Source organism: Falco rusticolus, chromosome 5, assembly GCF_015220075.1.
Source record: "Falco rusticolus isolate bFalRus1 chromosome 5, bFalRus1.pri, whole genome shotgun sequence".
Classification (NCBI taxonomy): domain Eukaryota; kingdom Metazoa; phylum Chordata; class Aves; order Falconiformes; family Falconidae; genus Falco; species Falco rusticolus.
The window spans coordinates 1109012-1369952 of NC_051191.1; the positions used below are offsets into that span (position 1 = coordinate 1109012).

Sequence of the window (260941 nt, forward strand, 5' to 3'; positions counted from 1 at the left end):
ACTTCATTTTCAGTGTGAAGGGACTAAAAGCATTTTTTTAAGTATTCTGATCCTCCCCCTGCCATTTCAAATACAGCACCTTTTCCAAGCAAGTAGGAATAAGAAATTAGGAAAAGCGAAAAACAAAGCAGCAAGACAGCTGGCTTAATTCGTTTGCGCACATTCTGCCTGGTTTTGCTGCAGGGACCGTGCGGCCGGGTCGGGGGTGGTTTTGCCCGATAACGCTGCGAGAGCCCAACACCGGCTTCCTCCTGACAGGAGGGCAGGGCGTAAGTTACGCGTATTTTGAAAACGGTGCCCCGGAGCCGCCGTGCCCCCCCGCCCAGCCGCGCTTCTCGAGCCCGGCCTGCTCCGCAGCCGCCGCCCGCCCTGAGGCCACGGTGCAGCCCTCCCGCGCCGGGGGCGGGCTCAGGCAGGCGCCGGGGGCAACGCGGAGCCCCGCCGCCGGGAGTGCCGCAGGGCCCCAGTTCTCCCCGCCGCCGCCGCCTCCCCCGCGTCGCCGGGGCCGGAGGCGGTGCCTGCTCCGCAGGGCAGGCGGAAGGAAAGGGCCGGCCGCAGCCTGAGGCGAGCCACGGCACTACCCGGCCGAGCTCCGGTGACCCGCCGCGCAGCCGGGCCGAGCTCCGGGGGGTCGGCGGGGCAGCGGGGGCCGAGCTCCGGGGGACACGCTGTCGCCGCGGGCCCCGCGCTGCCGCCGCCGCCGCTGCGCCCGGGCCCCGAGCGAGCGGCTGCGGCCCGGGCCGCGGTGCGGGGGAGCCGGGCCGCTGCCGGTGCCGCCCCGCGCGGCGCAGCCAATGGTGGTCGGTGGGGCGGGCTGCGCGGCGCCGGGCTGCGCTGTGCAACGCGCCGCGCTTTGAAGGCGGCCGTCACCCCTCGGAGGCAGGGCTCTCGCGGCGTCTGTCAGGGCACGGCGGCCGGCGGGGAGTCGCGGTGCCCGGCGGCCCGATGAAGACCCGGCGAAGCCGAGCTGCCCGCCGGGCGTGAGCCGCCGCCGCTAGGACCGGCGCGAAGCGGTGCCTGCGGCGGGGCAGGATGACCCACATGCTGCGTGCGGCGGCCCGGCGGGTGCAGTGGAGCCGGGTGAGCGCCGCGCAGAGGGCTGCGTGCCTGCTGGCTGCGGCGTACGGGCTCAGAATCCTCTACCCCATCATCCGCAGGCGCGTACGGCGGGCGGGCTGCGGAGGCGGCGCGCAGGATGCCGGCCGGACTGAAGGGGGCCGGGAGGCGCCGCACCGCACCGGCAGCCGGGGCAGAGCCTCCCCGGCCGTGAACGCGGAATTTTTCAAGCAGCTGCTGGAACTACGCAAGCTCTTCTTCCCAAAGCTGGTGAGCGCCGAGCTGGGTTTGCTCTGCCTCCATTCGGTCGCTTTGGTTTCCAGGACCTTCCTCTCCATCTATGTGGCCGCCCTTGACGGGAAGATTGTGAAAAGCATCGTGGAAAAACAGCCTAGGAGCTTTGTCTTCAAATTAATCAAATGGCTGATGATTGCCATCCCAGCCACTTTTGTGAACAGCACCATACGGTACCTGGAGTGCAAGCTGGCCCTCGCCTTCCGCACGCGCCTGGTGGATCACGCCTATGAGACCTACTTTGCCAACCAGACTTACTACAGAGTGATCAGCATGGACGGGCGGCTGGCCAACCCTGACCAGTCCCTCACTGAGGACATCATGATGTTCTCGCAGTCCGTGGCGCATCTCTACTCCAACCTCACCAAGCCCATCCTGGATGTCATGCTCACCTCCTACACCCTCATCCGCACAGCGCGGTCCCGGGGGGCTAACCCCATCGGGCCCACGGTGCTGGCTGGGCTCGTCGTCTATGCTACGGCCCGCGTGCTCAAAGCCTGCTCGCCCAAGTTTGGCAAGCTGGTGGCTGAGGAGGCTCACAAGAAAGGCTATCTGCGCTTCATGCATTCACGCATCATTGCCAACGTGGAAGAGATCGCCTTTTACCGAGGGCACAAGGTAAGGACAAGAGAAATTGGAAGGTGTTGGGGTCACTCCTGCAGTGCCGAACGTGATCTGGGCTTCCTCTGCTGCCCTCCCCGAGCACTTTGGGTCCCTCTGACATTTAAACCTGTTTACAGCTAGCACTTCCCGTTTCCTGGGAAAATGCCGTCTCACAGGCAGGATCTGGGGGGAGCGGACCGTAGTTCCCTTGTGCTCTGACAATGTTCCTGTTTTGCAGCTGCATCCTATGGTTTTCTAGAAAGCTAATCTCTGTTATTGTTTTTCCCCTACCCAGTCCATTCTACTTAACTTTTCCAGGCTTTTTGTTTCCCCCCCCCCCCCCCATGTTTATGAACTACTAGTTTTAATGCTGCAGAAATCGCAGCCAGCGCACACCAGAAAGTCTAGGGGAAAACTCCGTGATAGCACAGAGAGCACTACAACCTTTGACACTCTTTTACATAGCTAAGCAAAGATGTAGTCATCAGAGTCTTAAAATAGCTTAAGTACAGTACTTCAGCAGTCACAGTTACATAAACTAATGGCTTGTTTTAAAGCCACCTTATTAAGGAAGTGTTCATGTTTTTATTAGAAGTGAATTTTGGCCGTAACATCTTCCAAACATGATTTGCAAAAGAGAAGTTGTTTCATGTAAGGTGAAAATGAAAGCTCTTTCAGTTGAGCAGTGATTATATAATGTAAATGGTTTATTTTGGTAGAAGCAATCGTTCTCAAAAGCTGACTATAGTAATGTTTTAAATGTGCTAAATGAAACATTTTTTCAGTTTCCACATATACTGGCTTGTACTGAACGCATTACATCATGTTGATTTGCAACTGTCTTTGACTTGTTAAACCTCTTGGGATAGTTTTCTCTTCCTCCAGACTGTCTGCAAAAACAAGGAGCATTGCATTTCAGGGATCAGCTCAGCAACTTCAGGTCATTGGAGATAATTGATCCCCAAACGCTCTCCAATGTGAAGAGTTTCAGTTGCTGTGAAACTCTACAGCTGCAGCTTTATTAAAAGGATGTGGAATCAATCTTATTTTGGTTGTTAGAATCAGCTGTTGTGACTGCCTTGTCCTTTTGTATATCAGAGATCTCAAAAGAGCTGAAAACCTGCCAGTGTGCTATTGGGGGATGATGGTGTAAATAAGAACTAGGTCTGTTAACTTGCGTAAAGGTGTGCACTTTCGCTGTGAGACTGAAGCACTGTGAAAATAAAGTACCATGCAGCAGGTGTGAGTTAGAAGTCACAATTCTGGGTACCTGATTATTTCTTGCATGTATGGGAACATACCTTGTGTGACATGTGCTTCTTTGTTGCATTGTATAAATGCTTTATTTTTTAATTGTAGGTAGAAATGAAACAACTGCAGAAAAGCTACAAGGCTTTGGCGGATCAAATGAATCTAATTTTGTCCAAACGTCTATGGTATGTCATGATAGAGCAGTTCCTGATGAAGTATGTCTGGAGTAGCTGTGGCATGATTATGGTCGCTGTGCCCATCATCACTGCAACGGGATTTGCAGATGGCGGTAATACCATTTTTTACTTAATTCCTAAATGTTTCTTTAAGGTTATGTCCTCTAAAGATTGGACTTCCCTTGACTGCCATTCACATTTATTTATTATTCACAGATTTTATCACAACATCCATATCCTGTGCATAACTTTCAAGCATAACAAGTCAGCTGAGGAAAGAGCAATGCAAAAGATCCAACTTTGAACATAAACCTGATGACCAGTATGAATTCAGGACTTAGAGGATCCTTGTGTCACATGAGTTTATAATGATAATTGCTGTCCTTTTTACTGGCCACTGTTGGGGTGACAGGCTGATTTTTGCAGCATCTCTCACTGCTGGGATGGCAGGCTGATTTTTGCAGCATCTCCTGCTACTTTATAAAATGATACTACTAACTTTCCTAGAGGGCTTATCTCTTCCTTCCATAAACCATAGTGTAATTATAGGTAATTACTCTCTTACATGTTAACCTGTTAGGAGCTGCTGTTTTTACCTGACTCCTTGGCAGAAGAGAAGGTGAAATTCAGATTCTAGGCTTGGATGGTATCATTTTTGACATCCTTCCAGGAAGTGAAACTAGACTCAAGTAGTGTTATTGCAGATGCTATTTTTCAAAAAAAAAAAAAAAAGAGAGAATGAACAGAAAGGAAGTAATTAAGGAGGGGTGGTGAAAGGCAAGTGGGGAAGTTTGCTTCGACAGGCTTCCTTATGCGTAATTAGAACCACAGCATTTATTACAAATTCAATGGGATTCTTTAAGCACAGATCCTACAACGTCTGCAGAAAGATCAGTTCTAAGCTGGGTACGTTTCATCAGGAATGAGTGAATTCTGTTCCGTGCAGGTCTGGGTAGTTACATTCCAAGCCAGGGCTGTCCAGCTGGACAAGCTTCGTTCAGCCTGTAGGATGACTTTGTGCAGCCCCCGCGTGGTTTAGCTTACTTGCAGTTGTATCGGTACATGGCTGGGTGTTCAGCTGTCCGAGCCGCTGCCCATCACACGGCTTGGGAGGGTACTGTATCAAGGACCCTGGCTGGCATCCTGGCAACAGCTTCAAAAATATCAGGAGGTCCTATTCCAAACAGAAGAGTCTGTACAAAGCCGTTTCACCTCACAGTGAAGGTTATCAGCACAACAGAAAAAGTGAGAGAAGTCTTTCTGCTAAGACAGGAACGAGTAAAGTCAAGAAAAAAAATCATGTAACCACACATTGTAAGTATCTCCTTGGTATTAAAGCATGAAGTAAAAAGAGACTCATGTTCATGCTAAACTAAGTAACATTCCTGTTACTCGCGAGTATTCTTTTGATAAATAACTTTTCAAATGTGGGAGAAAAGAAAGATGTGGCAATGGCTCGTGTTGTAAAGCAGAGTATTTGCCACCAGCAACGTAAACCGTTAAAGCATAGGGGTTATTATGGAGACCTGAGACATATCATAATGATGGATCACAAACGTAATAGTGACAAGTCAGCACTGTCAAGACCAGTGCGAAGTACAACTGGTATTCAGAGTCAAGCAGACCTGAACTTACCGTTGACCTGCTTGGGTAAACAGTGCTTTGTGCCTCAGCAGGTCAGATGCAAGTTTGTTCATATCTAAAGGAAGAGATAGTGGATTTATTACTTTAGGATAAATCGCTAGAATCAGGGATATGCAGAAAACTGGTTCCATGACCAGACTTGAGACTAATGTGTAAAGCAATAGATTTTGTACACTTCTTCAGGAAGGGGAAAAAATAAAGTAGAAAAATAATCCTGCAATAAACCCCAAAAAAGAATCTTCTTTGATGGTGATATTTCTGACTGAAATTTGCTAATTCTGTTACATATTTCAGGGAAGAAATTAACTGGCAAAGCCAAGATTCCCACTTGATAACATTTCTCATTATTTTTGTATTAAACCATTGGTGTTCCAAATGTCATGTCTCTCATCAGTTTGTGGAAAGTAACTATTTTTGGAAGCAAGACTTTGATTTCTCTAGACAAGGCGGACACTTATCTTTGTTTATAAATCAAGTATGACTATCAGTTACATAAATGAAGATGAAAAGGGAAATGTTAGATTCTGTATGAGACAGAGACAGTCTGTCTGCCCTGTTACAAGGCACCACTTCTTCAGACACAGGAGGCCAGCCATATGAAAAATGTTGTGGACAAAAAGCTCAAGGAAAGTGATCTTGGTGGTTTAGGCATGTAATACAAGAGCTTGTGTTTTGGAACAGTGAAATGCTCATAAGTTCTGTATAATTTTAATTTTTCAGATGCCCCTAAAATGCCTGATGAAGTGGTTTGTCTCTAAACTCTTGCTAGATGACCTAGCCTGAGTGCTGGAAGCAGCTGTCAGTAAATTCTGCATTTACATACAGAAGGAATGCTGCATTAGTATAATTAAACCATACCTGATTCCTAAATTTAGTTGTGGTGTTTCTGCATAGCGTGGGCTGCATGAGCTATAACAAGATCAACAAAAATTGGTTCTCTGAGAAGAAAGAGACAAATTTCATTTTTTAAGAATAAATTAACTGAATCCTCCTTATCCCCTACGTTTATTCCTCTTGTAGTGGAAATAACTTTTTAAAATAAGAGAACTACATGAGCAAGGATTTTGTAATGTCTCCCTTTGCAAGAGGTTTTCTGTCTTTAAAAAAATAAATAAATAAAAAAGCATGCCTCTTGCTGAGTCTCAGGTGGCTACATTACATACAATTAGTTGTCAGTGTACTAATGTAGAATTTAAGCTAAAAAAGTTGAACATGTGTCTTAAAATTGTTATAAAAAACATCTGAGGCCAGAAAGAGTAACATATAGATGGTGTCTGTATGTGTGTCTGTATATATATGTGGAAAATTAGGATGTAAGATTTTTTAAAAAGTTTTTCCTAGATTATCCATCGTGTATTTCGGTGATTTAGCTGAAATTTTGTAGAGATACCTTTATGGATGTGTAAATGAAAAAAAACCCCAAACATTTAGATTTAATTAATAAAGACAGAAAGATTCGTCTGGCTTTGGTACTTCATGCAGGTTTCTAGACACCAGAATTCTAGAATGAGATCTCGTCAGGGAGATGAGACAGTTACTCGCCAAGAAAAAAAAAAGTATTGTATGCTATACTCTTGCGTTGCTTGTTTTAGCCCATAAAATTTAGTCACATTATACTTGCAGGGAATTCCTCCTGGATTTTCTTGATCATCAGCACTGTGCAAACACCACAGAGGATTTTAGTAACAATTACTGATGCAGGAGTTGCCACACTGGATCCACTCCTTACCCTGCCTAGCCTGATGCCTAGCAGTAGCTTAACTTAAAAAAAAACAACACAACTTTTAAAAAACTTTACAAACTTAAGAAAAAAAAAATCATGACCCTGTTCTGCAACAGACTTAAGCAATATTCTGTGATACAGAAAACCTTTGAGACCTTTCATTCTAAATCTTGTATGTGAAAAATCTTTGAGTGGTTTTTGTCTTCTTCATTGTTGTCTTCTTTTTTGTAATGCAACTATTAACACTGAAACAACATTCAGTCTTAAAACATTCAGCCATTTTAAAAAAAATCTTAATTCCTTCAGGAAGCAAACCTTGCAAATTGACTATGCTGTTAAATCTGTAGCCCACATGGTAGCAAGAGTATGTGTAGATATGTTAAATATAAACAGATTTATTTCTCGCGTATCTTCTATGATTTCTTCTGCGGTTTTCTCCTTACCTGATGTTGCTGACATGTTCTTGTGAGACAACTCCTTCACGTGGAGCAAGAATTTTCTTGCTAATAGGATACAGTGCCATAAACAAAGCATCACAACTTTTACTGGAGTCAGATGTAGAGAGAAACAGTGTTGTGAGAGAGAGGTATCCTAGTTAAACCATGCCTTTGATAATAAAAGAGCTTCTTGCTTTTTTATAGAAATGTAATAATGTTGCCAAATTTCCATCAATATGAATGTCTCCTTTTACAGGAAATCAGTAAATAAGTAAAGCTGAAAATGAATAATTGCAAAGGTAGTAAAAATTATATTAATTATGTTTCAGATCATTGCTTAGGTTTGACTCTTTCATGTTTTAAAAAATTTAGGTTGAATAGTGATATATCAAAAGGAAAATAACCTAGATAGACAAATAGTATAAAAGAATAGCATGTTTTGCCTAAGAAGGTGAATTCCATATACTCCCACTTATTCTTTGTTACCAAGCTATCAGTTCTTTTTGGGTTTACGTTTGATTTTGAATCTACATTTAGCAATTCTTTTTGAAAGGTTGTCTTTGTAGAGTTAACTTTTTCTTAATTTAAAAGCTGCTTTATAATGGCTCACATTCTAATCACAATTTAATTTGTAGAGATAGTTTTCAGAAGAATATTTTAACAGAAAACTTTTTTTTACTTTTAGAATTGGAAGATGGACAGAAACAGGCAATGGTTAGTGAAAGAACAGAAGCTTTTACTACATCACGAAACTTGCTGATCTCTGGAGCAGATGCTATTGAAAGGATTATGTCTTCATACAAAGAGGTACTGTACATGTCATACATGAAACAGAAGAGGAAAAAAGTAAAACAGAATTTACATTTAATATAAAATGTAAAAAAAAGCGCAATTTTCAAAGACAAATTCTATTGCAACTAAATCCGTGGAGATCTTTGAACTGATAGTTTATCTTTAGAGTTAAGTTGACAAAGAGTCTAAAGTGCATGGCTGCCAGTGTGGTGCAACATGTAAATATCATTTTTAATACCTGTGCTCAGGTGCCATCGGAGAGCAACAGGAGTTCCTGGAATGTCAGTGATAAAGGTTCAAGGTCTGTTTGGAGCACAGACCTGAATTCAAGCTGTCTGCCTCCAATGTATTGGGACTCTTGCTGGAAGTGTCGTAGAACAGTTTGGGTTGGAAGGGACCTTTAAAGGTCATCTAGTCCAACCCCCCTGCAGTGAGCAGGGACATTTCCAACCAGATCAGCTTGCTCAGAGCCCTGTCCAACCTGACTTTGCCAGTAATAGGGCATTTACCACCTCTCTGGGCAACCTGTTCCAGTCATGTCTTGTATGAAATGCAAAGAGAACTGAGTACTTACTTCTTGGCCACCTAAACTGTAGGGCTGTTTTCAGTATCGTGAATCTGTTAAATTTGAAGTAATTTTGCAAAATAGAGACATTCTAGCAGGAGTAAATCCACCTTGGGACAGCAAACAGTCTAGAAGTATGGGATGTTCATCTGGAAGATCAGAGACGTTTCAAGTCCTTATCCAAATTCCAGTAAAGTTGGGCTTTCATCTGTGGTCTCTCTTGGGAGGTTTCTCTAGAAGCCAGCTGTTAAGCAAAAGAAAAGTGAGGCAGTACTGTTATTCTCCTCAGCATTTTCTTCAGAAAGTTTGTTCTGCATTTGTTAATTGGTTTTGCTCATCCCTTTGGTGGGGACCACTTTTCCCAGCGTGAGGAGTGCTGTGTGAGGAGACATGCATTAGCTAGGCAGCTAATCAAAGGCTATGGATTCTATTACTTGGAATCCAGCCATAATAGCTACAGCTTTGTAAACTGGAGGAGAAGGGGTAGTTTGGCAGCTTCAGATACAGACTCTGACAAAGCCAGAGTATGTGCTTTTCTCAGAAGGTGTTCTTCTAATGGACTGTGATTTTGACCTATGCTCCATTAGCTGTTCCCCTGCTTGGCCTCTGCTCTAAAGCTACTACCAGATAACCTAGTATACACTGATGTAATTTCTATTTTATTTTCAACATTTAAGTTATTTATATAATGTACATGGGAGCTTAAAAACATTGTGGTTTTATTTTTTGGAAACAAAATACCCACAATGTAGTATGAACAACTGAACAAACTCACTTTGTTTATAACCTGATGAGATTTCAATCTAGCCAGCATGAGATCAAAGACCAAGTCTATGAATTTCCATCTTAATTTTACATTTATACTTCTTTTTAAAGAGACACTGTGGTACTTCAATCACATTGTCATTTGCATTTTGTGGTTCAGGCAGTTTCCAAAGGACAGTGTATTTCAATCCACTTCAAGTGGTAGTGAAGGGCCAGTTCTTGCCCACCTGATCCACCAAAGCAGTCTCCTCCAGTCAATGTAATTCAGTGTGCAGATGAGGTAGGCTCAACTTTCCTTTGCGGGTCAGTAGTTTAGATGGTAGTATTTAGTGTTTTGACAAAGCAGGTTTGTAGGGTCGTGGTTTAGAAACTTAACTACATTTGTGTTTCTCCTGGTGCACAGCTGCTGCAAGTGTCCTTCATCACATGCAGGATTCTCTCCATCTAATGGCACTGCTGATGCTGTGCAGAGCACTCAGTCCTGGCACGAGCTCCCACTGAAATTGCTAGAAATACTCCAGTCTGGAGAATGATGTTACAGCTCCTGTGTGCTACCTACTGCCTTAGGTGGCGTTAGCTCAATTTTTCACAGCTGTTGATGCAATTACCAATGCAAAACAATATACAGCTGATGGATAACATTGATAACTCTTTTTAAACTGAATTTTTTGAGATGTTGTATACTTGTTAACCTCCAGTAGGGTGACGGCCATGTGACTAGAACTAGCACTCACTTCTAAATCTGGCACAAATAGTGAAATTTATAGAGGATTTTATTTTGGAATTATGTATGCTGTAGCAGGTGAAATCAATAATGGGTTCTATGTGTTTAACTACAGCAAGTCAATGATTTTATAATCTTGAACTAATTTTCTTGCTATTCTTATCTATATAGTATAAAAATTCATCCTTGTAAAACCATCAAATAATACATTTATAAGATGTCCAGGTTTAATTCTTTGCTGCCAGCAGATGGAGGCAGTTCTTTGTGAGTTCTTGGTGGTATCGTGAATAGGAAGTTACCATGCCCAGAGATCCTTTGTTCTTGTCTTCACCAGGTGGAAAATGTGACAAAAGGACCCAAGAAAGGAGAAAGCCTTTTGAGAGGCCTTACCATCTTAAAAGCGTCCAGTTCTAAGCCAAGAACTCGGATTTAGCTTTGGTACTCTAGCATGCAGTGGACAGAAGAGTAATTTCTTTTTTGTACTGTGTTTTAGATTAGGATGCTCTGATGCTGCCTGTTTTACAGAGAAAGCACACCTTTCCCACAGGAGGTTTTGGGAATGCAGGGAGGTAGACATAAAAGTTATAGATGCCAGATTTTCTCACTTCTATGGGCCTTTATTTTGCTGGCAAACACAGAGATGTTGTTTTTCTCTGGTGTGATAGGCTCTCTGTTTTCAGATATACTAATAGCTATTCTCTGTTGGGTGAAGGCTCTGCTGATCTGCAGAGAAGAGCAGTCCCTGCAACCTTCTCATTTATTGGAGCTATCATAGCTTACACTGGCTGAAATCTGTCCCCCTCAAACTGTCTCTGACTGCTGACTTGTAGGAGCTGTGGATGGCATATGGGTTAGCACAGAATCTCAAGGAATGAAAATTGATAGGCATTGAAAGATGCATTGTTGATCCTTCCAGAATAGCGTTTGAGAAACACTGACTCAGAATAGCCGGGATGATTTTCCATGAATCTTTGGCCAAACGCTTAATTTATAGAATTTGTGAAGAATAACTGAAATGAGGCATTTGTCGTTTCTCAGGTTACTGAGCTAGCAGGCTACACTGCCCGTGTCTACAACATGTTTTCAGTCTTTGATGAGGTGAAGAGAGGTATTTACAAAAGAACTGCTGTTATTCAAGGGTCTAAAAACAACAGCAAGAATGAAGATAAAGTGGAATTGCACATCGATGGGCCCTTGGAAATCAAAGGTGATTAATGCATATTTGCATGTATTTCCTGGAGCGGGGGGGAGACGGCGGTGCAGTGGGAGAGGACGTGAACAGAGGTTTTGTTTCTACAACAGATCAGCCTCCTAGCCTTAATACACGAGAGACCACGTTACCTTCCATTTTAACTTCCTGCTGTTTAGTAACTCTGTGCTTGTGCAGTACTTTTCTAATCCACAAAGTAACTGTTTTCTGTGAAAACTTTCAATGAAAAAGGCATTTCAGCTATACTGTTATTGGTGGTGGTGGTATTATTATTCTTACATGAAGATAGCCAGCTTTCCAGAGACACAATTTTTTTCAGAAAACTGAGACTGTAATATTTTTGTCTTCAAACACCACATTATTTTGTTTGGGTAGGAGGGAAAGACAGATTGGTTCTCAGTAGTTTTTGATGAAAATACTACTTCGTTTTCAGCGACCAAGAATCAGCCTATGCTTATTTTTTCATAATTTAGTGGGAATTTTCAACTGAAAATGGACTGACAACTTTGCCCTTCCCCTCGCCTCCCAAATGATCTGATCAATATATACCTTACCTTTCCTATCTTTATCCTGTGTCCTTCTGGTGCCACTGTCTTTCTGTGTGCACTCTCCCCAGAGCATTTTCTGTGTACATCTATTTTTTATTGTGCTCCATTGTGTGACACCTCTCTCTTCCTATTGCGTCCAGCTTCTCTCCGAGATACTTAAAAGCAGCTTTTACAATGGGCTTTTCCCAATTTTCCCAGTGCACCCCTTCTGCTTTTCCCCTCTGTGGTGTTGAAAAGCCTCATTCCCTCCCTTTGGCTTCTGAAAACTTAAACCTTGGTGGAGCTGAAGGCACCAAAGTGCTCTTTATGAAATAATTTCTTCCAGCAATTTCAACAGTGCTGCCCTTCAGCATAGATTTCTCAAAGGTCCCCTGACAAGGTTCTTCATATCGAACAGTCTGATGCAGTGTGGTGGATAGCTGTGGAAATAGCTGATGTCTTAATCTTGTCGATCTTGGTAATATTTGGCTGACATTAAAAGAAATGACATTTTGTAACTGTTACATTTTGTCATGTACAAGAGAAAAGGTTTGTAGTTCCTGGATCGACAAAGTCATTTGGGAGCTCTTTTTAGATAACTGTGTTTTAAAAACAAAACCAAATACAGTTCAGATATGCAAGCATGCTCTTCATGCTCTTGTTCCCTTTTTGTCTAGTATACTTATATTCCACTCCTTATTTCTCTGCAATCTTTTCCCAAGATTTGATTCCACTACAGTCACATGTTTCATCCCACCTGAATTTTCCTCCAAAATGGTGACTAGCATTTGCTTCTGACTGGTTGTAGGCTCTCAGAGGCAGCTAGCCAAGACCAAGCATTGTGCACAAGGACTTAAGTAGAATTTAGGCCAGATGAATCTAGGCCACAGGCTCCACGCTTTTTATGACAAGTCCCATTGTAATACTGGTTTTTCCTCCTTGATACTTCAGAAATCCCCTGCAGAGTGGATTTGTGTGTGGATAAAAGTGCACGTGCTCACATACGTATAGGTGTCTGCATTGTTATAAAAGACAAACCATAATTCAGCTTCCCCAAAGGCTCTTTGAACACATACTATTTATTTCCTTTTGAATCATCCAATGTAAGTTCATGTAACTAAGGGATGTCTGTTTTGTGCCTGGCCTTTACTGCTGTCAATAAAAGCATTGTGAAAATATGAAAACTATTAGGATATTTTTAACAGATAATAATATTGCCTCATACATAGTGTGTCTAATAATTCAGAATTTTAAAGTTGAAATAAAATTTTGTACATCTTATACAAATACTGTCAAATTTTATTTCTGATTACACATAAATATGCTTTAAAAGCATGCTGAAGTTGCAATCAAACACTGTGAAGTTATGAGAATGAAATTTACTTATTACTTACTTGGCTTACTATTTTTTATCATAGATCTATTTTAACTAGAATTTCTCCACTCTATCCAAGTAATTTTTCGTTAACAGCAAAACACTTTCCATTTTCCATAATCTCACGTTGGACACCACAGAACTGTTTTAAATAGAACTTATTTTAGGGGGAAAAAAAAAAAAAGTGCTTGGACATGGCACAGAAATTTTTGCCCAGGTTGTTATAGTTGGGCAAAGTCAGAAGCAATTGAACAAAGAACCTCTTGATGGGAAATGTAAAACTAACCTTAACTGAAGGAAATGCTACCAGATCCTCTTGTAATAAACTCAGCTTTTCCTTAGTTCTGTTTTCCTTTGTTCAGATTAGTCAAAGTTATAAAAATAGCAGCCTTCTAATACAAAGAGAAATCTCTTTACTTTGCATCTTCTCTGTAGAAGTAGTTTCTGTTATTTTTCTAGGAGCCCAGCTGTGCGGGCTGTGTTAGAGAAGCCCATTAACAGGCAACTGAGAAGAGTTGCTTTCACTATTTTACTGTTTCCAGAAGAATTTATTTCAAAGTTCTTGTGTTACAGAGTATCCAAATGTCCGATTGAGACTGTATATTTGAATTTGCCAGAAATCCAAATAGTAAGTGTAGCTACTGGAGTGAAATGTTATATGGGTTTCCACAAATACTTGCAAGACACATTTATAGTGTCTGTGGCTTCAAAATTAGATGGAAGCAAGCCATTAAATGTTTTCTCCTTTGCTCTCGTTGCTGGCAGAGGCTGAACTGGGCTCTGAGCTTCGGAGCTGGTAATGAACATAATTCTGTTTTCTAATTGAATCCTCAGGAGCAAGTAAACTGGTGTGCCTGTGGCTAAGGCTGTCCTTGATCTCTTTTGCTGGTTGGTATTGACCACCTATTTAAAACAAAATACGGTAAATACAGGTAGAATGTGAATAAACGTGTCTTTATAGCGCATAATATATTTACGATGCATACTGTGCGTTACATTTATGATCAAATTTAGGACTCATTGCACATTCTTGGCTACTGCTGACAGTGTCTTTCTGACTAGCTAAGATTTATTATCCAGATTTTCCACTAGGGGAACGTGGAGCACATAAAAAGAGTTGTTTGAAACTTACCGTCTTATACTTCTGTTGTGCACAGAGACTGTCACATATCATTGCTTAATGGAAGGTTTCACAAACTAATATTTTATTTTTTTTTTCTTTCTAGGGAAAGTTATTGATGTTGATCATGGAATTATTTGTGAAAATGTTCCTATTATTACTCCGAATGGCGATGTGGTGGTTTCCAGACTAAACTTCAAAGTAAGATGATATGCAAGAATCTTCTGATTGTTGCCATCACTTTAACATAAACAGCACAGAATTCATGTACCTTATGTTAAGTACTTGGAGGAGCATATGGAAAAAAGGGGAAGTCCAGAAAGGTAGGCATAGTAGCTCAATAGAGGCAGACATGTGTAGTTTATCCTGCTCAAGGAAAGAGAAGAGAGGATTTCTGGTGAGGTTGCCAGGTGAAAAAATGACCTGAGATTTTCAAAGGTGTATATGGGAGTCTGCATCCATCTTTACCTAATTTCAGTGCAATTGGGATACTTTACTCACGTAGGCTCCTTTAAAAGTCTGAGTTCACAGCAACAGTGAAAACTGAGTATGTAGTTTTGCTTGATCACTACAAAGAGCAGTACTAATAGTTGACAGATAGTTCACAAGCCCAACCGTGGAGTCTTTACTCAGTAAGAACTTGTATTGTTTTTAAAAGGCTATTCCAGATACCACTCAGTACCTGCTCACGATTTTAATGGATGACCTGTGCTAAATTACTCCCATATATATCCTGATCTTATGTTCCAGTGCAGATGTTATTATTTTAAAAAAGAGTTGAAGTTATAAGAACACTAACATGAATAATTCCAGCAGGTCCTTTGATTTAGCTAAAGCAGAGCGTTCCTCTTGCTAGCTCTGTTGGTATAGGTATTAGCAACTAGGAGGACAGGGTCCTAGCTATGGCAAAACTTGCAATGGCTTCAGTGTAGGAATTTCAGATTTGTAAAATTACAACTTTAAGGTCGAGGAGACAGTTATATTTATTCATTTGGCTCAAGAGACAAAACAGAAAATATAACGGTCAATATATTTATGTAAAGCATAGACAATGACATCGGGATTATGCCTAAATATACACTCATATAAACGCAGGGTAATACTCAAATGAGTGTAACCAAGTGCATCACAGCCAGAATAACACTGGTAATTAAGCAGGAAGGGACAATGTGGAGTAAATTTTCCAAGTAATTTGATAGGACTGCCATAGCTTAAGTTAATGTCACTGATGGTCATAGAACTGCTCTGTATGCTGTTAACACCTTTGGACCCAATCTGCCTTATAATAATTGATACTGGCTGTGGTTTATTGACATTGTGATATGGTCAGTATAGTTTATAGAAATACTCGGCCATTATAGAAATTATATTCATTATTTCAACCCACATATTATATCTAATGCCACTGTTTCCAGAATAGTTGCATAAATGTGTGCAGGTAACTAATGAAATGGGTTGATAATTTGATACAAATGCTCACATATCTCCCTCTAGGGGTCTTAGACTGTCTGGTGCCACATACACTGCATAGTAACATCTTGGTATTTTCATTGCTGTTGTAGGTCCAGGAGGGGATGAATCTTTTAATCACTGGACCCAATGGCTGTGGAAAGAGTTCCCTCTTCAGAATTTTAAGCGGTTTGTGGCCTGTGTATGAAGGAGTTCTCTACAAACCCCCTCCACAGCACATGTTTTATATACCACAAAGGTATGTGTTTTGCTCAAGGTGATACCTTTTTTCTGGTTACCTGAATTTTGACTCTGCTTTTGTCATTGTCAATCTGTGATATGTATAGCTGAGTTAAAAGGTGGTAAGCACAACCTCAGGTGCAAGGAGAATGCTAAAAAAAAAATAAAATAATCCCTTCTTGTTGGTGATGCAAATCTTCAGTCATTGGAAAGGACTTACATATACTTGTGATGAGGCCTGTGCTCCCTGATGGGTGAAGTCTTGGATGATTTGGATCATGGGAACAGACTAGAATCGGAAAGAAATTTGAAATAGACCTAATTCTGATTTCACTTTAAAACAAAAGATCAAAACAAGTGAGTGGTTCGGTTCCTAAATGTTGAGTTGTTTAAAATAATTTTCAGAACATCAACTTCTACACTACTGAGACCAGAATCCAATCCAATATTAACTGCAAATTGCCTTTTTAATAATATGTGCTCATTTCACTAAGGGAAACATGGCTTTCTCTTGCTTTTTTTGTATTCTGACTTGCTGTTGGACTCTCAGAACATAATGTAAGGCAATTGATTCTGGAATATCTCCTTAGAGACTTCTAACTAGGTTGTTTTGCAAAAGCAAAATCAAACACTGAGAATCTTTGATTGCTTTCTGTAGTTCATTTCTTCCCATGGGCAAAAGAAGTATTCATGGTACAGTTTGTAGTCTTGTTTAAAAAGCACAAGCTATTACTGATGAGTAGATTTTCCTTGCTGCAGGTGAAGGTAATGAAAACATTTATCTATCATTTTTTTCAAATATACATAATTTATTGCTAGCCATTGTCATTTTTCTGAGCCACTTGAGGGTTTCATTCAGGAATTTGGAGCAAAATGTTTTATTATGTTTTTCAGAACAATATTTCAGAATTCCCATTGTGCAGGACATTCTTAAAATCAGTTTTATTCTTAGGCAGAACAAAAGCTATTCTGAGTTACTTTTTTTTTTGCCGAAAATCTTGAGTTTCAGCTTCTCTTCTGTATGATCCCAGGCCCTTCTCAGGTCAACATCTGGGGCTGGCTTGCCTACAGCCCTTCCTTTTTACTTGTGTCCTCTTTTTTTCCATGAGAGGAGACAGTCTCACATTGCGTTCAGGCAAATTTGCCGAGGTACTGATTGAGAGGGTTGAGTCATATCTGATAGGTTTTCATTTCTGTAAAAACGGTTCCTTGTTAGCTGTTTCCCCTAACTTTGCAGTGCTAGGGGAGTTTGTCCAGCAGACCTCTTCTTTGGAACATTTCAAAACTTCTGGTCAGAAACTGAGATTCAGTCAGCATCTTTGCAGCCCTTTGTGACCAAAGCCATGTAGGGATTGGCATATTGTCTTTGCAGTGTACCCTGAAGGTATCATTTGTATGCAGCCCATCTTAATAGCATCCTCAGGAGAAAGGGTGTTGCTGTGATGTCTTTGGGACATCTAAGAGACATTGCTATGGCTTGGCTCGCTGTGAGCTCTGCACTTGTGGAGGGTTTTTTAGGCAGTACTGAGGTATTCCCCTCCCAAGGGACAGAGCAGTGTCTAGGACAATGAGTGACACAGAGGGCTCTTCTTCAAAAGTACTACAGCTCTACTGTGGCTGAAGATTTAAGAATTAATTTGGGGGACAGTTCAGCTGTGTCAGTATGGGTTCTGTAGGCTCAGAAGTGTCGTCTGTCACTAGTAAGTGTCTTGTGTTTGGAAAGGGACTGTGAGACTGAATCTTGTAGTGATTTGTGGATAAGTGTGGCTGAAGGTGTTGATATAGGACAGCAGTCAATCAGATTTGTTTGTTAGGATCTTTGAGGATCCTGAGTTGCTTTTTTGCCCAGTATATTTGTTATTTGGGCTTACAGAGTCTTAAGAATTACTTGAAGGAGATTCAGTTTTAAGTTGAAGTTTATATATTTCTGGCCCAGATTTGCAACAGATCTGCTGGATTTTTAGAGCTTTTGTGTGGATTGCCTTGTATGGTCCAGGCATTTATCTTTTTTTCTGCCTGTATTCCATTTCTGAGTGTTTTAACAGTTCATTTATTTATGGCCTAAATAAATTACACATTCAGTTGGGTGGGGTTTTTTTCTGTCTCTGGGTCTAGAAAACATTTAGAATTTGTGTTGTGGTTTGTAAATTGTTCTGAAGTTCAAAAATTAAAGCAGCTTGTTTTGGAAGATCCTGCTGGTGCAGCCATTTTGCTTATTAACCCTGTGCAAATTGCTACTTGGTCAGGATTACGTTCTATTTGTTTATCTTTTTTTAGACATAAATATGCAGACTGGGATAGTGCCCTACCTATGTTTTATCATGTATATATTTCAGCATAACTTTAGGTAAAATGTATGCTCCAGACTGAGAGGATCTGGGAGGACAGTATCACCTGGATTCAATCTACCTTACTCTTTTGTTTGGTGGGTAGGTGAAAACTGTGGTATAGCAGAAGGCTCTTGAATTGGTGGATGTCCGTCAGAGCAGCGAGTTAGAATGACATCACTGTGTTGAAGTGTATACGTTATGTCTCTGGTCCAAGAATATGGGTGATGGCTCTCCATGAGTGGACAGTTACTATTGAGCCTGGTAAGAGCTTACTCCTGTGTGCCTGTGGCTGAATTTAATTCTGCATCAGCCTCCTGAATCAAATGTAGGAACCTCATCTGCACACAGCGAATGGTAGAGAATACAGTCAGTACTAAGTAGTGAAATACTCCACAGTAAATAGGAGCTCACTGAAAAGATTATTTTTTCATCTCTGTTTGTAATGTTCCAGTGTAGTATGCCAGAAATGTGTGGGAAATCATGTGCTTTTGCTGAGTTCAAAAGCTACACACAAAAATATAATTTATTAAAAAGTGAATTATCTCATTGTATACACCAAATTTCATCAGCACTGCAAATGTTTTCTAGTTAGCTTTACTTAGCAGTATGTAGGTTTTAAAACAGCCTTGAGAGACCCTATCTTTTTGTCTTTTTAGATTGCTTGTGGTCATTATATTGCTTTTTTTAGATGTTACTGTGAATCATTGTGAGATTTTTTTCTTCTTCTCCCCTTATATAGGGCCAGGCCATGCAGAATTTGCCCTTAATCAGTCATGGTTCTAGTGGATGCTGATGGGACGAACTGCCCTTTTGGGGGGCAGGGAGAGAGAAGCCCAGGAATTTCTTTGAGTGGGGCTCTGCCACTGTCTCTGACAAGCCTGTTAAAGAGGGTGGTGGGCAGGAAAGAGGGAGGCTTTAAGAGGTTTTAAGCAGTCCAGCATCATATTGGTGCCAGAAACAGCTTGTTTTCAAGGATAGATAAGTGCTAGCAACTGGTCACAGCTCAACAAGTTGTCACAGCTCAACAAGTTGTCACATCTCGTTGGAGCATCCATAACTGGCCGAGTGTGTGCTCTTAGCTGTTCTACGTCTCTATCCCTCTTTTGCAAAGTAAAATTCATTTGTGTTAACAACCTCTTTGCATTCCTCTTTTAATTAACTGGTCAAGAAGGTAGCATGAATGAAAAAATGAATGCTTGTGGGTCTCTAGTTGATAACGAATTGTGATTCAACCCAGAATTCAGAAAAATAATTTTAAGTAATAAATAATTAAAAAAAATATGTAGTGGGTAGCATGAGTACCAATGCTACAGATATGACCATAAGATGTATATGTAGCACTGAAGGAACTGAAGCAGCAGTCAGTCTTTTTCATAGTATATCAGCAGCATATCCGAAGGTAGTCTGATTTCTCCAGACTGTGTCCTGTTCCTACTCTGTTGGTCTTAAACATGGAAGGAGACTCCACCTCTGTGGAATTAGTGAGCTGAAGCATACAATTCCTCCAGCTCTTCTTGCTTTCCAATTAAAAATTTCAGCTTTTTCAGTTGTAAGGAAACAGATTCTGCATGTTGGCTCTCATTTTCTTAGTTCTCCCTCATTTGATTCAAATGCCAGCAGAATTGCACACCTACATACTTGCAGGTTACCTTGACAACAGCACAGGAATATTTCTCAATGTTTCTGCACCATAAAGCTGCAGTAAAGCTGTAATTACCACTGGGTTACTGATATAAATCATTAATAATTTTCTGCCAGCTGTGTCTTATTGTCTCATTTGCATGGAGGGATGTCTCACACAGTCTGTGTTGGTTCTGTAACCTTCTATCACGACTCTTCAGTCTTCCTAGCACAGCACATATCTAAAATGTCCATCAGCATTTTCTCTGTCTTTCTTGAGGACTGATTCACATTTGTAGAGCTCAGAGTAATTCTTAATCCATTGTACTTTTTTCTCCTTATCCATTGTTACTGATTTTTTCTCTTCAGATTGCTTCTACTGTTGATGTGGGTATTTTCATGAGAAGGGTGTGTTTCTCCAGCAGTACGCATAGTTTCTCTGTAATTCTGTGCACCATTCTAGTAGAAAACCAACCCTGACCGCTTTCTCAGTGGTCACAGTGATGGTTCAATTCTGTATTCGCTCTCTTTCTACTGGTCATTCAAACAGATTTCTAATATTTCTTTCCTTCAACACCAGGCTTGTCAGATGCTAATATGGAGGCAATCAAAGATATACTAGTACTAAATGTTGTTTGTTCTTCATAATTTAAGATTTATGTACCTATATCTTGTTGCCTTCTTATTAATGTTAGGACAGTACGGAACGTAACGGTTTAAAGGTTTATCTGGCTCTCTTAAGCTGTTTGGTTTTGCATGTCTGCTCTGTTTCGGGTATTTTATCTGGGGTTCCTTTACAAGTCTTCTTCTGTCTGGTGTTTTTCCTTCTGCATTCTAAAAATATCCTTGGCTACTAAACAAAGTTGCATCAGCTGCAAAGATATATTTCTTCTCCTTGGCTCTGTTGAGTAATCCAAATGTCTGATGTGATTTGCTTCAGGTAGTCCAAGGATATTCATCATGTGGATGGAACCAAGCAAGGATATTTCACTTCTAAGAGATATTAATAATGAAGTGATGAAAGTAATTTTTACATTATAAGCACATGAACTTTGGAGATTGTTATCTTAAGCGTGAAGATAGTTAGTAGTGGCCACTGTCATTAAAATGAGGTTGTTTCCTAAGACAAATCTTGATTGCCTAAACAATTTGCTCTTACAAAAACTGTTGTGTTAACTTTCAGATACCCTATATTACATATGAAAGTATGTGTGTATGTAGTATGTATGGTTCTTCTGTGTTAGACTACTTCCTCATTAGTATGTGGTCTGTTAAGAGAAGTAGCCCAAATGAAGTGCTTGCAAATAAATATGCCTATGTTAGTTCTGTTGCCTCATCTCATTTAGATGGCTCAGATGTCTCTATGCTATGTTGTATTTTGCACATCCTTATTTCTTGTCAGGTCATACTGCTCTTTCTTTAACTATGAACCTTTTAGTTGGGTTAGCTGGAGTTAAGCTGTACTCTGCACATGCCAACAGTGCACTAGCAGTTAATTGCCCTTCAGCACATTGACGTGTTCCTTCAGGACTTTGCCATCCGTTCATGTCACGCTATATAGATATCTGCTTCCCTGCACACTGCATCTATCTGTTATTGTTATCAAGTTCATAGTGCTCCTTTTAAGTATGTTTATTTGTAAAGTTCGCCACATATCAGACAGGTGAGAGGAAGGTCTGTGTTTAGATAACGTTAACACAAAACATAACATACTTCAGTTATGCATACTGTTTTCATAGAGGTTTGCTTTAAAAATCAGCTGCTACTTTATATCTTCCTTTTCCCTTTTTCAAATTGATCAATTCAAGACAGGTTAACTCAGTATTTTGCTGTTGATTAAAAAGTGTGGCCTTGCATCTGAGAGGGCTGTTAAGCTGTCCCCTCAGCCAGGGTATAGCTTTTACGATTTCGGCTTACTGGGACTTGTATAGAAATGCTTGCACTTCTCACTGATAGAAGGAAGTCCTGTCTTGTCTCACCGAGAACAGAAAAGTTCTTGTCTTGCTGCCCTGTGGGTTAGCTGAAGCTTTGCCTGCCAAGATCACTGGGAGACCTCTCCATTTCTACTGAAGGTTCGCTTAAAGCTGTAAAGTTTGAAAGTTTTTAATTAGGTCTATGTGCTAACTGATCCCAGGTAATGACAGTACCTCTTGGCAGCACATTGTGAACAAGATTCACCTACAGAGGTGGAAAATGGCTTTATGGATTAGCTGCTACTCCCTCTCAAGCCATGCAAGGTGTTTGCCTTATTGGCCAGATGCAAGAGTCAGCTAATTAAAGCACAGCTCACAAGTCTTTCCTGTTATTAGGCAAAGTGTTGCAGAAATCCCAGACTGAAGGCTTTAGTCAGCTTGCTGCATTGGGCTTTAGTTTAGATTTAAAATGTATTTACATAAATCCAACACTAATCTTAAAGGCTACAGCTGAAGTGATGATTGTGAAGGACTTCAGCATGCTTCGAGGTTTTGGACCCTCAGTCCCTTCAGACTGGGGGTATGTCTGGAGCAAGCTGTGGCTGTGGGAAACACCAAGAGGACTAAATGTGGGTGAGGGATTGAGATGTGTTGTACCATATTCAACTTTTACTCCATATGGAGACAAGTGCATTTCCTACTGGGCAGTAGTCTGAAGCACAGAAGCCAGTACCACGCTTGATACAAATGAAGACCCTTGTTGACAAGTTTGAATCGCCAGGGAAGTCCAGGCTTGATTTGGTTTAGAGATTTCAGTATTGTCTCTTTACCTGCTGGTGGTCTTTTCAGTTGAAGCAGGTTCTATTACTACCAGCTTCTGTATAGATAGAGAGACCTCGTTCTCCAGACTCATGGAGTTGTCTCACTTAAAGCACAATGTGGTCTTTTAACGTGGTGTGAGCCAAGTCCCTTTTATTTGTGATGTGTACAAGAAATTGGTCATTCAGAGAAGTAAGATCCACTCAGTAGCTCACTGCATTTCTACCAAGCGACAGATACACAGAAGTATAATGTAAAGTGCTGCCAGCTGTATGTCTGATTAAATACCATGACGTGTATGCAACTAAAAGGTGAAATCCATTCTTGTGATCAAAGCAGTATTCCTCCTATTTTGCGTATTGCTTCAGTATTAGTACTGCACGTAAATCCTGTTTTGGCTCCAGCACAAAAATGGGTGTCACTAGTAAGTAGAACTTCCTCCATTTACATTTTTTGAAATGTTTTCCTCAATGTTTCAAAAGAGCTAAATTTTTGTCTGCGAGGATGCCCAGTTGCAGGAATATTTCTACTAGGATCTCTGGCAATCAGCTGCTCTGTGTTGCATAACGCAATTTGAAGACCATGTTCTTGCCAGCGTGAGCTTGCAGTGCCTCCACCCCCCACCTGCTGCTTCTTATAGAATTTTGAATATCCAGTGTCCATTCAGCACCAATAATTCCATGTTGCCTGTACCACCTTTCCAGACATCCATGTATGTGCCAGACTGTTTATGGAGCTTCATTTAAAAGCTGGGAAAAGTAAGCTTTGAAAATTTTAAGTACATAGTCAGGTTAAGCTTGACAAACATTTTATGAATATGAAGTCACTAGAAACTAGAAGAACGGAGTATGTGGCTGGTATTTATAGGATCCATCCAGCAGAGCAACTGACAATCTATTTAATCTGTGCTAGGTTCATTTTGCTGAAACTAACAGTCCACTTACCTTTAAAATTTAGTTTTCATAGCAGTGCCAGGGGAACAAGTTCACCTAGAGGTTAACTGAGATTGCCGTGTAACGTATGGTATGGACAAACTTGCATGTTAGGGAGTAATCTGGTGGTTGCATTTACATGACTTAGTTTCTGCAGAGAAGTGTAATTAGCAGTTATCTCCAGCTTAATGCCCTATGTTGCAGCTGTGCAACATAGAATCTTTGACAGATGAACAGAATGACAAATGTTTACTATTTCATTAATGTTTTACCTAGGACTGTCAAAAAGCATGCTTCAAATGCCTTATGCATATCAAATTATGAGAAGCAACTTGGCTATATAACGCTGGGAAGCACTGAAGAAAATAAACTGCAAAACCTGCCTGGCATAGAAAGCTTGATATGAAAAGACTGAAAGGATGCCACCGTTTGTGAGGATAGGACAGCTGAAAGCTCTAATAACAACTGTGTAGTCTTCCCTGGGAATAAGTCCTTAAGTCCTTTCTCCTCCTTCTTATGACAGTTTTCAATCAGGAACTGCCATTACAGTGCCCTATGCTTTTAAATACCCAGACAGCAGGCACAGCCAATACCTCCCCCTTGAAGGGAAAGGTGGTAGTCCTTTCCCATGCACTATAGGCCCTGCCTTTTGCCTGCCTCGGTGTCCTGAGCTCCAGAACTTTGTCCCAGCTCCAAGGTGAACTGGACCTTCAGTCTTCTGCCAGCCTCCCCATGGTCTGCTCGCTCAGACACATTTCTTGGGGTATATTCCTGTGCTTGCCTGCCTGCAGGCTGAGGATCTCGCCCTGTGTCCCTTCTCCAGCTCACTGTGCTTTCCAAGGTAAATGTAAGCTTTGTTCGGCACGGTGGTTCTGTTCTGCATTTCTTGGAGACAGTGCAGTATTCACTAGTAACTACCCATCTTGCAGAGAGATGAGTATTAGCCATTTTTTACACAAGCATTCAACTCCCAACCCCAACAAGTTAAAGCAGTAAACCATCAACTCATATGCCAAAGGCAGAATTCGTCCATGTTCAGTTAGGCAGCTAGAAGTTAGACATTCTTGTGTGAGCTTTATACTGAGCAAACTGTCTACCTCCGGAGGGTGATTCGCTGTTGCAATGCAACAGGTGTTCATTGGTGATGCCAGTAAGAAAGGTCTTCAAACTCTCTAATTAATTAATTTAAAATCCTTTTATTAGAGATAAGGAATAAGTTGATAGCATAAAGAATCACGAAATCACAGAATGGTTGAGTTTGGAAGAGACCTCTGGAGGTCATGTGGTCCAGCCCCTGTGCTCAAGCAGCGCCACTTAGAGCTGTTTACCCAGGACCATGTCCAGACAGTTTTTGAGTATCTCCGAGGGACTGAGACTCCACAGCCTCTCTGGGCAACTTATTCCAGTGCTTGATCACCCTCACAGTGAAAAGTTGTTTCCTGATGCTTAGATAGCTTCTCCTAGTTTAATTTGTGCCCACTGACTCTGGTCCTGTCACTGGGCACCACTGAAGAGAGCTTGGCTCCACTTTCTTTGCACCTTCCCTTCAGGTATTTATATACATAAGATCCCCTGGAGCCTTCTCTTCTCTTCTCTAGGCTGAACAGTCCCAGCTCTCTCAGCCTTTCCTCGTGAGATGCTCCGTCTCTTCATCATCTTTGTGGCACTTAACATCCCATCCAGTGCTAGGAACCCAGCGTTGCACAGCATCAGATGGACCTCTAGTCACAGCATGGCCTGCTGCACTTGATCCCATCCATGCTAAGGTTCACTGGCATTATGGTCTTTAGCACTCTGATAGGATTTTCTTAGAAGTAAACAATTCCATTTATAATTTCTGCTGTCAAACAAAAGGAAGTTAGCATGAGAACACGCTGCTTCACTTCAAGATAAAGCAGGCGGTGTAATTGCTGGTGCCAAGTGGGAGTTGTTTGCAGGCGCCTCTGTTATGATTAGCTGGCAAAATTTGTCCTGCAGCCAAGTGACAGCTACAGCACAGCACAAGCCTGAAGGCCAAGTTAAAGGTACAGCACAGCCCAACGTAGTGCAGCCAAGTGTAGCACAGGCCTGTGCCCACGCAGCTCAACCGTTCTGAGGATCGCTAACTCCTCAATACGCAGTAGTCTTCCAGTTCAGGTCACTGCAGCTGTTCGTCCTGTGTCCTAGGACAAATAGTTAAGGCATGAGACCTGCTGGAGATACTATTTCATTAGAGGACTCCATTGACTACAAAGAGAGCCTGGGGTGACTAACTCAGACTTGGATGAGTAACTTGTAGCTGAGATGACTCTCTCCTGCAAATCCTGCTCGGTAGTCCCCAGAACACTGAATTTCTAGTTCTTTGTTCTGTCGTGGTAGCATGTAGCAGGTAGGTTTTTTCTGCAGTTCAGCATGCGTGCACTAGCCTGGCTTAGATGGGAGCGTGTCTTTCCCAAGAGGGAAGACTTTTCCAGGCTTGTTTATCTGCCTAACATTTTGCATTAATTATACCCTATCAATTTTAGTTTCTGCTAGAGATTAGTACAGCTCCCTTGTGGCCACTTCAGGTACCTATAATGCTTATAAAATGGCTATAATAATGTTCCATGTATCCATATACATAGTGCATCTCTGTTTTCTGCATTGTCACGTTTGTCCTGTGTAATGCAGTGTTGCACAGAGGATTAGAGAGGGAGGTCAGCGCAATGTGTGACTTCTGACCTGTTGGCAGGGTATTTCACCAGAGACACACGATTGCTCTAGTATTACTTGCATATTCATATCCCAGTGCATGGAAAAGATGATGCCATGGACAGCTAAGCATTGTAGAAACCCAGACCAAAAGCAGCCTCTGCTCTAGAGGCTTCACTGTCTATACATACTCTTCTCTGTGAAGTAAGGTCTCACTTCCTATCTGCAAAATCATGAATAAATTGGGATTGTTCTGAAAGAGGGAAACTGCCTTGCGTATTGTGGTACACTGCTGTGATAAAAATCAGAAATACTCTTAGGCTGGGGTATGCCTGGTGGGACTGGCCGGCTAGACTCTTGTCCAGAACACCTCATTGTTCTCTCTTCAATTCATTGATCCTCATGATCATCCATCCAAATAATCCTTTTATTATCAGGACTGCCAGAGGTATGAAAAGACTGGGCCTGCAAAAACTGGATGTTTAAGAGAAGGAGAGTATTTTTCCTTCATTTTTCTGGCTGGTTGATTTGATTCGTTGCAGGAGGTATAATTATGTCAGATTGCATTAGCTGCGTGTATTTTGGAGAAATTGTCTGGGGTTTGTTTTTAATTTTATACATGCGTTCTTGTGTTCTTTCTGTTGTCTCTGCCTGTCACAAGGTACAAATAGACTGAACTGTATAATTTTGTGAATTGTTCACCTTAAACTTTTGTGCCGTCTGACCAGTTCTGGTTATATTGTAAATGATCTTGGTAATGGTGAATAAGTAAATCATGAGATGAGATGATACCTGAGTATGAATAGCACTTTAAATTATAGGTTTCTTTTACCTTCCTGGTTGTTATTTCCTCCCAGATTATTTGCTTGCAGTTATGCATAGCTTCTTTGCAGAGAAAGCCACAGAGTGATTAGTATGGGTTTTTTTCAGCCTTTGATATCAGATTCTAATTATATGCATTGAGAATTCAGCCTTTCATACTGTGCATTTCATTTCCTCTTAACTATGTTAATGGCTATAAGCTAATTACATTGCACTCTGGTAACTGATCTGTCTGAAATATTTAGAGGATGTTCATGGCTAGTTCTGTATGAGTGGAGAGTAGAGTTCAGTGTAGGGTATTTTAAAGAGAGATCAATTATTTATATCTTCAGAAGGTTGCTGAAACTTTAGCTGGCCCTAAAATCCCTTGAACTAGATACAATGCAATAAACTGAGCCTGTTGCTTTTTTAACATTTTGCTAAATATAATATTATTATTTTTTAACATTTTGGTGATACCACCTTCTTTGTGAGAGTAGTGGATACAACAGTACTTAAAAAAAACTTAATTCACATTCATTCAAGACATTTTATTTTCTCAAAGTTGTAGTGGTGGTGCCATCAGTAGTTTATTTTATTAATGTCATCGAGAACTGTTAGGAATCCAGATCAGTTTACTTAGCGGAGGTTGGCATTTCTTGAGCATCACTGCTGATGAAGCTTTGCTGCTTTTGGTAACTGTAGGGTGTTTACTATTAACCTAAACCAGGAGCACGGCAAGAGCTGGAGTGCTTCTGAGGTGATTCCAGCCGAGTTATTGCAGCACCTAAAAAATGGGATCGAGGCACCGGCAACATGATGGAAAATTCTAAATGTAGGTGCATTCCCTAGGTAGTCAGGCAGAGGTTTAGGGCTTTTGGAAAAGTAGCCAAAAAAATTGTCTAGTAGGTAAAGGGAGCCACCTAGAGTTAATCCACAGCAATCTCTAAATACAAATGTGTGTCTGAACTCCTGCCTTTTACTGAAGTTTAGGTGCCAAACTGAGAGCTAAACATTAAACTGCTTTATCTCTACCAAGCCCTCTCCTGAGAGCTGGGACCTAAATAAGTTTAGAGCCCCCTTTAATATGTTTTTACGGTCCTACTGAAGGATTAGGATAGTTACTGCATTTTATATTAAAAAGAACATTGGGGGAAAAAGGAGTAACATAAATAATATAAGGCACAAGGACTGGTACTAACGTCTCACCCCTTCCAATTGCAGACTTGATTGGTATAGTATATAATTAGGCTCTTGCCAATAGCTGTCTCTTCAGACATGATTCCTGCCTCTTAGCAGCAGTTTCCTTGCTTCAGTGGGAAGATTAGAAGGTGCCCTCCCTTTGCCTCCTCTTTAACCTGGACGCTAGCCTAGAAAAATAGGAATCTAATGCCCTGCAAGCTGAGAACATAGCCTGAACCCAGCTCTTGGAAGAGATTTGCTAACCATTAGCTTGACATACAGCCCCTCATCTTGCATCTCTAGTAGCTGCAGTGTTTTTTGCTGGACTTAAAACTGTTGCTTTCATACTCCATGCTGTACTGGACCTCTTAGGGAATTAGACAGCATTTTGGCACAGCTGTAGGTGTGAGCTGTACCTTTGGCTTTCTGGACTGGAGATTCCTCAGTGCAAGCACTGACTCCTTATAATCTGCCAAGTTTCCTAGGAAGGTACCTCCATGGCTGGAGCTTGGGCTTCGGTATCATCTTCTTAAATAGAGGTGCCTAAATTTGGAATACATTTTGGTTTAGATGTCAAAGCAAGCACTCTGAATTGCAGTCTGAAGCTGTACCAGTCTCCTTTGAAAATTCAGTCTGCAATTTATCTGAAAAGGAGAATCCCAGATGTAGTGTTCCCCTTTCTCCCATTTGGGTATATTAGAGAGGCATCTTGTCAGCCAGAAACAGAAACTTAAAAGGCAGGTCAGCCAAGAGTTTATAGCTGCATTACACATAATTTTCCCACATAACTTTGTGTATCTCTGAAAGTAATAGTGCAATAATAACTGCAAACACACTTGGACAGTAAATGGCAAGTCAGGTCCTGACTGCTCATTCAGGGGTATGCAGATGGGTTCCAGAATCATAAGCCACATGTTTTTAGACTACACCTTCCATGGAGGAAGTGTGAATCACAGCCTGTGGCAAGGAAGGTAAGGTGGGCTTCAGACTGTATCTGGAAGCAGTTCCTTGGGCACTTATATTGGGCTAATATCCCTTAAAATCTGATGCCAGCCACTTAAGTTGTATTTTTGGTTCCTTTCTTATTCCAGGGCGCTTATAATTACAACTCTGACCATTCATATTGCTTTATAGACTCTTGAAGTGCATATCGATTAGTTGCTGTCATTCTTTAAAATGATAGTATGGATCTCAGAACAGGTTATCAGTTCTGTCAGCAGTTTATTTTGCATGAAGCATGAAAACACCTTTCAATACATTCAGGAAGTATTTGTAAACGTTTCAAGTGGGTATGGCTTGTTCCGATTTTGGAACAGAAATTTCTTGACATCTAAGCAAGTCATCTTCCTTAACTTGCTACCCAGAAGAGTGAAGCCCTTTGCTCTTCAAGACATCAGAGAAGTGCTAGATGTTAGCACTACATGGCTGCAGTGTGCAGTGTTAATCCACAATCTCTTTGACTTGGCATTACACATCTCTTTTTATGCCTAACAGCTCCAGCATTTAAGTCCTCTGTTTGGAAAGAAATGTGGCTGGTATGTACTCCAATATGTCTTGTAGCATGTGCCCCCTTCTCCCTCCCCAAAGGTAACCTCAATATCATCGGCAACACTTGCCCTTCCTCCCCATACGATTTCTCTAATATTTTGCCAACATTGTACACAATGTCTTGTGTCAATGGGGCACTGGGGAATTGTCCATACCACAGACTTCAGATTACAGCATGTCTTTGTGTCACCTTTCTTTAAAGCCTGCACTGCAAGGGGGAAGCCATAAGCCTTAGGGATGATGGCTTCTTACTAGCGAAATGAAACCATCAAACTGCTGGAAAAAAGGTCAGTTTATGAGAACTGAAAGTGTCTCTTCCAGTAGATGCCTTGAAATTCCAGGAAACCAGGCAAGAATCAGTAAGTTTTCTTACCTTTCTGGAGGTTTGATACCAAAGCTTTAAACAAGCATTACTGAGCATCCTGTCTCTCAAAAATAGTGTAGGAATCTTTTTTCAGAGAGCAGAGAATGAAAGAAAGAAAGAAAGAAAGAAAACTAACAATTGCAGAGGTATTACTGCCAAAGATATGACCGCTGCACGGCAGAGGAGTTGCTTTCAGAGTCTGTAAGAGTGCTTTCTTTGAGACTGGAACACAGACACTCTGGCTGAAAGGAAAAACTCCATCAGAAATCAATTAAATTCAATTAAACTCAGGTGCTACTTCAGGACAATTAGACGGGTTTTGTTTGAACTGCTAAAAATGTAATGAAAACAGTATTTTGACAAGGAGCTTACTGGCAAAGTGAAATTTCATGGTTGCTCTATCCAATTACTCATACTTCTTACTACTTAATGTCTAGCTATCACACACATGTAACCTCAATTACAGTAACATCTGATGTTTAACAGATTTTAGTGTTTGACTTTGTGGCACCCATGGCAGATAAGGAGGTTATTGCCTTCAAGTTATGGATAGAGAAATCTGGCTTAGTATGAAATGATCAGACTATGAGTTAGATGAGATCTCATCTAACTTTAGCACTTTAGAAGTTAGTTATCTAAGTTACTTGTCTGGGCTCTGTCCCCCACTGAGGGAGAAGACATCCCCAGGAGCCGATCCATCGCCATCCTAAAATAAATGGGACCGAACAACCACAGAGGTGCCTCTCTTTGTTGTCAAGAGGTGGAGCCTCAAATGAGACATCTTATACCAAGTAAGATGAAGTGTCCCCTCGGGGACATGGGTGGCTCCCAATAGGATGAGAGAAGCAGAATGTGCTCTCCCACCTCCCAGGACAGACCCATAGCCATAAGCCGTCCTTCGTCTCTACTATTTAGTCAGTAATTGGCAGGGTTTGCTATTCCACTGCAGGCTGGGCTTTTCTTTAATTTTTACAAACTAGGTGGGGAGAGGCATGCTTGGTAATACTGATGGGTTTAGATGGGAGACCACAAGGAAAATCCAGTTGTACCAGGAAGCGGTGCTGGTGACTCAATAAACAGCGTGGCAACAAAGTCCTGGCACGGTGCTTTTGAGCACTGCCTTCCCGATTGTGCTGCAGGCTAAATCTCAGAGCTGCTAGTCGTTACAGGATCATACTTTATGAAAGTAAGGTATTAAACCCCAGACAAAATACACGTCCTCCTTGCCCTTATCTGCAGCCTCACCTAAATTACACAGTCTTATGCACAACCTGATTCAAACTTTTCTGAGCCCATGTGGAGTTGCTGTCTTCTGTCCCAGAGATGGCAGTAGCCTGGAGCGAGTGAGGTGATTTCTGCATATGCAAGAAATAAAGCTATTTGGAATTTTAGATGGAGAGTACAATGGAAATGTAGTAGATCATTACTTAAAGATGTTACATAATGTTTAGGGCTGAGATTTTGCAGTATCCCCATTAATATAAATGGTTCGCTGCACTGGACGCTAGTGTTCATGCAGCAGCCCAGAATGGCACTCTTCCCACCATGAGCACAAAGCAGAACAATGAGTAAAAAGCAGAACAATGAGCAAAGAGGAGCAGCAGTGCTTGTATTTGACTTGCAGTTCTGGTTTTGCTCCATCTGGGTGCCTGCCCGCAGCAAGGAGCTGACCAAATATTTGCGAGCAGTTCGAATCCCCTGCCCTTCCCATCCTCACTCAGCTGGTGGTGAAAGTAGTTTAACTACAGGCAGGTACAGACACTTCACCATGGACGTCTGCAGCACTAAAACCAATGCAGCCGATGCCAGCTTGAATGTGACTTCCAGTTCATGTTGCAGCTTTAGTTCTATAATTCTACGTCTGTTGCATTATGAGTTCCTTAGATTACTCTGTGGTGTATTTTCGGGACTCTCAGAATAATAATGGTAGATCCACCCTTTCTGCAGAGACACCTCCAAGGGAAGGGAAGAAATCTGCTAAGGTATTATACATCTCTGTCAGGGAAAGCCTCTGCATGGCTAAGACCGTCCCACCATGCAGGTCCAGAACTCTTCAGGGAAGAAAACTGACCCCTCGCCAACACGCTGTGAATTAGTTGGAAGTAGTCCTCAGTGGCAAGAGCAAGCTGCCTGGAAGCTTCCTTGTTCCTGGCCCAATTTTAACTGCTCCTCTTTGTCATCATCCCCTGGCAACAGAGCTTTAAGGGAGTTAGTGTAACTCTTGGCACAAAAAGCAGAACAGAGTCTGGGGCCTGACTGTTCTTTAGGTCTGACCTTCCCTTCCAAACTCAGAATCTCCCAGATCATTGTCAGGGTGTTCCCAGCTTGCAAGAGCTATCAGCAGTGTCTGTGAGACATGATGGATATTTGTCCTTCACAAGAAATCCTTAGAACAAGAGCAGCGAAAGAGATGGTCAAATAGGTGTGTCTTAGATTGCCTTTGCTATCCTAGCCTGACTGGCCCGGTATCTTTTAGAGAACCGTAAAACTGTTCTTTGAGCTGACTTTGTTTAGAGACTAGGAGGATTTGGGGGCCTGGGCTGTACCAGAGTCTGGGAACAACTCGTGACATTGAGGAGACTGTCCATAGCTGTTCCAGGGACACAGCCATGACTGAGGACTATGGCCCCAAAGTGGAGACAGCTTGTTTCAGTAAGAAGGATGGTATTACCTGATCTGGGAACATCGTGATCCAGAAGCTGCTTCACATACAGCTCAGCCTTGTGCTTTGCAAAGGGAGGCTGGTGCTGGAGGGTTTAAGCTGATCAGCTTCTCTAATGTATGCTTTTTTTGCAATTCAGAAGTGCTAAACTGGCTTCTAGAACCAGCTAAGTTATGCCCAGTCTCAGTTCTGCAGTCCAGAAGAGTAGAGTGCAAAGCAGGCTTTCGGTGCTCTCCTGCCTGACTTGCGTGTCTCCTGCTGCACCACGGAAGTCTTTTCCAGTTTGAGCCATGGTTTTGTTACAATTTACTTTTCACATGTGAGTGTGTAATTTGATTTCTAAATTTCTAAGTGCACCAAACCTTGAATAAAGCATAGAGTTTCCCTGATTCCAAGTGAAAGCATTCAGAATAGTCTATGAAGTGGATGTTTATTCTGCCTGATCTTTCATTTTGTTTTCATGCTAATACTACCCCTGTTGCTACCCTGTAATCAGCTGTTACAGAAACTACCCGATGTCTCTAGGGTAAGTTTAAAAAAAAACAAACAAACATTCACCCACAGATAAATCCAGTTTTAGCAACGTGGTGTTTAAAGCATTATAATCTGCTCCATAGAGCGTCAGCAACATATGCTTGCTTGGAGTCAGCTCCAGATTACTGGTTTCTCTGTATTGGTTCTCAGGCCCTACATGTCTATTGGAACGCTACGTGATCAAGTCATCTACCCAGACTCAGTGGATGACATGCACGAGAAAGGCTACCAAGATCAAGATCTGGAATGTATCTTGCATATGGTTCATCTGTACCACATAGTTCAAAGAGAAGGAGGTAAATCGCATATTTTTGTAATAAGCTTTACAAAATCTGTTCCTCGCGTGTATGTCTTAGCCTGACTGACCTTTGCTTACTGAACTGTCAAAACTGGATCCAGACCTTTTTCTGGTTGTGGGAGCCGCACAACGCATGGTTGTTGCTCCTGATGCTAAAGGACGGAGTGCTCCTTTCCCCCGCAGTAAATCAATGCCCAGGCTGAACATCCTTGTTGCCTTGTGATAGCCAGTCTTGTCATGATATTGTGAGATCACTGACCTTCCTTAATTTTCTTAGAAACTGTAACATGTCTTAAAACCTTGTCATGTCACTGACTACAACAACTTGAAAGCATGTGAATGAAAAGAGAGTCAGGTCTGCTTTCACCTTCCTGGCTTGTGGGATCAGCAAGACTATGTGCCATGAGAAGGAGTGTCTGATACCACACCACTAGGGTGAACAAGTTAAAAGTAACCAGATGACACGGGCTGGCAGTAGAGTGTTGCCATCTACCACTTGCAGTTTAAGTTGCCATGTGTTGTCAGCATTGTTTGCCCTAAGAGTAGGGGATGGTTTAAATACGCTGGCATGGTAGGTGTCCAGATGCTGAAGGCTTCTCTTGTGTCTAAGGAACTGAAGCACTGAATGTTTTTTTTCCCCAAGCATAGCAATAATTTTCATCCTTTTGTTCCCACCAGCCACTAATCTCTAGTTTGAATTTCCTCCCCATCATTATGCTCTTATAACACACATAGGACAAATTTGGTAAAGTTTAGAGAGAAGAAGGAGGATCTTCAAACCCCTCTAAGGAGCTGGTGTCACGAGTGCTGGATGTTCCCTGCCTCTCTCTGCCAGCTGTCAGTGCTCCTTTTTGAGAGGTTACTTCGGGTGCATTGACTTGTAACGTGTGTGCTTGGTGTCTGTCAGGATCATTCTGACAATAGACAGTAGTGCTTCAGCCACTGGGAATCCCAAGGCTAAATTCCTATTCCTGGATGGCAGCCTGTTGCTCTGTTCAAAAGGTAGAAGGTGCATTTTATTTTTGAAATATGCATGGAGACTCATCTGTTCTCTTTTCTGCACATTTTAGTAACCATTTACAGCAGCAATTGTATACCTACAGATACTTTCTCACTTCACAATCCTGTTGATAGACTCTTATCTTTCTGTGGGTCAGGGTTTCTTTGTTAAGAATATAATAATGAATGTCGACCCTCAACAAGTTGCAGTAGAAAATAAGAATCTGCCATCATTCTGAATATATATTATTATTCAGATCTGATACTATGACACGAGGATTGAAAAAGCGGGCAGAGCGCTAAACAATACAGCTGGCTTTCTGGGCTGCAGGCACACGTTGCCGCATCATGTTGAGCTTCTCACCCACCAACACCCCCAAGTCCTTCTCCTCAGGGCTGCTCTCAATCCATTCCCTGCCCAGCCTGTATTTGTGCTTGGGTTTGCACCAACCCACATGCAGGACCTTGCACTTGCCTTGTTGGACTTCACGAGATTCACGTGGGCCCACTTCTCAAGCCTGTCATGGTCCCCCCTGGATGGCATCCCTTCCCTCCAGCGTGTTATCTGCACCACACAGCTTGGTGTTGTCAGCAAACTTGCTGAGGGTGTACTCAATCCCACTGTCCATGTCAATGACAAAGGTGTTAAACAGCACCAGTCCCAATAACAACCCCTGAGGAACACCACTTGTCACTGTCTCTCCTTGGACATCAGGCCATTGACTGGCAACTCTTTTGAGGGCGGCTATCCAGCCAATTCCTTATCCACTGAGTAGTCCATCCGTCAAGTCCATGTCTCTCCAGTTTAGAGACAAGGATGTTGTGTGGGACACTGTCAAATGCTTTGTACAAGCCCAGGTAGATTAATTACATCAGTCACTCTTTCCTCATCCACCAATGCTGTAACCCTGTCATAGAAGGCCACCAAATTTCTCAGGCATGATTTGCCTGTAGTGAAGCCGCGTTGGGCTGTCACCAATCACCTCCTTATTTCCCATGTGCCTTAGTATAGTTTCCAGGAGGACGTGGTTCTCTGGGCCTGTAGTTCCCCGGGTCTTCCTTATTTCCCTTTATTAAAAGTATGAGTTACGTTTCCCCCTTTCCAGTTCATGGGAACTTTAGTGGCCTGCCACAGCTTCTCCAGTATGATGGATAGTGGCTTAGCCGGTTCATCTGCCAGTTCTCTCAGGACTCACGAATGCATCTTATCAGATCCCCTGGACTTGTGCACCTTCAGGTTCTTTAGATGGTCTCAGACTTGACCTTCTCCTACAGTGGGCAGTTCTTCATTCTCCCAGTCACTGCCTTTATCTTCCGTGACTTGGTCAGTGTGGCTGGAGCACTTATTGGTGAAGGCCGAGGCGAAAATGTCGTTGAGTACTTCAGCCTTCTCCATGTCCCAGGTAACCAGGTCTCCCGTTTCCTTCTGGAGAGGGCCCGTGTTTTCCCTAGCCTTCCTTTTATCACCAATGTACTTACAGAAGCTTTTGTTGTTGCCCTTGACATCCCTGGCCAGATTTAATTCTGTCAGGGCTTTAGCTTTTCTACCCTGGCTGCTCGGACAGTTTCTCTGTATTTCTCCCAGGTTACCTGTCCTTGCTTCCACTCTCTGTAGGCTTCCTTTTTGTGTTTGAGTTGGTCCAGGACCTCCTTGTTCATCCATGCAGGCCTCCTCGTGTTTTCACCCAGCTTCCTCTTTGTTGGGACACATCACTCCTGAGCTTGGAGGAGGTGATCCTTGAATATTAACCAGCTTTCTTGGGCCCCTCTTCCCTCCAGGCCTCTATCCCATGGTACTCTACCAAGCAGATCCCTGAAGAGGCCAAAGTCTGCTCTCTTCAAGTCCAAGGTAGCGCGACCTTGCTATGCACCCTCCTTGCTGCCCCAAGGATCTTGAACTCCACCATTTCATGGTCACTGCAGCCAAGGCTGCCCTTGAGCTTCACATTTCCCACCAGCCCCTCCTTGTTGGTGAGAACAAGGGCCAGCTTAGCACCTCTCCTCATTGGCTCCTCTATCGTTTGGAGAAGGAAGTTATCATCAACGCATTCGAGGAACCTCCTGGATTACCGATGCCCTGCTTTGTTGTCCCTCCAACAGATATTGGGGTGGTTGAAGGCCCCCATGAAGTCCAGAGCTTGTGAATGTGAGGCAGCTCCTGTCTGTCTATAGAGGGCCTCATCCACTTGGTCTTCCTGGTTGGGTGGCCTGCAGCAGCCCTCCACTATAATGTCACCTCTCCCTGCCCTCTCTTTAATTCTGACCCATCAGCTCTCAGTCGGCTCCTCATCCATCCCCAGGCAGAGCTCCATGCACTCCAGCTGGTCACTGACGTAGAGGGTGACACCCCCTCCTCGTCTCCCCCGCCTGTCCTTCCTAGAGAGCCTGTATACTTCCATCCCAACGCTCCAGTCATAGAATCCCACCACATCTCTGTGATGCCAGTAAGATCATAGCCCTGCAGGTGTGTGCATGTCTCTAACTCCCCGTCTTTGCGCATGACCCTCAGCGGCCAAAACCATATCGCCAGCAGTCTCTGAATGCCCGTCACTGTGGTTTGTAACCCTGCAGCTGGAGCATGTAGCTGATGATGGGGCAGTTACCGTGCTCCACGTACAAGATGCCACTGGCCGTGTCAGTGTTATGCATTGCCAAACTGAAACCCCAGGTTTGGATAAGTCTCACTCTACTTTCTGTGCCAAAGAAAGTATTTATTGCTGACTCCATTCTTGCTCTTCTGCCTGTCTGACTGCACATGCAAGACACACACAATCTAAAAAAAAGTCTAGAGGACACTGTTAGTGTTCACTGGTGCCCTATTGAAACTCCACTCAGGATGAGGGCACACAGTGCAAAAGGCTGCACAAAAAAAAATGTTAAAAAAAAAACGTGTCTTAGGTACTTAGCGATCTGAAAATAACAGAAATGGTCAAAGCTTGAAAACAAGGGAAGAGATTACCACATTCCAGGAAGTTTTTAGGACCATAATACACTTACTTGTTCCATTTTCTCCTTGGGCTTTGCAGAAGGCAAGTGCCAAGGTAGAAGCAGAGAGGAAATACATGACTTATGATTTGACACGTTACGTGGATTTCATATGCTTACGTATTCTTTAGCGCTCCCCTAGTCTGGGATAAAGACTTACATTCTGGTTTTTTGAACCAGCAAGCCAGAGAAATACTTGTTGAAAGTGAACAATTGACATTTTTGTTTATACATAGCTGAATATTTTTTTTTATTTCCAACTTTTACTTTATTCTTTTACTTAAAATCAGATTTTTTAAACTAAAATCATTTCTATTTAAAATGGAAAATTTTCTTTGCAAAATAATGAAAAATTCCATATAAAGCTTGTAGAACAAGGGATTTGCCCTAAACCATCTTTTCGCTTTTTGCAAAGTGGTTAGATAGTTGACAAACTCTGGCATTTTCCAATAGAAAAAAAAGTTTTGCTAAAAAATTCGCAAACAGTTTCTATTTATCTATTATATACAACTTTTGAAAATATACGACGTCTGAAAAAACAATCAATGAAACCACTTTTAGTTATTCATATTCTTACGGATATATGGGGTATGTCCATGCTATTTTGAACTGTTTCCATAAACTGCTGTAAGAATGGAACTGTCTGTCAATCATTAAGTTGTAGAAGGTAATATATTCTTCAATATTTTTTCTGTAGATCCTCTTCTTCTTCAGAGCCTTACCTCTGCCTCTTCCCTTTTCACCTATCCCCTGCAGTATTAAGCCTCTACCAGACAGTGGGCTCCTTGGGCATGTCCCTGTTGTGCTTTAATTGACCACGAATGTCACGCATGTATAATACGATGCTTTGCAGTTTGGTGTTCTGCTCCCTGTGGGCAGTTATGAAAAAGCCAGATGGATCCAGAAGCGTGCAAGTCTGACTCAGTTTATTTGTCCTGGCATAACTTTATTGTCTTTAGCTGAATTGCTTCCACATTGCATCAGTACAAGGGTCACCAGTGTCCAAGCGTAAAGTAGCCAGCAAGAGCCTAACGCTGATCTTGTTGCTGCCGATGGCAGAAATTCCTCTCTTTTTTTAGCAATAAGGTTTGACCCAGTTAGAAGTAAGTAGAATGGTTACAAGAATAAGTAGCCCGGTTTGGCGTTTAGCTTCTGTGTTACCCTCATGAAACTTTTTTCAGTTGGTAGCAACAGAACACACCAAACTCACCAAAATAACAATCCCCCTCCCCACCATCCGCGTTCTGGATGGCCCTGAGCCCAAACCCTAGAAGATCCCAGCGCAACTACTGTTCACAGTACCCCCCGCTTGCTGCTAGGGGCAGACTTGCCTTCACACTGAGGTGCACACTGGTATTTTTCTCATCTTCTGGATATTAGAGGAATGCCATTTTGTTACTTACCTTTATATTAGCAATATGGTGCCCCTATCAACAAAGTTGCTAGCTCTACCAGGAGAATAATGTCATACAAAATTAGGGTAGCGAAGAAGGTTGGTGAACCACCAGCCAGCACAGGCATGTCCAGAAATCATAGGTAACAGCATGGAGATGTGCAGTAGATATATACATAAAGTGGTTCCCTCCTGACCTGCTTTGAAAATCTGTGTGTATTTAGCAAGTGTCAATCGTGGTACAGCCTTAGGCTGCCGATAGCTTGTCACGTGAGAGGAGCCATGAGAACGTGTAGCAGCACGCTGAATGCATGACCAGGCCTGGCAGGTTGGGGATGGTGACATTACTCAACAAGTTCAACCTGTTCATGGTTTCTCAGCACCCCAGATTATGACTGTCCCTCATTATTTTGCACATTTGTCATATCTTTGGGTCTTTTCCAGGGAACCTTTGTGGTAGGCCACGTATAAACACACAGATAAGCACATTTCCTCTCTCCAGTATTTTTTCATCTGATCATTTTAGCCCTGGATTTGCTTTTGTTGGTACCAGCAGGAACTCGAGTGCTTTGCTGGCTTTTCTAGTGGCTCTGAAATCCAGAGACACAAATCCCCACAGTGTCATGCTGAACTGGGGCTCACACAGTTGATGGTCTCTTTGTTCATTCCTCAGCTAAGGATTGCCCTTGCATATTCATGCTGCACAGCACCTGGGCTCTCTTCCATTTTGACAGCTGCCTCAGGACATATGCTGTGCAAGAGGCCTTCATGTTCAAAAACTCACCAGGGGTAACCTTTCTTCTGTCCACGTCTGATGAGGTGCATTGGAACGTAGATCTGGAAAAGGATCTTTTAACCGTATCTTTTTATGGCAGCTGAATGCTCGGTCTTGCTTCCAAGTATGACAATTCACAAGGATGAAGGATACACAGTGCTACAGACTCTAGATGCAACCCCTTTTTTGTTGTCAAATTTAGCTTGCTTTTTCCTTCAGAAAATTGGGGGGGAAAGGAATTCTGAAAGAAGCCATGCAAGAAAATGAAACGCTGCTGTCATAAGGCTATCGCTACTTTCTGCTAACAGCTGTATGTATTTCTACCGCTGTTAGTCTGCCCCAGCACATTAGACATGCTCTTTGTCTTACTGGTTGCAAAAGGCATTTCTGTGACATCCAGTGTTTATCTCATCTACATCATACCATGTGCAATCAAAGTCTACATGTAACAAGAAATTGAGCAAGGAATTTGGACTCTGAGAGCCAGAATGATGTTTGTACCTACGAAGAGATTTGTGCTGCGTCCATGGACATGCCATTTCATTTCTTCATTTGTAAAGTGGATGTAGCTATGCGTGACATGAGCCACTGAGTTGCCTGATATTTTCGGAACACTAACGACCTTCATTGATTTATGCCATGTCAGCAGTAAGAAAAGGGAAACAAGTAGGTGCATAATTGTTAATGCACAGTAGGGAGGCAGTTTATTTTGAGTTACAATGCCTCACTGTTTAGAGGAAATTGTTCTGACATTAGAAAATATTTTTTTTTAAAATAGATAATATTAAAATGCATTCTTCCGTATCTGTTGTTTGAAGCATTCCAAGTGGCAAATAGGAAAGTTCAGGGAGGGAACTAGGCAAGAAGAGACAAGATGCACTTCTAATACTCGGTTGTAATGTAAGTTGAAGTGAGCACAGAGATGACTGCTGTATCCTGGTAAATGGAGGCTAAATCTTCCACCTTTAGATGAAATAATAGAATGATTTTGCTGACAAGATGATGCTTCTTCATGAATATCATTCCTTTTTTTGTCTTTTAGTAAGTCTTTATAAGCCAGCTGATCTGGAAGAAACCGTATGAACGCAAGCATTGCTTCCCCAGGCACATGTGCACGCATGCACAGCCACCCACACCCCAGCTCAGATCCAGGTTCCTAAAGCTTGTCTATATGCTCAGCTTAAAAATAACAGACTATAAACAGCAGCCTGAATGTTGTCTTCAGAAGCACAGTTGTTTCTACGGCTTTCATGAAGGACTGTTCCCACCCCTTGCCTCCAGGACCCTTTGCCAAAAAGGACTGCCCCAGGTGGTTTACAGGCTTTTATGGAAGCTGAAGGTGTCAATGGAACCGCACTCCAGCTCTCTGTGTGGTCCCAGCACCCGGACTGGAGCTGCAGCAGCTTCTGTGCGTCTGTTCCCTTTACTACAGTTCATCCAAATGGGGGTCCAGTTAATCATTACACAGCTCTGTCTTTGCTAGGAGCCCGCTGATAGAAAGCACTGTGTGTGCTCCCAAGGGGCGCCCGCTGGGATCCTTAGACAAGAATGGAAGGAAACAATGCAAACCCAATAGGATTACTAGGGGTGATGTATTTCTGGTGTGTGCATCCCTGGTTTTTAAATCTAACTATATACATGTATATTAAAAAACTGTGACATTGTATTTGACAATTTTACGTAGAGGAAATTCTTAGAATTCAGTCTCCAGCATTATCAATTCCTGTTTTCAGTCACACAACCTCTCACCAGATGCTTCACTGAGGTTTTATTCAGACTTACCAAGCTCTGGTGTGGCACCAAGCATGGAGAGAGCACTCCCCAGCCTCCTACACCTTCACAAGTACCAAGTGCCTTACCTTGGTTCACGTATCAGAAATGACACAGCCCATGCTCCTTGCTTGACCTTCTTTCTAGTCTTTTCTGGGAAATGTTTATCTTCAGTTGGGAAGTGGCAGAAAAGAGTTTTCAGTTTTAGTTACAGTGCTTCTGGGCTGATTTGGAAAAATGTTCTCTCCCTCACTCGACCCTGCTCCAGCTGCCTGTCTCACGAATAGATGATATATTGAGAAAAATGTCTTTTCAGATTTTCTGTACATCCACACTCTTCCCTTTCAAAACTCAACTATTTTGCAACTCTATCCGTCTGGATCGTTTGATTGAAAACTTATTTTCAGTAGGGTAATTTGGTATTTGAATTTTTTTCATTGGTGGGAATGAATCGTGCCAGAGTACTCACAGAAATGCCTGTCTGCCATAAGATTGCAGATAAAATGCATCACACTCCCACTGCATGTGTCTGAAAACGATAAAGAAAAAAATCAGTTGTAGACTGTGCAGAATATTAAATAAGGATACCCAGTGTTATAACAGTTGTGGGTCGTCTCTAAATGCAAGGTAGCAGGAAGCTTGTATGGAAAATCCTCCTGTCTGTCTGCAGTTTTGTATGTTAGCTGCTTGTCTGTACGCATAGAATGCATCCTTGTGTCTGCATCTGTGTTTCTGTTCAGTTTGCTGACAGTTACTCTTTGCCTACAGTAGGGAGTGGAGTCTGGTACTGTTCTTTATGGTTTTTACACTTTATTTCTTTGAATTTGTTTTTAAATTTCCACTCATACCTTTCAAGGAGGAATAGAAAATTGTTCTATAAAACAAACATGACAGAATGAAATGGTTAGTTACAGGTAGGTGTCTTTTCAAAGAGATGGTAAGTAAAGTTATTGACAATACCTACATGACCAAGAAAGTTAAATTCCATTTTCAAAATTGACATGATATTTGGGACATTTCTGCAATTGAATGCCAGTGGAAAGGCACTGAGGTATTTCAGAAGATGTGATCCAGAACCCTGAGCTGTGTCTTCTGCAATGGAAATGTCCTTTATGATTTTGCTTGCAAATTGCAGAGATGTTGCAAGTGAAGCTGCATTTCCTTCATAAACTTACATTGCCATGACGCATTTTGTTTGCCTTTTTTTTAAAAGGCTGGGATGCCATCATGGATTGGAAAGATGTCTTATCAGGAGGAGAAAAACAAAGGATGGGCATGGCTCGGATGTTTTACCATAAGTAAGCATTTTGATTTGTTCTTTAAGTAGCATCTGAAAATGAGGAAGAGTTTTGCAGTTTTCCCGTTATCACTTGAGCAGTAGTAGACTATAATCTCCATGCAATACTCAGTACTGCTAGATGGCTGCATAGGAGCACAGGCCTTGTCATTATTTCATACAAGCTCTAGTTTGGGGAATGCTTCTTACTTAAGCTTTGCTTTTGGCAACATAGCATTACATTTTCCAGATGTTCCTTTCTTTAACGTCTCAGGCATAAATGTCTTCCCTGCATCTGTCCTCCAAATATTGCAGAAGTCTGATGGACCGTTGCAGAGGTTATGGCAGTTTGAAATCCAACTACAAAACCTTTTGGTTTGGGAGACTGCAAGCATGCAAAGGCAGCCCAGTCCATACATAGCAGTGGATAGAAAGTTTCCGAGTTGGCTGTAGCTGCTGCGTGATGTGATGACAGGACAGAATAATACTAGGTCAAACTAGAACACAAAAGTTAGATCACTGTGTACTCAGATGGACTAGGAAATAAACCCCATTTTTCCTGGAAGCTGGCTCTGCACCTGAATAATGCATGGGAACTATGTTGTTGCTGGCCAGCTTTCAGCTGTAGATGCGAGACAGCTGTCTGGCAAAAATAGATCTCTCCTTTCTGTTGATCTTTCGCTTAAATATTGTACGTGGGAATACTGTCCAAAATATAGAAGAGTAATTTCCTTATCTGCTTTTGAAAGGCCGAAATATGCATTGCTGGACGAATGCACGAGTGCTGTAAGCATTGACGTTGAAGGAAAAATATTCCAAGCTGCAAAAGCTGCTGGGATATCCCTGCTTTCTATAACACACAGACCTTCTCTTTGGTAAGTATGTTTAGGGATTTATCATGGTCCTCGCTTTCAGCTTTCTGACAGGCAGTGGATTGGTCTATAATGTTTGTACTAGGCCAGTTGTTTAATCAGTATCTACTGCATTTTCTAAGATAACTTGTCTACAATAATAGACATGTATTTATTCCTCCTTCTTATTTTTTAAAATGCATTTCAGTTATTAACTATTAATAGCAACATGCAGGGATCTAAGAGGCAATAAATTAGTCCACCACTCCACAGCCACAACAGATATCACCAGACTCTAGAAGTTTACCAGTGCAGGAAGATGGTGGGAAACGTGGCAAGTGGTTAAACTACTCTTTGTTCTTCCATAGAAATAATACATCTGGTGTTTTAACTTCAGTTGTGTCCTCTACCTGCAGGGTTTGTGAGCTTTCAAAATTCGATTGTCTATTAAAAAGGGAAATATTGGAATTCTGAGAAGCATCATTCTTATGAGGGAGTACCAAGTGTGGAAGAGTCCCTCAAGGGAAACAAATGTAGTTACTTGATCCAGAAAACAGCCAAATACTTTAAAGGGCAAAATGAGATCAACGAGGTGTAAGCTAACATCAGCAGACACTATTCATTCTGTACTCGATCTCTGCTCTCAGTTTGTTTGGTTGTTTTTTTTTTTAAATTGTTGACAAAAATCCATTAACAGTCTGTTGCGTCAAAGGAAAGAAATTATATCAGTGTCTGCTTCTCTGAAAAAGAATGGTTTCCCCAGCATTTCTCCTTCCTCTGTGTAGTCAGTGAGGGTGGAAATAGCTTTTGCTGGATCAGGACCTAAATGTTAAGAAAAAATGGTTCACAGACATTTGGTTTTAAAATAATTTAAATTACACTTAAAAAGAAAAATAGTATTTAATTATTTTTTTAAAAAGTTTGGCATTATTTTAAAACCACTGTTCAAGAGGTTTTTGAGAGCATCTCGGCTATAAATAATAATGATGCAGGGGGAAGTTATGCAAAAGCACTTGTGAGAAAGGTCTTTTGAGTTCAGTTTCCTACCAGCATTTCTTATTTCTTACTACTAGTGCTATTCAAGAAGGTTAGGGATTGTTCTTGTAACCTCCACAGTATTATTGGAATTACCAGAAATCTGGTGATTTGTGGGGTTCTAGAGAAGTAAAAAGAAGTGCTCAGTATTTAGAAATAAGCACCAAATGCCTTTAGCATAGGTATGCTTGCACAGGGACTGCACTGCATAGAGGAAAAATGGGTTCACAGGCTGTTTTCTCCTCCTCAAGATTATACCAGAAAATATTTGCCCTTTTAATCAAAAATTAGCTAATTTCTTAGACTGCAAGCATTGGACATCTCAATCAGCTACCTTAGCTTCCTGATTTTTTTTTTTTTTTGTTTTGGTGGGGGAAAATGGATAGGTTAAACATTTGGTGTCACAAAGAATAGTATGCAAGAACTGGTCAATGTAAGCCTGGAGTTGAATCTATTTGGAGTCCCATGTCATATGCTATTGAATTTATTAAACTGTCACTTTCCCTGGATGGGATTTATATTCACTGTTTTATGATGTATCTCATCTTCTATAATTGATAGTGATAAATTACACAGTCATACCAGCAGCTCTGAGGGAACTCTCTGCTCTTCCTCTTGCACCTCCTGATAAATGTCTTGTCAGGTCTTGACAAACTCCACATGTACACCTTTGAATATTTTCGGTGCACACACCCTGATACTCACTGAAAGATCTGTGACTCCTTTACAGACTTTTTTATTTTAGTCCCTTGCAAACTGAACCATATTTTAGGACTGGAGGTTTCTTTAGCCAACCTTACAAGATGCAGGGGAACAAACTGAGGTGTAATTTGAACAAACTAGAGTTTTATCAACGGTATCAGATGCACCGTGCCTGCCTGAATGTATTTTCTGCTGAGGGGGTAAAATGTCTGTCAGAAAGCGAGGTAAATAAAATAAACTGGGACTAGCATGCCTGAGTGAGAAGGGAGCCTTGTCTGCCGCTGCTGTTCAAGCTCCTGTAGAAAAAGGAGCCTGGTGGAGTTGCAGTGAAGGCAACTGTAGCCGCAGACAACGTTTCTAAGAGGGAGGCTGCCACCTTGACCAAGGACAGGAGATGATGAGGAAAACCTCCACAGCCCTGCTGCCCGCTCCTGCCAACGTCACTGCAGGTGAGGACCTCGGCGAGCCCAGCTGTGCGGGGCACCTGAGGCAGTGACCACCCCAGCTAGGGAGCCCACAGCAGTGCTGATAGCTTAGAGCTGGCACCTCACTGCTGAATTTCACTAGATGGCCTAGGGAGGTCCTGGTGACAGGCTTTGAAATACCCAAATCCCTTACAAAAGAGTGTCCTGGGATTATGAGTGACTGAAAAAAAGATCTTACCCAGTGATCCAAAACTGGGCAACCGGCAACTTCTTGAGAGACAGCATTGAAAAGAGACACAGGCACCCAAATTTGCATGCAAAAATGAACCATCTGTTCCCTGAGCCGTTATTAATATTTTAATTTCTACTGCAGGAAGTACCACACTCACTTGCTGCAGTTTGACGGACAAGGAGGCTGGCGTTTCGAGCAGTTGGACACCGCTATCCGTTTATCACTGAGTGAGGAAAAACAGAGACTGGAATCCCAACTTGCAGGAATTCCTAAAATGCAGCAGAGACTGAATGAACTGTGTAAAATCTTGGGAGAAGACTCAGTGCTTAAAACAATGGACAAAGAGGAATAAATAATTTATGGTTTATGTTTTTAAAAGTATTTTTTTAGTTAAAAGCATTACAAATTCAGCCATTATCCTTTGCATGCATTGTGATAGAGGCTTAGAGCATAGAGAAACACAGCCAGGAGAAAATAATGCTCTGAATGGTATGTAAGACTTTAGTGTTTTAGTATTAAGGAAGAAAGTGGTTGAACTGTGAAAAGAAAACAAGCAAGTGCACAGAGTATAAGATTAGTCATTGCAGCTTATGTTAATTCCTAGTGAAAGCCCGATTCACTGCAAAAAACTACCTGTACACTTAGGTTTTGTAGGTGAATTTTTGCCTGAGACTTGGCCTGGAGAATGTGCTTTTGTACCAGGTCACTGTGTGCGTATGATATGCCTGCTAGGCAGAGCAAACCTGGCATGAAACTCAGGCATGGAGCACGGCAGAGGCAGCATCTGGGTGAGTAACAGATGCATGCAAAAATCTCATTTGGGTGTAAGAAAGTTTCTCTGAGCCCACATAAAACCGAAGTTCTGTTCTACTGCTGAATTGCATACACACCTCCACCTGCATTTCCTTAGGAGATAACGTAATAGGCTGAACAGAAGACAACTATCTGAGCAAGCTGCTGCCCACGTGACAGAGAAGCCGGGGTAGAGCTAAATATGTAATATACTTGTGCTGTACTTTACGCTGTTCTGCATAGCTTCAAAGCCTCTTTGCCCTTCATGATACATCAGTTTCTTTGGGGGATTATTTGTGTTCCCTGTTCAGTAACCTCTGGTGGAGGGATGGAACTCTGGGCCTTGCATCAAGTGACTTTAGTTTTCGCTTGACTAAGTCATTCATCTGCTCCATGGGTCTGATCCATCTGGAGTCCATCTCTGACCCAGTTCCTCCGCTGGTAAAATCACGATATAGACACTTGTTTGTTCCACGAGACGCTTCGTGACAGGAAGGACTGCAGGAGAGGAAACTGTCAGTTTCTAACAATACACTGAATTCTCAGGCATGGCTGTCCTGCCAATTAAAATGCTCAGCACTTATAAAGGTCTGTGAAAAGCCAGAGCATTTTGTAACCACTAATTAATATGCCTGCCATATTTTGGTAGAGTGGCTGAACACTGCCCTCCCCGGGAGCGAAGGCACCCATTAACAGCTTTACTCTCAGACGCACTCGCTGTCCCATCTGCTTTTCAGTTCAGCAGGAGCCCGGTCCCCCATCAGTCAGAAGGTGCTTTGAACAGAAGCCGCCAAGACAGTGCTGGCTTGAGTGCCTTGCTGGAGCCAGCACCGGTGAATTAGAAGTAAGGAGGTGAATGGATTTAAGAGCTCTTATCTGCTCTCTCTGACTGCAAGTGCACAGCAAATGGGTGGCTCGGGAGTGAAGATCAGGAGGTGCAGGAGGCTTTGCAGATGGATAAATGAGCCTTGGCTGAGATGTAGCAATCCCGAAGTTTGTTGGTTCTTTTTTTTCTAGAAGTGTGATTCCTTAGAGGATATCTTTCTGGTGTGCTCGGTCTAAGAAAGGCAATGCTTGAGCTGTTAAGAACTGTTAAGAAAGGAGAAATATTTTGGTGGTATTTGATGAGCTGGGAATGTTTGATCACTCTGAATTTAATATAAATTGTTTACTTTTTCTGATCACTTCAAGAACAAGGGGAAGGTAAATTAACCCAGTCTGCAAAATCCCAGTCCAATGTAGCATTAGCCCATCTTCCTTCTCACTGTGTGCTTGTCTCGCTGCTTGGTATGACACTGGCACTGAAAAATGGAATAAGCCTGCTCCCTGTCCTGCTTCTCCAGAGTCTGTGGCTTGTATGTAACCCTGGTACTTCTCCTGGTGACAACAGCTTGTTCTTCTCATTAGTTTTCTCTGTAGAGTCCCCTGGGACATCTCACTGACACAGAAAGGAATGCTCTTGGGAGCGTTTGAAAGGGATGAGAAATTAAGGTTCAAGATAATCGGATGTTGTACTGTAAAGTGCAGACTGGAGGTCACTGCTGTGGTGAATGGCATGTGCATGCATTTTAATTTGCAAGTGTCTCTGCTTGTCCCTCTCCCTGAAGGCTAGCTTTCCTCCTTCTCATCTTCAAAGACAAATTCAGAACTGCTAAGGAAAAAAAGAAGTCAGCCAAGAATCTGTTCTCGGTGCGCATAAATGAGATGACTGATGATTTTAAAGGCTTACACATTTCTGAGTTATGTTTCTCTAAGATGGTGATGAATCAGGCACACACGATGTGCATGGCCTTGTCCCAGCTGCAGTGTGTCCTTCTGCTAGCGCGAAGCAGCTGCAAAGCCGCCCTTCCACAAGCCTCTCCCAAGGCAGAAGCCGAGGTGGAAGAAGGGGCATTAGTGTTCCCCACCCCTCCATTACGCGCTTTACGATGTGGCTGGGAGCTAAACCAGGGTTCTCCAGCCCCTGAATAAGGAGGACACCGAAAAGTGCTGACCGATTGGCCCAATTCAGCACAATTCCAGGTGAGGTCCTGCACACTCCCAGCCTCCCACCAAAGCTCTGCCATGGTGCTTGACTTGTTGGGAGCCACTATGGGCAAGCGCAGCATCTGAAATCTGCTGTACCGCCTTGCAGAGATCAAAGCTGACTATCCCTCATGGCACAACAGAAACACATCTTCAGGTGAAGCCATGTTTAGTAGAAGAAAGTTTTTTTGCTGGTTTTTTTTTTTAAATGAGATTATGCACAAAACATGGAGAAGATATTTACGTTACTGATGAAATTTTAATGAAAACTGAAATTGCACCAGGATCAATGTAATAGTATTTTCCTTGAAGTTTGATTTATACTTGTTGGATCCAGTAAGAGATTTAACCATTCCCATTCAGTAATATCGTGTAAAATATCCTAGCATCTCACTCAGCTATTTACATTCTTGTAGGCACGACCAGAACATCAGAGGCTGGTATGAGTAGAAACCCTTGTCTAAACAGGAATGTTCTGAGTAATACTGAGCCAGTTTTAGAAGTATTTACTGTACCAGTGGCTTATTATTTTTAAAGTTAGTCTTGCAGCTGGAGGAGAAGCTGTCCTGGAGATTCTGTCTGCAAACTTTCTGAGTTGTTCCAAGGGCTAATTGAGACGGGAGCCTCTGGTTCTGTTTGTGGAGAGTTTTACCTCTGATGTAATGCAGGGCATAAGCCAGCTCACTCTGTGCTGCTTTGGACCCAGCTGGGGAAGTGCGAGCAGAAGTGCGTGCTCCCTGCTCAGGGAATAGCTCAGGGAGACGCTGCTGCGGAGCCGAAGCGTGCAGAGCACTTGGTCCCTGCAGTGCGAGAGGGTCAGAGCAGGGCGGGATGCCTTGCTGGAATCCTTTTTCGTGGTGTAATGAGAGCTGCTCGTCCATGTTCCTTCCCTTTCTGGTGTTCAGGAGCTATCACTCCCCAGGAGGCTGAGGAAGCTCCTTTTTCGCCTTCCGTCTGCCTGACATACCTAGCTGGAGCTAGCCAGGTCCAGCTTGTTGTGTCGCGGCATCTATACATCCAGGGCTGTATAGATGCGAAGTGCTCAGTGCACCTAGCCTCCTGTGAGCGCCCACTCATCCTCCCAGGACTCAGGGCAAACCGGACTTGCCTGGGTCTGCATCTTAGAGGAGTACATGTGCTGAGCAAAATTCATACCAGTCTCAGGCACGGAGTAACCGTACGGTAGAAATGTGAAATATCGGCATCAGTTCATTCAGATAATGCTGGGATGTTTTGCAAGAATCTTCAGAATGGGAGGGCACATGTGCATGGGATTTCAGTATTTTAACCTAGGAGGAGTTTGTTTTTCACTTAGTTTTGGGACCAGACTCATTCCTGTTTTGGGACCAGACTCATTCCTGTTTTAGACTTGGAAGACCCCTTCTTCCGCAGGGGTAGAAAACCCCACACATCTTTTAGAGGAGTTTTTTGAAACCAGTGAGATTTGTATTTGAGTGAGGAATGAAGGACTGGGTATTCAATGGGATATATTAGGGAAAATCGCAATAAAAATTCTATCCTAAAGCAAATGAACACATCTACAGTCCCCTCAATATATCTATATGATGATAATGCATGTCAAAGTCAAGTTTACGAGCCTGTGATCAGAAATTTCAATCGTGTATAGAATGAAATCCCCCTACTCAGCTGTTCATGGAACTTAAAGAGAACTGAACTGCTAATCAAATGTGTCTTTGTTTTGTTTATGTTTGATATTAATGCCTTTTAAGAGCAGACAATTTATAAAGCAATAAATTATGCTTTACAGTTGTAATTTATTCCAACCTCAAATAAAACACATGGCATTTACTTTGAGATTACAATGTTCCTTATGAATCGTTCACAAAGCAGTCCGGACCTGCCTGTGTGTGCTCTGGGAGCCCCTTCCCGTCCCTCGTTTCTGTGATGGGGTAGAAAAGCTTGGGGAGGTTGTTTGCGTGTTTGCAAGTTAAAACAAGAGTTTCATTCCTAGATCAGGCTGGCATCAAAGGCTGCTGTGGGTTTGTCATGTCTCATGCCCATCCACTTCAGCGTGGACCTGACTCGTGACGGGAAGGTGACAAGGAGCTGCCACCACTTGCTGGGGAGTTCTGCAGGGAGGCTGGGCACCGAGCAGTGTGCCAGAGGACAGTATCAGTAGTGAAGCATCAGGTGGCCTCAGCAGCATCGCTCCCAAAGGCTGTTGTTATGGTCTTTGTAAGTTAAAGTTATGCATGAGGCATCGATGTCACAAATATTACAAGCAAGTGCCCATGTTGGCCTAGAAACGGAGAGGTTTGACTTCTTGGGGATGAAGATAAAAAAGACAGTTTCTTTAGCCCTTCAGACTACCAGGAGTATGAGGACATCGGTTAACTCCTTGTGTCTAGCCCCTTCCCAGCTGTGGCAGGGGACGATGAGGTACTGTGCGGTGGTACAGGACCTGGATTGTGCAGCTGGGGAGCCCATGGCGATGGTGGTCACTTCCTTACAGGAAGGCTTGTCCCCCACGCCTCCCTTCCAGCTACTGCACCCGCTCAGAGGGAGAACACTGACAGAGAGCAAAGTCCAGGACATGAGCCACGAGAAATGCATTTTTGGGGATCTCTGCGGGGCTGTGCATCAGCCCAGGAGGAGACAGGCTATACTGTAGCAGGGGAGGTGAGCTGAAAGCTGCAAAGGTTGCACTTGAGTTTCAGTTTTGTTTTTTTTTTTTTGCAAGATGTGCTTTGGTGTCTCTCTTTGGAGAGCATTCCTGCTTTTTGGTTAGGCCACCAGCATGTGTTCACTGAAGTACTGGAGCCCTGAGCCTCTCCCCAAGGGTTAAGTATTCCCAGAAGAGATTGGACAGCAAGGCTTGTATCACAGAGGCAAAAAGGACTTAGGAAATATGCAGAGCAGAGGTGTTCAAAGACTTCTCACAGGTGAAGTTTTCAAGTAAGTGGGGAATATCTGGAAGAACACCTTGTGCTGTCTCTCTGTGGCCTTATTTCTGATTATGGCTCATTCTGCAACACCTGCTTTGTATTTTTTAAATAAATGTCTTTAACCTCATGTGAGGGAGACTATCTGTGAGATGGTAACAGTGACATATTAAAAATACTACTCCCACCAATCCAGAACAATCTTTTTTTAAACAGATAATTAAAAAAGGGAGGAAGAGATATTGTGGTGGTGGCTGATGCAGGGCTGAGGAGCCAGCTGGGTCCTGGGGCTGAGCCCACAGTGAGAAACCAGACTGGCATGAGGTCTGGGAAAAAACAGTCCAAGGGCCCATGGGAAAAGCCAGAGGTTGGAAAAAGGCAATAATGAAACCTGTCTTGGACATAAAATGGTTGTGTAATAGCACATTACTCTTCTTCTCTTGTCATCAAACACATAAAGGCAAGCTGACCCTGACACAGTGTTTAGATAATAACACAGCAAGACAAAGAAAAATGTTCATTTATTGATCAATTTTAGCAGGAAAATTGTCATAAAAGTTATTTAGGTTGAAATATCTTTGAAAGAGAGTTTATAGTTGTGGTGGTTTAGAGCTGCATTTTAAATAGATCAGATTCATAATGCTTTTCATGAAGATTAGGGTCTTTGGAAAGCAGAAATTATTCTCACCATAAACGGCAAGCAAGCTATTGAAGCAAACCCAACGTATTTCATATTTAAAGCAACCAAAAAAATTGCACTCAGTAATTCTAATATTCTTGTCCTCTGTATCTCACTTAAAATGTTCTTCTCCTCAATTACAGCTACGCTGTGCTATAAATACATGAAGTTTATGAGAGACTTTATCAGTTGGTGTTTCCTGTGCTGGTGTGTTTGGAGATCTCTATCTTTCTTATACAGGTTGCACTAAGTCTTCCTTCCCACCCTTTGGCCCGTTTTCTGTCCCCGCCGGGATGGGTGCAGTGCTGAGACATCTGGGTGCTGGTGCCTTCCTCCCTGGGAAATGCACCGCCCAAACACGCGTGTGAGCAGAAGTCCCTGAGCATCCCGTAGCCAGACCTTGCAGGTGCTTCCCAGCAAGACAAACCGCATCCTCATGGGTTGGCTCCGTGGGGGCTCTGCATTTGATGGTAAGTGCTGGAAGAGAGCAAGCGGGGTGGTGGGTGCTGTCAAACGCATCCGCTTTTTCTTTGTAGGTAGTCAACAATCACTTTTAGGAAAAGTCTTAAGAAATAATGTCCACACAACTAAAATGATGAGTAGCTAATAATCGGTAGTAACAAGGTAGTAACGTGAGGTACTAAAGTGCAACAACTAGTAGTGATAAAGCTGGGCTCTGCGAGATGTATGCTCACAATAACAGGACATTCTTGCACAGAGCACATCCCAGTACCAGTTTATACCTGCAATGCCAGGTGATTTAAAAGTTACACAGCTCATAGTAATGAAAAACAAATAATCCTCTTTTAATCCTAGCAAGCGGTCATCAGAAGCATACAACCGCCTTTCATCATGTCCTTTGGAGTATTTCTAGGTAACCCATAAATATAACCAATTCTTAAATAATGGCACGCCTTGTCTGAGCTCTGCTATTCAACCAAAAATCCCCTCATAACCAGTATGAAATGGCAGCCACAGATGCAAAATCACAGAAATCCCTATTTCCTTACCAGTGCAAAATGAGCATGCAAAGAGGCGCTGTTGCAGTCCCTTGCTATCCTATTTTTATACAGTAATCGTGTTACAGAGAATTCAATCCCTGTCTAATCGCTAATGTTCCCTTATGTATGGGCCATATGGCTCATCGCTGAGCATCAGAGGATGAGGACTGTTGATTAGACTCTTCATGCTTACATTGTTATGGGGGAAAAAAAGAGTGATTAATGCGTTTCATGCCAAGATGAAAGCAGAGGCAAGGTATGCTGCTGGCCAGGGAGAACGACTGTGCTTCCTTTGTAAGGACTTACTTCCAGGGACTGCTGAAGGGAGGTTCGATTCCTCTTTCAAGTCATGGGCTGAAAACTGTTTCTGTCTGAGAGAAGTTTTAATTAACAACCAGGGGAAAAAAAAAAAAAAAAAAAAAACAAATGGTGGTGGCATCATCAGTTTTAAATAGTTTAAAAAATTTCTGTTTCTAAAAAATGAGCCTGCCAGATATTCCCTTAATCCATCCTAGCCTTGTCAATCTCCCATGACCCGCTCACCCTGCTGTGACAAGGGGCTACTCCACGAGGACGGAGCGGTGCTGGCGAGGGCTGCGCGCCCCGGCTCCCTGCAGGACACTACTGGAGCGCCTGCTCCTCTGCCCCACTGAGTGCCTCCAGGAAACCCAGAGTTATTGCACCGGCGTGGGCTCCAACCTTTCCAGACCCCTTCCCCTCCAACCAAGGATTGTTTCCTAAAAATTTACCTTCTCCGTCTCTTGGCTTTAACTCCTGTTCTGCCTGTCAAACTTCCAGTGCAGGCTGGACTTCCCAGGGGTGCCTTAAAGACAAACCAAACCTGATGGGCCAAAGTGTGCTCTTGCCTAGGACATAGGTCAGGGGTGTATCATCAAATACCTGCCTAGGTGACCAGGAAGCGTAAGGCCACGTTCCAAGTGTTGCGGTTTGTTTTGCTAAAGCCATGCTTGAAGATGCATGTTTACTTCGCTAATTCAGAGCCTTATGCTGCTGCAAAAGGCATAAATGAGATGCAGAAGTTGGAAGTAGACAAATTCAGGCTTGAATGAAGCCAGGACAGGTTTGACTTCTGATGGGTACTGGGGTGCTCCAGCAGAAAGTGCCTGTTTGGCACAGGACATTGTTTGATGGCATCTATGGCTTGTGTTATGCAGTGCCCAAACAGCCCCTCCTGGCCAACAGGCAATTATGAAAGTGAGAACTCCAGTGCTGCTGGCATCAACAGGGCTGCAGCGCCCTGCGCGTTCAGGGACACCTCAGCCAGCATGCTGAGCTCCACTGCACAGAAAACCTACTTGTGAGTTTGCAAGGAAAGGACTGAAGACCTGAAGCCTTGAAGGATGAGTCTCTCCAGCTCTTTTTCCTGCATCTGTAGGTGGGCAAGTACGGTCCGACCCAAGCTGCCCTGCCCTGGCACCCATGAAAGCACGTGTAGCCAGCATGGCCCACCCTGGAAAGGCAGCTCCTCCCTCGGGAGCTGCCCGGCGTTCCCAGTGCCCAGCTGAACACCACGCTGGGCTGCGCTAAACACAGCGCTGGGCTGCCTCCGGGTCAGAGCTGGCTCCTGCCGTGCCAGCCTGCAGCATGGGCAGAAGACCTCTGATGTCTGTGTCTGCCTGCCCGGACAGGTCTTAAACTGGCCATAGTCTGGGTTTGTGCTCTAATCCCATCTGACTGTTACATTCTTTTCAAGTTTTTTTGGATTTCTTATGGGTGGAGGCAGAAGAGGCATAGCCACATGCTCTCCTGAAGAATGAGGCATGTGTAAGCAGAAACTATTTACTTTGTTCCTCTTGAAGCTGAGTCGGCATCCGCGGCGGGCTTGGGTGGGGGTGAGGACACAGCTCTGCCATGTGCTGTGGAGACCTCACAGTCTTAGTTTCACTACAAATCCCCTTTGTCAGCATGCAGGAATACTTAAGACCTGGGAGAGTTCTTCATCACCGATGTCTTGCTTCATTTACCTCAATCAGTTTCTCCTGCAGTTGGCTGAGCACCAGATCCAGGCACAAATACACAAGCTTCTGCGCAGTCTTACAAGGTCAGATTTCCTGTTCTGTGTGTAATGCTAAGCCTCAGGAATCCTGTTTGGAAAGTGCTGCTAAAACTCCAGTCTGCTGGGCTTCTGGCAGGAAAGAAAGGTGATGCCAAGTTGAATGCCATGTTGAGTAGCGGAGCCAGATTCATTGGCAGTGAAACACTGGACATGTCAGGGACACTGAAGAGAACAAATGTTTGGTCTATGAAGCTTAGAGTTGCCTGGCGTTGATACCTGTTCTTAAAAGGTTTCCTTAATGACACTGACATTAGATTATTAGAGAGGAACTTGCAAGAAGCCGTGTTACTGCTGAGTTTGCAGACTCGTATCAGTGCAGCATTGCCAAGGTTTGCTCCTGAGCCAGGCTTTCCTTCACAGGATAGCCAGAGTAATTTTATCAGCAAGCATCTCCTGTAAAGATTGTTGATAGTGAGTGAGTGCATTCTGATGATGACATATGCAGCTCCTTTTTCTATTAGTGGGCTGAGAAATGGCCATTACTTTCAGGTATAACACGTAAAATAGCTGCTGCATTCATGGCCCTTAATGTTACGAAGGCATTTGAGGGTCTGTTTTGTAGGAGTATAATTTTAAGGTGCTCAGCAGCTCTTGGGAGCGACTGACTATGCAATACACTGTGGAATATATAATTGGTGGGATCTGAAGCCAAAATTATTCACAGATCCTAAATTCCTTCCTAAATTCTTTTCCCCACTGTTTGCATGCTGCATTACTTACTTGGAGCAGATCTGCATCCTGATCAGTGCTGCTATGGGCAGGGCTCAGTAACCACGGCATTTCCCAAGAGTTTCATGACTTTATCTCTGCCAGGCTGACTGTTTTACTAGCCAAACTCATCTGCCACCCTTAGGAAGCCTTCAGTGAGGATGATGTAAGCTTTGCAGGTGTAGATGAAAGCTGAATTGAATTTGGCCTTCAGTTATTCTTTGTTGGGAAGGACTGACATGACTGATAAGTTGAGGGGGAAACATATTGGGGAAAAAAATGAAACATGTCTAAGTTTCCTTCCAGTCAATTCCAATGCTTGAATTGGTGCTGCCTGCCTTTACAGAAACCAGCTATAATAGACTGGGAAGAGCTCTCACGTTGCCTAGGGCATAGCTTTGATCAAACAACCTCAGCTTGCCTCTCACAAAGCTTTCTTCATGCACCTGATATAGGATCCTGCCTGAGATAATGAATCATGATGCATTTAAAAGAAATTAAAGGATTCACATCAAACTCTGCCTCTAATCCAAGCCAGCACCTTGATCATTCCTCCTGTATGCAGTGCAGGAGGGCAGCAACAGTCCCGGGCACTGGCTCGTGGGCTGAGCACCCGCAGATGTAGGTCACTGCCATCTGAGAGGCAGAATCAATATTTCAGGGTGCATTGCTCCCTCTAGCTTATGAGTTTAATTGAAGGGGTAGAAGAGCTAAAATTAATTTTTGAACAGCCTGACTGGAGGGCAAAATCATCTTAATTAAATCTCATTCACTCTTCCTCTGATCCAGCAGGCAGATGGTGCTTCCCTCCCGCACTTTGAAGAGGTTAGCCCAGAAAGGCTTGCAGAGAAAGCAGGTCTAAGACCGTCAGAGCTCACTTTCAGGCAGGTTTCCACTGCAGGGATCACTGATGCTGCCTGTCTGTCCATGGACCAGAGAACTTGAAGACAAGAGACAGGATTAGAGGGACATGTTCCCAAGCCTACCCTTCCATGGCAAAATAACGAGGTCAGATCTTTTGGAAATTTTAGGGTTTTTTCCTCTTGTGCTTGTGCTTCTACTTATTCACTGTTTTGAGCACAACTGCTTAGACCCTAGGCTGGCTTTTTCAAGAGGAGATGCTGGGGAAGGTCCCTGGGACAGGGGGCTGCCACACAATGCCGGCAGTACCTAGCTGGCATATGCACCCACGGCACTGCTTTGCATTGCCTTTGCCTGTGGTTCATATTTTCAGGCTTTACTCTGGCTGTGAAGCTAGAAATAGTTGCTTTAAAAAAAAAAAAGAAAGTAAGTTGTGGCTTTCTCTCCTTTACTTATCTCTGCTGGACTGGAATTCCCAGGGTCAGGGGTAAATCCAACTGTTTGGAGATTTGTGATAAAAAGGGTGAGAACTGGCTTTACCGAGGAAACAGCTTAGTCCCCCTGACCCCTTCCAGCTTAAACCTTTGTTGTGTATTGCAAACACAGATGCCAGCCTGGCTTCCTCAAACGCCACATCCTCCCAGCTCCAGTGCAGGAGTGGGACCAAGGCCAGCAGCAGACCAAGGGGCGTCCTTCTGCAGGGCTTCTGGGCAAAGAAACCTTGCCAAGGCACCGTGCCTCTCTGCTAAAGCCCCCTGCCATGGTGGAACCAGCTGGGGAAAGAGGAATACATTAGTGTCTATCTCACGCTGATGAGGTGAGGTTAAAGGCTCAGGGGTGCAAAGGGCAGCTGCACTTCAGAGGAGAGGAAAGCCAGCAGCACGGCGGAGGAAAGGGGAAGCCGGAGCGGAGGGAAGCCAGGGAATGCTTCCCCTCGGGGGGAGCAGCAACTTGCTTTTTAAGACCAGAAGCAGCACATCTTTGAAGTTGGTTTCGAGCTGCCTACAGAAGAGCTCTGGGGCTGTTCACATCACAGAGATGCCTGGCAGTAGTTCCAGGGATTGTGCAAGGGCTGCCATGAAGTCAACTGAGAATGAGACTAAGGAGCCGCTCCCCAGCTAGGGCAGAGGGGTGGGACTGCCAGCCAGGGACCCACTCCCCAACCCACCAAAAGGGTGGGGTGGAACAGCTGGAAAACCACTCCTCCACTGCAGAGAGACCTCGTTCCCACCCCAGAAGAACCTGTCCACAGCAAGGAGAATGTAGCAAATCATTTAGAGCCAGGCTGACTTCAAGTGCCTGGACCGTGGGATGTTAGCCAGCATTGTACAGGCCAAAGAAAATTTAAATGCTGCTTTTCAAATCCATTTGTAGAACATCTTTAAAGCCCTGGTCCTTATGGGACACCAGGTGCCTTCAGCAACCTCTAGCCACATCCAACCGTGACCACAGGAATGCCTTTCTGTCACTGTGTGGTTTCTCTGCCTGGACACCAGCACTTCCAGCATCCTTCTGTCATGCCAGAAGACACTCATCCCAGGCCACCCACCTGGCTCCAATGATAAGCGTGGTGGGTGTGTGGGGCACAGGGACAGACTGCAAGGGTCACTCAGTGCTTTGTGTGTGGCATATCCCAACACGAGCACCCACAGCAGCCAGCTCCCCATCACCCAGAGGAAGGGACGCTGTCCCCAGAGTAGGAGAATAGCCATACTGGGTGGCTGTTGTCCGGGTGAGACACAAAGCAGCGTGTGAAGGCTGCCGGCGGATCACCAACCAGCTTGCATGAATGCAAAATTACTCCGTATTTCCACTGTAATCATGATTTTTGAGAGCTGCTGTTATGCCTCATGTGGATGCAGCACCCCGGATTGTTGCCAGCCCTGAGTTACACCCCCACACACCCATGTCCCCTCGTGATTATCAAACACATGTTTTGAATGCAATGGCAAGACTGGGAAGTTCCTAAACTGCTGGTTATTGCAGCCTGGGAAATGCCTGGGTAAAGATTTATGGTGTTTGTGACTTTTTGGCATAGTCTTACCTCTGCATCCAGTAGACACTACCTCGATATGGCTGTCAAAGCGTGCTACATATATTGTCTAAGTAAACGTGGAAAATGCGTTTTCTGAGGAGTGCTGTATAGCACGTGCCACAGCTAGCTGGACCTACGAGTTACGGAACGTGATGAAATGTTTCCCTGCCTGTTGTAACTAAGAAATATTTCAGTGCCATTTCCCTGGTGATTCAAAACCTGTTTCCTCATGCTTCAAAACGAGGTGCTACATGCTGGGGATGACTTGCACAATCTGTTCCCAATGACAGAGTTTAAACATTTCTGATACTTAGATGAAGAAGAATGGAGCAATGTTTCATGTTTGCTAATGCCACACCTCAAGCAGCTTTACTTAAAAACAGTGGTATTTTTACAAAACAACAAATACTGGATTGTTATCTTTTTGTTTCTGATTTCTGACCCTTCAGGATATGGCTAATCCAAGTGTTCCTATTTTCTTTGTGAATATGATTACCAGATACTTTCTTATTAATCTGGAAGGATTTTACTCTTGCATAAACATTGGTGTGCAGGAGCTTGGGCTTTATGGAAAACATCAAATCTTTGAAATTCTTGATAAAATTACAAGAACCATAAAACTTATATTTAATTAAGAAAAAATATCTTTTGTCTTATCTATGTCATCTAACAAAACAAAACAAAAAGATAGTTTGTTTTTTTCTTTTATGTACGTACCTTTGAACTGAGTCAAACCTGGAAAATTTCAGTCCTCCCAGAAAAGATTTCACAAGATTTTATTAGTAACTAAAAAGGGGTTTGTATCACAGTACATAAATCATAGTATTTGCTATCCAAAAATCAATTTATAAAATATGTTGGGTGACAGAAGATAGATCATCATGTGGCTGATGATAGTAACACAGATAAAAGTTCAGATTCACTTGAAAGAACATGATACACAGGTTACAAGAAATACTGTAAGTACTAGTTCAGTTAGAAAATATACAGGAATGCCTGTATAATTAAGGAAGTTAAATTGAGCATTCTAGAGAAATACATGCAGTTATGCTAAAGACTGAATGGTGAATTAGATAGTGATGAATATTAAGAGGTATTAGTATATAGCTGGATCCTGGGTCTAATGGGCCTTAGGCACAACACATTCACTATTCTTGTTGCCTCCTAACTTAGGGGTTGGAGGAAAAAGGCGACACAGAGGCTTTCATGACAAATCCTGTCTTTCTAATGAAACAGCTGCCCACATCGCTGCCTGCCCAAGGTGAGGCAGGAATTGCCTCCTAAGTTAAAAGCAGCATTATGTCAATTCCTTTGCTTTTTACTCAACTTCAGAACAAACTTTCTGTGGCTTTCAAGAGGCTTTGCCAGGCAAATGTGTTGTGCACTGAATTTGATCAATCTCTGTTTAGCTTAATTTGCAAGACATTTCAGAAGCTGCATGGACAGGTACCCATAGTGGACAATTACATAAAAATTTGCCCATAGGGGTAGTTTCCTGTAATCCCAGTTATTCACTAGGTGTCTTGGACTTTGGTATGTGAAGGGTCTATTTATCGTTGTTAATTACCACTTTGCATGGCAAAATACAGACCACTAGCACCACTCAGCTGCTCGTACAACCAAGGAGCACTTCACACAAGGACACAGAAAAATCTCGGTCTCTTCTGAATGTCACTGGGGATTTTGGTCTGACTATCTTGTGGCAGGGAGTGTGGCAGTTCAGTTGGACAGGTTTCCCATTTCCAGGCCTGCATGGTCATCCTGCACTTCACCTTGATCAAATAGGAAAGCAAGGTAGGACTTTGTCCCACCGTTCATCAAGCAGTAAAATGTGGTCACTGTTTTACCAGGTAAATAGGCTAATTGAGAGCACAAAGACTGTTTTCAGACCTTCAATCTGGAAACCTTAACTCCAGAAGTGAAAGGTACTGGTGTTGGAATCAATCTAGAAATACTCTGCGCACAGCCCTGGGGCTTCTTCAAGTCCTGCCCCATCTACCACCCGAACTAACCACTGCACAGGTAGCAGGTGGGATTTACTGCATTTTGTTTTGTCAGCAAGGAGCACGAATAGTAACAGTAAGAAGTTCTCAGCCAGATTTCTAAGTCACTGCTGTGTCAGCCTAATTGGGGAATTAGAGAGCAGGTCTATGCAGAAATAAGTAAATAGGAAGACTGAGTATCAACAAATATTCCCTACATATATTTTAGTCCTGTGCCTATAATGATAATCAGTTGCCTCTTATTTTGGCTTGAGCAACAGCACTGATTTCCAGTCAGGTGAGCTCAGTGTATCAGCACGCTCTGCTACCAAACACTTCAGTCAATGATTTGCTTTTTGCTTTAATTTTTAACAGCATCATCAGTTTTAAATCACCTTGTGTGTTGTAGCCTTCAGGATGCCTTCATGAAGAGAATAAGTAACAGGATTATCAAGTTACTTCTGTACCAGGAGTATCACGAAGGACTACAGAGCCCTGGGAGCAGCAGTAAGGGACTCAGGAGTACAGGCAATTTTTTCATCAGTCCTCCAGGTCAAAGGGAAGGGGTTTGAAAGTGCCAGCCAAGTCTGGCGAATCAATACACGGTTGCAGGACTGGTGCCGCAGCCAAGGATTAGACTACTTAGACCGTAGGACTCGCTCTGAGAAACTTGGGCTGATGGAGACTGATGGAGTCCACCTGGCAGAGAAGGGGAAGGGCATCTTTGGTGTGGTGGGCTGACCTTGGCTGGATGGCAGGTGCCCACCAAGCTGCTCTATCACTCCCCTCCTCAGCAGAACAGGAGGGGAGAAAATAGGATGAAAAAGACCTTGTGGGCCAACATAAAGGCAGTTTAATGAAGAAATAATAAAAGTCACATGCATGGAAGCGAAGAACAAAAGCTGTTATTCTCTACTTCCCACCAGCAGGAGATGTTCGGCCACTTCCCGGGAAGCAGGGCTTCAGTACACATACTGGTTGCTCCAGAACACAAACATCATAAATAACAAATGTGCCCCCTTCCTCCTCCTTTCTCTTAGCTTTCATATCTGAGCAGACATCATAGAGTATGGAATATCCCTCTGGCCACTGGGTCAGCTGTCCCAGCTCTGACCCCTCCCGAGATCTTGCCCACCCCCAGCCTGCTGGTAGGGGTGGGATGGTGGAGAGGCAGCCTTGGTGCTGGGCGAGCCCTGCTCAGCAGCAGCCAAACCCTGGTGTGTTGGCACCGCCTTTCTCGCTACCAACGCAAGCACAGCGCTGCGGGGGCTGCTGCGGGGCTCAGCCAGACCCCACACATTTGGTCATTGGCTTGCCAAGCTGGTGAAGAGGGCTTTAAACTAAAGCTGCTGGGGGGAGGGGAACCTCAATCCAACCCACCTCTACCAGTTTGATGCCAGTACCAGCGAGCGATACCCAGAGCCTGGAGAGGGATCGCAGGGCAGCAGGAGAGCACCTGAAGGGCAGCGCAAAGGAATTCCAGCTGCTCCAGCCGGTAAGCTAGCTTCATCGGGGCCCAACTTAAATGCCTCTATGCAAACGCACATAGCACTGGGAATAAACAAAAGCCAACCGTATTCTGGGCTGCATCAAAAGAACCATAACCAGCAGGCCAAGGCGGGTAATTCTCCACCTCTGCTCTGCCCCAATGAGACCCTACCTGGAGTACTGCATCCAGCTCTGGGGCCCCCAACAGAAGGAGGCCATGGACCTGTTGGAGCGAGTCCAGAGGAGGGCCATAAAGATGATCAGAGGGCTGGAGCACCATTCCTATGGAGAAAGGCTGAGAGAGTTGGGATTGTTCAGCCTGGAGAAGAGAAGGCTCCGGGGAGGCCTTACAGCAGCCTCCCAGTACCTAAAGGGGGCCTACAGGAAAGCTGGAGAGGGGCTTTTTAAAAGGGCACATAGTGACAGAACAAGGGAGAATGGCTTTAAACTGCAAGAGGGTAGATTTAGATTAGATATTAAGAAGAAATTCTTTCCTGTGAGGGAGGTGAGCCCCTGGCACAGGCTGCCCAGAGCAGCTGTGGCTGCCCCGTCCCTGGCAGTGTTCCAGGCCAGGCTGGATGGGGCTTGGAGCAACCTGGTCTGGTGGCAGGTGTCCCTGCCCATGGCAGGGGGGGTGGACTAGATGATTTTTAAGGTCCCTTCCAACCCGAACTATTCTGTGATTGTATGATTCCATGAATAATCTAAGGACCAGACTGAAATATGGTGATGGCTCAAAATCTGCAAGATGCGTACTTTTCCCTGCCCAAACATGAAAAGAAGGATTTATTAGATGTCTGCTAAAAATGTTTGACAGTGAATATCTGTATTTGCATTAATGTTGTTCTAATCTGCGAGCTTTAATGCTTCTGTGTTTGCTGTGAGGTTTGTGTTTGCTATGGTTAGTTAGTCCAAGAGCTACAGAGTGTATTATCATTGCAGGAGGTACAACATGTCACCTTTTAAAGTTTAAATCAAGACAGTTTTCTGTACAGGTCTCCCAGACCATGGGTTTGAAAGCCAGACTTGGGAAACAGCACCTCTAAAGCCATTGCTCAAGCCAATGAGAACCAGCTTGTTCAAGGTGTGCCTTATACACACCCTGTTCTGCTATATAATTCATGGTAATTATATGCTCGCTGAAAACACAGAACAAAACCATAACCAGGAACAAATAGACAGTCTGGGAAAAAAAAATCTTTGGTCTGTAACACTTTTAAAATAGATGCCATTTGTTTGCTCCTGCAAAAGCTATCCTTAAAGCACAACTGGACTCCTGTTTCTTGCCTGCAACTAGCCTCACCCTTGCCAAACTTCCCTGAGAGTGGGCATAGTGTCAAGGTGTGGGAAAAGAAGGAGGTCCCTAGGGGAAACCTAACCCTCCTAAACTGGCATTAGCACAGCTGTATTTTTTCAGAGGCGGGGGTTTGCTTCCCTAGACCCTGGCAACATTTCTGGTTTGATGTGTGGAGCAAGCAGGTGAGGGAGGCTTGAACGGCTGCCAGGCAGAGCTGAGCAGGCTTGCTCGCTCCTTGCACTGGTGTAAAGGCAGCCCAGCACCGCTCAGTTTGAAGGACAGTGTTGGAGACTCCTGCTTCCTTTTACAACAAAAAGCCAAGGTGCCAGACTGGGGAGGGCAGAGCAGCAGGCCTTTGGTGCCAGCAGGGATCTTACCCGCTTCTGGGCGCCACGAATGTATGGCTACACGCTCTCCTCCTTGCATGAGGCCATAAACCTGACCTTTATGCAGTTGCCAGTCTCTTATGGCTCCTGGTTTAGTCATAGTGAAGTGTAAATTTGCTTTGAATTGCTGAGTTTGGTTTTATTTCTCAGGAGTTTGTTTCCTAGGGAGAAAAAGCATGGACTCATAGCTCTCCCAGTTAGAAGTACACAGGCTATTAATTTATGGTAGTTGCAATACTGTATTTTCAACAATTATTCCCAACTAATTAGTTAATTATGCTGTTACTAGTGTAGCTATGAATAGATGTTAAATTTTATTGCTGTGTGGTGACAGAATTAAACCTATGTGCAATGAGATAACACTCTCTACAGACTCTCCCATGCTCCCCACAGCTGTTGCTACAGAAAAGACGCAAAACCAAAGCCAGCATTTTCCAAAGTATTTTCTATCATAACATCATTTTGAAATTATACATCATTTTGAAATTATACACCTTAGAGAGCCCCAATGACATCCACTGGTGACCCACAGTAAGCAGTGCAGCTGCAGCTAAGGACCTTGGTGTTTCTTAGAATCAGAAGCATAGAATCATTTAAGTTGTAAAAGACCTTTGAGATCACCAAAGTCTAGCTATTAACCCAGGACTGCCAAGTCCACCACTAAACCATGTTGCCAAGCACTGCATCTACACGTTTCTTAAATACCTCCAGAGATGGTGGTTCTACCACCTCCCCGGGCAGCCTGTTCCAATGCTTGACCACCCTTTCAGGGAAGAAATTTTTCCTAATATCCAACCTGAACCTCCTGTGGCACAGCTTGAGGCTGTTTCGTCTCGTCCTGTTGCTTGTTATCTGGGAGAAGAGACCGACCCCCCCTGCCTACAACCCCTGTCAGGGAGTTGCAGAGAGCAGTGAGGTCCCCCCTCAGCCTCCTCCTCCAGGCTGAACCACCCCAGCTCCCTCGGCTGCTCCTCACAGGGCTTGTGCCCCAGACCCTTCACCAGCTCCGTTGCACTTCTTTGGACACACTCCAGCACCTCAATGTCCTTCTTGAAGTGAGGGACTCAAAAGTGAACGCAGTGTTTGAGGTGTGGCCTCACCTCCTAGTCCTGCTGGCCACACTGTCCCTGGCACAAGCCAGGATGCCGTTGGCCGCCTTGCCCCCCGGGCACCCTGCTGGCTCATGCCCAGGGCTGTCACCCAGCCCCCCCCGGCCCTTTCCCCCCAGGCAGTTCCCAGCCCCCTGCCCCAGCCTGTCGCGCTGCGTGGGGCTGGTGTGACCCAGGGGCAGGACCCGGCACTGAGCCCTGTTGAACCTCCTACAAGTGGCCTCGGCCCATCGGCCCGGCCTGCCCAGACCCCTCTGCAGAGCCTCCTGCCCCCCAGCAGATCAGCGCTGCCCCCAGCTCGGTGCCACCTGCAAACTGGCCGAGGGTGCGCTCGGTGCCCTCGCCCAGGTCATTGATAAAGGCATTAAGCAGGGCTGGCCCCAGCACGGAGCCCTGGGGACACCAGCTGTGACCGGCCGCCAGCGGGATGTAACTCCGCTCACCACCACCCGCCGGGCCCGGCCGGCCAGCCAGCTTTTAGCCCAGGGTACAGTACACCCACCCGGGCCATGAGCTGCCAGTTTCTCCAGGAGAATGCTGGGGAGATGGTGTCAAAGGCTTTTGTCCAGGTGGACAACACCCACAGCCTTTCCCTCATCCACCGGGTGGGTCACCTTGTTGTAGAAGGAGATGAGGTTTGTCAAGCAGGACCTGCCTTTCATAACCCCATGCTGCCTGGGCCTGATCCCCCGGTTGTCCTGCACGTGCCACACGGTGGCACTCGGGACGTTCTGCTCCGCAACCTTCCCAAGCACTGAGGTCAGGCTGACAGGCCTGTAGTTCCCCAGATTCTCCTTATTGCCCTTCTTGTAGATGGATGTCACACTGGCTAACCTCCAGTCAACTGGGACCTCTCCATTTGCCAGGACTGTTGACAAATGATGGAGAGCGGCTTGGTGAGCTCCTCCCCCAGCTCCCTCGGTACGGTACCCTCGGGTGGATCCCACCCAGCCCCACAGACTTGTGCACATCTAAGCAGACCAGCAGGTCACTGACCATTTCCTTCTGGACACACCAGGGCACGATTGTGTCTTCAGCAATCCCCCAGCCCAGCCATGGATGTTTAGCTCTGCATAAGTCCTGGACCACTGCAGTATCAGCTCTTGGAAGTCCCTTTGCATACCTTGTATGTGTGCATCCTTGGGAGTATGGTACAGTGTACCAGGCTGGTGGTTCCCATGAACCAGAAACAGATGCACACAGCTATAGGCCTAAGTCCTACATATCCATGATCAGACGAACATGTATCCATGTGCTGTCATGTTTTATACTTCAAAGCCATGGGATCTTGATATAATGAGTGTGTCCTTCATATGGTAATACACATGTATTTTCCAAAGATTGGGAGGAGAAAGCCTCTTTACCTGATGAGGTCCATAGGTGGTACAGATGAGACTCTAACCCCAACACCCAGAGAGCAGAAGCCGTACAGCGGTTTTACTTCTCCAGCACGAAGAGGCTACTACCTGTCCACTAGGATGGGGAACCAGCATGGTTGCAGATGTCCTGAATCAGACTTTTTTGTCAGCCTCCATGTCGGTGTCCCATGGAGCCCTAGCCAGAGGTGGGCATGGTCCTGCCACATCTCTGGCAGAGGGGAGTGCCAGCAGCCCCTGGACCACAGCCTTTGCAGCTACACTGGTAACGGTCTGTACGTTGTAGCTTTAGGGGGAAACATTAATGCACACCAACCACGTAGCACACACAGGCTCTGTGGTTATTTTGTAAGTACCCACACTCTGTACTGCCCTTATTCAACGGCCTGTGTGTATATTCACATATATTCACACATATATATACAATATGTTTATTTACAGACAAATTCTGCTGTCTTTGTTTGGTAAAGAGCATAAATGTGTAAGAATAAATCAAGACCCTACTCACTAAAAAAACCAAACCAGCAAGACATTCTAATAAAAAACACCATCCAAACCAAGTCAACTAGTATTTTAGAAAAGAAAATAATATCCCAAGTAAGAAACGGTCATAAGTGGGTGGCAATAGTTGAGGAGTGAAGCTATAGATACAATATGGCAGAAACAGCTGCAGGTAACCCAGAGCATTTCTTTTCAGTTAAAAAATATGCCATGTGAAGACTGCTTGATAGGATAAACATGTAGAAGGACTATAAAGGACAGAAATAAAAAGCTCTATGGGCTAAACTAGAGTTTTGCAAATCAGAGGACGTAGAAGGAACTTGAATAGCTGAGTTTCATCATCTTCCAGTTGAAATGAGTGGTGCAATGCTGAATAATTTCAAGGGGAGAAGAAATAATTACATTATTAGAGAAATTTAATCTAGCCATGGCAGCATGGTGTCACTGAAGATCACTTAGGAAACTCACAAATTTAAATGAAGTAAGACATTTAAATGACATTTTACTCTAGACACCTATATGTAAATTAACCCACATAAACAATGCTACATGTATCTTCAAGTCTTTATTTAAATGTATTTAAATAATACATAACAAAAGCTGATGCAGAATCATTCAAAGTTGATTTACCTGTTTCTTGCCTTCTTTTGAAATTTTAATTGCATTATGACAGAAAACTTGATGCTGTGAAACAAAGTAGAAGGGTTTGAAGACCAAAAATACGAACACTAACATAATGTGGATTGACAATCAGAAGAAAACAAAGCCAACAATAGTGGATTTTAACCATAAATGCTGAAAAAATAATTAAGGCTATACATGATTTCTCTTCATGATAATGAAGGCAATTCTCATGTAAAGCAATGTTTTCTTTGAAGACCTCCCTCTTGGAGATTTTATTTTTTTATAAAAACAAAAAACACAACAGACAAACAAAAAAAACCCCTGTACAGCTTTCACATTTGTAAGAAAAGTTTGAAAATCCGATGTGAGTGTAGAATCAGAAGGTAATTGTAATGAATCCCTCTGGATTTAAAAGTGCAAGTATTTGAAGTTTGGCCTTCTGATTTCTTAAGCCTGTCCTGTAAGTATTGATTAATTTTCACTGCAGTGAAAATAAGCAGTGAGGCTTATCTGTGAAGCACATAACTCCACCGGGTGAGTAAGGGTAGTAGAATCTGGCCGGAATGGATCAGACAACCATAATTATGTTAACTAGGTGCCTAAGGCATTACCTTGGTGTGCACAAAATTCTGAGAGATGTTGAGCTCATGATGAACCACCGACTCTTACCGGGAGCCGGGATGCTCCTTGCTGCTAAGGATGAATTCCCCTGTGGCTGGATAAACTGTGGGAAAACAAACACTGAAATCAAGACACTCAGAAGATAGAGCATATGGAGACGCTCCAGCGTCAGCAAGTAGCATTTAGCACTAGATGGTGCTCTTTTCTCTACTGAGTTACTCCTGAACGGTTGCGAGAGGAACGGGCTTTCCTCATGACACTGTGCTCCGTTTGTTACAGTAGGACTTCACTCAAAGAATAGAAAATTCAAAACTAAAACCGTAAAGCAAACCGGAATGCTTTCCTGTGTTGATTAGTCATCGCCCGTAAGCCCAGAGACAGACATCAGGTCATGAAGTACACTTCTGTGAGTGCTCACTGCTGTTGCCTCTGGTCCCATTTTCCCAGTGCTGTTTGCGGTGTCCTGGCAGTGAGGGATTTCTTACTTCCCTAAGAAGAATCTCTTGGATCTGTACATAGGTCACTGCTATGAAATTTATTCCTGAGATCCTCTGTGTTCCCTTTACTTTTGTATCCTTCTTCTCAATCACCATCTGTGTTCCACCCCAAGTCATTCTTTGTTCATTCCCTCCATATATTTCTGTTCTTTAGGTATGTGCTCTGTGGCTGTTATTTAGCCAGGAATACATATATATAATGAGTTGCTTTAAGTAATTTCCCTTGTATCAGTCTATCAGTTACTACAGGTCTTCCTCATTCCTGTCATTTTTCTGTAAACAGCCTCAAATTTGTCAATGTTTTTATTAGCAGACCCTTATAAGAATCTTTGCTAAGATCTACATTTTGCATGAAAAGCCAGGCAATGAGATAATAATTTTAATACTTATGAAAAGATCTAGAAGAAACTCCTAACACAGAATGACTCAGTAATACAAGGGTGTTGTATTGCCCAGCACCCATGATGGCACTGGGGGAGCTGCATGGGTGCTGTCCGTCTTGCCATGATCAAGCCACAGGTTTTGAAGGCCCCAGCAGACCTTGCAAGGTCCACCAGGCTCCCAGCACAACGTTACTTTAGATAGGGCAGGCAGACCCAGGTAGCAAAGCCTGAAGATTGACAATAGGAGATGCTGTTCAGGGAGAGCAATTGTACCTGGCCTTTTCCTCTGGTCCAGCCTCCTAACATCACAGTCAGTGGAACTGCCTGCTCCTTTTATTATCTGTTGATAGAGGCATTGCTCACAAATCTTGTCTAATCCCTTTTTATGCCTGCTAATAGCCTACTTCCCCAGCCTCTTGTGGTAATGAATCCTAGAAGTTCATTACCTGCTGTGCAAAGAAGTGCTCTTTCCTTTCAGGAGCAAACTATATCCATACTCCCTGTTTATAAATGCAAATTTAAGTAAGATTCATCCTATCACTGTTCTCAGTAGTATCCTTTGGCCTAAGTGTTCCCAAGTGATACATACACAACGACTGGTATGAAAATGACTTCAAATAAATTTTAAGAAAAACAACACTCAGTTTGCTGCATCTTTCTGGGGGAAGGTGAAGAATGGTGGTTTAGCTGTGGCTGCTACCCACATAAGTGAATGCTTCTTTTCCACCTACATGTAGCCCAGCACAGACCTGGAAGCACGTGTTTTCTTGCGGGAAGGGGAGGTGAGGCTTGCAACCCGCTGCAGAGCTTGGCAAAGCAGCCCTGGCTGCTGCTGCCATGGTATGGCACATGGTACGGCAGTGGTCCTTCTGCAAACCCTCTTTGGGAACTCCTGCTTCCCACATCTCCCAGCTTGTTATATCACCATTTTGACTATCCTTTTATTTTTCATGAGTCTGCATGACAGTGCCAAGCCAGGCTGCACAAACACAGAGTACAGCAACTTGTGCCATCCTTACTATGCAGCTTTCATCCCTTAATTTATAAATTCCATGATGCTATCAAAATAAAGACTCTCAGTTTTGTCTTGCAAGACCTATTCTTTACACGCCCAACCCTCTGTTATGCAGGTGACTCTCCACCCACTCGCTCTTCCCCAAGCTCCCATGCTGCCTGTGGCTTGTGGTCCCAGTATTGTTTAGGTAATTAATCATGTCTTCACCCACCTTCCATCCTTATTTTTTGTTATTACTATTTATTGTTTTTATTGTGGTAATGCCTAAGGACACCAATTAGGAAATAGGACTTCATCGTAAAAAACTGCACAACAAGCTCTAACCCAAAGAATTCACCATCTGGTGTGATGGAAGTGGGAGGAAGCCTGAGTGAGCAGTAGAGGACAATGAGGCGTTTACACAAAGTAACCATAAAACTGGTCACCAGCTAACCTCTACTAACAGTCATCAGCAGGCTCTGGAGGGAAACAGAAAATTTTCTGGCCTCATTGGACCAATTTCCTCTGGGTGTTTTACCAGAAATGAAGAACTTAAGATTTATTTAATCTGGAATGCTCTAGGGTTTTGATGCTTGTTGTTTAAATATGTAAACTCATTTTTTTCTGTCTTATCTAGGGCAGATTGGCAAGGCTGCCCAGAGGAGGCTGCCCTGCCACCGCTAATGCTGTCCTCACCAAATGCATACAGAAATGTCATTCAGTACCTTCCACAAGGCTGAACCAAAATCTGAAAGCATGGTGGTGATGGGGGAAGGGTGAAGGACAGAGGAAGGATGAGGATGCTGTTGGGAGGGACATTAAGTAAAATCCATCATGTTGGGTAACTGTATCCTTAAGGCAAAATTTGTGTTGTGCAACTGCGACACATTCAAGTCTGAACAGCTGGTTCTGGTGAGAGGCAGCAGAAATGAATTTCCCGTGCAGCTTTTGTATTAATAATTCATCTCATTAAGGTGTGGTCTAACAGTGCTTGCACAGGCACAGGAGTCAACCCTAATACTGGTTTTGACAACCATTTCTTCTATGGGCATCTGTGATTGTCGTGTCCTTCTTGCCTCAATTTCCCCGTACAAGAAAGGAGAAGAGCTATACTTGCTTTGGTTCAGACCTGTAAAACAGCTGGCCTACTACTCTTTGGAGTATTTTGTAGTCTTCTGCAAGGGCATGAAGAAAGCACAACATTCAATCATCCTGATCTAGTAGCATTCTGGGTTTATTGCAAGGCATTAATGAATCAGGCCCAAGAATCACGTTTAGAAGTGAAAATCACTGACCCACAGGACGGAGTCCCTTGCAAAAAACTGCAGGACCTGGCTACACTTCAGGAGATGTTTAATAACCCAAAGCCAGAGCAAGGTCTCATCCTGCTAAGATGAGTTATTTTCTTCATACTGTGTTAGATTTTAATAGTGCTATCATAAATAATTGAACTAAATTACATTATTGTAAAGGCTACTTTCTGATCTTTTTTTCACCTCCTCTCCATTATTTATACTCTCCCTTACTTTAAGGGACTTGCAGTTTCTAGGGTGAATTTGCAAGGTTTTACTGCAAAGCAGCTGATCGCAGCTTCCAGTTAAACAACAAATTCTTAAAACATGGTGACATAAAAGGCACATTCATCCTTAGCGCATATCCACTATTTTGAGTCATGAGACTGTTAAGATCATCTTGGGGAAGTTTTCCCCAGAGATGTGTTTTTAATTCTAGTCTAGCAGCGCTGGTTTAGTGGGGATCTAATGTATATGTGTACTACATGGGACATAATGTAACATGTATATTTATATCAAAATATTTGTCCTGATAAAACCATCTTAGTGCAGACAGCACTTATAGTAGTACAAACTACAGCAGTCCTTAGGCCCAGAAGAAAGATAAGTAAGTGTATGGGTATAAGCACATTTTTGTCATACAACACAAACACTCTGAGCTGCCAGGAGCAGAGGAAAACTGTACTGCTTTGTTAAGAGTGATATAGTTAACACAGTACAATTTGTGTGTGTCAAAAGTATCAGTACATAAAGAAATTCTTTCTTTCCTCATCAAGTGTAGTGGTGTAGCTAGCAGCTCTATTCCCATTGAATCCTCTGTTCAGCTCCAGATATGATCCCTTAATCACATGTTTCTTTCCATTATATTTCCTGCTATACACTTTATCCATTTTCTGGAAGATGAATAGAAAAAAAACCCATCTCCTTTCTTCTCACTTCAGAGGTGCCTATTGCTGCTTTTCCTCTTGTGCTGACCAGCTCCAGAAACACCGCTGCGGAGCCATTGCTTGGCTTTGGCTTCAGAGATCCCTCTTCCTTCTCCACCCGTCCTTTCTGGTTTCTCTGCCATCTTCTCTCCACAGTCATTGTACTAAACCAGCCTGTTTCTTCCCTTATCTGGTGTTATTCTGATTATATAAACATCACCTTGCACTCCCTTCTTCCTTCTCAACTTTGAAATTACCTTCCCCCATCCTACCATGAGCCAAGCGATAATTACCTTCAGCAGCATGCTTTCTTTTCTACATTTATTGGGAGCAAAGACTTCCCTCTTATACTTCTTAGCCTGCCAGCGTAGAGTGGCTTAACACTTTTCTTTCCTCATTGTTGTTTAATCAAAAGTCTCAGTGAGTGATGGGAAGAAAATGAAAAGCATTTGAAACATCTTTTATAAGCTTGACTGCTTTCCAAGACTTGCAGTTTGAAATGAGGAGTCAGTGAAAGAAGAAAAATCTACTTCTAAAAAGTCCTGAAAAATCAAGATGCAAGAGTTTTTAGAAGTTTAGTGTAGTTTGTAGCAAAGATCTTTCAAAAGATGACTATGGAAAAGCCTAAGGTTCATGTAAGCCCAAGGCATCAAATAGAAAATGCAAAAAAGAAAAAGAAGTTTCATTTTGCCAAGTAGAAAACTGGAAATACTGCATACGTTAATGTTGAAGAGTTTATTTGATAAAATGGAGTGATTATTGCTGACAAGTGAATGTTACTGAGTTGATTTCCATCAGCAATGCTGTTGCTCATGAAACCCAGTTCCATAAGAGTCCATTTACCCTTCCTGCATCATAAGATACTGGAATACAGGGAGTTTTTAGGTCACACAGTTCACAGAATGATGACAGACCTGGACAAGGAAAAAGCTATAAAGAAAATCTGTGGTCACTTATATGAGCCAAAATCTCCAAATTTTTCAAACTATCTTATGAGCCAATATGATATATCATATATGATATGAAAAATATAAAATTGTGCTCATTGGTTGTATATATTCTATCATATTTGCATATACATTTAGGCTTCATGGTATGTCATACCAAAATCACTGAATAAATTGTGGCTTGTATGTGGCTAAAAAGAGTTTATTTTATATATATATATATATAAAAATATATATATATATTCAGGAAAACAATAGTCATTAATGAACATTAATGAATTTATTTTGTATGTGTAAATTCGATAAAACAGCATGAACTATGCAGATTATGCGATTTAATGACCTTCAGGACAAGGCATCAATACTGTTCTTCCACAGTGCTTGAACATTTCATGTTCCCCTGTCTGTATCCAAACGAATATCTGCCTTCCATAACCGTGGGATGACTGCTTTACTTGACAAAACCTACTAATTTTGCTTGAAGCCTTCTACCAGTCATGGTGCAATTGGTCTAATTGGTACAGATTAATCAGAAATTATTGATTTCATATATTATGGCCTGTGTCAATGAAAGTGTCACCTCCACCACCCAGCGGAAAAAGCAGTGGAAAACATCGCAACTGTATAATGAATGTAAGCCTGTTACCTGATAAGCTTTTATACAGTGAAATCTTAAACAAATCATTAATATTTATGATAATGATAATATTATGGTATTGATAATCATTATCAAACCCTTATGGGATAGATCCTCATGGTTATGAATTGTCTCAATGTCAAGATCTTCTAACACTGTTCTGTTATTTTCATCAACAGAATTTCTTCTCTGAACTAAATGCTATTTTCAGCAGGTCAGAGAAATAGCCTTAGCATGGCCCTAACTAACAAGTTGAACCTTCGATTAAACTGGCTTATTCAGCACTGGTAAATTATCACAGTTAAAAAATTTGAAGTGAGGGCTGTACTATTTTAAGTGGTCTATTTTAATTAGACCATTTCAAAATCAACGGGTACAGCATAGGCACAGCCTAAACAAATTGTCTGCAAACATACATAGGTCAAGATGCAGGGCTCTGACTCCTAAGTGGAGTCTGCTTGGCTCGTTCAGGTTGTGTACATCTCACTGATTTTAGGCAGCTTCTGTTGTTTAAAGGAGCCCTTTGGGCAGCGTCACCGTTGGTGCAGCGGGTGGGGGTGTGTGTGTGTCAGCCAGAGCCCTCACCCTTCCAAACGCAGGGCTTGGTTTGGTTACCCCAGTGGATGAAGCTCATTGTGCTGAGTCATACGGCAGGAGAATGGAGGAGGTGAAAGTGTAACAGCGTCACCGGGACGGCTGCCAGGGAAGGATATTCCTAGCAGTCCTCCTCTAAGCACCGAGCAGGGACCAGAGCTGTGAACTCTCTGCCTGCTCCCCAGCCTTGCCGTTTGTCCCCTCTCTGGGGACCTTTGCAGGGGTGACTAGAGGTGGTTGGTACTTGTGGTGCTGGAGCCACAGGAGAGATGGGGCGCCCTACTGGAGGTCCTACCTGTAAGCGTGCTGACTGAGGAGTATGAGGACGGGGCACCTTCCAGGAAAATTCATTCATTAGCTGTGAGATTGGGCATACCTGTAAATGTTACCACACAGCTTTATTAAAGATAAACAAGCCATTGGCAGTATGGCTATGCCCTTAGACAATGAAAGAAAGGAAGCGACTGTGCCCTTATTTATTCAATTAATCCTTCAAATAGATGAATAAGATGCTGGAGAGCAGAGGTCAACTACACTGTAAGAAACAAAAAGCAGGAGAATTGATTAAAGCTTCCTGGGCAGCCAAGTTAACAACATTGCTGGCTGCCTGTGCCATCCAACATTGGATGAGTTGGGAAAAAATGAAATAAAAGTTTATTTTATGATAAGTATGTTAACAAACAGTCTATTTTAACAAATGCTTTCTGGAAATGGGGAACATGGAGAAGAATCTGCCATTAAAGAAATAGGACCTATGCCTTTTCCTGGTTTACATCCAAATGGTCACACATCAGGCAATTTGCATGAAACCTGGCAAGAAGCTAAATGTAACTTGTTATGTCAATTTTAGAGGAGCCCAGCACTGGAGTGAAATATTTAAGATAGAAAATTTATGTGTAATACTGTAGGACTGAAATAACCATGAATTAGAACAGAATAGATTTACTATAGCACCAGCATTTATGGCTTCCTCTTTAATCCCGATGTGGATAACAAATCTTTGTCATTAAGAGCTGAAACCTGTAAATACCAATCCGTCTGTCTACGTAACATTAAGCTCAGGAGGACTTCTGCCAGGCTTTTTAATTTTCACTGTGGAAGAGAGAGGGCTGGATGTGGTCAGGCTGAGGCAAACATCTAAGGGCACAGGAGGGCCAGAAAAGAAACGGCCCCGGCGAGATCTAGAGCATGATCCTGACTGAGCAGCCAGGACTGAGACGGTCCCAGGCAGCTCCTGCGGCTGCTGCTCCCCGCTGGGCTTTTAGCACAGCTCACAGGGTGCACTGGAGGCACTGACTTAGCAGGATTTTATATGCACGCTCAGGGTGATGGGGATGAGCTTTGCTGTACTGGGGCCTACCCAGCAGAAGATGCTGTGTGAAACAAACGCAGGCGGGTACTGCCAAGGTATAAATATGGCTTGAGCGCGTTTGTTGCATTAACCTTGCAGCTGCGTCAGCTGAAAAAAAAGCTTTTGATACTATGAATAAGAAAGTATCCAAGTTACTAAAGCTATTACACTGAAAACGCAGAGACCTTTGCCTTTCCCATGTTTGCTTAGCTTTATTGTTAGCTTGATTTGTAACTCTGGTGTAAATAAGTCATGATAACATAATTATGCCATGGGATTCCACTCACTGTGGGTGGGCTGCGGGTAATTTAAACAGCTCAGTACAATACAGGCAGATGTATGACACAGTCACGAGTGTTTAGTCTCCACCAGCTGGAAACGCCCTGATCTCTGAGCCTTCTATCACTTGCATTTTGAGGCTATTTTGGTATGAATGCCAACACAATTCACCTGCAGGAGCTTTCTCTTTGCCTGCTACCTTGCCCATTCTATAATATATTGTGGAAAAAAGGAGAAACAAAGCATCTGGCCTATGGCATTAAATAGAGGAGTGAGGTGGGAAGCCCAGGGAAACATGGGCTTTTTTCTGCCTGTAGCAGATCCCCTCTGTGACTTCAGACTGAACTACCTGTGTCTCCATTTTACTGCCTTTTGGATAAATACTGTCTCAGTATACTGCGGCGATACGCTATGCAGCTTAAGTCCCCCATAATTTCAAATGATGTTGGAGCTTCGTATGGTGGTGCCATGTAATTCAGAAGGCAGAAGACCAACATTTTGTATAGCATCTTCCAGGTGGGTCATTTTCCAGCAACAGTCCAATTTCGAAATGAATAGAGAGAACAAAAAAACCGAACAACCCCAAGAAAACAAACAAACAAAGGCAGAGGAGAGAAACATGCAGAGTAACAATAATTCAGTGGATTTCTGCTGAGAAGGAGGAAGTTTTGAGCGAGCCACAGGCACGGCTAGAGGCCCCATCCTGCCGGCAGAGCTCACCTGCCCATCTCTGACAGAGGCTGGGGCCTGGGCGTGAACAACCTTCACTATCAGAAGCGAAACAACTTGAACTGCAAGGTTTTTAGCATATCATTACAAATTCAGACCCAAGCCTATTCTGATGGAAAATCTTCCTTAGGAATGTGAATTGTTTTGGGCAAAATAACCGGGCTTGTTTCCTGGCAGGGATACTATTTGCATCAAAAATTAATGTCATCCGCCCACTCAGTTTCCAACTAAAAACCAGGCATTTCATTAGTGAAGTGAGAACAGCAATGCCTGGCTGGAGCAGCTAGGGCAAACAAACCTGCCGAGCACGGCCAGGAAACCAAACGGGAGAGCTGCGTGCTCCCGCCGGCGCCAGGGCCCGCATAGGGCCGGGGCGGGGGAGCGAGGAGCGAGGAGCGAGGAGCGAGGAGCTCGCACCCATGCTCAGGAGAGGGAAACACGTGGAAGAGCAAAAATCCCAGCCCTGACAGGGGCCTGGGCTCCGCTTTCCCAGCAGGGAGGCCTGGAAAGCTGGGAGTGCCGAAAGCCCTCGTGTGTGGCTGTGCACGCGCGTGGGCAGGAGCCGTGCGTGCCGGTAGCACGTGTGGGGAACTGTGGGGGGACAGGGGCACACGGGCGTGCAAGCGCTGTGCAGGTGTGCGCGCGGGGGAAGCGGCACACGTGAGTGGGATGGCACGACGGGCATCGTGCGTGGCTGTGGCTGCCAGCGCGTAGGTGCGTGTGCAAGAGGTGTGTGTGGGGCGACAGGGGCGCGCCTGCTACAGACGAGCCATGTGTGGAGGGCAGGCGGGACAGGCGCATGTGTCAGGGTGCATGCGAGGAGGCAGGCGTGCAAGAGGTGTGTGTCAGGGCATATGTGAGGAGATGGGTATGCAAGAGGTGCGTGTGTCAAAGCATATGCGAGGAGGCAGGCGTGCAAGAGGTATGTGTGCCAAGGTGTATGCGAGAAGATGGCTGTGCAAGAGGTGCGTGTGTCAAGGCATGTGCAAGGAGGTGGGCATGCAAGAGGTGCATGTGTCAAGGTGCATGTGTCAAGGCATATGTGAGGAGGTAAGCGTGCAAGAGGTGTGTGTGTCAAGGTGTATGTGAGGAGACGGACGTGCAAGAGGTGTGTGTGTCAAGGCGTATGCGAAGAGGTAGGCATGCAAGAGGTGCGTGTGTCAAGGCGCATGTGAGGAGACAGGCGTGCAAGAGGTGCGTGTGTCAAGGCGCATGTGAGGAGACAGGCATGCAAGAGGTGCGTGTGTCAAGGTGTATGCGAAGAGGTAGGCGTGCAAGAGGTGCGTGTGTCAAGGCGCATGTGAGGAGACAGGCGTGCAAGAGGTGCGTGTGTCAAGGCGTATGCGAAGAGGTAGGCGTGCAAGAGGTGCGTGTGTCAAGGCGCATGTGAGGAGACAGGCGTGCAAGAGGTGCGTGTGTCAAGGCACATGTGAGGAGACAGGCATGCAAGAGGTGCGTGTGTCAAGGCGTATGTGAGGAGACAGGCGTGCAAGAGGTGCGTGTGTCAAGGCGCATGTGAGGAGACAGGCGTGCAAGAGGTGCGTGTGTCAAGGCGTATGCGAAGAGGTAGGCGTGCAAGAGGTGCGTGTGTCAAGGCGCATGTGAGGAGACAGGCGTGCAAGAGGTGCGTGTGTCAAGGTGTATGCGAAGAGGTAGGCGTGCAAGAGGTGCGTGTGTCAAGGCGCATGTGAGGAGACAGGCGTGCAAGAGGTGCGTGTGTCAAGGCGTATGTGAGGAGACAGGCGTGCAAGAGGTGCGTGTGTCAAGGCGCATGTGAGGAGACAGGCGTGCAAGAGGTGCGTGTGTCAAGGCGCATGTGAGGAGACAGGCGTGCAAGAGGTGCGTGTGTCAAGGCGTATGTGAGGAGACAGGCGTGCAAGAGGTGCGTGTGTCAAGGCGCATGTGAGGAGACAGGCGTGCAAGAAGTGCGTGTGTCAGGGCACACGCAAGCAGGTGGGCCTGCAAGAGGCGCGCGCGCCCGAAGGCGGGTGCCTGTGAGGGGCAGGTGCGCGAGGGGCGCCGGGCGCTGTGGGGGGAGGGGGCGCGGCGCCGCGCGCCCCGGTGAGGCGAGGCCCGTGAGGCGGGCGCCCTGCCGGCCACCGTGCCCGCGCCGGCGGCGGCTGCCCAGGGCGGGGCCTGCTGACGCATTGCGGCTGGAGCGGGCGCGGGGCGGCCGGGGCGGCGGAGCCGGACCCCGGAGGGGCGGGTGCGGGTGCCCGGGGGCCGTCCCTCCGCCCGCCGGCGGGCTGACTGACGGCGCTCCCCGCCCAGGGACTGGAGGGGCCGGAGCGGGGCGGCGGGTAGGAGGAGGAGCGGCGCGAACCGCCCTGCGCTGCCGCGGCTGCTACCTATTCATTCAGGCACCTAAAATGGCTGGAGAGAGGAGGTGGCGGAGCAGGAGGAGGAGGAGGTGAGGGGGCAGCCGCAGCGGTGCCCCCACCTCCTCCCCTGCGGGGCCCTCCTCGGCCCGGCAGCGCCCCCCGCTCCCGGCAAGGCTCGCGGCCGCCCCTCGCCTGCGCCCGGCACCATGTCGGCCGGGCAGGACGAGAGCTCGGTGCGGGTGGCGGTCAGGTAAGCGGCGGCGCTGGCCCTCCCGCGGGGCCGGGGGCGGGCGGCGGGGGGGAGCGCTCCCCGCGGGCCCCCATGTCGCGGGTGGCCGCGGGCCCGGTGCGCGGAGCGGCGCTGCGAGCTGCCCGCCCGCGGGAAAGAGGGACAGCAGCGAGGGACATCTTTCCCGCAGAAAGCGTGTCACCTCGGCGCCTGCCGAGCCTCTCTTCCCTACAGACGTTGGAAATACCCCAGAGGGGGAGAACCAGCCCACCTTGAGATCTCTCGCAGGGGTTTCTCTCTGATTTTCAGCGGTGACCCTAAAAATACTGCAACTAATTATAGCGCGGTGCTGCGAGTGCTTACTCATGGGAGTAAAGCTGCCCCTAGACTGCAGCGCTGCCGTTTGCATCACGGAGCTTTGCGAGAGTGGATCCTGGCAGACTGGTATTTTTAGAAGGATAAAGGCTTTTATCCCACAGAGGCTGTGTCTAACCTCACCCACCGGTGAGGGATGGGCTTCCATAGTGCTGCTCACAGCGTATGCAGAAGTCATGGTGGGAGTAGAGCTTAAATAATTTTAAAACATCAGCTAATTCAAATTACTCTTTTATGAGAGATAAAAATCTGTTGTTCATCAGTGAACTCTTGGCTCTTCTCGGTTTTCTGTGTGAAGATATCATTTTATTGTTTGAAGAACTTCCAGATTAGCCCACGGATGCCTTGATTTTCAAGATGTCTTTACATAATTCAAACATGAGGAGAAATATATATATGTGCGTGTATGTTTATTTATGCATATGTATGCCAGTATTTGGGTTTTAATTGTGATACTGGATGATGATTTATTTATTTCCTTTAAAGAAGTGCCTTTCTATTGTATGCTGACACACTTGGAGTATGACGCCACTAGAAATCAGACTTCAGGGGAAGGTCTGCTGCTACCAGTTGGTCCTTGGGATCGCTACATACATCTCACCTTAAGAGAATTCAAAGGTTGTACAGGAAGACTAAGAGGGTGGACCGTTTTTTCTCTGAAGGGTGTAGGAATAAAAGATGTTAACTGCACGCTGTTGTTGGTATGTGCGTGTGGGGGGAACGGTTCAATAACGTTTTCAGTAAACAGGGAAACACCGCCCCTGCACGATAACATGGGGTGTATGCTGCAGTTGTTTATTAGAGTCCGCTTGCTGATTGCGGTAGCATTTTCTATGGGGAGAGATGCTTTGGTGAGTGTTGTTATCTGTTGAAGCGTTTTTTCACATGAAGTACAGGGAGGTATTATTCCAAAGCATAATTGGGCTGTATTTTTAAAAAGGAAAATATGAGATAGGTGTGATACTAAAAATAGGGCGTGTTACGGGTTTACAGACTGCTCTGTCATTTGAAGAAAATATTAAACATCTACCGAGCCAAAAAAAATAGTGATGTAGAAGCGAATTTACAAATAGGGAGGTTTGCTGAAGATAGGAATTAAGTAAAACCTACTGGTGCAAATATATTTATAGTTGTAGGTGTGTGTTAAATAGATCAGAAATAATATATGACAAAATTTGAAAGAGTGATTTTTAAATCACCTAGCTGTAGCTTTTGAAAACGAATCCCTAATGTTGCAAAGGCATACTTCTGTACTATAATTGTCTAACTAACATTTTATGTCTGAGCGCAGTTCACTACTAATGAAGAACTGCATCTTTCCTCCTGTCTGCTTTCTTCCCCTTGGCAGATTAACTATTAATGTACAAGATTTCTCCCTGTCTACTTAGCAGTCATGAACAAAAGCATGCACTTCCCCCCCCCCCCCCAGTAGCTCTTTGTAGATGGCTTTCTATTATTCCTAGTTGTTTATTTTGCACAGTCCTATAATTCAACTGGTCTTGCAACTTGCTGTGTATCAGCGCCATGCTGTACTGTGCGTTATGAATATTACACTCTGTTTCCTTGTTGCTTTTGTTCTTCAGTTCTTTTTCAGAACTTGAACTTCAGTGATGATCTCCACTGTTGTGATGAATTAGTTGTTGGTTTTATATGTATGCTTCCTGAACAAGGCTTGCTGTACAGCAGGACCAGCTTTCACTTTACAGCCCCAGTGGTAGTAACTGAAGTAAGATGCAGCGAAGGCATAGTACACTGAACTTACTGCAGAGCTGAGTTTGCTTAAACTTTAAACGTAGGTTATAGAATAGACATCACTGAAATTGTTTAGCAAATTGGTTCTCACTTAATTGTGTACAATGGGATTCAAAAATACTTCATTCGTTCCAATTAGCACCACCTTTAAGCTATCATCTTGTATGCTAATTGCTCCCCATTTTCTTCAATGTAATAATGGGTTTGTTAATGATGAGCTAAATACTCCAGCTTAGCGAAGCTTGAAATCTGAAAACAGTTTGGCAGATAATCCAGTAACTAGTGTTAAATTCCCCCATTAAGAAGAAAATTCTTTCTCTGTTGTCATTCACCATTTGTGGACTTACAGTTTTGATGATGGTGTGCAACTTCAACAAAGAGCTTTGCTCTCTGTGTGATTGTGTATGGTGTCCTGTTTTCAGATAAAATCAGAGTGCCCTTGTGCTAGTTATTTAATCAAATGGCTGTTTTTTTCCTTTTAAATGTGAACAGCTATCATTTCTGTAAATCTGAAATTGCTGTCTTGCTTTTCTAAATGTCTCTTCAGCATGTGAAAACTTAACTTTTGATGAGAAGGCTGTGAAATGGTACAAACATCATAGGCAACTCTTTCTGGAGCCAAGTCCACAAAAGGATGTAAATTATAGTTCTTGTGTTTCTTGCCACTATAGTGGTGTCCACAGCCAAAATACAGTCTGTAGGCTTCTGGCATGTAGCATAGATGAAGTTCTTACTTAGATGGTGATCCTCAACAGCCAGCAGTCTATGCCAGTATGGATGGGGTCACAGCAGTCAGTGCCCATAGCCATTAGGTCGGAGTTATGCTTACCTTTACCAACCATCAGACCTGAGCTGTGTCATAGGAACTGAAATAGCTCTAACAGGGGAGGTAACAGTGCCTGTCCTCGCTCCATATGGCTTGGAGCTGTAGGGTTAGGCTGTCCTAGTAGTGATGATCTAAGAAGGCAAGAAAGTTAGACCGTGGTCCTTTGTGGTTTTGGATACATGAGAAATGAGGGAACTGGAGAGCAATGATGTTTGGGTAGAGCTTACCAGAAGGCTTGCATGGAGGACTAATGTCAGATAAAGCATGGAACAATGTCTGATATTTGGATCCCATTACTGAGAAGGTGTAACCATGTAGAATGTTGAAGTAAACATCCACCTTCTAGTCATCTAAAGGAGAAGGATGACCTTGATTCCCTCTTAAGTCAGTGGAGGCCCCAGAAGTATAGATAAGCTTCAGTGTTGATTTGTAATTCTGCCTTTTAAGGTGCTGTATGAAAACAGAAGAAGAAATAAGGAACAATGTGAAAAGATGAATAGCTGTGGAAGCTGGCCAGTAGTGAAGAAAAGTGAGGTGGTCGCTCAGACAGGTGACACCTCAGGTGGAGTGGACAGTCATAGGACATGAAGTGACAGTTGGTGTAGTTAAGGAAGTAGGGCTTTGGCATTGGGCATGTTGTCATTGTGAAAGATGGAGCCCAGCTGAAATGGAATTTATGGGCAGAATGCAAAGAACCGTGGGAGAGAGGAGTTAGGGGGATGATGTTTTATAATCAGATACGTTTAACATTGGTGAGCAGTAAAGAGCAAAACTGTGGAATTTTCCACTTTGCATCATCCTTGGTTTGTGTACATGTACCTTCCCTACTTCAGCAGGAATATCTTGCTGCTACTGCCTCATCTGCTGTGATTGACATCTGCTCTGTGTCTCATCCTTCAAGCAAAGAGGAGTGTTGCTGCCTTCCTCCTCACGTGTAGAGAGGCTGTGTGATCTGGCCACCCAGCTCTTCCCTGAATCATCTAAAAAGTTTCCTTCTCATACCTGCCCTGGGTGTCTGCAATACGTTGTGACACTGCTTCACAAAGGTGAAATGTTGATGTTTGCCAAGTATGGAAATTCTGTGCAAAACGTCATGGATCTACCGGGAAATTTTTCTAACAGGGGTAGTAATGAGTATAGCTGATGAGTTAAAACCACTTGAGTTTCTGGCATTCCAAAAGGGAGACTTAAGTACTCTAGAAAAACATACAGATTACTATTTAGGAACAGATTTTTGCAACTAATCAGGCTGCTTGTGGCAGAAATCAGGATACAGTGTTAACTTTTATTTTGATAAGGCAAATGGGATATGGTTATCCCTGGTAACCTTAGGGTTCCGCTACAAAAGTTTGTTATGGGAACACTGGATTTCCTCTCTTCATACCCCCAGTTCTTGAACTATGTGACCAGTTGAACCTTTTCTGCATTTTTTTTCCTCCTTTGTAGTTCCTGTGTGCGTTTTCTCCCCATACGGGATCTGCTGTTTGTTGTTGTCATGCTTCTCTACCTTTTCATCTTTTGCATTCCTCTTTCAGCATTTTTTCCGAACAGCTTTTACACTGAAGTTTTCTGTGCTAGAACCAGCTACTGTTAAATGCGCTAGGAAAGAAGCAGCTGAGTGGAAGGAACCTGTCTTTTTTGATAGGTGTATTTTGAAGCACTTTGGCTGTTGGAATTAATTTTCTTACTTGGGATGCTGTTCTGCAAACATTTACAGCTGTGTTTAAGCTTCCTACCATGAATAGATCCTCAAATGTCAAATGAATGGCCATGCATGCTGTGGTATACATCATAAGCTTTGGAGGGCAGAGGTACTCATGCTTCCCATACAGAGCTAAGCATTCTCATAAATAATTCTGTAACTAGATAAGAACAGCAATAGTTTACAGTATTATCCATTGGCTCCTTAAAATTAACCAGTTTTCCTTTTGTTAGACAATAGTTATTACCCATCCGTACTCGTGTGAAGTTGTGAAAGGTTTTTTTTTGAAAATGTCTCAAAATAATGATCATTAATGAAGTTCAGCAGTCTATCAGTATGCAAGTATGCCCCACCAAAGGAAAAAAAAAGTTCAATAGTATTACATAGTAACTTTTTTGGGACATGTTAGGTGTTGGGAAATGCCTCTTCTGGAGAGAGAGTCTGTTAGTGGAAAGCTACAAAAGAGATCTTGTTTTCGAAAAGTTCATGTTACATATCTTTTGTTAGTTTTGATGTTTCCCTTTGCTCCCTGACTTAAACAAACATTCCCTTGTCCTTCACTGAAACTTTACTCTACCCCATCCATATGTTTTGCATTTTAGCTGGGGGGGGAAAAAAAACCCGAGACACGACGCCATCTGCTGCTGAATTAATTCTGGTTTCATCATCTCAGACTTGATCATCCATAACTGATATTGCTTGGAGCAGGCTGTAATCTGCGATCTTGCTTTCTAGGAAGTAAACTTCCTTTTCCACCACTCCTGTGATGTAAACACAAACCTCATTCTTTGATGGAGGGGAAAGAAACCCTAGCTGGACTCTTCCCTTGACATCATATATTCCTTGCCAAAAGATGGATATGTCTTGAATTTAGAGGAAGAAAAAAAGCAATGAGTGGTGTGCATGAATAGCTTGTGGGTGAACTGGCATTAATTTTCTTGTAGAAGACTTGGGAGCTTACTTTGCCTTGAAAATCCATGAAGTTAGTCACCAATTTGCACTTAATGGTATTTTCTTTACTATTTATGCTCTGTGAAGAGTTAGGATTTATATTGTTGGCCTAGACATTCCTTTATTACAGAACTCAAGGTTTCATGTTTTCAGTTTTTCTATGTGATTTCTGTAAATTCTTCTACAATATTTGAATAGCCCTTGTGCTTGGGATCAATTTTTCTTCTTCCTGCTTTCCTTTTATTTGCTTTAAGCATCTTGAGATCACCCTTGCTGCCAACTCAGAGATGACTGCTGGAATTCTTGCTTTCATGTTCTATTGCCTGATTACTGCTGGGGAAATAAAGCTATTTGAGGTGCATTTTCTTCTGTTAAAGGAAAAGATTCAGTATCCTGCTGTGTATGCGGCTGCTGGAGCAGAGAATTTTTTGTTATGCTGATAGTCCCATGTAAAATACTTGCAAGGAGTTAAAAGTGTCGTTTGAACTGGTGAACAAGAAAGTTTAATTAGGAATCAAACCAGATCTGAACAAGTCCAGCAAGAGTAACTACATGAGTTGTGCATTTTTCTTGTGCATTCTTCCTCTTTTGTTCTAAAATTGTTTTAAGTCTTTGTGCATTTTCTTCCCATCCCTCCTCCTTTTTTTAGTTCTCCTTTTTTATTTCTATTTTTCCCTGGTGAAACTTTTCTGGAATAAGTATAGACATATGTGACTCCAGTGTGACTGAAGGGAGAATTGCCACCTTAATTTTCAAATATGTTCTCATGTTTGACATGTTTACCATAGCAACAAGATGCAAATGGAAAATGGTGAAAGGATTTTAAGGTCAGCATCACAGTGAATTTGATGTGTAGAGAAGGTCTGTTCAGTATATATTTTTAAATGTTAAAAACTGCTGATTTGGAGTTAATGATTGATTAGCATAAAATATTTCCTGAGTAGACTGTATGGAAACAGGAGTGAGGAGGGGTTACTGTCTGGTCCCTTATTTTTGTGAGCATCCTCAACAGATTTGGTTTCCATATTCCACTGCTGGAATAATTAATTTTTGTGAAATAACTTTTTTTTTTTAACTGGCTGACATGTTAGGCTTGCTGTCTGGGACAATGCACCCTTTAAGCATCTTTAGGTCTTTAACTTTACTTAACAAAAAATAATGGCATATTCCTTGACCCTGTTTACTGTTAAGTTTCAACACAGAAAATGGAGAGCAGCAAAACCTTAATAAAATGCTATGATGTTATTGTTCTGCTACACGCAGCAATTTGTATGAATTCAAGTGGAATAGCGCATTTCCATTGTTAGATTAAGAAATGGATTAGAGCACTTGTTGTCTGGGTAATTTTTGATGTCTCACTGTTGGTTCTTGCATTCGTGCTGTTACAGGAACTGTGTAGTTCAGCTGGTTAGCAAATACCTAAGTCTTTGCAGGATGTATTAGATTTAAGAGCAAGTATGAAGAATCTACATTAAATACTCCAGGTTTACTGAAATGCTTTCTCTTGTATATTGTAGCTTTGAAGGGCCCTTTTTTTCCCTTTCATTTATGTTCAATCTAATCCTTTAAAAACACGAATGAAACATGATTCTCAAGGTGGAGAAGAGTTAAGGACTATAGCATGGCGATTCAACTACCACAACGGAACACATGGAAGGTTATAGCTAGTAGGACTGGACAGAAAATATTTTTCTTTCATGAGACATCTCGAAGTCTGACACCTTTATCTTTTTCTGCCCTGGTTTCTTTTGATAATGGAAGAGTTTGATCAAACAAGCTTAATTGTTTACCTAGTCTGATCTCATCTGGGGTCTTGAATAAAGGTCTTTCACATCTTGGATCAGTGCTCCAGCCACTTGGTTATTGTCTTTGTTTAAGCCTGTGTATTTTCTCATTATTTTCATTGACTGTATTTTCCCTCCCATTTCTAATCATGTTAGTTGCCTCTTGCTTAATACTATAAAATTAAGTGGGCATCTTAGTCTGGAAAGCTATATAGCTGTGGCATATTAACGTCTGTCGGGAGACTGTATTGAAGTATGTGACTTGTTAGCAATGCTGATTAAAATGTTATGTGAGTCATCCGCAATAGTGAGACTTCTTCTCACTATTCTCTTCTCTCACTTCTTCTCACAAGAAGAGTGCATCTTCTTGGAAAAAATGGTAAGAAGGTAGACTGACTTAAGGCATCTGTTTTATGTAATTTATTCAAAGTATTGAAAATTGAGAAGTTACCTATCTAATTAACTTTGTTTTTCAAAGCCAGTAATTCTTAGCATTCATTTTGTTGGATGAGTCTCCCCTTAAGCATGCGACTGATTGGGAGACGAGTCCAGAGACCTTTGTGTCACCCTGAGTAGCTACTTATCCCAAAAACTTGGAGTTACTGATCTCTCTCTCAATAGTATTGATTAAATATATTTGCCAACTGCGGCAGTGCCTCTTAGTCTGTGCTTGATCTTAGGACAGAGTCTGTCTCCATCCCCACCCTGTGAGGATATGAGAGGGCTATGAGTGTAGGTAGTGAGTCTTGTTGACTTTTTTAAATGTTGCTCTGCCGCTTTTCTCTCCCCATGCTCCACTGGCACTTTGTGTACAGTCATCTCAGAATTATTACATAATTCTCCTGTTCTGAAGGTCCTCAGGCCAAAGATATAGCTTGAAAGTATAGTAAACACTTATGGTATGATATAAATTATAGATGATGCAGTATCATGAGAAAAACAACTGCTACTAAAACACCAGTTAATCATAATCAGAGTTAACCTCCTATGAAAAAATATTACAATTAAAAATTCTGTTTTGCTAGTGTGTATGTGGCTTTGTTTCTCCCTCCTCCCACCACTTGTTTCTATGTGAAGGGAAAAAAATTATGCCTGTACCCCAGACACTTTGATCTGTAGGAAATAGCTGACTACTCATTTTTTTTACCTGCCAAGCAAACCATACATTGCTTCAGTTGTTGCTCTGCAGAAGTTGTCCAGGTAAGGTTTATTTCACCCCCTGGTCTCAATCGCATTCCTTTTGAAGTCTGGTCTTTAATTTTAAGTACATATGAAATCATTATTTTTAGACTCTGGCTCTGTAATGTGATCACTTAGAATTTTTCTTAAAAATCCTAACATGTATACATATTACTTTGCAGACTAGGGATATTGATACCATCTAAACATCTGTATTTTCTTTTGCTGTTTACAATCGTATTGTGCATGTGAATAACTGATATCTTTGGGAAAGGTTGATTTGTTTTGAGCTGACTGTTTGAAACACAATAAAGACCAGAAATGTCTTTTCATGTTGGGTTAAGATGGAGTAAACATCTATCTTGACTAGAAAAATATATATTTAGAAAAGAGGAGAATTGTGCTTTTAACAATGTTTGAAGAGGTAGCAGGTTAGAGAGAAGGCCACCTGTTCAATCTGTGTCACCTGGAATGCAGCTTATGCTTCTGTCTAGTCTAATCAGTCAGCCCATCACTCAGGAACAATAAAATTGCCATTTTGATCTTCACTGGTAGAATTCTGAGTTCAGCAAAAGTGGATTAGTGTTCAGTGTGCTCTAAAAATGAGATGTGAGCTAGGGCTGAACTAGTATTGACAGTTAAACTATTTGACAATTAAACATCAGCATAATTAAATGCTGCTGCTTTTTCTTTTGTACTCCCAAAAAGCTTCAGACTGTAGGGTTTTGCTTGGTTTTTTTTCTTGCTTGTTTGTTTTCCTTTTGTGGGCTTATTGTTTGTTTTTTCATTCTTTCTTTCCCACACAGTCTCCAAAGTGATCTACATTGACTGGTCATCTCGTCAACCCACTGTCTTGGTTCTGCATTTTAAGGTGTAGCTGTGGATATATTTAATTATCATTGTTATCACAGCTTTTGAGGAACAGATGGACTTGTCATTGTTCTCTAAATGTCAACAAGTAAAGTCTTGGTAGGCCCCAAAGAGGAAGAAACGTTGTACAGCTGAGAGCTTCAGATGAAAGTGCTTTGTTCTGTGCTTGCAGCCCTAAAAGCAGGGCTGGTCCATGCCAGACCAATGCTTCTGTTGATTTTTAATTCTCGTGGCTGCTGAATAGAATGCTGAGATGTTTCTTTGGGAAGAGGGGACTCGCATAAAATGGCATTGGCTTACATCTTGGATGATACTTGACTGAAAATAAAGGGCCAGTGCACTCTCTGCTGCTACTGTAGGCAAGAATTCTAGTGTTTATGAATAACAAGTAAAAAATAAGCATGGAACAGCAGTGTTGTATGATGGCAAAAGATGGTGATCAACATATCAGAGTTTTTTGTGAGGTGGAAAGTAATCCATACCCTTTGTTCACTATTGCTGATGTCTCGTGTTAGGTTTTGGGTGCTGCAGTTCAAGAAAAATGTGACTTAACTGAGGGGAATTGAAAAGAGAAGGGGAATTACTGTCTAGAAAACATGACCAGTTCCATAGTGTGAGATATGAGCAGTGAAGATTGCTAAGAAATATGACTTAAAATACTTTGACTCAAATTCAAAGGGAATCAGTTGTTCTTCATGTTGAAGGTGAAGTGGATAGAAGGCTTAAATTACAGTAAGGAAAGTAAATGATAGAAAATATTTTTCTATTGTAAGAATGGATGTCTTGGAACAATTTGTTTGTGGAAATGTGGAATTGCCCATATAAGAGACTTTTAAAAACAGTTCAAACCGGTAACTGCTGGGAACATTTTGGATGTTGATACTACCTTGGTCTGGAAAGATAGAGTGGGTGAATAAACTATGACCTTTCTAGCTCTTTTCCATCCCAATTGTCTGTATTTCTGTGAAGCTGTGTGTCAAGTGCCAGGACCTGAATTCACCACAGCTGAACGATCCCATTCAGATGTCAGAATATGTTTACAGGGGTGTGACAACACCCACATGAACAATAAAAGCCTTACAGATTTGGAAGGGTAAGCTCAGACTAATTCAAGTTTGAAGGGATCTCAGGAGGTCATCTGATCCAACCTCCTGCTCAAAGCAGGGTCAAAACTAAATTAAGGTGAAGTTGCTCAAGGCTCTGTCAAGTTTGGTCTTGGAAAAACCTCCAGGGATGGAAATTCCTCAGTCTCTCTGGGCAGCCAATACTTGACTGTCCTAATGGGCAATTTTTTTTCTGTGTACCAAGTTAGGAAATCTCTTGCTTTGGTTTATGACCGTTGCCTCTTTTCCTCCTGATGTGAACTGAGGTTCACTGTAAGGAGCTTGGGTCTGCCATCTTGGTGATCTTCTGTATTAGAAGAGAGCAGGCAGGGCCTAAAAGCTGGGAAGATATCGTAAGAGCTCTGTGCTTACGATCTATTGGAAAGGGTAAGATACGGGTGCAGCCTTTTCTCCAGATGAGTTCTGAATATGATAGAGCAGCTTCTTGTGGGACTGCCGGTCATCCAGTGGTGCTGGTGATACGGCTGCTCTTAAGAGATAGTGTGCTGTAAGCATACACAGCACAGAGTACTGGAGGCTTTTGTTTGTTTGCATGGTTTCTGTATTCTTTCTGTTCTTTCCCCTCATCCAACCCTTCTCTACCTGTCTTAAAGGCTGTTTCACGGTAGATGTGATATTGCTGCTGTGAAGGCATTTGGAGCGTGATTCAGCTATGGGTAACAACCTGCTTTTGTCTCCTTCCAGCAGGAATATGTGGCGGTCACCTTCTGGCTGCATTTACTCTGCCACAGTTTAAGCTCACTTATTCTTCTGGCCAAGCTGACTAATGAGAGTAATTAACTTCCATCACTGTTTAATATTTCTTTGATTTTCAGATGTTCATGCTCTCCTCAGCCATCTCATAGAATAATTGTGTCTGTTTCCCTGTCCCTGGCTGTGACAGTTCACATTTCATTCTTTCAGTTCTTCTGGCTTGTTCAAATGATCTTCTGTAAGGCAGAAAGAAACGCATACAGCAGTGGTTTATCACATGCTTCATGTGATGGGCTGTATTCACAAAACTAAAGCATCAGTTACTTATATGACTCTTTGGAAATATAATTTCTGCATTATCAGTTTTTGTGTTGTCTATGAAAAATGGATTTTAAAGTTTGATTTATTTGAGTTTGTGTGTTCATATAATGTGTGTGGAGCACTGGGCGAAGTTAACAGTCAGCTTGGTTTGTATTGTTGGATGTCCGCCTAGTATTTGTAAGAGTTGTCTGGTTAAAGTTCAACCTGTATAAAACAGAGGAATGTATTGGTAGACTGAGGGAAGTGCTTTGAAGTTCATGGTAGCTGCACCTCTTGGAGATACATGCTTCTGGTTTCTTGTATTGCAGCTAGGAAATGCTATCGACTTCCAAGTTTTATGGGATATGTCAGGGAAACCTGACTAATTGTGGTCTAGCCAGTCTATGCATTTTTCATATTATGATTAAACTTTTGTGCGAGGCTATATGTTTAGCCAAGGAATATCCAGTGAGGCAGAATGCTTGTAACGTACTGCACTGTTTTAGTGAAAATTACTCTCCTATTTTTGCTGCCTCCTTGGTATAGAGGGGGGATGGTCATTCCAGCCCAGCAATGTGTGTGAGAGGTCCTCTCCTTTGCTCAGAAGTTACATGAATTGTCATTGTGGTGTTTTCTGTTCTGATAATAAAAAATAAACTGACTGTTAACCCACTTTTTGGTCAAAATAGTGGCAGTGTATTTAGTGTATAACTGCATTAAATGTTTTATGATAGTAACTGTATTTCAAATGCCAAATATGTAAACTTGGTTTTGGGTCATGCTTGCTCTGTTCTGTAGATCTTAGGGGTTTTGGTTTGGTTCTTCATTTTCAGCTAATAATGTATTAGTCATTTAGTTGTCTCATGTTTTGGCAAGATCTGACTCCTGTTTCTGAATGTCAGATCCTTCAGAATGGTTTTGAATATTTAAATATCACTCACAGCTGATCAGTTTAAGGCATGATTTTAAGCTATGCTGTAACCCAGGGTTTTGGGTATTAATGCATTCAACACATTGTGAGACCTTTTCCCTCTGAGTCACTTTGCTTTTAAAGTGCAATGTATAAATTAGATTATCAAGGCTTATTTTCCTTATCTGTTTGTCTTTTGAGGCTAAGCTCCATCTCTGGAAATCTTTAAAGTAGATGAGGTAAACACCAGAAGGAAAACTGCTAGCCTAAAACGACCACATGGATATATTAATATTTGAGCACTAGTGTTGGTTGATGTAAAGTGATACTGGGTGGATCACTTAAGGTACTACTGGAAGATTTTTGTCTTTAAGGGGTCTTTCTCTGCTGCAGCTGTTATCAGTACTGGAAACTCTGTTTTTATACTACTGTCTTTTGGGATGGGTGATGCCATATAGCCTGTGTACACCAATGTCCTCACTGGCGTGTGCTAGTATAAGCAAATGCCTGGTTGGGGGACACTGGCCACCTCTATACGAAAGCTGGAAATAATTAAATAAACGGTGTGACTTGTTTTAGGTATTTTTCTTCAGTACAGGGTTCAGCTACAAATTCTTGGACATCTGCTGCTGTTTAGAGGGTCAGCTCTGGTGTTGGAGTATCAATGACCCTGCCTTCTGAGTGTTTGTTCAGTATTTAATGTGCTGGGAAGACTCCTGTTGGAAGTAGCTGAGAAATTTTGTTCCCAAAGGAAATGGACTTTCTCTTCTTTCTCTTTCTTCCCTCCAGATAGGTAGGAATGACAAGAGGGTGCAGAGCCACGTACCTTCCAGTTTTATTGTGAACTCTGAAAGGTTCAAGGACAGCCAGAGCTTTTTTCTTTTCTTCTAATCCAAAAATCTTTCTGGATATCCTTATTATGTGTCATTACATACTAGATTTGTTCAGCTTGCTGTGCTTGTGACTGATGCAAAAATCACAGGAGAGCTACATATTGTACAAGGACCTCTCCTGAGGTGTAGGGTTTTGTTTTATAAAAAAGAAAATAAATTATTTTTGTCAGGTTTATCTGACTTGTTTGAGTCCTAGTGTAGGTAGTTTACTTTAAAATGTTAGGTGACAAAGGACTTAAAATATCAGACTTTGTCTTTAACAAAAAGCCAGGGTTCCAGCAAGAATTGCCAGTGGTACTGAAGCTAGCAGCTCCTGCTGCGATGGCAAATTGTGAGTGTCACTGCTGTACTATTTTCCAGCTGCAGTGTTCTTTGTGTTGCTCCATTTTTGCTGCCTTTGCAAGACCCTTCTGCCAACACTTCTGCTATAGATTAGAGATCAACCATCTACATGTGCTGCTTTGCAATGACTACCTGGGAACACAAGACTGAAGACTTGTTACTCTTAACTGAAAACTGTTTGTGACACCTCCATGTTAGGAGGATGACGGGTACTATAGAAAAGGCACAAGAGATTGTGTACAAATTTTTTTCTGTTCAGATGTTGATAAGATTATCTGACATATTGTGTAAGCTAGTCAACTGGATTTGATAGAGAATCCAATTATGTGGTTAGTTAAAAACATGATTGTGTGTGAAGTGCAACCGGTCCTGACCTCAAACTTCAAGCAGCAGGGAAATCCTCTCCTTTCATTAGTTCCAGGAAATCCCGTTCGCTGTCCTGAATCTGTCGCTCACTTATAGTTTCCGTTTGTCTTGTTCCCATTCTTCAGCCACTGGTTCTGAATTCAGTGGTCTAGAAATGGTTAACTCTAAATATAGTTGGGAAATAAGCTATTTGTAGTTTCCTATGGGCCTTTCTAATTACTCATCTGATGAGGCTTACATAAGGGCTGCATTGCAGTTGCACTTTATTTGACAGAGTTCTGTATTTCTCTGTAAACTAAAGTCAAGTGATAAGGCATGGACAAGCAAAGTCTATAGTTGAAACCAGGGGAAAACAAAGTCTTCTGGGAGGATCTTAAGGTGGTATTATTGCTTAACTGTCATGTTTCCTTTAAAAAAAAAAGAAGAAACAAAAGAAACCTCCCTGATGGTATAAGAACTGAAAGCCTTCATTGCTGTCGTTCATTGTTCCTTGCTTTAGCATTTCTTTGTATTCAGTGGTGAAATTTAGTTTAATATTACAGTTAAAATTTTGTGTAGCATGAGTTAGCAAAATATTAGAATTTAAAACAGCACAGAAATTTTTCTCTTTAGCTTTGACACTGAAATGGTAAAAGCAGACTGTCTTGGAAGAATTATAAGAACTTGTTTTGGAGAAATCTGGAAATTGTAGAGAAAATAGATAGTATTGATCTACTAATGCTCTCTTAAGACTCACTTAATACTTCCTGGCAATTTATATAGAACACCAGTTAGCTTAAGTTTTGTCTAAATATTAAATTTTTCTTTCTAAACATCTGTTACCTTGGCATATACTGGAATAAAGAGCCCTTCTACCTCTTCCCTGCATCCTCAAATGCTGCTTGTAGTGCTAAAGGAAACCTTTTTAAGTGGAAACAAGGTTGGCTGGAACACTAGAGCTTTGTTATTGCTGTATGATGTTGTTGTCTTTTTTTTTTTTTTTTTTTTTTCCCCCCCTCCCCCCTGCCCCACCACCATGGTTTACTGTGAAAGCAGTGGTAGTATGTGGTTGAAGCTGAGTGCAGCCCTGGGGTGGAAGTTGTGTGTCTATAGGTGTGGGAGACAGCTGCCTGGCTTATAGCAGTCGGCAACACAGAGTTCATAGCCTGCATTAACATCCAGTCTTCTGACTTCTTGGTGCTGGTAAGGAAAACAGTCTGAAACAGCTTTAAAGGTATGGCTTAATATGTACATATCTGTCTGTAGCTTTTAATAAACATGACCTTTCATGAAAGCTTTATGTGAGCCTTAGCATAAGACCCACCCTGGCCTTTAGGCACTACCAGTATGCCCATTACCATGTTACTTTGTGTGAACTTAAGGTTTTCTGTATCCTGGCAAAGTTTATTGTTAGCATAGGTTTTGATCCTGGAAAACCTTGTGTGCACCTCCCTTCATGCACTGTCCTGCTGGTCACATTTAAGCTAAAGGAACTCTTGTCTGATGTTAAGCGCTCAGAGGAATGAGATACTGGGCCACAAGTTTTGTGGCAGGGACCACAATAAAACCATCTCAGTTCGTTTTACTGTAGTCCTAATATGTAAACAGTTACTGTAAGCTTAAATTTCTCAGGCAATTTGAAACAGTTTAGACAGGAGTACTTCTTTTGAAAGCATCTGTGTTACCCCCTGTGCATGAGGGACTATGAACTCCTGTGCAGAAAAACCACAAGTGATTTGCATTGATGATTTCTGACAGCAGCTGGGAAATACCCGATTTAGAAGTATTATGTGCCAAGAAGAGCTGATTTAATTCAGTCAAGACAAAGAAGTGGTTTTGGACCCTGGAGAAGCTTGTGAGGAGAGACCTTTTTTTCTGTCCCCAAGGAGCTGAAGCCAAGTGTTCAGCAGACAGAAACGAGCCCAGGATCAGGTGTTGCTGCTTTGTGTGTGCTGGAGCTGAGGGAGGCTGGCAGAGCAGTGCCCAGTCTAGCAGCTGTGTGCAGAAGAGAAGGATTGTTCCAGAAGCAGAGGCAGAGCCTCCCATGCCTGTAAATTAAAACTGAGAGAATTGCTTTTAAATTTGTGAGCTACCTTGCTGCATAATTCATCTGTTTTAAAAAGTGACTTTGCATTAATAGCTTTGGAGTTCTGGCTGGATTTGTAATCTAATCGGGGAACCTGAGCCCTAATGAAAAACTAAGCCTACAGCTAAACACCAAGCAGAAGGTACTTAGCCTCGCTATTATGTCAGTGTAGATATTAGTTGTTTAAAGCAGATACAGGTAGCAAGGTAGTATCTAGTTCTTTCTAGATTTTGTTACAGTGTGCATGTCATGAGATTTGTGAACCCGCCAGTTTACATAGTGGTGCATTACCAGGGTGCACTTACTGCATGGATGGACTCTGTCCTAAAGCTAAAATTTTACTGAAATGTAGCAGTTTTATTTTTATTAGTGGTAATGTCAAACTGTAGGCTTGCTAGTGCAGTGAGGTCTGCACGCGAGTAGCCATTAAACCAGGCAAGTGACTGTATTTCCACAGTGATTTCCACACTCAATTTGTTCAGCCTAGCCAACAGTGACTTTCAACCTGCCTGGAGTGGAAGCTCGGCTGTTAGCAAATCAAGCAGCCTTTTCTATTTTATATGTTCTGAAAAGTCAAGAATATGAAATAAGTCCATACTTTTCTAATGAGGTAGCAGAGCATGCTCTTTCACTTTCTGTTAGGTTAAAATCTCCAGTGATATGTTGGATATTATAGTCAATAAGTTATTTGGATAGTTTTAACTCTTAATGGAGAACTAGTAGAATTAATATTGAAGCATCACATCTTTAGTCAGGTGATAAGCATCAATCAATCTGTTTTTAAATGTTATCTTTAAATTATGGAGAAACATACTAGAGAATGTCGTCTTCACGTACAGGATGATGTTCTCTGCTGGCAGTGGGGAAACTTCATGTGGAAGAAGCCATAGTGGCTGCAGCTTTTTGCCTAATGTAGATATCTTTGCCCAAATCAAACAAGAAGTTGAAATATTCCAGTTATTCATATATTTAACAAAACGTGAAAATGTTTAGAAGAAGTTTCTGGTTTATCAGCCAGAAAGTTATTTTCTATGCACATCCATCTTTAGACAGAGGTCTTAATTTTAATCAAATTCCCAATTTTCTGCCAGAACTGTTTTATTAAATAAGCTTTTGGTCGTGGTAGTTTCTTGCTCTTCTTCAGGGTATGTGGGTGTATGCTATAAGTGTTCTGTGAGAACTGAAGTTGTATAAATGAAGAGAACTGGATTTGTCTTAGAGAAGCTACGACGCTGCACTTATGTAGTAGCCCTCTGTATGTATTGTCTTGTATGTCCTTCTGTATTACTTCCCTTGGTCTGGATAAAAGGCTGAGGATGTGAAATAGTGGCAGCTCTGCCCTTGGTGCAGATGTTATTGCAGTGGAGATCTCCCTTCTTGCTAGCCTTGGAATGTGAATTTGTGTGGAAACTGGCTTTTCTGTGGAGTTCCAGATTCCAGTGTATTTCTTGCACAGATGATGTTGTGAGGCCCTGATATAGTCTTTACAGCAGTACCAAACCTGTTTCACTTGTCAGCTGTGACCAGTTCCTTTCTTTTGACTTTTCTTGTTATTTAAACTCCAGTTATTTCAGCTTTCCACTGGTATTTTCCATATAAATGTCTCCGATTAACAAAAATGTTCTTTTTTTCCTGTCCCCTCTGTACTACATATCTGAAAACCAGTCTACGGCTAGCAGGAGAGAAGATGATGGCCTATAGATAATCCAACCAGGTTGAAACTGCATGGGAAGTGTACTTAGAATCAATACCAAGAGACTTTCAAACACCTCAACTGTTGGCAGGAATTGGAGAATGGAGGGGTGGGATGTTTGGGGACTGTCAGTTTGTATTTATCCAAAATGCATGTTTGCAACAAAAGCATCCAGAAACATACTCAGCCATTCTCCAAATTGATTGCTTAGTGTGGAAAAATGCTACCTACTGAATTTCTAGAACAGTTTCCTGAATTGCCCTGACATAACTTTTTGGAGGCTTTCTTGTAAAGCATCATCTGAAGCCAAGAAAGAGCAGCAAGGTGGTCAGGTCTTCACAGGGCAGCTGAATACAGTCACTGCATAGGAACAGAAGGATGGAAAAATTAACCTTTAATGTTTGGTGCTGTTGCTGCTAACGTAGATGTTTTTACAGCCTTGCAAATAGGATGAATAGACGTGAAGGAAAGAATTAAAATTGGGGATTGACATTCAGACATATAAAAATGTGTAGCTGAACCAGGAGGGCTGAATAAGGTAGGTAATATTGCTCCTTCCTGTTTTGCAAGTTTTAAAACAGATAGTACTAAATAAAGCAAGTGGGTTGTTTTCCCTTACTGCACAGTTGGGATTTAGCAGCTCAGAGCTTTCACTCACTGCTTGAACAGTCTACCTTCTGTTTTGAAACAGAGCAACTTCTGTTCATTAGAAACAGTCAACAATAAATATGAAGAAATTTTCTGCCGTTTGCTTTGGAACTTGGTGGATGGGTGTTATGGATACAACATGCTTTTTTTTTTTTTAACAAGGAGTGGCAGAAAAAGAAAAGTCATACAGCAGTTTTTGTTTCAAGAATGTTGCACTGGAAGTTAACAGAGTGAAGGCACTATTCAGAGCAGATTACTGAAACAGTTTTTAGCTGTCTTGTCCCATTGTGAAGTGTCTGGTTGTTATTTTAGTAGTGTTAATAAAGCAGTCATTTCAGTAATTATTAATGCCAGCATGTAATTTTCTTTTAACTGACCTGATCCTCCTTTTCTTGTGTTGTGTTTATTTAACACATTAATTACTTGGTAATTAATTACCCAAGTAATTACTTGGGAAGTGGCTCATAGCTTTAGCTATAAGATGTTGGTACTTTTGTGTTTGTGTTGAGTTGGTAAAATATAATTCTTGGACCTGTAGCTCATAAGTGTAAAGTAACCAATGGCCCTAGACTTGAGAATATATAAATTATAACAGTTTTCAGAGCTACAGTACTTTTGGCATGAATGTGTAGTGATTTCTGGACAGGTAGGTGGATGGCTGTGAAAAGGGAAGGGGAATCTGAGTAAGGGAGGCAGTAATTGAGAGTTCTTTGCTGCAGACACAAGGAAACCTTTTAACTTTGTAAAATAATAGAGTAGTTCTTTTTAAAAGTTGGGCTATTTTGAAGAAGTAGTGAACTTCTGGAATAGGCATACATCTAACTTAAGAGGAAGAAACTGGATGAAGCCTCGCGTTGGTATGACTGACAGTTTTGTGGTCATCTGGATAATATTGCATTACATCAGTTTATTTTCTCTCCCATTCAAAAAAATTATTTTTCTGTAGTGAATAATTGTTTTGTTTACCTACTTCTGAATACACTTGTGGTACTTATTCTTGATTTCCTTAAAGTTGTTGCTAAGTTAGAATGTGAGGAAGTTCTTAAATGTATGTACTTTTGCAATATTTCACTTAATTGCGTGTAACTTTCTTTTAAATTTGTCCCTTTGGCTTTACAGATGAAACAGATATTATTTTTTTTTTGTGTGTGTGTGGTGGGGATGTGCAGGAATAGTGCCATTGCTCTGTCAGTAGGAGTGTTCAGCTTTTGAACCAGAAAGCCACTGTTAATTCTGTGCCTTTAATTGAAAATATTATGTGGGCATTATTAGTTCATTCGTTGGTGTACTGTGATGCTGTGGGCTATTGTTTTTGAAAGCAACTGTCTTGCAAAACTGTTTTTACTAAAGTTTGACTCTGATAATCTTACAGTAGTTACAAGTGTGCTTTACAAAGACTTGATACCATCCACGTTTGTGTTGAGTGGTGTACTTTGTATGGGCTTGATGGTTTTGGATGTGTTAGGCTGATTGGGCCCTGGTTTACAAGAGATACCTGAATTACCTCAAAATCCCTGAACTCTAAGTGTGACAGAGTTTAGGTTTGCAGGTACTCAGACTGTGGTTTTGTGGTTTCTTTGTGTTTTTGTTTGTTTGTTTTTGGTTTTGTGAGGTTTTTCTTTCCCCCTTTTCACCCTTACACCTAAATAAATGTTATTCTGTAGCTTGGCAAAGCAGCAATGACTACAGTATTTTGGGGGGTTGGATAGTCTCTATTTGCTGCATTACTTTTGACAATACTGTTTTATTTCAGCTGAATTCTGGCACCAAAATTTCTGGAAACATTATAATGACTCATTACTGGGCTGCTGGGCTGTGCATTCTTAACAAGCTTTCCTTAAACACTCTTCTGATTAAATTTTTTCATCTTAAGTTGTGTGTAATGACATTTGTTTAGCAGATTTAATCTCTTAAGTCTTCAGTCATACAGTAGAAAGATGCTACAGAAAGTGTATTCCTTTTCCTGACACTGCCCTAATTACATAATTAATACCAGGCTCTGGTAAGCTTTACCAGTGGTGTGACTCAGCCACTCCTTACAGCTATGTGCTCCAGAGCAGGAATGAAGGCTGCTAACTTACATGTTAAAGCTAAATTTTGGAGGGGAAAAAATCATAATTTGCAAAAGAATTACAGGGTGCCATTCTCACTGTTTTTGTATATAGAATTGCTTTCTTTATGAATCCTTATCCACAGAAAGATAAACTGATTGCCTGTTTGGCCACTCAGTATCCATGAGCATGGTAGTTGTAGACACAGGACTGCACTGGGGATTCACCAAAAGGCCTTTCTTTCCTCTTTCCTTTTGAATTTGTGACCTTTACGTTCCTTAAGCGGTGTGACTGTCAGGTGCTATTAGCATAAATTTTTCATAATAGTAATCTTTACTAGTCTTCAGTATTGTCAGTGCTAGTGAATGATGTGAAACACCACCAGTGACATGAAGATGGTGTTTCATATTTCTATGCATGATCTTATCAGTCATAAAAGCAAAAACATATTTTTCAGTAGAAACCATAAACTTAAAAGAAGCAAGTGCACTTGTCTGAAAGAGACAGGTTTAATGTGCACTTTAAGGCAGTCCTTCTGTCCTTAACTTGAGTTTTGGATATTTGATTTGGTACATAAATATATCCAGAGCACAGCCATCAAACTGCAGACTAGCTGAACCCTCTGGGAGCCTGCAGTTTTGGTGACACGTGGCTGTCATCCAAACCCAGAGCCACAGATGGCTCTGCTTCCTTGTGGTAAATTTTTAGGTTACATATTTCTGTTGTTCCTGCATTTCCTATGTTGGGTCTGAAGGCATTTCTTTGATTTCTGGCAGGCCTTTGGAGATGTTAGGTTTCCCACACCACCTGGGGAGGGGACCTGCCCTTCATGCCTGAACCAGGTCTGTTGTTCTAATGACTGTAGGGTGATATCCAGAAGTGCACTGTAAGCAGAGTAATAAGCTGAAAGTGTACAGAGGATTTTCTAAAAGATTAGAAGGTGCCTCTTCAAAATAGCAACTGAAATGAGCTAGCACCTTCTGGAGTTGCTTTTTGTTCTTTTTTTAAAAGGTGAAAGAGGTTCCCAGGGATTATGTCTTCAGGGTTAATCCTTATGGGAGTAGCTGCCTTTGAGAGACTTGACTATTTATTTCAGTGTGTGTCTGCATACTTGGTACATCGTGGTGTCTGGACCTTGAACTAATACTGACCATGCTAGTACTACAGCTGAGCACTGTGCTCCACTGTGCTGTAACAGCAGAATATTACTTGTGCTTCTTACTCTCTAAAATTACTTGCTCATGCTCCCTGATGAGGAGAGGCAGTTGCTCAGGCTAATTAGCTATGTAGAGATCAGGTGTCTGTAGTCCCTTTCAGCACTGCAGTGTAAATGATTGCTGGGACCATCTATTCTGCCACTTTATTACATGATATGGGTGTGCCCGCATTCTTCTGTGGTATTAAATTAATTTTGAACTTTAGTTTTAGGAAGGCCTAACTCCTTGTTTCATGTCTTGCTAATAAAGCACAAATACTTCAAGTCTTTATTCATAAATTAAACTTTACTGCAATTGCGTAGATCTCATTTTCTCTAAAATAGTGTTGTTTCTCTTCTAGCTTTCTGAGAGTGGTGAGACATAACACTAAAAATGTTCATAAAAAACCCCAAGATAAGTAACATAGTAGAAGAATTTTTTAAAAATCTGCTTGCCTTAGAAGTGTCATTCCCAATATCAGTTTAGATCTACTCAAACTGCACTTGGATTTGGAGGTGTGCCAGTTCTGTGCTTGGCAGGCATGTGGAAGCTTATGGTAGTACTGCTTTTCCATTGCAGCTGACCTTGTCTTGAACTAGAAATAATCAAGGCCTGCACAAATCCTGCAACAGTCCCCCCTTCTCTCTCTCAAAAGTCAAATTGTTCTCGAAAGCTGTGGATTTCTTAGCTCACTAGAGAGTAAATTAGTCCATGAGAAATCACAAGAAGGAGGTCTAGATGAAAGCATTCATTCATGTTATAAGGAAAGATGCTGGAAGTCTAGATCTACTGGAAGATCTTTTAGCCTTTCTGTGAGAGGTAGCGATGAGGAAGGGAGCATGTGGGGCAGCATGATGTCTGTGTGAGGGCAGGCTTGGGCCTTTCCCCATGTTTTCTTGGCAAAAGCACAGGACCGTGCCTGTCAGTGTGAGGATGCCATCTGCATGGCACAGCCTGCTAGGCTGTCACAGAATTGCACGAGAACTAAACTGAAATCAGACTGCTAAACTGTTTTCTGGCTAGCCGTAGTGGCTGCCTGGAGATGCGGTTATTGTGTGGTGCTTCAGGAACCAAGTGAAAGCAACAGCCTGCAAAGCTGCCTCAGCCTGGCACTGCGAATGTAATCCCCAGCATGACCAGTTAACGGTAGATGAGCTGATCAGACGCAAGCTGCTGAAAAGGGTAATTGTTTTACGAAACTAAATTTGTGTTTAAAAGAAAAATAGCTGAAGAGGTAGAGGTCGAGTGCAGAGGAGGAGAACTGGACAAATCTAGTTACAGCACCGATACATTTCCTCACTTTAATTCCAGTTTTCGATTTGCTGCCTTCTCATGTGCTTACTGGAATTGACAGTCTGCAGCACTGAAACAAAATACTCTGCATGTATATTTTTTAATAGGAATATTTTTGTTTGCAGTAAAGTGAGTTAGATACTGAAAATGTAGTATCTCAGAGCCCATTTAGTAACTTGGTGGCTGATTTTCCTGGATGTTTTAAGCTGAGGGCTGAATAGTTGTGTTTAATGGCTGCATGTGGATTGAAAGGATGCTAACACGTTTTTGTCAGTATCTTAATAGGACTTTGGAGTAAAATTGATTACATAAATCCTGCTTTATCTTCAGCCACAGTCCTCAATACACTTTTATGTCCAAGAGCTATTTGGGAAGCTTTATTCTCTGATGTCAAACTTGCATCGAGATACATACTTGACCTGCGTGACATTTTCCTGATGTTTAAAGGCAAGCGTTGGTACATGTGCAAAACCTCTGCCTCACTTGTGCTTGCCCAGGGAGCTGGTGTCGGTTTAGGCTGAGTAACGCCTGGACTTTGCCTAGCTTCTGTGGGCTCTGCACACACACAACACCTGCTGGCAGAGCTGAGCTCAGTCTAGACCATGGCAGCCATGGCAACTGGAGAGAAACACTGATGGGAGCGGTGCCCAAACCTTACGTAAAAGCGATTGAGTTACAGTTGCAGCAAGCTAGCGCTCGTTTCCCTGGCTGGGTGACTGGCATGTGCCCATGCCTCTCGCGGGCAAAGCAGGTTCACGGGGTGGGAGCTGACCCACGGCAGGGGGAAAGGTTTGGTGATGTGCTGGGTGGCCAGTTACCACAGCTTGGCTGCTGAGCAGTCTCTTGTGTAATCCACTCTAATTTGCATATCTGTAGTTACATGTCCTGTTTACATCTGAATACCAGTATGTATAATACTAGTGATGGATATCATTAATACAAAATTGTATCATTAACAGAGCTGAATATGAATGATTAAGGCATTCAAAAACTGAGTTATCTTTCTGCAGAAGTAGCACTGTTACCAAGGTATGCTGCATTTGTCTAATGCTTTTTTTGCTTTTTGTTTATAAAGATGGCTTTTATACCATTATTCATTCAATCATTAAAGTCAGTCATGAAGGTTTAGGGTTTTTCTGCCATTGTAGGCATCTGAAATGAATGGATTCCATCCTGAAGGCTGTAAAGGGCTCCTGATAGTACAGTATATTTATGGCTTGCTTGGAGACAACTGCCTAGCTGGCACTTGAAAAGAAAAGCAGAAGACAAATGGCCTGGACTTTACCTATAGTTTACTATAACAGTGTAGGGGGTTATTTTGGCGCTAACCTTGGGAAAGACTGCCATGTGTTATTATTTGTAGGCATTGGGTTTGAATATAATTTGTATTTTTCTGAAGTGGAATTTAAAAAAAAATAATTAATTGTGTTATGCCTTCAGAAAGGGTTGGGCTGGAAGGTTGGGTATTGACTTGCGGTACTTTTACTTTTTTAATGAACTATGGGTATGTGTGTATGTTTCTGGAGGGGGGGAAAAAGCAGGTTAAGAGCATACTAAAACTGTTCTCAGACTTCTCGTGCTTGTTTCACTGGCCACCAAAAACCTCTTTGGAAATGTTGAGAAAGGCATTACAGAACCACATCTGTACTAAAGGTGCTGAATGGTAGCTCAGCAAATATGAGCACTTTTTTACCTGCCAGTGTTATTTAGCACCACAGGCAGCGGAGGTACAGAGACCGTTATGCTGAGATCTGCTGGCATAAGAACAAATCCTTAATGGGTGACGATTGCTGGCACAAGCCAGAAGGTTTATTCCTATGTCCTTATTGCTGTCTTAACAAGAAGCAGACCTGCTATTTTTTATATGCCAGCCTTTTTCATATCCTTAAACCTCATTGAGAGGTAAAGAATTAATATACCGATCAGCTAGTTCAGATGAATGCAGTGAGATGCTATAGTTGTGATTTTGTTTGGAGGTGCTCATAATCATAGAAACAAATAAGCTTCCAACGTGTGCTGGCAAAAATATTGAAAAGTTTATGCAGGCAGAAGTATTAAGCGTCTTTGGGATGAAATCTGTTTAGCTTGCTTTACTCACTCCTTGTTGCAAAGGAGTATGTTTAATGGGAGTGGTTTGATGAGCGTGAATGTAATGGATTAGAAAGGAGTGGGCATTGTGATGCCAAAGCAAGGGCAGGAAGCTGTTTTCTTTTTTTATGATTTTGGAGAGCATTTGTTTACTTCCCAGTTTGTACTGCCTGCAACACTTCACTAAATGTTTTATTAGGTGCTTTTGGATTTAATATTTCATATACCCACATGTGAAGCAGAATTGTGCAAAATTTAATAGGCTTAGTGTAATAAGAGAGGAGTATTGGAGAGTCTTGGGTTTACAGGTTAACTTGTTTTCCTGCTCAGCACTGCATGTGCTTTGAGTGATGTTGGAATTCATGCTCTTCTGAGCAAGGTAAAAGCAGTTCTTTCTCCCCTAGCAGAATTTTTAATGGAAAAGAACTTTACATGGGCCTCCATAGTCATCTTTTCCAACGCACAGCTTCTGGCTAGTTATTGCTATCCAAAAGATTAATTGGTGATTTTCCCTCCTCCTCTTTTCCTTCTGTAAAACAGGAGTAATTTGATATTTTGCCCTTTATAGGTTACTTCTAGAAGTTCTAGTTTGCTTATTGTGATTCTGTACAGGTGCTGGGAAGGTATGTGGTAAATATGATAAATACATTTTATTAGAGTAATATTTGCGATACTTCATATGGAGATGTGAAATAAATTCACTGGTCTCATTTTGTTTAGTGTATGAAATGAGATTAAGGGATGGCTCGATCATAGATGTATGGAGATTGTTGGGGAAAAGTTGGATAGTGGGGAAGAATTAGATAATGGGGATGTTCTTAAATGAACAGTCACAGAGATAAAATTGTTCAGTAGCTGAAAGGGTGTGTGTGTGTATATCCATGTCCTTATGTATCCATATATATATATAAATATTTAAATCAATGCGACAATTTTCTATCCCTAGAAATAAACCAAGATGGGACACTTTTCAAAGGGATGCTATGATATTGTCTATTTTAAACAGGAATCAGTTCTGGGAAGTCTGAGGTCTTGCATAACACGGGGTATTGACCCGATGTTTGCTGTGGTCCCTGAACTGTATTATCTGAGTCTGTTCTATCTGACAATATCTTTAGCAGAGACATTGTGCACCTATTCTACTGAGAGATTAGTTCCAGCACAATAGGGTGCATTACTGTGCCACCACTGGCTATTTTAGCCCTCCCTAATTAGATGGCTTGTCCCAGTGTGCTGAGGCAGAATAGATTTAGGGGATTAAGTTTCATGTGTGTGGCCTGGAGGCTCTGCAAAGTACATGTAAACAAGAGTTGGGTGTGTTCATGCTTTGGAGAGGAGGGAAGGATGTAAGGCAAAATGTTGTTTGGGAAGTTGCCTCATCTAAGGAGATGTGATTGGAAGTAGGTAGAAAATGCCTGTTTGTATACAAATAAGAGAGTAACCTGAAAAACAGGTGAGATGGGGCTGTTTAGAAGACAAAATGGGTCATGTCACATTGGTCCTGGATAAAAAATCTTAGTGGCAGACTGCCAGGGTGGGAAGTGGGCAAGGAGAGGTGACCAAAATGAACCCTTTCACATTTTAAAGTATGGCTGCTGCCTGCTTTGCTGACAGAAGTGAACATGTTAAGATATGAGAGAGGGAAAGGTTTGGCTGGAGAAAAAATCACTTTCCCAATTGTGTGGGGTGGTGGAGGAGGAGGTGTTCCTATAGCCCATGTTGGAACAGAATCTGGCTTGCATGAGGACAATTACTTGCCAGACCACACGTTCTTTGTCAATAGTAAGACTTTTGAGTGCCATGAAGTTCAGGTAATCCACTCAGATTGTTGGTAAGTGGCTGGAAATCAGGTTGAAGGCCTTTATTGCTTACTCATTAAGGTCATCCCATTACCTTGGTGCTAAACTTATTGAGAGAGCTATATAGATTTCAGAGCAAGAAGTATCCCTTGAGCAGACCTCAGGTTGGGTGATGAAGTTCCCTTGCCTGCACATCCTTTTGGGGGAAGATGTCTTTCAAACCTGATGAAGCTGTGATTTCTCTCAGGTTGCTACCTCCCAACTCCACAGAGTGGGACATTGTGTAAAAGCAATTACAAAATGAGCAGGGAGTCTCTTCGAGGTGAAGCTTTGCTGATGTGGCAAGTCTTGCTTTGTTTTACCTTTGTGCTTACGTGCTGGTGAGACATACTTTTTCTCTTATCGGTGCCTTCAGATTTGGTGTTAAGTTAGGGAGGAAGCGCACAATCATCACTGCTGGGTCTCTGGATGCTGTGTTAGAACCTCGGGCTGGTAACTTGACTGAGCTGGTAACCAGCTGTTTAGTAGTGGCACAGATTTCTGTCAACTCAGCTGATCTTTGGAATGGTGTCTTGCTGTGGCCTGCTGATGGTCACCCGTAATGTACTTGCAGCTTGCTGTTGTGCTGGGTTTTATAGCAGCAGAGTGCTTGGAGCTGCTGCCTGGCTGCGAGGCAGGGAGTTAGCTGGGAGGGTTCTCATGGGAAGTCTCCACAGGCCTGCACAGAAACTGCGCACTTTACAGTCCTGTCGTTACTGTAGTAATTATCATGCAAATCAGTGATATTTTAGGCATGCTGGTCCTTTTTGTGGTCGCTCAGAGCCTTTGTTTAATAGTAGAAAGGAGAAAAGTATTTGGCACCTGTTATAATTGCATCAGTTCCTCTGCACAGAAAACTAATTTTGAACTTTTTTTAAAGATAGAACGAAAATATATGAAGAAATATTATTTTTTTCTTGAATTGTCAACCTTCATTTTACAAGTTAGTACGAAAAGCCTTTCAGAACTGGGAGGAAGTTGGGTTTTTGGGATGCACAAAAGGTTACTCGAATTTGAATATGTGTTTTCCACCTTAATTTTTAGAAAACGTCTTTCTAGGCTTTCCTGTACTAGAAAAGAATGCAGACAAGTACCTGTGGAGCTTTAGAAGCCATCAGAGTTCATGCTTCTAAGAACAATTGATTGCCTTTGTGCTGTCTGCACCGGATTAGTGAAAGAATGAGGGTGCTTAGTCTGAAAAAGAAGCTTGCCCTCTGACTGACTTCACGGTATTAAAATAAGGCAGGAGAATAACCTACAGAGTTGGCATTTTCTAAATATGAGGTGTTACAGATGGCATGCTACGATGTTTTATTTGGTCAACTTTCCAGTTGAGTAGAATACTTTTAGGATAGGCATATGATTAAATTGTCTTTGAAGACTTTCTCCCTCTACCTACAAATAAAAGCTATTTAATTAGAAATGTTTAGAAGAAAGTAACTTTATTATGAGCTTCTGTACATATTTCTCAGGATTTGTTTAGTGGACACAGGTGCTAGTGGATTAAGTTGGTTGCTATTGAAGGAGCTATGTAAATCCTGAATTATTTATAGCTTCTCATTTAAAGGAAAAAGCTTATGATAATTATTCTGTTAAGAGACAAGATCTGTGACCTACATCATATGTTTCATGTCCTTAAATGCAAATGCTATTTGTGGAATATTTATCCTTATTTTACGCATTGTATAATCTTTCCTTTAATGATATTTTTCAAAGGTTTGCTTAATTTCTACTCCATACCATAGGGTATGCTGACAAAGGAGGTACTGTCTCATCATTAATGAACTTCCCATAAAGGAATTAATGTGCAGAAAACTTCACAAATAAATTATGGTTATTCTCTAGTGTCACACAGGGGGTTATAATGAAACACTTAGAATAAAAATCCTGAAAAATACTCCTGACAGCAATGCACATCCCTGGGTGAAAAATTTGTAATCCGTAGTAAAAAGAAAATATTTCGTGCTCTGGGTCACTTTTTTTACAGGATACTTCTAGCTTGAACTAAAGTATTTATGTGCTGATATAATTTGAGTTAGTCTGTAGCAGTCCACCTAGTTGTTGGAGGCTAGCCCTCTCTGCATCAGCAAGCACTGGCATGGTCTCAGTAGAATCAGTAGGTGCCTTTGGGCCCCTATGTTTCCATTAGACTTTGGAACAAGCTTGGTGTATTTGGAGTGGAGTGTTTTGGCTTAGTTCCTCTGAAAGAGGTATAATTTGTGCACACTGGAGCTGCTCTGTGATCCAAACCAACATGTGGTAAGTGAAGATGTCGGGGGAATTTGCTTCAAGACAGCACAGCTATTCCAAACCAAGCACTAATGTAGACATGGCCCTTAAAGCACAGAATATGAAATGAGCATGTGTCTTTAAAGTATACTCTGTGTATACAGATGTTCAGCTTAGACATTGTGTAACTGGAAAGTAGCCACATCGAGGTAAATATAGGTACTTGAAGCTTGATATAAATGGAGAATCTATATAAAACATGAAAAATTCCAGATTTTTGTTTGCATGTAGTTGTACTGCTGATATTTTATCACTCTTATAGCCTTTTGTCCCCATCTCTTAAGCTGTGCACATTTGGGGGTAGAGGGGTTGTTTGTTTCTAAATTTGCTGCTGCTTTGAACTTGGAAACTGTTAAAAAAAAAAAAAAAAAAATTCTTGTGAACAAATTATTAGTTAATTACAGCTAGAATACTAGGTTATGTTGGCTAGAGTGTTTCTTCCTGATAGGTAACCATTAAACCAATTGAATTACAAACTTCTACAATCATCTGTAGTCATCTGTAGTCATGGAGCCGGTGCATGAATTCAATTTTGACAAGACTGCAAAAGTATTAAGAATGCGGAGGAATTAATAAAATGATAGACTATAAGAAGTCTGAGATTATTGTATTCTATGAAGTAGTTTGTCAGAAACTGAATGAACTGAAATAAAAGCTGGAATTTGTCTCAGTGGGGAAGTAATTAGGAATGAGACACTCTTACCTTTAGAACTTGTTAGATGCTGTTCTTTCTTTCCTCTGAGGGTGTGCTGCTTCACTGAAACCAAACATTTCACAGAAGTGTTCTGGCTGTGGCAAAGCTCCTTTCGTGCGAAAGCGGAAATGTGAGCCTTCTCCTTGCTGTCTTAGCAAGGAGGCTTTCATTTCACATGACATACAGGCTTTGGGGGTCCTTCCTCCCAAATTGTGACTTAAACTATCCCACTTTTCTGTCATATTTCTGTTGCTGTTTAGAAAAAAAAAAATAATTTTCACAGTGAAAGCATGAAGTCTGATAAAACTGGATAACTTGATTTCAAAGTCTGAAATGGCTCATGTAAGTTACTCTTTAGTAACGCATAGTATACATAGAGAAACATTCAGAGTTCTAGGCAGGTTGTCAACCTGAAATTGGTGTGTGAACCTTCAGGTAAGGTAACATAATTCATATTAACAGTTGTATGAATGGTGCTCTGAAACTGTCAATACTGTGGCTCAGAAAGCTGGAAGCTTCCTGGCTTGATAAACAAATTTCATTTTTTCAGTCAGTAAGGAATTCTTTTCAGTTCTCTTATAAACATTGTTTGTATGCCTCTGATGAGAATTTCTAATAGTTCTTCTTGTCTCTTCCAAAACAGAATTAGACCACAGCTAGCCAAAGAGAAGATTGAAGGATGCCATATTTGTACATCTGTTACACCTGGTGAACCTCAAGTGTTCTTGGGAAAGGATAAGGCCTTCACTTTTGATTATGTCTTTAACATTGACTCACAGCAAGAAGAGATCTATATACAGTGTATAGAAAAACTGATTGAAGGTTGCTTTGAAGGCTACAATGCCACTGTCTTTGCTTATGGCCAAGTAAGCTTTACAATTTTATGTCCAAGTATTTATTTTGAAATAAACAGTTTCATGTAACCGGTCTTTCTCTAAAATTTTGGAATGCATTAACCTGTCTTTTTATAGTCTATATTTATACTATATTTAAAATATAGTATATTTTAAATGTGGTCTCCTGTAGGAGTCTGTTTAGGAGTTTGTATAGATTCTGTGCAGAGTGGCAATTAAAACACAGAAGATATATTTGTCTGATTAATAATAATGCTGCAAATAGCATGAATCCATGTAATTCCTGAATTCGCCCCAATGCAGCAAAACAAATTAGTGACTTAAGCAGTTGATATATAGAGATAAGTTGTACTGACATTGTTTTCTGAGCAATTATCTATCCCTCTACAGTATTTTCAGGCACTTCTGGGAAGAGAAGCTTTTTTAAAACAGATCCTAGGGAGATTCAGGCCACAGTGTGGGCAAAATGTAGAGATCAGATTCCAAAGTCAGAGAAGTTTTCATAGAGAACACACCCTCTCAGTACACTGGGCACACATTTTACTTCTCAAAGCTGAAATATCATTGAGCACAATGTAGAGAATGCATTATTGTTTTCTGAATATTCCTTTTGGAATTGATTGCATAAAATTTGGTCTTGCATGCTGAATTTCACCACTGTTAAATGTCGTATCTCAAGTTGGCTAGGTGAAGTCTAGTCCTAGTAAAACAAAGCAGTTTGTAGATCCAGTTTAGTAGATTATGCTCAGCTGTGTGATACTATTTTTGTCTTGGACCTGACCTGCTAATTCAGTGAAAACACATTACCTTATCTTCTGTAGGACTTCACATTTAATTATTTTCCTGGTGAAGGTATAGCTTGTATCCTTCAGTGCTGTCTATAAATTGAGAGCAATGGTAATATTCTACCTGAGATATTCAGATTTCATAATTAAGGGAGTAATTTGATCTACTTCAGTAAAGAATTGCAAATGCTACTTCTGCCTCCAAAGTACATGCTTTATTTAACAGTCTTGGTTGAAAACATTAACTGTTCTTTCTACCTCGGAGATGATAGCTCAGGGCTGATGTAAGCAGTTTGTGATGTTTGTAGGGGAAAGGTTATGAAAGATTGGACTGGTCCCTGTCGTCTTGTATGTGATCTGTGGATAAACAGTAAAGTTTGTCCCACTTCTGCTGTTTATCTGTTTTTCAAAACTACCTGTTGTTGTGCACGTTAGTATTGTAAGGATGACAGACTAACTACTAGTCACTACCTAGCACTAGTGTTCACAAACTACATTTCACTGTGATTTGGTACTATTAACGTGTTCTAGTGACTACTTTTTCAATTTAGACAGGTGCTGGTAAAACATACACTATGGGTACTGGATTTGATGTCAACATTACAGAAGAGGAACAAGGCATTATATCACGTGCTGTTAAACATCTTTTTAGATGTATTGAAGAAAAAAAGCAAGCTGCTATTAAACAAGGACTTCCATCTCCAGATTTTAAAGTGAATGCACAGTTTTTAGAGGTAAACAGGATATGTGTGTGTGTAGCTTCATTTTTTTTTTTGGTTTTTTTTCTGGTTACTACTTCTACATTCTTTTCCCACAAGATGTTTTGAATTAATGTTCAAGATTTCAAAACAGAATTTTATGGAGTTTGCTTCAGTTCTTTAATTTTTGAAAAGGAGCCTTTTTATCTTATTCCAATTATTTTAATAGTTTCCTTTACAGCTTTATTTTGAAGTGTAGAAATACTTATATTAGTCATCATTTATCCCTTTTTGCAGCACATGTTTGTGTATGGGGCCTGTTGCTCTTGCCTGTTTGTAATTCTTTACAGACCCTTAAGCAAGAAACTATTAAAAAAAAAAATAAATCAGTTGTACTCTGTGCCTTTAAATAGGGACTATGTATGCCTGCTTTTGTCAGTTTGCCATTGATTTCTTTAGCTTTCAAAATCTGTTCAGGAGACTTGTTCCATTCTTCTCACCAGAGAAGAAACCTAGCAGAAAAATACTTCTTTCTCTGATCCCCATGGTTTAGGATTGGGCTTCTGTGTCACTGTTCCCTCTTTCATTAGACCCAGAGGAAAACATGGGTCAGTGCTGTGAGAAAACTGTTCCCCTTGTGTTTTCTTGTAGACACAGCTACTGGTAAAACAGGCCATAACATCTGTGATCTTTCCAACCTGCAGCAGCTGTTGGTTTGTCTTACAGCTTTTATGCTGTGTTTCCTGCCTGTGGAACTATTCTTTTAAATTGATTGATTTGGGTGTAACATATTGACATTCACTACCCAGCTGCAAAATCTGATGCTTTAAGCAGATGGAGAGGAAGAATCTATTTAAGGAAGAGCAAGTGTAAATGTGTATTACTTAGTTCAGTGTGTGTGTATGTATGTATATATGTGTATATATATATATATGTTCAACTTTATCTGCTTTTGGGGAGAAATTCCCCACTTTTATATTACCCAAGAAAAAAGCTGTTGGTTTTATTACTCCTGAGGTAAACCAGGCCCTTTAATCATATGTTCCTATAATTGTTTTAAAGATTAACAAGCTAGCATTAGTTTTGCGCTGCTATAGGTCTGTCACCACTAACCTTAAGCAGAAATTTTTATCGCTTTGGCTAATGTTTGCCTAGAGAGAGTCAAGGCTTGGGCATGGGCCACGGGAATGCTGTACTCTTCTCTCTGTTTGAACATTGGGGAGCTGCAGCTTCATTTCTGCTTAGGCAACTGCAACAGTAGTAGTTTAAGGAATAAACTAATCTGAATTCCTTGAGTCTTTTGACCTAACTACAAATGTGGGTGCGAGAGTCCCAAAATACAGAGCAATAATTTAATGTTACAGTGATAATGGTAAGCGGAATTGCAACCATTACAACATATTTCAAGCCTGTCTTGTTTATCTAATTTAGAGAAAGGTTAAATGGTGTATGTAATATTTATTTTTTTTTCCTTTAACAAGATATCACTTGTTTTGGTAGACTTTTTTTATTGTACTGTGGCTAAATTGGAACTTTCCCAGAAAGAGCTTCTGCTGTTTAGTTAGGTATTATGCACTATTCCTGTATCAGAAAGTATTCTCTTCTTCCCATCCTATCTACCATTAGAGCTGAATTACATAAACAATAATTTAGTCATTGAACAAGTTGAAGCAAGGTTTTATTTTGGAATAACTTTGAAGTCTGACAGCTAGGTAACTATTGGGAACTGTTACTTCTGTTAGCTACTTTCTTGCTTCTCCAGCTTGCTGCAGTCTGCCTCTCTTGATTCCTTGCTTTCCTGCTAACAAAAGGATGGGCATATGGAGTCTCATGCACTTGTAGGTGCATTATCAGGATCCTCTCTAAATTGCGGTGTCAGTTTTTATGCTTAATAAAATATAATTCCTTTATAATACATAAAGAATTAAAAGCATTACATTCACAGATGCTGAGCCTGTTCTTCTCAGGGATGGATTTGCACTTGTGAGAAGTGAAATCCTCTTGCTTTCAGCATATGAGAAAGTACAGGGTGAATACAGATCTGTTGCAGTGGTTCTTTGGCTTTTACCTGGGGACTTTGAGTCTGGCCTAAGCTCTGCTGAAGTGAGTTGATATAACCAAATTAAAGACACTGGAACTGTTCTAGTGTACATTAGCAGAGACCTGAGCCATGACATTCCCAGTGGGGCGCTGCTTTTTCTATTATTTTTTTTTTTTGTCTGTCCAGATGTCTTCAGTTGGATCTAAACACCCTTCCTAAACTCAAAACATTCTTGTGAAACGATAATCCATCTCATCTAACATAGATAACTGCATAATAATTTCTCCTGTTTTTCCTGGTTATAGATATAATTTACTGACCTAAAAGTCTGTGAAGTGCTTGACGATACTGAGTCGAAAGACCACTAAATGTACATGTACTTACCTTCAGGAGACCCAGTGAAACAAACAGTAAACATTAAGCAGCCTGAAACATGGAGTAAAAGATTGCTGTTGCTCATGTAATTGTGCCTGAAAGTTGTAAACAAATCTAGGGCACCAGAGTGTAGCTATGGTATGGAGGAAAGTATACAAACTCTGTGCAAGAAACCATGCCATGGCATTTTTGGCCTGCTGGTTGATGCCTTTAATAAGCAGCTTGCACCAAAACTACTGTAAGTTGTTCCTGCCCTGGAAGGAATTTAACCTATCTAAATGAAAGAAAGACAGAATTATTAAGGTGTGAGAGCTGAGATGAGAGAAGATGTGGTGGCAGGGAGAGCAAGTGGAGTGAGTTTGAAGTGTTTGGAGGAGGGCGCAGCCAACTGAATCAACAAAACAAAAGGAAAACCCAAGGTCAAATCTGAAGACAGCAGGTGCCAGCCACAGAAGCCACTGCTGCCACTGTTCTGCTGGCATAAAGTGCTTCCCCTTCCCTGGTCCCACCAAAGAATTTTCTCCTAGACCTGACTACGTGGAGGAAGCTACTCCTTCTTTGGGTGGTGTAATAGGTGTGTGGGTGACTTAATTTGCAGCTGCTCTGTCCGTCATCCTGTTGTCCTTGTGTTTCACAACCTCATTTTTTGAGAGCCTTGGCATTTAGATTTTTAGAACTCTATGTGCCATGCACAGATGTTTTAGGCTGGAGGAATTTCTTCCTAAAGTAATATGTTTTCTTCTTCTTTTTTTTTTTTTTTCTCCTCTTCAGCTTTACAATGAAGAAATTCTTGATCTGTTTGATACCACACGTGATATTGATGCGAAGAATAAAAAATCAAATATTAAAATACATGAAGATTCAGCAGGAGGAATTTATACAGTGGGTGTTACAACCCGAACTGTGAATGGAGAATCGGAGGTGATAACTGAAAATAAATTACTCTGTAGCATACCATGTACATTCTAAAAATGTTATCTGTACGTTTTGATAAGCTGTTACAAATAGAGGTAATGCTTGTTAGCATCTGCATCTGGGTCAGTGTAGTTGTAAAATTTAGCTGAAACTTATTTTCTTTAGTTTCTGTAGCATTAAATCTGATAAATGTTTGATATTAAGTGCATAACAGTTTCACTTAGTAGCAAAAGTCTGTTTCTAGCATTAATATAGTTGTGGAGAGAGACACTTTTGGCATGTGTGTAAATCTGACCTCCCAAATCTTATATCCTATTTTTCCTGTGACAAGAAGGCTTTGCGGTATGACTGATGTGAGGTAAACTGCTATATATATACATTGCAAATCTGAATGCAAATGTTATTGCACATTTTTGTACAAAAATTGTACAATTTTTGTCACAGGTGAGTGGAAGATTGCTATGTTACTACTAGGGGACAGTAAAAAGAGGGGAAAGAGACTTAAGTATTTTCTTTCAGAAGTCACCAAAAATACTTTGTTTGCTTATTTAAGAATCTTTGTGCTTTTTGGCATATAGGAACTGAAATCATAGTAAAGAAAAAAGCTTATTTATATCCATAGCCATAAATGTTATAGGAACACCCGTTATTTAAACTGCAAGCAATGCAATGTACTTCTTGATTGTTTTCTAGATGATGCAGTGCTTGAAGCTGGGGGCTTTGTCTCGAACCACTGCCAGCACTCAGATGAACGTTCAGAGCTCACGGTCCCATGCTATCTTTACTATACACTTATGCCAAACCAGAGTCTGTCCTGCATTTAACACTGTATGTATCTTTGCTGTTATTAAACTTCACTTCAGTGAATGTGAATATTGTTTTGGTACCCAGTGCTATTTGAATTGCACTTAGTAAAGAAGCTGCAGTTCATCATCACGCTTGATGAATTTGCTAAGCATTATAATAACTTGATTTAATCTGTGCATATGTAACCATCCTCTAGCCAGAGGCAACCATAAACTGCAGCCTCTCACATGACTCTGCCCGTTCTCCTCCTCTAGCATTTTCTTCAGTATTTCATTGCAACATACACAAGAAAGAAAGTTAAAATGTAATTTGTCTTTAATTGGGAAAGCGTTTTAAAGTGTTTTAGTAGTTAGTGGGTTTAAGCTTGCAGTTGGTTCACTGAAAATGTTGGGATATTCCAGACTAAGTGTTGATATCCAACAAGGAGCAAGTAGAAAAGCATTCGATTCTGAGGCTTAGTGTGTTTATCTTAAATATCTATTTGGGGTTCAGACGTTTTATTAAGTCTGTGTACTTAACCTGAAATTTGAACTATGAACATACTCGGAGCTACTCTGTAGAAGATTTTTCATGTGACTGTTCAGTTCTTGGTGTATCTTGTAAAGAGGAAAGTTCTGAATAAATACATATTGCTGAAAACTACAATAGCTTCAGGGGGACTCGATTTAATTATTATAAAAATATCAGAATTTTAAAATATTTTGGTGAACTCCTAAGTATCTGGCTAGCATTATACCCATAGATGTCACATTTTTAAGCGTGAACAGTGTATTGGATTTGTAGTGCTTTTTTTTGGGGGGGGTGGGGGTGGGTGGGTGTACACTTTTTTTTAACACTACAAATAATCATTTGCAGGCAAAATGAGAGTCGCTCCCTGGTCCTTTGTGGTATGTAGACCTGCTTTATACACCTGTTTAAAAGCACTTCTTCCTGCTTTCCACGCTGAAACGGTGGATCTGGTGGTGTGGGCAGCTTGTCTGTCTTCTGACTTGGGAGGGACTGGCATCACACTTCGAGCCAGGACAGGGCAACTCAGTCACTGTGTGGTGACACTGTCTGCTCAGAGGTTTTGTTGAAAACTCCATGTATATGGGGAGTGAGGCAACTCATCTGGGAGCCTTGTTTCCCACAGGCTGTCAGCCCAGAAATCCACCTACGCTGGTGCACTTGCAGCCTTCCCCACTGTCTGAGCCTGGCTCTGCCTGGTTTTTAACAGAGGCTTGTGTTAAAGGAGTAGGTGGCTGCCTTCTGCTTTATGTTAAACTGTGTTTTGTTTCTCCTTTTTCTTTTTTTGAGGGAGATATGAGGAAGATGATTTGACTGTCTGGAGCTGGGCATTGCTAGATCCTTAATCTGTGAACACGGCACCCTCTTCTTTCCCTGTGCTGTTTAGGAGAGTAGAGGTTAGACCTGACATTGGCCTCTGAACACTCCTGGAATATAAATTAATACGAGCTATTATTGGGTGGCCAGGAGAGATGTAGCTCAAGTTTCTGTAGACAACGGTTTTGGGAGACCTTTGTTACTAGGGCAACGGACTTTGTCCTCCTCAGATGACAGCACTGGCTGTGTCCCCTCTGTGCACAGTCACTGGTGCCCGGTGTGGGCAGGCAGCCAGGTACTGCTCCTCATGCCGTGTTTACACCATCCGTGCTTCTCAGAAGTTTCTGGATGTACATTTGACTTCGTAAATAAGCAAGAGTGAAAGGATGCATTAATCCTTGCTTTGAGGGCTGGGGAAGAGTGCAGTTCACAGCAGTGTAAATGTCAAGATATCAGAAACAGTGATTTCTGATCTCGTGGAAGTGGCAAGATTCCTGTTCTTTTCTGAAACTGCTATGAGAGGAGATCGCGTAAACACAAAATGTTTAACGTCATGAGAATAGTTTGGTCTGCAGAGGTGTGCATTACCCCTTGCAGTGGCAAAGTTGGCTTGAAGATTATTGCTGCAGAATACCCAAGTTTCTTTTTTTAAAGAAAACCCAGAACAGTCTATACTTACTGTGATAGAAATGCCTAATAAAGCCTGTACATTGGGCTGTGTGAATGTTGCATGCCGCCATGACAAATAGGTAGAAATTGCCCTGCAATGGCTGTCTTACCAGGAGGATCAAGAGGCGAATGATTTAAAGATTTTCCTTGTTGTGTTGCTTTCCTGACAACAAGTCTACATTTAGAGTAAAATATAACTCCACAGTATATGGTACAGTTCTGCTTATTGATAGAAGAAAGTTTGGGATGATATAATGAAAAGAGATAATTTTGCTGCTGTGCTTTGAGACCTGAAGTGGAAAGAGGCTGAGGCTACGGTACCTGCCTGTAGCACACTGCGTTCCTGGGCAGGTACCCCATGGTGACAGAGGCACTGGTCTAGTGCCAGGCATTACAGCTTACTTGGGTGGGGGGTGTGTGCGGAGAAAGGAACCTTTTCTTTCTCTCTTGTTCCCTCTGCTGTCCTTATTTTCTGATCAAGTCAGAAGTGCTGGTGGAATACTGGCTGCTAGGAAAACTGGATTAAAGAAATAATTCCTAAAATAAAGTTGAAGAATCATGTCACAGGAGAGCTGATGGTGGGGATTAGAGAGGTATAAAATTAAAATATTTTACAGTTATTTGGCAGGTTTATGGACTAAGTGGGTAAGTGGATCTGGTAATTTTGGGGGGTAATAATATAATGTAATTAATTTGTTGTATGTGTGGTTTGGTTTTTTTGTGTGTTCTTTTTCTTTCGCAAAATCAATTTCCTTTGACAATTGATTTAAGACTTGCATTCCAGGAGAGGTATGGATTTTGTTGCCCACCTTGCTGAAGACTTGTATATTTTCGTATATGTACTCCCCCATTCCTCCATCAAACACTTGTAGCTCATACTTCAAGTAATTGATATTTATATGCATTAAGACCTGGATCTTCAAGAATGATATGTTAGTACATATGATTAAAATAGACATAGGTGGGGTTTTTTTTGAGAGAGAGATACCTTTGTTGTTGCAGGAGAATGAGCAAATAAGGGAGGAGATGTACATGACAAATAAGTAGTTCTGTAAATAATTGTTGACTGAACTTGCAGTAGACTCATGTTAATGTGAAAATCTTACCAGGCTTTATGGATTCTTCTTTATTACAGGATAATACCACCGATAACAGGATAATATCTGAGTCTTCTGAGATGAATGAATTTGAAACTCTTACTGCCAAGTTCCATTTTGTTGATCTAGCAGGATCTGAAAGGTTAAAGCGAACGGGAGCTACAGGAGAAAGGGCAAAAGAAGGCATTTCCATCAACTGCGGACTAGTAAGACTATACAACTTGTTTTCTGTAGGCTGTTGGTACCATCTTCTCCTCTTCCCTTTTGGGTCACTCTTTTTTTATGTAATCACTAAAGTAGAAACGCATTGTGTGCAGAACAAGGACAGTAGCATAAGATATAATAGTATATATTGATTCTTAGTAGGTTCTGGCTTGCTAACAATTTCTCAGTTCTACTAGAATCTAACTAGAAATTATAGTAATTATAAGTGTTGTGAAATATAGTTACTCTAACTTCTAAAAGATATTGTAGAGTTCCTTTCACTTGCTTGTGTCTTGACAGAATAAAAAAATAAAAATGAGAAATTGGAGAACATTACTAGCGTGTTGTAAGGAGTATAGGCGTGTAAAACATGGACAATGAATAAACTTAATGGATCAATAAATGCTGGTTCTGTGTTATAATTATGAAACATAATGTAAAACAACCCCAGGCGAAACACTTCTAAGTAGAAATAGAACTTTTAATTTATAGCATCACTTCATATTTTTTTTTTGTCTGTGTACTGGCTCTCTATGTAGTTTTTTAATTAACTGTATTAAATGTTTCAATTAACGTTTACTTAACTACACCAAAAAGTAGAGCTGGTGATTGTCAGTGGAGATTGTACTTTCATGCCTTTGTTTTGAGTTACTTGGCTGTGTGTAGGCCATGTGCAATTCTGTTTTAAAGATACAAAAATACGTTTTTACTTCAACTATGAAAACATCTGTCTTTCTGGTCTGGTGTGTCATACCAGAAGTATTCTGCAACCTTTCTTAGTGATTCTCTTGCCATCATTACAGTAGTTATATTCGGTAGTTATTCTGATTATATTATAGGGAAGAGAAAGAATTCAGTTAAATTTCATCATTGATAGAAGCACAAAGCCAAGAGAAATTTGGGGGTTTATGTGACATAGGTATAACAAATAGGATACAGAATGCACAAAGGTGAAAATCAGTATGATAAAAAGTAATATTTTGTATGATCACAAAACTTTCATTTACAGTAAATTGTAGCCTTCAGCTTTGGGAAACAAATTGAGAGTGATTTAAACACTTCAAAGTAGTCGCAAAAATGTGCTACATAAGCAGATCTCCAGCTGCTGGATGCGGAAAGACCATTTTCAAAACTTACGAACTGGCTAAGAACAGGGTGCCATCTAGAGGAATATTCCTTAATTTGGTGTGTGATTGAAGTTCATGCAGTTGAACATTAAAAATAATTTTACAGTCAAATGTTAGATGGTTTTATGCATATGAATTAGACCCTTTTAACAATGAAATATGATACCCATGGACAACATGATTTCAAGCCTTAAATGCTTATATCTTCAGATGTTCCTTATTTCATATCTCTAAATTCTGGGTTTTTTTTTGTATTAATGGTCTATATTTTATTCTAAATCCGGCATAAAGCAGATTAATTTTATTAGGATCTAGAGCTCTACTTCTACTGCTAGAAGTAGAGATCAGCTTTAATCATCAAAAGTAAATGTTATACGAAGTAGTTCTAACTTTGGTTTGCCACTGACATGAAATATCAATAGGCAGTGCACAAAAATTTTGTTAAGCGTCTAGCACTTGTAGATACCATGCTGCAAATTATCTGTTTCACTGTGGATAGCACAAAAGTTTATAGATGTCCTCTGTAAAATGTAAAAATAATCAGAAACTTTTAACTTTAATGAGCATATTCAGTTTTCCACAATATGTAGACCCCAGTTCATAGCAGTATTAAAAATAAAACTACTCACAAACTGATTCTAACTGGCATGTTACGTGATTTGGTGTTTTATAGCTGGCACTTGGCAATGTAATAAGTGCGCTGGGAGATAAAAGTAAGAAGGCAACTCATGTACCATACAGAGATTCAAAGCTTACAAGGTTACTTCAAGACTCTCTTGGGGGAAACAGGTATGAAAACTAGAACGTTTTACGTATTTCATTGCGAATGAGCATTGAGTACATAATCTTCAGAATGTAAAATAAACATTAAACAATGGTAAAAATAGCTGCCTCTTTTGTTGGAGGGATGTTCCAAAGATAAATTACTGTCATGATAGAAAATGCTGGCAATCCAGGGAAACTATTTTAAAGAGAATTTTTGCATTGTTCTTTTCAGCGCTATTACAGCTTTACTGGACATGAGTTTTTGAATTGCTTAAAAGTTACTATTTCCAGGATAAGCCTTTTCTGTGAAGACATCTTTAGATTGTAGACAGCATAAATAGCAATTTTTGTTACTGTGTTATAGCCTTATTAATTACAGCATAGTTTGAAGCTGTGATGAGTTTCTCCTTCAGAGTCTTTTTTTGTTAATTTCTTTTTAAATGGCACTCATTGTTTACTCTGATTGCCATGCACAGGAGCTTAGAGTCAGCTTAGCACAGGCACTGCCATCTTTCTATAAAGGTTATATATCTCGGGGTATGGTGCATCTGTCCAGTTTTTTGAGGCTGGACTTGAGTCTAATAAACAATTCTGACGATACACTAGTTTGTTTTTGTGCCAACCTGTTCTGTATACCTACTGCACATACAAGGAGGAGAGGCTTTGACCTCTGGAAGCTTTGTCTAAGCAAACATTAACATAGTTATTAAAATAACACAAACTTTGTAACAGTCACATGTACAGATACAAAATAGACCGTAGTTGAGTGTGTTTTAGCCAGGTAGTACTCTTACTCTTCTATTTAATTCAGTATGGATAACTGCTGTTTTTAGGGTAGGAAGTTTCCTGGGCATTTCACAGAGCCATAGGGTGAAGTTGAAGAGAATTCATAAATTGCTGCTCTGCTCTTCACAGAGACAACTTTAACACCTTGCAGCACTGCATAGTTGAGGACAAGCAAAGAGCCAAACAAAATAAGTAAAATAAAGGCTAGAATTTTCAGAAAGCTTAAGGCAAGAATTACAGGGAAATCAGCAGAAATCAAGAGCATAGCACTTTGTAGTTATTTCCAGAAATAGTTTCAAATAACATTTCTTGACTAAATTTTATATCAAATACACTAGCTAATGAGCATTTTTTAAACCACTTCTACAATTGCACTCTTGTTGAAATAGTGACTTAAGAATATTTTCCCATTTTACAGCTGCTCCCCCTCCTGTTCTTCAGGCGAAATTGCATAGTTCAGCATACAATGTTGTTATTATTTTTGTTGCTGTTTCTCATTTGAAAATACTTTAAAAAGATTTGCTAGTAGTGATTCAGGTTAGATTGCAGGGAGTGAGTCCTGAGTTAATGATGATGAAAGCATTGTATCACTACTATTCTCACCATAATCCTGATTTGAGATACAATGTTGTAACAGTTCTGAAGCAGAATTTAAATATTGATGTTTCTTGATTTATTCAAGTAAGAATCCTTTTGGAAAGGATTTTTATAATGTATAATATGACAAATGAAAACTTTCATAACTTCTGGGAAAGGGGGAGCAGTTTAAAGAAGTGGTAAAATAAAGAGTAGAACAGGTGTTTGGTTTGTGGTGTGTGGTTTTTTGTTGTTTGTTTGGTTTTTTTTTATAAGAAAGTAGTCCATTATGCAATTCAGATAAGAAGGTGGAGTTCAAGTTGTTCAGTTTTCAAGACAAGATACCTAGCAGAATCAGCCCTCTGAGTAATCATATTCTCAACTGAAAACACAAGTAATCCTGATGTCGGAATTCAAAATTTGTTCTTAATCTTGCATATTCTTATCTTGGACTAAGCTCGAGCAGTTTGGAGAACTGACACAAAGGTATGCAGGAGGTCTGTGGAAGAATTGCTGAAGCTGAATCTTCCTTGTATCCTTAGGCTAGTTACTCTTTCCTGTTTAGTTTCACAGCGTGTATGGTGAAGGTAATGGCTTGCTTCAAACAGTTGCAGGGATTGACTTGCTTGTTTCAGTCTGAAATTGTAGAAAGTGACAGTCAGAATCCAGTCTGCCTAATGCAGACAGTGCCCTGGTGGCAGTACGTTTCTCCTAGCACAACCACCCTGAGCTTTATCTTACAACAGAAAAGCAAATGCCTCTAAAGGCTGGAAGGCAGTGCTCAGTCTGTGTTTCCCTCCGTGTTTCTCTGTATCAGTTGAGCATTTGGGCTGTGTAGGCACCTTCAGAGGATGGTCTACAGCTGGAACTCTGGTTCTAACTCCTCTAGGTTGTCCTCATCTAATGTCAAATGAGTGTGCTCCAGGGAGCAGGGGGCGGGACCCCAGTTCCTCCATCAGCCTGTTGAATGATGAAACCACTTGGCTGGAATAAAAAAATCTTTTCCTTGTTTCTGCTTTTGTACCACTGGTTCTTGCTGGTCTGTCTGCTAAGTCTTTCATTTGGAGCAGGGAGCGTGTTTTCACCCTGCATATCCCATAATGTGGGGTGAGAGGGTGTCGTAGGAACCAGCAAGGAACATGTTTTTCTTGCTCTTTTCTAGCTCTCTTGGGCCTAGAGCTCAGGTCCTACTGCTTTCTGTGGAAGTGCTCTAAGCAGTGGTGTTATGAAACATGGAATAAATACAATTACAGCCAGACATACTAATGTTAAGCTTTTGGGCTTCAGTTGGTGAGCAGGAGGTGATTTGCAGTGGAGAATTCAGGCAGTTTGGATCTCAGGAGAGCCCAAGGTAGACAATAGATACCTTAGGCAGTTGTGTGCGTGCATGGACAGCTAAGGTGAGCATTCAGGCAGCTTTCAGATTAAGTGGGTGGACAGGTCACGAATTGGAGTAGGCAGTCCTGGACAACTACGTGATCCAAATCACTGTCTAGGACTTCAGGTTGGTCTTAAGTTCCTAAATCTCAGTTTATGTATGATTAGGCAAACTGAATATAATTTGAAAAAGATTTCTAGGGACACCAATTAATTACTTTTATAATTTTACATGTAGAACAATTAATGATCTAGCATCTCCTAAGCAATGCTAGGGTGATACAAGATGTGTTGAACTTTGTGGTTGACAATCTTCTACGGAGAGTTAGACTGAGGAATCTTTTCATATACGTTATGAAGACACTGTTGTTGCTTTACCTTCTAGCTGAAGACATGTTAGCTTCTCTCTACTGTTTTTGTTCTTGATGTGTAATGCTGACCTGTTTCTAACTTGCAGTCAAACACTCATGATAGCGTGTGTGAGCCCTTCAGATCGAGACTTCATGGAAACCTTGAACACATTGAAGTACGCTAATCGGGCACGGAACATCAAGAACAAGGTGGTCGTTAATCAGGATAGGGCTAGTCAACAAATCAATGCTTTGCGCAGTGAGATTGCACGGCTCCAGATGGAACTCATGGAATACAAAACAGTAAGTTTATCCTTAGGATTTCTTCTGCATTGAAATGCTTATAATTCTACAGCTTGTTTTTCTGTTGGCTACTTCCACTCCATATGCTAAAAACTTTTGAATAGCAACCCTTACTTACACAATACTTCTAATTCCAGTGATTACCAGATGTTTTTAGAAAACATAGATTCCATCCCCAGAGAACAGATACATCAGTGAATGCAAATGACATCAACAGGTGCTGCATGCTACTTGCTTTTTGAAAGGCAAAAGTTGACCATGTCATGCTCAGCAATGAGAAATAGTTATTTTGAAAGCAAACATGACCACGATTTAGACTGGTGAATAAATGAATGTGTACAGGTACTGTGTACTGCTTTTAAAAACTTACCAGACAGCTAAAACTATTTGAGTTTTTAAAATTAAATTTTAAATTATATAAGGCGAATACTCATACTACACAATGCCCATTTCTTCCTGAAATTTGAAACGGATAATGTTTTCAGCAGTAAATTTGGTTACCAAACAGTGTCGTTCTTTGTTATCCTTGAGGTAGTACGTTGATTTGATAAAGAATTGTCATCTTATTTCATAACCTCTTCAAGAATTTATATTTCAGACTAAGATGGAATTTCACAGGACCTAAATGCTAAGGTGTTGGCCAGACATCAGTGTTTTGAAAGCTATCCATTTATGCATTGTTTCAAACTTTTTGAGAGATTATATTTTTCTATGAGTGTCTATTTGGAATGTCAAGTAATCTGTGGACCGCCTTTGCCAAGTTAAAAATTTTTCATGTGTAGGTCAGCCTTTGCTAGTAATAAAATACTATACTTTACTTTCTTAAGGGTAAAAGGATTATAGATGAAGAAGGTGTTGAAAGCATCAATGACATGTTTCATGAAAACGCGATGCTGCAAACAGAAAACAATAACCTGCGTGTTAGAATTAAAGCAATGCAAGAAACTATTGATGCATTGAGAGCCAGAATAACGCAACTTATGAGCGATCAGGCCAACCAAGTGCTAGCCAGAGCAGGTATGCTGTGGGTGCATTGTGCATACGCTTCTTCTTAACTTCGTGAACTTAAATCAGTTCTCTCTGTTCTTCCTTCATGGGTCCCTTGGAATGTAGTGATGCCTTTTTAACAGTAATGTAGGACCTACTTTGACAGGGATAGGCCCCCCTCTGCAACACCATTCCTCTGTTTCGGGAGACTTCTATAAATAGAAATAGTTTGGTACCCTGATTTGACCATTCATTTAGGACTGCTTGCAATGTCAAATGTGAAATAATACCTTTGGATAGGAAGTATTTATTTGCTTAGCTATACTTATATATTTTGCTTTCAGTAAGGATTTGGTCACAGATGGTTGAATGTTGGCTTGCTTTTCACCTCATTGAATGATCAACTAATTGACTAACTATGACTGCCTTGTTCTTTTTGTGCATTGTTTGTCAGATTACTTTTGATTTATAGTATATGCATTGCTAAAAGGTGCTGATATGGAAAACAAATGAAATAGAAGTTGTTACTGTTAGTAATCCTGATCATATAACACAGAGGAACCAAAAACTTAATGCAGCTTAAGGAGGAAATATATTTTACAAATGAGATGAGATCTAAACATGTAGCCTATATGACTGTTTCTCTTTCCTGGTACCTTGTGCCTAGTAACTATATTCAAATATTGCTGTTGTTATCATCCTTTCACAATATTTCTCTTCCCCCCACCCTCCCCTTTCTCCCTGTCCTTCAAAGGAGAAGGAAATGAAGAAATTAGCAACATGATTCATAATTATATCAAGGAAATTGAAGATCTCAGGTATTTGCATAATATGTATTTGAACAATTTTTATTTAAAAAAACTACTGGAAGTGTTAGCAAGTAAATATTTCAAGCCAGTAAATAAATTTTCCTGTTTGGGACTTACTTTAGGACAGTTGTCCTTCAGTTTCTAAGACCATCTGGTGTTGGTCTTGGCCACAAAAGATTAAAATGTTGAAGATTAAGTTGACAATAGAAATGGAAGTAAGATGTTGCTAAATAATGACGATGACTTGATATTGTTGCACAAAAGACAGCAAAATTTGCAATGATTGTTTTATAAATTCATGACTTCATATATAAAGGATAGTACTGAAAAAATACTACTTAGAATTTACTGTTTCAAAAAAAGAAGCACCTGCTTTCTTGTTAAATAAAATTTAAAAAAATTAAGCATTTTGGATATTTTTATTTCTCTATTTCTTGGAGGTGTATCATGCAAAAACAAAAATCAAAAAAATCTGGCCTATTCCCAGTCAGTGTTAGAGTTTGCGTAGTTTTTGTGTAATGTGTATATACATACAGTGTATGCGGATATATATCTATATGTATATCTGTGTGTACATACAGACATTTATACTTTGCATGTATTCTGTCTAGGGTCTATGATATAGGTACAATATACATAACTGTTGTGAAAAATGGTCTCATCGAGGGGTTTACTACACTTGTATCTTGTGAGACTTCACCTTGATCTGTAGTTTCTCTTTGAACTGAAGGTAATTCATTGCAATAACTCATGCATTAGCAGTATTTGTGATTCATGGTCTACAATTGTTCCTTTTTTTTGTTTTTTCCCCAAAGAGCAAAATTACTAGAAAGCGAAGCAGTGAATGAAAATCTTCGACGCAACTTGTCAAGAGCTTCAACAAGATCCACATACTTTGGTGGACCATCAGCATTTTCTGCTTCAATGCTTTCTTCAGAGAAAGAGACAATGGAAATTCTAGATATAGCCAAGAAAGATCTAGAAAAGCTGAAAAAGAAAGAAAGGAAAAAGAAAAAAAGGTGGTGTATGAATTATAATGCTCTTTGTTTTCTCTTTATTAGTGAAGCCGTGTATTTTTGTAACCACTGAGACTTTAAAATTAATTCATTGTAGCTGTGTGGGTTTGGATCCTAAACTGCTTTTCCTTCTGCACTGAAGTTATAGGTGTTTTTATTTTGCATCTTTTCTTCCAGTGAAGTATGCAGTATTTGTAGAATGTGAATGTCTCTGTTGTAATGAATTTGTCTATATAACTATACACAATGATAAAAGCACAGGTGCTCTCCATAAATCTTGATAGTTTATTCATTTTTTTTAAAAAATGCATCAAATTTTAACAGAATTTTTCAAAACCAAAAATGATGATTTTTTTTTTACCTTATGTCAAAAGTGAAACAGCTTTCTGAAGAAAAGATATTCTGAATAGCTGGGAATTCTTTCATAGCTCTTGGAATGGCTTCTTTTGCTTTATCTTCTGCTTTTGTGAATGTTTTTCATTTGAGGTTTCCTAATTCTCTGCAACATCATGCTTTGCTGTTTTTTGCTGTCCAGCTTCTCATCTACTAAAATGTTCATAGACACTGATATAAATGCCTGTTCAGACAGCAGTTAGTACAGCAAGGATCTGTTTGTGTACTCCAGGACTTTGATTCCATTAGAGATCTTTCCCTTTTCCTTGAAATTTTCCACGCTTCTAATCTATTACTCTTTCTAGTAACAGCCCTTCAGACTTCTACAAGTTAAAGAGTAAAACTAAAACAGTGTAAGCCTGAAATACAGTTGAAGTATACAGTAGATTTGAGTTAGTGATATCTGCAATTTGATATCTATAAATCCATCCACCACACAAATGTCTGATACTTGTAGAGAACACTCATTTTAATAACAACTAGATTCTTCCTTTTTATATAATTTTCCAGGAAATACTCATTCTTTTATGGGGATTTTGATAGATTTTATACCTCATGGTTGTAGGAACTTGAGGGCAAGATGGAAGTATTAATTGAAATCAGCAGAATGTTCTGGCCTGTCTTCAGCCAAACACTTCAATATATGTTCTTTAACTGTAAATGCAAGGACAGACTTGATTTTGTATGGTTCAACACAATTTAAAATCAAGCATGCATTTAAATAAAAACTTAGATAGAGCCCCCATTGTTCAGTTGGGCTCTGAGTAATAGGTAGAATTGTAGGTTTTGTAACCAGATAGGATTGTAACCAGAAAACAGATATAGGTTACTAGATACATTGAAAAATATCTGTCATTGTAGAAGACGATAACTTTAAAAAAACATTCGGAAGTTTACCATACTTACAGTAGTAAGGAAAACACATGGTGGTTCTTTATTTTTTATTATTATTTGTTTTTATTTTTTCCCCCTGAAAGAATCTTCTACATCCAGTCATACTTGCTCACACCAGGACAATTATCCTATTCACAAGATTACCAAGTGGCCTGATCCAGAAGTAGAGACTATTTACCATAAGCTATTTTTGAGGTCAGTTTTCTCTACTAGCGTTATAGAATTAGCGAACCATAGAAAAATATAAGTGGCAAAACCTCTTGATGGGCAAGCCTCTGTCTTAAAGTGGGTCTTGTGCTCTATAGAATGGGATCACAGTCTTCAAAGTGCTGGTAAGGTTTGTATCTTATCTACTGGCCCATCTGCAGACTGCTTGCAATAAATATTTTATAAATTTTTGAGGTGTGTATGTTGTGAGCAAAAATCCTTAGGCTACACGCGTAATCCATCAAATTATAATATTGCTCAGCTTCTGTCAGACTTACTACCTGCACAGTGCTTCTATCTAATGAAGTGCAAAGTCTGTGTTCAGGATATATCACCGTAAATTTTTATTCCGTTGAAATTTCATGAACTGGCAATGGTATGTAACGTGTTGCAATGGGACAATTCGCCCTGCAGTTTGGTAGGGATTCTTGGCTCTACTTCTGTCTCCTACAGGCATTTAGCTGCTTTTACTGTACTCTTTCTTTTTAGGGTTGCTGTACTTTTAAAGTTGTCTAACTAGCATTTTCCTATTAAAACGGGATTGGTCAGCCTAGTTACTAGTTCTGCCCCATCTGCTACCTTTCTTGATCTGTTGTTTCCTGGTTATGGGTCAATATGATGAAAGGTGCATAATTTTAAATACATGCAACTTACCTAAATTGTTGTGAGCTAGCCTGAAGATCTAAGAGCCAGTTTCTGAATGAGCAGCAGGTATGTACTGCTATATATCTGTATCCTTTAATAAGCATCTGTCATAAAGTTTATTGGAAACATTTACACAGCAATGTTTTGACTACTGAAGTACTGACAGGCTTGATTGGAGTGTCCCATAGTGTGATCTACCACTCATCAGAAGCCCCAGAGCAGTCTTCCCAAGTCCCTTTTAATTGCTAGTCAGCCTTACATACCTGATTGTTGTTTTTTTGACCTCCTTAACACTTATTAAACTAAATTAGAGGTAAAAATACATGGGGTTCAGTGTCTTTAGCTCCTAGCTGATAATGAAGGAAGATGGCAGGAGTATGAAGTGAAAAGGCAGCAAAAGCTCTTGCTCAAAACTTGCTCATAGTAGGAATAGGAGGAGTTTCAGTAGTTTTTGAAATTTAAGCCACTTCTGTTGCTAAGTCATGCAGGATAGTTCTATACTGATACAGCCATGTTTGTTCAAGAGGAAAAAGTACAAGTAAAAATACTAACTTTGTCCATCTCATTGCTTCCAATGCGTATTTTTTGTTCATTTATTAAAAAATAACAAGCAATCATTGGCATGTACTTTTTGAATCGCAGTAAAATAAGCGGCAGTTTTCTGCTTTTTATTTAAAAACAAACAAAACCCCAAACCAAAAAATAAATGCAGATTGAATATCTTTGTATTATTTTCAGAATAAAATAAGAATGAGAAAATGTTAGTATTAATATTCTGTTACAATATGTTACAGCATATTTAAAAGTAGTGCATTATTTTTCTCCTGATATATTCTTGAGGGTATATAACTGGTTCAATGGCAGTACTTGCAATTTTTGCTGTTTTACCTGCCGATTTTAAGTGGAAAAAGGAGGAGAAAGCTTTTTCTAGAACTAAGATTTTTTGAATCCATATTGGAAGTAATTATCAAAGTGAAATAGATTGTCCATATCTAAAACTTCTTCCTTAGTGTAACTTGAATTTAGAGTTGCTGACAGTGACACGTTAGTTAACCTACAAATGCTGCTTCTTTGTTTTCTATTTACTTTTCAACTGTCAAAATGTATTGCCTTTTTACTACTTGTTGTCTCTTGATGGTATCTTTAAAATTTCATTTTAAACTCCACAAGCTCATATATCATTTTTTTACCTTCTTATCACTTTTGCTTTTCACTGTCTGGTTTGTCCTTCATTGGCTTGGCCTTCCAATACTGTACCTCGTGCTTTTGAAGGCTACAGAAACTTGAGGAAAGCAGTCAAGAAGAAAGAAGGTTGGAATATTTCCCAGGTTTTTAATTACCTGTCATTTCAATTAACTGGTTGTCATATGTGAAAAGAAGTTGGGCAGATTCATGGGTACTTCGGGAGTAGTTCATTTGGCTTTTCAAAATTCTTTCCTGTTTTTTGACTTTCAGCAAGTGTTTTAACTGGAGAAGAAACCTATATTGTGGAATTGAGGTTGACTCTGGTTTGCACAGTGTTGAGCAAGCGTCTGCGGGGAGGTGGTGCCTTTAGGAATTGCTATAGAATTAAGTAAATTTCTTGCATGACCTGTATGGAATGAAAGGCAGGGTAAGGCGCAGTAGCTCATATGGTATGAAATGTATAGCAGGTAGTATATGACAATAATAATTTTGGCATGTGAGACCAAGAAGGTCTTGGACCTTCACACCTCATTTAAGTCTGCTTTTTTTTTTTTTTTTTTTTTTTTTTTTTAAAGCATGTGACTGAAGCCTTGACCATTCCTTCTGCTGAGTTTCGGCCAAAGCAGTAGGTAGTTAGTCATAGAGAGCAGTTAAGTTGAGGGCTCTAAAAAGAGAAATATACTTTCATTTTTAATGACAGTAAAGGAGCTTTTATTTTTCAGCTGTCTACTTTGATCCGATCCCCACCCACCACCCCGAAATCCACAGATCGGTAGTACACAAATTAAGCAGTACAGTTCTGCCTGGGAGAGCCGCCAGCTCTCTTTCCTCCTGCCTCTCCCCTTTGTTAGGCAGAACACAAATTCCCTGTAGTGTTAGCTCTGTGCCTTGTGCAGGTGGAAGGGAAACTGGGGATTTGCCTCAATCTGCATGAAGATTGCAGCTAGGATCTGTTATCATTTAGGCTTATTAACAAACATAAACCAGAACATGTGGGCTGAGTGAGATGAAGATCTGTGGAAATGAGATTGCGTGGCTCAGTGTTCCCTGTTCGGCTTTTTTTTTTTTTTTCCTGTACAAATCTGGTTAGGCTTTTTACTTCCAGCCTCCCCAGCTGTTGCATGGATACAGACAGTCCAGGAAAAGCCTTCTGCCTTGCGCATGGTCAGCTGTAGTTGGGTTAGGATTCACTGGTGATGAATGAGGCAGAGGGAACCCGTTAGCACTGAACAGGTTAAAAAATAGCGTAACAAAGGATCGATCATGTGCACACAGCAGCACTGTGTTACTTAACTGGCACTCTTCAGAGCAGAGCTTTGTTTTAAAGGTGGCTTTTAGGTGTCACTTGCCAAATTAGTGTCTCAAATCTACTGAACATTTCTTGTCACTACACTGAGTATTGGATTTGTCTAAGAGTTAGACCTTGAGTCTGAGGAGCTTTTGTTGTCAGTGGAGGAAGATGTGTGTTTCTAGTTACCCTGCCTGATCAGTGACAGCACGTAACTTGCCAAACTTTTTTGCAGCTGAGGTTAGGTGAGGTGGGTTCCACATTATGCAATCCTAACCACATTTTTTCATTATTACCCTCTATGGTGTCTAGCCCTGTTCTGTCATGATATCCCATCTATTGGGGGTGGTTTGGGTTTTGCATATGTTAGTGCCAGAGGAACTGACATTTGGTCCGTGACAATTTGTGGAGTGCCATTGATTTTTGAATTTTACATTTTGCATGTGATGTGTCAAACATGCACTTAAAACCAGTCAAACTTGTCCTAATAGGTAATACACTAAACCTTTAAAACAAAACACACAAAAAATCCTACTGTAATTTGCATAAACCTTCACATTTCAGGTTGCCAAAAGAGGAAAGAATATAGAGGTACTTTGGATAAGTTTTTAGTATATTTCCATACTATGGTTCAAATCTTAATAGCTGGGAAAATTTTCTTTTTGAGACTGACAGTCCTATTGCAAAAAATTAGTATTTCTCAACTCTTTTTGGTTTTCTGTCAATGCCTATTTTGAGCATTCCTTTGACGTCAAAGTAGATAACTGATCAAAAGAGTAGTTATAGTATGATAAATTAGCATATTGTTTAAGGCTTATACGTAAATTTTTCAGATGATTGTAAGCACAGTAGGCTCTGTTATAGCTTGAGAGTGTAGCCATACCTGTAATGTTTGTAGTACCTGCACACAATGTTCTTTCTTTGTTTTGTAAATGCTGTCCTGGGTACACTGCAACTTCCATGCAAAATGAGTACTGCTGCGGTATATGAAGATATGTATTCTGATTGTCCCAGTTGTGCAATATGTCCTAAATCGATGTGCTGATCATTAATATTATATTGCAAGCTAAAATTAAGAGTAATTAAGCATTATTGTATTACCTGCCAGAGTTTGGAAGTTGTGTTTTACCCATGCCCAACACCTGTATCATTGTCTAACTAAACTTTGGTTTTCATCTTTATTTGGAATTACAACTTGTTGGTTTGGGGGATGGGAAGTCCGTGCCATTTCAGGTTGTGAATATTTTGTGTCTGCCTCTTCTGCTAGTGTTAAGGAGGATAACACAGATAACGAACAGGAGAAGAGAGATGAAAAAGGCACTTCGGAGAGAGAGAATAATGAATTGGAAGCAGTAAGTATTTAAAGTGTTTGGTTTACTTGTTCACTGTCTAAAGATTTGCAAGGTTATAGAAAGGAAATTAGGAATGGGTCAGGTGAATACTGTGGCTTCACAGGGGTGGAAAAGTGTGGGTATGCTTCAACATCTTTTATTTTGTACGTTTCGTAGGAGGAAACTCAGGAAGTAAGTGAACATGAGGATGATGAGGAAGAAGATGATGAGGATGAAGATATCATGGAAGTTGTTGAAAGTTCAGATGAATCAGATTCTGACTCTGATGAAAAAGGTGATGTCAGTGCAATATTCTGTAGACTTTTACAGATATTATCTGTCATTCCTTGGGCTTTGGTGTAGGACAAGATAGCATGTTGTCAACCCACGGTCCATAATTCTCTGAGTTGTATGTTCAATGAATTCTTGTACTGTTCAATGAATTCAGTACTGGTGTCCCAGTACTGGCTTTAAAATTGATCAGAAGCCATCAGGTATTTGAAAACATGTTTTTCTTGGTTAGAATATTGGAAGTGTAAGGTTTGAGTACTGGGTTATTTTAATGTCTCAAGACTAATCACCAAGGTGATAGCTCCCATTCAGCTAATTTGGAAATGGGTAGAATTTAATTTTGAAAGGCTGGAAGACCATTAGCCTTCCTTATTTTCATGTGGCAAGCAAGTTAGGACTGCTAGAGTCAGAGACTGCATCACCAGCAACTCTCTCATGTGAGTCGGGCCGAATGGGAAACCAAGTCTGTTGGTTCCTTCTTGTTTGAAAGTCACACAAACCATTAGCAGGAGTTGCAGAACCTGAAAAAAAATCGTCAACTGATCTCTTTATTCTGGAGCATATAATCTTAAGCCAAAAAATGACCTAATTGACTGAAGAAATTAAACATTTATAAACTGATCACGTGGGTTAGTCTTTTTTCCTTACTTTTTCCTCCTACTTTTCTTATTCCCTTCGCCATTCCGCTACCATGACTGAGGTGGCTCCTCTCTTCTCAGAATTTTGGATGTGTCTTTCTAAGAACTAGAGAAGGGAAAGTCTTCCCTTGCAGTCTGCCAGCAGTCAAATACTCCTTTTATAACCTGATGGGTTTCTGAATGACAGTTACTCTCCAACCCTGAGCCGTGACTGAAGTCTCACAGTCTTTTATATAGGGAAGGACAGATTACTGATGTTGACATTTAAATGTGAGTAATTACAACATATGGACAACTGTGATCCAATGAGAGATACCTTTCCCTACTTCTTGCCCAGTTCTAGGATGGAGAGTGTTTAAGGAGCAGACTTTATTGTGAATGGCAGATGATAGTTTTGCTTGCTGAATTGTGCTTTGTGTAGAATTCTCCTATGCAAAATTTACACGTCAGGAAATGACCCCTAACATTGCAGGGGGTATCTATATTTATGTGATCCTCACTATTACTTTAACAGAAGTCTTGATTTTTAATTACTCAAATCTTTTTATTTTAGAAAATTATCAGGCTGACTTGGCAAATATCACCTGTGAAATAGCTATTAAACAGAAACTGATAGATGAGCTAGAGAACAGCCAGCGAAGGTTGCAAACACTGAAAAAACAATATGAAGAGAAACTAATGATGCTACAACATAAAATTCGAGACACTCAGCTTGAAAGGGATCAGGTTCTTCAAAACTTGGGTAAGAAGTACGAAGTCATTTGATTCCAGATGCTGTGTAAGATATTCAAGTTGAATTGTTTGCTACTTCCCTCACTAACAAGAATTTGCAGAAAACAGAAATAAGTTTGTATCCGTAATACTAGTGAATCATACTTTACTCATTCTAGTTTCTACCAAAATTGAGATATATTTTTTTAAAAAAGATATTGCTGCTGTTAGGTATTTGATTTGGTTGAGTAAACCTTTTCAGGTTCCTAGAACCTCTCATTTTAGCATTGTCCTTGAGAGAGTTCCTGAATTTAAAGTTCTTTCCTGCTCCTCCGTTCCCGTTTCTTTTCATTTGCATAAAAACAAGAACTGGGATCAGCAGCCGTTCATAGATGTTTTATTGACCAAACTTTTTTGAATATGTAATAATATTGAGATGAAAACCTAAATCTTGACTGAGGAAGTCCTAAGCCTCAAATAGTTTAACTTTGGGAGAGTACTAGGGGAAGTGGTTTGTTTGTTTCTTTCTTTTTAAAAAATATATATGCTTTATAGTTATATACTGTTATGCTTTTGCTGTTCCTTTATTCTTCCTTAGACCTTCCCTTTTGATCAGTGCCAGAAAAAGTATGCTAGGCCTGATGGCTCTTGGGACTGTCATTACGATCTTATGCACGTATGTGTGTATCTGTGTCTTCAGGTGCTCAGATATTTGTTGTCTAGTGCAAAGAAATCAGAAGGAAAGTGTTAATACCTGATCTCTTAGCTAAGAATGTATACAAGGTGGAAAGTTCGAAGCAGTGCAGGTGACAGGAGCTAGAGACAAATAAATTTTTTCAAAGACAGTCCAGGTAATGTTAAAAGCAGGGGGAGCAGTCATCTGCTGTGGCTGGCAAAGTGAAAATGTCCCGAACAAAAACAGATTAAGTATACCCTTTTGCTCTAGGTTCTGTAGAGACCTACTCAGAAGAAAAGGCAAAAAAGATAAAGTCAGAATATGAGAAGAAACTCCAAGCCATGAATAAAGAACTGCAGAGACTTCAAACAGCACAAAAGGAACATGCACGATTGCTTAAAAATCAGTCTCAATATGAAAAGCAACTGAAGAAACTGCAGCAAGAGGTGACAGAAATGAAGAAAACCAAGGTATGTGTCAGTATATTGAAGTGTTGTACAATGAATGTTTACTGAAAAGTGGGTTGAAATCTCCTGTGCATTTATCTACTGGTTAACTCTGTTCTTGCTGTCAGCTGCTTGGAAGTCTGAAAACAGAAAAGTTATGAAGACTAGGCTATTCCTGGGGGAGAGGGGTGGCTTTTAGGCTTAATGAACAGAAATTATACAGTATCAAACGTGGAGAAGCTTGCACAGCTTATTAGTTGTTTTTTAGCACTGAGTGAAGAAGACACAATAGGTAGAGGAGGTATATTGCTAAAAGCATGTAATATACTGGAAGATGGCAATTTGAGGAGAAACTATGTGAGTCAGGGCAGGGAACAGCACTTCAGTGTAAACAGCTTTTCTAAGTGATGACCTCTTTACAGGTTCGCTTGATGAAACAAATGAAAGAAGAGCAGGAGAAAGCTAGGATGACTGAATCTAGAAGAAACAGAGAGATTGCACAGCTTAAAAAGGAGCAACGCAAACGAGAGGTGATTGAGAGATAAAGAACTAGATAAGCATCTATCATTATGATGTGCATCTGCTTGCAGGCACACACCATGTGTATATGCATTCACTGTATTTTCAGCAAACATAATTTGGTTTGCCTTCTGTAACTCAGTTCCTAGCTTCAGGTGTTAAGCGCAACAAAAAATAGAAAGCTTATTGAACATGTATATCGGTATTATTTTATTTTTTTTTTAGTAAATCTTAACAAAACTGTTGCTACCACCTTACTTCCATGCAAGTATTCTTTTTGGTAGAGAATTCACATAGTGAAACGCTTGTTATCATTCTGCACCAGAAAGAGCAAGAAACAATTGTGACTTGACCACTTCACATCACAACAGTTTTGCAAACTTGTTTTAGTATGTAAAGGTTTTTTTAGTACAGTTCAGTCCTTGTGGCAGATAATGGAAAAAATATCATGAGCTGCTTGTATTTTTTCACAGCATCAACTCAAGCTTCTGGAAGCTCAGAAAAGAAATCAAGAAGTTATTTTACGTCGCAAAACTGAAGAGGTATTGTGGTAAACCAGCAATTATATACATTGCTGTGACTTATAATGCAGTTTTGGGGAGAGGTAATTCTGCCTTCACACTGTTTCAGGTTACAGCCCTTCGTCGGCAAGTAAGGCCTCTGTCTGATAAAGTGGCAGGAAAAGTAAGTCGAAAGCTGAGTCTGCCTGAGCATCCTATGCAGGAAGCAAGTTCTAGCTCATCAGTCGAGCACGATGGTTCAAGAACAGCAGCACAGCAGAAGATGAGAATTCCTGTTGCAAGGGTTCAAGCATTATCTGTAACTGCAACAAATGGAACAGGGTGAGGATTAAAACGGTTTAGTAGTCTCTTATGAGAAATGAAAATTGCATGGACTTCCTAGCAGATAATGTCGTGGTGATACATATTGTAGTTATTTTTCAAACTGCTGTCACGTAATGCTCATAAAATGGGGCATTTTACCAGTCTCAAATGCAATTTGAGTTTTGTGGGTTTAAGACAGTGTGGGATGATATAAAATGACATTAAAGAACATTAAGAAACCCCCAAATTTCAAAATCCAGTTAATCTGTTCTTAAAGAGTAATGCCTATGGTGGTCCAATGCCTGCAGTGTTCTTAAGTACAAAGAAAAATTTGTTGGATAGCACAATTAACGTATTTGGTTTATTGGTGATCTTTTACTGTGGTTTGAAATCTTGAATCTGATCTCCTTGTTAAATAGGGAACAACTCTTAGATGGCATTTGATTTCAATGGTGCATCATATAGGATGCCACAGTGTTTGATACCTGTTTTTCAAATGCAGTGTATTAGAATGCAGTAGAGCTCAGGGCTGGGTGATGGTAGCTGTCTGACGCAATGAAAAACTGCAAGAAATTCTGCAAGAAATTTGTCTGTGAAAAATATTCTGGGCTGTTCATGTCCACTTTCAAATGTGTAACTGGACTACTTTAGACTTAGCTGTATGTTTCTCTTGAATTTATCACAGGAAGAAATATCAACGGAAAGCAGTGACAAGCAGAGTTTACTCCTCAAAGGCAGCCAGGATGAAGTGGCAGTTACTTGAACGCAGAGTGACAGATATCATTATGCAGAGAATGACTATTTCCAATATGGAGGCAGATATGAACAGGTTACTTACGGTGGGTGTTCTACTACGTGCTGTTGGCTGTATCATCCTATTAAGACCGAGCCGTGCATTTATGTTTGCTGTAAATGAGTTGCTGAGTTGGTGGTGTAGGCAAATTGGCTTGGAACACATTGCAGTCAATGAAGATGCTCTTAACTCCAGAAAGCATTTGAACATGGGATTGCTGTGCTTTAGTAAGAAATAAAAAGCAGATTAATGGGATCTTACGCAAATATATTAATATATTCATCTGTATAACTTCCTCCTATAGAAATAATGTTAGTTGAAGTATAACAAAGAAAAGAAAACAAAACAATACTGTGCTTAAATGCCCTAAGTGTTTACTAATTCCTTTTTATGTAATATTACGTCTTTGGGGAAAACAGCAACGTGAAGAACTTACAAAAAGAAGAGAAAAGCTTTCAAAGAAAAGGGAGAAGCTCATCAAGGATGGGGGTGGCAGTGAAGCAGATAGAAATGTCCAAAACATAAATGAAGAGATGGAATCACTAACTGCGAATATAGACTACATTAACGACAGCATTTCTGACTGCCAAGCAAACATTATGCAAATGGAGGAAGCAAAGGTAGGTCAAATATAAATGCAAAAATGGTAAAATGCAGAAAAGAAAAAACAACAGTGTAAGCCTTAAAAATGCTCTCATTTAGAAATGAATTTTGTTTTGGCTGTATAACTATTGAATGAGGAAGTAAAAAATGGTGAAAACTTAGGTGAAGTTTCAAATGAGTTTTCATACAACTGAACTTTGAAATCTGAGTTTTAGTGTCAATAGTGTAATGCAAGTTAAGATTGCAAAGCTTTTAAATGGCAAAGGTGATGCTTTCTTTTCTGCTGCCATTGAATTAATATTATTTTTGGGACTGAAGGCTAACAGCTTGTATCCTTTTCCTGCATCTGTTGATATGCTTCCCCTACCTTGAATTGTTTTTGTATACTTTGAGTATATTTAAATAGTTTTGTATGTGAGAAACTATGTAAATTATTTATGTTGCATTTTAGTATATTTTCAATTATGAACAGTGGCTTTCTATAACTATAAAGAGCCTTTTCAGGCAGAGTTAAATGTTTAGGATTGACTTGTCAAATAGTAATTTAGTAAAAGGAAATTGTCTATTACGATTGACATGGAAATTTTAATATTGCCAAAAGCTGTGAAATCCATATGTGAAAATTCTTATAATGTGCATCATACCTTCATGATCTGGCAGGAAGAGTCCACCACATACTACCTCATAGGTCTTGTGGCACATGGTAGCATGAAGTCTGAATTGTAATTATCAATATTTTTATATCATAGAATAATTTAGGTTGGAAATGACCTTTGAGATCACCAAGTCCTACTGTAAAACTAATACTGCCAAGTCCACCACTAAACCATGTTGCTAAGCACTGCATGCATGTGTAATACCTCCAGGGATGGTGATCCCACCACCTACCACCTCCCTGGGAAGCCTGTTCCAATACTTGACTGTTATTTCAGTGAATTTTTTTTTCCTAATATCCAATCTAAACCTCCCCTGGTGTAACTTGAGACAGTGTCCTCTTGTCCTGTTGCTTGTTATCTGGGAGAAGAGACCGATCCCCGCCCCTGCCTACAGCCCCTGTCAGGGAGTTGCAGCGAGCAGTGAGGTCCCCCCTGAGCCTCCTCCTCCAGGCTGAACCACCCCAGCTCCCTCAGCTGCTCCTCACAGGGCTTGTGCTCCAGACCCTTCACCAGCTCCGTTGCCCTTCTCTGGACACGCTCCCCCACCTCGATGTCTGTCTTGCACTGAGGGGCCCAAAACTGAACCCCGTGTTCGAGGTGCGGCCTCACCAGTGCCCAGTACTGGGGGACGATCACCGCCCTGGTCCTGCTGGCCGCACTGTCCCTGGCACAAGCCAGGATGCCGTTGGCCGCCTTGCCCCCCGGGCACCCTGCTGGCTCATGCCCAGGGCTGTCACCCAGCCCCCCCAGGCCCTTTCCCCCCAGGCAGTTCCCAGCCCCCTGCCCCAGCCTGTCGCGCTGCGTGGGGCTGGTGTGACCCAGGGGCAGGACCCGGCACTGAGCCCTGTTGAACCTCCTACAAGTGGCCTCGGCCCATCGGCCCGGCCTGCCCAGACCCCTCTGCAGAGCCTCCTGCCCCCCAGCAGATCAGCGCTGCCCCCAGCTCGGTGTCACCTGCAAACTGGCCGAGGGTGCGCTCGGTGCCCTCGCCCAGGTCATTGATAAAGGCATTAAGCAGGGCTGGCCCCAGCACGGAGCCCTGGGGACACCAGCTGTGACCGGCCGCCAGCGGGATGTAACTCCGCTCACCACCACCCGCCGGGCCCGGCCGGCCAGCCAGTTTCTGACCCAGCGAAGAGTGCAGCTGTCCAAGTGTGAGCAGCCAGAAGTTCTCGCTCTCCCACCTTGGACTGAGCTGTGCTTTAGTGCATGTTACATCACTAGCAGCTTCTACTACTTTACTTACATCAGGCTTTCTTGAATTTTGAGCAGTATAGTGCAAGGTTACAGGACTCTACGAGTAAAGAAGTAGTGAACACAAAAGGCTTAATAATTTTTAAGGGTACCAGAATTCTTAATACTGACCGAGCATAATCAAAAGAAAAATGAGGAAAAGACTGGGGGAGAAGTCTTCAAATGCAGGAAGGCAGCAGGGAGTAAAGAAATGCACTCGTTTCTGTATCCACTGTGAATAGCTTAACCTGCAGAAAGAAGGGCTCTGAGTTGGAGGCTGGTAAGAACTTTTGAATAGGAAAGGAACTGAAACGCTGGAAAAAGCTGGGAAGGCTGCAGAGTCTGCACTGTGGGATGTTTTGAGGATAGTCTGGAAAGTAAATTTTTCAGGTGTGGTTTAGGGGTACCAAGGGGGCATGCACTGGGTGATATTGCAGCATCTTCACTGTTTCTTTTTTCTATGATTACTGTAATGATATATTTTTTTTTAAAGCATTTTTCACAATCTGGTTTTATTGTTGCACGTGTAGGAAGAAGGAGAGACTTTGGATGTAACAGCAGTGATTAATGCTTGCACTTTGACAGAAGCTCGATATTTGCTTGATCACTTCCTCACAATGGGTATCAATAAGGTAATGTATTAAGTGGAATCTTTGTGTGCCAGGACTATGGCATGTACCACAAGCACAGCTGTGCTGACATAAAGACTGACTAATGCACGCTAGACATAGTAAAGCTGGTCAACACTGTGGAGTCATGCAGGTTCTCAGTGTGAAGGCCCTCGAGATCTGTTGTCCCCTTCAACCTGTTGCCTGTTTTTTGACCCTCAGCAGAGCCTACTTCACTGTACTAATTACCTCATGTTGTTCCCATAACAGCAGTAGCTTTTCATAATCAAATAAACCTCTTTCTATGGTTTTCAACAAGCTCCTAAAGAGGGCTTTTTTTTAAAGACTAACTCAGCCATTTCCTTAGATATTTTTTTTTTAAAGCCTCGAAGTTTGTTTTAATGTATATATTGATGCATGGCATACTTTAGTTGAGCTTCTACTTTTGAGTAGAGCAATAGGGGCTTTTTCTGAAATCTTTGGGGATTAATATTTTCAAAATAAGTATTTGCAGTTTATAATACTGTGCACACGTATGTGCTCTTGCTGCTGCTTTTCTTTCTGTTTGGAGGCCACACTCAGTGTCATTGAATGAAATGAATGATTTCAAGGGTATTGGATTGGGCTTTGGCACAGTCCCACTGACCCATTCTGTTCTTTTTTTTTTGCATTCTTGATTAATCACTATGCAGGTAATAAAATTTTGTGTTTTTTTAATTAAAAAAAAAAGGGGGGGGAAAGAAAGTTCCCACAATCGCACTGACTTCTGCAAATTTCAGTCTTTTGATTTTTTTTCATCTGCTGGGTGAGTAGAATGGATAACTAATTCCTGGCAGTAGTGTTAATGTGAGAAAAGTGCCCCTGACTTACTCTGTTAACAATTTCTCCTTATCGTGATAAAAAGCTGCATTATTGAAGGTTTCTCCTCTTTCTCATAAGTAATTGTTGTGTAGAAAAAGCGAGAGTGCATTTTTTCTGCAAAATTGGTCATGTCTGCTGTCTATTGTTTGTTTCCACATGCAAAATGTGTCTATTGTGTTGTTTTGGTTCATGATAAAATCAGAATCTAATGTGTGAGTCCATAGTACTACACTTCTCAAGCGCTAGCACTCAAAGTCCTCTGTTAGCCTACAAGTCTTTGAGAAGATGTGTTGTACCTTCTTTTTTCCCTACTGTTTCTCCTGTTCGGAAACCATTCTCTCTAAATTTCTTTGGCTACGTTTTCTACAACTAAAAAGTTTCTACTAATCCGTGGTTCTAGCAAAGTTCCCTTAGAATTGATGATTAAGTCAGGCATGAGATCTTTCAGCAGAAGCTGGAGGTTCACTGAGTGGTTCTGTAGGAAAGATTGTGGTTCTGGCTTTGGGTGGGTTTTGTTTGGCTTTTCTTTTCTGTTTGTTACAGATTATTGTAGGTAATAATGAAAAAAAAGTACTTGTTTGTGAAAAATAGAGCTTTTTTTTTTTTCCTGATGCTTGCTGCTTTTAAATAAATCAGTCTATAAACTGTACTTGGGAGTAATCTCCAACTTAGCCATTAGATGGATATTTGCAAGGCAGAGTCTGAGGAACACAAGTTAAATGATTGCTTAATAAGTCTTTTTAAAAGAAAAAAAAAAAAGCAATAACCTTTTAGTCTTTTTAGACTTTTTTTGTAGTTGTTTTGGACACTTGATCTTCAAGATGTGAGAAGAAGGTTCAATGTACATGTTTGTGTTGTAATTTTTAAAAAGCTTTGGCAATTCTCATTTTGTAACAAAAGAGTTGTGATAAAACTTTTCCTTCTCTCCTAGGGTCTCCAAGCAGCTCAGAAGGAAGCTCAGATCAAAGTTCTTGAGGGACGCCTTAAGCAGACAGAAATTACTAGTGCTACTCAAAACCAACTGCTGTTTCATATGCTAAAAGAAAAAGCTGAGTTAAATCCCGAACTTGATGCTTTGCTGGGTCATGCTTTGCAAGGTAATTTTGTCATCTTGTATTCTGAGTAGTCTGCTGCATGTCATGGTGCCTTTCCTGCATGCTATACTGGGCATTCTAGGCTATTTCTTTTCTGAATAGATGCTGTATTTTAACATCTTAAATGCTATTCACAATTGATGTGCATGTATGTAATTTTTAAATATAGCCCCTTGGCAGTGAAACGTAGGAAACAAAAAAGTGTTTTTATTATTGAGCCTTTTAAAATTCAAATAATCTGCTTGTTATTTTTACAAAAGACTATGCTTTTACAATTTGGTATGCTTTTAACTTCTGAATGTCAAATTCTAAATATGCGTTCTGTTCAATCATATGCTAGTGATTTTGAAAGTGGCATCATATGCCTGTTACAGCATCTATTCTACTTTTCATGAGATGATATTAAGAGAAATTTAGACTGCATTTGGGTACTTTTGTTTTATTTCTCTTTATAAATGGATATGTTTTGATTGGAATGTTGCTTTTGTTTCCTTGTTGCTGTTGTTTACACAGACCTAGATAGCATACCGCTGGGTAAGTATGTTTAGCTTTCTGTGTACTGTACAGCTGCATGAGTTACTAATTTGTTCACGTTCACTAACTGGTGCATCTTAGAATTTGTAAGCGGTGAAGTTTGCATGACCTATTCTGTAAATGTACTCATTATCATGAGCTTACAGAGCATTTCTTCCTTTCTGAAACTACCCATAGCTCTCATGTTAGTTAGATTTGTCAGATAAGAAGTGAACACAGTAAGCAGAGCTGTGTTGCAAATTTAGGACTTGCTGCTTACAAACATATAGTATGTTTAGATAACATAAATCTCTTTTGTGATACATTACTGCTGTAGTTGTGACAAATTCTGCTTTTTTTGGTGACAAAATCTTTTTACATCTGAAAGACTAGTAATTCTTAACATGCGGGTAATTTTTAACCTTTTGCAGATAGCTCCTTTTGTCATGGAAGTATTGTACATAATGCAGATTATATCTCACTCTTTCAATTGGGTTTAGTTACTGACTTCACTGATTTTGAGGAGATGAGTCTGGTTTTTTTGTTGTTGCTTTTAAATTGTTCCCAAATAAATTATACTTATTTTCTCCCCTCCACAAAATTGGCTATGTTTGAAACTTGAAAAAAATATTCCTGATGTTGGTAACAATTCTTTCTGTATTGTCTTGTGTTATTTCTAATCCCCTTATGCTGTCCTGTGCTAGTTTGCATAGGCATCTGAAACACGTCAAAAGCACAAGACTGCTGGAAATCATGTAGATCATCATCGAGGGTAAGCTGGTGAGAACTTTGCCAGCTTCCTGACAGGTGACACCTGAAGATCTGTCAGGCATTTTGCTGTGTACAGCCAGTATTTATTCAGGAACCTCAAAGGTTAATAATATCATAATGTATGTAAATAGTCCCCTAATGTGTGTGCATGTATGTGCTCACCCGTGTTTGAGAGCAATGTTCCTCCAGCCAGGAAGTTAGCATTTGCATTTTCTTTAGCTTTGGACAGCCTTTTACTTTTTAACAGCACCCGAACAGTGAAAAGACCCTTGTTAAATGCATTGAGACAGTAGCTCTATCATCAAAACTTTTCTAGAGTATGTCTCATTAAAGAAGCTTTTTAACACTTTGCAAGCATGATCTGAGGCTTTTAAAACACCCAAGCCACTCGAGGACTATGCTAACACTTTACAGGAAGGAAACTTTGCTGTCGGTGTATCTCAGCCGCCTATCCTGTACTAACCTCAGTCCACACTGAAATCCAAACGAAGTGAAAATGTGTGTTGCGCATCACTAGTGGCTAAACCATTTGATCTGCAGGGAGTTCAGACACTGCTGTAGTGAGGTTCTGAGGCTGAGACTACCGGCCTGGTTAGCAGGGACTCTGCTGGTGCAGGGGCTCCCTGGTAACCTGACATGATTCCCAGAGGTGGAAGTGTGGGTGGCAGCAGATCCTGAGACTGGTTTCACCAAGATGCCTGACAGCCAAGCGGCAGTACCCATCCAGCCCCATCTCAAGGAGAGGGGTTGCACTTCCAAGGTGCTGGTGAACCCCACTCCCTTGATGCCTACTTTCAGCTCTGATACCTTCAAAAGTTTTTAGCCATTTGATTACACTTGGCTTGAAAAAGTTTGGGCATTCCCTAGTGTAGTTGTGCACCTGCATTCAAGCATAGATTTAAGAAAAGGGTTCAGTCTCCAGAAAAGTACATCACGGGTGCAGGCTTTGGCCCTCAAAATGGGATTTGAGTGCACACCTACCTAGTTTGTGGATGAAGTGGCTGCCGTTCATTACCCCATCTGCTCTTGTGGAGAGTTAAAATGACCGTGAAATTGAGTCCTGAGTAGTGCTGGAGTGACTCCTTCTTAAAGAATTGAGGGAGCTGCTTTTCCTTCCCACCTGTGACATCTGGAGGTTCATGGATGTGACTAACAACCGTCTATGTGCAGATCTTGAGAGGGCTGGTCAAGTGCTGTTTCTTCTGGATGAACTATGCTGGTGTGCTGCATTGTACTGGTACTGTCCAGTTGTCTTTGCATGAGGATGAAGACAAATAATTAGAAGAGCTATCCACTGTTCTTCAATCATTGGTTTATTAGCAGTCATTTCTGCCGCTCCTCACAAGCAATTTCTGCCTTTACTAACTTTATTGCTCCTTTCATCTCTTCTCACTTCTTGCAGAATCTTGCTTTTCTGCCTGTTCTACTTACTTTTTGTTGATTCTGTCTGCTGTTTTCTACCTGGGGGTTTTGTGCAGTCTTCCTGGGGCTGAATTGCAGACAAACTGAAGAAAAATACCAACACATGTCAGGTCACATGGTATGAGCTTACCAAGAAAATCTCACATTTTGTGGCCATCCCCCACTTTCTACTTTGTTACCTGTAAAAGCTGGTCACAAGTTCTTTACAAGAAGGGGATGAAGTAACATCACCTTAATATTATCTTATATTTAAAAAAAAAAGCATTTATTTTATTGATGCTGCTTTTGTGCCTTGTTGAAAGGAGCAGTGCTCTAGTTCCTCTCTTTTGCAGAAGACCTAGAACAATAATGTGTATAGAATGGGTTTTATGTGGGCTTGAATCCAGGGTAGAACAAAAAAGAAAATTAGGAGTGCTATTCCTGTGACCCTGCTTTCTTTATAATGTTGTATTTCTGATAATTAAGGTTACATTGTTTAATACAGCAGTTGAACACCTCTGAAGTGCATCATTGTTGCTAGATTGATGTAATGTTCTTGCCTATTTTTAGATGTAGCATACACAAGAAAGCAGCATTTTCCTTTCCTTTTCTTCATTCCTTCTCAGAATTCAGCTGGAAAGTATATGTTTCCTCCCTTTCTCCAGAGTGTGAATGTGCATTTAAAACATCTACATGGGCAAACCTATTTTAGTATAGGTACCCAATACACTGGTTCTGTGCATTACAAATGGTATCTGCTTTCTGGCAGAAATAAAGTAAAAAAAGCATCTCTAATAACAAAGAAGAGATGTAATGGAATGTCATTAGGAGGTTATTTAATCCTTAAAATTTCATGAGTATGTTCAAAAACAAGGGACTTTGCTTGCAAGAATGTTTTACCTATGTCCCTTAAACTTCTTAAAATGTACTATTCGAATAATATGCAAGTTGAGGGATTTGCTTACCCAGCTGTCTGGAATTGATTGTACATATGTACAACGGACTGATTGTCGCAGCTTAATGTTTTGCACTGTTTGCATGCAGACCTTTAATCTGATGTCTGATTATGTTAGTGAGAGACATGCATGCTGCTTTTGTCTTTTGTGGGCAGGTTTGTGTACCCATTTTACTTCAGGAGTATTTCTACTTAACGGCTTCATTTTACAGTTTACTTCAATACAATTAATCTCTCTTTTTAGGAAGCAATTCTATAGCATTGAATGGTGGCATCATCCTGTTTTGAAATCTAAGTGCATATATACTAATAAAATGCTTGCTTCTTGTCATCCCAAATGGTGCTGTTCTATATAAGCTGAGGCTAAGCCTTTGCTCAGTAGGTATTTAAAAATACACTTTTTTTTTTTTTATTATACCAGGCTGAATCTGTCTTAGAGCAATATTATTACAAAAAAAGAGGAGGAAGAGACATCCTTGCTGTTTTACATCCTCTTTCTTCCATGTCTTGCAGTTAGTGTCCTTTGCTTTATCTCCTTTCTTCCAAATTTCCTTCTAGAATTTATTTCTGGTCTTCTGTCATTCCCATTGCTCTGGTACAATAGATAGAGGGCCACATTTGGCATAGTATGCCTACTTGTATGATTTATTTAGATTGTATGAAAAATATTAGTTTAGATACCAGGAAAATTCAATAGGGACTGGCTAGCAAGTGTGTCAAGATGTTTTGAAAATACCTGCCTTTTATATGCTGTCCATCTACATTCAGCATTCTGAGCTGTTTTGTATAGCACTTAAAACCTGCGAGCCTTGTTGTAAACAGAAAGACTAACATTATTTGTTTGGAAATTTTCTAGAAAATTTGGAAGATAGTACTGATGAGGATGCCCCATTGCATAGTCCTGGGACAGAAGGAAGGTAAGCAGTTTTTGTTAACAGGTAACTGGAGCTGGTTCTAGAAAAAGTACTGTTACTTCCTTGTTTTGTAACACATCATGTATCCATTAGAAGATACCTCTGAGATTGTTTTGGTTTGCTACGCTTTGTCCCCACGATTTCAGTAGAATCAAATAAAAATACGCATTCTGCAAAAATATGACTATTTTCTTTCCAACTGTGATGCAATTTTTCTTTCAGTTCATTATCTTCTGATCTTTTGAAGCTTTGTGGTGAAGTCAAACCCAAAAGCAAGGTAGGGTGTACGATGACGATAATTCGTTTACACATCTTTAAAATGATTCTGTGATTCTATGGCTCTATAATAATCCATACTTTAATGACGCCTTCTGAAGAATGCTCTTGCTTTGCTTTAGGGATATTAATGAACAAAGACATGCAAAAGATGAACTGACATACTGTTAATGTGATTTGTATGTATCATGCTTTTGTGTGATATTTTTCACTGAGAAGCAATGATAAAAATGTACCTTTTCAATATTTTGTGGTTGAGAATTTTTACAATTTTGGGAAGAGATACATTCTTCCAATTACTAGCTCTCCAAACTGGAGTAGATTTGCAGTTTAGTATTAGTTAGGCTGCAGTTTAATGTTAATGCCAGTGGGAACTGTGAACAAGCTTATTGTTTGTGATTTGTTTCTGTGGTCATAGAAATCTAAGGGAAGTTTATAAAATAAATACAAGTTTGATCTCCAGGCTCTTAATTACAGTTGTCATTGGGGGAATATATCTAGGCTTGCTGCAGTTTAATGTTAATGGCAGTGGGAAGTGGAAGCACGTGCACTAATTGCAATTTTGCTCCTGAGTTTGCAAAGTAAATAGAAGCTCAGCCTCTGCTCTTCTTACTGCAGTTGGCTTGGAGGAATGCAGCTAGGCTGACTTGCATTATTGGTTGTGTTCGTTGGTGTGCAGCTCTTTGGGCAGTTAAACTGAGGGAGTCTGGTCTGAAAACGTTGGCATAAAATAAATGCTTCATTTCTGTAATGGCTCTGTTCAAACTGGCGCTTTGTCTTTGCAGTGGCCTTTCTTCCCCTGAGGAATAGATGATAATTTCACAGCATCATCACACCTAATATGTATGATCCATTTTTTTAAGAATTGGTGTGTTGCACAAAGCTTAGCTCCTTTGTGAGGTTTTTCTGTTGTTTTCAAATTGTTGAAATGCTGAGTGAATCTTAATTCATGTTGGCCTAAACTACTTTTGACATTAAGAAGCAGAGTTTGTATATCAGAAAAAGCATCAGTATAAGAAGTCAGGCAAATATAATTGTAGCTATTTAAATTTACACTTTGCTTTATTCTCTGCTTTATAACATTTTATTTGGATAAACCTTAGGAGAATAATATTGTGCTCCTGTAGTACTGACAGGCACTTGTAATTGGTTGAAAGGATAACCTTGGAAACTAGCTGTCAAATCAGTGTTTCATGCTGTTGAATTTGACTTGCCTTCTCTGAAATCATTGCCAAAGAGTGGAGGTGAGCTCCTTGATTTAGTTTCCAAAGGTAGTTGCCAAGTCACTGAGGGGGATGCTAATTACCAGCTAGCGATAAGCTTAAATGTAGCACTCTTGACACATACTGTGAAATGTTTAAGTTGCAGCTTGGTTTTTATTTGTCTCCAGGCCCGCCGGAGGACCACTACCCAGATGGAATTGCTATATGCAGACAGCAGCGATTTAGTATCTGACATTAGTGCTGCAGACTCTACTTTGGCTGGCACTCTTGCATCAGTTGCAGAAACCCAAGAAAGTGGGATGGCTGCTGACACAAATGATACTTCTGCTAGGGACAGAGAGTTTATTTCCCCACCATCTGGCTTACCTTCTAAGATAGGCAGCATGTAAGTTTGGCCATGCTGTACTAATTATCCTTTGCTTTTAAAAAGTGCATGTTGCCAATTTCTTGTAATCTATTATTTTAACTTTACAAAGGAGGTTGACATATTTGAAGCTTACTAAATAATACTGACAAAGCTCCTCCTTCTTTTCTACCACCACCACTCTAGAAAGTATAAATGCACTGTTGTAACGTTTTTCTTACTGAAGATATAAGTTCTGTTAAGTTGCTTTGTCATAGTAAAATTATTGCAGCCTTGTTTCTAAGTAGTGGGAAAAACCCATCAAGTACCTTGGATACTTGGCATTATTAGCGCTGTGGGAAATGCACGTTCTAGGGAGGTAGTGAGAATCTGCTTAAAATAAAAAACCACCCCAAAACATAATGTAGTAATAGTATCCGTATATGGTCCTAACTATTAGGTAGAAACTTTCTGTGAGTCACTTTGTGTGGACCATGCTTAAAATGAAGTAATCTATAACAATAAATATGCAAGTATAAAGTTGAAAGAAACATGTTGGATATTATGAGTCCTCAAAAATCCTTTCTATTTGCAGGTTACGCTTACCTGCAGAACAGTTTTACTAATTCAAAGTAATACTTGACGCCAAATAGAATGAAAAAGGTTATTTTTGTTGTTTTACTTCGGGGCCAGCAGGTCTCTCTCACACTTTTGTTCCACTTGCTTTGGCTGTTCTTTTTATATCTGCCAATATCACTGTTGGTTTTTAGCCATTCAATGCTAGAAACCCTTTTCTTGGCTTTTTAGGTACTAGCTCTTGCAATGCACAAACTCACACGTGAAGTGAATGAGCTTGCTACATTCAATGATATGGAAAAACTGTCCCATAGCTGTCTTCATGTTACAGATTCTGGACTTTTTCACTATCTGTCTATCCTATTTGCATAATATGTTTACAGCAGTCTCCATCTAATGTACATTTGCGATTCATATTATTTTTACTATGTATTTCTAGCATGTGCTTGAGGTGGCAATCATGAACAGTAAAACACTGCTGACAGCATTTATTAACCCATGCTGATGGCTTCAGTGCATTTTACAAATAGAATCTGCTTGGAAGGGATGCTCTTGGGGGTGAGGATAGATGGAGAAACCCACTTGTTGCAGCAGTTTAGTGTAAGATCACTAGAGACATTTGAAGCTTCAAGATTTAAAACATCAAGTGTTATGACCTGGCATCCGAGACTCAGGTAATACCAACTTTTGCCTCACTCCATCTTCTAGAATGTATCCATTTATGAAAGTGAGCTAGCAATGAGGCAAAACAGGATTTTCCCAAAACTGTGTTCTCTGAACATAAAAGAATTACGTGCTGGCAGTAAATCAATTCAATCAGCAGTAGGCTTCACATATATTTTGATTATTTTTTTTTTATTGGTTAGCAGATAAATGATCAAAAATTCCCACAATCGGTCTGAGCTAACTTTTTTTCAAAACTAGAACTCAGTATGCTTTATACAGATTGCTGATTTTGCTGGTCACTGGTCATTCTTGAAGAAAGGTTGCCTTTGTGAGCCATCTGGCCATCCTGTGTGGGCCTGCAGTGCCATCATATCTCTTGTAATAAAACACATTCTTAAGGAGCAGATTGTGGTCTTAACTGCAGTAAACATTATCTCCCTTGTGCCACTTACTGAAGTGGTAGTCAGGGATGTAGAAGCAGTAACAGTGATCCAAAACATGCATTCTTGAAGTAACAGAAATTAATTCTATGATTAGGTGCAAATCTAGGTGTCTGCATATGTACAAACTGCTCCACTCTGGAAACTCCTTGGTTTTCTCAGATCTCTGGTGATTCAGGGAGGTATCTAAATGCACTTGAGCAACAGTTAGTCGGGTTGGAATTCTGTTTACAAAGATGGCTAGTGCTGTTTGCTTTTGATATGCTCAGATCGTCTACACCAGCCTCTTCAGGGTAGAGTGGTCTCCTGTAGGTCCTGTGCCAGCTCTGTTCAGATGTCTGATATCCTGGAAAATCTAAAAGGGCACTGGAAACTTGTAACTGGGTGTGTGCCTTGCTCCTTTTCATTCAGGTCATTGACATCATGCACCATTTTTTTACATCCATGCTTAGAAAGTTCATTCCAGCAAGACTGCTGAGTTTTTAGAACACCTGCATTTCCAGGCTTTCAAAAGGAATTCATGATATGATAAAGGTCTTTACACTTTCTTCTGAGGATGTGCCACTGTGGAGTCAGAGATGGAAGACTCAAGGGGCAGGTAGAGAGTGAACAAGAGGGAACTGGCTGGATGTCTGAGCATGTAGGATGCTGGTGTGAGGTAGAGGAGCTTGGGTTCCAGTTTCTGGTGTGGTTTGTTTAATCTGGTGGGTTCACAGTGGACATGTAGGAAACCGTGGCAGTAGGGACTATAATCTGTTTGTCGTCCTTGCTGAAAGATCTAGCTGTCAGGCTGACCATAGGATTTGCTTTGAGAGCCCAGGACATTTGCCTTCCTAAGTGCATACTGGTCCAGCATTAAAGAGAGGGAGGCAGTGCGTCCTGTTCCACCTCTCTTTATGTCCTTTGCAGAGTATGCCTAGAGGTAAGGGAGGCCTGCAGAGCAATGGGTGCTCTGGCCTTGAGGAGGGAATTGAACACACTTTCTCACCTTCTTTTTGTGTACTTTAACTGCTAGGCTTTTGTGGAAAACCAGCAGGTTATCACTCATCCTCCTTTTTCTGTCTCTTGAAGACTCTCTTGGCACTAGGTCCTACTGGTAGAGCCTTCACCTTCCAGTTAGGGCTCGTGTTCAGTGTGCATGTGATCTCCTGAGGCAGTCGATCTCAGCTACTTGAGTCAAGTAGCTGTCGTCATTAAATCATGTTATTCTCCATGCCAGTCCCTGGGTGAATTTTACATAGCATATCCTTCCTCCCAGGGGAAACTGGTGCAGCTTTTCTCATGTGGAGAAGTTGCAGCTACACAGATCCAGAGCCTGCAGAACTCTGGCCAGATGCTAGTAACTGTGTCAGGCAGGTGTCCTGCCAACTGAACTTTGCTTAATAAAGTTGTGTGGCAGAAAAGCACCTTCAGAATCTGCTTTTGCTCTTCTAGTGAGTTTTTCTGGTCCTTCTATTCATAGAAACATCTTCTAAACACATGACAAAAAGGATAAACCAAAGCAAATGTTGATTTTTCTGATTGTTCAGCTAGTGAGAAATGGAGTTCAGAAGAGTGGAAACCATCCATCCAGATTCCCTTCTCTCTGTTTTGTTTTGTGGTTTTTTTTGGTTTTTTTTGTTTTGTTTTGGTTTGGGTTTTCTTGGTTTTGTTTTTTAATCTTACTGATGAAATGATGACATTTGGGTGTCAGCAAAAATTTCAGGACTGCAATATTAATGCTATTTTTAACGGGGACTAAGAGGTTGGGAGAAAGACCACAGTGACTGTGAACTGGAATTATTTCAGAGCGAGAACTAGAGAGACCAAGGAGGGACAGAAAGCAAGGAAGAAGGGAAGGGTGGACAAAGAGAAGCAACATTATAGTCAGGCTGTCAATGGGAAATACTTTTTCTCACTTCCTAATTTTGAATGTGATAATGAAACATGAATATGCTAATGCAAAGTTTAATTCATATGTAAGAGTCATTGTGATTCTGTTTTTCATGTCTGTAAGTAGACTATTGTAGATGAAATATGTGGAATCTGCAATTGTAGATCTTAGTCAGAACTCCCATCTTCTCTGTGGTCTAAATTTGAGATGCATACTCTACTGTATTTTTATTTTTTTTCAGTCAGTCTGTTTTATTATCAAATTGGTGAATCTCCTTTGCACATTCAGTATCTGGCTCTTTATATGTTGATGAACTGTGAAGTTAATAAACTTGGTGGTTTTTTATGGAAAAATGTGAGAACAAATTCAGAGTCCGTAGACTCAAGAGAGACAGTAATAGATTAAGCACATTCTGAAATTTGAAATCTGAGTGGGAGAATGACAGCTAATGTAAGAAAAGCAAGTTTGTAAAGTGCCTTAAAGTGAGATAATCATTGCTTTTACTTTTAGTTCTAGACAGCCATCTCTGTCAGAGAAGAAGATGCCTGAGCCTTCACCTTTGGCAAAGAGAAAGGCCTATGAAAAAACAATGGAAAAGACAAAGGCAAAAGAACAAAAACTGTAAGATTCTTTTAAATTTGTTTTCTTTGACATAATTTAAACTTTGGGTGTATTTTCTTAAAAAGTAAATTGTGTTTTTCCATTTCTTTAATTCTAGGACAGTTTTTATTGTTGACAGTGAAATTATTCGCTGCTCAACTTCTGTGTGTGGCTTTTTTTTTTTTCCCTAGAGAATTTTTATGTACAATATAACTCGGGAGCAGAGCCCTACAAAACTGTCCTTTGGAGCATTTGCAAATGATTATTTTTTTTTAAAGGAAGCCATCAATTTCTTTAAGGAACTGCAGTTTTGTAAGAATTTCTTCATTTTGCATATGTGTGTTTTCTGCCTGGAGCTTTCAATGTTAGCGCATAAACTTTGAACATTGTGGCATCTTGCACTCTGCAGCAGTTTGTAGTCTGAAGTTTATTACTTCTTTGGGGAATACCTGTAGCTAGCATTATAATTTTATTTATTTGCTTAAGAAAAGAGCATCTAACATTTGAGGCATGTTGCATTTAACTTCTCTAACCATTCATAACCTGTTAAAGAAGATGTTCTTTTTTTCTTGTAGCTCAGATTCTGGAGCCCCAGAGGCTAGTCTGTCACCTCCTACTTCCCCACCAAGCCGGCCCCGTAATGAAATGAATGTTTTTAGTCGTCTTACTGTTTCTCAGGGAAACACATCAGTTCAGCAGGATAAGTAAGTCGCAGATGAAAGCCTCAGCCCCCAACCAGGGAATTACAAAGTGCGCTCAAGTTATCAGTGTAGTATCTGGTAGATATTTTTCCCTTCTCCTGCAAGACAGGAGGAGACATTTCTCATGTTTTCATGTAGTTTTCGAAGAAAATATTGCAAACCTGTGGAACAGTTGTAAAAATTCAAGAAAAGCAGTTTCCTGCTGAACCTTGTTTCCTGTTGTCTAGGCCATGTCTGGTATTTCTAGTTCTAAACCCCAAATAGAAAAGAATGGTAGAAGTCTTAGATGTATGTGTATTTGTGTGCGTGTTTACACTTGAAAATAGGATTTAGCTGACAATATAGGAAGTAGTGCTTTTGGCAGTTATTCGGTTACTCCAGCATTGCTCTGAGTGCTGTCACAACAGCACCCTGGAAGGACGGGATGTTGAAATGGATGGAACACAGTTGGCTAGAGATTATCCAAATTACTGAACAGACTGACTTTAGGAGGTGGTCTAGACAAGCAGATACTCGTACATGGTGAAGGAGAAGTTGAACTCAGTTTCCCTGTGTTAGGTGTGTCTTGAGAACCTTACTCCAAATTGCAGTGGACTTGGCTTTAGCAGGATCTTTATTGCAGGTTTCAGTACCGATACTAGTGCCACGCAGTGCTTATGGACTGCAAGACAAACTTAGAATAAACCTTCAGTTCTATCTGTAGCAAGATGAGGAACTGATCTTACTGGATTATGCTATTTTTTTTATAAAAAATGTTTTTTTTCAGTGGCCTATAGTGTCACCACATACCAGGCAGTAGCTTGCAAGGCTTTCAGTAGTTTAACTGTGCTTGTAACTTCTTCATCTCAGCTATGTTACCTTTATCTTATTGCTAACTCTCACCTAACCCTTTTCATTTTCTCTGGAGTGACTTTGAAATCAAGCTGAAACTGCTGAATCTGTTTGATTTGAGTTGAAAATGAAGGACATCTTAAAACATACTGCAAATATTCATGCCGGGGGGGAATTTTTTCTTTGTGTCTGTTTTCTTTTTTTTTTTTTTTATTTATTTTTCAGTGCTTTTGAAAATGAGAAGTGAAGGATTTTGAACGTAGTAACGTTTGCAAATTGCTGTTCTTATTTCAGTGGGCTGTCAATACATTTAATATTAATATTTTTATGATTAACATTTTACATGTTTCTTCTACACTTAACAGGCATCGATGTTCAAAATATTTTTTTTCCTTTTGATATTTTCAGCAAGTGCTATGTTACGGAGGTTAAATTATGCATCCATCTTCTTTTCCTTTTTTGACTTCTGTAAGAAAATGTTCAGGAAACAAGAAATGGCTCAGCTGGTGTTACTCCGCTTCTTGGGCTGAGACAGTCTGCCAGCGTAACTTACTGCTGAGAGTGTTATTTTAAGATTATTTTTCCCTGCCAACCCCCACCCCCAGTATTATCATGGATATAAGGTATACCCTGAGCAATGCTGCATACTGTATGTGGATTTGCATTGCTTTTCTGAATTGGCCATGCTGTTGTTTGTTCTTCTCGAATGGAGGCATTACTTTGCTGATACCTATATTCTTTCTCCTCACAATTCCATCACTGTTGATTGTAGGTCTGATGAAAGTGATTCCTCTCTGTCGGAGGTACACAGGTACTCTGTCTTTCTCTTTTCTGTTTTCTTGGCATCTGTCACTGAAGTTATTCCAGTTCTTAGGAAATTTCATTTGGCTGCATGAATTTTCCTGATACTTGTGCTTTGTGTCTTTTTTTGCTTTTGCCAGAAGTTAAAAAACTTGAAATTTTGGTCAAGCATGTCTCACCCCTCTCCTCTTTTAGGGTGTTTTTATTGTTGTTGAGCATGTCAGGCTTTTTCTTTTTAAGTGAATTATGGTGTAAAGCTTTCCTTAGACATATTCTTTCCCTCTTTGTTTTCTTTAAAGAAAAGAGGGGCAGACATTTTCTTTAAGTTTTATATGCTTCGCTCTTTCTTTTTATTTTTCTTGTTCAGTTGTATGCTTTGATCACTAAAATGAAATTCCAGTGTAAATAAAAATGAGTAAGTATTTTATTACATCTTTCTGACAGAACTTACAGAGGCTTAAGAGATGAAAGAAATGTCCCCTGTCATGTTCCCAAACTGTGGTTTAGGATTTTGGTCCTTAGTGAAAAATCAGTTTATCAAGAGAAGGGCAGTCAAAGGGCTAATAATAATGTGATGGTGGCTTTGTCTGGTTATTGTCGCAGTCATAGCATTTTTTTGTGTGTAGATTTCAGAGCACTGCACTTAGGTAGATAAGTAGCTCTGGGACATGTATTTTACATGGCTCATCAAGGAAACGATTGGGTGAGAATAACTCAGTTAGAAGCAGCATGATCCACCAGGGAATATTACAGAGAAAACCATTTTAGTTTTGTGTGATGTTAGAAAACAAAAGCACAGTGACCTAAATCAATAATAAATTGTTCCTGTATTCTTGAAAACATAAAAAGGTGCAGATTAAAAGGTGAATGCCTTTCCAAAATGAGGAAGTTCATGCCAAACAATTTAAGGCAAAATTAGTAAAATCTATAAAAGGATTGTGGGGGAGTAATGAATTATATGAATGAAGATGTCCTGAGCAGTAAAAATGTATAAAATAATAATTTCTAAGACTATACTGGATAAACCATCTACTTGTCACGAAGTTAGATTGTATCATGAAGGGCTTTCCTTCCTGTAGCAAGCTTCTGAGCAATATTATGGAATTTTTACATTTTCCTAAAACATCTCACACACTTTTTTGTGAGAGGGGCCTATGTCTTTGTTCCTTTTCCTCACAGTTGTGTGTAATCCCCAGGAAGGCATCACAGCGAGTCTTAACTGCAAGCTGGTCAGATAACAGCATTGTGTTGCATGTTTTTGGCATTACTTTGAGGCTTTTCTACACTTCACAGAAAGGATTGGGGTTTGTGTGTGTGTGCAGTTGTATGCATGGAATTTTAGATTGCTAATAGATTTTGGTTCGGTGATGAATTCTGGTGGGGTTTTTTCAGGCTGAGTTACAGTCTTTTGGCATCACCACAGAGCTAGCTACAAATCCCCAGGAAGATTCCTTTGGGGTGTCTGTACTCCAACCATACTCCCTTTTAGCCATTTGAGTACAAGTGTGGCATTGGGTACAGGGTGCATTAGGAAACTTCGTCAGGCACACAAATTAGCAGCAGTTCTCCAAGCCTGCTTATAGAAGGCAGTCGATGTGAAATGCCTGCCGAGTTTGGAATTGGCAGTGTACATTACACTTAGTCCATTTTTCAGGCATGCTATTTAGACTAAGGTGTCTTTATGGTATTTGCAGTCTTAAGGTTGGTCCTACGCAATCAGGGGCTTTGAGCATCCTGGTTTTTTCAGCACTATGCAGACTTTCCCATGTAGCCAACATTCAGCATCTTGTTGTCTTTTTGTTTGTTTGTTTTTTATATGTGACTTCCTTTAACTGATAGTCCAGAATTGACACTTGTTGAAGCTAAATAGTAAAAATCCTTACATAGTTTATGAAAGACATTCAGCTGTTCTACGCTTAGGTGTAAGAAAATTAGATTAATTTTTCCTTACGTCTAAGTAAATTAACTTTATCTGTAACTATTACTATGCCCAGCTCACGTTCTTTTTTTTTTTTTTTTTTCTTTAGGGGGATAATTAACCCATTCCCTGCTTCAAAATGCATCCGATCATCCCCACTTCAGTGTATCTATACAGCTGAAGGACATACCAAGGCTGTGCTTTGTGTTGATGCAACTGATGATCTTCTCTTCACCGGATCTAAAGGTTGGGCAAACTCCATCCATATGTGCTGCCTACAGAGGCTGCTTTGACATCTTGGGGTATTGTGAAATTCTCAGTTTGTGCTAGTGCTGTAAACACAGAAAATTGTAGGGATCCATTTTTGAAACATAAGCTGAAGAAAGGTTTACAGTAATTATCTACAGGGTTTTCATTCTGATGTGTAGTATTTGTAGTGGGAAAAGTAACTATCAAGAATAACATTAACATTTGTTGAGTGATATGATGGAACCAATCATGGTAGCGTGCACACGTGATGTGCTGTGCAATTTGATAGCCTCAGGGTAGAGGTAGAGGTGGGAACCAGCACATCTTTGGCTGTACTACCTACGGAATTTGAATAGAATTCATGTCATACTTGATTTTTTGAGTAGAGCTAAGAAAGTCTTCTGCTTCCTCTGTGCATCTTGTTGCCTGTCTCTTGTGGGTGTAAGCATTGTATGGCTGTTGTAGGAGAGGATGGATTTTTAGTAGTCACAAAATTCCTTACTGGATGGTGCAGACATTCTATGAACGCTTCAGGGTGGTAGAAACTGTTGTGTTTTGGAAAATGTTTTCTTCTTTCTTTCCTGTCTTTGGTGACTTTCCATTGTAGTCACTCAGTTTCGCTCGAAGGTAACATAACCAGACATCAGTGGTTATTGATGAACACCTTTTCTCACAAACACCATTTTTAACATCACACACAAAGTTTTTTTTGAATGTTTTCTTTTTCTCTGGGCCTTTTTATACAAGTCATTTACAGTAAAGGACTTGCTATATTCTCAGTTGTGCAGCTGAAACTGTGGCAGACTCTTCTTCTCCCAAATAGAACCTGTGTGATAATTTGTGTTTTTTTTTTTTTTTTTTTTTTTTTTTAATTTCTTTGACGCATCAAAACTAAGGTGAACTAGAGTGGTGGCTGGGGAGAAGTTAACACCTACTGACAGGGAGACTCATTTCACTAGCTGACATAAAGAACAAACTGAAGTTTCAGGGCATCCTTTTTATGCCTATATTAACATAGTGATAACCCCGTCAGGTCTTCCACTGCTAACGTTCAGTTATGGTTTCTGTGGCTGTTCTACTACCTGGCTGTTAAAAACACCAAGACCAACTCTTACAGTGAATTGGTAAACTTTTGGTCTTACAAGTTTTAAGCTAACATTTCAGCATTTGTGCAAGAGTATACAAATGCCAAAAAGGACACACATTTAGTTTCTGTAAATGTCGCTTAGTTGATTTGTATTGAGGTTTTGTATTTAGTGGCTATGTGGGGGGAAAAAAGACTTTTCAATTTTTTTTTATATTACAACTAGATTTGTGTTGGGTTTTTTTTTTTAACATATGGATGCTTGCAGGTGTTTTAAATATTTGCTTTTTCAAGTCATTGCTAGCTTCCCATACTTAGGGAAGAATTATTTCTGTATATATTTTGGTAGGGGATATGTTTACAAAGTATGCTTGTACTCAAGAGCATAGAGAGCTGCTTATTTAAATATAAGATTAACTCTTTTGGAGATTGTTGCTGAAGCAGAAAGTCTGAGCTCACTGATATCACATAATACTAGCAGCCTGTGCCAATTCAGGAATTGCAATAGGCTTTCAGGTGCCTTGCAGATATTAGGCTTTGGTCTTGATAGCTGGTATTTTTAAAGTGGCTGACAGTTCTTAGTATACTTACCACCTTCATTCCATTATAAATACTGTCTACACATGAAGCTTTCTTTTTATCCTTCCAGTACTTACTCCAGTAAAAAAGTATTTTTAAAATATATGGAGTGATACAGACATGGTGCAACAAGGAGACTTTCCTGTGCTTTCCATTTGTGGAGGAACTTTGATGTGTTTGGGATATTGGTGCACAGAAGGTCACAGTATTTAAATTGTTTGCTACTGAATGAAAACTGTGACTAAAGAACATATGCTGGGATTTTGAGAGGTTCCTAAAACACTGAGTAGTTTGGACCCCTTCTCACCCTTGTAGTTTTGTTGTGACAGTCAGCACTCTGTCATGCTGAGCCTCAAAACCCCTCCTGAACTATATAGTTGATGAATAATTCTTGAATTAAAAATTTGATTCTTCTCTTGATTTGTCATCCAAACTTTACAGCCTCTAAGCTGTGTGTAATTTTATTTCATTTTCCATGAGATAGCATTTTAAAAGGATAAAATTCTATAGGAGCTAATATGCAGATCTTGCACGCACAACATTTGATGATTAACCTTGTTTAGTTTTGATGATCGTAGATGGTGCCCATGTGTATTCTTTAAGACCTATTTAATTTAGTTGTTTTTCTACAGTGCTTGCCTAAAATGTAGCGATATGTATGAGTACAAATGAATGCATATACTTTCTTAAAAATTAGTGATTTTGGGGAAAACATGAGATTTTTCTGTTTGTTTCTTTTTTTAAATTATTTTTCCTCCTTTCTGTTTGCCTTTATTTAGACCGTACCTGTAAAGTCTGGAATCTGGTAACTGGACAAGAGATTATGTCTCTAGGGGGTCATCCAAATAATGTTGTTTCTATAAAATACTGCAACTACACTAGCCTGGTCTTCACAGTCTCAACCTCCTACATCAAAGTGTGGGACATCAGAGACTCTGCTAAGTGTATTAGGACATTGACGTAAGTATGCTAAACATGAAATGCAAAGAGTTCAAATAAGTCTTAATTTTAGATAGATTTTATTAGATTTAATTCAGTAGTGCAGCAGAGTGTAATTAAAGTACACTGTTTCTTGGGGCTGTAAGCTTTCTTTACATGTTCAGGCTAAGTCAGTATGGGGCAGTGGGAATATATGGAAACAAAACAAATTGCATCCATACTTACAGTGTTTTATCGAATGTTCAGTATTTGTAATTGGCATATAGCTTTTTAGCTTAGGTAAGTAGGTTTGTTTTTAAATCGTGTGCAAAGCAGGGAGAACAAAATGTAGGGTTTATTTTGGATTCAATTTTTTTCCCCCCTCCCCCCCCCCCCCCCCCCCCCCCCTTTTTTTTTTTTTTACTCAGGTCTTCAGGCCAAGCGATGCCTGGTGATGTCTGTTCAGGAAGTACTAACAGAACAGTCGCAATCCCAGCTGGAGAGAACCAGATCAATCAGATTGCACTAAATCCAACTGGCACGTTCCTCTATGCAGCTGCTGGGAACTCAGTGAGGATGTGGGACCTGAAAAGGTAGTGAGCACCAGCAGAAGGGAATGTTCTTTAGGTGGTTATATGTGCATATGAAACAAAGTCAGTGCATGTGAAACAGTCAATGAAGTGTTTACTCTCTGTGTAATGTCCATAACCTGGGCAAAGTGTGGTCAAGATATGGATCAACTAATCCATAAGAGGCTGTGGTGGTTAACTGAGATAACGAAGGTGCTCGTGATTTCCTCTTGTGTTAAGGTTATGGTGAATCATTTCAGGAAAAATTATTGGAAAGCACAAGGTTTTGTTTGACAGGCACTATAAAACAGGCTCTTGTGAGGTGACAGATGCGTGAATCCTGACTTGTAATTGTTGATGAGATGATGAAAGCCAATTGATGTAATATAATATGGGGCTATGATAGCCACACTATATAGCACTTTTCCAAACAGAACCTGCACCCAAAGAGTGTGTTCAAAATACAGAGAATACTTTATGGGGTCTGATTTGTCTTTAGTTTTCATTTTTTAAATTCTTATTTTACAGAAATAGAAGGTTTTGTTTACATTTAACATAATTTTACATTTACCCGTGGACAGGAGCAATAGCATATACGTAAACTGGAGGACGAGTAGTGAAAACATAGGGGAAAATAAAAGCTCCATTGTGGCAGAAAGTGTGATATAGGTTGTATTGAATACATGGGAAAATAACAAATCCTCATTTCTTCTCTTATCCTTGAAGATTTCAATCTACAGGAAAGCTAACTGGTCACCAGGGCCCTGTTATGTGCCTTACTGTAGATCGAATTTCCAATGGACAAGATCTTATTGTCACTGGTTCGAAGGATCATTATATAAAGGTAAACCGTTAGTATTTGCTTATTTTTTTTAACTCTTCACATCAGCATGGGGCGCATGCTTCAGCGGAAGTCGCTCACATCTCCATATCTGATACATGATAGCCAAGATGGAGGTTCTTTCATCAGTTACAGATTATGAGTAATGTTCAGTCTCAATAAACACGTATCACTTCAGCACTATTTTAATTTCATGATGGTATGTGGATGAATGGTTGTGAATAGTTAAATTTTTTCTTAAACCCCAGTAAGGTGGACATCAGATGTGTGAAGTTTTGAAGAAATATTCATAATACCTACTCCTAAGTAACACTTAGCTCTTGGAAAGTATCTTAAGTCAGTACCTCTCTTGGAGTGCAAGACCCAATCGCTTCAGCAGAGACACTCCGTGTGCTCCCCACAGAAGAGAGTGGGATCTAGCGCAGACTCTTGCTGAAGTGTTGCCTGAGTTCTGAAGTGGGGAAAGAGAAAAAGGTCAGCGCATCTCAGCAAAGTGCCCAGTCTATTTGGTTGTATTCATTAGCACGCAGGCTGCTCGGAGTTGTGTTCAAAGCATAGCCAGTGGTATTACAATACTTTCCTGCTTCTTGGTGTTATGTATTCACTCAAGGATAGGGAATCTGATTGGGGTGGGGTGAGAGTCTGGTAGTTTGTGTTTTGGTTTTTTGCTTGGTTGGTTTTTGGTTTTGGCCCATCTCAGCCAGTGAGTATTTGAACCCACAGGCTCCTGCTTCTCAGGACTATGCCCAAACCACCAGCCTATGGGAACTATACCTCATCTTCCTCATAAAGCTGACCCTCATGCTGCAAAGAACATGTGATTCATGAGGCTAAGCAAAGAGTGAACAAGAGACCCTAGCTTGTTGTGAGGGGGTACCCTTCATTCTGGTCTTACACTTCTCACACACTGCGTAAAGTGTGTAAACACAGCTGGGAGCAGAGCAGGAGCCAGAACCTGAGTGAGCTTTCTCACTGACCTGGGCTTTCTCTTTTTGACATTATCCTGCAATTTATGGATGCTTGGCTGTGCACTGGGCCAGCCTCAGAAGTCTGCCTGGGAGGTGGGTGCATAGCTTGATGGTTTGGGCGGTGGATTTGTATCTTATCAGCAGTTCCTATGGTTAGAGGCCAGATGATTCTTAGGCAGTGGGGCTACAGAGAGGCACTCTAATAGCTGCTTCTCTGCACAGCTCAGAATATTGAGTTAGTTAAGAGCTACACTGGCACAACTCCTGGCACAGTAATGAGTGTAGGACCTCAGTGGGGACAACGGGATGTGATCGTGTAATGCAAGTTTGTCATGCTACCAACTCATGTTGGCAAACAAGGAGGTGGAAGGGCTTTTGGAAAACTCTTGACTTGTACCACTAGAATATCCAGGAATATTTCGGCCGTGTATATGTGCTGCAGAGTAGTGGGTAATCTGCAAGGTGGATGCCTCCAGAATTGTTAAGCCAAACAAACTAAACAAAATAGTTTAGTACAGAAATACAAACTAAATGACCTGTATGTGCATGGTCAGTGCAGCAGTTAGGGAATTCTCAGTACTTCTCTACATGGGTAGGTCCACCGGGGGTAGTAGGACTGGTCACAGATACTTCTTTCCACTGCCCCAGGAAACTACTGTCCTGTCTACTGAGCCAGGAATATTAGTCACCTCTAAGTACCTGATTTTTCTGGTGTGTCACTGAACTCTTCTCTTACAACTGGAACTGATGCATGTTAATTCAATGGGATAACTTTTAAAATAACTTTAACTCACTTAAGGTATTCTTTTACACTACCAAGCTGTCCCTTTTTTACTGCCAGGCTTGTTCATTTTAAAAGGTCAATGAAGAGCAAATAACGGGGGATAAAGTCTGACATTTGCTTGTGAAACAGAGGTAGCGGTTTAAAAAGTTATGGCTCATCTGTTCCCCTCAGCTCAGTCTAACTGGCTGCGTTCTGGCTCGGTACAATGGAAAATGAAACGGGGTTGCTTACACTGCTGCTCTGGGGACAAAGACCTGATGGGGTTGATTATGTCTCAAATTGTTAAACGGCCTCACTTAAAGAATCTGTTTTAAGATACCTGATTCTTGGAGCACAGGCAAGGAGGGAGGTGTGTCTAGTCCATGGAAAGCATCAGCATGTAATGGTGTGTAATCCTTGCCAAAACACCTTGTCCAGAAAAATGTATCTGTGGCTTTTCCTGCAGCTGCCTCTGCAGTTCTCCAGTGTGAGTCATGTTTCCCATGCTCAGGCATGAGCTTTGTTTCTCTAGCCCACCACATGGTGTATGTATAAGCTCTTCCTATATAATCAAATATTAGCACTTCCCGGAGCAGTCTTCTCTGTAGTCAGTGAAGCGTTCTTGCTTCAGGCAAGAGGTAAAAGAGGAGAAAGGAGTGGTTCTGGTAGGTAAATTCTGATAATATACATCACGATACAGTGACCTGTAATAACACTTTCCAAGTTTTTCCTCTAAAGTTGTTCACTGCATGTCTTCCAAGCTGGTTAGGTGGCAGATAATTTTGCTTATATTTGATTATTTATTTATTTTAGATGTTTGATGTGACTGAAGGGGCTCTTGGGAGTGTAAGTCCTACACACAATTTTGAACCTCCTCATTATGATGGTATTGAAGCACTTGCTATTATGGGAGACAACCTTTTTAGTGGCTCCAGAGATAATGGAATTAAGAAATGGGATTTGACTCAAAAAGACCTTCTTCAGGTAATGGAAAAAATATCGTGCGGCTAATGTGACAGTCGTGCTGTAGAACTGTTTTCAGGCTGTGCAAATGTTCCAGCTCATACGATGACTATTCACCGAGATACTGATGTTTTTAATGGGGAAGGCACAGAACACTAAGAAAGAAATTGAAAATGTACTTGATCTTTACACAAGGACACAGTTGCTTTTCTTTTCAGTGTATGTAGCGTCAGGAAATTCTGATGAAGTAGTTAGCCCTGTTTTACCTCTGAGTATGTGGGTTTTGGTTTTTTGCTTCAAAATGAAGGCAGCACTTTCCTCCTCTGTGATTGGAACCATCAGATATCATCCTTGCCGTTCACAAGTTGGTAAATTTTGGACTGGAACTCATTAATGACAAACAATGCTTTAAATTAGGCTGCAGAATATTTTCCTGTGTTGACAATACTTACTCCACCCCATCTTTTCTGTGGAAAGCTTACTCCTTAGAACTCTGTTTGTCTTGTTTTACAATGCATATATTATGTAACATATACAGCACACACATAAAATCTGTTTGCTGTTGGAACATATTTGCTGTATGTTTTAATTGTCAAAAGAAAAAAGGGGCTGTGGGTCTAAAAGGACCTTGAATCCTGGGAAACTTTGAAATTCATTGAATTTGTTTGATATGGATAACTTTTTGGTTTTTACCTACCTGCAAAACAAAAAACCCAGCCCAAGTTCTTTTAGGTCTTATGAGAGGTTGTTGAGATAGAGATACAATTATTTAAGTTGAGACTGTGTGAGAAATGGAAGGCAGAAAAACAAATGCCAGAAGATATTGCTGTGTTTGCAAAGATTTGGTTAGATACCAGTCATTTAATAATTTTGGGGAGGAGGAGGAGCATGTCTCTTACGTGCATTTAATGTGCAGACTGATAGGAAGGAAACAAATAGAATATTAAAGTTTTGGGACATGAAAGAATAGAGGACTGGTCACCTTAAGACGAAAATTTCTATATGGGCATACTTAGTATTCCATAAATGTACGAACTTTCTTTACCTTCTTTCAAAATTGTGCTATTGGGTGCCAGTTCCTTTTCAGAATGCTATTAAAACTTCACAGTTAAAATAAGGATTAAGACATTCAGCTTCTTACAGAAAATTTTCACTTGTCCGTATTAGGATAGCTACCCTCGTATCTGTCTGTCTAGGGAAGTGTGCTAAGCAGCTTGTTAGTAAAAACAGGAGGACCACGGGAACAGGAAAGATTTTTTTTATTTTTTATTTTTATTGTCAGAATTACTTTACTAAAGTTGTAAGAAGCATCTTCAGTCTGGCATTTTAGCCTTCTTAAAATATTATGCAATGTGCGTTTTTGCTGTTGCAATTAATTTAACGTCAGGAAGAATACAGGGGCAGGGGTGAAATAGTATGTAACAGTGGACTAGTTGTATTCCTTATTCTCCTTTTGATATATCTGCATTTCATAATTTCTATACTTCATGTTCCCCTGTTTATTTCTTGTTTCTAAAAGTGGAACTTGATAAAAATGATCTCACGCTTCCTTCTTTCTTCTTATTTCTATAAAGTGGTGTGTGTTTTTCAAGGAGGTGAGACTAAAGCATTTGACAAAACAACATGAATTTTTATTCACTGTTTCTTTCAGGGAATGAAGAAAAGTGCTGTTACTTTTGCTAATCCTGGGGTGATTCAGGGTAGAAGGGCCCACTGGAGGTCACACAGTGCAAAGTTGGCCCACTGGTCCAGGCAAGGCCAACTGTGTAGTTAGGTCTGGTTACTCAAGGCCTTGCCCACCTGAGTTTTCAAAATCTCCAAGGTCACAGATTGCACAGCTGCTCTGGGTGACCCATTGCACTCCTTAAATTATTCTTGTATTAATTTCCCCCTCACTCATATCCAGTCAGAATTTCTGTTGTTGCAACTTGCTTTTGGTGTGTACACCCGAGGGTTTCAGACAAAGGAAAAAAAAATAATCCTGAAATAGAGCTGAGCTGCTTTAAAGTACAAATGCTAACATTTCAACAGAGGTCCTGCTCTGGCATGCATGTGTTAAACAAGTCTGATCCTCTATAATTGATGAAAATCACTTAATAAACATGTTAGTCATCTAATTCTCTTGGTGTTACACATCCCAAGCCCCAAAACAGTGCTGTGACAAAATTAAGATTTGTAAGAACCATTCTCCCTCCCGGCCTTTTGAAGTGCTGCAGGACCAGGACACCAGTGTTGCGACAGCAGTGTGTATTACAGATAAAAAGCCAAGATCATCCTAGAAAGCTGAATGTACTCCATAATATGAGCAAGGCAGCAAAGCAAAGCAGTTCCTACCAAACTGAACGGAAAAGCCGTTCTTGGTCCCCTTAAAAGACAGCAAACTTGGGCTGTTATTGCCCCAGCGTTGGTACCAAATGGATGTTGTTCTCAGCTGGTCTGTGCAGCATTTTACTTTCTGAATTGGCAGCAAAATGCTAGTGTCCTTCCTCAGTAAAGAATTAATGTATTTTTGTTAAGTGCTACATCACAAAATCAACCCATAATGTGTAATGGGAGAAGAAGAAAGGAGAAGGGCAAATATAGAAACAGTTTCTGTCTCCCTGGTGTATTTTTTTGAGCAGTATTTTGGATTTTCTTTTTGTGTGTTTTATAGCTGTTTTACAGGCAGACTTGAAACATATACAGAGACCACGTGTTCAAATATACATTCAAATATGCATTTGAACATATGCAGATTTAGCATTAACCTAACATAATTTCAGTTCCACGTCAGGTCAGTTGTGCATATTGGATTCTCTTCTTGTTTTGCAGTACTATTTCACAAAAAGAAACAAACCTGTGGCACAGGAGTAGCCTCATGGAAGATAGCACCCTCCTTCCTCTAAGGGAGGAGAACCCACAGGGCTGGGATATACCCAGAGTCATGTGGCAAATCTGCTGCAGGACAGGAGTCAGGCTTAGAACTTGGGATTTTTCCATTTCTGTGCTGGTTTCTCCAGAAGTTTTTGCAGCCCTGTGAGACTTGCCTGCCTTCTCTTTTTTTCAGCAAGTTCCTAATGCTCATAAAGACTGGGTGTGTGCTCTTGGCTTGTTACCCAGCGCTCCGGTTCTGCTCAGCGGCTGCAGAGGAGGCACCCTCAAGCTCTGGAATGTGGATACCTTCGCACCCATCGGGGAGATGAAGGGACACGACAGCCCTATAAATGCAATCTGCACCAACTCCAGCCAGATTTTCACAGCAGCAGAGTGAGTTTTTCTTCTCCATGAATCTTTCTTTTCTGTAGCTCCTGCTAGAGTTCCATTCACGCAAATGCATTTAGGAGATCTTCAGTTCTGTAAGTCACTTCATAGCAAGCATGGGGAGACGTAGTCCATGCCCCTAAATGCTAATAATCTACTGCAGTGATCTCTGAAGCGGGGTGCATGCATGCACAACATGATCCACTGGGGCACAGGAAGAAAATACTAGAACTTCAGTGGAGTACATGTGTATAACTTATAAATCAATAAATACACGAGGGGGTGTGCTCGAAAATTTTTTTAGTGGTGGGATGCATGATCAAAAAAGTTTGGAGAGCACCGATCTTCAGGATGGCAGGGAGAATCTGGAAGTAGTTGAGAACTTCACTAGTTTGTCTCTGCAGCTGGGTGATTTACTGCTAGGAGATTCTTGACCTGTGGGAATTTTTCTAAAAGCTATAGAATGTGGTTGGTTTTTTGGGTTTGTCTGTTTGTTTTTAAGTGCTGGTGAATAGCAGAAGCTTTGCAAGCCATCCTATTGTCCTTTAAACACCTTGATTTGAATATTGGCTTCCTTAGTGAAAGCAAGAAAACTGAGTACCTGAAACCTCAGGGAACTTAAGCAAGAAAAATACCTCATTCTGGAGAAAGTGCTGGAGACAGCAGCAGAGCCCACTTAGTGACATAGTCTGAGCACAGGAGAGCTGTCCTGTTATCTTTTAGTGCCAATTGTGGAAGCTTCTGGCCTTCTGAATTGAAAGCAAGTCTTTATGAGTCGAAGCGGCATTTCAAAGTTGCCAAGTTTCCATGTTTGGTGGCTGATTTTTATGTTTAAGCCTTAATAGATTGGGGTAGAGACTTCAAAACTTGTCTCTGTTTGCCTAAAAATTATGGTTAAGTTTAGAACATACATGCATCTGAAATTTATTCTTTATTACTAGCGAAAGACAATCCCAGCCTCTTGGCACTTACAACATTCTGATGAAGGTCTACAGAGCTTAGGGTATTCCTGACATTGTGCAGTGATGTGAAGGCACAAGTCAGAAAAACTCTGTGCTGTGATAAAGTCTGTCCTGATTGCTGCCCCCTGGCTTTTTTTGAGGTGGTTATTTAAGGAACATGAGTCAATATTTGTTAGTCACAAAAGTAAATGTTTATGAGAAATTCTTAAGTTCTACATCTCTTTCACAGGATAAATTGCTATTTCACAAGACTGATTATTTTACTTTTTAATTATGATAATAGAGCTTTGTAACACAGTCCATCTGATAATTTATTTACACACTTTAAAATTCTGTAAATAGTGGTGCCAAAAGTGCAGAATTATAGCGTGCCCTTTCTGGGCTTCTGAATACCAGCTCACTGTTACATGCTTTCCAGCACCTGGCAAAGAGTTTTAGGGTTTTTTTGGGGAGTGAGGTTAGGACTTTGTATCACCTTGTGGTTCTGTGCTTTTTTTTACCTTTTCTCATTATAGACTGGCACCTCTTGTGCAGATGGAGCAGGTTTCAGGTCCTGTTTGATTTACCTCGTTACCTTTTTCACACTTTTTTAATGGCAGGAAATAGTCTTACCCTGTTGAGCCCGTCTCTCTGATTCTGTAGGCACAGAACTGTTCTGGCTGTTTGCCTGTGGTTTCCTGAGTTGCAAATAGTTACATGGTGGAAGCTCTTCTGTGATGTTGTTATAATTAAGCCTATGACCATTAGCTCTATTTTAAAAAAATAAGTAATAGCAGAGTAGGATTTTACTTTTCTGAACATATTAATCCTTGTACTTGTCTAGATAGTTAAAGGTAGTAGCCAGTGCTGTGATAAAGTTCGGGAATCTTAAATGTTGTGCATCTTAGATTACAAAGTCTCCTGGGGCTGAAATTACCCTTGTGTATCCATTAATAATAATTAGTTTCTGAATAATTATTAATAAATAATAATAATATGTCTGAATAAGACACCCAAGCTATTAAGAAAGCTTCTGGGTTGTGTCCATCCCCACTCCATCTCTCTCCCTCCCCAATTTAATTACCTAGCTCTAATGCTGCTTTGTTTTGTTTTTCAGTGACCGGACTGTGAGGATCTGGAAAGCTCGAAATGTAATAGATGGACAGATCTTGGATACAGGAGATGCAAGTGAAGATCTTGCCAGTAATTGAAATAATGGGGATAAATGAATATATTGATGAATTTGAGGTGCACTCTATGCAGTTTGCTGCATGCTTATTAGGTAAAACACTGATGATGGGAATGAACTGAAAAATAAGAGTGAACTCTTCTACTAGACCTGCTGTCCTTAAAATATGTACTGTATTAAAGAAAAAAATAACCTCTTGGTAACATGCTTGTGTGTCGGTGGTCACATATATATGTCTATATATTATGGCTGAATTTGTGTGTGTATGTACCACTTGCAGTTTAACTGGAAATCAAGTTTTCTCTAATGGCCATCTCAAAATTATGACCTGGAATATATAACAAAAGTGCTCTGCTGTATTACACTCACAAGTACGATCAGCTGTTTTGCATTTTAGGGTAGCAGGGGAGTGATGATGTCTCTGTAATAAGCCTTGGATTACGACAGGCAGTTTCAAGATTCTAAAGGTCGCTTACACTGTTGTTAGGAAGGTAGAGTGAATAAAAGATGGAAAGAAGCTGTTAATGACACATCTATCTGACATGGCTGTGTCCTGCTAACAGCGAATGCCATATGATTTGTGTTAATGTTAGCATATAACCCTTGTTGACCAAAGTTGTGCAGCTATGTATACTCTGTGCTCAGGACTAGAACTCAAATGATCATAAACTGGTATGTTTTATTAGTGTTTTGCCTATATTCTGTAATGACTAGGTGTTCTTAATGTCATGACAGAAATGTATCTTAATCTATTTTTCTTATCAATTTGTTTCTATCATCTCACATTTTCTTTTTTGAAAGCAAGATGTCTTTCCTTTTTATCTAATTTTATATGCTGCTAAATGTATTTTAAATACACTGTTTTGCAGACCTTGGCTTTGAGAACTGAACCACGTGTATTGGAAAAAAGCTATGTAAATAGATGGTTGTACAAAGAAAATATCTTATCTTGTGCCTGTATGACTTTTAAAGCTCTTAGAGCGTGGATGTTGAGAGAGGATGTATAATTTACCCAACTTCTCTGAATATTAATTTGTAAATTCTGCAAACTTAAAAAAAGTAGATTCGGATACAGTGTTTGGATATTGAGGGTTTTTTTTGTTTTTGGTTTTTTTTTTTGTTGGGTTTTTTTTCCCCATAAAATATCAGTCTGTAAATTATAGTTTACGTAGGTAACACTTAAATAAAGAGGTGAATGTGAAATACTTCTCTTTGCCTTTTTCATCATAATTCCTTATGAAAAAGTCACTTCCCTTGCAAAGGCCCCGAATATAAAATGCACAGTTTTGCACAATACAGTAGAATAGCTTGCTGAGTAGTATCGCCCATAGGTTGTTCTGGTATCCTGTGCCTGCATTCTTGTTGGCCATTATTTGTGTTTTGGTAGTACTTAGGAAGCCTAGCAGGATTCCCTGGTACTAAGTACTGTACAGACTTCAAATGAAGCAGTGGCTCCTGTTCCTAAGAGATGACAGTTCTTACCTTATTACATATGGTCTGTCAAAAAAAGAAAAGTTCTGATGCCTCTTACTGATCTTAGAGGAATTATTTCCTTCTCAGCTCAGCTTGAAAGGAAGTGAAAATGCATACTGCTTGTGGTTTGAGGTTGTTGATTTATTCCCGGTTTTAGCAGAAATGAGTAATGATACATACAGTTAAGAGCAGTGTACAGGTTAGTTAAAATAAACAGCAGCAATACCAATTAGTGTTTATCTGTCCTGCTTATTGACTGCTTGGGTGTACACACAGAAGACTGGGGAATCATATCACAACTTTGAGCAAAAACCCCAGTGGCAAAGGGGATTCACATGCAAGACTCACATAAGAGGCTTTGTGTGCATGGTGGAGGGTCCCTGTTCTGCCTGGCCTGATGGGTGAAGGCCACCCACTGTCCCAAGCTACACGAATGATGCCAACAGCTTGGCGACCCGTGGTTTTGGAGCTGAACACTCATGGCTGTCATCTGGGAACCCTGGGTGGTTGCGGGTTTTTTTAGTGCGTGTGTTTATATGTGTGTACGATACATCGAAATACTGTGTTTTGCAACTGCAGGAAAAAATTCCTTACAAACCTGGGAAGTGGCTACGTGCTGTCAGGCTGCCCGGATTTAACGGGTCCTATGGTGAGGGGCTGCCGTGGCAGCAGTCTGAACTGCAGATGCTTCTCTCTGGTGATGCTTGGCAGCACAGGTGCCTTGTTTTAGGAAGCTGTCTCCGGATAGGCAATACCAATATAACTTAATGTATGTATAGAATTTTATTATTTTTTTTTAACCTTCAGAAAGAAGTTTCACCTAAACCCGATCTTGCCGTAGAACACAGCTTTGCTCTGAAAGTAATTGGAGGAAAATTGTCCTTTTGTAAAGGTCACAGTATCAGTGTCTTGTTTTAATGGAGAATTCTTCAACTGTTTGTTTTTCTCCAAACTTTTCATTTGTTCTATACAACTACATCTGTGACAAAAGACAATATGAAATTAGAAAAAGGTAAGCACTGGACTCCAATCATCTGAAGACGTTTGTTCAAAAAAAATGGTGGTCTCTGAAAAATCAATTTTCTAGGAAGCGATGGGAAAATAATGTTCTTAAAGTTGGAATTCACAAGTGGAGCAAAGTTTGTGGACAGAACACTGACTATATCCCATCTTACTTCAGATACATTCTTAAATACAGGCAAGGTCATGTGTTACAATTAACCTCATGTAAGATATGAATGCTGAGAAAATATTTGCAATGTTTCTTATTATGTATTGGGACAAGTGCTTATCGCGCCCCTGCCTTGTATAAAAGGCTCCACGCTGCCTGCAGAAATCGGCTTCTGACTATGGCGTGGATCAGGGGGCTGTGCTTCTTGGCGGTTGTGCTAGCAGGTAAATGTATGGCAGGTGTGTGTTGTCGTAGGCTTTGAAAGCAAGGTATAAATGTGGTAACAACAGAAGAGCCGCTGGGGAGGCAGTTGTGTGATGTGAGAAAGGAGAGAACAGGCATGACTTGAACTCCACCTGAGGTGGCTGTGGGCAGCCAGCAGGGCTGGCTTGTTCGGGGCCGTACCCCCACCCAGCAGTGTGTTCGGCTCACGGGCACCAGCGCGGGCGCGCTGGGGGCAGGGGGCCATTCAACTGCAGAAAGTTATCCTGTGATTTGCTCCTTTGTTTTCTGTGACTTTTACCCCAGTATATGAGAGGTTAATTCAGTCCAGAGTCTAATAAAGGGAGAATTTCTCTTATTATGTTGCTAGATAAAGGAAGAGGCAACTTCTGCAACGTGTCTTAGTAACATATGGATGAACCCAAATTGCAAAGACTAATACCATTAAATTAAAAGGTGTGTGGATTACCTTATTGCAGCATTTTCTAATCTAATTTCACAAAACTGAAGTCAAGATTTTAAAAAATCAATGGGGATAATTTTTCACGTATATCTTTCAAACTACCTTGCTTTAGCTTCTGTTCCCATGGAAATTATCATGGAAAAGTAGCAAGTAGCCATAGCTGTTGCTATACTCAACTGTTTGTTTGCATTTCATCTTCTATGTGTGTTTACAGACATAGGCCATAAATGCAGTGAAAACGATGCAGAAATTTTAAAATTAAAATGTTCTTCAAAAGGAGGGAAGGAAACGCATCTTCCCTCTTGCTACTCTCCATTTGTACTGTAATAGAAGTAAATCCAGGAACAAGGGGTGAATGAAGTTGCAGCCTTGTTCAGCTGCTCATGTCTGCAAGCGCTTGTTTTCAAAATTTGCTGGAAAAATTAAGCTTCACCTTAAGGGCGGTGGGGCGGGGGATATTTCTTGGCTCCTGCTGGGGCAATTTTTTTCCCCTCAAACTAGTTTTTTTCAGTCACAATACTCTTCTTCTGAAGTATTTTGACAGTACTTTATTATATGAATGAGTTGATAAGTCTCCCGTGAACCAATGCTATGCAAACTGATGCCAAAGTTAATAATCTGCTGTAGTGTGTTCAGAATCATGTTCTTTGATTTCAGCAATAAAACTGCTGATGCTGCATTTGACTCCCATTAGAAAAAAAAACAACCCAAAACCGAAATGAAATGGGGTAGGTTTACTCTATTTTGTGCGTTGTCTGCCAAGGTGTTAAACGTGCAAGGCACGGCGGTGCAAAGCTGCAGGACAGAAACCGTGCATCGACTGCAGAGGCGGTGCTTTGGATGGCACTTTGTTTAGCCTCTGTGGTTGCACAGGCTTAAGGACCTCAGGATCCAGAGGGCTGCAGGAAGCCTTTGAAATCCTTCCACCTCCCTCAGTCAGCGGGAGTATTCAGCGCACAGCGGCACCACGGCAGGGCAGTTATTTCCATGGGACTTGCAGTCTGTCTGCCTTTCCCCCACATCTGCAGCAGGGACACGGTACACTGAGTTAAGGCTTTTCCCACCCAGCCCAGAGCCTTCAGCGGTTCGTCAAAACTGATGAATCCTCCCCGATTTCCGCTCCAAGAATAAATAATTTAGGGATTCCAGAGGGATGTTCATTTTCCTACTATGTTTTGGGTGAAAATGAGGATCAGAATTTGGGGCTTTCCTATGTGACAGAACTCGGGGGCGGATGCTGGACAGAAAGCAGCCGGCCTGCGGGGCATGACTGGCCACTGCAGAAAAGAAAGGTGGGGGCAGCCTGTCTGTCTGGCAGCTGGCAAAGGTGAGCGGGATTTCACCTGTTAACGCCTGCCTCTAGAAGGTGGGGTGAGGTGAGGTGAGGTGGCGTGGCAGCAAGGAGCAAGCTCTGCTGCCCGTACCGGCAGCACCAGGCCTGAATGTCAGATGCTTCTGCATCAAAGTGGGGGATGAGAGTTTTCTCACAAGACAAATGTAGATGGCACTCAGCTCCTGCTTTTCTGCCTTCCCGTCCCCTACTTGGAAGTCAGCTCTGGCATTGCAGCATGATGGCATTTTCTAGTGAATCTAGTGAATGATTGTGTACATTTTCCCAGTATATATAATTATTGCTTGTGCACAACTGCTTGTAAAGTTCTTTATATGGATAAGCCCAGGCTGCATCAGCCATTATGTTTTAAGCTTTCAAGCACACAACAGTCCACCAAAATAAATAAATAAATTTAAAAAGCAGAGGTATTAGTCGTTTTATGGAAAAGACTAATTATCATTCAAGTAGATTTAATCATTCAATATTGCTGTGATGATTAAAACTACATAAGTTAACTTCAAAATAAGTATGCTGCCTGCAGTACACCTGCTCTCTTTAAGAGTATTTGATAATTTTAAGAGTGTTTTGTTGGCGCAGCAAGGGGCTGGTCTCACGGTCCCCCTGCTCTTAGGAGGCTCGCTCCGTGCAGGGGAACCACAGGGCTTGACCTGCGGCTGCAAAAAGGAAAAGATTTAGCACCTTACTAAGAGGTTTTTGCCAGGATGATTCTGTGAATCGCTCATTTGTGCCTTTTGTTTTATTGCTAGCATCCTCCCTTCACTCGTAATCGTACCTGTATTAACACAAACTACTAATACTACATATACATAGTGGTTGTACAATATAGAAATGAAACTCAACACGAACATATACAAGCAGTATTTTTATATTTGTATATCTTGTACAGGTGCATGCTGATTTCACGTTTGTATCTATCTAGAGATAGATAACCTCTGTGCGTAACGTGAGAGAGAGAAAGTATGCAGAAAATGTAGCATTTTAATGTTGGTAACAGTTTTAGACCTTGCTGAAGGTCTTTGGACCTGTTCAGCTAGCTGGAAGCGTTGATTTCATGCCTCAGCGGCAGTTTCATCAGCCTGCTATTGAACTTCCCATGAGTATTTCGAGCAAGTTGTGCTTCAGCTGAGCACCAGCAGCTCTGAGACCTGAACAACACAGACCCACTGCCTGGGTCGCAAGCAGGCACGCTGCTCTGCTGTCACCTTGATCAAAAGAATCATGTGTATCGGCCCCAACATGGGGGGAAAAGCACACACACAAAGGTATAACTAAAGAAATCTGCATTGTTGGGGTTTCTTTAATGTGGTTCTTTGCTGCTCTGACTGCTTTTTCCCCGTGTCCAGCCCCGGGCGGGTGCCTGGGCTCGGGCCGGGACACGCAGTGCGCCGGGGCTGTGGCGGTGCAGAAGCGCATCGACTGCCACCCCCAGCCAGGCGCTTCCCAGGACGCCTGTGAGGCACGGGGCTGCACCTGGTGTGCCACCGACGTGGCCAACGCGCCCTGGTGCTTCTTCCCTGAGGACAGTCCCTTCGGCTACTCCCTGGGTGGGAACGCCGAGAAGACGGCCAAAGGCTGGAGGTAAGCGTGCGGCGGCTCCTTCGGTGCTGCAGGCTGGCCCTGCGTGGTGACCGCGCTGACCGCAGCTGCCGCGCTGGGGGCAGCGAGCCCGAGACCTTCCCCAAGCGGCCTCGCTGCCCTGTGCTCGGCTTGCAACAAGGAGGGTGCCGGAGGTGCTTTCCTGTGTGCAAGCCACGCGGAGCCGGGGTCCCGCGCTCACGCCGTGCTGCTGGTGAGGCAAGCAGGTGTTGGCACACGGTGGTCCCTCCCTCCCTGGGATCTGTGTCTCAGGAGGCCACGAGATCTCCTTGCTTTGGTAGCACCTATTTTATCCGTTAACAGCAAGGAGAACCTACGCTAACCTCAGAGATAATTTCTCTCGATAAGCCAATGGTTTATTTGTAAAGAGCTGGCAAGGAACAGCTGAGTTGCTCCCCCCGGCTGGCGCCAGGGCGGTCGCAGGCAGCTGGCGGTTGCGGTGGGCACCAGCGCGTGTTTCCGCCGCAGGGTACCGCTGACCAAGCGCCAGGCCTCATCCCTCTTCGGAAAAGACATTTCCCCCGTCATCTTAGAAGTGGAGTTCCAGACAAGGGACAGACTTCGGTTCAGGGTGAGTTTTTGGTGGGGGGGAATCACTTAACTAAAGCAACACACACTGACAGATGAGCTAACCCGCCCCCTCCCTGCTTGGCTTTAGCTCTACGACCCCAGCAGACAGCGGTTTGAAGTCCCACTCCGGATCGACTCCCCTGGGGTTACCTCCGATGAGGCCAGCTATGATGTGGAGTTCACAGATGATTCCTCGCGTTTCAGGATCAAGAGGAAAAGCACCGGCACCGTGCTGTGAGTACCAGACGTCATTCACGTTGTTTTTCACAGAAATTAAGTGTGACAGGGCAAGCACTGTTTCCCCACGCCCTATTGCTTGGGTTGGCGTCACACAGGCTGGGTGTGGCACAAACACAGATTTATGCCGTGTGTTTGGAAAACGCTCATTATTAACAACAGTGTGTACCTGTGCAACAGACATTTATCTATGTGCATGTATGAAAAGCTGTTCAGCAAATCAAACAGCTTTTGAGGCTGTGATTTCACAGCTTGGGATGCTGGTAGACTCAACTCGTGAAAGCACTGAGCTAAGATTTTGAAATTCGAGGTGTTTTACTGCTTCAGGAATTGAGCACCAGATCTCCTGACGCTCTGCAAGAGTTAGGTCTAGGAAACTAAAGCTCGGAGGCACAGGGGCCATAAGCCTCTAACTTGCGCTGATTTCAGTGAACAGCATTTGTGAGTCTAGTTTGTCACTCTGCAAAAATGCCAGTTGTATTCTTAAGCTGGTACTGGAAGTTTACCTTCAGCAAAAGCTCCCCTCACTAGCAAATGTCACCAGGTGTCATGTTTTCCCATTTTCTTGGCTTCCACCAACACATCTCCAGTGTGCAATGCCACTTAGCAAGAGTCCCAGTCAAGGCATGCTCCCGCTAGTTGCATTTGGGGATGCTACAGCGTGGCATTAGCAGCAGTCTCTGGCTGTCTATGGTGACAAAGAACAGTGTTACAGACCGCTCTGAACTATCGCTGCTTGGCTCAGGCGTACGAAGGAGCTGCGTAGGACGCAGAAATACGGGTACTCTTTGCATCAGGCTGTGGTTGGGTCTATATTAGCATTTTAATTCAGATCAGCAGCACCTTTTGTCGTGAATCTCTTGATTATACCCACCTCTCGTGCATTGGCTAACCTTGCAGTGGTCCTGAGGAGCATGGGTTAGGTCCCTTCCACAAGCCCTTCCTGGCAGGCGTGCTCTGGGAGGACGTGATCCGGCTGCTGACAGGCTGCTTCAGAGCAAGCCCCCGACACGTGTGCGGCCGCTGGGTCCTCAGCACCAGCTCTGCCCATCTTGCACCCCACCACTAGTGCAAGCACATTCCCAGAAGGTCGTTGGGATCCAAGTGGTTCATTTTACACACTAGAAAAATCTAACAACCAATCAAGAAATGAAAAAATCAGCTCAGGTTTCCCCCCTCCCAAGAAATTCTTTGTTAAACAGATTTGAAACATAAGCATTACCTTGTGAGCAATGTGAGGCTGGCTTAAATCGTGTGATGCAAGTAAGACAGTACAGCCTCTAGAATGGTTTGAGTCTGCAGATGGAACCACCACACTGGGATTTTAATTAGCTGCCCATCCTTTCAAATTACGCACTTGTGGCATCTCTTTTTGTACACAACACAGTCAATTCTGTGAAGTTTTCTTTTTGCAGGCTATTGTAAGTGAATGCATTATGCATTACTCCGATAAAAAAAATAATTTAATTCCTCATTAGACTTAATAGCTTTGCAAAAACAGTGGGCTTACATTAAAGAGCCAGTTTTCTTCTCTTTATATTAAGAGATTTTTTTAAAGGCTCATTAATTGGAATGGTGATGTAAGAGGTGAATGCATAATGAGATATGGCGAGTGACTAGCTCATAGCCCGTCCCCATCTTCACCCAAACCCCAAGGGTTTAGCCGCGTTAGTCAGGGCATCCTCAGGCTTGGAGGTCCTAGCTCAGGGAAGGGCCCTGCCGTGGGGCAGACACAGGGTTTGACCCACCGAGTTGCCAAACGCACAACTCCAGCAAGGGGCAGAGGAGCACAAGCCGATCCCCCCTGAGCAGGTTTCCAGGAGGGCACACACGCTGGCCTGCCATAAGCCCAGGGAAGGCTCCCCCATACCCCGGCAGTGGGGTACCCCTTGTCCCCCCAAACCTGCACTCAGCAGCGGTGCAGGTGTGGGGTGCAGCAGCGATGTGCTGCAGAGCCCGGGGAGGGCACTTGTGGTTAGCAGCATCCAGCACTCGGCAGCAATGCTCTGCTGGGGAACATCAGCGCTGGAAAAGTGTAGGCTGCCTCCAGGCAGGTTGAGGAGTGCTCCTGAAACCCATCTGACCCCAAAAAGAGGAAACTGGGGGTGAATATGATGTGCAGTTATTGGGTTTTATCCTGCAAACAGTGGCAGGGCTGCTACTTAAAAGGCTTTCAGCAGTAGCGACAGAATTTTGCATATAGAAAGGGAAATGATATATTCTTGGGAATTTTTGTTTCGTGTGAAATGGCACAGCCAGTACTTATAGACTGAAGGATGACATCCCAGCAGGGAGCCATCCCTCTCACAGCTGAATCGTATTTGGAGTTAAATTCCCTGTGAGGAGCAAAAGTGCTTCCCTTTCATTTCCTTGCCTGTCCCTCCTGTCAGAGTGAGTGAATACAGATGCGAAGGGAAACCTCCCCAGCCTGACTTAGAGGGATTTGCAACATCCTGAGCCACCAGAAGAGCTGTGCAGGTTGAAGTTTTCTTTCAAAACAGGAAAGCAGGTTATATATCTTGGCCTAAAAGCTGTGGGCAGCTGTATTTGCTTGACTGGGGAGGATGAACCCTCAGCAAGCCGTGTTACAGGAGACTCCCCACCAGTGACTGCACTGGCTGGCTGGGTCTGGTGGAGCACTGGTGGCATGTGACATGTTAAGTAGATTTTCATGTTACTTCAACCTGCCCAAAGGCAGGTTTGGATGCGTGGGAGGTGGGTCTGAGCGTGCTCCACAGCTGCAGCAATGGCTCAGCAGGACCTGCTGCGGACCATCGCCTTGTCCCCATCCCTATCCCGGGTGCAGTCACAGAGAAGGTGCTAAAACTCCTCTCTTTTCCTTTGGGCTCCGTCCAGAGGCGGGAGCGGCTGCTCCAGGGCAGCCAGCACGCCTGCAGCCAGGTGCCAAGCTGCACAGCCGGTGGCCTCTGTGGCTGTGCCAGGTTGGGGCAGGCTGTGTGGGCAGGTGTCCCTGAGAAACAGGCAAGCACGTAACACCTGGAGGGACCTCACCCTCCTGTTTTAAGATGTGAACGGCCGTGGCCTTGCTGTCCTAACGAACAGCTGACGCAATTGCTAATCTTCATATGCACACAAATATTGCTCAGAACAGCAGATGTGGGCAAATAAAGCTTTTTCAACAGGCACTGCAGTTGCACTCCCCAGGTGTGTGTGGGGGGGTAATAACTCATGTCTACGCCAGACTGGGTCCGAGCGCTCTGCTGGGCCTTTCTAATGTCTCTGAGGAGGGCTTTCCCATTGCAAAGCAATCCCAAATCCTCAGAAATCTGTTTTACATGGTACTCCTTATCCCTCACCAGAGCTTTGCACTGCTGGATGACACACCCTCCAAAAAAAAAAAGCCTAAAACCCCTCATGATCTGTAGCGTGCTCTGGCACAGCTGGCGGTCCACGTGGGGAGGGAGCAGCCTGTCCCGAGCAGAAATGTGGTACAGGTTGTAGTTGTTCTTTCAAAGTCCATGCTTTTATTTCTCTCCCCTTCTTTCCGTGGTGTAGTCCGGCCTGCTGTCAGCATCTTTGTGCCACAGACTTGGCAGTGATGGGGTGCTTGACAGCAGGTCCCCATCTGTCTGCTTGATGTAGAACCCTATCCCAGCTATGCCACTTGTGCACAAAGCCGCCTCCTCACGAGGAATGGTTTAATACCACACTGGGAACGTTGCAGGGCAGAGGCAGCGGAGACTTTGAGGTATTCCTGAATGTGCTTTACAAGCATTTCTCCTGCTTGCTGCATGTTGAGGAGCCTTTGCCGTAGCCAAGCCACCCAAGCGCCAGCTCAAGGAGGGCAGGACAGATTCAGGGCTCCATGTAATCACAATAACAGGAGAGAGGAATGAATTATGTGAAGGAGAGGCATTAACAGCTGATTGCAAACCTCACGCAGAGCCAGGAGCAAGAATAAAAGGCTGGGTCCCACTACATTTTCAGCTTGCTCCAAGGTAATCAGGTGACAGCCACTGCTTCGCCTGCATGGGGTGAAATTTAGATGGGGTCATGCAGGGAAATGATCCAGGTGCTGCTGGGGGGTTCTGGGACCAGCAGCTCTTGGGCTGCGTCCCTTTCTCCTTCCAGTAATGTTTCTTGGCTTACTCCCTCTTACCTTTCTCGTTCTCCTCCACTGCTGTCCTTTTCTCCGTCCTACCTTGCTCCTGCTCCTCTTCTGTACCCTCTCCAATGCTCCTGCTGTTTCACTGGTGGCCAGGGAAGGTCCTTCCCCATGCCATCAGCTCTCAAAAACCATGGGGGTGAAGAGGGGCCACCTCCACGTGTTTGCTGGTGATGGGCCAAGGAGGTCAGATGAGACCCAGGGGCTGGCAGAACCCCCACTCCCACGCAGATGTCAGGTGTTTTCTGTTTTGCTGGGAAAAACAGAAACCTGCAGCTGATTTGAGGCTGCAAGTCTTAGATCTGAACCATGAGGGACGGGGACTGGGGCCTGAGCCTCCCACCCCAGAGGCAAAGCTCCCAAAGTACCAGCCTTGTGGGGCGGTGGAGGCTGCAGGGAACCTCTCCCCGCTCCCACGATGGTTGGAAAATACCTGTTTTGGCAAATCGGTGTGATCAAGTGGCAAAATGTTTTGTCAAGCAATTTGTAACTGGCTTTAGTTTCATATATCCTCTCTCATGCTATCCTAGCTGATCTTGCAGCTCTACCAGTAAACTGGCCTGTCACTGGCCAGGGCCCTACAGGAATAAAACCAGGAGAGAAAAGACTGGGTCGTAATGAGGCAGGTGAGGGAGCAAGAGAGAGCCTCCGTGTTGTTTCATGGCACGTGCCCTCAGGTTGAGTACTGCTCTCTTTTCTGCTCCTGCCACTCGCAGCAGCAGCCACTGGAGGAGAGGCAGTGTCGAGTGTGAGCATGAAGGCTTCAAGAAAGCACATTTTTCCTCAAGAACAGAGAGTAAAAGTCTGGGAACTGTTTGCTTTAAGGCAGCGATAAATAACAAAGGCATCCTCATGTTGCAGTGTGTGGCTACTCTGTGGGACTCGTTGCCCCAGGGCAGTACTGACACAGGAGGCTTAGCAGGGTACGCGTTCATACATAATAAAAAAGTCATATGTATCCAAAAAAAAAAAGCCCAACTATTTTTGTCTCTATGTTTCACAACATGAGCTAATTCTATCAAAACGGCCAGAAACTTCCTCCATAAGGAGATTATTGCAAGACTGGCTCTGAGTGACAGCTTATGCTTTCCTCTGTGGTATCTGGCCTGGGCCATTGCTGGAGACAGGCTGCAGAGGGATGGACTATTGATTTGATTCTCCACTTCAATATCTTTTCCTTCATGATGCCATACAAATAATGGAAGGTAGAACATTTTTTCCAAGCCAGATAAGTGCTCCTTTCTCTCTATTAAAAGTTTGGAATACCTCGTTTGTTATCACACTTGGAAAGATACGGCAGAAATAACCAAAATCTAATCAAGATTTTCCCTAATTTCCAAAAAGGCTGCTGCAGAGTTCAGCTGCCTTTTTTATTGATTGTGGTAGTAAGCACAGACGCCACTTACCATGAAGATGTTTTTACATAAGCAAGGCTATTAGAATGATTTATAACGCTATTGTCTTAAACTGTAATTTTGCTGAAAGCAACAGGAGCAAATTGTGTGCATCATGGGTAGCTTGAGTTTGCTTCTAGTTTGTAACAGCCATTATTTTAGTCTTCTAATCATTAAGATTTATGTTATGTAGGCGAGAAGTATTATAGGTATATTGCAAGTGTTTTTCAGAGCAAAACCAAAGAATTGTATGTCCAGCCACTTATAGGAGATGCTCTGATACCGTGATGATGAATACAGTAGAGGTAGAGCCAAATTGTGTCAATAAATGTAAATATACCTTGTAATTCTTTTTTTAAAATGTCATGTTTGTGGAAAATCTGTTGGTTACTCATGCTGACTTTCTCCACCTATTCGATAAATCACTGTAAAAGTAAGATAAGCATATAAAAATTCATTTTTGCTGTCCCAAATCCAGTGCTACCCCCAGACTTACAGCTAATAAGGCTTGTTGTGACACAGTGTGTCATGGTTTAAGCCCAGCTGGCAACTCAGCATCACGCAGCTGCTCGCTCACTGCCCCCTCCAGCAGGATGGGGGGGAAGAGGATTGGAAGGGTAAAAGTGAGAAAACTCATGGATTGAGATAGGAACAGTTTAATAACAGAAATATTATTGTATTAATAATAATATAAATAAAAATAAATCATAATATTAATAATGATGATGGAAAGGAAAATAACACAGAAAGAGAGAGAGAAATAAAACCCAAGAAAGACAAGCGATGCAAATGAAAGTGATTGCTCATCGCCAACCGACTGATGCCCAGTCAGTCCCCGAGCAGCAGCCCCCTGGCCAGCCTTTGCCATAGTTTTATTGTTGAGCACGACACTGTATGGTCTGGGCTATCCCCTTGGTCAGCTGGGACCAGCTGTCCCGGCCGTGTCCCCTCCCAGCTCCTCGTGCCCCCCCAGCCCACCCGCTGGTGGGGTGGGGTGAGGGGCAGAAAAGCCCTTGGCTCTGTGCAAGCGCTGCTCAGCGGCACCGAAAACATCCCTGCGTTATCAACAGTTTCCAGCACAAATCCAAAGCACAGCCCCACACTGGCTACTGTGAAGGAAATTAACTCTATCCCAGCCCAAACCAGCACACTGTGGAAACATTTTTCAGCAGTCTGAGAGCAGTGGAAAATCATGGACATCTGGGCTCTTAAGATGATGCTCCCCAGCAGCTGGAGTGAGCCGGGGCCAATTACGTCTGAGGCTCATGTGAAAACAGGACCTGTGCTCGTCAGTCCTTAAGGTGCTTTACTGCTTTATAGGTGACCTGCACATAGCCTGTGCCCTCTGAAAAGGTATGCCCGAGCTCTGCCAGGAGGCTTAGACCCACTTTTCTGATAGCCATGTGAAGTTTCCACCTGAATTTGCACACAGATACTATATTCATTGTGCTCCCTTTCACAAGGCTGTGGTTTTCGAAGGGTCTGGAGGCCGAGAAAAAGAGATGTTAAGAGAGGACATTTTCTGCAAGTGCCTGAGTGGGACAGGCGTTCACACCTTAAAGTAATGAGCTAATTTCTCCAGGATGCATTGCAAGAAGATGAACAAAAACCCTCTCCCAATCTAAAATTATTTTCAAACATCCAGATAATGCATGATTGCATGTCCTGACAACGTGTCATATATGTGTCCCAAGTCTGATTCTGGAGGTTTTCTAGGACCGCCTTTATACACACCACCAGCTGCTTGCTCACAGCAGGCGAGTCAGTGCTCCGAGCCGTGGCACACGCTGCGGTTACTGGTCTCCAATGACCTTCAGCAAAACGAACTCATTCAAGCAGGTAAATTGTCACGACCAGTTCGTATTACAAAGGACTGATAATTGCACTTCCAAAACCCATTTTATAGGGGCTTTTAGTCATCCCCCCCTCAAACTTTGTGACAATGTTAGTCATAAGCTACACCCTCAGCATGAATGGGATGTTTTTTCTATCTGCCTACCCACCTTCCTTTAATGTTAGTTATTTCCCTGGTCCATCCCAGTTACGTTCCGTTCCGGTGGCCTGGGTGCTGACTGCTGGATGTGAGACTGGGTCACTTGCTGGCCAGAAATGTGAATTTTCATACAGACCTTTTCAATCCTGAATGATTCTTTTTCTTCTGATAGGAGGTAAAAAAATAGAGAGGCTTACTCTCAAGTATGGCGCATGGTGTTTGGAAGAGAATGCTAGCTTTTGTCGTTCAGCCTTCCCAGACAGGCAGCAGGCAACTGCTTGCAGGCAATGGGCCAGGCAGACGTGTGGGGAGGCCGGTATGTATTTCCACAGGCAGGAGTGTTCCCACCACAGAGGCACCAAAGGGTTAGGACTTTCAGCAGTCAACCCAAGTGCAGCTATTACCCCTTGGGCAAAGAAAAGCTTCTCATCTTCACAGGCTTTGCCATGTCTGCCGGCTGGTAGGGGCTGAATTTTTGACAGTGAAAACCACTCAGCTATATTTTTAGCTTTTTTTAGATCACTTCTGTTGTCCGTCCTGTGACACTGTAATGGTGCATAGGACTGTCGGAGGAGAACCACACAGATCCCTGTGTACGTGGTGGTGTTTTATGCTCCCTCCTGTTTCGTTCCTTCTATCTGCTTTAAACCAGCAGGAGGGGAGGTGGGGGAGATATAATGTTTCTTTTATTGTCTCCAAGGGTTTAAGGAATGACAGACATAATTTTTTCATTTAAATGGTTGCTCTTGGCCAACACAGCACAAGCAAACACATAAAGTAACACAACAGCTTACCACAGTGTGCTGCAGAGCACAAGGGCAGCCACTTGGGAGGGGAGGCAGAAGGGGAAAGCCTGTCCATGTTTTCCCTCAGATGGGGAAAACATAATGGTGCCCAGAAAAAAAAAGAGCGCACCTTTACCAGTCTTTTTATGTTGTAGTTAATGCTATATTTAGTGCATGGCTGCTCTTGCAAGCAGAGATCTACTGAAAGACGAGGCTGATGGAGAGCGATGGCTGGCGGCGCGGCACGGGGGGCTGAGCAGTTGGGAGGGGCAGCCCCCGGGGAACTGAGTGATGGAGGGGTGGGGAGCGGGGCGCTGTTTTGGTGATGCCATGCAGAAGCTGAGTGCGTGACCGTGGCCTGAGGGAATGTATGAGATCTAAAACGGTTTCTCTGTGCCATTTAAAGATGCGGTGGGGCAGAGGGGTTGTTCCAAGGGTAGTGGTTTGCACCACCCCAGTGACCCTCTTGGGCAGGGAGAGGACTTGCTGAGTGGAAGGAGCACTTTTAATGCCATGGTAACACTAATTGCTCTCTAGGATGGGAAATGTCAGTGCCATAATGTGGGTACCATGAATGTACAAAGCCTCATGTCCTCTGAAGAGACATCATGGAGAGTGCTCAATGAGTTAGGACAGATATTTAAGCTCTTCTCAAAGTATTTCCCCTCTGGCATCCTTTGCTTTATGCATAACCCCATGGTCTGCTCAGAGCAATGACCATGCCTGCCTTGGCACAGAGCAGGGCTACGTGACGGCGTTCCTTTGGATAGGAGCATAGCTCCAGAGCCCCTTCCCATCTGTACACAGCAGCATCCTCTTGCAGAAAGGCCTCTGTTTGCCAAGGGCTGGATCCCATTCTCAGGGATATTTTGCAAGCGTTAACCTTGCTATAAGAAAATAACCTTATTCAGTACAGTGTGTAGGTGGAGGAGATGATGGAAGGGAGGGAGGGAGGGAGGGAGGGTTGCTGCTGGCAAAGAACCAAATCAAGACTTAAATACAAATTCTTATTTTTCCTGCTTGTGAGAAAGGTCAAATAGGCTTTTTAAAGAACGCATAGACCCTTCAGTACGTGTGCTTGGCTTAGGATTTGTCTAGGACACTTTAGGGATAGACTGTGCCTGCTTTTTGCAAGGAGAAGCAGGAGGGTGCCTTGGGTCTGTCTCTGGGCATCGCCGTGAGTGGCTGTCCTTGCTTCCTCATGGGAGGACAGAGCTGCCTGAGGCCAGCATGGTGGGAGCGGCGGTGCCTTCCCAGTCCTCCCAGCAGTGGGGTCTTGTCCCCCAAGCAGGGGTGCCGGTGGCACGGGTGGCAGCCAGGTCTCACCAGAGAGCACTCCCCTCCTGGGGGTGGTGCTGCTCCCTGCCAACACAGCCTGTCTTCCACTTCTCTGATTTACCGGTCAATTTAATCAACCATTTAATTTTGTCAAAATCATTGACAAAAGACCACTAAAAGGAGAGTTATGCCACTTCTATGCTCTATGGCTTTGGCTCGTTTATTTTAATTAGCTGTAACAAATTCATGGTTAAACAAGGCTCAAGAGGGTGCTATCTAAATGTGGTACTCATGGCATACACGGTACCATTAACAAAACACTTCTCCACGGCTTGACTATGCTCTCCTCCATCTAGCTTGCAGCTCATTATAGCACTAGAGATAGGAAACAGAATGTAACACCTAATTAAATGTGAGCCTGTGTCTACAGTTGATTCGATAGAAATAAAGGCATTAAGCTGGTGAGAGAAGCAGGAGAGGGCCATCACAATAAAAACATCTAATTCAAGCAGAGTCTGGAGGAAGCTATCCCTCCGCTTTGGGCACCTGCATAAAGTCGGGGATAACAAGAGTATTCAGGTCCTGATCCAGCAAAACATTAAAAAGTAAAAACTAATAACAACTAAATGTCTGCTGCTCTCATTAAGGATTCTGAACCCCACTGTGTAATAACAATTTTTAGCTGCCCTGTTGGTTGTCATAGAAATAGCACAAGCAACCACTTATTTTGGTAATAGGATTATAGATAGTGTCTTCTGTTATTTTAGTTGTTCTTTTCAAAATTATACTGATGCATTCTATTGTATAAGTAGATGAGATATCTGCAGCCATTGCAAGATGAATTTAATGTGTGATAGGTTAAGTATGTCAGAGGCATGCACAGAATTCAATGTTTTTTTAAACAGAGCTACTCTCCAAAATGCATAAATAATATAAATAGCCAAACGTGAACTTAAAATGACGCATACCAAATATAAGCAAATTAATCGTGTCTCCCTCTATTTATCACAGGTGGGACAGTCCCCTGGTTGATCTGTTTTTCTCCAACCAGTATCTCCAGATTACAACTACTGTGCCGTCCACTTCAGTGTATGGGTTTGGTGAACACGAGCACCCATCTTTCAAACACAGCATGGACTTTGTTACTTATGGCATGTTCAGCAGGGATCAGGCACCAACGGTAATTCACTTTATGTAAGGTTTTCCCAAGCTTTTATCACCAAAAGGAGGTGGCAAGGCACAGCTTTTGCCAAGGGAGCACCTCTCTCTGTATGGTAACACTGCTAATGTGAACCAATGGTGAACACAGAGTGTCACAGGTTTTGTAAGTTTTAATTAAATGACAAAACCATGAGTCATTTTGAGGGGACTTTGAAACGTTTCATCAGAATCTTTCTCACGGCGTAGTTAGTTTTCAGATAAAAGTATTTAATGTGCCAAGATCTTTGTTCAGGAAAGCGTTTAATTTCATGCTTGCATCAATCCCTGTTCATCTGTACAAGCTGGACTTCAGCAAGACTCATTAGATGTTTGGCTAAACTCTGGCCAGTGGCTGATAAATCTATTTTAGCTAGCAAAGCAGTTTTTACCGGTGCCATTTTGGAGGGTTTGGCAGAACGTGGTAGGTTTAAGTCAGGGAGACTAAAAAAGTAGCATCTTGATGAAGCAGGAAAAGTAGCTCTTTTCTATCAATCTGACTTCACACCAGTTTAGATGAAAAAATCCCCAACTTTTCAAAACGAGTCTCTAACTATGAATGAATTTATTTCCTTGAATTTGCATATGTACCTAGCTGACAAAACCTATGAAGAAGAGCCAAGTCAAGCTATACCTAAAGCACTGTTTATGTTTCAGCCACTTGCCAACCTCTATGGAGTTCATCCTTTCTACATGTGTGTAGAAGCAGACTCCAATGCCCATGGTGTTCTCCTTCTGAACTCCAATGCACAAGGTAAAAAGATGTATGGGTTCCCTATACGGGCAGAATATAGAAAGATGGTAAATTAGTAAATATAAAAAACTGTTTTACTGATTGCTTTTTCAATGTGGTACAAATATGAGTGACTGTTCTAACTGAGGTTCCAGGAATTACTATAAGGTTTTCATAGGGAAGCCATTAGAATGGCTGTTTGACAAGGTAAAGTATTTTCAGCAAAATATATGATTATTTATTTTTCTTTTTAAAATAGATGCACACACAGGGAAAGGTGAAGGTAGAAGAAATTTCCTCTGGGATTGGCATAACTGAATCAAATCAATTTAGGTTAGCCTTACATTCTGTCTGTGGAGAATAGTTTCATGTGTTGCCATGGTCACCTTACAGTATTAATCCAGTGGTATAATTTCAGAAAAGGGGAATCTTCACTGAGTCTATAAAATCAGTTTCCCCTGGCAGGCAATGACTTCCAATAAGCAGATTAAAATAGCATAGAGGAACCCTAAACACAAGCTTGTGGTTTCTTTTTATATAAACGAAACTGAGACAAATGGGTCTGCGCAACCTACTCTGTGTAGGGTTCTGTGATTTATTGCTGCACAGTGCCAACCTGAAAGCAGAGATTACAGAAACACTGGGCAACTGCTAGTCTATGTACAGGTCCTGTTTGCTCATCAAACTGTACCCACAAGGTGTCAGGTCGTGACTTGAAGCTGTAGCCATCTCTCCCTGGGGAAATATTTATGCACAGCACAGCCCAGCACGCATACACCTACGGCAGTATAGGACAGGACAGGAGAGTTCAGTTGGAAGGGACCTACAGTGCTAAAGTGTATTATTAAGGTCATTGTGCAAATGCCTCTTCAACACTGACAGGCTTGGGGCATCAACCACCTCTCCAGGACGCCTGTCCCAGGGTGTGGCCACCCTTTTGGTAAAGAAATGTTTCCTAATGTCAAGTCTGAACCACGCCTGGTGCAGGTTTGGACTATTCCTATGAGTAGTGCAGAGCTGGTTTGTACTGAGAACCTGTTTTTTTCCTTCCAGATGTTTCTCTGAGTCCAAACCCATCTTTAACTTTCCGCACTATTGGAGGGATCCTTGACTTCTATGTCTTCCTTGGACCGACTCCCGAAAATGTTGTTCAGCAATACACAGAGGTTAGTAGAAAAGTGCCTATGTCACATGGAGCAGTGCTTTGCAATGAACTCCCGTCAGTATCTGGTAGAATCAGCCGGCAGTGCAGCCAGGGCTTTGTCCTGAGCTGCTCATACAGCCCGTAGCTTCGGGTCTGTGGGCAACCTGGTGGGTGCTCAAGTGTGTGCGGACAGTCTGTCTGAGTGCAGCAGGCTGGCCGGGCTGGGTGCTCAGTGCATATCTCCAGCCTGTCCTACCGCATTGACAGCATGAATGCATTGAAAGGTTGCAATGATTAGAAAGAAATTTCTCCAAGCTTACTCTTCTCCAGGCTGTGGTAGATTTGTGGTCTTCACTACAACACCGTAACTGTGCTTCGACACTGTGAACAGAGAAAACGAACTAGGCAGAGCACAGATGGGAATATTTGGGAACTTTACATCTGCTGGACTTCAGAGATGTTGCATGAACTTCAAAGGCTTCAAGCCTCTATTTGCCAGCGGAATTGCTTGTTGATTTTGAAGCCATCAGCCCGTTTTTGCTAATGAAACCCCATGTAATTGCATTGGAGGGCACAGACATGAAAAAACATATACTGCTGTCTCACAGAGCATAACTACTTGCTTTCCAATTGCCCAATGTTTCCAAAGAACTGAGACTACACATGCAAATAGCTGTTCTGGGAGTGTACATGCAATTCTTATCCAGCAAGGGCCGCCCAGAAAAAAAGTAGCAGGTAACATGTTCCTCCTGCTCGCCAAATGCCAGGTGATGTATTAACTGGGCCCTTGCACGCAAAATTGCCACCTCAGAACCGAGCTCTGTAGATAAAGAAACCAGTGCCAAGCCGAAAGAGGATGGAGCAAAGCTGAGAAGGGCACGTCACTGTGAGAAGGGTGTGCAGATGCTGGGGATTAAGGTGCAACTGGAGGTGCTGAGCAGCCCGGAGCCGGGCATCCCGGAGCCGGGCATCCTGGAGCCGGGCATCCCAAAGCTGGGCATCCCGGAGCTGGGCATCCCAAAGCTGGGCATCCCGGAGCCGGGCATCCCAAAGCTGGGCATCCCCAGCTTGCAGGAAGGTTTGCGTGTGCTCTGCCTTCCCCTCCGCCACCCCACCAAGGGGCCTGAGCTCTGATTCTCAGCAAACATTTTGTCTTTCCTGGCTTTTTAAAGCCTTCATTTCCTGTGCTTGTCTTCTTTTAAAGTGTCTGAAAAGGGAACAGAAGTATTGTGGTTTGGACTGAGGGAAAAAGAGGATTTAGGCCAGAAAGAAAGTATTGCTGGGTTCTGTTCTGGCGATAGAAGGGAGAAGAAGCCTTGCTCATGATGCTGTTTTGGGAAGGCTGGAGCCTCCCCAGGGTGGTGGGCTCTGCTAGACCTTCCCTTTCCAAGCAGAGGTTCAGGTGTGCCTCCCAGAGAGGTGCAAGGCTGCATCCCGGAGCGACTGCTCTGTTGCTCAGAGGTTTCCAGCTCACTCTGCATGTCCTCCCCACCAGCCGCTTATGACCCCAGTGCCACAGGCCAACCAGCAAACCAGTTCTTGAACTTACACATTGGCAATCCAACAACAAAAAAACCCACAAAGAAAGAAAGAACAAGTACAGTGACTCTCCCCCTCGCTGCAGCTTTGATCCCTGCGATGAAAGCAGGTATTTCAGGGGAGTCTCTGTGGCAACGCGATGGAGATTAGAGCCATCCCTGTCTCTTTTCAAAGTCTTTCGCTGGTGTTTGAAGGCAGCATTTCTGTGGCTTAGCAGGTGGCCAGCAGCTGAAAATAAAATGAGAGCGTTCTCACTCCCCAGCTGATGGGTACTGGCAGTTCACTTTCCACCCCTGCCTCTCTGGAAATGGAGCTGGAGTGAAGAAAACAAGGTGAAGGGGAGCCGGTGGGTGTCTCCCAACCCGACATGTCACATGCCAGGACAAAAAATTCCCTGTTCTGTATTCCTCAAGCTTGCGCTCAGCTCTCTAGGGAATCTTAAAGAATGCATGGTAGCAATTTCACCGTGAAATAATAACTTCTTCAGTAAACATCCTGAAATTCCCAGATTGCAAATGCTACAATTACCATATTATTAGTCTCTAGGGTAATGATTTGACTTTTATGTACAGGATATGTGGGAAGGTGAAGAGGACAGAAAATACTTGATTTTTCAGTTGTATTTTCTGTCACACCAAGAGGACTCTCCCATGCAGTCATTGTCACACCCTGGGGAAGGAGAGGGGGTGGAAAGGAGCAGTGTGACTGATGTCTGCAAGGCGCTGCTCAGCAGCACCCCTCAGTGAATTCAGCTGTTTGCACGGGTCTCCTCTGGGAAGTGGTGTTTTGGGAGCACCCAGCTGCAGGGGACTGTGGTAGGGCCAGGCTGCTCTGCTGCAATGAGCTGCTTGGGAGAACAGCACCCATCTCCTGCCTGTGCAAACATCTGCCCAAAATAGCTGCACGGGGCTTTTTGCAAGGACCACCCATTGCATCCTCTCCAGGATGGCCTCAGTGGCGCTGCAGGGTGGCCAGGTGTCAGCTGGTGCATGGCTGTTGAAAGCAAGGGGGCTGTGTCCACAGCAAAGTGCTCCACACCTTCCTCAAACATTTTGTGCTGTTGCCTTCAAGTGCTGCTTCAAGACCTGAGCAACCCCCCGGCCCCTGCCACGCTTGTTTCTGTGAAAGATTTCAGAGCTTAGCTCTGCTCAGTACTTTTATGCAGTTCCCTCCAAATGAGGCAGTTACGACAGCATTGTAATGAAGCTCTTTACTGGGTCTCTGGAGTATGCAAGCTTTTTCCGTGCACCTCACCAGGTTGCTGCCAGCACCCAGGGGTGGCCCACGGGCTCTTGCCCAGAGCCACGGCTGCGTGACCAGCTGAGGGCAGGCAGGCTATGCCAAGAGCGGTGCTCCCTGCGTGGTGATCAGGGATGATTGCTGCTGCCCTGCCAGGGCCACCTCTCTGTGCATCCTCAGGGCAAGGTCAGGTGGCAGCAAAAGCTGTGGTGGCTCTGGGTGCCAGCCTGGCCCAGGCTGATCTGCTTTAAATGGGCTCCCAGAGCGATGCAGAGTGGGAAGTGAGCAGGGGACTGGATGCTGGCACCTCTCTTCCCCCTCTGCTGTCTTGCGTGGAGCAGAGATGGGCTGTAGGGTGCATCCTGCCAGCGGCACCACAGCCCTAGAGCAGTGATGGCAGTGACAGGGCATGTGCTGGGCATTGTGCAATGGGAAGGAGAAATCTCCATCCCGATTCTTCTGCTCCCTCGTGTCCCTGAGCCCAGCTGCGAGGAGCACTGCTCCTGACACATCAGACAGGGTCCTGTCACAGCTATATATGTATTTGACAGTAATCACACTTTTCTCCTGCCTCACAGAAGAGGTCCGGTGGGCAGAACAGTTATATAACAGAAACCTCACTTTTTATGGCAAACGCCTCGGTTTGCAGGGGGATAGGAAAAAGTGGCAATAAGCTGAAGAACTCGGCCATTGAGCCGAGCCTAGCTGAGGGTCTATGGCCAGACCTAATGCCAGGCTACCATTGCCAAGTCCACCGATGGCGTTCCAAGACAGAGCAACAGTGCGTAGCAGTCGTGTGTGAGCTCCATAACAAAACACTCAGGAAAGTAGTAACTCAACAAATGGACATTTAACAGCTGTTGGGTTGAGTGAAGGCCATGAATTTATTACAAATTATCCAATGATTAGCTTTAAGAGAGCATACTGCACGTCTCCTGATTCTGTTTTGAAAGCAAATTGCTGCTTACTTCTTCCTTACAGAACCGCAGGATAGTTCTGGGTGGAAGGGACCTCAGGAGGTCTCTAGTCCAGCCCTCTATTTGAGAGGCAACATGAGGAACCTGTTTGTACCTAGAGTTTATCACAGATGATTCAGTAAGAGTCTTGCAGTTGAATTCTTGGGTTCCCCAAGAAAGACTAAGCAGCTAGTAAGTGTTTGTGCAGCAAAGAACAAGGTTTGAAGACCTTGGGATTGAAAGTCCTTAAAATTTTTAAATTCCTGAGGTTGTGAGCATCCTTTTAATGGTTCAGCAGTTGCAGAGCCTTTCTTCTTGTGCTCCTAAAACAAAGTTCAGCTTCTGTGCATAGACTTTGAGTGAAGGTTACCCCCTGCCTGCCTAGGTGCTCACAGTACTCACATGCCTGCTGCAGCCACAGGGGATGAGCTGGATAAAGTATCTGGGCCACGGGAGCACCTGTGTCATTTGGATAGTTGTGTGACTATCCAAACACACTATTTCTGCGTCTAAATCCAGGGCATTAGCCCGCTTGGACTTTTATAGTTTCCTCCTACAATTCTTCCTTAAAGAAAGGAAGTTTAAGCAAATATCAAGCTTCAAGAGTCATTTTATATGGCTAATTAAGGTGCAAGATTAGCAATCTTTCATGGTGAGCCCCCGTACCTGCATTCCTTTGTAAGCATGGGAACTCGGTTCCTTTGTAAGCATGGGAAAGAGTATCTCTCTCTACAGGTTCTGCGACCTATAGGACATAACTCTTCAGCCATCTCTCTCACATCGAAGTCTTTGGTCATGGTGTTAATAGAATAGGATCCTGGTTTACTATATGGCATTTTAAACTTAGTTGGTAACCTTGATGCTCATAGTAATGATGTTCTTTGTCCCATAACCCAACACAGGGGAAAGTGAATAACCGATCACCTGGGCACAGATTTTAGCTGCTAGGTATACATGTTTTCACTGAACTTTGTTCTTGCTACTAAACGCTTCTAGGTTAGCTCCTAGATTCATCAGGTCTCAGGTGCATCTGAAAAAAGGGGAAAAAATTATGTAAAGCCAAGTTATGTAAACCTGGAAAAACTAATTTATTAAACACCAGGAGCTATTTCAAAACTAAGTGCAGGAGGAATTGTGGAACAGAAAATAGGATTATTTTTTTTCCCCCCACTTCTGTACTACTGTATCTTCCCATTTATTTTTCTCAGTTTGGATACCCCATATGTTTGCTGCTTCTGCATTTCTCATGTTTTCCTCCCTCAGTTCCCCTGCCATACCTCATTTACCTTTTCTGATTCTATGGAGTCAATTTTGCCAGGCAGGCTTTCTCTGCCTACTGCATTTTATGATCATTTGTATGCAGAATGCAATCTATATGAATTAACTGGATCCTAAATATATATCAAATCCAACATGAGTTTTCAGGTTTGCAAAATTACATCCCTGCCTCTGCTGATCCATCTGTGAGTAGGTACCATATGTCAGTTACTTTATAAGGAAGCTTCAGGGGGATCCATTAGAGAGCGTCCGCAGCATAATTAGAAAAAAGAACATTTGTTTCCCCAGCTGCCCTGTTTTCATCCTTCCTCTTCAGATGTTTTGCTGATTTCAATTAAGCTTACCATAGATGCAGAGGCCTGGTGAACCTGGGGAACTAATTGCTTTAAAACTTAATATCTTGCTTGCAAGGTAGATTTTCTTCAGTTGGTTCAGCTGCAATCCCGAATATCCTCCAGGAATGCTGCCATGAAATACTGCCTTGCCATGGGGCAGCTCTGCAGTTCGCAGGTGGGACAGCACTGTCATGTAAGGGTGAGCAGCTGAACCTCAGCAAATGCCAGCTCTGGGGACGTGCCTTTTGGGAAGGACCCTGGCTGGCATGCTGGTGGCTACACTTCCACCTCCAGCCCCACTGGCATCCTCCTGGGTGCTCAATAGAAGCAAATCCCCATCCAGCTCTTGAACTACATTGTGTTGGCAATGTCCCAGGCTGACTGTCCTCCCCAGCCGGGAATGACCCAGAATATCGCAGGACCCAGAGCAGGGCTGCCCAGCGGTTCCTGCTGCCTCTGCCCAGGGGGGTCCCCCCCACAGTGGTCCCCGTTTCCCAGCCCGCTCACAGGGAGGCAGCGGATGCCACGCAGACATCCTGCCAGGGCACGGGGCTCTGTGTTCAGATGAAGCATTAATATTTATCAGCTGGTTTTCCCTCTTCCTCTTGTCCAAGGGGAGAAGCCTGTGCAAAAACCGTTTTATTTCATTAGGGAGTTCTTTTGTTTTGGTCTGTCTTTTAAACCTTGTTTGTAGAGGTCAGTCTCTGTTTACAGTAGAGAAAGCAAGGGCAAAAAATGCATCTGCTTTAGGAACACAAAGGGGTGGGCTTCACAGAGCTCATCTTGCAGCCTTGGCTGGTCTAAAACAAGCTCTGCTGCTGCCTTAGATGAATTTGTCCTTAATATGGTGAGTGCAGTTGTGACGGAGGAGCAGACTTCTTGCCCTGAGGCTTGCCGTGCCCTGCTGGACACCTCAGTGGCAGCTCACCGGGTGTCTAGGAGATCATCCTGAGCCACATTCAGCTCTCCATGGGAAACCCCAGCAGAGCTTGAAAGATGGTCTGGGGGACCAGGTCTATCCACACAAGCTGGAAATAACTAATGGCACGTGTAAACAGACGAGACTGCACTGTGGTGGCAACAGCATGTCTCTGCTCACCGCCCCCCGCCATGGTAGGGACCTCCTAGGGTCTTTCCTGGCAAGGGTGCAGTGGCGTGCAGTGAAGCCTAATTGCAGCTGCGTCATGAGGATGCTGCTGATAGCTGCTCTTGCTTCCTCTGAAGGGCTTAGCCTCCAGCTAAGTTGGAGGTAAAGCAGGTGTTGAGGAGGATGAAGAGAGTTAAGCCTGGTGGAATGGGACAAGTAGTAGGCATACAGGGCAGCTGTGCTGCTCAGCTGGAGCATCCCTCCTGGAGGGACTCAAACCATCAATTTCACCAGTTGTTCTGGCTTCCTCCTGCTTTTCCTGAGGTGAGACAGCAGTATCCCAACAAGCAAAAGCACATTGTAGCCACATTTGTAATTCCTAGTGCTTAAAATTTGCCTGTCTGTCCACAAGCCATTCTCATTAGGAAGCAGTTTACCCTGTTGGGGTGCATTAAAACACCCTCTGCTTTTCCCCACTTCTCTCTTGCATCTGTTTTTCTGACTGGTACAGTTTACACATCCCACCAGCTCTAGCATCTGTGACGTATTTTAGAGAAATTTCAAGTTCAGCATTGCTTTCCCAGGTCAGATCCTTACTTCCCATAGGAAGATGTGCCTTTAGGCATTGCGATCTCTGGAGAGCTTAGCAACGCGATAGATACAGAGTGCCAGGAGTGCCGTGTCTTATTTAGTTGAAGTAGATGGGGTTTAGCTGCCAATATGCAAGTTTTCTTCTTTTTCATTTCTTAGCGTAATTACCGAACTATGGAGCTCCACAAGGAAATAAAGGAGAAACAGTTACTTAACCAAAGGGAGTCAATAGCTACAACTGATTAATAAGCCACGGGTGCTTACTAGCGACCGGATTTTCATGTATTGCCTGCAAGGATGTTAGAAATACTGGTCAAAGGCTTGTTTTATGGGATCTGACTGCTGGAGCAAGGATTTCGAGAGACTTCCCCCAGAAAACACCACACCAGTGTTTGCTAACGAGGCATTGCTGGATTTCTGCTTATTTCCAGAACAGGCACGTTGTGGTTGCTCGCTGCTTGTCCAAGGTTACCAGAGCAGCTCTCACCAGGGGAAGCAGAGCAGGATGCCTCAGTCTCCTGTGCTCTCAATCGAGTTTCCTCATGCAATTTACAGCTGGATTATGTGGAGCCAGTGGAAATAAAATATTTATAAAACCATATTTGACTCATTACCTCATGTTTCAGTTGAGAATTTGTGGACCGAACAGTAAGTCTGACCTTGAAGAGGTTTGTCAATGCCTGGCAAGGCATTGCTGTTGGCCAGCAATAAGAGCAGTGGGTCATAAGTAGCAGAATTTCATCAGAGTGGTGTGTAAATATAATTAAAACTTCAGCAAGCTCAAATAAACATCAGACTCTGGATGAGTTAGTTCAGCTGGATGTGGCAAGAGCTGGTGTTGCTGTGCAGCGTCAGGGATTTGCCTGCTGTTGACCAAAGGGTTAGTGGCCTCGGCATGGGTCAGGCAGCGCAAGGCTCCATGCTGGGTTTCTGCCGGCGGGCACCATGTGAGTGAAGGCACATGCTACTGTGTGGAGGCTGAGGCCTCAGCGAGACCCGTGTTTAATGTTAGCCTGGGTTTCATATGCCGTGTCTTCCACTGGGGCGTTCTTAGAAGTGATGCTCAGTGTGGGTGACACTCAGGGCCTCTGCTAAGGACAAGGGTCTGCCAGAAGAAGCACTTTTTTGAAGCCAGGCACGCTGTACAGGCAGCCGTTCTGAGAAAGGAAAGGGCATTTCTTGGGTATGTGATACTTGTGCCCTGATCTTCATGACTTAAGTGAGCTGGGAGCCTCTCCTGGTGGTTCAGAATAACTTCTTTTCATCTCACCCTTTGCATTTCTGTATTCCTCATCCCTGCTGTAGGCCATTGGACGCCCACACATGCCTGCCTACTGGTCTCTGGGATTTCATCTGTCCCGATGGGGTTATGGCAGCATTGATGTTTTAAAGAAAACTGTCGATCGCATGCACTACTATGATATCCCATATGTAAGTATGATTTTTTTCACTGTGTATGCTAGTTTTGCAATCCAAAGGGAGATGAATAAAACTGTAATAGAGGAAAAGCAATTATCCTAGAAAGAGAATTGTAGAATGAAAGATTACTCATAATCTTATGTAGTGGTTTTGCATGTAATATCTTTATAATGCTTAAAAGGCCATTTAAAGCGGGCTTTGAACATGAGGTTTAAATGCTGCTCTTGCTGCATAGCAGGCAATTCTGGTGTGGATTTACTGTTATGCAGTAAGAGGTGCTAGCATTTAAAAAATAAATTATGGTACTTCATGTCGCTGCTGAACAGTTGTTAAACTAGGACTTCAACATTTCCTTTTTGTCCATTGCTACCATGTAAGTTTATAGGAGCTGAATTTGACTTGACAATTATTTATTATTATTATAGCCAATCTCTTCGGTTTCATTTCATACATTACCTTTTAGAAATGCAGTTGCATACATTCTGATTTTGTGTATCAAATACTTAAATCATAGAATAGTTTGGGTTGGAAGGAACCTTTAAAAGTCACCTATTCCAACCTCCCTGCAATGAGCAGGGACATCTTCAACTAGATCATGTCGCTCAGAGTCCTGTCCTACCTGACCTTAAATGTTTCCAGGCATGGGGCATCTACCAAGTCACTGGGCAACCTGTTCCTGTGTTTCACCACCCTCATCATGAAAAATTTCTTCCTTATATCTAGTTTGAATCTACCTTCCTTGTTTAAAACCATTACTCCTTGTCCTATCACAACAGGCCCTACTAAAAAGCCTGTCAACAACTCCAACTCTCTCAGCTTTTCCTCATAGGAGAGGTGTTCCACCCCTCTGATCATTTTTGTGGCCCTCCTCTAGAGCTGCTCCAACAGGAGCTCCTGCTCTTGCTCTTTCTTTTGCTGAGGACTCCAGAGCTGGACGAAGTACTCATATAATGTTTACTTTAAAAATGTTTAGGATGTCCAACATCTTGATATTGACTACATGGAACGTCGCCTGGACTTCACCTATGATAAAGTGAATTATGCAGGTCTGCCAGAGTATATCCAACAGCTGAAGAAGGAAGGAATGCATAATGTCGTGATTCTGGTAAATTAACAATGTTGCTAATTATTTCTCCATTTATAAGAACTATTTACAGCATTGTGTTCATAGTAGTATCTAGGTGCTAAGGCATGCATGCTATTGTAGCAGGTTTTCCATTTTTGTCATTTGTTGAGAAGAGCTGAAAAACAATTTTCCCACAAATTTCACATGTAAATGTGTTGCATTTATCAGATTTCTGTGTACCAACACCCTCTCTATACCATAACATTAATTCTCTTTCACTTTTTCACACTCAGTTATAAGAAATTTTGCCTCTGTTCACAGCTGAGTTGAGGTAGGATTGCTTTCATGCTATTCTTTTCCCGAAAATGAACAAATGAGTTTATTATACACCAAAAATAGCTAAATAATGGATAAAAAAAATTATTCGTAATCATTCTGGAATGTTAGAAACTACAATCCACATTGCCTTATACTTACTTTTTATCTAAACTAATGTAAAAGACATTTTTTTGCATGAAAATTTGTTGAAAATGTGTTGAACCTGTAACCAAAATTGATGTATGATCAAAGGAATTAATTTGGGCAGATGAGAAAATGGGAGTTTTCCATCTTCCACCATCAATTTTCCCAACAAAGTTTGCTGTTTCTCTCCAGCAAGTCCCTATACAAGTCCTTGTGCCGAAATTACTCTTTTGTCACAATAGCTAAGTGCAGGCCAGTGGTGGCAAGGGATTTGGAAACCAATTAAATGGAAATTTAAATTAAAAAAATACAGAAATTAAGAAATAAATAAAAGTTCTTGATAAATGTGTGAGACCTTGCTCTTGAGGGTCCCCCATCAGTGCAGTACTAGGGGGGCAGCAGGCCGGGGCAGTCACACTGCCTGGGGAGGACTGGGGTGGGAAGGCTCAGGAGTACCGGGAGCCAGAGCAGTGCCCGCAGGGTGTGAAGCGCTGCTGCTGAGAGGAGAGGCATAGTTTGCTCTTTATAGCCACTAGGACAGGATAAGAAGAAAAGTGCTTTAAATTTCAGCGGAAAAGCTTGAAGGCAGACATTAGGATAAAGCTGCCTGTCTGCAAGCGAGCGGAGCAGGGCGCCTGCTGCCCTGGGGCCAGGGTTCCCTCTCTGGGCTGGTGCTGCAAACATGTCCAACAGATGCATCAGGGATGGCTCAGGCTGAGCTGACCTATAGGGGAAGAAGGAGGACACAATCCCACAGAGTCCCTCTCAGGACTTTTTGCTGTCGTTGTGGTCTTCTATTTTCCAGTCTAAATAGTCAGCACCTTTCTTTTGGGTGCTACTATTCTTACTTACCTCAAACTGCCAGCTTCTCATCCTTCTACTTTCTTTCTTGATAGACTTAATTTGAACAAGTGTATTCTCCCTTAGCCTTTTTTGCTAGGCTAAACAAACTGAAGTATTTTATTCGCTTTTTATCAGGTGAGGTCTTTAGATCTCATTCTAGTAGCTGTCCCCGACGTGTGCCCCAGTTTGAATGCATTTACCTGTGTAGCATGTAACTGGAATTCACAGCACTCCAGGCGATGCCCCCACGGTGTCTGGAGAATGGCAGAAATATTTCCTTCTTGCTGTTAAAAATTGTCTCATAAGACAAAGCCCTGCATCACTTTTACCTACATTATATTGGTGGCTCATACTTGTAAAGAGACTAAATAATCCATCTGAATCATAACGGAGAGGCCACTAATGTTTGGGCCCTAAGATGATACAGTCTTTTTATAACGAGGGCCATGTTCCTCATCTTGTCAAAGGCTTGTGGGAAGAGAGCCTAAATAGCAGAATCCTCAATTGTAGGACAGTTCCCTTTTCACTTGTGGTGTATTAACTGAAGATAACCAAGAGCTACTGCAGTTGCATCATCTAAAAATCACATTATCTTGTCAAATAGATAGATTTAGTCAGAAGTGCCTCCCTTCCTTATGTTTTCCTCCACAATTTGTTTTAAAGTTTAGCGTATGACTTAGGATGGACTAAGCAGCACCACAGGTATCCATATCAGCATTTTCTTTTTAAAATACCACAGGTATCCATATCAGCATTTTCTTTTTAAAATACAGTTATGAGGTTTACTGTTCTTCAGTCTGCTGTGGGTTTTCTGGTAGTTTCGTTAAAAGTACTGGCTCTGTATTTATTATTGGTCTAATCTTCACTTTGTCGTACTATAATTGCATTTGCTTCTATGAATCTCAAACAAAACCCCACAGCCCAAGTGATCAATCACATATTGATAATGGAAATAGCAGCCTATATAGTGAGCACTGTTTGCCAGCAATCTGTCCTCAAAGATACATTCCTGTGATGGTCCCAGTTCTTCTGCAGCTGTAAATCATGAACAGCTCCAGAGTGCAGCTGTGAAAACAGTTTCCATCAGTGAACATCCAAGGCATGGAGTTTAAACAGTAACAGATTACTAAGTCACTCTGATAGGGAACAACTTCAAGACAAAAATAGTCCAAAATTAACTGGATACATCATTGTAAATAACTAACAAAGTGGTAGATGAGCATGTGTGCTGCCAGGACTGAGTGCTTTTTCCAAATATTAGGCAGTTTAGGCTCCCTGTATCCTCAGTACCTCTCTAAGAAGTATCTAATCTCTTAGAGCCATAACATGAAATACCACCTGCCTGTTTATTGGTTTGCCTCAAAAAAGTTTGCAAGACATGTATATATCAGCAAAATGCCATGAGTTCGGGGTAGCTTTTCCCATGCACACTCTTGCCCTTCGGTAAATACATGGTAGTCACCCCTTAATCATCAAAGCTAAGATGCTTCCTGTTGTTTTGCACTTGCTGCTGGGTAAGAAGCTACAGGCAAGCAGTCACGGTTTAGTGGATGAGCTACATTATCTTCTTACTTGTGAGTTTAACTTCAACAACATTTTTGAAGCCCTTTCAGTTTCTCAGATGGCACGTGCTAGAGCAGTGTAAGGAGCTGTTGCTGTATAAATATGGCTGTTAGGCAGATGCAAGGAATATAACAATTCTTAATTCATGAAATGAGCTAATGGGAATTCAGATAGGAATTCCTTCTTTCCTCCTTCCACTAACCTGTAACTAAGGACTGACTTCTACTCTAGTTCTTTAGATAAGCTTGTGAAAAAGCTGATCCAGTTTGTCCTTAATTTTTTCAAAGCTAACAGGAAATATAGGTTGCACTGGTAGTGAAGCTTTTTATTTTCACTTCATTAAAGTTGCTGAAATTTCTGTCAAACTCCAACTGTTAGCATTCTTTAGTGATGTAAGGCATTCCTGTAAGTTGAGTCATGAGCTGGAACAGTATGAAGGGTTTCATTCCCAAGTGATGGCAAAGTCATGCTAACTGCAATCGAGGCAAGTGTAGCCTAGTTTGATACCGAAAGAGCAATTTTCTATTTACATTCCCTTTGAGTACTGACAGTAATGAGTGAGTTCCCCAAGTGTAGCAGATTGTTGCCTCCCTCATGATGACTTCAGGAAATGGGCTCTGATCGCAGTCACTTAGTGTCACGTAAAACCTCCAGTAAACGGACTTAGGGGAGATGGGTTCAGTCCACCTTGTCTCAGACCGCTATGGTCACAAGCAAAACGCAGATCCTGACAGCCAGCAGTGTTAATACTGGTTACCTGCCTGAGGATGGGACCCTGAGCTCTGTTGTGCCACCACTGCTGGGGTGGCTGATTCCATTTCCATCAGGAAGTCCAGTCCCCGTGCTTGCCACTAATGCTGAGAGCCCTCCGTGCCTATGGCCACCTTGGTAGTAGCGTTGTCCCATTACGGGAATCTCTAAATGCAGTCCTTCAGCACTTCTCTCTCCTGATTTCTTTCAGAGGCCACCTCCATTTAAGGGAAATTTTGTCTAAGAGTGTCAGTACTTGGTTATCATTATTACGCTGAAAAATGTGCATGCTTCAGCTGAGTCAGAACAAATGCATTCTTTAGAAACAAAAGAAGTTCTAAAAGTAACAGTGACTACAATGTAAAATAATAAATGTTATTACTGAAGAGGAGCTTTAATAAAAGACCTGGTATACCTTCCATTAAATCACACTAAAAATAGAAACAGCTCAGAATGACATGAGTGACAAATTACTTAAAAGTCAATAGCAACATGGTCATGATTCAAAATAATGTTTGATAGCTTTAACATTTTAAAGTCCAGCTCTATGAGCTGTACAGGCTAAAATTTCCAGACATGAGTTTTTATGGATGTGCATCAAAATCTCTCTTTGGGGCTATAGGTAGAAGTGTGTCAGTCTAGGTAAGTGCTGGGTGACCCTGGGTCTCAGGACAGTCAGTTGGAGTTAAGGATGCTCAGCACCTCCTCTCCAAGAGCTGCTGAAAAGATGAGTTGGGGAAGATTTAAGAGACCTCAACTTCCCCACAAACAACACGTGAATGCATGGGAGGGTTTTGTTCTCTTTAGGATGATAGTAAACCTGCATAATGTATTAGATTTATGCACTGGGATAACCTTTCAGCTGAAAGAAACTAGAAATTTGGATTAGGAGTAGCTAATTAAGATGACTTCTTCCAGCCTTCAAGTCCCTTGAGAGACATCTTTTCCACAATTATAAGATAATTATTGCAGATGGACAGTTTTCTCTTTTCCAAAGCTGAATTATAAAACAAGTTAAAAATGCAATGGACACTTATATTCTTTATGGAGGTGACACTGGGGCTGGATAGTTGAACAGAATTTTGCACTTAAGGTAGGGATTTAGCAGGGGATTTTGTTTGTGAGGCATGGAAGAGTATACTTTCTTCACCAGGGCTGTAGCTATCAGAGGGCTTACGAGTAAATCAGGCAATTAATTCAGGTATTAAAATGAGCTATAAACCATGCCTTTAAAGAAATTTACCATTTGGGGGATCAGATACTTTTTGTTCTTAAGAAGTTTATTAGTTAGACTTCTATCACATTTTAATTAAAGTTCACTTAAATGATTGCACAAGCTATAAGTGAATGGAAGAATTGTTTCAGTGGTGTTTTTCTCCATTGTGTTTCATAACGGGAAGGTTTTGCCTTAAGCAGAACCTGAGGGAATCACACTTTCCAAAAGAAAAGTAAAGATATCCCTTCTTCTAAATGGCTGCTATCTTCCTCTGTTCTGAATAACACAAAGCAGATAGGTGCTCCCAATTAGGGACATCTCACAGAGCTCACTTACCTCCTTTTAGTTCCAGCTGGCTGCTGAGCAGAGTTGAATAGTTTCTCCTCATTCGCTGGCATCTCAAAGTATTCCTAACTTGATGCATTACTGGCATGGTACGCCACCATCTTCCCCAGGAGTGGATTGGGCTCCCTTTGGATGAGTTTGGTGGCTACCAATGGCCATCCTGAGGCAGAGAAGCTGGTTTGTGTTAACACTGCTGACAGCAATGTGAGGTGGTGATCACCCCAAGCACTGAAAGGGGCAGCAGGGACAAGCTATGGGGTGTAAAATGCTGTGGTTTTCACACTGGGGAGAATAGAGACATATAGCCCTGCAGGCATGCGTGAGTTGGGTTACTCCGCACCAGACTGGAGTAAAACACCCTTGTCTGACATTGGATCTGAAGGGCAGGCAAACGAGGTGCTTCTGAGGTTGGATGTGTCCCAACTTCAAGCCCCTTGAGAAGTTTTAGTTATTCCAGCGTTGAGCTGCTGATGCCGGAGCAGCTGGAGTGAGGATTGCCTTGGAGGAAACCCAGAGGTGTCCAAGCATGGGAATGCCCAGCGCTGCAGCCTGCTCTGCCCAGCAGAGACCTCAGCAGGGGGGAAAGTAAAAACTAGTTCTTCTCCAAAGTCATTTGAACATAGAATGACTCATATCACTTTTGCCTTATACAAGAAATACTCATGCCGTATCTGTAATGTCTTTTCCTAAATTATTATGTGCTCTCAACTCTTACTAAATTTTAATGCTGTTTTCTTCCAATATTATTGTAATCTGCATTATGAATATAATCAATTTTTTTCCAAAATATACAAGTAGAAAAGTAGTTGTTACCACTGGGATTTTGATAATGGAAGTGTGATCATCATTTTCAGGACCCTTTCATAACTAAGGATGAAGAACCAGGCACTTACAGGCCTTATGATCTCGGAGAAGAAATGGGAGTCTGGGTGAACAACTCTGATGGCGTAACTCCTGCTGTTGGAAAGGTTGGTTTATTAAATTCTTTCATGCATTTGGTCTAGTGCTGCTTCAAAGTGAGGAAGCAGCTGTGTAACAGAAATGAGAGGATAACCAGGAATTGTACCTGTGAACTCTAGGCCTGGCCGCCTGGAGACTCGGTATTTCCTGACTACACCAACCCCAGGACAGTTGAGTGGTGGACCCAGATGTGCCTGGAGTTTAAGGATGTCCTTGACTATGATGGGATCTGGATTGTAAGTCTCATTATATTTGCCCTCCCTTCTTAAAAAAAAAAAAAAAAAAAAAAAAAGAGGCTTTTAACATGTATCTTACTCTCTTTATTAAAGGATATGAATGAACCATCCAATTTCTTAAGAGGCCAGTATCCTGGATGTGCTGTTAATGATATCAATAACCCTCCTTATGTTCCTAGTAAGTAAAGGCTCCTTGACAATCTTTTTTTTTTTTTTAAAAAAAAAAATCTTGGATAGGCTTAGAAAAAAATCTCAGAATTTTTTTCTTAAAAAAGAATTCCATCCTCTCTTTTACCATCTTTCCCTGCCTGTTCTGTGTGTTCAGTTGCATATTTGTTCAAGACTCCACTAGCTCAGCTTTGGTGAAGTATCAAACATAAGCCACTTTCCTCTTTCACTGGGGCTGCCTTGTGACAGGACTAGAAAAACATCCTTCCCTGCCGTTCTCTGAGCAACTGGTCTGCATCAAAGAAAGTGCAAGATACTGTATACTATAACTCAGCTATGGATTTATGGAAGGAGTAACCCTTCTGCCTCACCATCACCACTGCTGGTCCCAAAGATGGCCAGCCTCTGCCTTTTCCACAAACCATGACAAGGAAGATGGCATCTCCTTGATGCCTTAATTCAATATCTTTTGTTTCTCTTAGGAAAGAAATTTTCATCATCTTAATAGAAATGGGCTAAAAATATTTTTTTTAAATGCCCAAGCCTATGGGAGACTGATAGGAATGGGAATACCTCTTCCAGTAGCTGCATTAATGACATGCACATTCTTTGAAGCTATGAGTACTTATACTTAGTGCCAGTGGTCCTGGAAATTAATCCAGCCAACATTTCCCCAGGAAAGCCCAGCTTGCCCGAACAATGTTAATATGCAACAGGAAGTTGATACATAAATGAATTATTGACAGTGAAGTATGGGAAATGACCCCTTGTTCCCTTCAGGCTGTTGTACTGTCATGTGAATTCTTCATTTTATTTATTAAATCTCATTTCTTCTCAGTTCAAATGCAAGAGAAACATATACATAACAAAAGCATGACAAAATATTATTAAAAGATTGTAGATTACTGAAACTAGAAGCAGAGCTTTTAATTATGATTTTGGTATTTTCTCTCTTTGCGGGGAAACCGCTGGCTGTAACTCTTGTATACTGGCCCCATGGCTCTTGTCATTGACCAAAGCCAGGAAGTGGTGAGACATTTCCACCTTTGCCTTAAGTTACCGCATTTTTGTCAGCATTCAGAGCTTCAAAAAAAGGTGTGAGACTTTGGGGGAGACGGCCAAAACAACTGAGCTTCCTTTGCCCTCACAAATAAATGACTGAGTGACAGACCCGTAAAGAGGCTTCTGAGCCACAAAGCTGAGTTTTGTGGCAGCTAGTGTTGAAGTCTGAGCCGTTACAGAGGAGTCAGACTTGGAGACCTATATATCTACATGATGAGTAAGGATAATGAGGGATGCTGAAGACAGGTGTGTTTTGAGCCCAGTTTCTCTGGCTTGCTCCTCCTTATGCGCATATGCACCTACTTCTGTTTGTAGCTCACAGTGTCAGAATTGTATCATAGAATGGTTCGGGTTGGAAGAGACCTTAAAGATCATCTTAATCCAACCCCCCTGCCATGGGCAGGGACACCTGCCACTAGACCAGGTTGCTCCAAGCCCCATCCAGCCTGGCCTGGAACACTGCCAGGGATGGGGCAGCCACAGCTGCTCCGAGAAACCAGTGCCAGGGGCTCACCACCCTCATAGTGTAGAATTTCTTCCTAATTATCAATCTAAATCTACCCTCTTCCAGTTTAAAGCTATTCCCTTTTTCCTATCACTACATTCCCTTGTAATTCTCCAGCTTTCTTGTAGGCCCTCTTTAGGTACTGGAAGGCTGCTATAAAGTATCTCTGGAGACCAGTGTTGGTCTTTCTTCTGCAGACGGGAGCCTAAGGCATGTTTTCCAAGGTGTAGAAGATCTGCTTTCAACCAGTGTTTAAGGCCTATCTTTTACATTCCACTTTATGCCAACACTGAGCACGCCCTTGGCTGTCCAAGCCCTTGACTGGTGCAGGTGTGAGGTGTGACTTAAGCTGCTTAGTCCAACAGGACATTAGGACCTTCCTGGGATTGGCAGGGGTTTGGGAGCTTACTGTTGTCCTTTAGGTGACTGAATCGATGCAAGCCCCAGTCACCGTGCCTCAGTCTTTTTGACCATGTAGCCTCCAGACTCCTGAACTACATTATAACCATGATTACAGGTAACCATGGCTTGAACTTCCACAACCAGATGTCCTTCAAGTCATTTTTCCGTAAGACACTTTATACTGAAGATTAATATGCAATTGTAAAATAATTGGTATTACTGAGGCAGAATGTGAAATACTCAGAATAAGAATGAAGCACGAAAATACTACTCGTGGCAGCATTTTCTTTCATGTCCCAACTTAACTTTATGGGGCTAAGAATTAATTGCCACTGGGACATTAAGTGTGACTTTCCTCAGAACCTTAGTGCCTTCAAAGCCGTATCAGTCACAGTTACTTGAAAATTGCCTATAAATTACATTATTTCTGACGCAGATCAGTCACACTGGAGCCTTTGTGTCTGAAGATTTGAACACCAGGATACCAGCTGTGGTAGCACAGCAGAGCAGAGAGGCTAATGGGGTTTCAGGTACAGAGAAATGCACTTTGTAGTAATGAACTGCAGACACAAAGTGCAATTAGGCAGTGAGATTGCTTGCTCATGGAGGAATATTTACAATAACACGTGCACCTAATTAAGAATGCAGAAGAAGAACATCTGAGAAGCTACCTTCTTTCTTTTTTTGAGAAGATTTTATAACATTTTCAACTCCATCTCTAAAATTAAATACATTGTATAAACCAAACATCTGACCTGACCAATTCCTGCTGAATTTCACATGACATTTTCATGGAGGCTACCTGCAGAGGATGAGAATCACATTTTCTGCATCAAATGGGCTTTGCCAGCATCTCCTTAACATGAGATCAAAAAACCAGGCAGCACCTGTGCAGCCAGTTTGTGCCTCATGTTTCCCCTTGGCTCAGCTAAACCAGCGCTGCACCAGCAATATCAGGGCTACACCTGACTATTACTGAAGGCAAAAAGCTGCCGCTGCCTCCACTGCCTGTGACCTGCAGATAGAGAGAGTTACGAGATAACCCATCCGCGTGTGGGTATACCCCTTATAATCTGTCCTTGCTCTCTTCTTGCAGCCTATCGGGCCACAGCAGGTGGCACCCTGTGGACTGCTGCACCTCACGCTTTTTCCTCCCCTGCACACCTCCGACACTCATCACGCACATTGCTGCTTGGTGCCATGCCATCAGCCCTGCTGTCTTCTAGTCCTAGATGGCTCAGGGGAAAACAGGGGCCAGAGCCGAGCTTAGGTGTGAATTTTACCATGACAGGGCAGAATCGTGTTGCCTATCTACATCTGCAGCTGAGTGATATGCAAACTGAGGTCTTGTGATTTCATACAACCATACAAGTTCCTCGGGCATCTGAATTTCTGGGTTTGTTCTTTTTTTTTCTTTCTTTTTTTCCCCAATGCTTTTGCTCTTAAGCAGAATTTGTCACTATGTACAAGGATATGTAGGTGTATCCTTAATTCAGCAATGTAGAGATTTTCTTTCGGGCTATTACTTACTCGATACCTTATACCTGTACAGATGTTTTGAATTATTTGACATATAAATTGGAATTAATGAGCAGTGTTTACTCTGTCCTCTAACTCTCCTGAGGACACTTGTGGTTGTCTGCCAGCAGATATTCATGGCTACATGCCAATCTCTAATCAGGGAAAGGTCCGGCACTGCTTCAGCTTTTCCTTCTCCCAAATCCTTTGGTGTTTTTACCCCTAAATGTGTAGAAATATGAAGAGATTTGAATTGTGATGTATATAATTTTACAGTGTTTTTTGTCATCCTCAGGCATTTCTGATCGTTCCCTGGCACAAAAGACATTGTGTCCCGACTCCAAGACTTACCTAGGAGAGCATTATAACACACACTCTCTCTTTGGCTGGTCACAGACAGCACCAACTTTCCAGTAAGTTTTCTAAGTATTTTTAAGCAGATTTTTAAGCAAGTGGTTGAAGTACATTTTTAAAGCCATTGATGTTACCTGGGAAATCTGTAATAGCATCTAATAAGAAACAGCCCCGTGCTTCGTTTTACTCCTTGTCATCTAGTAAGAAGCTTTCAGAAAAGAGAATCTTGGAAGAAGAAACAGAATCTTTTCTGATTCTACTTTTCTTAGTTAAAATCAGGATCTGCTCGTAGGGCCTAACCCTTCAGCTGCTGCTTTTGTATACCTAGAGCAAGACGTTCCTATCCTCCGATGGAGGTGCTCATGTGCAGCTGCTGCAGAAGCAGCCGCGTGTGGCATCAGGGGAATTTTCCCACCCCTTTGCTACTGTGGCCCAAGCAGTAGAGTTTCCATCACTGCTGGTGAAGGACAACTGCGCAGCTCCCCTGGCTGCTTCTGGAGCTGCCTGTGGTTCTTGGCAGGCAGCGTCTTGCATTTTGGCTTGGGGCTCAGTCGGTGCAAGAGGGCAGAGCTGCATTGCAGTACAGTTGCTGTGGGCTACTGTAAAACTCATTTTGCAGCTGGGAAGCGCTTAAACTAGCTGATGCAGGCAGACTGTTGCTGTGAAGCTGGAGTGACAGTGGAAAGCTAGCTGTGGGATTAAATCAAATGGGCAAATTATGCCTTTTCCAGCAGAGACTGAGCTAAAAAACAGACGAAGTTTAATACCGTGATGTAAGTGCCAAAGCAGGGGTCCTTGTGCTGGCTTATTTCAGTATTTAGCACTCTGTTTTCAGCAGTTGTATTGTGATAGCATCCAGAGGACATGGCTAAGTGAGCCTACTTACGGTGTTGATGCACTTGTATTTTATACGCCAAGCCTGGGGGAGGGGAAGCCCTGGGTAAAAGCCAGCAGCGGTTTGCCAGCTTTTGTGGGCCTGGCTGAAGACCAGTCCAGCTTTCAAGAAAAGCAGAAAGCCCTCGAACCCTAGACCTCGCTGGCCACCCAGCCCAGCTAGGACGCATGGGACTTAGCATGGATTTTGGACTCCTACACCCCAATCTCAGCAAAGATCTTCCCATCGCTCGTCTCTCCACCAGGATTTGTCCTCTGCACACTGGGGTCCTCATAACCACACATTGTCTTGGTAACACTGTTCGAATAGAGACTTCGGAATTGTTTATCTACTTGAGCTGTCTTTTTAGTTTTATTCAGGCTCTGTGCCAGCCAAGGCAATTGCCTGAGAGAGACCCTATGAATTTAGCAGGAAGAGCTCTGTGTGCTGGCACATCTGCCTCAGCCCCTTCAGCCGCACGCTGTCCTGACTGCATTAATTCGGACCAATGCCGTTGGGACGGTGACTGCTGCATGGCTCCTTGCAGCCCCCCCCAAGGCTGGGAAAACCTGCCCCATTCCTGCAGCACTTGCTTCCAGGGCTCCTTCCAAAAGAAAAGCATGTTTTGCTCCACAAAATGTAGGGTCCTTCAAGGCTGGAACACCACCAAAAGCAAAGGCCAGATTCACTGCATAGCTGGGAAACTTTGGTGAAGGATTTTTCATACATATTCTTTTGGATTTCTCAAACATATTTCTTTTCAAGGCCGGTTGTATACCATTTCTGCATTGGCTTTTCACAAACAATATACTAAATCAAATTACTGACAGGAATATTTAGTAACCAGCATCAATTGCAGGATATTGGCTGAAAACGAATGACAAGTTCATAATCATATAAAAAACAATTCTAAGAATTATTCTAATGCAGCCAGAGAATAGGAAATGTGTCATCTGACCCATGTCAAATGGCTTGAATTTGGATACATGAGCTAGCAACAATCAGCTTGTGCGTAGCATAACACCAAGAGTTATTTGCACATGATATTCTGTAAATAATTTCAATCAACAAATACATTTGACAGTGTTAGGACCTGTTCAGCAGTGCTTCACAACAGACCAAAATTTATTCAATAAATTACTTGTTGCAAATTGTTTACGCAGCTCTGGGTCATAGTTGAGTTGACCCAATGTTGCCCTCATTAGCACCTGCATCTGCAAATGGAGCCAAAGACTTGTGCTGCCCAGCTAGAGGAGAGGACTCATGACATCCATGAAAGGGCTCCAAAATGTCATTTATACAAAGTGCATGGAGTCTTGTGTGGCTATGGGGTCCAGCAGTGCACCTACAACCCAGAACCAGCAGGTCCTGCATGGTTCAAGAATCGCACCTCTTGCTGCATATGGCCCATATGGTTAGTATGTCTAGGCTTGCACGAAAGCTGTTGGGTTTTTTGCTGCAGAAACAAACGCTGAAGCACTTTGAAGGCTCTGTGCCATTACAGAACCAATACTGAATATTGGCCATTATGAATACAGGTCAAAGAGCTCTTCATCAAATTCATTAAGGAAATGGGGGTGGATGGCGAACAACATGATTAATATCTCACGCTAGAGAATATTGCCCAGAGAATTTATGTTGTGTTGCCTAAATCATATAAAATCAGAGATGTGTTGCCTAAATCATATAAAATCAGAGATGAATTTAAGTTCCTGCAATATATAATATTGCAATATCCTATGTTGAGGAATTTTGTAATGGATTTGATAATAAGGCATGTTGCACTTCCTTGATTTTCTGGTGATGGAGCAAAATTATTTCAAGAGGCAAGGAAAAATTCATTACACCACTAATTCTGTAGTGAAACCTCATATATCAAACAACGACAGGAAAACAGAGGAAATATTACATGGATGGAGTGACGTTTTGAATTATTACATTTCTGCTTTCTATATTGATTTTTTCTTAAAATGTTCAGGTATGGTTTGGATATATATATTTTTTTTACTCTTAATTCAGTTCCAGGATATTAGAACCTTATTTGCCAATACAAATCTCTAAATAAATCCTATATTGAAAAAAATACATATTATACTAGGTTTTAGGAACCTGTAGGGCACTAACTAGAATGTACTAACACAGAAAGGAAATTATGTTTCAACTTTTCAGTTTGAGACATGGCTGAGAATAAATTAAACACAAATTATTTTTTAGGAAAACTAAAAATACCTGAAACAAATTGTTTTGTGGATCAGATATATTTTAATCTTTTGGTCACTGAGTAAACCTTCCCATTATTTGCAGTTTTGCGTGCACATTTTCATGTGACTCAGGATGACAACAATACACCCTGTACGGGGTCTGGCTGAGCCCCGCAGCAGCCCCCGCAGCGCTGTGCTTGCGTTGGTAGCGAGAAAGGCGGTGCCAACACACCAGGGTTTGGCTGCTGCTGAGCAGGGCTCGCCCAGCACCAAGGCTGCCTCTCCACCATCCCACCCCTACCAGCAGGCTGGGGGTGGGCAAGATCTCGGGAGGGGTCAGAGCTGGGACAGCTGACCCAGTGGCCAGAGGGATATTCCATACCGTATGACGTCTGCTCAGATATGAAAGCTAAGAGAAAGGAGGAGGAAGGGGGCACATTTGTTATTTATGATGTTTGTGTTCCGGAGCAACCAGTATGTGTACTGAAGCCCTGCTTCCCGGGAAGTGGCCGAACGTCGCCTGCGGGTGGGAAGTAGAGAATAACAGCTTTTGTTTTCTTTTGCTTCCATGTGTGTGACTTTTGCTTTTGCTTCATTAAACCGCCTTTATCTTGACCCACAAGGTTTTTTTCATCTTAGTTTCTCCCCCTGCCACGTTCTGCAGAAGGGAGTGATAGAGCAGCTTGGTGGGCACCTGGCGTCCAGCCTTGGACAACCCACCACACCCCCCTTTGGATAAAATTGTGCCTGAAAGCTCGTGTTGATCATGTGACCCCTTCAGTTACCATTCTTATTTTCAATGTTGTTGTTGCATTTCTTCACAGTGTTGCCCAGCAGGCAACTGGAAAACGAGCATTCGTCTTGAGTCGGTCTACATTTGTTGGCAGCGGGAAGTATGGAGGTCACTGGCTGGGTGACAACTTCTCTCGGTGGAAGGACATGCACCAGTCAGTCATTGGAATCCTGGAATTCAACCTCTTTGGCATTCCCTTCGTAAGTCCGGTGCCCTTCAGGGAGCTGCTCTCTCATACACAATATCACTTTAAATTAACTCAAATGTTTTCTGAAATAAGCTGCTTGAGATGGCCAGCAGTAACGGCCTCCACAGCATAAGGAACTGCAGATTAAAAAAAGCTAAATGTCATCAATCTTGGCTGGCTGAAGAGAAACAAAAATAGCACAGTTAGATTCAGATTAAATCACTGCATGCCATCCAAACCCAATCTCTTTATATTATGTATTCTATCATTGAGGTCCCTTCATGTATTTCTGGTTTTGCAAGCTGGGCTGAAGAATTTGTAGTTATTGAAATGCAGTCAGATCTTCCACAGTGATGTTAATACTCTAGGAGCCAGTACAACCTCAGTCCTGGCAAAATCCATATCGTTATGGAGCATTCTTATAAAGTCACCGGAAATAGATATCTCTTTCTGGAAATAATTTTTATTTTTAAACTTGTAGTTTCTCAGTTTTGGGCCTCAGTCACAATCACAAACGCTTATCCAACGATTTTATTTTTTCTTTAGATTGGTGCTGATATCTGTGGGTTTAACTATAACACTACGTACGAACTCTGCTTGCGCTGGATGCAGCTTGGCTCTTTCTATCCATTTTCCAGAAATCACAATGCAGAGGGAAACAGCGTAAGTAGATGAAGTTACGCAAAGCTGTAATCTATGACTGTGGTAACGATGATGGGGATTTATATTACCTTCTCAGAAATTAACCTGCCATTCTCGGGTAAACTGGAGTGGTGGGTGAAAAGGAATGCTGCACCGAGAGCTGGAATTACACAGTGACGTGTAAGTTTTTCCCATCCATAATGTAAAAATGGCATAGAAGTGCTGAAAAACACATAGCATCTAACATCTGAAAGCCATGCAGAAATATGTGCCGTGTACTTTGAATGACAGAAAAGGTCTTCCCACACTGCTGGTAAGACTCATCCCCTCCACCTTTTACCAAATGAAGGCCTGATTTTATTTAAGAGCTAGTAAGTATCACCACATCTTCCTACTCCCTTGTTCAGTACATTTTTTGTTTCAGTACTTCTGTATCTATAATAGATATTTCAGGAAGGGAAGAGAGGTTTTAAACACCATCCTTGCTGTTTAAGAGCAAGTTTCAGACAAACGTCACAGTCAGAAAGTCCAGACAAACATGTGAGAACTCCAAGGAGAGCCAGCAATAGTGACAACATTATCAGCCAAGAAGCAACAAAGACTAAAAAAAGCCACTGAGCCCACGAGAAGAATGAAAACATGCAGTCTCTGTCCAGACTCATGCCCTGGCTTCGACTTAGCATAAAGTCCTTTCAAAACTTGTCACAGATAGAAAGAAGTATCAGGTTGTTTCTAACTATGAACAATTTGAAGGTCTTGCAGCCTTTGTTAAGTACACTGTGTTTATTTGAAACTGTGATGAAATGGTTCTGCTAGTTCAATAAATGCCTTTTTTTTTCCCCCCTCTCCTTCTGTAAACTGATCCCTGCAATGCTGAAGCTTGGGTTATTAGCTAACCTTCAGTTTTCTTTGAAGTTATATCATCAAAATGTTGCAACATTTACACCCCCAGAAAGGCCTCTGTCTCTGCGTGGAAGTATGGTGGACGTTCAGCAACTGGCCAAATGCAGAAATAATAAGCTACAGTGCTGTCATTAGGAGGGTCAGGAATTACCCTGTAGATCCCTGAGATACGCTGAGATATTTCTCTCCAGGAGAAAAATGTCTATGAAGTGTTAGCTGCTGCTCTTGATAAATACTCTCTGTTTACCTCTCCGCTAAAATCAGAGGTACCTTATCTATATATGTTTGCTTGGCCCTTTGGGCATGCAAATGGGGTCTGACCTGGGTGAGTGGGTGTTAATCATATATACACAATTAACGGGCAGGCAAAGAGTGTGACGGGAGCTGCAGCTCAACATTGAGTGAATGACAGAAGATGCATTTGGTTTTATTGGATTATTTAAATCCTTTTAAAACGCTGTGCTCACTGAAAGAAAAGAATAAGGCATTTTGGGTGACTCAGCATCACCAAAGAAGTTTGATTTTTTGTGAACTTAGGCAAATTTGTACAGTGTCAGAATACCGGTAAAAATACAGTGTGATTTTTGAAATAATAGATAGATGCTCTGGAGTTCAGAGTCAGCAGGGAGTATTATCAGTGACTAATTCTGATGTAAACATAATAATGGAGAAATTTAACTTAAATATTGAATTTAATTAATATTAAGTTAGTGTTAAAGTAAAACCTTAAATATCCACTTTGCCTAATCCATTGAGGATTTCAAATGGTTTAATTAATACTTTTCTTGTCTGAAAAGCACTAGATAATATAAAAAGCTTTGTTACTTCTGTTCCTTTTATGTTTCCTTATCCTTGGAATTCATCATACGTTCTTCGATTTTAATGAGAAAACTGAGTACTCTGGGAAAAATTTTGCGAAGGAGGAAGGGAGCCGTGCGACTCATTAGCTGGCTCGGCTGAGTGCCGGGGAAGGTCAGACGGGAGGAATAACGGGAGGTGTAACTGTGTCCCAGCGCTGCCCTGGGCTGCGCGCTCTGCGCCCCGTGGCAGGGCAGAGGCAAGGTTGCCTCGACGCGCATCAGAAGCAGCGAGCGCAGGCAGATCGCTCCAGCCTGCCCTCTCCCAGGACAGCATCGCTGGCAGCAAGGAGGCAAGCAGCAGGGCTGACGCGTGGGCGTCCCCTCAGTCGGGGCATCCTAAAATGGTGGGCACAGGAGGAGAAATCAAATTTCTTGGTATGAATTAGTTTTCCCCACCCCGTGCAGTGACTTCGGTCACTCCTGCTGGCTTCAGCAGGGCCATGGGTTTACTCTTACTTTTAAATAGATTTGCCTTTATGTTCCTGGCCAACATAATTATGTTTCTGCCTTTGTTTTGCACAATATCAGTCTTCCCCTTTTCCTGTGTTACACCTTCTTTGTCCCAGAGGGCTTGCAGCTCCAGGATAAGCTAAGGTCTGGAGACAGGGTGTCTGTTCCCACACATGGACGTGAAAGCCCAGCTCCCCTCCCATCACGAGGCTAGGGGTGGTGGCAGAGGGGTCACGTACACCGTGCTGGGACCTGGTCTCTCTGAACTCATTGGAATTTTTCAAGTAGGAAAAATTTATGCAAATACTAACTTGGTGATAATGGGTGTTGTTCTTAATACATCTTTCAGTTTGCAAATCGGTGCTTTTTCTTACTTAAACGCTCACTTTTGCAGCATTATGTCAGTCACAGCTTTCCTTAGGTTGCACATGGGTTCTCTGCTCAATTTGCAGTCCCTAGTTATAATGCTCAGTACAAATCAAAAGCTTTTCCTTAACAGGAACAAGACCCAGCAGTGTTCGGAGAAGAGTTTGCCAAGATATCTCGCACCACACTTCGGATCAGATACTCACTGCTGCCATACTTATACACCCTGTTCTTTGAGTCTCATGTTCATGGAAGCACGGTGGTGCGGTCACTGATGCACGAGTGAGTTTGGAGTCTCTCTTTTTTATCGTATTTTACCCACAGAAGTAGATGAACTTCTATATACAAACTAGTCAATGTCTGTTTGAGAATAGTCACAGCAATGTTGCTGCATGCTCTCCCTTAAAAAGAACAGTTTTACAATGAAATCTAAACAAATTACATGCACAAACACCCCCTCTTAATATATGTAATAGATTTTCATTAAAATATAACTTAAATTTGTTTTCAGTGGGGAAAAACAACGTAAGTAATGAGAATTCTGAAAATATCTTATCTTAGGAAAATATGCAGGTTTCTTTATTTTTAAAATAGGAATCACATACCTGTATTTTCTCTATTTGAATGGAATCTATGAAATCTGTATTCTAGTCCAGAATGCCAAGGCAGCCTCAGACAGAGAAGTCTCAATTTTTCAATCATCCACAGCATTTGCTTTTTCCAATTTAGCACTTGCATCTGCATGCTATGTATGAAACTTACATCTGTGTCCACAAATTGCACAGACAAAACAAGAGAGATGTTTGAGCGTAGAAGCAGGTGCAAACCCGAGATTAATAAATACAGACTGAAAAATCACATGGAAAATGTGACTCAGATTTTTGGAACAACTGATTTTTTTTATCTTTGGAAGAAGCAGGAATCAAAGTGAGGTTTTGTTTCCCCCTCAGCAACTCTTAATTAGCTTTTTACCTGCTTTTGGTAAGTTTTCTACTTCAGAATGCTTTATGCAAAGACTTGAGCAAAAGGAGTGCAAATAATACATAGGAGAGGCTACTTACTGCCCGAACCTATGGCACAGTTTAGTCTCATTGATGCAAGCTACGTCCTGGTCTGTTTAAAGTTCTTTTTCCCAGTAGGTTAAAAACATTTTGGTTAAAGGGTAAGGCTTTTTTTGCAAATTAAACTGAGATTACACTAAAGTGCAGACCATTCAAGTATGGAAAGGATATGCATAAAACCTGTTTGCCTACTCAGCATAATGGCTAACTGATAAATTTTAAAAGTACTATCCCTCCCCTTCCTACTCTGCTACCTTATTTAAATGTGTTCGTTAGCGAGAGGTTTCATAGGTGCTCATGTCTTACAATGGGCTGTATGCTATTTTGAGTATTTATTTTAGCTCTGTTTTTGCTTCATGAGGTTTGTATTAATATTGGAAATGACAGAGTTAATTTTGGCATTCATATTAGCTAATCACTGCTATACAGAATTACTTTAGTGATGCTCAAGCTGCCTTTCTGACCATTCCCAGCATACTTTTACTCATCTGGGCCACATCTACATGAACAAATTTCCAAATTTGCTTTGATTTGAATTGCAAAGCAGTTTCACATGCCCCAGTGGAGACTTCCATTGAGTGAAACTGAGCCGAAAGTTGTGCCCCAGCCATTGATGGCAGTTTAGTCAGCGATCAGACTGGGATGACTAGGAAATAAAACCTCTAAAATGCAAGCAGGGAGTGTAGGCATCGGGAGATCAGTACAAACTGTTTCACTACCCAGGTCCCACCTTGGCGGGCACATCACTTGCTAATGTTGCCATAGCTAGGTCCTAAAATGGCTTAAAAGTATTTCTTACTATTATGAGTTAATTTGGGTTGCTTTTGTTACTTAATGAGTATTTCTTACTATTTCTAATTAATATTCATTGGTTTAGTGGGTCTGCTCAAGTAGGGAAAGTGACCCAGATACTAACAGGAGGAGAAATGTTGGGTTTTAGAGAGAGAACCAAAACAGAATTTTGGATGTATGGATGATTGAATTTTATATCAAACCTTTCCCTTACTTGTAACAAATACAAAGGAGATCTAAAAAAAGGGCATTGTTATTTTCAGGTGGAGTTCTTAGGAGTTCACAAGCCTTACTGTGAAAACAACTCTGCCTGGGCAAGGAGTCTCCAAACAATAGTTAACTCATATGATCATTTCATATTTTTCATTTGATTTCAAATATTCAAGTGCTCATTTCAAATAACAAACAGGAAAACCATCCCAGTAGATTTCTATAAGCACTTTGGGTGCCTCTGAGGCTTTCACTTGGTGAAACAGAGGTGCCGGTAGCTCAGGGGTACAAAAAGAGTGGGAGGTGGTAATCCATTACTGGAAGGAAAAGCTCTGCTTCATGGCAACAGGAAAAATAAGACGGAAGAGAGGCCAGCATCTAACCATCAGAAGCACGTAGATAGAATTAAGCACCTTTCATAGATCACGGATATGGCTTAATGGCTTATATTTTCAAAGTGAGGAAGTTCATTTGTTTGCTGTATTTGTGCTCATGGTTGCTCTAATTGCATGAGAAAATAATGCTGAGTTAGATGGTGAGATGTTTCTTTCCACATGCAAATAAGACCCACTTCTCTTTTGTCATAATGTCTTGATCAGCTTTTTCTCCTGAAATCTCCCACAACAAAGTATACTGAATCAGTATTTTATTACAGCAAAATTAAAAATACAGAGAAGTTATTGAGATGGCAAGAAAAACTAATGTTTTATGTTTCAAAAACTTCAAGATAAGGTAATTCATCAAAAACCACACCCCACTTTAAATATTTACGAAGCATTATATCAAAATGCAGTAATGACCAAGATTGAAGTGTCCAAAAGGGCTACTAGTTTTGGCAAAAAGAAACTCTGAATAAATTGAGTTTTCTTTCAGGCAGGGCCTGGGGCATGTCTTCAAGCACATTTTTCCCCCGAGTTCCATGTACTCCCCTAAACGTCCAATATTTCAGAAATCTGAAGTCTTTTTATTGCCGAGGAGGTTTTCCTCATTTGGGGTAATTCCTGTAAGTCTGGGCTGGGTGCAGTGCGTGCCTATGCCCTGAGCAGGGAGGGTGTCAGAGCAGGACACCGACACTGAGCTACTCTGCTCTGGCCACAGTACAACAGAAACCTGTCTTTAGATAGGGGCAGCTGCAAAGGCAGTTAAACAGTCACAGTAAATAATTTTTTAAACCAATTAATTTGGACATCCTTTGGGAAGAACGCATTAATATGCAACAGCTAGTGTGATTTTGTCAAAAGCAAATGGTGGTAAACCATCCCACATGCCATCTTTGATGAGGCAGCAGGGTTGTTGGGTGGGAAAAGGGGGCAGAAGAGCAGGAAGAAAGCAGAAGGTACAAGGTACCTTGTTTTTAGGAGGGCTTGAAACAAACTCCACATGCCATTCTTACAAGCTAACTAGGGAAGGAGGATCCATTATGAATTTCCTCAGAGACAGGCTTGCAAATGACTGAAAGCATATTTAAATTCTTAATGGTTTTGTGCCAGATAGTGGAGGTTCCTGAGATGGGGAGGATCTCTCCTCTTTGCCAGGTACTATTCCGTATTTCCATTAGCTGATGCATGGTGGCACGGAGACCTCTCCCCAGGCTGGCAGATAATGCCGAGTGAATGGGGCTGTAAGCACTCTGGAGGACATGACCAGAATCCAAAATGATTGCAATGTATTGAATGAAATGAACTTAGTTCCATCAGTTTTCATCCCTTCAGGAAAGGCAGCTAAAAAGCACAATATATATGAACTTAGTTTGGTGTTTGCCCTGCAGAAGATTCTAATGTAAATTTGCGAAAGGTGTGGGAAGCCAGATTCAAGGATTTTTACAAATGCTTTAGTTCCTAGAGCACGGTGTTATTCCTCCGTGTTCCCTCTCCTGGTCCTGGCCCCTATCCTGCTCTTTGGCTCCCTCGATGAAGTCTCAACTCACTGGACAGAAATTAAGTTAGTAGTTTTCCCACAGCTGCTATTCTGAAAAGAAATCAGCTCCAGCATTTTGTGAGGGTTCTGGTCTACTCCAGTACGGTAGGTGCTACTGTAATTTCTGAACCTCTGTCCAGCTTTTGGCATTCCTTCAACTGGGAAAAATATCTGGCAGCATTGAAGGATGCGTCAAGGAAGTAGATTTCTTGTCACAGTGAATAATATCAAAAATATTCTGCAAGTTCTACAAAAAGGTGAATTAATGTTGTGCATCTCACTTTCAACACTAGATTTACCTCTGATCAGCAGACTCATGGAATAGATACTGCCTTCCTTTGGGGACCTGCTTTTATGATTGCTCCTGTTCTTCAAGAGGCAAGTACTGTAATTAAAAAATGCCATCGTACTCAAATAAAAGAAACAAACTGTGCTTAGGGCACTGGATGACATTCAGGGCATGTTTGCTTAGGAATTCCACCCATTTCTTCCCTCCACTGTCAAAGCCTACAGAATGCATTTCTGAGCAGCACAGACAGTACAGAGCTGCCCAGTGCTTGAAGTGGGAGGATGAAAGTGAGGGCATGGCTTTTCCCTGCTACTCCAAGCGCTGAATGGATGTAAACAGGCTGGATGTTGTCCCTCGTGTGCTCCTGTTATCGTGCTGACAGCTCCCTCCAAGGACGCATGCAGAGCAGTAATTGTTAAGCTAGGAAGAAACATGCAGATATTAAAGCAAACTGGTTTCCATATTACCAGTCACCCACAGCGTTTTGGAACTGCAACATCTCAGGGGCTGTGATAGGAGTTTCCCAGCTTCACAGGCAAATACAGTCATTATGGAAGCAGTAATGGCAATGTTGGCTGCTAACGTGACAGGTTTTAAAAAGCAGCATTTTCCTATGGCTGTGCTGGGCATGGCTCTCACTGCTCAGCTGGACCAAGGGTGGGTTTCTCTTCTTGCCCCACTGGCTGCTGTCAGCATCAGAAAGGTATGTCTGAGAAGAGCTAGATAGTGTTTGTGATCAGCATGCTGTCAGAATATCTGATATGTTTTCTAGACATTGCTGATGATCAAGCTTATAAATAGGCCACTGTTAGTCACTTTTTTTTAACAAGCCCTTGTGCCTCTGTGAATTTAAAAAGAAATTCTTACTCCTGCACCTAAACCCATTCTGACTCCACTGAGGTGCTTCATCCATCAGTCCTTCAACTCCAGACTCCCCCAGGTTTCTAATAGCTGATGGCTAATGAGATTTCACAGGGCCTCAGACCAGAGAGATGATGTAAAATATGAAAGAAACCTTCCCATGAAGAGAGGCTGCTAAACCAGGAGTGGCTTTCTGCAAAGATCTGAATGAAAGGGAATATTATAAAAACATATAAAATGATAGGGGGACTACATAAGGGATTCCTAACATTTCTGGGGGGACTGCAGCAGAAAAGAAAGGCCGAGTGCCTGTGGCTTGATGGGGGAAGCACAGCTTTGGAGGCAACACCTTGCTGGGTCTTGCAGTGGGAAAGAGGTGGCAGCCAGGGCTTGTGCCAGCTAGCAGGGCAGGGGCTGAGGTGAGCTCTAAGCCCCTCACCGTGGCACTGCGGGCCAGCAGTAACTGGGTCAAACCAGCATGGCACCAGCTTATCTAGAGAAGATGGGTCAGGGCCAGCTCTTTCCCTCTGGGTCAGGGCCAGCTTTCCCTTCATTCCTTGAGTCCTAGGGTGTGAGCAGGTGGGACATCCATCAAAACCAAAATGAGCCTTACACATTGGCGAGTTCTTTAGGGAGTCACGAAGGCAAGGCTCATCACAATTCAGATTACACACTTTTCTGCAGACCAGAATGTCCAGGGTTGTCATAATACTGCAGAGAAAATATGGAGAGAGGGGCATCTTGACCTTATAGGGTTTTTCCTTCAAGTTTTAAAGGTGCTTTGTAGATTAAGCCTACCTTTATTTGTTAAACAGCTAGTAAGATCTAAACAAACTACCACAACCTTCCTTACTGCAGCACTGGGACACTTTGCCTGAGATACTTAGCACTGTCCACTGTGGGAGATGGGCTGTGGGACAAGACAGATTTCCAGTTTAGCAATTGTTGCATTCTATTGTGAGATTTGCATACTGTAATAAATCAGTTATTTCTTAGTCCTTCTATAAATACACACATACATACATACATATATATATATATATAAAAAAGCCCTAAAATGTCAAACAGTAACTTTGCCTTAACTCTTCTCCACCTTTACTCTTCATGCTTCATATGCTCCCTGGAGTAGACCTTGGGGGTAAACCATAATTCAGCAAAGGGGCAGACATCCATGTTGAGAATCAAAATTAATCTATGAAAATAAGCAATTTGTGACAAAAAAGGAAGTATGTTTTGATTTCAGCTTTTCCTGGACTTAATAATGCAAAGTGCCTTTAACATGATTTCATCTCTGCAGCAATATGATACAATGCACGCTGCAAAATGAAGTACAACAATTGTGCAATTAGCAGCACATTATTTATTATTGTTTACCGGCAACTTCAAATTGTTGCCAAAAAGACAAGTGTTTGTGTATCCTTGCCAGACCTTACACTTTGCCTATTTCTGCAACGGGAATGGTGCAAGAGGCACTGAGCAGTGGTGTCCCCACGCTCCATCGTCAGATGTGAGGATCTGTCTTGCAAAGGCTGCTGTAGACCTCACTGGGATTGCTCAGATGTCAGAGGAGTGCATCTAGGCCAGTTGCATTTGCAGTACAGAGAGTGATGTACTAGACGAAAATAATCATATGACATTGACTCATCCCACGGAATGTCAGTAAAATACCCCAGATAGGGTTGGTTCATCTATTTAGTGTTATGGGTTAGCCAGCACTAGTCCACTGCTATGGTAATAACTCAGCCATAATATCCAAGATTTGATGTTATTAGAATATTCAGCATACATCTCTCCATGCGCAAATATAATAAAGCTAATGTAATATCAGAAATGCAAAAAGAAAAAAGATTTTAATCACTTTATACCAATTACAGGGAGCAAGATCTGTGGATGTATACTTCCCTGAAGCACCATGGTTTGACTACTATACTGTATGTATTTTTAAGATACAGTTTCATACATTTTTTACATAATTTAAAATGGTACGATTCCAGCAAAATAACTTTTAGCAATGTTCAGCAGTATTTTTACTTCAGCATCTGTGTTTAAGAAAACTAGAGCACAAAAAGACTACACCAGGCTAGCCGGGAGAGTAAATTACACAGCTTTCAGTAGCATTTTATTTTCTATTTTTGGATTGTAAGGCTCTAAGAAACAGAGAACTGAATTTTCAAGAGCAGTCTAAAATTCAAGATTTCTTTCTTTTCCCTCCTTTAGCGTATGTTTTAATTCTTGTACTGATACACTTCCCTGCATAGAAACAGCGACAGAAACGTGAGTCGCGCTCCTGAGAGCGTGCTGCAAACCATTTTGTGCATGCAGTTTTGCACAGGCATCACTTTTGACAGAAGGCATATTTAGAGAGCAGGGTGAGGCTCTACTCTGAAAGATGCTTCCAAGAGATGCAGAACAATCAGTTCTGTGGAAAATGCCAGCCTCTTCCAGTTTCAGGGACTACAAGTATTGACCTTTCCAACACCATCCCCAGTATTGCATTTCTAAAAGTGCTCAGTTTCAACCTAACTATGCCCGGCTGCAATCTGCAGGGTAAGACCAGCGTTGGCTTCAGCAGCAGTAGTTAGGCTGATGCTAAGAGCTCTCAGAAATGGGAACCCAGGAGCATCAGGCTGCTCTGCTCTTAACTACCCTGAGCAATGCTGGCAGAGGAGTGGGTAGGACAGAAATGCTTTCAGAGGAAATTCAGACTTATTTGTAAAGAAGTTTAGTCATTTTCAGCAATTGGCTGTTGTCCTCAGATGGAGGTTCATCCAACCCTTTCCCCCTTTTTTTTTCATAAGACTGTGGCACTGCAAGGGCAAGGATTACATTCAGCTCTCCTTGTTGTGGTTCCCTTTGAGCCCCTCTTGCTGGGCTGGGCGTGGGGATGGCAGCCCTGGTGTCCCTTGTCCTGCCCGTGGGGCATGCCCCTGGCAGTAGCAAAGCTCGCCTCCCAGCATTTGGCACGTACTTGCCATACACATGGCGCTTATCCAAAACCAAGGCTGGTTTACCATTTACAGAGGGCAAGAGCAAAGCCTTTCTGGTACCTACTCTGTACATAAACCTTGTGTACACCTGGTTTTGAGGCATTAAACCAGAAAAGAATGATGCAGAGAACTTAATGCTGGTTGTCTACACATAGATGAATTTCACTCATTGAAGGATGTAATTACTTTTTGAAAGGGGAAGACTTGTTCTTAAAAGAGAAGAAGATCTACAGTTTACATTCCCAAATGATTATGAATCACATACCTTAAACTGAAATGTGACAGGCTTCATATGCATAAAAAGAGGAAGCAAAAGTTCCTTTTGCTTTATGCACAGTGTCTTGATGAGTTTGGTGGTTTGGTTGTTTTTTTTTTTTTACAATATAAGGAATAATGATACCATTTTTAAAGATGATTTGCTGTCTTTCGTTCACGATGCTTCTATCTCATGCATATGCATCACTGCAGGGGCTAGATCCTCTTTCATGTTAAAAAAGGAACTTGAATAATACCCCTGAAATCTGCTTTTTTGTTTGCATTTTCACTGACATAATTGAGATGAAGATGCACCCCTTGGTCTCCTTTTCAGTTGTATATGGTCACAATGTACAGTGCCTGGATCTGTGGGTTTTTAAATTGCATTAACTTTTGTGGTAGGGTAATAAAGTGCCAAGTACCTGGATCAAGAACTATGCTACTGTGGCTGCCCCATTGAGCAAGATCCCTCTGTTCATCCGTGGAGGCTACATCCTGCCAGAACAGGCACCAGCCACGACCACTACTAAGAGGTAATGTCATCTGTGTCTGCCATCAAACAGCCATGGTGAGGGTCAGACCCACAGCCAGCCAAAAAAGCAATCAAAAGAGAGTGCAGAAGAGAGGCTATCTGCAGCTCCCAGCTGCCATCCCAGGTGATAAGGAAAGCATTTTTATCCCACTATTCAGACTATTGCATTAGAAGTCACCCCAGAGGTGGCCCACGTCATCATTTGCACAGCTGAAACCTACTCCTGGCTCTGTGGTTATGCTTGGAAAAGGTTTTGCACCTCTCACTGTCACGCAGACCGGCTGTCGGTCATTCAAAGTAAACACATGCAAAGGGAAAATGCAAAACTCTTCTCCTTGGATGAATTTATAAAATGCCACGGGCAAGGTGGAAAACCTCAAATCTCTTTTGAGGAAAATGATTTCCCCATGCCAATGGGTAATGTACTGGTCTTAAGTCTGAACCATGCTCAGAAGCTAATGTGAGTAGGGAGGGATGGGAACAGCACTGTGCAGCAACCAATCCAAACCATAGTAACGTGGCACTGGCGAACAGTTGCTTCCTCGACTGCCCAGTTATCATACACTAAGGCCACTAAAGAAGGGAAAACTGGTCACACAAGCACTCAGAAAGTGGGAATTCTACGCTTCAGTGGCACAGAGCAAGGCAAAGTTTTTGTCATCATTTCAGAAGACTGTAAATAACTTGGAAGGGGCAGCGCCCACAAGTTTGTATTGACACTTCTCAATGTTTGTCAACAGCCGTCTGAACCCATTTGGGCTCATTATTGCCCTAGATGAACAAGGAGAAGCTTCCGGATCTCTCTTCTGGGATGATGGTGATTCAATCGGTAAGCCTGGTCCCCTGCTATGAAGCAGTGTCTGTATAGAGGGCTCTCCTCAGGCCACCCTTCCAGCTGTATGACGGCGCTGACTTCTGCTAGAAATAGCTGGAGAACCGACCCCAAGTTGAATGTTACAGAGGTGAAACGCAGATTGCTCCTAAGTCAGTGTTTTGATATGAGAAAGGTGTGACACGGAACAGCTGGCCTGCCAGAGAGGGCAACCACTCGTGGCGCGTTCCCCTGAGATCACCCTAATACTAGAGGAAGAGATTAAATAGCCCACAAATCGTCTTAGTCTGATGTTAGCCACTCACTGCAATTAATGTGAACTGCTTATGGATTTTGCTCCATTTTGATATCAATCCTCCTTGCTCTGTTTTTTGACAGATACTATTGAAAAGGAGAACTACTTCTTGGCTAAATATACATACAGCAAAGTAAGTAGCATGCAAGGTACCTGCATACATACAGATAGCTAGCTGTATTTTAGTGTGGCCATTGTAAGGTGCTGATGTCTGCTGTTCTCTGGAAAGCTGCTTTCTTACAGCTCAGCCTTTAAACCTGGTAAGCCACCTAATGCTTTCATTTACAGACAGCTACAAAATAATCCAGCTATGATGCTGTAGTTCTGAGTTTGCTTCATTATCATAGTGACACATCGTTAACGACCCCGCTGTGATGTGAACATGAAAATTCAGCTTTTCAGCTCTTCTTCTTTCCCTGCCCCCCCCACCCCCCACCCCGAGTCACAGCTTCTGGGTACAAGGGACCTTTTTCCTTGTCTTCTTCCTAAAGACACTTTTAGTCTGATGGCTGGGAGAAGGCTACATTCCTCTCTTCAGGATATCCCAGCAACTCCTTAACTCTAATCACTTGAAGTTCTTATTTTGTGGCCCAGAGAATTATGTAGCCTCACTTCTTTAGCTTGTGCTTCCTTGTCTGACAGCACAGAGATTGCTCTCATGCTCGGTCTCCCACGGAGCTCTTCAGCATGCTGCTGGCAACCCACTGTGCTGATCAGCTGCCCCATGCAGCCCAGGAATGGGTTAGCTTAGGGTCAGCGCACTAACGCCGTTCACACAGTGCTCACTTCTGTGCAGACGTGTCCTGAGAAAGCTCTATAGAAAAACCCAAGTGTCTAGGCTTCAATTGTGAAAAATAGTATAAAATAACCTACCATAAGTTCATGAGTGTATATGATAGTAAGCTGTGGAAGTTATTGTAAAAAACCCTACCCAACTTCAACAATATATACAGATCATATTTCATCTACATTCCTAGCATTTGGTAAGAAATAGGATATTGTGTGTAGACCGTGGCATGGTTTTGGTCAAAAGCCAGCTGAACATGAGCCAGCAGGGTGCCCAGGGGGCCAAGGAGGCCAACAAGTGTGGGACAGTGTGGCCAGCAGGACCAGGGCGGTGATCGTCCCCCAGTACTGGGCACTGGTGAGGCCACAGCTTGAATCCCATGTTCGGTTTTGGGCCCCTCACTTCAGGAGGGACATTGAGGCGCTGGAGCGTGTCCAGAGAAGGGCAACGGAGCTGGTGAAGGGTCTGGAGCACAAGCCCTGTGAGGAGCAGCTGAGGGAGCGGGGGTTGTTTAGTCTGGAGAAAAGGAGGCTCAGGGGGGACCTTGTCGCTCTCTGCAACTCCCTGACAGGAGGCTGTCAGCAGGTGGGGGTCGGTCTCTTCTCCCATGGAATGAGTGATAGGATCAAACAGCCTCAAGTTGCACCAGGGGAGGTTTAGTTTGGATAATAGGAAAAAATTTTTCACCGACAGGTTGTCAGGCATTGGAACAGACTGCCTGGGGAAGTGGTTGTCACTATCCCTGGAGGTATTTAAAAGACGTGTAGATGTGGTGTCTAGGGACGTGGTGTAGTGGTGGACTTGGCAGTGTTAGGTTAACAGCTGGACTCAATGATCTGAAAGGCCTTTTCCCACCTAAATGGTTCTATAATTCTATGATTTTCATGCTGTGTATTCCTAAAAGCCCCAAAGTAGTCTACAGAAAATATTCAAAAGAATAAAATCATGTTAACCTCTACTGTGATATTGCTCTTACAATGTATGTCTTCCAGGAGCAAGAGCAAGCCAGGGTAAGCCAAAGGATTTTATGATGGAGTCTTGTATGTTTGTGAGATATTTTGCTGGAACTAATACCACATACTTAGACTTTAAATTTAATTTTTAATGTATTTTCTTCTTGGTTTACCAAGAAAAAAAAAGTTCTTCTTCAAAAAAAAGGATATTTTAACAGCAAAAGGAAGAAAAATCACTTCAGCTCTCTGTAGTCTGTGTATAAGTAATTTATTGCAGGAAGGCTACAGAAAAACAATATCGAGTTTTATATTAAATCCTGATCTGTGCAAATTAGATTGTTGATTCACTGGCACTTCCATTTCTCATTGCTCATATTTGACTTCTGCCTGTAAATCCATGACTGAAGTCCCTATATGCATTCCAATAATCTCTAATGTTGATTTTTTATTATGTGTTTATAAAGAAAACAGTCCATCTCAAATAGCAAATTGCAGATGTATGAGAAATATATGAAGTCTTGGTATTTGTTGCACATTTGTATAGTCTTAAAAAATTGTTAGTGAATAAATTAATCAGACCTAGTCTTAGGAGAACACACAAGTTTTGTTCCCTAAGACATTTACTGATAAGGTTTGACATTGCAAAATTTGCTCTGAACCCAGCACAAGTGTTGCACAAGTAACAGCAACAGGATTAGACTCTCTCATTTATATTTTCACGTAAACAACCCAGAAGTACAAAGAAGAATTCAAGGCTAGTGCAGGCACTTGAGAACGACTCAAGTTGCCTGGTACTGTCTCACTGCGATTGGCATTTTAGTTCCCTTGATACCTCCGTTTTGACAAGCATAATGGCTGAGTACCCCAAGTCAAAGTGCCCCATATATTAAAATTACCAGTCTAGAAAAATACGTGAGCCAGATATGTAAGATCCTCTGTACTTCAGGAAGGAGCAGGGAGAGCCATAAACTCTGCCTTCATCCCCAGATGTGGCAGAGAAGGCAATGTGCTCAGACTGTACCAAGTGAGTCCAGACTACGCTACAGGGATGGTGACGGGAAGGCTTGCCCAAGGAGATGGGAGCTTCTGAAAGGATGGATACGCTACCCACTGGGTACCTGAATAGCCTGAAAGCAAGTTCCTCCTAAAACTGGTCCAATTTTCAGGGAGAAAATGTGAGGGGGAAAAAAAAAAGGTGAAGTTCATAGGACCAGAGCAAGATAGTTAAGAAACAAAAATCATGACTGCTGCTCAGAAGTGCAGAAGGAAATCCTGGCTTCTGACCTCACATCTAAGGCTTCTTTTTGCTTCGCATTTATCGGGCTTTCAGTGATATCCAGAACTCAGAACCTCCCTGGGTCTAGTTGCTTTAATTACTGGATGCTTGGGGAGGAGAGGGTCACTCATTCCCCCAAACCATCACTTCCCTGTCTCCCCAACACCTTCAGTTCTAGTTTTTGGTCAGAGGGACAGTGGTGTCTACTGCAGAGTCCTGGCTCAGGGCCTCAGAGCTCGAGTGCAGCCTCATTTAGTCATACAGTTGCAATCACTGAGTTCAGCATCACACTGAGCTCACTGGGTCTATGTGGCCACCTTGAGCTAGATCTCCTGCTTAGCCACAACTGAGGCAGCAATAAATCACCGTAGCGAGGTGGTCTCTCTATACTGAACCTCCCTTTATGCTGCAGCTCTGCCAATGGGGAGAAGACACCTCACATAAGTACCCTAACAAATTCTGCAGAGGCTTTTAGAGGCCTCTCCCCATTTGCTCCTAATAGCCAACACTCCTTATTTAGGCAGTTTAAATCAGCGTGCTGGGCCTTAGCCCTTATTTTTAGTGTGGATGCCTGAAATAAGCAGTCTAAGCACAGCCCTGACTTACTAACACTGTGATCTAGCTTCTGCTCCCCTCCTACTGTGCACCATTGAAATAACATAAGCTAATTTATGCAAAAGGTTCCATCACAAATTTCTCCTTGGCGTATTTTTAAAAAGTCATGATTGCATAGTAATTCATCATTTCCTGAGCAGTGTAATTCATCTTTATTTCCTTAACAACTTTGATCACATAACAAATGCAATGATTCCTCTTCATTGCTTGCATGGGAAATGACTGTCGCTGGTGATCCAAATGAATTTGTTTAATGACTTTGTATGTCCTCTTGGTTTATCCCTAAATACAGGATATATAGTAAATAAGAAGTACAACAAACAAAGCTCTGTGGACCTGTGCTCCTTCAATGTCCTTAAAGCGGGGATACATATAACAGCAATTTCTAGCAGGAGCTGTGGGGATGTGGGGCATAAAATAGGGGCAAAATATCTAGCAGGTGATGTTTGTGGAAGATGCAAACAGTTTAAAACAGTTCATTGTGGATGTTAATTAAATCTGCCTTAGGGTCACTAATTGAATCTCCTTATCTGGATTTTGGCTTTGCTTGTACCCTGTAAATGGGTACAAGAACCAAATTTGCATTGATTACAAGTAGAAAAAACATGTCCAAGAAGATTCCAAATGAATGGTGTAAATGTTATTTTGTTTCTTCATTTGGTAGTTTATAATCACACACGAAACCATTGTTATATAAAAATGGATGTGACTGGTTTTTCTTTATGATCTCTGACTTGAATATCTATGTTGGAAGACATCCTATGTGTTGATTGACAAAGATGAGACCACAACAGTAACAGTATGCAGTAAGTCACCTCTAAAGAGTTGTAATGGCCCTAAAATGTTCTCTGTGGCTTTTTCCAGGGAAACCTGAAGACAGAAATACTTAGAAATGGCTACCGAGGGGCTGACACTCTGAAGTACAATAAAATTACAATTCTTGGCCTGAAACTGAGACCTCATGCTGTTGCTGTGAATGGAAGAGCCATCCATGGAGATGCTTTCGCTTATGAGCTGAGTGGGGTAAGAGCTGCACTGAGTAGTTATGAAAAACTTTGGGGAAAGGGGGATAGTCAATGAATAACAGGAACAGTTTCTCATCCACACCTCTTTACATTTCCAAGTGTCACCAGATACAACAGTCTGAGTTGTAGGGGGTGGGGGCAGGGGAAGCAAAAGCAAGAGTTGTTTTAGGAAAGTTTAATCTTCGCTATTACACATATGGTCTCTTCTGCTTAATGTCTGCCCCTTACACAAGTTTTTAAACTAATGAAGTAATGAAAAGAAGATCCAGCTCCACAAACTGGGGGGAAATGTTAGCAATTTTATGGTCATTATTATCACTCTGGTAACATGAGAAAACTTGTCGACCCTCTCTATCAGCTGCTGAAACGAAGTGATAGAGAACTTTTTTCACAATTACTTAGTGTCCAAAAATGATTACAGCATCACTGGCTCTAACGAGTGTCACCCTATCTTCAGAGGAGGGAAGGGCAAATCTCAGCTGTACCTTTGTGTTCCTAAGTGAGACAACAGTTATGGTTTCAGCATCTTAAAGCTCTGAGTCTCAGGTCAAAAATGCATGACTTGCTTGTGCAGTGCTCCCCCAGCACCAACAAGAAGATGCTCCAAAGGGGACAGACTGAACACCCCTAACGAACAGCTGCAACAGCCTCTGTGGTCCCAATTGCCTTTTCCACAGGAGAATAGACAAAAGGAGCAACACTGGGTAAACTTCCTTTGCTCTGGTCATTTATCCTACATCTGTCACCAGCCACCAGGCTGAAGTGGGTTGTGCACACTTTGCATGAGAAGCGTTGCTCACTCCTCAGCACTGGTCTGCATCTAGGAAACTCCCAGTACTAACACTAAGATGCCACTAACTCACCATTCAATCAAAGATAGCTGAGGAACAAGCAATGGATGTCACCTTTTATGCTACTTTACCCATTTGGCTTAATGATTTAAGTTTATTTGTAACCAAAGTGTGATCCCTATTATACACACCTGATTCTAACAATTATTTTATTGAAGGAATCTGTAAAGGAAGAAAAATTGCTAAGAACAAATTTCTGCCTTGGAGAATCATAAAAAACTCACTTTCAGAGACGATGTCATAAATGTGTAACCAGTATTGCCTCAAGGGAAGAAATTGTTTAACAGCCAAACTGCCTCTAAGCAAGTTGAAAGCGACATAAATGTGGCAGGGTAACAAAAATACTCCATTGAGATGTGCTTGAAGGCACCAGTCACAGAAATCCAGAAGATAACTGCATACTAACAGCATCACATAAAAAAGATGATTAAGACTAAAAGGCTTGTCACGGAAGTATCGTTTAAAATGTGATTTAAGCACAAAGATTATCTCAGTGACTTAAAAACTGCTTTAAATAACAGAGAAAAAACCCACCAAGCTGCTGCATTAGGGAAGGTCCAAAACTACACAAAAATTACATCATTTAAACCAGCTAAATATATTCCTCTCACAATTCTAAAAGATTCAGTCAAACCTCTCCCACCATCCCCGTACAGATGTTGTAATGCCATTACCTATAATCCTCTCATGTTTGACTCTCTATGAAAAAAATAAGCGCTAGCAGCTTGGGTTTAGATCTTGGAAACTTACAATCCATGTAATTAAAAAAATAACAAATTCTAAAGGGCAAAATTGCCACTTTCTCACAGGCTTAATGAGATTACATAGTGTATAATAGTTTAACAAGCACAAAGACTGTACTGTTTGAAGGGATGTAGTAGAAAGTAACTTCTACCACATTGCTTTTGCTATACAGAAAGCAAATTTGCCTAAAAGCAGTGCTTAAGTGCGTAATTGAGCCGTAGTTATTTGTATATAAATAGAAGCAGTTTGCTTGGTAATAAGCCACTTCTTTCTCTCTGATTCATGCAGTGCTACCCTGGTCTGACATTTGTAATACTGCAGCATCTTCCTATTATTAGCAGTCTCTTATCTTCCCCCCGCCCCGCCCCTGGAGTGTGGTACCCTAAAAGCCACAGGAATTCTATTATGACTGCAGCAGGAACATTGGAAGAGCACATCTGTTGGCCAGGCTTGTGCTGGCAACAAAATGACCCGGGCACAGGAAGGTTCTCCTTTTTCTTCCACTTGCATTCTCTGCTGGGAGGTGCAGGGAGGTTCCCAGTGTCCATAATTCCCACAGTCCGCGCAGTAGTGAAGTCTGGAGAGGCCTTTCCGGCTGCCTGGCACTTTTAGGTTAGAGTTTGCATGGGGTTGTAGTATTTTTGTTTGGATCCAGTGCTGTATTTGAATAGAAGGAAAATTATTCAAGAAGTGGAATGCCTACTTACCAAGTAGTGGGAGAGAACTGTTTTTGATGAAAGATGACAATATTACATACTTTGAAGAAGTGATCTAAACATAGACTGTTAGAGTGATGATAACATGAATTTGTGGGTGGGTAAAGAAATAGCTAAGAGGTGTGAATGGATATCATGCATTTTAAGAGATTATTAATTCTGAAACCTAAAGATAAAACTGGTGAAGTACTGGAAATGGAAATTATGTGAGTAGCATAAAGTACATCAACTTTAACATTGAACAGAGAGAGCAGGACAGGTATTGTATTTATGATTTCATATTTAATTCATTAATCAGTTTTAAACTGTTCCTGAACTCCTAAAAGGGATGTTGAATTGGATAGAGCAGTACAAAGATGCATACTTGCCTACCAGATGATGTTAAGGGAATCATGAAAGTCTAAGCTCAAGTTTCCCTTCTTATTCTCTGCTTTGAGCTGGTCTTTTTTCAAGGATTTTTCATTATTTTTCATATTAGAAATAATTTTTTCATTATTTTCCTGTCTTTTATCTTCACAGAAACTCACTTTACGGATTTCTGCCCCACTTACTCAGGAGCTCAACATTGTTATTTATTAGAATGGTCAGAAACAACTGGCATAATTTAGCATCCTTGGCCCTCAGATAATGATCTTACTTTGATTTTAATGTAAAAAAGCGTTTATCCATAAAATGTTGCTTATGCACCTGATTACTGATCTTTTCCTATGTAGTATTCGTAAAGCAGTATTCTTCAAATAAAATTTTCAGTAGTAGTTATTGATATTACCATAAACTGATGTGTCTTTGAAATATCATAGAAGAAATCATCCTGAAAGTTCTCTCTCACTGCAGATGGAGATAATTGGAAATGTTTTCTATGGGACCATATTCTGGACAGCATACACTGTTGTTTTGTTTATTTTCAAACCTATGGTGGCAAAAAAAACACAAAACCAAACCAACAAAGGAACAACTGGATAGTCAGCTTAATGCACATAGCCCTGTTCTGCGGGAGGTGATGTGTGTTTGTCAGGAGAATGCATGGGAAACAGCTAACCAAAGGCTGGGGATGCCTAGACCTACTTTGTACTTCAGCTATTTCTAGCTGCTGAATGATGTCCCAAGACTGTAAGAAGCTCCAGCTTGTGGAAATGGTTCTGAGTAGTTGTTGGTATTTTAATAATATAATATATAATCTGCCATAAATACATTATATAATGGATAGCCTCTATAATATAATAAATATTAATACAATATTATATGACGTTACAAAAACAGCTGGTACAAAGCAGCCGATAGTCCAAGACTAAAAAATTTACAGCTGTAGTGATCATTCACTTTTGTGTCCTGAACTGCGATAAATGCAAACCCAGGCATGTCTTGGTATCCAGTGATCATAAAGAGAATTTGTTGAAAACTTGGGGGATTTCTTTCAGGAACCTGGTTCTCTCCAGACACTGTTTCCAGTGTTAGAGTAGCTCTTACCACAGCAAATGGTTGGTGCCCTTAAACGTACACTGTGACTTCTGACAGGAGGGATCCACATCATGGCAGGGTCAGAGCTTCACCAACTCAGCTGTTCCCATGCTTTTGACCCTATGCTAAAAACCTCATTTTACCTTTGTTGATATTTACTTATGAGAAACATGAGTCACAATTTGTTTTAATAGTAAAGAGGTACTCCAGTAAAGGAGGTTGGGAAGGGGCTGTGATCCAGTTTGGGCTGCTAGCACCAGCTCTCCCTTCCCCACCAGCGATGTGCCCCCCAGAGCACTGCAGGCAGTGTTAAGCTTCATCTCAAGCTCCTTAAGGTGCTTGTGACTCTGCCTGTTCCTGTCTGCCACCACAACAAAAATGTACAGAAAATCATTCTCCTGGCAGAAATGCCATGTCAGTTCCCAACAGATTAATTCTGCTTCCAACACTCTGCAGGGAACGGCCTCAGCCAGTCTACTCTTGCCAAAATCTCTCCAATGCCACTTCTTTGTGGAAAACTGCTCCTGGCATACAGACAGGAGTGCAAGCGCAGCACATTTCACCAAGGATGTCTTATTTTCACAATGATCAGTTCTAGACCATTCAACAATAAGGATTTCATCCGGGTGTTTCTACATGATCACATTTCTTCTGAATTAGCCAGGACACACAACACAGCAGTATAAGTGTCTCCAGTTTTTGCCAGCTGCAGGCAGACAAATGCAGCTCTGGCTGGCTGCTTTCCCAAAGCAAGTCAGGTCTTGTGGAGAAACTTTGAGAGCTGGGTCTCTTCGGAGCCTCTGCTGGCTCTGATCTGAATAATGTGGAACAAGCAATTTGCTCATCAGCTTTTTCTGTGGGAAGAAGCTCGAGAAGATACAAAAACGTGTAGCTGAAGATAGTGAGAAAGTGTTGAGGAAGAGCAGAATATGGGCAGTGGGGTGAAAGCTGATCTAAGGTGAGGGATGAGACAACCATCTTCTTTGCTTAAGGATACAGCACATAACTAGACTGCTTGATGAAATAACACTTAAAAGTATGCCCCTCTGCATCCGTGGCCGGGGCAGACTAAGGACCTTGTGCAAAGGAAGGATGTCAGTATGGTTTGTGAGAGCTCTGTGTATTTGAGAGAGAGGAGAGCAGGAGAACCTCTGCCAGAGCAGACACCAGAGGCAGGCAGCCAGAAAGAGCAGTACTTGTCAAATAAATCTGAGGAACAGCAGAGACCCAGAGGACACGTGTGTTCTGTGTGTCACGGGTCTGCACCAGGGAGCTCAGTGGGGCCAAACAAGCCAGAGGCTCCAGCTGGCACAGGAGGTGCCAGCCCTGCTGTCACCAGCTGCACACGTGTTGTCCTGGGGCTCGGCCACCCTGCCAGTCATCCTCCCCTGCTGCCTGTGCCAGTCGCGCGGCTGCACGCCCCGCGCGTGTTGCAGGCACAACCAGAGAAAGCTGCTGGGTGGCCTGACAATGTGGGTAAACCAGACCAGTCCTGTGCAGGATCCAGCCTCTCCTGCGTCCGATGGATAGCTTGAGATGAAGACTCCTTCGCAAAGATGGCATCAAAGAGGTACTGCTCTCAGTTTTCCCCAGAAAGAGGGGATGTTAGCATCTCACCGTGGCAAAAGAGCAAAGAGAGAGATAAATCTGAGCACCAAGTCAGAGAAAGCAAATTTGTAAACACCCTGGCTGAAACTGGGGGGAGGTGATGTTTTGGTTTGTTTGAGGGGAGGGCTGGTTTTTTTTAGTGAGGAGGGTTTGCCTCTAATCTGCCTTACAGTGGCTAAAAGCAGGAGTGGGAGATGAGAGGGCAGGTGGTAAATTTGCTGACAAATGGAGAAAAAGGAGATTGGTGTGGAAGTTGGAGCTTGGATGTGGCTGGAGAGAAGGGAAGATGTCACCTCTGTGAAAAGCTCTTTGCTGTACAACCGCATGCAGCCAACCAGTGCTCACAGGTTTTCTGTGAAATCAGTGACTAACCTAGCAACTCCATATATATCTTAATAATATAAAAGCAGAAAAATGCACTCCTACCTGCATCAATATGCTGTTCAGGCTTGTATTACAACCTCAGTTTTATTCCTTTCTTGTTATCTTGCTCCTTGTAGTTTCAGTGAACACAACAGGAAATCACTAGTCAGTAACACAGCCACCTTGGGCTCTGATTTCACATATTTATTTCGTAAAAGTAAGCAAGACAGCCCTTGGTCAGCACTTGTGTTAGGAACATCAAAGAAAAACAGTTTGTGCACACATGTGTGCATATCTGGCTGTTCATCCTATCTAAGCATCAAGGTGCAGGTGTAATTTTAGATCTTCTACACTTTTTTGAAGTTCTGATTACCCTGCTTGTTCTTTCCCATCCCAACAATTTCTTTCTTTTTTGTTTTTGAGAAAAGGATAAAGACTTCTACAAAAAATACAGAACGTGTTATAAGTGATATGAGCTGGATCCAAGAATCTACAGTCAAATATTTTACTGTCTTTTAAGAGTAGATTAGATTAAACATGAACTTCCCCAGATGTTGGTGTGGATTAAATTTGTTACAGATACAGATCTTCAGTGGAGAGAGAACATCTCAGGCTGGGATTTAAAAACATTCATAGTCAGCTGCTTTCTCCAGCCTGCTTTTGTTAGCCAAGAAACCCACCAGCTGAGTCCTTCAGAACCTGAAGGAGCTGAAATATAAAGGGAAAAATCCTACTTTGCATTTCAAAACCCTGTTAATTCTAGACTCCTGCCTTACAACGCCCTGAAGGGAACACGGAAAATCACCAGCCAACGTACAACGTACAACCACAAAGAAGATGCCATTAGGTTCCACTTCTACAGAGAAAGAAGTAAACGTTCTCCATTGCTACTCCATGTACACTTCTCTTTTTATTTTTTTTTTCCCCTCTAAAATGGGTGATTCTAGGTTTAATCTCAGAGGATCCTGCTGCCTGTTCTTGCAAAAGGTTCATGCTGATTTTGTGTAACATGAAAAGATGGTGGCAGTCTGGATCAGTTACATTGAAAGGAGCAGCACAAATCAAATGAAGGGGACACACACAGAGGGCTCTGCTGTGCTCAGTAAGCTGGACACAAAACCCATGTTTTGGTATGGCCAAATGTAGTATTGTATGTCTTGGAACAAAGAACAGACAGAAGAAGATGGGACACTGCTACAGCAAAGAGACGCTGGGGAAGTTTTGGGGTCCAGCTGGATGACCACCTGAGCATGAATTCCCAATGAAAGGTTTAATCAAAAAGGAGGTAGAGCAACCTCAGATAGACAGACAAGTAAAGGAAGAGATGTTATAATTCATTTGTTTGTTATACTGGTACCATCTGTCCCATCCTGGTGTCAGAAATGTGTAGAATATACTGAAAAAAATAAGCTTGCTACGAAGAAAAGCCAAAAAAACCCAAAAACAAACCAACAAGTCTGAAGGACTAGAAAAATGCCTTTTCCAGGGAGAGCACCAAGGAGCTCAGCCTGTCTCTGGTGGCCAAGAGAAGGCTCAGGCCCATGAGAGTCTCAGTGTAACTGTGGGGGCAGAAATGCAGTGGCAGAAGCTCTTAAAACTAGCAAAGGTAAGAGTCAATGTCTGGTAATGAAACTAGACAAATTCAAAGGCTGATATTTTAACTGTGGAAACAGCTTGTCAAAAGCTGTAGCGAATTCTCCTTTAGCAGAAATTTTTAAATGAGAAGGGGATGCTTTTCTGAAATAAATGCTCTTGCTCAATAATTCAGGAAGTTTTTGGAACTGTATCGCTGTCCTGTGTCACACCAACTGATCACAGCAGTCCCTCTTGGGTTTGCAATTATGAATAATGAAAGGGGTGTTTTGTAGGTTTTTTGCAAAGCATATTTAGACTTCTGTGACAAGTCAGTGCTTTTGAAGGTCTCCACATAGTTACAAAGATCATAAAATGTCATTGATATAATTGGCTTTTTGGTAAGTTTTGATAAGTAATATATTTTGAATGTTTAACTTCTTGTGAAGATTCTGACAATTACTTTTTCCTATCACCAGGTGTAACCAGAATCTTCTTGAAAGTTAAAGCAATTCACTACCATTCTCATGCAGGGACTGTTTGCCACCTGGGTTGCCAGCGTATCCAGAACAAAGAATAATATCACTGGGTCTGTCATGAGCATGAAGTAGAGAGCAAGACAGCCCTACCGCAGAGCTGCTGCCTGGCTGTGTGGAGCAGTGACCCCTTTCCTGGCCCTTACCCCTTGCCCAGGGGCAGGTTTGCAAAAAACCACTGAGCTGCTGGTGTGATGCAGAAAGGTGAGTGTGATACCCACGCAGGCCAATTACCCCTGAGGTGTGAGGTAATGTCACCAGGAGTGGATATAGGAACAGTCAGATGTCAATGCTCAGCACCATGAAGCAAATGAGAATGCAACCTCCCCCGGATGCCCCCAGGTGCAGGGCCCCTGCCCTGGGCTGTGAGGTGGCTCCTTGGCTTCCCTGCTCCTAGATCTGTGGGTGCAGGTGGCTGGCGCCCCAGCAGCAGCACGTAGAGACCTGGCTGGGAGACCTGTCACTGTGCTCACTGCAAATGCATAAAATGCAAATGCTGCCATGGAGGATTATGAAACGAAGGTGAGACAGGCACATGGGGCTCAGAGGGAAGGAGACTCCCACGGCTTGCTCTTGTGGGGAGCATTTCCATCACAAGGAGAAAAAAGAGCCGCCAAAGGATGTGCTGACAAAATTCAGGTCTCTAGCGACTAAGAAACTATAGGGATTAAGACCAGAACAGACGCAGAATGCTGCCTATATAAGCCCTAGCAATGCTCCCAGGCCATCACAATCAGCTGGAGAAGCCCCAAGAGTGCAGAGGCAGGAGAGGGGCACGGCTAGCAGGAGCAGAGCCTGGGAGCTATTCTGAGCAGCTCCAGACCTGAAATAGAGGGGGATTTTCCTAGTGACCCAGAAGGGATTGTGTAGACCTTGTAACAACTAGATAGCCTTCACAGGTTGTTGCAAAGTTGCACCACAGAAGAAGACCCAAGTGGAAACAATCCTAAAGTAATGAGAGTTGTAGGTGAGTCTTCTCTCTTCATTGAATTTTGCTCAGGAGATTGTTGCAGTTGCAGCTTGTGCTCAAATATATTGGAGCTTCAGGGGTTTACCAAAACCATTTCGGGGTGCTTTTTGTAACGAAAGGGCCCAGAGCAACCCAGCTTCCCGCTGAGGGTTTTCTGCTCCACTGCTTCTTGGTTCATGCTGCTTCACCTGTGCTTCCTGAGCACTCGAGCACTCACTAGCAGCCTTGCCTCCTCCTGGGGTATGTGACCAGAGCACTTGTGGGATACAATAGCATCTTCTCATGATCTTGCTGGTAGCTCAGAAGGACTACTCTGCTTCCTCCCACCTTTTCCCTCCCGATCCCCCATGTAAACATACAAGTGTAGGGGGGATAACGGGGATGTGCAGAAATTAAATGTGCTGCTGACCTTGTACAATCTCCTGCAGACCCTGGGATTATTTGGTGCATGAATGACCTCCCTCTTAGATGGAAAAGTGCTGTGACATACAGCCTATTTCTTACTTACGCTATCATACCTAGCGATCAAACAAGGATTGCAAAGCACTGCAGAGCTGGGATACTGCCGAAACTTACACCTGAAAGGCTGCTCACATTAGGAAGGCTGCTCAACATTCTACCCTTTCTCTTCTTTGGCCCTGCTTTTACTCCTTGGTGTCCCCCCAGATGGAGCTCCTAGTTGACCTTGCATCTTCAGGAGTGATTAGACTACATTGTGTCTGCCAAGTGAGACGTTTCCTTAACAGGACATCTGTGATCTCTGAATGCCAATACCAAAACTGTCATGAGAAATATCCTCTCAGTTGCTAGATGCCTTCTCCAGATCCTGTCTTCATCCATAGGTGATGGTGGATATTGAAGTTCCTTTCAGTCCTGCCATGGTTTCCTGCTCTAGATCTGAGCTTTTTCCTTTAAATGTTGGTTCTGATGCCTTCTCCAAGCAGTAATAATACCATTTTGGGGTATTTTCTCTCTCTATCAAGAGTCCAGATCACAGATTTGTAACACTTCTGTGGTAGGCCATGAAGTCACAATAGTTTTCCAATCATCCATAAAAGGTCTCTAAACTAGTTTTAAAATGAATTTTAAACCCCAGATAAAATATAGACATTTCAGCAGAAATTCAGAGGAAGCAAAAAGGAAAGCAATAGTGTTCTCTGCTCTTTGAAAGGGTGTTGATCAGGTTTTTTCATCACCCGATTACGCTTTCTGGAGAATAAATCTGAGAAAGCTGAGATAAAAAGCATGGCAATTACTGGATCTATATATAAGCATATGTACACATATATAAAACTTTACTCAATAATTCTGAAGATACAAGCAATGTTCCTCTCTTTTTTCCTTCCATGGGCAAAGTCTGAAAGGAAAACTGTTATGAGCCGTTGCCAAGTTGGTAAAGACAAAAGAATGCTTCCTTAATACTGATGTGATTTTAGATCAAGCAGCTGGAGGTGCTGTACTTTCTGGCAGAGAAGAAGCAAATTTTTCAGTAATCTCTAAAAGAAAATAACATAGTGCACAAACTATGCAGCATTTCATTATTTCCTAATCTGTTTCATGTGATCATAGAGGTTTAGAGGCTAGAAAAGGAGAAGGCATTTGAAAAACTCCAACTTAAAACTTCTACAATGTTGGATTAGCGTGTAGCTGAAAATCAGTGGAAGTGAAACCAGTGTTTACTGGGAGGTGCCAATAGTCTGTTTGCTGATATGAAATAGATGCTTCCTGTTCTTCAGTACCTAAAGGGAGTTTCAAACCATGAAGCAACAATTTGAAGATGGCTGTTTATGTCTTCAAGAGCTCTTTTGTATGTGGATGAACCTTCTTTCGTGTATGCTTACCAAAGAACTGTATTTTTGTGTGTATTATGTGTACTTTTTTCTTTCTTAGTGAATCACCTGCAGCTACACATTTGAGCCCTGTTTTGAAAAAGTAGCTATATATATTTTCATAAAATACACTTGCACATTAAATGTTCATGTCAAGCTGACAATAAAAATAGAATAACAGAATGTTTTATTTAGGATTTAAAAGGAGATTATGAAACTGCTGTTATACAAAATATTTGCATACATTCTTAATTTTAAATTGTTGGAGGGTTAAAATTAATATTTTGGGTGATGCACAGCATTCCTACTGACTTTTCTGCAAGTGATGTGTATGACAAAGGTGCCCCTTTATTAGCATTTCAGTTCAGATGAGGAGCAAGCTTTTGAAGTGAACCTCCTGAATGTCTCCTTTTAGTGCACTTCGCCCTGGGAGCATGTGAAGCAAATTTCTCCCACATGAGCTAAACTAGAATAGGTTCTCCAGGACGGCATGCAATGCACTCCAACCACCAGGGAGCATTCAGGCTATATGGAAGTAAATTGTCCATAAAGTGGATGGAGTAGGTTTTGGCTCTTCAGCACCTAGCCTTTCCATCTGTAGTTCGGTCCTATTGCACTGTATTACTTTCTAAGGTAGACATTGGCTTCAAGGATGTATTTAGCTCAGTAGTTGGGCTAAATAGCCTGAAAGTTTTTTGAAGTTTCCCCTAAAGATTAGTAGAACTGGTGGGGGGTACAGAAACAAATCAGAAAAAATAATTACAGAGAAACTTTGGATTTCTGTTTCCGTTTGAGCTCATCCTTATACGCCAGAAAGGAGGGGTAAGACACACATGTTGTGCCTTTTTCCCTTCTGAAACCTCATCCATAACAGAAATTTGAAAAACTTTCAGCCTAATTGCTGGAGAGACAGTGTGAACCCAGCACTCCCAACAATGTTAAAATACTCTTAGTGCTCTTCCTTCTGCTTCATTAGTTTAGCCTGCTACTGCCTATTTTTCTGGGACAGTGAATCAACTTTCATGATTCCTGTATATATCTATATATCCATATGTATCTATCTATCTATCTAATCTATCTATCTATCTATAGATATCTATAATACTGTTACGCTGTTTTGTTTTGAGGTGCAGGGGTCTCATCAGCAGTTACTGAAATACTTTATGTGCTTTTATGAAGGACATCCTTTTGAGCATTACTTCAATTTTTGTTTTAATGATACCCACAGATCTGTGAAATATATTCTACTGTAGGCAGTACAGGTACTGGTAACATGGTAGTTTTATTAACCTACATCAGATATTCTTTAATAGCCTTCTGGTTTGCTGCATTTGGTTTCCAAGCAGAGCAGTTTCTCTCTCATTTTTGTGTGCTTCTACTGCTCCAAATCACACCCTTTAATTGCAAATTTTGTGAGACAGGACAACTGTTGATTATTTGTCTCTGTGTTCTTAATAGAGGCGTTATTAAACATAATATCTCCTGCTGAACCTTACAAAGCAATAATTATTTTATTATAGGTAGATCTCAAAATCCACCTCTTCAAGCTCAAATGCTTTCTTTATGCTTTCTTTTTTTTCTACCTCTAGAAAATAGGAGATGCTCTTTTAGAGACAGTATGAAATTAATCTTCCCTGTAGTTGTTATTATCACTGACATAGTTACAGTAAGTGTTATGTGCTATTTCCTATGCAAACAATGCTTGCGTACGTTTAACAAGTCAAACCTATTACAGTTCCTTTTCTTAACGCTGTTTGTTTCATACCATTTAGGACTAGAAATTGCTGTGGGCTTATTGGTATGCACTATGCTTTCTTTGGTCTTGGTGAACACAGGGAATAAAAAAATACGGAGTGAGATTCCTCCTGGTTAAATGCAAGTATCTGCAGCCCAGGTTTGGAGATAAATGGAGTGCCCCTTGGTGTCAGTGCGGACAACGGCGCCTCCGCAGTGTCTCGCCCCCCTCTGAAGCATGGTCCTGCTGCTGGCTGGGTGAATCCCACACTGGATCTCATTGCTGGCATTTACTAGGTCTCATCACAAGAGGAGCTTAGACGCCTAGCCCCGCATACACACCCGCTCTGTAGACTGATACTAGATGAGACAATTTCCATCCAAGTAGTTTCAATTGAGTTTCATCTGCTTCTAAATTGCAGCTATTCAGATCATCAGGCACCAGACTGGAACTGGATTGCAAATCCCGCTGTGATTTTTTTTTCCCTAGATGAATCTCCAACAGAGTATAGGAGGGAGGGCTCCTTCTTGAGATGGTCCTTCACTTCCCAGGAATTGATCCCTAGAAGTTCCCAGCTGAGCCAGCTTTGCATAGCCGGTAAGAGGCCCACAGTCTTCCATACACTGTCCTTCGTCACAAAATACATGGTGCTGCAGAAAAATAATGTAAATTAAAACACTGAAAAGTGATCACAAGGATAAAGTAGTTTATGCTACTCATCCTATAAAAGTGTTGTCAACAGATAGGAAGGAAGACTGATTGTGATGAGTAGAAGGATTATGGGTGGGGGTGGATTTATGAGACGGGAAAAGGGGCTACAGTTTTCCTGTTAGCATTGTTGAGAATATCACAGCTGGTCACATATCAGTAGTTTTATAACCTTTCCTCTCCTTCCCATTCAACCTGTGGTTTTGCTTGGTTTGGGGCACCTAGCACAAAATCCATTACACTAGTTTTAGAGTCATCTCTGTTCTTGGAGTTCCTTTGAAAATGAATGTTTAAATAAAATTGATCTGAAGAAATAAAGAGCAAGGCTAGTGGTTTAAGCATTAAATTTGGGAGATATTTGCATCCTGTACGTATGACAGCAATGACTGTCAAACTGGTTTGCCCAGCTAAGGGATCTAGAAGACCACTGCAGGGTACCAATTAAAGGTTAGCTCTAATGTTTTGTGGGATAACTGGTTCCTTAATCTTGCTCTGACCACCAGCCCAAAACAGGCAAGTCATCAGTCTTACTGATGCTGCCTAACAAGTTTGCTCTTTCCCTGTTGCTTCAGTACTGCAGCAAATGCTACAGATAGGAAAAAACAGACATTTTAACTATGCAGTTGAGGTTTTAGGAAAACCAAGGAACTACGACTACTTCTTGCAGAGATACACTGCACATGAAAAAAAAAAACAACCCACAGTCTGAAGTGTTCTTTTACAAGGATATTTTTGCTTTTTGTTGGTTAAATACTAGTACGGGGACATATTGTCTGCTAGGGCTTTTTTCTTCTCAGGTAAGCCTGAGCTGTGGGGAGACCAGTGGACCTTCCTTGGGAGCAGCAGGCTGTTGTGTAGAACGCACCCACTCTGGGGACCTGTAGGACAGTGGGAGCTGCTGAGTACAACAGACAACATGTCAGGCCTTAACAGATTTAAATTGCATAGGTATTTTGTAATATTGACAGCATTTCTGTTAAAATCAGCCAAGGTATAGGATGGGAAAAGCCTGGGCAATCCTACAGATTTACAGCAAATAAGTGCTGAAGCAAGAGTTGACAAAGAAACCCCAGGGAGAGAGTGACCGAAAGCCATCTTTAAGAGACAGTATTTGGGGACACTCCTTTCTGTGGCAATGATTCTACCGCATTTCTGCACATCACTGAACCTTCCCGAAGAGCTGAAACACCCCAGGCACTGCCATGTGATAATCCAGCAACACACCCGAGCAGCCTGCAGCTGAGCGAGCCGAGCAGCCACTCTGCCTGCTAGTGACATTGCAGAGCAGCTTGCAGGCAGCCAGCACAGCTCATGGGGACAACTGGCAGAAAGCACAGCTGGCAGAAGCAGCTCAGAGCCAGTCCAGTGGCCATGGGGTGGTGAGGAACCAAGTGGATTTGCTAAATTCAGCTTAGAGCACAGAGTCCTTTCTAGCTTCTCTGTACCAAAGCAGAGTGGTGACATGTTAAGCTGGTAAAGCACCAGCTAAGCTCTGTCTTTTGGGACAACAGCTCGACCCCCATCAGGTGCATTATACGATAAAAAATGAGGGATGATTAGAGGAGCAGGGTTGTGCTGCATATTTTTGCTCTTTAGGGCGCACCAGCTCAGGACTGCAGCCAGTATGTTCTGAGAGAGAGTAGCTCTGTTTGCAGTAAATTGTTTCTCACACAATCCCTTAAATGTTTAGATTATTTAAACTCCTGTGTGCAAAATATTGTTTGTCAATGGGGAAAAGTTTTCCTGACTTAGGTGCTTTAATTTAATATCCCTGAGTCTCAGGCTGACAGACTCCTGTTCTGTATTTCCTAAGGCCCCTATTCATTTGGTCTCCATTTCCCCCGTTGGACATGCTGCTCTCTAAAACAGAGCTCTGTATATTAAACATACAGTCTGTATCTTTGCATCTTACAGGCATGTGTTTGCATTCAACTACATCACACCATTATTCCAGGGAACCCAGTTTACCATGAAATTCCAATGACTTGATAGATCTACTTTTTTTCCTATTAATGGTCTCCATTATGTTTTATCTGTGAAGTTTCCCAGTAAGTGATAAATACGTTGAATAGAACTGATCCTTGTAACATGCAATTGTAAATGTTCTCTAGAATTACTTTCTGAGTCATAATCTTTTTAGCATGTGCTACATTCATTTTGTATAGTGCTAATTTTTAATCAGCACATCATTTGGTAAGAAATTATATCAAATCCTTTAGTAAAATCTAGATGTATTACATTGCATTGTCTCCATTCACTGATTTTATCAATAGAAGTAATTATCTGGCATTATTTGTTTTCTGTGTGCTCTCTGTTGTGCATCCTCTGCAGTTATCTTCAAAATCCACATGGTGAACCTTAGTCTAATTTAATCTCTTAGAGGCAGGAACAATTCCAGTATTAAGACAGTGCAGAGCACAAAGGGAATTCAGAGAACTACTAATAATAACCGTATGCTGACTATTCTTCAGCTTTCTGCTGTGATCTGTTGTTTCACATTTATTGCACTACTTCAGCCAGGACAGAATTTGAAGTACCAAGTCCAGAAAAGGACTTTGGTACCTACAGGTTACATCTTGAAGTGTCCATATTACAGGATTCTCCCTCAAAGAAGAATTTTAAAACCTATGTTAGAAGCCCATACTTTTTAAATGGAGCATATATATACATGGATGCCTGGAAAAGACAGCTATTTCGAATTAGCCTTTAAGAAACACTGAAAAAACCGGCTGTATTTGAGATCCCACCACTCCCCATGACAGATGAATTTTGCTGCACACCAGCTCACTATCCCAGGGTATGTATTCTTTTAGAAACAGAATAAGAATCACTCTTTTCCTGTAAACCACAAAGAACATCCTTCTCTCCTGTCCTCTGCATACAGGTGCAGTGATCTGGGCACTGAGACAAACAGATCCCTTTCCCTCCTGAGTCTGGAAGTTCAAATCCATGTCTTGTGTCACGGGACTGCGTTGCAACATCAGGCTGCCTTGACAGAGGCAAGCAGTGGCTGCGTGCTGAGGCTGTTTTGTTTGGAAAAGGAATGTAAGATTCTCAGAGAAGAAGGGATCTTACAGACAGTCAGGTTGGCTCCCCAGGAGGAAGTGTTACCCCCAGAAATAATGGCCAAGATACAGATATGAAAGAAGGATCTCACGTAGCCCAGCAGCCTAACACTGCTAGTGCCAGGGACAGGCCCCAGGTTTAACTGAGCAAGGGCTCAGGACCTGGCAGGTTTCATCTAAACTTGTCTTTGCCTACATGGAGCTTTATTGGGGTTTGCTTAGCTGCCGCAGCAAATTTTCTAATGACCAGGTATCTACCACCTAGTATCAAACCACAATTTTTCTACAGATAGTAGCAAGTAGTTACTCTGTGTATGATGATGTATTTGTGACCCTCAGAAAATGGTGCAGTGCAGAGGAGCATCAGCCTGGTGTGATAGCAGAGACCTTGCAAGTGGGGACACAGGATGCAGGGAGGAGGAGCAGGAGGGGAGGCTGAACAGAGGAGGCTCGGGATGCCACTGGGGACCCCAGTGCTGTAAAGAGTCACCAGTAGTCGGTAGAGAAGGGCAGGCTGGGAGCTGGGCAAAACTGTTTTTTTGCATAACAAAGAGCTGAAAGAGCAATTCTCAAGCAGATGTAAAACACGCCATATAGAGCAAATTTGGATGTAAAATGGAGCTGCAGACCAATGAAGCAAGTGCAAGGTGTAACAGCATGTTGGAGAAAGAGCCCAGGTGGGGGTCCTCAGAGTGGGGAGGAGGAAGCCGTCAGCATCATAGTCCTCCTTCCAGCAAAGAAGTGGAGGAAACTCCATCATGAACACCACACTTCTGGTAAAGGGCAGGGGATGCTGATGGCTTGCTGCAGCTCCCAGCTTCTCCTCTAGCAATATTGATGCCATCAAATACAGGACCAAGAATGGAAGTCTGAGGGACAGCCCAACAGCAGAGGTAGGTACTAGGAAGGTTTTGTACAAAAGTTTTAACTCTATTATTAATATTATTCTGTATTAATCAGATAATTTGTACTGTGACAAGTAGTATTATTGTGACTAGACTAATCTTTACAACTGTCGTATTGTAATTACTCTAAAGGTTTTCATTAGACTAACAATAAATTCTTAGTTTCTGTCCTGGCTTCAGCTGGGATAGAGTTAATTTTCTTCTTAGTAGCTGGTACAGTGCTGTGTTTTGGATTTGGTGTGGGAACAATGTTGATAGGACAGTGATGATTTTAGTTGTTGCTGGGTAATATTTATAGTAAATCAAGGACTTTTCAGTCCTTTGGGCCCTGCCAGCAAGAGGGCTGGAGGGGCATGGGAAACTGGGAGGGGACACAGCCAGGACAGGTGACCCAGACTAGCCAAAGGGATATTCCATACTGTAAGACATCATGCTGAGTGTATAAACTGGAGGAAGAAGAAGGAAGGTGGGGACATTTGGCATTATGGTGTTTGTCTTCCCGAGTAACCGTTATGCGTGATGGATCCCTGCTCTCCTGGGGATGGCTGAGCACCTGCCTGCCCATGGGAAGTGAGGAATGAATTCCTTGCTTTGCTTTGCTTGCCTGTGTGGTTTTTGCTTTACCTATTAAATTGTTCTTATCTCAATGCCTCAGTTTTACATTCCTTTCCGATTCTCCTCCCCATCCCTCTGGGTGAGGGGGAGTGCCCAAGTGGCTGCATGGGGCTTGGTTGCTGGCCGGGGTTAAATCACGACAGCTTCCCACATCTTTTCTACTCCTAACAAGTTTTTGAGTGCAACATTGGTCTCAGAATTCACTTGCATGCAATAACCATGGTAAGGAACAGTGGCAACATATCACAGTTTAATTCTATAAGTTTTAAACTTCATTTTTATCTGAAAAAATACTCTTTGAAAGTTACGATTTTTTTTCTGTAGTCATAGTTCTACATATTTAGCTAAATAACCGCTGCGATACTACACTCCGCAGTAAAAATTATTTTTATAAAATAGAAGCTGTCCCTTTTTATTGCAATGCCTTTATTATATATTTAATCTATTCCTCAATATGCCAAACAGATCACAAAATATTACTTTCAGTGTGACTTTAAATAAAGTATATGCATTCCATTGACATCAAGAAAGAAAAAGGATTAAAGAAATAGGACTCAGTTAAAATCTGAACAATTCTGCAGCTCTATAATGAGATATTTATGTTTCAAAGGTCTCTCTCCTCAAAGGGGAAAGGGTATTCAGAAATGTTTTAAATATCAAAAAAAAAAAAAAAAAAGAGTTAAAGAAACCTGTATGTCTTCTATTTGGTTAGTAGAACTACTTTTATTTTTCATTTCCATTGCAGAGGCAGTTTCCCAGAAAGCATACTGGGAAAAAAAGCCTTTAATGGATATGCGATATGTGTTAGTATTTGCATTTCTCACGCTATCTGTCTTCCTTTAGTACAAAAAAAGAATCAAATTAATTAATTAGATTTAGATAGAAAATGTCTGTAAGAAGCTTATTTTGGAAATCAACTATAAAAAGAATAGCATATTTTAAGAGAGCTTTTCAAAGTTAAACTAAAAGGGTAATATTAGAAATTTGGTTTCAGACAATGTGAAGAGTAGGGTAAATGTAAAGTGCAAAGATTCATTGCATAGTGAAATATATATCTAAATTTTGGAGAGTAATTCAAATAGACTCTGTGCTGTATTTACGTTATAGGAAAACCAAAAGCCATGGGGCAGACATAAGGCAATGGTGTAGAAGGTGATTGTGGCTTGGCTTCTACAACCTTCTACAACTTAGCACAGTAAGCTCACAGACTGGTTGGGAAGTCGCACCAAGGCTGATATTAAGACTAACACTACATTCTGCGTACGGTTTGGACTTCTGAATGAATGAAATAAAAATGAATGGTTTAATTAAAAAGAACAAATTGAGCTAATTTTTGTACTGTGACTAATGTTTATTTCGTCACCGTATGTTGTGTTGTGAAAAGCTACTACTAGAAACGAAAGAATATGATTGGGTTTGAGAGAATAACCAGTAAAGACTTCTATCACATTGATTTGCTGTGTCGAGTGAGGCTCCCGTGCAACAGCTAGGGTTAGTTAGGGTTAGGGCTTCAGCATCAAGGGTGCTGACCTGCTCTGCAGCCTGGAGAACTAGACCAAGAGCAGCCTCCCGGGTTTCAATGCAGACAGATGCAAAGCCCTGCACTTGGGATGGATAAGCCCAGGCACGGGTACAGGACGGGGTCTGAGTGGCTGGATAGCAGCTCTGCAGCAAGGGTCCTGGCAGACAGCAAGCTGAACATGAGTGAGCAGGGCGCCCTGGCAGCCATGAAGGTTAACGCATGAGCGATAGCAGCGATTTCCACCCCCCCCCCCCCCCCCCCCCAAGTCACATCTAGGCACAGCATCGAGACCCCTGCTGTAAGACACTCAGGCTTCAGAGATGCCAGTGCAGGATCATGAAGATGATCACGGAGCTGACAATTAGAACATAATAAGCAAGAGGGAGCTCTCCTTGTGTAGCCTGGAGATGAGAAGGATGAGGAGTCTAACTGCTGTCTTCCGTTACCTGAGTAGAGCTATCTGGTAGCATGAGAGTTGCCTCCAAGAGACACAACGAAAAAGTACAAGAGGCAACAGCCACAAGCTGCAGCAAAGGCAACCCTGACTGGATATAGGGCAAAATTTCACAAGTGGTTAAACATTGGAAAGGGTCACCCGGCAAGGCTGCACAATCCCTGCCTTGGAGAGTTTCAAAACCCAGCTGAACAAGCTCTGAGCAACTTGACCTAGCTTTGAATTTGGCCATGCTCAGAGGAGGAGTAGTAGATGAAACAGAGGTCACTTCCAACTCAGTGATCCTACCATTTCTTGATAAAAACAGCAGGTTTCCACATTTTGGACAATGTGAAATAGTGCTTTCCCTGCCAAGTTAGCTACCATGCTGAGATGGCCTCATGATGCAAAGCTGCGTTTAACATTCATGTTTTAGATTTAGAGTTGGACAGACATTACAGCAATAAGTAAATTGAAAGTTACTGAGTTTAAAAGTTGGATTAAACTGAGGTTTAGATAATAATGAAGAGTAACTAATTTGCATCATTAAGATTCTCTGCCTGGAACAACTATCAAAACAAGACTAAATACAGATGTTAGAATATTAGAACCGTAGAATAACTTGGTAAAACATGTTTTCAATTTGCAAGAGGGTGATAAAGTAGGTTTTGAAGCATGACTCCTAAAATTTCCTTGCCACACTGAGTATCTGCAGTGTGAGTGGCTTCTCAGCTAAAGGCAAGGGTTAGTCTTGCAGAAGGTAAATTCAAGATTACTGATGAAGCAGAGAAAAGAATGCTGAGTTACAGTTCAACTACAGCAGAGTCACCGTTTCTGATAGACAGTTCATGATCCATTTCTTGGGATCTAGATGTCACCAAGGAGAACGCTTGTGTTGGCAGTCTGCTCCTACAGTATCCCAGGTAGCAGAGGAATTTAATTCTGTATTGAATTTATGGGCTGGTTCTTGGAATTTGGCATGCTGCAAGGCTAAAACTGCACTGAGGGTTACGATTAGAACATCTTCAGCAATTATGTATAAGGAATTATCCTTGTGATAGGAGCCCAAGCTTGTTGTTTATAGAGATTAATGCTGAAGCATGTATATTTTTCCAAAAGGCTTTAAAAAAGTACGAACTTTTTAAGTGCCATGCCCTTTTAGAGGGTTATCTATGTTTCTTGGGAAACACACAAACTGGACTAAAAATATATCTTGTAATCAGACTTCTTCTAAATTTACTATATAACTCCACATAGCTGTTCTAATTATATCACTATGAAAAGATACACTAAAACTGCAAATGATAAGGACCTGAAGTTAATATTAATTAATTAACATTAATTAGCTCATTGTTAATCTCTGTTCTGCTGGATTCCTATAAGGATGAATTTGGTCTAAGTTGTTTAATTTTCTGCAATGATTTATATACCAAATATGTTTAAGAATCATTCTTTTTCTAATTCTTCTTTAGTCACACAAAGTAAGATTGATTTACCATTTTAAAGCTACCGAACTAGCAAATTTATTTTTTTTATTTATAGTTAAATTCTAAATCAAATATGTAAACATAAAATAGGGAGCCACTATTCAAATAAGTTACCTTTTGTTTATTTATTTCAGGGACTTTGTGTTTACCTTTGAGGAAAACTCAGAATCCAAACCATATGACTATTTGAAATCTTCCTTTTACTTTTGCTTTACATTTGTTTCAGCATTTTTTGGTTTGTTAGTTTTGTTTTGTTTATCACAAAAAAAATGAAGTGTTCATAAAGTTACTTTCTCAGCTTTGAGAAATGTTGGTTATGCTGGCAGCTAACCAGCATTTTTTTTTTTCAGAATAACTTTAAAACAACTGTGCTATGGTTACCTAAATAATAGGATAATTTTCATAGAATTCTTGCTACTCTGACTCTGGAATGTATGCTGCTGGTATCTGGCCATTGTTCCAAACTAATTAGTTCTTTATTTTTGAGGATCAGTGTTTATTCCACAGTTGGATAAATATTATGTATGAAGTCACTTTAGGAAAAAAATATTTTTATCAGGATGCAAGACCTTTCTGAAAAGAAGAGGAAACAAAAAGTTCTCATTTATCGCAGCTAGAGAATTAGAGGTTCTGACAGCCATCAGCACAGCTCAGTGTATGGTACAGATACAATTTAATCTTTCATATTCTCTTAAGTAAGAGAATCTAATTTACCTCCCATTTGAGAAATACTGTGCAATTTTAAGTGGTGTTTTAAAACTGAAAAAAAGTAATGGATCAGGTCTCATTTGAATAATTTGTGGATGTGAATGAGTACATTGAGACAGCAGAATGTGACGTGAGAAAACGGAAATACCGTACTTGTACTTTTCACACAGGCAATGAAATAGTACAAGATATCCTCCAAACTCAGAAAATGTTAAATGTGGGCTACACCTTAGTTAAGTCAGGCAGACTGCTGCTACCCAAAAACACAGTTATGAATTCAAGCATATGGTTAAATGCGTTCCTGCATTAGTGCGACAGTTGCTCTGGAAGATAGTCAAACTCATTACATTATTTGGACTCCAAGTTTTCAGACTCATTAAAACCTTAATTGCTTGAATGTTGCCATGAAATGAGGAAAATCTGATGGACAGCATTCCCAAAAGATAATCCACATGCTAACAACTGTTTAAGGTATTTTAATGTCATGGAAAATAATATAAAATCAAAATTCATGAATGATGGAAGAAATGAGGATTGAAAAAGAAGACGTATTTCTTAAAATCCACTTTCCATCTGAGGTCCTTTTCTGTTTCCATGAAAGAAGGAGAAACAACACTCCAAAGTTTTAATTTCTTCTCTAGATATTTTAGTGAGTTGCTGAGTATCATTACTATGTCACACTGCCTTTTTGATTGTTCATTAGAAATGCAAAATCAACCTATAGCATAAATTCATGTTTGGTAACTAGGACTGTAAGTGTCATTATAAAATGTAATCAAAATAAATACTGTAAAGTTGGAAAATTTAGTTCATAGATATAAATGAGTCACAAGTGATTAAAATCAGCTTCTCAAGAGTTAGTGTATTCACTTTGGAGCTTGCTTCTGGTAAATGGGCAGGAAGAGAAGACTTTGCCCCACAGTAACTGTAATACTTCAAAACATCTTGTGTACAAGGACCTCACTTTTGCTGCAGAGATCTCCCAGCTGTGTCTGCAATAGCCAGGCTTCCACCTCACACCGAGGAGCAGAGCAACCCAGACCACTGCACAGCTCCTTCCCTGCCCAGAAACCTGGTGTCTGCATGCTGGGCGAGAACTAAGGGCTCTGTAGAACCCAACCATACCAAATAGCTCAGAAAAATACATTTACTTTAAACTAATAAACTTCCTTTGAGCATCTGCACAAAAAGACCTTACTGCTGGAGGCCTTTCTTGGAGGTTAAAGCTGAGGTGATTTAACGGATTAAAGTTTACTTCGCCAAACTGAGCATCTGACCTTAAAGCTCCTGTGGAGGAATACTGATTGATAATTATGGGAGTGGAGGTTCTTAATAGTATTCCTAGTATTTCAGTTACTGTTTCTTGAGTCCTTGTAGACTGAGACATAAAATCAATTGCAGAAGCCAAATCGGCATCATAGATGGTACCGGTAGGGTCTGTTATCTACTCAGAAAGTCTTTCAGCTGGACAACAGAGAATCCTCTGTTTTAGATCCTCTCATGATTTCACAGATTGTTCCAGACACAATTCCTTCTCTTCCCAGAATCCAGACAATAGGACCCCATTGTGTGGGAGGGGCTTGCACTTTCTGGTTCCATGTCTAACAGTGGGTTATCAAATACAACAAAGCGTTAAGGCGCTGTGAAGTTTTTCCTCTATAGAAGAAGAGCCATGTTCTCTTTATACCCAAAGGGCATTTGCTGGTTTCTTCCACAAAACAAGTGTAATGTTGGGAGAAAAAAATGAATCAAGAAGTTAATAAAGTAATTAACATAAAAATCAAACACAGCTGTCAAAACAAATTTGGGCCAGAGTTTCACTGTAAGCCTGAATGAATGAAAAATACGGGGGGGGGGGGGAGGGAGGGCACACGACACCTGGCAACATGCTGCGATTTCATTTATCTTTGAAGGAATACAAAACCACCCACCACTTTCTTTCAAAATGATGAAGCAATAGACATATTGTCTATTGTCAATGTGGTGACAGGTTTTTTAAAATTCCACTTTTGTGGCTTACACTGAGATATTCCTGAAAGAAACTGTTAAAAAACAATTGACAGAAAGGTTTGGGTTTGCTTCTTGCTGGCTATTTGGTACATATAGTGTTACACTGACTTCACTGCAATCTTTGTGGGGACCTGAAATGATATGTGAACCTGATGTATCATCCAGATTATATATTTGAGTTCAAGTGTGTGACTATTGACAGGCAGTGGGTCCAACACTAACCCAGACTAGTCCAGGTTATCAGCCTCACCGTATATACATTTGTCTAAGTATTTATGGGTAGGTAATAGATCAGCAGTTGGTGCTCCCTGATGAAATCTGTGGTGGAGTTTACTCTCAAAGACTAAATTTGTGCCTATTTTGGCAGAGATACTGATTTCCATGCCCAAAACAGTGTGAGATGATGTCTCTTCTATGTTATTAGGAAATAAATGAAGTCATGCACATGAGTAATGAAAGGTACAACCGGACTGATGGAGAAGGACCGCTGAAATGTAGCAGTTTGGGTATTCTTGGGTTCAGAATTGCTGTCATGACTTTTTTCCTGAAAGAACTGAGTTTGACTTCAGCTGCAATGAATAAAATAACTGGAGAACATACCTATTAGCTGTAGAGGCTGAGCGTGCTAGTTTCTTCTCCATTAGCCAATTCACAAAGCAAATTTTACATACGAAGACTTTCCATCCAAAGATGCATTGCTAACAGTGGCAGTGATTTTATGAACATTCTGGAAGCAGGCTGAGGGAAAAGATGTGGGTAAAGACCGGGCAGAGAAAGAAACTGTCAAGTATATTATTCCTAAAGATTTGTAACACTCACATATTTTCTGTAAATCAGCTGATTTTTCTTAGAAATATGAAATGCCTAGAGGTGAGTGGGCATGGCAGGGAAGGGCAGAAAAAATAATTCTAATCATCAAGAGTAGTCCAAGAACATGGGAAGTGACTGAAGAGGAAGAAGTATATATTTCATCTTCTGAAATGAAAATACTTTTCTTAATTGTTCAGCTGATCTTGTGATGTACACATGGAGGTTTCATTTTGGGCCTGTCTGATCTTTTGTTCATTGACAAGAACGCCGTTATTTAGATTTTTTGGGATGCAGATGATCTTTTTGTCACCATCCTTGATGCCATACCAAACACTCTTACTTTAGCAGCACCTGAAATTATCTGCTGCCATGAACTAGTCATGAGTTGTCTTTCTAGAAAAATGGCTTTAAATGCATCCTTACATTTTTCTGGCAACCCGTCCAGAAATGAAATCAGTTTGGCCCATGGCTCAGTTGAAGGTGCAAGAATAATATTTCAAAGAGACCTAATCAGTTTATTCCTTGTCCTTTAAAAAAGAAATCTTAACTGTAATCTGACTTCATTAACTGCTAGAAACTAGTACAAAAAAATACTCCCAAGTCACATTTTTAGAACTTGAGATCCATGCTACATGCTTCATTCTGAAATGAGAGCCAGAAAAAGTGCTCAATAGATCTAAAATTCCTCTGTTCATAGATGTCAGGACCCTACTATGCAGTATTAAGTGTAAGACACGGATTCCATGACACCTCCTGCATGACTCTGAGAGTGCTTCAGGGGTCTTTGCCAGTTTGATGAGCTCTTGAACAAACTGCAAACTCAGGAACTGATGCTACTTAACCTGGAATGGCTGTGCTGATGCTACAGAAGAATGCTTTCCTTAGGATGTGGAAGGAAGGAGCCTTATGCTTGTTCTGCTGCTGATCTGTCTCTTCTGGACTGGATGAAACTGGAAGAAAGTTTGAACTAACCCAGGACACAATCTAGTGCTAAAGGTGCTTTGATAGATAACGTAGCCATTTCTGGTCTAGATAAGTATAATACAGTGAGATGACAGTATTTGTTGGATAGCTATCCTTTGTGTCTTTGGAGAGGGGAAGTGGTATTTATACTTTGTGATTTTGTTCTTCATGGAATCGGTAGAGAGGTATACAAACACATTACTAACTTTGTCGTGGTAGAGAAATGGTGAAATCATTGGCTGTCTCTGCACTGATGACTCACTAACTTCCTTATGCTTATATCATGGTGACAAGGTGCTCTTTTCTCCTAAAAGAAAAAGCTATCCTGAAAGGATAGCTTTCAAAGGCTTTGAAACATAGACCTAGATACTTTTTACCGAAGAATGTATTCTCATTGACACCTGTGACACTGCAGACATAAGCCCTTGAAAAACGAGTATCTAAAGTGAAAACATTGAAGGAGTGGCCATTTTTTCTTGGTGTCTAACCTCTGAGGCAGACACCTCCTTCAAACTTCACTACCACAGAAACAGAGCTTTATAAGTATTTTTGTGTTTTGAAAGTGGATTACAAAATCACAGAGTTGCAGGAGATAATTCATACTATAAGAACAAAGGCACTAAACATACGCATTAGTACGTTGTACCAGGGATGGTTTTTAAGCCTGTGGTCTGGATTAAGCCACAGTGCTTGCTGATGGTTCCACTTGCCCTAGCAATTGCTAAATGCATTGTCTTTGGTCAATGGATTAAAACAATCAGCAGTAGCAAAGAAAGCGGAAGCTTAGTAATCAAAGGCAGGGAAGAAAGATAAAATTCTCAAACTGCATTGTGTATTAGGATATTGGTATTGTTTCTGTGCTATGTTCAGCTATCGGAAATGACCAAGTTGTGGCCGAGTTCACTCCATTCTTTAGGCTCTTGAAAGAAATAGTTTGACAGCAGCCAGGATAAAAAGATGGTGTTTGTCGGACATTAATTAAGGGAATTACTGAACAAATAATTGAGGAAGAACCAGGGAATATCACCTGTTCATCACAACATCAGGCTTATTCAGCAGTATCTTGGTTGTCATGAAAATGGTATTGTGTTATATTCACAGTTGTTTTTTTCCAATAATGCTGAAGCTCACTTCTAAGCCTGCTCCTGTACTCATCCACATATTCTTTCACATCCACAGAAGAATAGGTGCCATTTCTATTTCCTTTACTTCCTACAAATTAGTTTGTGTTGGTTTTGTGGTCTTTTTTTTTTTTTTTTTTTTTTTTAGGAGTACAAAGATTGAATCATAAGACTTCTTTTCTTGAGATATCTAATAATGATCTACAAGGCAGAAAGCTGAGGGGTGGAGGGGAGTAATCAATGTTTACAACCTGTGGCATTTGGGTTCAATTACACTGCTGAAACCTGGAAGCAGTGATGTTTTAAAGAAATCATTCAGTGTTAGATGTTATAGCTATTCTGGAATCTGTAGTTTGTTCATAGTTTATGCTGTAATTACTGCAAGCATATCCCTCATTCCTTAAATTAGGTTGCAAATAATGAAACAGGTTATGTAGGTACCTGATAATTAGCAATAGCTAACAATAATAAAGTAACAATCACAAAAGAAAGTGAGGAAAAAACGTCCTATTTTCCACTGCAAAATTTTCAAAGTCAATGATGTCATTCAAATGTCAGCATAGCATATACAACACACAGCCCTGATGTTTCTTTCACACTGTAATCTGATAGCTATTTTGTACACAAATTCCAGATACTGCCCTAATACTTAGGCATTGTTCCACTCCCCATGCCTCAGTGCCATTTAAGAATGAGCAAATACAGGTTGCCTCTCTGGAATTATAATAATGTATATTTACTCTCATTGCTGCATATCTTTCAACTATCCCTTGTTTTAATTTTTAGTTCCTCTTGCCCATAGAAGTCTCTTGGAGGACAAGGTAGCTGTGCCTTTGTAAACATGATGAGAGAAGATAGATTGTAGCAACACTGAAGACTTGAATTTCCTTAACTCCTCCATTATTTTCACAGGATGCTCTATTTGTGGAATCACCAACAACCAACTATTCCCATTTTGCCAAGCAGAATAAAACATTAAGATCAGATAACATAAAAATGATCAAACCAAACCCCCACCCAACCCAAAGCAGCGATCTAAAGTGGATTAACAGGGAAGAATATAAGATCATATCACACTGACATGATACACCTTTAAGTTACCCATGCCTATAGTTATTATAAGTTATATAATAGATAGCAATATACTTATCATATTAACTATTCATGCCTTTTACGTTATTCATGCCATGTCCTGTGACATCACGTTTAGATTTTTACAGTAGATTATAAAAGAGGGAGGAACAGTATTATAATGGTGGAAAAGAGTTTTAATTTCTTCTTAAAAACTGTTCTTTAGTTTTTAGTCATCTAATACCCTATTTTTACTCAGCATTAGCCTCTCAAGATACCCATCCCTCCACAACTGCTGTATGGACAAAGGTAATTTTGAGCTAAATTCGCCTTTGTTTTCTTTTTTTAGTAATTTCAGCTGTAGGTTTACTGGTTTGGCTGCCTGCAGACACACCTAGAATACTTGTGAAGTTACATGGTTTCTTGGCTGTACTGAGAACTTCAAACAGGCTGGTTTAAGAGGAAACAATTTGGTGATACCTGACAGGAAATTGCTTTGTGTTCAACAACTGGACAAGAGAAGGAAGAGAAAGAAGAGACTTCAGGTAATAATTTCCTGAAAACAAAGAGGCAGAGGATTAGAAGTAGGGTGTGAAGTCAGAAGCTTCTGATAAAAATGTCAGTGTTATCTTCCTTGAGTTTCTGCCACTGAAGTGCTGTTTCAGACATGTGCTGCGCACAGGGAGTATAACACCTGCAAATAAGTCCCCATTACTGTCTTTGTGTTTCCTGCTCAACCTGTTGGCTAGGGGCTAACCAGGTATTCACATTCAAGTTCTCTGATCATTATTTTGATGTACTACCCAAGACGATGCATCAAATTTGAATTGCATCAACAAGATCTCTAAATGAAATTCAAAATGAATGTATTCCGACAACATTTGTGGCTTTAGAGTTACATTTGTCTTTTAAAAATAAACACATTAAACTTATTTATTTTTGCAGGTAAGACCATTAACAGCCAGAGGAGTAGGGCACTTCTGTCCAGGGTTTGGGGTGATATCCTGTGATCTTTGGCCTGTCCTATGTATCGTGTGACTGCGCTCCTG

The 260941-nt window shown here is 41.8% G+C and overlaps 3 protein-coding genes and 1 long non-coding RNA gene across 13 annotated transcripts; 3 read left to right on the forward strand and 1 right to left on the reverse strand.

Moving 5' to 3' along the window:
• Positions 1-900: 900 nt before the first annotated feature.
• On the forward strand, positions 901-50694 carry ABCD2 (ATP binding cassette subfamily D member 2). Of its 2 annotated transcripts, none has more exons than XM_037388365.1 (10): positions 901-1968; positions 3313-3490; positions 7870-7991; positions 11069-11237; positions 14369-14463; positions 15825-15970; positions 33477-33622; positions 42760-42844; positions 43572-43697; positions 46209-50694. In XM_037388365.1, the coding sequence occupies exons 1-10, from the start codon at positions 1033-1035 to the stop codon at positions 46417-46419; spliced, it is 2214 nt and encodes a 737-aa protein (XP_037244262.1). In that variant the 5' UTR covers positions 901-1032; the 3' UTR covers positions 46420-50694. The 2 variants fall into 2 exon arrangements, with proteins under 2 accessions (XP_037244262.1, XP_037244261.1); XM_037388364.1 differs by having other exon boundaries at positions 1033-1968; positions 3313-3493.
• On the reverse strand, positions 36385-56626 carry LOC119148349. The gene is made up of 3 exons (XR_005104369.1): positions 56617-56626; positions 52098-52101; positions 36385-41867 (listed from the first exon to the last, which is right to left on the reverse strand). It is a non-coding gene; the product is annotated as an uncharacterized LOC119148349 (long non-coding RNA).
• Positions 56627-79329: 22703 nt separating this feature from the next.
• On the forward strand, positions 79330-171705 carry KIF21A (kinesin family member 21A). 9 transcript variants are annotated; one of them, XM_037387855.1, is made up of 37 exons: positions 79330-79732; positions 110277-110499; positions 111824-112006; positions 115158-115307; positions 115995-116129; positions 119236-119403; positions 121202-121317; positions 124490-124685; positions 125513-125702; positions 126427-126490; positions 127297-127500; positions 130909-130947; positions 133377-133461; positions 133618-133735; positions 134923-135111; positions 136027-136226; positions 136625-136732; positions 137195-137263; positions 137352-137563; positions 138231-138384; positions 138758-138958; positions 141361-141462; positions 143231-143396; positions 143907-143927; positions 147890-147950; positions 148170-148224; positions 149614-149831; positions 153855-153965; positions 154520-154648; positions 156249-156287; positions 158305-158441; positions 160887-161067; positions 161454-161618; positions 162321-162438; positions 164980-165150; positions 168176-168375; positions 170428-171705. In XM_037387855.1, the coding sequence occupies exons 1-37, from the start codon at positions 79689-79691 to the stop codon at positions 170519-170521; spliced, it is 5016 nt and encodes a 1671-aa protein (XP_037243752.1). In that variant the 5' UTR covers positions 79330-79688; the 3' UTR covers positions 170522-171705. The 9 variants fall into 9 exon arrangements, with proteins under 9 accessions (XP_037243752.1, XP_037243755.1, XP_037243753.1 ...); XM_037387858.1 differs by lacking the exon at positions 156249-156287; XM_037387856.1 differs by lacking the exon at positions 143907-143927.
• Positions 171706-173321: 1616 nt separating this feature from the next.
• Positions 173322-235178, forward strand: LOC119149212 (sucrase-isomaltase, intestinal-like). Its single transcript, XM_037390242.1, has 23 exons — positions 173322-173367; positions 176526-176760; positions 177247-177349; positions 177437-177582; positions 188173-188341; positions 189016-189112; positions 190145-190257; positions 198566-198691; positions 199653-199784; positions 205779-205892; positions 206004-206120; positions 206214-206298; positions 210071-210188; positions 214029-214197; positions 214731-214847; positions 217539-217687; positions 221679-221763; positions 224410-224466; positions 226180-226310; positions 227050-227138; positions 227520-227569; positions 231932-232090; positions 234923-235178. Exons 1-23 carry the CDS (start codon positions 173322-173324, stop codon positions 234980-234982), a joined length of 2667 nt encoding a protein of 888 aa, XP_037246139.1. The 3' UTR covers positions 234983-235178.
• Positions 235179-260941: the final 25763 nt, after the last annotated feature.

Excerpts from the sequence above, each read along its gene's own strand:
- LOC119149212 (XM_037390242.1), top strand. The coding sequence starts at position 173,322 with ATGGCGTGGATCAGGGGGCTGTGCTTCTTGGCGGTTGTGCTAGCAG. Across the intron at positions 214,848-217,538 it reads ACAATGCAGAGGGAAACAGC|GAACAAGACCCAGCAGTGTT; the intron begins GTAAGTAGATGA and ends TTTCCTTAACAG. Across the intron at positions 226,311-227,049 it reads GCCACGACCACTACTAAGAG|CCGTCTGAACCCATTTGGGC; the intron begins GTAATGTCATCT and ends GTTTGTCAACAG.
- KIF21A (XM_037387855.1), top strand. The coding sequence starts at position 79,689 with ATGTCGGCCGGGCAGGACGAGAGCTCGGTGCGGGTGGCGGTCAG. Across the intron at positions 137,564-138,230 it reads ACTGCAACAAATGGAACAGG|GAAGAAATATCAACGGAAAG; the intron begins GTGAGGATTAAA and ends AATTTATCACAG. Across the intron at positions 147,951-148,169 it reads AGTCCTGGGACAGAAGGAAG|TTCATTATCTTCTGATCTTT; the intron begins GTAAGCAGTTTT and ends TTTTTCTTTCAG.
- ABCD2 (XM_037388364.1), top strand. The coding sequence starts at position 1,033 with ATGACCCACATGCTGCGTGCGGCGGCCCGGCGGGTGCAGTGGAGCCGG. Across the intron at positions 7,992-11,068 it reads TTATGTCTTCATACAAAGAG|GTTACTGAGCTAGCAGGCTA; the intron begins GTACTGTACATG and ends GTCGTTTCTCAG. Across the intron at positions 42,845-43,571 it reads GCTCGGATGTTTTACCATAA|GCCGAAATATGCATTGCTGG; the intron begins GTAAGCATTTTG and ends TGCTTTTGAAAG.